General features: G+C 45.0%; 8 protein-coding genes across 13 annotated transcripts in view; 4 read left to right on the forward strand and 4 right to left on the reverse strand.

Annotated features, from left to right (window-relative positions):
- Positions 1–24,979: 24,979 nt before the first annotated feature.
- On the forward strand, positions 24,980–48,065 carry LOC146191071 (glutamine synthetase, mitochondrial-like). Its single transcript, XM_084601536.1, has 6 exons — positions 24,980–25,316; positions 31,598–31,765; positions 35,021–35,170; positions 44,226–44,353; positions 45,284–45,486; positions 46,501–48,065. Exons 1-6 carry the CDS (start codon positions 25,163–25,165, stop codon positions 46,787–46,789), a joined length of 1,092 nt encoding a protein of 363 aa, XP_084457662.1. The 5' UTR covers positions 24,980–25,162; the 3' UTR covers positions 46,790–48,065.
- Positions 48,066–60,239: 12,174 nt separating this feature from the next.
- Positions 60,240–75,843, forward strand: LOC146191072 (glutamine synthetase, mitochondrial-like). The gene is made up of 6 exons (XM_084601537.1): positions 60,240–60,608; positions 62,318–62,485; positions 67,347–67,499; positions 68,963–69,090; positions 72,684–72,886; positions 75,490–75,843. The coding sequence occupies exons 1-6, from the start codon at positions 60,455–60,457 to the stop codon at positions 75,773–75,775; spliced, it is 1,092 nt and encodes a 363-aa protein (XP_084457663.1). The 5' UTR covers positions 60,240–60,454; the 3' UTR covers positions 75,776–75,843.
- Positions 75,844–77,035: 1,192 nt separating this feature from the next.
- pum (pumilio) lies at positions 77,036–164,613 on the reverse strand. Of its 3 annotated transcripts, none has more exons than XM_084601538.1 (18): positions 164,490–164,613; positions 163,982–164,192; positions 156,036–156,110; positions 152,191–152,323; positions 150,877–151,076; positions 148,694–148,818; positions 144,760–145,000; positions 142,381–142,684; positions 140,782–141,027; positions 138,302–138,442; positions 131,879–132,160; positions 124,081–124,362; positions 117,019–117,148; positions 106,535–106,666; positions 102,522–102,780; positions 98,949–99,086; positions 86,163–86,494; positions 77,036–84,868 (listed from the first exon to the last, which is right to left on the reverse strand). In XM_084601538.1, exons 2-18 carry the CDS (start codon positions 164,153–164,155, stop codon positions 84,613–84,615), a joined length of 3,450 nt encoding a protein of 1,149 aa, XP_084457664.1. In that variant the 5' UTR covers positions 164,156–164,192; positions 164,490–164,613; the 3' UTR covers positions 77,036–84,612. The 3 variants fall into 3 exon arrangements, with proteins under 3 accessions (XP_084457664.1, XP_084457665.1, XP_084457666.1); XM_084601539.1 differs by having other exon boundaries at positions 163,982–164,089; positions 164,490–164,603; XM_084601540.1 differs by lacking the exon at positions 164,490–164,613 and having other exon boundaries at positions 152,191–152,422; positions 163,982–164,047.
- Positions 164,614–171,081: 6,468 nt separating this feature from the next.
- On the reverse strand, positions 171,082–183,758 carry gbb (TGF-beta family member glass bottom boat). The gene is made up of 6 exons (XM_084601541.1): positions 183,338–183,758; positions 182,432–182,624; positions 182,189–182,340; positions 180,354–180,560; positions 176,849–176,925; positions 171,082–174,091 (listed from the first exon to the last, which is right to left on the reverse strand). Exons 1-6 carry the CDS (start codon positions 183,720–183,722, stop codon positions 173,837–173,839), a joined length of 1,269 nt encoding a protein of 422 aa, XP_084457667.1. The 5' UTR covers positions 183,723–183,758; the 3' UTR covers positions 171,082–173,836.
- A 27,821-nt stretch (positions 183,759–211,579) lies between these two features.
- Chrac-16 (chromatin accessibility complex protein 1) lies at positions 211,580–213,994 on the forward strand. The gene is made up of 3 exons (XM_084601547.1): positions 211,580–211,812; positions 211,890–212,010; positions 213,736–213,994. Exons 1-3 carry the CDS (start codon positions 211,690–211,692, stop codon positions 213,831–213,833), a joined length of 342 nt encoding a protein of 113 aa, XP_084457673.1. The 5' UTR covers positions 211,580–211,689; the 3' UTR covers positions 213,834–213,994.
- A 4-nt stretch (positions 213,995–213,998) lies between these two features.
- Ku80 (X-ray repair cross-complementing protein 5 Ku80) lies at positions 213,999–248,398 on the reverse strand. 2 transcript variants are annotated; one of them, XM_084601543.1, is made up of 20 exons: positions 248,362–248,398; positions 247,503–247,616; positions 246,948–247,128; positions 245,196–245,367; positions 243,661–243,783; positions 241,097–241,211; positions 238,294–238,545; positions 237,860–237,922; positions 236,747–236,884; positions 236,167–236,257; positions 232,295–232,355; positions 230,851–230,920; positions 230,153–230,239; positions 221,374–221,483; positions 218,845–218,941; positions 217,392–217,461; positions 216,457–216,569; positions 216,088–216,181; positions 214,782–214,915; positions 213,999–214,060 (listed from the first exon to the last, which is right to left on the reverse strand). In XM_084601543.1, the coding sequence occupies exons 1-20, from the start codon at positions 248,389–248,391 to the stop codon at positions 214,046–214,048; spliced, it is 2,130 nt and encodes a 709-aa protein (XP_084457669.1). In that variant the 5' UTR covers positions 248,392–248,398; the 3' UTR covers positions 213,999–214,045. The 2 variants fall into 2 exon arrangements, with proteins under 2 accessions (XP_084457669.1, XP_084457670.1); XM_084601544.1 differs by lacking the exon at positions 248,362–248,398 and adding an exon at positions 248,115–248,134.
- Positions 248,399–248,839: 441 nt separating this feature from the next.
- Positions 248,840–267,414, forward strand: Cndp2 (Cytosolic non-specific dipeptidase 2). 2 transcript variants are annotated; one of them, XM_084601545.1, is made up of 13 exons: positions 248,840–248,911; positions 254,015–254,082; positions 254,821–254,944; positions 256,038–256,208; positions 258,443–258,598; positions 259,538–259,695; positions 260,656–260,730; positions 261,997–262,141; positions 262,540–262,639; positions 263,638–263,809; positions 263,991–264,076; positions 264,777–264,943; positions 267,056–267,414. In XM_084601545.1, exons 2-13 carry the CDS (start codon positions 254,039–254,041, stop codon positions 267,101–267,103), a joined length of 1,446 nt encoding a protein of 481 aa, XP_084457671.1. In that variant the 5' UTR covers positions 248,840–248,911; positions 254,015–254,038; the 3' UTR covers positions 267,104–267,414. The 2 variants fall into 2 exon arrangements, with proteins under 2 accessions (XP_084457671.1, XP_084457672.1); XM_084601546.1 differs by lacking the exon at positions 248,840–248,911 and adding an exon at positions 249,154–249,174.
- An 8,412-nt stretch (positions 267,415–275,826) lies between these two features.
- The window catches only part of LOC146191078 (WD repeat-containing protein 48), a 43,895-nt gene continuing 31,363 nt past the window's right edge, over positions 275,827–288,358 (reverse strand). For both annotated transcript variants that reach the window (XM_084601549.1, XM_084601548.1), the window contains 4 exons: positions 287,944–288,058; positions 286,346–286,422; positions 285,419–285,623; positions 275,827–281,129 (listed from right to left, as the gene is read on the reverse strand). In XM_084601549.1, the coding sequence (XP_084457675.1) occupies positions 281,037–281,129; positions 285,419–285,623; positions 286,346–286,422; positions 287,944–288,058 (490 nt within the window). In that variant the 3' untranslated portion in view covers positions 275,827–281,036. The remainder of the gene's footprint in view (positions 281,130–285,418; positions 285,624–286,345; positions 286,423–287,943; positions 288,059–288,358) is intronic.

Raw genomic sequence — 288,358 nt, forward strand, 5'->3', positions numbered from 1 at the left:
TTTCTTTCTTTCTTTCTTTCTTTCTTTCTTTCTTTCTTTCTTTCTTTCTTTCTTTCTTCTTCTTTGCGTGTTTTATACCCCAGTCACACGGTCATTTTCAAAGGCGATTGAGTTGATAGCCTTCGAGATTTTCAATCGCGATCGAACTCGAAGGAGTTGTGCCGCTGCTACACGGCAAAACTCGAAGGCTATTGAAATAGTTCTGGTGTTTGGCGCCAAACTTTTATGGCGCCACTATTGTTGCTTTCGGTTTTGCTTAAAGAACTAAAATCTCTCTATAAATGTAAAATAAAAATTAACTGTTACCCTTTTTTTTTTAGTAACTGCAGATGAGTTTAGTTGTTATTCAAGGACAACTTTTTTTTTTTAACGCGTTGGCGTTCATACGACTGTGCTTTTCATTGTGTTTGTTTTTCTCGGCGGCGCATGCTACAGGGCTGCAGTAGTAGAGAGTACATAAATAATACGCCTAACAAAAGAGCGATACTATTTTAAAACTATTACGGATATTAATATTTTACCGCGTAAATTAAAGATATAAAATAATAACGCTTGTTCACGTTTTTGTATCGTAAACGCGCTGTGCACGTGTGTGCGTGACGCTCCTCAGGTCAACGCTAGCAACCTTGCGCGACGTTCGAAGGCATTCGAGATCTCGATAGAGTTCTGAGCTGTTCCGTTGGCTCGATAGACTATCGACTTAATGGCCATTGAAAACGCCCGTGTGGCAGCTTTCGAAGGCCTTCGAGTCGATAGGAAGTCGGTTCGAGGGCCTTCGAAATGCCCGTGTGACAGCGGTATTAAACTGTTACAAGTGGACATCCAAGCATTCGGTGATTTTACTACGCTCAGAAGCTCCGGATTACAGGACAACGCCGCTTGAAAACACTTTCTAGAAGATACGGCTTCTCGGCTGCAGCACAAGCCCAGCTGCATTTTGCGCTTAGTTTTGATATGGCTTGCCAGCGGAAAACGCTCCATGTCGCATAGCGGCACATCGTTTCACCTTTCGGCTTCGCCTCCATCGCCGACGACTGCGTTTCGATTACAGTGAACTATAAGTAGTTTCGATGGAGGCGAAATGGAGCGGCGTCCGGTTGCTGCCCAATGTCAGTGCACGTTAATGATCCTCATGTGGCCGAAATTATTATTCCGTAGCCCTCCACTACGGCACCTCTTTCTCCTCTTTCACTCCCACCTTCCTTCCATTACGACGCGGTTCAGGTGTCCAAAGAACAAAAAATGTGACAGATACTGCGCCGTTCGTTTCCTGCAAACCAATTTATTGTAATTATCGGGTGACATATTGTATGACTGTTATGTAAACATGTACAGCGTTAGTTTTACAGTGTTGAGTTTTGCGTCAGTAATATACCGCGTGTTCACCCGTATATAACGTTACACAACGCATATAACAAAGTATTGTGCACATCACGTGACTTAGGATATAACAAACGTAAAAAAATACAACTTGTGAAAAAACATTGCCGCGGCTGAGTTTGGAACCCGTGCCATAAAGAACAGATTTAGCTTCCCGGCCCAGGCACGTTGTCAATACGCTATCGCCGCAATTTAGTTTCTTCATCCAATTATACTCTTCCATTAAATGCTAACACACTCTCGCGCTGTACAGCACACATCTTCATCAAGTTCCAACTGCAACACGTACACTACTGCGAGTGGACATCGTCGTCTCCATGGAATTTCATCTGTGCCGCTCCATCAGGCGGCATGACAACACTGCCGCTGACAAGCAGTGAACATCGTCGTGAAAAAACAATGATGAAAAAGCCTTGCCGTGGCTGGTTCTTTCTTTCTTTTTTCTTTTTTTTTTTTCTTTTCTGAGGATCCAGATGCTGCGATCGTTTCTAAAGAACCCTGAGCTAGCACTCGATATTCATGTTCAGGTGAGTCTAAGTGCGTGCATCGGATATGGCCTTTATTCCTTTTATACGCTTTTGTACCAATGTGCTATCAGAATTGACGCTGGTCGGGTTCGGCGGTATGCCTTGATTATATCGAGGAAAGCCGTATTCATATTTCCAAATTGTTTCACGTCCGACATGATGCATTTGCGGAAAATGTTGCTCTGACGTTTATATCTTATGTATAACCAATATGGCATATGTTACCATTAGACCCAAATAAAAATAAATTACATAATAACGTGTATGTGATACACAAGGTCGAGCTACAAAGGCAACTGCATCTTCACGCTTGAAGCTGGGGATCCGAGTCAAATGTAAGCTAAATTACATTGCTGCATTACCTTCAAACATTGGATATAGCCGCCGTTGTAGGTAAATTAGTAGAGTACTTCACGTCGCGTACTGAAGTCATAGGTGCTTTTCTTTTCGTTGACATGTTGTCATTTCTGATATTTAATCTAGAATAAAGTAGTATCTAAATGATGCATGAATTGCTTTCCTTGTCTAAACAACAGCGACAAAAATATTCCAATTGTATTTACTGCTTTTATAACTTCTTGGCTTTTTCCGCACGTTGTCTCCCGCTGCCATTTCTAGATTGCTGGAATTTAGAGTGCTCCCATTCCGCTTTAGCAAATAAACCTATTTGTTTCCCCATTTCTCCTGGAGAGTTTTAGGTCTCCTACGTACTTCAGTTCCTAAAAGCAAATTCTCTTAAATGCTCAGCAGAAAATATGTTCATAGTTTTCTATTTTAAGGTATAAAACATACCTTCGTGGAAACGGACAGAGCAATCGTTGTTCGTACATCTTTTTTTTTTTTTTTTTTACATTTAAGATGCTTTATTTCAAGGGCAAATGTTTAGAAAGTCCAATGAGGCAAGTTGAATATGTTGGATGTTGTCTCCCACGTTGGCAGATATAAAGAAGTGCATTGATTACACGAGTAAGGTTTATTGGAACAGCCACAGCCATCGACTTTGTGACCCCTTACATAAATCGCATCTCTCGACTGAGGCCGCTATACTCGCCTTCGTTTTCTTCGTCTCGGCACGCCGCTTATCTTGCGCCGTAAAACGATTCCCTTGTTTCTTGCGCTAGACGTTTTAGACCTTGCAGGTCCGATTGATCAACCGATTTTATCTTCGCATGCACCTTGCATATTAACAAGGGCAGCAAGCGACCGTTTTTCGAAGCTGAAAACCAGTTTTTACCTTTGACCATCTCTTTAAAGAGAGAAAAAATTCAATGTCAAAGTTGACCTGTACTTTGCAAGGTCGAGTCGGACGTGGAACGGCTAAAGACTGACCGTCTGCATGGAGATCGCTTTCGCGGGCATTCATCACTAGTTTCAGGAACTAGACAACGTGCGCGTGTCAATACACAGCGTACCAAATGCAGAAGGAATCAAAGATAAGTGCAAAACTGTCAAGCGAATGCGGTGGTTTGCCTTTTTATTCTGGTACACAGCAGCTTTCGATAAATACGATGTTGTCCCGGTTAGCGAATTGTTTGGCTATGTTTTACGCAGAGCACTCAAAAACAACAATGAGAGAAAAAAAAAGTTCCGTTTTACAACGTTTAGTCAATTTACTGAAAATACTCCTGCCCACCAGACACTAAACAGCTGAGCCCTCAAAAGTCAGAATTTTCTGAACAACGCATTCTTTTCAAGCATTACGGAACAGCTTCCCCAGGTCACATTACATCCAGAACATTTACAATTTGAATACAAAGTCATTAAAGAACTTCAGCAGCAGTAAATAAATTTCAAGCAGTTTTATTTCATTTTCCATCTTTCAAGTTTAGCTATCAAATTTTTCCTAGAGTCACTAGTTTCTGTCTTCCCTTGCTTGAAATGACACAAATGCGTTTTATTCCTTTTACTTAGTTCATGACAGCGGGAATTTTATTCGCTTTACTTAATTATATTGTGCATTTATTTCAATTATTTCTGCTGCCTGACTGAAATTGCGTTATTATGATTTCTTTTAAATCATTGTTGCGTATTTATTCTTTTTCTTTTTTAATACATCAAGAATTAATTTTTTTTCTCCTTATTCCACAAAGTTTTCTGTATGTTACATTTATTTTCATAGAGCAAATTTCTATTTGTGAACGTTTAGTCTACTTCTTTGTATTTATTTAGTTGTTTTTTTTTTTTTAGAAACGATGCCGCTGTAATGCTGTTTAAAAGCAGTAAAAGAAAAAGCGGAGAAGGATTTCGAAGCAAGGGAGTTAAATCTGGTTTTGGTGCCAATCTGATGTGGCAGATATTAAAGGGCAGGCTCCCTTAGCGGTTAGTTGAGCTTCGCTCGAAGGAAGGAGTAGTTTCCCTGCGTGCATCGATTTCAGAGTAGCAAGCTGATAAAGGAAGTGTACGATATGTTTTGTGGGACCTGGGCTATAATCATGGTCCCAAGAGCTCTGAAAGCAACCGATAAGTGCTAGTGTAGTGAATACTTCGTCTTCTCTTTTGTATCCATATGAGCCACTCCGTGCTTCTGACGTTCGCCCGGAGATGTCCTTACCTACGTTGGCCTTGCCTGGTTTACCTGTTGAAGCTAAAGGCACACTCAAAAACTTCAACAGTGAGCGTGCTCATCGAGACACCTTAGGTGTGCGAAAACTTATTGAGCCACCTGGCGGTGGCCTAGTAGTCTAGACGCGAAAGCTTGGATAATTCGACAACAGATGTCGCAGCAGAACTGAAACGCGAAAGCGAGAAAACACGATTAGTATGATTCCCATCGAGTAAAAAAACAAAAAAACAAAACAAAACAAAAAAGTCAGTTAGGCCGAGTAGAGTAGGATAGATACTACAGGGTACGTGTATATTAAATTGGTTGACCCGTTCTACGTGATAGAACAGAGTACCTGTATACACCAACCTGGGCGAGTCAGGATGACCTTGCTTAGGCCGACGCTGTCTGGACCCGGTCTCTTTCAGTTCTTGTAAACGAGGCGATTCGACAGCTGTGTCATTTAATCCTGGTGCCGATCTTCTTCTTTCGCATTTACTACCTACTTATTTATTACCTCCAATACACCTGTAACTAGTCGAGTGTGCTTGTGTAGTCGGGAACGATTTCAATGCTGACATGAATTTTATGACAGTTAAGGAAAAAAAGAAAAGAAGATTGGAGTATGAAAGAGTATTCACAATGGGCTTGGCATTACTATATAGAAGCAGAAACGGAAGTTAATTAAGTATTTATAGTACTAATCTTGATTTATTTTTACGAACTACGTACGGGCTCTCCTGTCTATAGGGTGTTTTATTAAGTTGCACTCTGATTGAATGCCATCTCTAAGAGTACTTGCTCTTGGGCTAGTTGGTTTCGGTTCATTGTTAAATAAATCATTGGCGCTTTATCTCGTTGTCTCCCTATGTGTTTGTTTGTTGCTTTTTTTGCGCCGTTAAATTTATTTAACAATGAATACCATCTCATTTTTAAATTGTATTCCTTTGTTTTTTAACTTCTGCTGCGCTAGTCCGTGACGAAATTTTCAAAATTTCTCGTGACGTCAGGGCATACTTAAAGCAGTGGGCAAACACTAGTCTGATAAAGGAAATCGCGGGCACTCTGCAGCGAAGGTTTTGCCCATGGTAAAGGTCAGTCTCTCAAGAAACGAAAAAAAAAAAAAAGAAAGAGCGGCGCTATCTGCCCTGTCAGGCCGAGCGTGCAGAATTGGCAGGGGTAGGCTTAGCCTACAAGACCGTAGAAAGAAACCGTACGAGCCATGTCAGCCCTCCCAACGATATTCGGTGACTTTTCCGTGAACCCGCAAAGGCTCTGAAGCTACGCACTTGCCTCCGCCAGACCACGCACTGTTACAGCGGATATGCTCCCTGATAGCGGACGAAGTGGCTTCTGCCAAAACGAACTCTCGGTTTCCCTTCAAGTGTAGTGCCGTCGGCGTTGCCAAGTGAGGTCAACTTCAGGGATCATGTTGTTGTAAACCTTGTTACACATCATCTGCAAACGCCAGAACGGTGAGTGCGGTGCAGGCCTTATTTTGACCACTTACCAGGTTAAGCGCCCGAGTGTTAGATGCGATCACAGTTTTTTTCTAAGCGTGAAAAATACATTTATTGCTCCAGTGCAGATCGCTAAAAGGACGCGTCGTCACCTTTTAAAAATTCTTGCCCCAGTCTGCTAAGAAAAAGAAAAGTGTAAATCTGTTTAAAGCTGATTCAGAATGAAAGGATCCTATATGATTTGGTCTTATGGAAAAAAAAAATACTAAAGAAATTTAGTCCTACGTTGACGGCATGACCGTTTTCTGTCATGATAAAGAAAGCGTTGCAGAGCCAATCAAAGGTCTTACTTGCTTTTGTAAATAAACGGCCAGCGAAATTAACCGGGACAAACGTTTCGATCTCTGGCACTTCCCTGTTCGAAAATATTTCTTGGTCTGTTACACAAGTACTACCTCGGAGTACCGCTTGAAATCTACAAGTATAAGAAAGATTACTTTCACTACAAGTATAAGTAATGAATTTGATTATGTGCAGGCGAAAACAACCAAGTGGATTGGTCGTGACGTATCGTTGTTTACGCTTTCAACGCTAAGCAATTGCTTCATTGTTCGGAAAGTATGGTATGCATTGCAAGCGCTACCCATGTTAAGGGTTAGCGTGCAAGAAATCCACAGATTACTAGTGTTTTTTGTGTGGGGTTCGGTTTGGGCAGAGAACAAGTTGGACACATTTGTCGCGCTCAGTGAAGAGTGGAGTATATGGTTTGGGCCAATTACTACAACAAATAGCGTCCAGGTTTATGTTTACGTATAATCAAAGTGATACTATCCCACAAAAAGATTTTCGAAGTTCGACTGAGTTCTGATTTACTCGAATTGTTGGTGTCGTCTGGTAGCATTAAGCTACCAGACGATACCAACGACACCAGCATTTAAAAAAGGGACGGAAGTTGTGTTGCATAGGTGTTCCTCCCATAGCCAGGCCCATGTCTGGAGGGTCGAAGTCGAGATGCTAGAGAGGGACCACAACACGGGTGAACCTGACCCCTACAGACATCCGAGGAAGCGGAGAGGACTCAACTGTGACCTGTTGAAGAGTGACAGGTCCGCTTGGTGGCATTAATTTGCCGCCGAGCAAACTGCAAGTTTTTTCGATGATGATTAATTGACTTCTGGCTGGTCATTGGGAGAGGCCACGTCCTCCTGTAACCGAGAGGGATGCAACCTTTGACGATGAAGTTGCACCAATTTCACCTTTATTTGTTCACAAACTACAACTGCGCTGCAAGAAACGCCTTGGATGCAACGTCCCCCGCCTGCGCCGTGTACAGTCGAGCGCGATTTGAAGGTTATCGCAGTTATCGCGCGAGCGTCGACCAGCCTTGCACTCCAGGCACCTGGCGGCCGGGTTTGGAACAGGAAAAATCACTCTTCTCTCCCTCGTTCGTTGTTCCATGCAACAACCATAACCCCTGCGACATACTCACCACACTTTCTCTCCATTCTAAGCTTTCAATTTGTTGCGATAAAGTGTCCAGTTTCAGATAATACCGAAGAATACGTCGTTAGCACAACGATAACTGCCTGTTCGCAGAACCAAACGAAAAAAAAAATAATAAAAGTGATGTCCCAGCAGGGAGTGACGGCTGCTAACGAAACAGCAAAAAGAGTGAGGGAAGCTAGCTTGATGCCTCCCTCGCCTCGGCAGAGAATTCTGGGCCATGGTGCTGTTCATGTACTCGGTTGACGCTCGCGCGATAACCTTCAAATCGCGCTCGACTGTACCCTCAAGCGGCGGCGCCGCCAGTTGCCGGCTGTGTTCGCTGACAGGGTCACATCGACGCTTCCCGCTCAATCTACACGCGCATTGTAATGTAAACTGTGTCATTACTGCCAGAACTACACTCTATGCAACCGCCAAAGCCTGTCAATGCTCTAGACCCGAATTCCGCGTACTCGCGCTAGGCCTACTCTTTGCGGAACGGGCCGGTAGTTCAGGGCCGACTAACATTTCTGGCCAAGGTCATTGCTGATGAGAAGCTGGAACATTTGTAGAGTATTTGCTTGTTTTCTTTTTCTAGCGCGATTAATCTACAGACAAGCGCATGCTGTCCAAGCCGTTAACTCATCGGGTGTCAAGTTCTCGATCGGCCTCCGATCCGACCAAAACAGAACGCGTGACTGTCCGCGTGGCAGGACCGAAAACCTAACGCTACGGTGATAGGAGACCGTTGATCGCGGTAGCATCGTCGCCGGTGTAATGCGACAGATCACTGCCCCCCCCCCCCCCCCCCCCCCCCCCCCTTCCATCCGCCTGTTGTGCATGCCAAGCGTCAGGAGTCTCTTCAGAGATATGCACGTTTGCCGTCTTGAAGCTCTTTTTGGCGCAATTCCTTCAGGGCCTCACCTTTATAGCCGTGGTCTTCTAGAAGTATGCTCATGCTGGCGAAGCCTGAAGAGCAGAAAGGACAGGGACTTCAGAGCACAGGACAAAGAGCGAACTTGCAACCGAATTTTATTTGAAGCGCGAAAGCATATATATAAAAGAAAGCGCTCAAAAAAAAATATATATATATATATATATATATATATATATATATATATATATATATATATATATATATATATATATATATATACAATGAGACTCATCGCACGCTCATGATCATCGAGGGACGCAATTCTATTTTCTGGCCGAAAAATCAAGGGAAAGAAGCTTCCTAATTGCTGAGTTAATGAGGAGGGGAGACAGCACCGATCCCTGCGGCGTACTCCTGCTTCCGGCGATTTTAAAACATGATGCAATGCATTTTTATTGCAGTTTATTTCTGCGCTAGCCACTGATACTGCATAATCCGGGCATTTTTGCCTGCCATCTAGTAACTTTTTCCATAATCCGTCAGAGCGCCCTTTCCATATAAAAACAACAAGCGGTAGCAACGGGCATCCGCCCTTTGGATGTCCGGGGGACTGCGAGATGCGATGATATGCACAAAGGCACACCACCTCGCCTTGTCCACCACACACGGCGACCGAGAGTACAGCCGAGCCTCAAACTGCCCGGGGCGACCTGTGCCGGAATACCAGTCCCCACAACGCAGCGATCGCTGGCACAAGCAGTGCAGGCGCTGGGATTCGAACTCCAGTCTTCGCGAGTGCGAGCACAGCATTCGTGTGGCACAGCATTCTTGTGCCGCCTGCGTATGCTAATGCGAGAGGAAGGAAGTAGGCCGAACGTGAGCATGCGTCGTGCCATGGTTACACTCCCACCATCTGTGATTATCGTAGCTGATAATACGAGGAAGATCTGGTTGCCGTGATATCCCGTGCGGCCGATGCAACACTGCCTAGCGTTTAGCCGTCGACTATTGCGCTGTCACCGTATCCGTAATGCAAAAGTATGGCTTCTCCAGTGGCATACGGAATAGTGGCACAGAGCGGATCAGTCTGTAAACAGAAGAATGTTGACGCAGAAGGTATGCCACTGGCGACAAATAGCTTCTTCCTTCTTTACCACGAAGTAAATGAATGCGGGTTTCGAACTTCTTCCTGTGCTGCGCATAATATATCTACTATGCACGGGGACAACATACAATGTCAAAGATGACGGTGGGGTCTAGGAACTTGAAATGGATGACGCGTACGGTGTGATATGCGGTCTGGCAAGACAAAGTTGGGTAGGCATCTGCGTGAATTGTGAAAAAATGCGCATAAGAAGCAAAAACTAACAGTACAGCTACGGAGTGATTACACACTGCTGCCGTTTGGGCCTTGAAATATGAAATGATTGTTGAAGTGATCACTCTACGTACAAGCGATTGAAGTGGTAGTTTTGCTATATTAATTCGGAACGGGGGATTCAATTTCTCGCTTAAATCTAACGATTAGACTTCGAGGCTAAAATTTTATGTTTTGACGAGCATGGTGGAGGTGAGGTCATACAAGTTTAATCGTTTTGTTTCGATACGAAATTATGTTACCAACACAAGTAGCCTTTGTTGGACAGTTCTACAGGTTGACACACGATACTTCAATAACTGAGCAGACTGAGTAGGGAAATTAGCTATTCCGTGGGGGAATTCAAGCGGGTTACGGTGGTGGTGAAAGGATACGTATTTACATGTATGGCAGCTCAGTTTCATTAGACTATGATCACACCATTATCGATAGAGCTTAAGGTCGTCTTGAAGTGAAGTCCGGTCGGAAATACTAGTAACTGAGCGATACTAACGTAGTCCTTTGCGAACGTGCTAATATTTGAACCTGCATTGGGCGGCAAGTGATGAATGTAAATGTGCGCACCCGTCAGGGAGGCCGGATGTTGCTGTTGATGGTATTGGAACTTTGATTATCAGTAACAAGAAATTGTAAGCAAATAGTCAGGAATGCCGCCGGAGGACTCGTACACTCCCTCATTCCGCACACTAAGAAAGACCCGTAACAATGATCTTTTTGTTAGTCGCTAAGCTGCCCCGGTAAAGGAGTTTATGGCATGCAGGCTCGTCGCATGCATGCGTTCTGATAAAACACGTTAAAACTTTAGTGAACAGTACTTCCACTGACAGCTGAAGTCTGCTGAATCTCCTCCGCTATAGTACGAAAATGAGACTAGTGATTTAAATCACTATTCAAATTTCGGTTTCATTGCAGGCAATCAACTGCTCCGATCAGCACCAACCGGAACAGCAGTTGCAGTTTAGGGCCGAGAGGACGACGCCTAGTTCCTGCAGGTCTGTGGTGCCAGGTACCAGGCGAACAACACCACCGAGAGCCACCATCTGTAAAGGATATTGCAGCGTGTGAAACAGCAGCCGCTGGGCAGCTGCTCATCGCGAGTCTCTGACAAGAAGACAGTTCACCGTTCCTTAGGCCTCTGCGTTTATTACAGCAGATTTACTGAAAAATTTTCGCGATTTGCCACTCCGTTGACACGTTTCACCCAAGATGATGTCCCCTTCACCTGAACAGACGAACAGCAAAAGGCATACGACGAGTTACGGCACCGCTTGCAGTTAACACACCTGTGCTTGCTCACTTCGATGCTCTCTAGACTATGGTCCACGAGCGAGTTATCGAATACACCAGCTGGACTTTGTCCCTTGCCGGATCCAACTATTGCACCACCGAAAAATAATGTCATGCTGATGTACGGGCGGTGATGAAATTTCGACCGTATCTTTATGGCCGGCACTTTCGGGTCGTGAGGGACCACCACTCTCTGTGTTCGCTAACAAACTTAGGAGATCCCTCCGGACTTCTTGCACGATGGAGTTTCCAGCTACAGGAGTATAAGTCTGGGCGTCAGCACAATGATGCCGACTGCTCGTCCCGTTCATCTGTCGAGGCTGCGCATGAAGACGAAGAACCAGACCTTTCCCGTCGACGCGCTCACTGTTTCGCAGTAGCAACGGGACGACCCGGCTCTCGCACCACTCATCGATTTTCCGGAAGCGCGTACTACAGAAGTTCCCCGTCTCTTCGCCAGAGCGAAGTCATCGGTTTGCATGCCAAACAGTGTGTTATCGAAGATCAACTTCGCTCAGACGGGAGGAGAATATCTCCTCATCATGCTAGAGTCTCGTCACGAAGAAATCTTGCAGATATGTCATGACGAGCCCAACGCGAGTCATCTGGTGCATGCTCGAACTCCGGGCATCATTAAAAAGAGGTGTTACTGACCACACGTTACGGTCGCAGTACGACATTACGTGCGAAGATGCCACGATTGCCAGCGACTGAAACACCATCTGTGAAACCAGCCGATGTACTGCATCCTGTTCAGGTGCCAAGATACCCATTTGAAGAAGTTCGCACGAATATTTTGGCTCCTCCTTCAAATTCTGCTTCGGGCAACAGGTCGCTACAATCGTCGCTACAGATTGCCTCACGCGTTACGCTGAAATAGAGCAGCTGCACTCGTCGTATTGTGACTTCACTGAGGAAGCTTGCTTCCTTAACTGCTCTCAGGGAGGAGGCGGTGAATTCAAAGGAGCTGCTGCCCGCGCCGCTCGAAGGCCATTAAAACGTATTGGCTTGGACAAGGCTTTGTGCTGCTGAGGATGTGGGCACCATCGTCTGGCCGGCGCCATTGAAGATGCCTGGAACCAGTTGGGACATCGCCGCGTCATAGAAAGCAACGGGGACGGCCTGGCTATTCTGCAGAGGACTACAGTACTCCCAGTTGAAGTGCGAGGAGGTGTGTATGTGTGTGCGCGCGTTTGTGCGTGAGGTGCTGGTAGAACAGTTGGGCGGAGCCGAAGAAGCTATGGGCGGAGCCACAAGAAGCGGCTCAGCGCCGATTGGACGTTTGGGAAGCTGCGGGTTCCACAGTTCGACTGAAAAGTGATTTAAGCAGCCTACGAGGGCTGCTGCAGTGTGACTCGTCTGTGCTCTCAATTCATTAAGAACTACTTCGTTCCCTTTCACTTGCTTGCTCGTTTGAATTAGAAATATGTAAAATAAATCTTCAGTTTACTGTTCTCCTAAAAACTCCTGCCGTCGTTTGCCTTCCTCAACGCCATACAGTGAAGTCCTATAGGCCCCGGTCCTCCGATCATATTAGAGGAAAAACAAGCGCGACTGACCGAGAAAGGCGCGTGAAACTGTGTGTGAATATATCCAGCGTTCGTTACCATTAAACGCTTTCTGTGCGCGTGTGATTTCTTCAACTTACTTCGAACCTCTAGAGTTCAAAGCTGTAGTAAGCAATATTCAGTTCTAAAATTTCGCACACCATGAACCAGTCATAGCGCGCAGCAGCGAATATTTGCCGCAAACTTCCCTCCAGTAAACCTGCTGTATCTATACCGTAGTCATTCGAAATTCATATTTCTTCAGAACAGCATCGACAGCTACACCACTTTCGGTAGTTCGCTCGCAATGCCGATGGCTGAAGCGCTCAAGCAATCATCGAAAAGGCGCGGAATCGAATCCTGGCCGCTGTGCGATGGCAGCACAGTAACGGATATAACCACCCACCCTTACTGCGTTCTTATCACGCGAATGCATGATGTGGTGTTTGTAGTGTGGGAGGCAGTCCCTTCCGCATATAGTAATGTCTGCTCTAGCACGTGCCGCTCGCATAGTAGCAGTTTCGCTGAACGATAAAAAGAAAGCCTCGCCGCGATAGCGCAGTGGTTACGGCGTTCGACTGCTGGTCCGGCAAGTGTGGGATCGAATCCCACGCGTGGTGGAGGCGAAATGTAAAGCGCATGTGTCCCATTAATGAACTGCACTTGCAGCAACTGGTCAAGGGTCTCTATCATCGTACGAGTCGCCGTGTACCTTCCCGCATTCAGACAGTCCTACACGATGCTTTATGCATGAGTCGCATTCGAATTGCTGGCTCTATGATCTGTGACGCCCTAGCATGCCCTACCATTCGTCCCGTGCATGTAACCCTGACTTCTATCGGCACGCACCTCCATCCCTTCTTCATCATACCCGTCAGCATACCTGACCTGCACAGCTGAACGTCATGCCATCCACGCCATACTGCGGTGTATACATCCCGTTATGCAAGATTACGAGCATGCAGCGAGTTCAGTGCGGGTTCGGTACATCGCCAACGCGAGGTACGGCGTCATTCGGGACTACCGCCGAAACTTCGGTTCCCATGCATAAGCGGAAGCAGTTGCGCGCGGGTCCGGCCCTGCACACTGCTTGGAGCCCATAAATTCATGCGTGACGAAGCGTACTCCCGGTCCGGGCCCGCATGTCAGCGCTGAATCCTGAACGACGCTGTCCGACGCCTGGAGGGCTGCGCGAATTTGTCGACGTTGGATTGATTCACGTGCACTAGTATTAGAGCATCCTCCGCATCAGCGGTAGAGCGTGTAGAGGTCGTAGAGAGGTGGCTGGTATTGTTCGGTACACTCACCGCTGCTTTCCGCGCGAATGAAGTGGCTTCGCAGATACTCCAAGTGGAGATTACAATGCGACTGCGAACATCGTGGATATCACAGCATGGAAGATTCCTCGAATGCCCGAAGGACCGTATTTGTGCTCACTGGAGCCCATGAGGGAGGTACGAATCTATGCATGTGGACCCGAAGTTCTCAAACCGGATTTCCTGGAGTTATGAACGCGCTGGAGTACTTCGCCTACAGATACGGGGTTCAGAGCTAAAGTAGGGAGAAAGTAGGGCGCTGGTGTTCGACAGCAGTGCACATGTAGGAACAACGCGTCATTGACATTCTTTCAGCCCTGCACTATGGTGTCACTTATGGCTGGAATCGTGTTCGCACTTGCCGCTCCGGGAAGGAAACGTACTAATTACACGGCTCCCCATGGTGTATCCAGGTGGTATCCAGCTTGCCTAGCGCATGTCATATTTTACGGAGTGAATATGTCTATACCGATGACCGTGAATGATTGATCAGAAGAAATACGCATTCCTTTACTCCAACCGCTACTATGCGAGCGGCACGCGAAAAAAAAAAAAAAGAATAGTTTGCCTTCCGTACATTCTCCACCTCTTCATGCATATATTCGTGCCGTACAAATCAGCCTACAGTCACAGTAAGCGGTTGTATCCTTTATTACGATTCGATCATGCGGCTTCCACATGATGAGCTGGCCGCTTTAGCGCTCTCATTCAGTGCTGTCAGGGTACTAGAAATGATGTAGCTCCCGCAACTGCCAAAAGAAACTAGCGCCATGTGTCTGGAATGACGATAGCATCGCTGATCGCAGGACTGTAAGAGGGAAGTGTGCGGGAGCTATTCGCTGCTGCACGCCGTGGCGGGCGGACTGCGGCTCTCCGTGATGGTCCGCCCCGGTACCGCAAGCGCGCAGGAACCAGGAGGTGGCTTTCACCAGGCCTGGTGAAGGGCGCACGCATTTCTGAAATGACACCGCGGAATTCGACCTGTAGTTTCTGCCACAAACTTGTTCACTGTTCCACTGTTTTCATAGACTGCCGGAAGAAGACACACATGGATCATTGGAAGTGTGTATCAATGGGATTGCAATACCGACAGGAGTAATGGTTGCGACATTCATGTTGCATTAAAATGCCTGCATGTGATAATTTTCTGCATCGTGGAAGCCTAGTCACTCCACACAGCGACCGCTTTTACTCGCATTTTCTGCGTAATCTTCGGAATGCCGGGCATGCATGGTCCTTCGGCGACATGAGTTATAACAGTGTGAAAACTATGGATCTGCAACCAGGAGACCACCATTTCCATTTCGATACAGGTTTACTCAGTGCTTGTTTTCCAACACAAACGAAACGCTGCGCAGTTCTTCCAGCTTTCTGCAGCGTTCTCGGTGACCGCAACGGCAGTACACCGGAGGGCGCGGGAGAGCACGGATTATCTCCGTATTACATGTCTATTCATACCTACCTTAACCGTGATTACACCGTTCTCTACCTACATTTTGGTATGCTGACGTTTCGATTACAGCACATAAAATGTGCGCAACATAGAATAACTTCGCAAACTTTCGGACAGCAGATCACAACCCGCGTTTCTCTCTTTCGTTTTTCGAAGAAGTTCTTCGCCTTTGCTGGAAGATAATCTGCATCACACAACATAACGACATTGCTCTCGTTATGGACTGATTCGTTCACTGCCGCTCTTTCGAATGTAGTCAGATGAGCTCTACCCACGCATTACAGATAAGATAGCAGTGCTATACACTCGACGCGGGCAGCGTTGCCAGTGTAGCGTCTAGCCATAGCATCACGGCAACCAGATCTTGCTCCTATTATCAGCTACGATAATCACAGATCGTGGGAATGTAACCGTGGCACGACGCACGCTCACTTGCGGCCTACTTCCTTCTTCTCGCATCAGCATAAACAGGCGGCACAATGATGCTGTGCCACACGGTAGCCGAGTGGGTAACGGGCTGAGCTCGCACTCGCGAAGACTTGAGTTCGAATCCCAGCACCTGCACTGCTTGTGCCAGCGATCGCTGCGTTGTGGGGACTGGTATTCCGGCACAGGTCGCTTCGGGCAGTTTGATGCTCGACTGTACTCTCGCTCGCCGTGTGTGGCGGACAAGGCGAGTTGGCGTGCCTTTGTGCACATCATCTCATCTTGCTGTCCCCCGGGCATCCAAAGGGCGGATGCCCGTTGCTGCCGTGTGTTTTTTTTTAATACAGAACGAACGCGGGTGTGTCTGCCGTATAGTCCAGGAGTAATCTGTTGAGGCTAACGTTCTGAATGTTGCATTCGCTCAATCCATTGCACTTTTATAGAGTTACGGAATGCGGTCGTTTTATGTATATACATGGCAGGGGAAGACTATGAGCAGAGCACTCCCTTCGAATAAAAGTAGCGCAATCTAGTGAATGGATTCTGAACAAACCTAGCATACCGAATTTGCTTATATCCGTACAACATAGGGCAATATACCTCCGTTATATCCGGCACACTCCTTTCTTATATCGGAAAGTAATGCTGCGAGTGAATTGTGGATAGCAATATGAAGAGAGCAATATTTTAATTCTTACCGCCATCCGCAATGTACTGAGCGAAGCGGTCTGGCCACCGAATAGCAGCTCGAAGACTCCTGGAGGATGATTTTATGTCGTCGGTGCAAATTCCCGCGTGGACTCTGACTCCACTTCTAATTTTGGGCCTCACGACCCTCCGAATAGTTTGACACCACCCCGACCCTTCTGCGTACGGGTGGTCCACACAGTTTATACAGATTGTGGTACGACAGGCTCTTCCCTCGCTGCCCTACAGACTGTTATACATATAGCAAAACGAAGGTGAAGGTATAAATTGCAACTCTCGAACACCACCGCTACGCGTCTGCTGTTGCGATGCAAATGTCATGTAGCCAATGATATGGTTCCATTATAGTCACGCGGTACTGTTGTCCGCTCTACGGAGCTGCGAATGAGGGTGGCTCACCTGCCACCGGCGGTTGTATCTGTACTGGACAGTCATTGCACCGGGCTTCGCAATCTACTGCTTCACCCCAGGTTGAATATCGGGCGCTTGCAGTCTGCTCAGCTCGCCTTCAGTGGTGACTTGCGCAGATCATAAGCGTTAGGTCGTTTACGGCTCGCGTGATACCGCCACGCCTGTGCATTCTACTACCTATACGTTCACATTCCAATTTCGCTGCCGTGGTATTGTGACTATATGGTCATACATTTTTTCTGTGCCTTGTCGCGATAGCACGGTGGGTAAAAACCAGGTGCGATCCTGCCGCGGCGGTCACGTACTAGAGAGATTTAGCATACCGTGATCCGCGATCCGCCACCGTGACCCTCTACCACTTGTGGGCGGGGCACACAAGCTGATTGGTTGCAATGCGGCAGATCTATATGCCGACATCCAGTATGTGGTGCCATCTATCGGCATCAAAGTGATCTGGGCATGCGCAGTGAAACGCGCGGGGGCGGATCACGGTAGCGGATCGCGGATCACGGTGTGCTAAATCTCTTTACTATTTGATGTCACGGCAACGGTATATCCTAGAAACCAAGCCTATGTATACATTTTCACGGCTAACCTTACCTATTTCGAAGTTTAGGGACTAACTTTTACACATAACGGCAAACGGCAGTTTCAATATATTTCTAAAATCTGGTTTCCCGCTTTTGATGTTCGAAGGATGCTCAGTCTGTAAGGGATGCCGTGTCGGAGGCCTCTGGATAATTTCGACCACTGCAACATTAAAACGGGAAGTTCGCCTGTACTGTACGGTATCAATTGACGTTCCAAAGCCCAAACCAGCTTGAATTATCCAGAGACTTCCGTTAGAACATGCGTCTCGCTTTTCAATGTTTTATAATCAGCGCGGCAAAGATACCGCCAAGTGCGGCAAAGTTTCCGGTTCGCTGGTTATTGCTCAGACGCATGCGTCCTCCCGATTTCAAATCACTGGCGCCATTCAAGCATATGCCAGACATACATACATCCATGCCTTCGTGATGTCCTGCCGCATTCCAGAATCATAACTGCCTCCCGTCTTTTTGTGCAGACTTCGCTGACTAGTCAGCTATCCGGCGCCTCCAGCCCTCCTGTACCCTGCTCCCAGAGAGATGTGACCTGCGCAGATCACGGACGATAAGACAGTATCATTAAAGAGGCGGCGAGGGCTGAGGAAGATCGCGCAGGTAAGCAAGGGTTATTTATATGAGATAATAGCTTTGTCCCAGTGCACTGTGAGTATAATTCTAAAAAGTTCGTGCTAATCACGGGTTATTTTTTTCTTTAACTCAAAACAAAAAAACACGAGAGAATGTTTGTTGCAGCCACTGTGTAATTAGACCCTAATACTGCATCGCAATAGCACTCTATCTTCCTCTCTTCCCGCTATTTCTTTACGGACAGTACACTTAAAATTTAGAACATATCGACTGTAACTACGATTCTCCTATCTTCGAGGGAGAGCTCATTCATTTCCACGTACTGGATACTTACAAGCGATGTTCGATAGGCACCGCTTGAAGGGCGAGAACCCTGGTTACGCCCAGAATCAAGCCGTTTCAGAGATTATAATCACGCAGACATGTACACAGTGCACCGGTAATCTAGACAAGAGTGCACAACCGACCAATTAATGTGTAAAAGGCATGTGCTATCGAATCGCCAGCGTTTCGTGAGAGTACTTTGAGTATGTTGAAATATTTGGAGGCTTTTTATAGTGTGTTTATACGAGACATGAATTCATGCTTTTGTTCTAAAAGCGTCACGGTTTAGTTTAGATGCTGGGAGGGCCGATCTTTCGATTGAAAAAGAAACCCTGTTTTCTTGTGGCGAAAATTTAAGTCTACTTCTGTCTGTCCAAATCGTCAGCTTGTTTGGTCCAGCATGCTAACATGTGCTGAATGATGCACGTGCAGTTTCAAGGTCTCCTACGTATACTGAGTGCACATTGGACTTGGGAACATTTTTGTTATGGAATTCACTTTTTTACTGTGAAGACTGTTGTGTACGCAATACACCACTCAGTTGCACTATTCTGTAGAGCGTTGCACCTGGTCAATCAAGAATTTTTCAGACAGTTAGGCATCCTGACACGCAAACGTAATTCTGCTAAGTAACAGAAAATACTGCTCTGAGAAGGCCTCATTCAAGCAGAAAAACCTACTCATAAGCAGAGAAACAGGAAAGCCTAAGCAAATTTACAAACACTATCACATCGCAGAATAATTTCAAGATTAAAGTTTTTGTACCAACTATTTCACGGCCACTTTAAAATGACAAAATCACAATACAAACCCTAATCTATTGCGAGCTGCGTTTCACCCAATCACCCATACTCTCTAACGGATGCAAATAAAGTGCTTTCTCTCTCTCTGATTGTCCTGAACCCTATGCTAATTAAGAAAACTGCAGTTTTCTTGCCCTTTTGCAGTGCAGTCACCTTACATTCTACGCCCTTCTCTCTCATCATGGCGGGCTTGGTTAGCCTTTGACAGCTGAAGACCAGTTGGCCTTACAGACCCTGACCCAGGACATTCACGACGCTTAATACTGCGTTTTAATAAAGTTTTTTCGTCCTCCTTTTTTTCGTTCTCATTTGCCAATGCAATTTGTTACCCCATCGGTAATTTTCTTTTTGCACTAGATGTCCTGCCCACGCACATTTCATTTTCTTCATTTCTATTAGGATGATATTAACCCGAGTTATTTCTCTGGCCTATTCTGCACGCTTCCTATCTCAACGTTACAGCTACCAATTTCTGTTCCATAGCTCTTTGCATTTTCCTCAAATTAAGTAGAACCCTTTTCGTTAGCCTACATGTTTCAGCCTCATAGTTGAGTACCAGTAAGATGCAATAGTTATTTGCTTTCCTGTTGAACGATGCCGGTAAGTTGTATAGTGCTTGCCAAATGTGCTCCATGTCAATCTTATTCTCCTATTAATTTACCTTTAGTGATCAGGATCTATGGTTACTGCTTGTCTTAAGTATATATATATATATATATATATATATATATATATATATATATATATATATATATATATATATATATATATATATATATATATATATATATATATATATATATATATATATTTATTTATATATATACATACATACATACATACATTCGCCTACCACCTCTAGTGATTCGCTACCTATTGTGAACTGCTGCTCCTTTCATAGGCTGTCGAATGTTACTTTAATCTTCTGCATTTCGATATTTAACCCTACCTTTCTGCCCTTCCTGTCTAGGTCCTCTTTCACCCCCCGAAGAGCCGATCACCAGGCCGGGGCTAATCTTGTCCCCGTTGAAATCCAGTGGGTGTTTGGTGGCACCAGAGATCGAACCTGGTACCTCACGAATGCCAAGCGGATGCTCTATCGCAAAACCACCGTTCCCATTGCAATGCTCTTAATACTTCCTCTAAACAAGCCGTGGACAGCATACTCGTTTATCTCTGCAGTCAAACTTTCGACGTTCTCTCCGACTCCAAGTGCATACTAAAACGACGTCCCATTCGTTGAATTTTAGAGGCTGCAGAAAATTGCTATTATGACAAGAACACATCGCGTTACGATCGACTCATGGACGAACAAATGCGCCACAGATAAAATCTTCTTATAGACATCGTTCTGGGAAATTCATTTCCAGAGCAGGCTGATTCCTACTGCATGGGCGTAATCTGGACAGCCTATTAAGGTGAGTAGCATTCAAGGAGAAATACGCTTCACGAAGGACGACGGGTGGAGGGTATGTAATTTTCGGAGGTAGAATAGAAAGCTTATTTAAGGTTGGTCATGATGCTTGCTAATATTCAGATTCCACCTTAAGGCACAGCAGCAACAGCAAATAATTAGGCATATCCCAAAGCTCGCTTTGTCCTTGCATCCTACTGCAAACGAAGTCATCTCCTCATAACCTATTCTCGACGGTTCCTTCGTACCGCATTTGCCGTGCTGACCAGCGACAGGAAATGGACGTGCAGCGAGGAAGTCGCAGGAAGTGACTGGCTATCTTGTACTTCTGACTTCGAAAGACCGACAGACATGGCGCTGAGAAAAAACGTAACCATCGAAGTCTGCTACCAGAACTAATTAATCTTTTGACGGCAAAACATATAGAATGTTGTAAAGATTGCTGAGCACTAATACATCTTCCACTGCGCCTATTACAATATCGAGTCACCTGATCCTTGCACTACTGACAGTAGAAGCTGAGGACTCACACATCTGCTTCCAACAGTGATGAGAACTGTATGAAAAAGCCCGGAGATAGGTTATCGGACAGCGCTATATCATGCAGTGCTCAGGCCACGCAGGCAGGGAGGCTAACTCAAGTTTCCAAACCTGTCACCGTAATGAATTAAAGGAGCCAAGAGCAGTGACGACTTGTGTTTGTGGCTACCGTCGGCAGGAGTATTAAGCATAAAACGTTTTAGCTTCTCTTGTCGGCAACCTTGAGGTAACATCGAGCAAAAAAAGAAAAAGAAAAAAAAAGCGGTTTTCACTCATCTGGGCATCGAGCGAGATTTAACCAGAATGCCCGAAGGCCAGCGATGGCGAACGGGTCACATGACGAAATATGACAGCGCCCATGCGCTCGCGCTGTTAAGGGTCTATATGTAGCTTAGTACGGGCTTAGTTTCTCACGAAAGTCGAGGAGATCTGCGAGACTAGATCAGCTGCCCATAAACGTTGCAAGAATATCTGGAGTGCGCACATCAATAAGTGGTGCATCGTTAATATATTATTAGCGAGTAACGGTGAGCCGCCCTCAAAACGTGACCTTCTGAACCCCCCGCAATCTGACTTTGTCCGAATTTCACTAAACTTGGTGTGTAACCTAATTCCAGTATGGCCAACTCTGTGATGACATGATAGAAATGGCCAACTCTGTGATGATGTCACCATACCAACTCGCCCAGATGTCTCTTCTTTTACAGTATATTTTTGTGATGACTCAAATTTAGGCGGGACACTCAAAACATTTGGCCCCTATAGACCCCAAAAGCTGACCTAGTCCCAATTTTACCAAAATTGATATCTAACCTATATTTTGACTATGGCCAACTCAATGATGTCTTCCTTCTAAATTCAGGCCACAGCAGCAAATTTGGCCCTCTGCATGTCTGAAATATGACGCCATCCGAATCCGACCAAGATTGGTGTCCTACATAATTTGGCTATGGCCAACTCCATGAAGTTCCTGCGAACCCCACAAATTTTACTTCCACCGCATTTGACCCAAAATTGATGCCCAAACTAATTTCAGTACGGCCAACTCAGTGATGACCGTAAATTGATGTGGCCTAGCTACCCCCAAAATTTATCACGCTCGCGCATTCTCCGCGCTTGGGAGCAATGGAGCCTGATGATAGGAGAGGCAGGAAGCGTCTCAGCGTAGAAGACTGCTCGCCATCTGCCGATAACGCCATGATTATGCAGCCGCTCACGAACGAGAAGGCCACCACGGGGCCCATAATCATGCATTTCTTGCTTACATCTACTCACGACTACGAGACAGGTAGAAATTTTCATTTGCAGTGGCCTGACAAACGGCTGAAGTACTGCGGCACTGCAGCAACTCTTGCAACACACTCGAGTGGACGGACGCACTGTTGTGCTCAGCATTGCTTGCAAAGCGCAAACAGCGGTCGCCGCTTCCTTCATGAGAGGGCACAGCAGTGAAGACGCGTCACTCTAGAGGACAGTTTTTTTGCATCATGCACCAGAAAGCATTCACTTCAACAGAGCGCAACGCTGCATGGTGCACGGCCGCCAAAGATGCGTTGCCGCTCTTTTTTGAGCGTGCCTGCACATTCCATTTAATCGTCGAATTAAAACAAATCTCTGCTTGTTGAGCGTGCTGCGGACGAATGCGAATTAGCAGCGCTGGCACATCGCTTTTAACTTCAGTTGCGGTTCCGGGTCACACAAACTCATTAGCACGTGGTGCAGTCAACCGTATTATGGGACAGGCCAGCCGACCATAGACACGAGGCCACAATTTAACAAGAGTCGTACGGACGTAGTACCTGAATGGCTTAGGGTGTCTGGCTGGTCAGACTCAGAATCGAAGGATCCTAGTGGGTTAGATCCCTATTTCAAGGGTGCTGCCCAAGTTGGCAGACTACAAATTCGGACATGGTAGGTGGTCTCGTGACGTCACATAAACCGCCTACCAATCAGTGCGTGGTCTTATCATCTGCCACCTTGCAGGGGCATGTTCGCGAGAGGATAAAAAAAAAAAGGAACATCGGCAAAATGCAGAAACGGGGGTTACACTGCTGCTAACGCGCTAGAAATCACAATTGTTCGCGCGTTACCCCATCATTCGCGAGCAGTCTATCGTCACCTACTGCCGACGCACTCCGGATAAGTCGATCGGTTAACAATGAAAATGATAAGGCTCCTTGCCGCAGACGATAAACGAGAATTCCGCCAAAATACGAGAAACGCAGCAGTAGTGCGAAATCGAATGATTAACAGTGCTGTTGGAAGCGAATCGCACCATTGGTGCAGCCCGCCTGAGTATGGGTCACTTTCTTTGAAAGAGCCAGCTCAAAGGAGAAAAAAAAAATAAGTTCAGCGGGCCATTCAATCCACAGCTAGCTGGTGACATTCATGGTGCGAAACCATGGCAAATGTTTGTCAAAAGTGCATGTGGCATCACTGTGACGGCCTTCGTCTTTGGTTAATCCGCGCAATTCGGTTTCTTAAGGCGCTGTCACTCTGCGAGGCAACTTTAGAATAATGAATCAAGCGCACACTCGAGGTGGAAATTCTGCCACAGTGGCAACAGTAACTGATTGCACTACATGGCTACCAGAGAGAGCAAGCCCCAAATAGTACAACATTCTCCATATCTGTTACAGGCGCGTACGCGTGCCAACATATGAAAGAATGTGTCTGTACCAGGCAGCACGCGTTTGCGGCTGCTTCAACAAATTTAATACCATCCATGCGCTGTGAAGTTGTACCAGGTGATCGGGGTACGCATCAGCCGCTTATGAAACCAATGAGTTTCCGGTGACACAGATTCGGCGTGTTAGCACATCGTGATAGCGCCTTTAATTTAGTGCTTCCACACAAGAAGCGGACGCTATAAAAGGCTAGGCCATTCTTACATCACGCAATGTAGAAACGACTTCTGAAAAATGACATACGATTTTGGAAACGCCGCACGGGATTAATGCAAAGTTAAACATGGACTGGCGCCTCGCGGTATGACATAACTTGTTTTTTAACTTTTTTAACTTATAACCAACCTTCTAAAAAAATGTCTGTTCAGTTTAGTTCGTGAGATGTTAAAATCCGCTCGAAATAATACCGGCTAGTCGAGGAAATTTAGTTTTCTAAACATCAGAGTGACGATGCAAGCATTAGTTCTTTACGACTACAAGTTTGGACTTCGTGAAACTATTTCATGGATTGCTTCGCGTAGTAATGCTTCGCGAGTAGTAATATACTGCTGCATTAAAAGAAGCCATGAATGAGTAGGTAGAGACTATAAAGATGATGGACTATAAATAGCATTAGAAGGATCCTTTGTAGTTAAGGTGTTCTGTTTATGAGCCTTAGTTTGCAATCTCGACGCCGCCTTCAGAGGCTTCACTTCAATGAAGACGAAACGGAACTCTCATTTACTGAGAATACGAGACTGCACTCCACTTCGTCAGTGCTAGTAGCTCTGCACCATAGACCGCAAGAGCTTTCTAACCTGAAGTATATACTCTCTAGCAGCCTCATATATATTAAACTTTTCATTGTGCCACTAAAGACATTGGTAGCACAAGACTTTAAGGGGACGATGAGCCGCTTGATGACACGTGAGAACACAGTAGATTATACTATCGTTTCATCATTTCACCTGAACTGCAGGATGACTACGTGGCTTACCTCATCGAGACGACCACGTGTTCGCTACAAAATGTAAATTTGATCGGAGCCGTTCGGCGGCCGAGTTCCTATAGTCGAAACGCAAAAGTATAAAAATTAAAATGTCTGCAAAGCGCTGTCCTCCCTTCACGCAGCTGTGGTGGTGCATGCGGAGCTTATTAGGATGCAGGATATGCCCCGCACTCAACTGCACCTGTAGGAAGGATGTTTTTGCTGCATAAGAGCGGAGTGCTGATTCAGTGGTGATACAATATTCCACCTGTTCCCCGAGGCGGGAGCTTCATTCACTACACACCTACTTTTGGCTGATCAACGCCGTTCTGCTCCCAGGCCTTTTTCGCAGCATTCGAAACGTATAGAGGAAAGTCGAACCCTCGCAGCGTACACGTCTGTCAATTCCGTGGTTTTTCCCGTACGATAAAGCTCGCCGTATTAAAAAATTACAGATGGCAACACCGAGGCCAGATATATTCAAGAAGTACCTGGATCTCGAACAACCCAACGACCAAGTGTTCTGCACGTATGTTTTCGTCGATGCTTCGATGGAAACTCTCCGGTCCAAGATGTTGGTGCTGAACTACGAACCGGTGTCTGCTACAGGTAATATCAGTACGGCCAAGTTATGTTCGTATGTATCCTGCAGGGTTGCTATCGCTCACTCTGAACAGTAGAGGTGGGACTCCTGGCCAGTGCGAGAGCTTGAATATCTGACGAATGAACGGTGCTTCGTATATAGTTTACACGGAACAGTTTGGCTAAGGGGGAGTTTGTATTTCACCAGCTAGAGTTGTTTGTTAAATGTTAACCTATTCACAAGCTCCACTTTGCATAATGTTTCTTTAAATCTGACATTCTCGACCATTTCGTTTTATAATTCGTCCTTGATGGCTATCAGTGCAATTTGTTAAGGTGTAGCCTTTTGGTGGCTACTAAATCCGAGGTAGGTTGATAAAAAAAAGTATTTGGTCAGAGATTTATGAAGTCAAAGGCCAGTTCTTTCTATATATATAAAAAAAAAGAGTACGTGCAAGCAGTCCCTTTCATTTCATAATTTGCTGGAGAGAATAAGGTTCTGGTAATTTACCAAAACCAGAAAACTGCGAGGTGTTTGGTTTCTTTCTTTCATTTCACCCGCACAGTAAAATAAGAGTTACCTTAAACAGGCTAGCGTCGGTGCAGGCTTAAAATCGATTTTTCAGCCTAGCTGTTCTTTTTTCTCTGTATGTTGCCTCTACATTTACTCATAGTTAAGCATCGATAATGCCAAGATGAGAACGGGCAGGAGCTTCACTGCAGAGCACATTTTGAAAGTTTACAAAAAGCTCACCGTGGGGTCATATAGACTCAGCCCTCTCACTTTTGCATCAATAAATGTTGTTGTTCATCATCATCATCATCATCATCATCCGATAGACCGGTTGCGATCACTCTGATTTGAGAGCGAAAAGTCGGAGGCTATATGCATTCAGCCGGAGCGACTACATTCCAGTGGAAGTGAACTGCAAAAACTTTCTGTTCATGTTTCTGCGTGCGCATGCGCGGCTTCCTTCAAGTTCCTTCAAGTTACTTGCTGGTATCGCTCACCATGGGACTAAGATGACGCGTGAGCTAACCCAGCAGCAGCGCAATATGTAGGCACCACCGGGTGAAACCATGCACGTTCGTTTAGGTTCGCGTCGCGTTCTTCTCTCGGTTCGGTTTCATATTCTCCTTTCAGTTCGGCGCCGTGGTTTCCCTCCTCTCTGGCTCACTGGCGGTGGGCCGAAAACACGCATTTCATGCTTACAAACTAGGTAATTTTAAAGTAAACAGTCGGTCTGAGCCAGCGCCTAAAAGGTGTTGGCTGCTTCGCGCTGATGTTTCTTCCAGCGTAGCTTGCATAGCTGGAACTTCGTCCCAGATGACAGTTTCGAAAGTTGATGGTCCCACGGCAAAACCCCAAACGAGGCGGTACAGGGAGATATGGGCTGGACATATTTCGAAGCACGGGAAGCTCAGAGTAAAATATTATATGAGGAACGCCTGAGGAAATTGGACAGTAACAGATGGGCAGCTAAAGGTACCTATACTTAACGAGCGTTGACTCACAATGTGTTGTTTCCGTCATCGTCATTACTGCTTCGTGGCCTTGTTTGCTCGGTGCACTGCTCTGCTGCTTGCTCGGTGATGGAAGTCACTTGGCCCTGCCCATGTCGACAACGTCGAACATCTAGAGTGCGACCAATGCATTACGCATCGCCCGTACAGCATCGACATGACAGTTGCGTCACTATTCATGTGCGCTGCTTTTAGCGCCGTAGCGTTAAAGATGCCGTTCACTATAACGTCGGCGTTGTCGGTGTAGTTGTCGTCGTTGTCGCTGTCGCCGGCGTTAATTGTGGGCGAAAAATCTCAAGCATGCGCTGACAGGCGGTAGCAGGCAGCTGACATGGCCGCGCACTGATTGTACGTAGGGTTGCCAGCTGACGTTACGTTTGTCAGGAGCTGCCAACTCGCGGGTCTCCTCTTATATGGGAGGGTGATACCGGAATCATGTCAGGACACTCGCATTCTGTCAGACACTCTATAGAGTGTCTATAGAGTCTCTATAGAGGTTATGCAGGCACGTTCAGATGGCTTGGCTAAAGCGGGGCCTAATATGTCGGGTGGTAATCTACGCCACTACGTCATACTCATAACCTTAAAGGCGGAGCTTAAGTGCATGCCCCGCATAATTTTTTGGAGCTTGTTATTTTGTTTCTTCCGCCATCCGAAAAAGGAATCTTGAGCTCCTTGTTGCCGACTACTTTCGCTCTGCAGCAACTCGCCCGATTGATGAAGATATTAACACAATGCTGTGAGTGGGCTATTGAGTTCCGAGGAAATGATCATTTGGCGGCACTGATGTGCGCGCCTATAGCGAGGGGCAACAGGAATAGGTGGGAACTTTTCTTGTCGTTCATTTTCTCTTCTTTCCATATATTTGTCGGTGACAAGCGTCCCTCAATTTTCTGTTCTACTTCGTTCCTTCATTCTGCTGTCACCATCTATCTCTTTTGTCTTATTTTTCCATCCTGGTGCTGCGTTTGGAGGCCTTGGACATACTTCATGCAGCTACGTGACATGCCGGTGGGTACTATGATGTACAAAGGCTTACGCCGTACAATTGCGGGCTTGTCTCTGGCAGGTGACAGTAGAGTCAGACATTATTTTGCATGGAACGGTCGGTGGGTTATGTAACATCCTTACCCGTTGCAATCAGAGCTCTTTAATATTACCAGCTGCCAGTTGCGAAACTTTCCATAGGACCCATGTAGCAAAAAACGGCGGCTTTGATTGGTCAAAATGCGTATGTATATGGATAGTGGCGACGCCCGCGGTAATTAAAGTAACCTGTGTCTAAGTGGTAAATTCTCACATTGCTGATAAATGCGCAACCATCTGACAAACAAAATTAGACGAAGAGGTGCATTAGAAGAAATTCTTAGGCGTAAGAGTCGCAGAGGTAACTAAGAGGGAAAAGCAGAAAATAAACAATAGGACTTTCAGATGCCAATGACGGCAAATGCAAACAGCTTTTGTTGACTGATTCTAGATGGCGCCACAATTATGGTACCCGAGCTTACTTTCGAAAATGCGGTTTTGTGCCTTAAAGCAGAGGTACAGTCGTCATTAGAAATAAATCAGAGAGCCATCGGACGGTTGGCACTGGGTGCCCACGGCAAAACCACAAACGAGGCGGTACAGGGAGATATGGGCTGGACATATTTCGAAGCACGGGAAGTTCAGAGTAAAATATTATATGAGGAACGCCCGAAGAAATTGGACAGTAACAGATGGGCAGCTAAAGGTACCTATACCTAAAGAGCGTTGACTCACAATGGTGGAAAAGAACTAGGAAACTAACCAGTAAATATGCTGGTCACAAGGACGGAGAAATAAAGAGCGTTAAACAACAAGTGAAGAACACAGAAGGAAAGATTGGATGAATTTTATGAAAAAGGAACAGAGTGTGTAGAACTATAACGAAAGTGGAAAAGGCAGCTCAGGAAGGAAGCTTTCATTGATAACTCAAGAGGCAGTGTCCTACTTTTTGAAGCTAGATCAGCGTGCCTTAGAACACGCAGCTACAAAAAAAAAAATCAAGAAGATGATTTGTGTGCAGTATGTGGTGAATCCATAGAAACATTTGAACATCTTATACCCGAATGTGATGGTATCCATCCATATGACGATGAAGGCGCAGCCACTCTTCCTGAGACCCTGGGGTTTAGAGATGTCAGTGGCCGGATGATGAATCTGCGGTGGAAGCTAGCAAAAGCGATTGGAAGATTGGTGGCTTAAAAAGCAGAAAAGTGGCATGTTAGTAATGTAGAAATACAAATTCAAAAAATGGAAAGGCAATATAGTTAGCCGACCTAAAACTATATTCAAGATAGGAAAAAAAAAAAAAAAAAACGAGCATGACAGCAACTGCTACCCTGCTACCACCGTACGTTTCAAAGGGGACGCTCCTATATTCCATCCCTCCATCCATCCGAAAAATGCATGCAGAAGCTGGTCACTTTTTGAAGCAAAGTTTCCCAGCTGGCATGATAAAAAGTTCTGGTTGCAGTTCATTTCAGAGAAGAAAGCTAGCCGAGAATCGAAACCTCCGGGACCGTCGGATTCAAAGTCAGAAACACGCTTCTCTTAGGTCACGCAGGCGTCTTCGTATACAGCTTGGTTAAGGCGCTGCTTTTTATCTGTGTCGGGTCGTCTTGAACATACACTTATGACTGTATGCCAATGAGTATGTGTGAGATAATAGAGACACAAATTAAGAGATTATTTATTATGCCACGGGCAAAATGCATGTACGCGGACGAGGATACGTAAGGGGAGTTGGCAAACGGGAACCGTTAACGATTTCGTAAGAAGCCTGCTTTTTTTTTTAAGTGAAGCTTAATTGACTCCATATTTTTAGATCATTCTATAATAATAATAATAATAATAATAATAATAATAATAATAATAATAATAATAATAATAATAATAATAATAATAATAATAATAATAATAATAATACTAATAATAATAATAATAATAATAATAATAATAATAATAATAATAATAATAATAATAATAACAATAATAATAATAATAATAATAATAATAATAATAATAATAATAATAATAATAATAATAATAATAATAATAATAATAATAATAATAATAATAATAATCAATCAATCAATCTTTATTTAATGTGCGCAGGAACAACCATGTGGTCTTTGTGCTGCAGCACAAAAAAAAAATGAAAAAGCACAAACATGTTTACACACACAGAGAGAACACAAAAAAAAGAAATAAATAATACATGAAATGAAACTGAGACGAAAAGTATCACGGAAATTAAGCAGACAATGAGTATCATCACTTATATACACAGTGAGAGAATTTTTTAGCACACCAGGAAATAAAGAAAAAAAAAAAGAACGGTAGGTAGAAGAGAAAAAAAAAACAGATAACTGACATTGATTATAGTAATATAGAAATATACATAAAATAAACAACCATTCCAGGCGCAACAAGTGCATGGTACTTAAAACACAGGCTAGAAATACAGAATAATACAATAAAGAAGTAAAATTGAACAAGGGACAGTAAGATTCGAATATGAAGTTTAAAGTTGAAATATAAGCAAGAAACGGATAAAAAGTAGTTCAAGATACAGACAGCATTGAACAGGAGAAAAAGCAAAAAGTGAAGTAAATACAATTTAAGGCTAGAAAGTGGGAGTTATATGTGATAAAGTACTATTTAGAATACAACGCTACGAACATCCAATGTAAATGAACAGAGCGAGTTTTGGAAGATGTCAAGGTGAGGACAAAAAGAGTTAAATAACCGCTGCATCCTGTCCAGAGGGGAGTGGGAATGAAGAGGAGAAACCTGAAATGGTCTGAATTCCCTCATGCTCTTTCGCGGAACGCGCAGTAGGATGTACTCTAAGAGCTGAGGGCACATAATGTGGCCATGAAGGAGTTTGTACAGAAATATGATATCAAGTCTGATACGACGGCAGTGAAGGGAAGGAAGATTCAGTTGGGCGCTCCTGGTGGAGCGAGAGGGGGAAGTTGCGAAAGGAAAGCGATAATGAAATATCCGTAAAAATTTTTTTTGTAATAATAATAATAATAATAATAATAATAATAATAATAATACACTGAGGCACATGTAACCGATGCGGTATAAAGAACCGTAGAAATCATGCTTGTCGACACAAAATCTAATATATCCACCACGTTAAGTTATTTCTACTCAAGCTGTTTCACTTTTTCTTTACCTCTTGGTTGCAGAACTTTGCATTAACCTTGCGATTTTCGCAAAATCAATTTCATAGTTTCGAAAAATCAATGGAGTGTAGAGAAGTGGCCAATCAATATTGGTGGGATGAGTTATATGGAGAATAGGGGTGCGGCGACTAACGAGCATTTTCTATAGTACGTGGGCGGCCGCGGCAGCCACCTTTTCTCTTGTTTGTAATTGTGAAGACTTCACATTTCGGGCACACGCCGGACCAGGAAAATGTCTCCTTCAGGGCGCCCTTTGGTGGATGCACATCCGGGCACCCCCACCCTAACCCACCTATAAACTTATATAACCCACCTATAACCCACCTACAAACTTACACCACCCTAACCTATATACAATTTTCAAAGGGACTCGATCTAACAACCACCCAGAAACAGCCGCAGACTTCCCAATTCCACGCACCCACAGTGAAAACGAACTAAGATGCAAATGAGTCTTCTAGCAGCTGAAGCTAAGCACTGGCGATCCAAATTAAGGCGCAGTCGAATGTCAACGCTTATATCGCCGCTTAAATCCCATTGAATGCGATTTTTCTCTCGTGCCAGAGTGCCCGGAAGCTTCCTTCTGCGGTAAAGGTACAGACCAGTGGCCGGACGCAGAAGATCACTCGGAGCTCTGTCTGGTGCCGATAGCTTTGTTTCGGGATCCCTTCCTCTTGGGTCGAAACAAGTTGGTGCTGTGTGAAGTTCTTAATGCGGACCGTAAACCAAACGGTAAATATATTCTTCCTCCCCTCTTGGTTGCAGAACTTAAGCCCATATTTGGCGAAATGGTGTTGAAGTTAACTGGTATCAGCCCGCAGGGTGTGCCTAATGACGTCACGTCACGTGTGTGGCTCCTTAGACGTGTGTGGCCACGGCCGGTCTCGAGGGAGAGCGCGCGCTCTCCCGAGACCGGCCGTGTTGTGGCATGATAGCGTACGTAGAGTTTACAGTTTTGTTTTTTTCTCTGAAACGAATTGCAGTGCACTTCTGCCCATAAAGTATACCCCTCTCCCTCATTATGTGCAAACACACCCTTTGAGTGCGCCTACTGCCAGGAAATCATGGGTCAATGTTCCGAAAAACGACGACACATATATAGAGTGCCGGTGTGCAACAGGTTTCCGCCTCACGTCGCGACAGCTAAAAATGCTGGCAGCTGCATTTGCAGACAGATTTCAACAGCGTAGAGCAAAAGAAACAAAAAACTTCGCCATATAATAGTAGACTTAAAAATAAGCACTGTTTTTTGTGTGCGTATGCAACTTCGTCCTTTTGATTCTGCATGACCGCAGTTTCAACTGCGAACTACGAAAAATGACACCAGGAAGACGGGTCGACGTGAGAACTTTTACAGAGCAACGACACGAATTCTTATCTTTTTGCACTTGGCTGTATCTACAATGAAATCATTATAATGACGGCGGGACCAGTTCTGTTTTCATCAGACACCTCAGTATACTACCAAAAAACGCCGATAACAATTCCTTATCACGCTGAACGTTACGTTAATGCCGATCGAGTTACGCGCACTACTCGATGACGCAATTTTTTCTCTTTCCAATTTCCTGTAAAATCTCAGATGCTGTAGGCCAAAATGTCAGCTATGTGGAGTATTCATTCAGGCTTGACAGCAAAACAATAAACAAAACAGCATAAGGAAATTGCCAAAACGTTTTTTTTTTCTTTTATGGCTGAAGTACATGCAATTCGAAAGATATGTAGCAGAAATGTATACACAAACCGTCGTTTTAAATGAAACGAAAGAACATGAAAGGTGCGTTGCACTGCAAATGAGAGAGTAGCCACAGCTGGGCATCAACCCGCGCGACTACGAGTGAACGATATACCCTGTCTTTGCGTTTCTCCATTGAGTTTTTTGTTTCCCTTATTATTGCATAGAAAAGACTCTCAAAGTTACCGTTGATGTGAACTGGATTCTTTGCCGATGGCTAGTTAGGGTCCGATTACAACAAAGTAACATTTGTAGACATATTATAATGGCTGGAACATATGAAAGTTTTACTAATACGGCGAGGTTTACTGTTCCGATATGTGAACCTTCACATTTCAGCACTAACAATGATAATGTTCGAGGTGTACATAGGCAGTGTGTTATAGCTAGACTGAAATTACTAGTTATTAGCGTGTCTAGAGTTGGTTCAGTGCAGTAACAAGATTTTAAGATGCATTTACGTTCATAATAGTGTTCCCCAAAACACACGTTTGTAATCGCGGATCAAGTCCAAAGACATGATGTCAGGGCCTCTGAAGAGTGCGTCCAGCGGTGAGTGCCCGACACAATTTTTCTGGACAGTAATGCGTGATGTGAGGTACGATGTACAGGAGAAGCCCAAATCTCGGTAGAGTAACATCGAAATACAGAAACATAGACCACGTGCGGTGTATCAATGCTAAAAGTCTTTCTCGATGTGGCGCAGGAGAAGGTAAATTCCTTGCACAGCATTTTTGTGTTAGGAGCCTTATCAAGGGATTGCTAGGAGGTTTTTATAAATGCACGTATCTCCTCGATAACTACGAAAAGAACCAACGGCCGAGGTCACCAAGGAAAACATAACGGTATTGCTCGTCATGATCACTGTGAAATGTGTAATCACGATGATAAATGATTGCAAATTGGACGAAAGAAAATGCTGGTGGTTTTCGTCCATTATCACCTCACATTGAGCCATATGTCCACGTCATAGTTTTCATCGATTTGACCTTTAAGCTTCACCTTTGTCACCATGGGGTGCGACACCATAATGATACCACAGGTGTTTCGTGGTTTGACCTCTGGGTCATGTGAAGGTCATATTCCTATGCACGGAGACCTTGGTTTTACATCGCGCAGTTAAGCTATCCGGCTTCAAAAACAACCACATGCCACCGGTAGGATCCGAACCCCCGACCTCCGGATTCCGGCGCCCTGATGTGCTCTTACCAACTAAGCTCTGGCGACGGCTTTCCAATATTCTACATTATTAGGCGTTTAGGCTGGGCGTAACTTGTTCTTGAGGGTTTTTGCCAGCGCCAACATCATGCAAAGCGGAGACCTGGAACGTCCCTGTTTAGTTATGTTCAACATGACACTGGCTAAAACAGGGCGTTCACGTCCACCACTATGGATAACGAGCTGTCGAACAAAGTATAGGTTACACCAAACGTAAATATCTAAGAAATTGTATAGAAGATCGAACAACCTTCGCCATAGCTTAGTTGGTAAGAGCACCAGAGGCGAAATTCTGGTGTCGTGGGTTCGATCTCACCGGTGACATTTGGTCGTTTTTCTTCTGCTTTTTAATAATTCATCTTAATGATTACATTATTACTTCGCGTTGATAAACACAACGAAAGCACCGCATGATTTACTTGATGCCAGTACATGATGGCTTCCTTCGTATGCATCTCATATAACTAGCCCCTCGCTTTCCCTATCTTTGACCTGAGTCTTGGAATAAAAAGAAATTAAGCCCTTGTTTTCAATTTGAAGTGACAACCACGAACTTAATTGTTATAATGTGGAATAATATTCGTTGCTGGTAAACCATTTCATTGCGCTCTGCCGTTTACTTGTGATTTTGGTGTAATGATAATGGCTATTTCATCAGAGTAAGAAACGTTTTATGCACACCAAAGGCTACTATAGGGCATAGTTGTTCTATAGGACAAAAAATAAACGGTTCGAGAAGGTAACCACGCGGTAATCCACTTTTATCTTTTTTTAGTGCATACTTATAGTGATTTTTATCTACTGGGTCAAAAGCTGTACACATGCCCTAAAAACTGAAACCTGCACCACCTTGGGAGATGAAGGGAAATGAGAAAGGAAAGAATGTTTAAAAATGAATGCCAGAAGAAATGCAGGTCAAAAGACCGGTACATTGCCCGGTTAGTCTTCGCGCCTTTCCTTCTCCGTCTTTTCATTTGCTGACTCTACTCTGCAATGGGTAATTTCCCCAAATACATGAAGCTTTATTTCTCCAGAAACGAACACCCGCCACTCTTGCATAAAGGCGATGGAAGAAGCGAGAGACCAAGAACCTTGGTTTGGCATCGAGCAAGAATACGTGCTTCTTGGACGAGATGGCATTCCGCTCGGTTGGACCATAAAAGATCAGACTCTCAAGCGTTGTCGTGAGTATAGGCCCTTTAGGTTTTAATGCATTCGCAGCAAATCGGGCTGGTAAGCCAAAAAAAAAGTGTATCAATCACGATGAAATACATTGACTAAGCATACAGCTCAAACGTTAAACAGAGACCAGCTAAATATAAGCCGCAACTATACAATGTAGAACTAACGAACATGAAAACTGCGATCGTAAGTGCTCCTGGAACAGAAAACTAGATTTCTCGGCTATTTTATTGTGGCGTGGATGTAATAATGAACCATTACTTTATGTATTTACTGAATACAGAAAAACAGTGCAGTCGTTCAAGCTCGGTTAGAAAAATGTGAAATATGACACTCTGGTTTGCCGCACCATCTTTCGAGCCGCGAAGTACATGATATAGCACGGTGACTCTACAAATTGAGGGACAGCAGAGACTGAGCGACTGAAAGACTGACAAACAACGGCTTTCGGGCAACGTGGAAGCTCACGAGCTCGTGCCATAAAGGCAATTGTGCGTTAACAGTGGTGCACTGTGACAGATAAAGCATCATATGCAATGACTGCACAGACTGACTAAGCACATTTGTCGGATTATGCATTTCATCATCTCATTTTATACTACTACTCCACGATGCACCATACAACGCATTTAATGGCCAAATTTTATCTCCCCCTTAATTTCTTTTATTTTCCTCACCATTCTTTTTCCATATTTCCTTCTCCAATTCCCCATCCTACGCAGAGTAGCATGCCAGCGAAATCTAAACGCCGCCTAAATTCTCTGTTTTTCATTAAATGGTCTCTCTCTGGACAACAGCATCTGACATTTATTCTTTGCACGTTCAACTAAAGCGCTGCTGTGCACAAGGAACAGTCAAATACAACGTGCAAAGTTTCTGCGAGGAAACAGCGTCACGTAAATAGTGGCGTGCAGAGAGTGAATAAGCTTCAGCGATCAAAGCAGGCGCTTGTGGTCAAAGGGGTCCAACTTACCCATTACATGTCGAGAGAAATCGAATAAAGCGGGTTTGTACACTTTCATTCGTGGCTTTCCATTATCAAGACTTCCAGACTACACCGCAAGAGTCAATTCTGTCAAGCCAATTAAGTTCCTTGTCTAACAGAAAGACGCAGTCTTCCGACCACAAATTCATTGCAGCTCATGTAATAACGCACATCTTTACTAAAGTTATGGCACTTCTTTTTTGAGTCCCAAATTCGACTTATAGCCTGAGTCGTTTTGGGTCGTTAAAACCCACAAACTAAACCAAACTTATTTTTAAAAAAGAAAGCTTTTACCACCAAACCTTATTCGCCGTGTGCGCGTTTGACATTGAACCGAGGAGAAACCACGTGGTAGCTATGACGTCACTTATAGCCGCCGGCGACGGCGACGCCGTCGAAGTAACCGCGCGCGCCTCTGCCTAGTCATGTGACAAACATGGCGTCACTCGACCGCACCTACGCTGCCATACCTACGCTGGAGCCGTGGCGCTCATTTTGACTAGATAGCCTCTACTGCTGTTGAAAATAAAGTCGAAGTGCCGCTTTGGCCCGAGCTAGCGCGATCCTGCCCTTTGCTTAACTATAGATGGCCGTTTTCTTGTCACTAATTATGAATTTTGCTTGCGTTTAGCGAGCTTGAATTTAGCGAGCGCTATCGCAACTTCTTCAGCTGTTTCGGAGTTGCGGCTTCTGATAGTGGCTGCCGATACTGGATCACCTCGGTCGTCGACTACCGAGGCTACCGCCGCACCCGACTTCCCGCTCGCCGCATCAACGTATACAACTGCCTTGCTGTCCAGTGCGAGCTCGGGCACATGCTTCCATAATTTGCACAGCCCAGACGGCTGATTGCGTTCTTCTTTAATTCCGCCTATCTGTCGGTGCTGAAACCCGGGAACGAAACATATGGACCCTTAAATGCCGATTTAAATTCCATTTAAGAGTTCTTAGCCAGTCCCAACGGATCGCAACAGAGCAGTCCTCATGAATAATCCAGCGAGATGCCTCGTGAAGTGTCTGCGTCTCAGATGTTGCGAAGACGACAAGCTGAATCCGATCATCCAGTGGACGCAACTCGCCGAAATGATACCGCACAGAGACGGAGAGAGGCGGTTAGAGCGACACATGCCACCGCTTTCGCTTTGGTTACTTAATTTAGCAGGATTAAACTTTTGCCTAATTGTCCATCCATGATTTCATAAACATTATGTAGCTTCCTTCGTAAACAAATGCTTGGGACCTGAAAGTTTGCCAATGCTCCTCAAACGTAGGAATTACCAGTGCGCGGTAATTTTTATAATCTTACATGTGCAAAATGAGTCGTTGATTTCTGAGATCTGATTTCCATTCCTACCTGGGTCCAGAAATGTGTGTAATGAACAGTACACAGGTGAATAGTTCTGTCACAAGTATGTGCAAGGACTACTGAGTCAGCACAAAATGTCTGAGATGGAACTTATCGAGAACATTTCACTTAATTTTTTTTTTTATACTTGTTCGCTGATATATTGCCCACACCTTCATGTAATGTCTCATAAGAGACCTTAGAGGAACAAATAAATGAATAAAATATTGTGCCAGTGACGTTCACGCTGCATTGTATCATTTTGCGGCATGGCGTCTACGATTGTACACGCGACTTTTCGAGATTTTTAGCGCTGCGTCTAGCGCAATTTCGTCCTCGGAACTGATGCAAACCATATTTGAAATTCCCGCTGAAAATGCAGCTAGCGTCATCTCTTGTCCAAAGCGGGAATTGTTCGCCCAAACAAACGAAGGAAATGGACGCCGCTAGCTCAAATGGACCGGAATGGGAGAATTTAACTCCGGCGACCATTATGTCTTTTATTGTGGGCACGAATCCAAGAGAAGGAATTGGGTCGCTCTCATAGTAAACAGAAGAATGGGCAAAGCAGTGCTAGGGTACAACCCCAAAAACGACCGAATGATTTCACTTCGGATCCAAGGTCACCCTTTCAACATAACAGTTATCCAAGTCTATGCACCGACCACTGCTATTGAAGAAGCTGACGTTGAGAGATTTTATGCGGACCTACAATGCCTTTTAGACTGCACCCCATCATCAGACGTCGTTTTTCTCATAGGAGACTGGACTGCTAAAGTCGGGAGTGAAGAAATATCCGGAATTACAGGCAAGTTCGGTCTTGGTGAGCCAAATGAAGCTGGGCAGAGGCTAGTAGAGTTCTGTCAAGAAAACAACCTGACCATAGCGAATACTCATTTTCAACAGCACAAGAGGCGCCTGTACACATGGATTTCACCGGACGGTCTGTACAGGAATCAGATCGATTATATTATTTGTCGGCAGAGATGGAGAAGCGCTATACAAGCAGTAAAAACAAGGCCTGGGGCCGATTGTGGCACCGATCATCAGCTTCTTGTTGCCAAAATTAAGCTTCGATTGAGGAAAACGCAGAAAACTAGAAGGCCTTTCAGGTATGATCTGGATCAGATTCCATTAGAATATGCTGTGGAAGTGAGGAATCGATTTCAAGAATTAGATCTAGAAGACAAAGAGCCCGAAGAGATGTGGACTGATGTTCGTGATATAATACAAGAAGTTGCTACTAAGGTAGTTCCAAAGCAAAAGAAATGCAAAAAAGCAAACTGGTTATCTGAAGAGGCTTTGCAAATAGCTGAGGAAAGGAGGATGGCAAAAGGTATGGGGGAAAGAGAAAGATACAAGGTTCTCAATGCGGATTTTCAGAAAATAGCAAGGAGAGATAAGAATGCATTCCTGAACATACAGTGTGAAGCAGTTGAGGACAACAGCCAATTAAGGAACACAAGAGCTCTGTATAAGACAATCAAAGATATCAAAGGAAGCTTCTGTGCTAAGCTGGGCGTGATAAAGGACAAACGAGGCAAGGACCTCACTGAAGCCTCAGAGATAAAGAAGAGGTGGCAGGAATACACAGAAGAACTGTACAAGAAGGACCCGGATGTGCAAACCCAACATAGGACGGTTGTGATTACTGATCTCGAGCCGGGCATCCTGAAGAGTGAAGTTGAATGGGCCTTAGCCAGCCTTGCTAAGAACAAAGCTAGCGGAATTGATGGTATTCCAGCTGAGTTGCTTCAAAACCTCAACCACGACGCTGTTAACACACTGCATACATTATGTCAAAAGATTTGGACAACCCTGCAGTGGCCACAGGATTGGAGGAGGTCAGTTTACATCCCCATTCCAAAGAAAGGCAGTGCCAAAGATTGTTCCAACTACCGCACGATCGCGCTTATTTCGCATGCTAGCAAGGTGATGCTAAAAATCCTGCAAGGTAGGCTGCAGCAGTATGTGGATCGGGAGCTTCCGGACGTGCAAGCTGGGTTTCGCAAGGGCAGAGGAACTAGAGACCAAATTGCCAACCTTCGCTGGATCATGGAAAAAGCAAGAGAGTTCCAGAAACCCATTTACTTCTGCTTTATTGATTATGCGAAAGCGTTTGACTGCGTAGATCACAGCAGATTGTGGCAAGCTCTCCAAGAGATGGGAGTTCCAATTCACCTCATCTGTCTCCTCAGGAACCTTTATGAAGGGCAAGAGGCCACAGTCAGAACTGGGCATGGTCTTACTGATTGGTTTCCGATTGAGAAAGGGGTGAGGCAAGGCTGCATACTGTCGCCTTGCCTATTTAACCTATATGCAGAGTGCATCATGAGGAAGGCTGGTCTGGACGAGTCTTCAGCTGGAGTGAAGATTGCTGGAAAACGTATCAACAACCTTAGATATGCGGATGATACCACTTTAATGGCAGAAAGTGAAGTGGAACTCAAGAGACTTCTGATGCGCGTACAAGAAGAGAGTGAGAAGTTGGGGCTTAAACTGAACATTAAAAAGACGAAGATCATGGCGTCTTGCCCTATCAAGTCCTGGAGCATCAATGGACAAGAAGTGGAAGCTGTGACAGATTTTCTGTTCTTGGGCGCCAAGATTACCTCGGAAGGAGACTGCAGCCATGAAATTAGGAGACGCCTGCTTCTGGGAAAGAGAGCAATTGTTAGCCTTGACCGCCTAGTAAAGAGCAGAGACATTAGTCTGCCAACCAAGATCCGTATAACCCGTGCTATGGTCTTTCCAGTTGTGATGTATGGATGCGAGATTTGGACTGTGAAAAAGGCTGACCGCCGAAGAATTGACGCGTTTGAATTGTGGTGCTGGCGAAGACTCTTAAGAGTTCCTTGGACTGCCAGAAGATCAAATCAGTCGATATTGTCGACCATAAACCCTGACTGCTCATTGGAGGGTCAAATTCTAAAGTCAAAGCTCAGCTACTTTGGTCATCTGATGAGAAGAGAGGAGTCGCTGGAGAAAGATTTGATGTTGGGAAAGGTTGAGGGTCGCCGGAGAAGGGGTAGGCAGCGAACGCGATGGTTAGATGGCATTCTCGAGGCATTGCAGATGAAGCTATGTGATGTTAAGAAGATAGTGAGAGACCGGAAAGCGTGGCGTGACATGGTCCATAGGGTCACGAAGAGTCGGACACGACTGAACGCCTGAACTGAACCTGAACTGACGTTCTATGGTGCGCCAAGTGAGTGCTGTCACGCTTTCATTGTCTTACGCAGTGCAGTGCATTCGGCAACAATAATTCTTGATATGACTGTATAGAGAAAGACATGTAGATCACTAGGATGTCAAAAATTTGTGCAGCAGTATATTCTTATTGGTGAACGAGGTTCCATGCTCACGTGCGTGTACATTTGTGCACGTTGTGCTTCAACTAGACTCAATCTCGAAATTCTTCTCAGTGGTTCCGGAGTATCCTAGTCTAGTCTTTTTAAAATGTAAACGTACATTTGGTTTTGTAGATATCCAGAACCATGGCAGGACTCGACGCAAGACCCCAAATTCAGTTGCTGACCGATTGTTTATGTCAATACTGAATGGAGATGTCTCTGATGCGGATCTATCTGACGATGAAGAGAATAAAATTGAGCAACCAGCAGTGGTGAGTAGAAAATTCGCTTTAACGCTTTCTGTATTGTAATGTTCTTTAAATAATTTTTCAGGTGAACGATGATGAGGAGGGCCCGGCAGCTCCTAGCGATGAAGCTGAAATTGAGGGAACCAGCGATGATGAACACCAGCCACTGTCAAAGAAAAGCAGAATGGTCAAGTGGTGCCGAAAAAAATTCGAGCCAGACAACATCGACTGCGTCTACCAGCCACAAGGTGCTTCCACTCCTATGGATCCACTCAAGTACTTCGAACGCTATTTTACGAACTCTGTTTTTGAAGAACTAACGAAGTACACTAACGTCTATTACCTGCAAAAGACGGGTACCGAACTTTCTTGCACTCTAGAAGAAATCAAGACTTTTTTTGGAATGCTAGCCTACATGGGAGTGCTAAAGTTTCCAAGAATTCGAATGTACTGGAGCAATGGCACTCGCATACCTGTAATTGCAGACTCGATGCCTGTGAACAGATTTTTTAAGATCAGGTCTGCTTTGCACATAACTGACCAGAACGAGCCCCGAGATCCATCATCAGTGGACAAATTTTGGAAAGTTAGGCCACTGCTTGATAGCATCAGGAAGCGCTGCCTTGAACTTGAGGTTCTTGAACAGAACAGCACTGACGAGCAGATGGCGCCATTCTCAGAAAGGGTACCAGCGAAACAAGTAATCAAAAGCAAACCAAACCCTGTTGGAGTAAAGATTTTTGTGCGGTGCAGCAGCGATGGATTGGCCCATGATTTCGAAGTTTATCAAGGGAAAGGCACAGGAATCGACCGTGAGTACTCGTATCTCGGTCTGGGCGGTTGCGTTGTAATGAGACTCACTGAGACCCTTCCACACCACCTGAACCTGAAGTTATTTTTTGATAATTACTTTACGTCAGTTCTGCTTCTTCGAGAACTGAAAATGCTGGGAATCCTTGCCACAGGCACAATACGTTCGAACAGGCTTCTTGGTTGTCAATTGAAGGGGGAAAAAGAAATGAAAAACTGTGAACGTGGAACAACAGACCTGAAAGTGACAGAGGACGGTGATGTTGTGCTCATCAGGTGGAAAGACAATAACCTTGTGACGGTTGCTTCAACACAAGTAGGGTTAGGTGTCTTGAAACTTGTCAAGAGATGAAGCGCGGCAAAGAAGGAGAGTATTCAGGTTGAGTGCCCTGAAGCGATTGTTGAGTACAACCGACATATGGGTGGAGTCGACAAGCTGGACTTTGTTATGTCGCTTTATCCAATCTGCACTAAAACAAAGAAATGGAATGATTTCGCATATGCTTTCCTTCGCACTTGCAAATTCGTGGCTGGAATATTTGAGAGATGCTGCAGCCGAAGGCCTCCCAAGGAAAAGCACGAAAGACATGCTGGAATTTCAAACGGATGTCTCACTCAGCCTTGTTCACTGTAACAAGACAGTAGGGAAAAAAAGAGGTAGACCCAGCTCTGAAAACATTCAGAATGCAGCAAGGCTACAGCACAACGCCGAGCCTCTTCCGACCAACTCGGTACGGCTTGACGGGAAAGAACACTGGCCTCAGCACGTAGCCACGCACTTTTCGCGACGAGGCAGAAGAGCAGGCTGTACATCAAAGTCTCGTGTGCGCTGCAGAAAGTGTGGTGTCTTTTTGTGTTTGTCTTCAACTAATGATTGCTTTTTTGAATTTCATTCAAAATAGACACTTTACTCTGAGCTGAATAACTGAACATCAATATAACATGTTATACAATGTTCATTCTCACTTTTCTGTTTAATAAATGTTTTTTTTTTTTTGTTTCTGACCCTTGGTGTCGTTGAGTCACAATGTGCACAAATGTGCACGTGACCTAATTTTTTAGTTTAGCAATTTTTTGAGCAATTGATATTATTTTTGTGATATATCAATGTAAAACTGTACGTACAAAAGTTTTCACATTTTTATCAACGCCAGAACATAATGTGTGACTGAAAGGGGTATAGGCTGTTTTCTGCTTACTGTATCTTATATACCTTCTGCAGGTGAGTACAATGACGAGATGCAATGTAAATTCAGTGTATGCCAATCTGACCCAATTATATTGCTTGAAGTGTTATACTTTGCACCACTGTTATGCGCGCTTTCAGCAATAAAATACTCCAATATTTCAAAGATGCGTTTTCAGTGCAACGCGAATGGGAAGAGAACATTCGGGTAGATCTCCAGTTCATTGATGCTGCTTGTCTATTCAGAGCGCGAAACATATTGCAAAGCCGATTAAGGTGTGTAGAACACGACATGCTGATGGGAGCTCGCCGTAGAAACTTGACTGCTAATAAACAAATATGCATAAAAGTTGCAACGCCCATATACAAAAAGCACTTGCCTTTTGGTTTTCGCATTACTGCCCATCTGGGAAAATTGCTGCGAAGCAAGGAAGACATCAGTATAAAGGGAAAGAAAATGCGATTTGTCCCTCACGCCGCTTACCATTTCAATGGATTCCAGGAAATGAACTGAAGCGCCGAAACTGGCGTCGAGACAGCAGCTAGTATAGCCACTAATATGCATGTTCAAGGACTGATAGAAACAGCAACCCCAAATATAGTGTCCCGAGATCATAAAACAAAACAAAAAAGTCCGGCCAAACGTATTTTTGACATGGCACGAGGCCATCCCGGGAGATGGCACTGGGCGCTCAATAGTCAATAGAAAAGAACAGAAAATACGACAACGGCGATCGGTTGATTCGCACGAAACAACCTGCGGACGCTCACGCCAGCGAGGTGAAGCTTGGAGGAAACATCCCTCTAGCTAGTGCTCCGTCCTGCATTGAAGTGTATTTCTTCCCCTAAATATACTTGCTCGAAACCTTGCTGCTGCTTAGACGGCCTCGATTCCTTAGCTAATTTTATTGCTAGGTGGCGTAGTTATCGCAGCCTGTTTGATGCCAGCATGATAATTGTTGCTTTGTTCCCAAGGGCACTGATTGCCGTTTTCGACGTGCGCTCTTATTGCGCTCGCGATCACGAGTTTCAACAGTGAGTCGTGAATAAACGGGGAAAAGCATTTACCTCCCAGCTATATTCCTACAAAGTACTTGTACTGTTTTCAATAATGTATTTACTCTTCACAGAGACCTATTTCTACGCCGTTGGAGCCGGAAACACCGCTGGCCGACAGGTCGCTGATGCTCATATCAAGGCATGCGCTTACGCCGGCGTCAAGCTATATGGCTCCAACGCAGAGGCGGCCCTCTCGCAGGTAGAGCGTGGACCGTTTCTAACTAACGTGCTATATATACCCTTTGTGAATGAGGACGTTGGCTAACGGGCACACGCACTAACGTACGCGCCACAACAAAACTGTCAACATTAATGACCAGCCAAAACGAAAATCTAATGCTCCGACATTCACCTATGTTCGGACCATTTGTCGGGATTATATGAGTACAAGAACTTACCTTAGCATAGGCATTCTCGATTAGATGTAATTAAGCATTGCAATAAAAATATTTGCAAAAATATTTGTTACTACAGTAAATTCGGGGACTGCTTGCAAGTATATGTCTGTGCTGTTCAATTCATTATCACTTGTCGCGTTCACATGCAACTTTGAGGTATACTGTAACTGCTCCTTTATATATTTCAGTGCATATGAGAGAGTGGCAAGTTAACAAATGAATGTATAAGTGAAATGGTATCTTCCCAACGAGCGATAAAGAAATAATGCAGCCTGGTGCAAAACCGCTCCAATTGATGGCGATTGGGCAACCACCCTTAGTATGATATCAAAGGCACTGCAATTTCATTACCCCTCTGGGTTGTTTATATATATATATATATATATATATATATATATATATATATATATATATATATATATATATATATATATATATATATATATATATATATATATATATATATATATATATATATATATTATAGAAATAGAGAGAGAAAGAGGGACGAATAACGAGATCAATAAAACAGAATAAACCTATAAATAAATGCCTTGGTTGATTTGAAGAAACAGTCGGAATTGAAAGGATCTTTTTTTTTTTCTTATGTAATAGTCCAGGTAGAAGTGCCTATTTAAGAGCTCGACGCAATAATTCGTTCACTGTCTAAGCCTATCATCAGCGATCTTTTTTTGCTTTTTTGTTTTTTTTTTTTTTTTTTTTTTTTTCAGTGGGAGTACCAGATTGGGCCATTACCTGGCATCGCGGCAGGCGACCACCTCTGGATCTCCCGCTACATCTTGCAGCGAGTGGCCGAAGATTTCGACGTCGTGGTCAGCTTCGACCCGCGGCCTTTCCAGAACAAGCACCTTCCTGGGTCCGCGGGCCACATCAACTTCAGCACCAAGGCTTCACGCGCTGAAGGCGGCCTCGAGTAAGACTTGAGCGGTGATACTCACCGCAATGGGCGCGTATAGTGACAGCATATCCGGACAGTTGAGTTGAGTACGAGATGAAGAATAGGGTGCAGTGCATTTGGCGGGCACTCGTACGTCACGAATAGCAACTTACCGGTATTTCTCAGCAGGAAATTCCATATCAGTTGCACATGCATGTCGCCACTCAGCTGTGGGGCCGAAACGGAGAAGCGAGTGGACACTGGAAAAGCTTACGATTGAGCCGAGGACAGCGCAGCCAGCTACCCTAAGAGGCTGGAAGAGAACAAGAAGTGTTCAAGGAAAAAGGCGACTAATTAGCTGAAACAAACCAGAAAAAAAAGGATCGTTGGTAGGGCGTGTAATGTGAAGGGGAGATAACCAACTGGTCCATACATCGATGACGGCCGGGTTCCGAGAGAAAACAAGCGTGACATATGTGGCTGAGAGGCAGATGGGTGGAAGAGGTTAGGGTGCTTGATTGGGACCAGATGGCCGCAGATGGCACAAGAAAGCATAGCATAGGTCGGCGGGAGAGGTATTTGCCTCGTAGTGTTTCCATCGAGCTTTCTTGGACATCACTTTTAATCGTGCGGCATTTGTGGAATATTGAAATATACACTCATGAATGGTATTGATGGTAGTGGTCTTCACTTCAATGCGTAACGAAATGTTGCTCTTAATGTTCATCCCCCGTTCGCACCTAACAGTGAAGATCACAATAGAAATTCAATGAGGTGCGTTTCTGTCAAAATTTTCAAAATTAGTTATTTTTAACGTTCGCGCTAAATTTTCGAAACTTTCCTCGTAAAGAAATGAGCCACGACATTTAACACTATCTGTACTGTGCTGCAGGGAACAGCAGTATTATATATAAAGTATGCGCACCTTTCGTACAAAACTCGCATACAATACCCTCTATTATTAGTGCTGGCTTCATCTACACCAACCCGTTAAGCTAGCGAGTTTGTCAGTAAGAAAAAAATGAATAAGTAACTTTCTTCTTATTTCAGGTGGATAATAAAAGCGCTGGAGAAGCTAAAGCTCAAGCACGAGCAGCACCTGGCCGCCTACGATCCTAGGAAGAGCGAGCCAAACCAGGAACGCTTAAAGTCCGGTTCGCTGGCGACCCCGACCCGCGAGTATGTAGCTGGCTTCAGCTCCAAGTTGGTGTGCCTGCGCGTACCAAGAGTGACTGTGGAACGCGGCAGAGGGTTCTTCGAAGACCGCAGGCCGGGCGCCAACGTTGAGCCGTACAGGGCCATGCAAACCCTCGTCGAGACGCTGTGCTTGGCAAGCTGATCAGGCACACGGCCTGCCTTGGTTTTCGAGTGTCCTTAAAGGTTCTATTACTTTGGACCCTGGGAAACAAAGAAGTTGCGTAAGCAGATTAACCCAAGGAGAAACAGCAAGTGTCTATGAAAATAAACTTGGCGATGAAACCACCTCGAAACTGCATCAGCATCACTTTAGTGGTGTATGCTGTTAGCGCACTTAGTTCCTAAGTTTGCTATTTTTCGTTTGACTTCATGCGGCCTTTTATTTTCGGACAGTCGATCGTTTTGAAATATAGCAGACCAAAACGTTTTATATAACGGATCATTTACGTAAGGTACGAGGGGCGTTCAAAAAGTAGTGCTCCTTATATTTTTCTCAAACACTATACTCATTCAAAATGCCCAGAAATTATGCAGCACCAACTCGCCCCTCAAGCTGTTATTTTGAGATACTCATTCAAAGTTTATCAAATATAAAAACGGTCATATCCGCATATCACCTGGAGCTATATGCTGTTTTGCAATGCAATCTTGACCTGCAAGTATGGCTTACCGTTACCAAAGGCCATGCGTGCCTACTTTGCACCACTTCATCGTTCACGGCGCCAACACCGCTGTGGAAACGAAGGCACTCACGCCAGCCTGGCAACCAAAGAAGAGATTGCCAAAATTTATCTGTTCTGCAGTTCAATATCTTCCTATAGTTCCCTGATTTCTCACAGTTGGGTTTTTATCGTTGCACTTCGCGGATCAAGATTTGAGGACGACGAGAGCATCATTTGCGCCGGGAGCACAAGGCTACACTAATACGAGATAGAGTGAAAGAACCGCTACAGACAGCGACACGCTTATTGATTTAACTCTGCCTCTTCTCCTGCCCAGTCGCCCAGTCCCGCCACTAATCTCCTTCCCTTCACCCCCCTCCTGGGGTGCCTGGCTGTCGTTGTCACAGATGGAATATCAGCTTGCCTTGGTAAACCAGGCGCAGGATATGTTGAGTGCTTAATTTGCGCTCTTAAATAAAGTCTCTCTCTTTCTCTCGCTCTCTATTGTTTAACCGAATCCAGCGAAGGCACCTCGGTTGCATAGTTTAGCCTGTCTGACGCGTGACCGAAAGGACAGAGGTGTTCAATTCTACCATTCAGAGGAGGAGAATAAAAATTTATTTATCTTGAAAGGATTTGGGAAAGGGAGGTGCTTATGGTTGTGGCGCTTTGTGGCAGACCCTATTCCGGGACGCCATTATCAGCCGCTGGCCAAGCTATCTGGACCAGGGCACGCTGGGCCTCCAGGTCCGAGCTGGACAGGGTCGCCTTCCAGCCCTCCCTTGTTGGCTGTTTTATATAAATCTTTTATATTTGTATTTTGCTGGCAGGCCCACACCATGTGGTAGATAGGTCAGCATACTGCCCGCATAATTTGCACCTAACCGTGAATGTCGGGTTCATGTGTTTTAATATGGCGGGATTTAAGAAACACCCGGTTTGGAGCTGCTGGCAACCTTCTGTCGACAACGATGAGGCATTAAAGAATTTCGCCTTAATATCGAATACATTTTGAGCATGACTACAAAACATTTAGCATGTACAAAATGCCAGGGAATCAACCAAGGTGGAGTGCGTTTTTGTAATAAGGGAGTTGTTACTCGGTATCCATGTGAGCACAGCCATAAGGCTACAAAGGAAAGCTAGATAACGGTCTGTTACGTTTCATCAGTGGAAAGTTATGTATGAGTATGTCCAATGAGAAGACGGCATACTATCCCTTCCATAAAACGTTGATGCGTGCTCGATTTCTATTCTCCTACTACGGGCTTTATGAGGCGCAACTTATCTTTTTTTTTTTCTTGGTTGTTCCATATAGACTGCCATTTATCCTTCTGTTTATGTTTTATTAATTTCATGCATTCTCTATATGGCATGTTTACTTTCTGAGTCGATTTTTTGGGGTCAAGTGCAGCACATTTGTCTGCTCTTTCATCGCCGTCAATGCCTATGTGACTTGGGACCCAACAGAGCACTATGATATGCCCTTGTGTTGTACGATCATTTTTACATTATGTATTATGTGACCAAGTAGAGGCATGGCAGCACTTCTGTAATATAAAGCCATCAGTACACTTAACGAATCCGTGTAGATGACACTGTTCCCAATGCCTTCATTCACTATTTTTTCTACAGATGTCAGGATAGCATAGAATTCAGCTTTAAAAATTATGCGCACTGGGGAAGCCTAATTAATTGTTCCCAGTTCTCTTCCATTATGCCACAGCCAAGATAAGTATAAGTTTTTGATCCATCTGTATAAAACTCTGTACAATTACTGTACTTTTCTTTCATTGTGCGAAATTCTTGTATTATATGCTCTTTAGGAGTTTGGCTTTTGTTGAAGTGTGTTAGAGTGAGATCACAGACTCTTGGAAGTTTGTACCATGGGGGCAGGGGGGCAAGGGGGCTGTTTTTGGTGCAGTATCGGGAAATGTGTCCAGAATTTTTAGCTCACTGCAAATGTCTCCGAAACGCATTATCAGTGGCCTCGTTGCTTGTGGTTTATTTGTGAAAATTACTCGTGAGCGGCATGTTGATACTAATGGATAGCAAATGTGTTTTTTCTGTGACCTGATTCTAAGGACATAAGCACACGTGAGTGAAGCCCTTCTATCTTTCAGCGGAGGCTCATTTGTCTCCACATACAGGCTATCAACAGGGGATGTTCTGTAAGCGCCACAAGAAAGGCGCGAACCTAAGTTATGTACCGAGTCCAATTTCTTTAGATATGATGGTCTACCTGACCTGTAGACTATGGACCCGTAGTCCAAGCTGGACCGCACAGCAGATCGACGTATATGTAGAAGACACACCCTATCAGACCCCCAGTGTTTCCGAGAGAGGACCTTCAGTATAATGAGAGGCTTCATGGCTTTCCTTTTTAGAATGTTTATGTGAGGCAGAAATGTTAGTTTTCTATCGAATGTTACACCCAAAGATTCATGTTCACTCTTTACTGGCACCTCAATCCCATTTAGGTGTAGCTTGGGATCAATCTGTATACCTTGTTTCAGCGAGAACATTACTGCCACTGTCTTCTGTGGGGAAAATTTTAACACATTTTTATCAGCCCATGAGGCTAGTTTATTTAGTGTTAATTGTACTTGTCTTCCACAAATCGATATGTTTGAGGATGTGCAGGCTATATGAAGGTCGTCGACATACAGCGAGAACATAATGAATTTTGGGATTAGCTTGCTAAAAGAATTCATTTTTACAATAAACAGTGTTGTGCTTAAAATGCACCCCTGAGGTACCCCATTCTCTTGAATAAAGTTCTTTTACAAGGTGGTACCGAGACGTACTTGAAATGAACGACCTGATAGAAAGTCCTTCAGAACATTGAGCATCCGGCCCCGGATGCCTAAATCTTCTATATGGCGTAGGATCTCGAACCTTCAAGTCGTGTCGTGTGCCTTTACCATGTCAAAGAAAACAGCCAGGCAGTTTTGCTTGGGTATGAAAGTTTCCCGGAAAGTATTTTCAAGACGCACTAAGTGGTGGGTCAGTGCGCATCCTTTTTGAAAATCACATTGATGAATATTAAGAAGTTCATAAGATTCTTAAATGAAGGTTAGTCGGATGTTAAAAACACTTTCAAAACATTTTGCTAAACAGCTAGTCAGAGCTATGGGCTTGTAACTGCCAGCTGAGGTCGGCGGCTTTCCAGGTTTTAGAAACGGAACAATAACAGCTTGTTTCCAAGCCTCTGGGAGTTTTCCCTGAGTCCAAATGTTGTTAAAGAATTTCACAAGTACCTCTACAGAGGATTCGGATAAATGAGCTAGCATTTCGTAGTGAATTTCGTCAGGGCCAGGCGCAGTCTGTTTTCCAGTACCTAGGACATTCTTTACTTCTTGGAGTGCAATAAACCTATTATATGATTCATTTTTACCAGCAATTGTTGAGAGTTTTTGTTTCTCAGCTATTATTTTGTATTTTAAGAATGTTTCTGTGTAATGCGAGGAACTTGAAACGTGTCTGAAATATTCCCCTAGTATATTGCCCTGTTCTTCTATACTAATCTGAACACCAGGGGCTGTGAGAATGGGAATTGTAAAGGGGGAAAAGTTTCCACTCAGTTTATGAGCTTGTTCCCACATTTTCTTAGACGTCATTGAGCTATTTATTGGCGTGACATACTTCTGCCTGGATTCTTTTTCGGAGTTGCGACGGATGTATCCAGCTTGAGCTCTGGCCTTGTAAAAAGCTGCAAGATTTTCGTACGTATAGCTCCTTCGGAAAACACCCCATGCTTTATTTTGTCGCATTTTGGCCTCCTTACACTCCCGAGACCACCACACCTTGTGTCTTTGTCGCACCACGCCTATTGACTGTGGAATGGCGAAGTGTGCGGCAGTGATAATGCATGTCGTGAACAACTCATTTAGTTTGTTGACACTAAGGGCATCTGAGAAAAGTTTTTCTAAATTCGCCTCTTCTTAAAAAAGCTCCCAATCTGCTAAGTGAAGTTTCCACCGTTTCGGTTTTGTCAGCATGACTGATGGTGAGAATGATAAGCTGATTATTGCTGGCAGGTGGTCGCTACTATATGTGTTGTTCATTACATCCCATTTAAAATAATTAAAAAGGGAAGGTGAACAAAGCCAAATCTAAAAAACTTTTTCCTGACCTTGGTGAGCAGTACGTGGGCTTACAGGAATTCAACAAGCAAATATCAAAACTGAGAATAAAATCCTCAATAAGCTGTCCATGTGTATCGCTTTTTTCACTTCCCCATAAAGGCGAGTATGCACAAAAATTATATACTACCAGGTAGGGCTCTGGTAGTTGGCTAGAAAGGTTTTCTGAGTTATGAAGGGTTATTTTAAGATTCGGCTCAAGATACACCGAACGCACAGTAAGGGTTTTAAAGAGAATTTTAGTGGCTGCTACAGCCTTTAAGGGAGTGTTTAATTTCAGCTCTTGAGCTGGAACTCTACTTTGCAATATGATGGCCGCACCACCCGAAAGCCTGCTTGCTTGCTCTCGATCTCTGCGGAAGACCCGATATTTTTTCAGTATATTTGTGTGTTTGGAACCTAAATTTGTTTCTTGTATGCACAGTGCAACTGGCGAGAGTGTATCTAGGATGTCTTTAACGTCATTAATATTCTTTAGAAGTCCCCTACAGTTCCCCTGTACCAAGAATCCCATCTTATTTTGTTGAAAGCTGGGAGACTAAGTTAGGTTTTTTTTACGGCCCGTGATTCGGGCCTTGTCTGTTCTGGTTCGTTCCAAGGAGCTCCGCCGTCTCTGTGACGAACACGGCAAAGAGCTATCCTGGCTTGTGTCCATTACCTCTTCTGAGGTGTTGAATGAACGTGCCAGAGGCACGTGTTCCACCTTTTTAGACCTTGCCTCGTGGGCAGAGGTCTTGTGGCCCACCGACCGTGAGGGATGCGTAGCCTGTTTTGGGGGTGGTGGAGGAGCGTGAGCTACTTCCACCAGGGCCGGTGATGGCACTACCACAGGCTCGCTTGTGGCCTGGGTAGGTGCCGAAGGCACCGGCGAGATTCGGTTTCGCTGTGAACTGAAATGCGCTCTTGGTTTTGTTGTATTGGGTGCGTGCCTCTTTGTATGATGTTCTTTGTTGTTTTCAGTGTTATGATCTATTTTTCTTCTTTCCACTTTTAGCAGGATCGAAAGCATGCGGGGTGATGCCCTTCATAGTTCGCACACCGTGGTTCTGCGGTGCAGCTAGGTGTCAGAGTTGTGGTCATTTGCAGCACATTTCACGCAAGTTTTGCGGCCACGGCAACTTTGCGAACCGTGGCCGTACTTCTGGCAGTTGAAGCATCTCCTCGTATTTGGAATGTACGGTCGGACATTTATTTTTATACATCCCACTTCAATTGACTCTGGGAGGGTGCAGCTATTGAAAGTAAGAACCAGATGTTTTGTAGGGATCTCTTTGTCACCCTTTCGGATTTTTATTCTGTGAACAGCTATGTCGTTTTGGTCTGCTAGTCCTTGTGTGTTGTGTTGTGTTGTGTTTTATGGCACATAGGCAACTAAGGCCATCATGCGTCAAAAGCAAGGTTTAGAATCTGGACATTGTTAAGGGCTTTAAGAAGTTATTATAGGTTCTATAACTTATTTAGATACTTTGCTTCTTTTAGGTACGAAAATATGCAGGAAATGTCAATGAGTGACCTTTCTCCTAAAAGTAAGCTTGGGTGGAATGTTATATGTTCATTGTAAAGTTGTGGGAAGTGCTTCTGTCGTAGATCTTCAAGTTTTGTACAACTGATTAGGATATGGCTGATTGTGAGCACGTCTCCACATTCTTCACAAGTAGGCCGATCGTGTTTCGTTAGTAAAAAGTTATAAGGTGTGTGTGACATACGAAGACGGCCTAGAACCACTTCAATGAAACGCTCTTGGTGGCTACATGTTTTCCATTCCTCTACCACGGGCTTCAGTACGTGTAACTTATTGTCGATTTCTTTGTCCCATGAATCCTGCCACTTCTCTTTCAATTTTCTTTGTATATATTTCATGACATCTCTATGAGGTACATTTACTTGTTCTATTTTTGTATTCTGGGCGGCTGCAGCACACGCATCAGCTCTTTAATTTCCATTTATACCTACGTGACTTGGCACCCAGCAGAATTTAATTTCGTGTCGCCGTGTTTCAGCTGTTTTTATGCAATGTATTATATTTCCTAATAAGGATTATGTTGCATTTCTGGCGTGCAGTGCTGTGATCACACTAAGTGAGTCTGTGTAGATTATACTTTTTACGATGTTGCACTTTACTATCTTTTCCGCAGCTAAGGAGATGGCATAACATTCGGCAGTAAAAACTGTTGCACACAGAGGTAGCCTAACTGTTTTTTTTTTCCATGTTTTTCTTCCACTACACCAATACCAACGTAAAACGTTGTTAGAACCGTCTGTATAAAATGCAGCGTGGTTTTTGTACTTTTCCTTCAAGGCTAGGAATTCTTGTATTATATGATCAGTATTATTATATTATATTGTATTATATTTTACGAAACTGTGTTAGTAAGAGGTCGCATACAGAAGGGAAGCTATACCAAGAGGCAATTTGTTAGGGACTATGAACAACGTTTGGAAGTGTATCATGTATCTTTAGTTTATTTATTTATTTATTATCAATTGATTTACTATCAATACCTCAAATGCCACAGGAATGGGGTATTACATGAGGGATGGGCTGCTATTTCATATGAAAATAGATTCGATGGCTGCCTTGAATTGAGATGGATTGGAGTGGTGCACGAAGTCGACTGGCAGATTGTTCCAGTCCCGAGCAGTTTTTTTACGAAGAACGAGCGAAGATGAGCTGTAGTCTGCGCTGGTGGAGGGTAGACAACCTTGGGATGGCTGGTGCGGTTTGAGAAGCTATGAGCTGGTAATATCACTGAAACATCAAGTGGTGTGTGATAAAATTTATGAAAAAGGCAAAGCCTAAAGATGCAACGTCTCAAATTGAGATTAGTAAGGTGAGCCTTAGATTTAAGAGCAGTTACGCTGGAGTGATAAGAATAGTCTGAAAAAATAAATCTTGCTGCGCGATTTTGAACTGATTCGAGGATGTTACAAATGTTAGCTTGATGAGGGTCCCAGATTGAGCACGCATATTCTAGCTTAGATTGAACGAACGTGAGGTAAGTTAGTGCTTTAATCGAGGCAGGGGCGAGGCGCAAGTTTCGACGGAGGTAACCAAGAGTGCGATTGACTTTGTTAGCAATGTTCGTTACATGTGCAGACCAATTAAGTGTGTTAGAAATTGTGATGCCAAGGTATTTGTATGATTGGACAGATGAAATTTCGGAGCCACAGATGACATACCTGGAGGGTTGATAGTGCTGTCGTCGATGAAAAGAGAGTAATGACGTTTTATTAGTGTTTAAAGACATTAACCATTTGTCGCACCAGGCTTCAAGGCGTTTAAGTTCAACTTGAAGAATGCGAGAATCGGAACTGTTATGGATGGGACGGTAGATGACGCAATCGTCTGCAAATAGGTGGATGTTAGAAACAATGTTACTAGGCAGATCATTAATGTAGATTAGGAAGAGCAAGGATCCAAGTACAGTGCCTTGGGGAATGCCGGAGAGGACTGGAGAGCAAGTCGATGAGAGTTTGTTAGCGTACACAAATTGCTTCCGGTTAGTCAGAAAATTACGTATCCATTCCAATACAAGAGGGTTAATGCGTATTCGTGAAAGTTTAAGTAAAAGTCGCTGATGGGTAACTTTGTCGAATGCTTTTTCAAAATCTAAAAAAAGAGCATCTACAGGTACGTTTAAATCCAGGTTAGAACTTATGTCATTGATGAATAAAGCTAGTTGAGTGTCACATGACAGTCCTTTACGAAAACCATGTTGATTAGGATGAAAAAAGGCTATAGAAATTAGAGATTTTACCATGTGAGAGTAAAGCACATGCTCCATTAGTTTTGAAGAGACGCTTGTTAGTGAAATAGGACGATAACTAGAACATGAAGATGGAGGACCTTTTTTCGGAACTGGAACAACCTTGCCTATTTTCCAGTCTTCCGGCACCACTCCTGATGACAACGATTGCTGAAAAATGTGACATAAAATGACGCTGACAACAGTTTTGGTGTGTTTTAGTACTTTTGAGTTGATGCCTTCGACATCTGATGAAGATGTAAGTTTTAGTGAGTCTATAATTTTCGCGATACCGGAAGGATTGAAAATGATATCAGGCATGACTGCGTGATCATAGCTAGGGAAATCTGGTAAAGTGTTGGCGGGTTCTTGCGTAAATACAGATGTGAATGTGTGGTTAAGTTCTTCCGCTATTTTATTGTCAGGGATTGGACGGTTCTGCTGATCGCATAGTTGTAACGGTTGCGAGTGTTTGGGGCAAATCGTATTCCAAAACTTTTTAGGGTTATCTTTTATCATTGTTGGCAAGACTGATGAATAAAAAGAGCGTTTAGTTTTGCTAGCAAGTGATTCAAACTCTTTTTCCACTGCGTAATACTTTTGCCATGAACATTGGTTGTTAGTTTTTTTTAGCTGAGCGGAATAGCCTTTTCTTTTTGTTATTAAGACGTTTCAACGTGATGTTAAACCATGGTGATGACTGTTTTTCTCTTTTAGTAGTTGGTATGTGCGTTAGAATCATCTCATGCATTTTGTTCTTAAAAAGTAACCAGTTAGTTTCTACGGAGCGTTTTGAAAAATCGTGAAGAAGCCAGATGCAAAATTCTTCGAGTGCTGCATTAATTATGGAATAATTCCCCCTGTCGTATAGTGTTATTGTTTTCGTTATTTTAGGCGTATGCGGCAGACGACAATGAAAGGAACCGTGCAAAATTGAATGGTCACTAAGCCCTGGCAAATATGTGAGCGGAGAGAGCATATCGGGCTCGGAAGCTAAAACCAGATCGGATGTGTTTGATGATTTGCTACCGCGACGCGTCGGCTCTGAGACTGTTTGCGTTAGTCCAAACGTTAGGCCAGTGTTTACGAAGTCACTTTCGCTGTTGTTTTGTGATAGAACTGAGGCAAGATTTGACCAAGTTATCGCAGGGAAATTGAAGTCTTCAAAAAGCAGGATAGGCGATAGACGGTATGCGCTGGTTACCTATAAAAGGACCTCGTGGAACACTGCAACGAAAGAAATATCAGCATCAGGAGGGCGATTGCAGACGCCAATTACTATAGGTGGATAAGAGGCGTTACTAATAACAAATGTAATTTCTAAGGGGAAGGATGCCCTAAATTCAGTGCACTGAAGGCTGCGGTGGGCGGCTATCAGTATACCACCACCACGTTTATTATTTCGATCACGCCGGAAAATATTGAAATCTGAAGAAAGCGAAAGTACTTCGGAGTCTGCGATTGATGAATTGAGCCACGTTTCGGTAAGAATGACCAGGTTAGATTCTGTTGTGTGAATTATATTACGGAGTGCATCAAGCTTTGGCAAAAGACTTCGAATATTAGTATATAAAAAAGAGATGTATGAAAGGTTAGGACGCGAATGATTTCCTTCTACGAATTTAAAGGGTGGGGGATAACCTGCTGAATGCTGTGATCAAATATGTAGGCTTTGTTTCCGATGATTAGTTTGTTGTGTCTAAGTTTATATTTTCCTTTCTGTGCTTTACCGAATTCCAGGAGGTGCTTTCTAGCGGTAAGCGTGTGCGGACAGTAATCTTCAGAAATGCTGTAACTTGTATCTTTTAGTTTTTTGGCACATGAAAGTAGCTTTTCTTTTAACTCAAAGTGGACGAATTTAACGATGATTGGTCGGTCAAGGTCCGCCCTGAACTTTCCCAGCCTGTGAGCTCTTTCAATATCAAGAGGAACGAGGGTAGTATCTAATAGCGTACTACAATGCTGGATTACGAGGTCTTCCGATTGCGCCCATGTTTCGCGTTCGACATCTTTAAGGCCGAAAAACAAAAGGTTTGATCAGCGCGATCTGTCGTGCGAATCATCCAGTCTGTTTTCAATGCTGGCAATTTGCACAGCATTTTGTTCGGAGAGTTCTTGTATGTGGTTCATCTGTTCTTTAACAGCTATCATTGATGAACAGTCAGCTTCAATTTTGGCCAGTCTGTTTTTGATTTCCTGAAATGTTTCGTCATTCTGGGAAAGTTTAAGGCGAACAGATTTCATTTCTGTAAGAAGGGAAGCTTGTCCGGAACGAATTTCGTTTAGTGCTTGAAGTATTTCGGTGAAAGATTGGGTATCACCGGAACGAGTGCTGGGACCAGGGTTTAGCTCAACGTCGCCAGCGAGGATTAGTAACTGCTTGATAACATAGTAGCAATCAAAGGCAATCTGGATGCAGCACAGGGGGCTCGGCAGCACCAGTAAGCCAGCATAGCGCGTGCGTCGCACGAATAAAGTATATTTTAAGGCGGTGTTGGGTGGCGTCTTGTTTATAAAGCGGTCAGGTGGCAAGGAGGTTGATTGTTGGCGATTGACTATCGTCGATGAGAATGCATGTGGCGATAATCGCGGGGCATAATCCTGCGGCGGCGCTGGCATGCAGTGGGGCAGCGGTGCTGTTGACGTGCGCGTGGTGGTTGGGGGGATGCTGTGCGGCAGGACGGGCTCAGTGCCGCGATGTGCTGGCGGCTAGGCTGGCATCCGTGTGACCACCCGGGCATCACTCGTGGACCAGCTGCCACATCGCATGAGGCAGACGGAAACCTGCAAGACGAACAAGCGTCGCAGTTGAGTTGCAGTGGCCATAGCTGTGGTGCTGTCGAGCCCAATCAGTTCGTTATGAACAGATATCAGTTCCTGGCATATCTGTTCATAATGAGAATTAGGGGTCTTATTGCTAGCGGTTTATTGTTAAAAAGTGTTCTAGATGGGCACTTTGTGACTACAGAGTGGCAAAGGTGTTTTGGGATGGACCTTATTTTTAGCACGTAAGCACACGTAAGCATTGTTCTTCTGTCTGCGAGGGGTGGTTCATTTGTTTCGACATGGAGGCTATTTACGGGGGATGTTCTGTATACGCCTGTTGTAAGCCGCAGGCCAAGGTTTTGCACAGGATCTAGACGTTTTAAGTAAGATGGTCTTGCTGACCCATCAAGGTTTTCCAGTCACACGGATGCCATTTTCCCGCCGAACGCGACCTTTACGTCTTAGTGATAACCGCTTGTATAAAGAATGCATGCTCACTGTTGACGAAAGGCTATAAAAATTGACCGAGTTCACATTGAAAATCATATTAGGTCCAGATGATGTGTGACAGTAAGTTTCGCGAAAATAAATTTTTAGCCACAGTGTTCGAGGAAACATTTAGAAATATTACTTTTAGGACACCTCGAGTAATTTTTAACCAGTCGTTAAAGTTACAGCACGCACAGGCTCTCCTTTGACAGTGGTGCCGCTTCGGCGGTCAAAAAACGCGTCACAATGAACAAACTTCGAGTGCTCTCCCTGTGGGAGAACAGTGCGAGAAGACTTGATAGTTTTATTGTACGCCAGGTAAATTGAGCTGCGCCAACGTTACCTTGGTGGAAACATTTGAGACAAGTGGTTTTTTTTTTTTTAACGATATACTATTCCTTAATTAAGGGGACGTCAGCTAAATAGTCTTTAATAAACAATTAGTATCAAAGAGCGAAAAGACACAGCTGAATAGGGCATTCTCCTCCGGACAGCCCTCACTTAATTGGTTTCACTACAGGTAAGTGACTCGGTTTGTAATATTTATTAAATGGAGCTGGCACGAAGGCCTATTCACGGAAAAGAGGGAGTAGGGAGAAGTATAAAACATTTGGACGTGAACGCCTGCATCACGTGCCAATTCTTAGAGGGATTGCAGCCTAGGTCGGGCCCGAGCGTCGCCTCCTTGCTCAGTTTAGTCCAACCAATGAATGGGATGACATTGCCTGGAACGTATTTTCTTCAAATGTCGTGGTAATCAGGACAGTGACACATGTGTTGTACCGTTGGGCGGGCGTCCATGTTGCATTTCCTGCATGTAACTGTGGCCACAAATTCGTCGCCGTACCCTTTCCGATCGTCTGGCTTAGTTGCGAGAAAGTCAGGATGCCTTTCTCTTTTTTTTAACAAGCCCGTGTTGGTCATATGCCTGAAGACTTGAACAGCGTTGCGAAGCCCGGGTAATAGAGGCCCATGAGATTAACATGTGTCTGCGCCTCGAGGGAATGCCGTCTTTCTTGACTGACCGTTCTGACACGCGCAATGGGGTGAGAGGTCACTGAAAAAGGCATTACACCTTTTTTTTTTATTTAAATAAATAATTTGATTACATTTAGCTGGGACACCCAGCATTTCGTCCTTTGCTACTTCCAGAGCCTCGCTAACTCTCTTCTAAACTATATTTTTCGTAGACTCCAAAACATTAATTTGGTTTCTTACTAGCCAATCTTTATTCATTTGATACACAATATTTGCAAATGTTGAATCCGAAGCGAACCCAAGAAGTTGTTTATAGTTCTGCACTTACAGTTATACAAACTAATTATGCAAGTCTAAAATAAAGAAGCTGCATATGATTTCACTGTTTTCACATATAGAATAGGCGAGCTAAGATGGCTTGGTTTGGTTTGGTTTCTGGGGCTTAACGTCCCAAAGTGGTACATGCTATGAGAGGCGCTGTAGTGGACGACTCCGGAAATTTAGACCACATGCAGATCTTTAACGTACACTGACAACGCACAGCACACGGGCGCCATGCTTTTCGTCTCCATCGAAAAGCGACCACCGCGGCCTGCATTGGATCCAGCATCCGCGTAGTCGAGCAACTTAGCAACTTCACCACCACGGCGGAGCGGCAAGCTAAGAGCGCGAAATGTGCGATAGATGCGTCAAAACAAACATATAAAAACTCCCCTCCCCACCTCCTTTCGCGTTTCCTCTTGCATTGAAAGCGTGCAATAATGATTGAGAGAAGGATGTTCAGGTAAACCGCGTCTGCGGCCTCTACCTTGAAGGTCACTGACGCTACCAAGAAGTAGTTGCACTGGAATGTCTTTCCTTGTCCTTGTTTTCTTAAGTACTGGTTTGTATCACCACACGGTGCGGCAGCCACGTATCGCCGACCGACCACTCTAGCGCTGCGGTCGGGCCGACATCGACGGAGCGGCATATCTCAGTAGTCGTCGGCGGCTGTTGCTTCATTCGGGAAGCAGTGGTGAAGATGGCCGAAGGCAGAGAATCTGTGTTGCGGCGCTACCTCGACCTCGAACAGCCCAGTGATGCCGTATTCTGTACCTACGTGTTTGTCGACGGATACCTAGAGAAAGTCCGAGCGAAGACAAAGACTCTGGACTTCGAACCTAAACGTGCAGAAGGTAAGAAAGCCTTTGGAGTTTATTTTAATCCACTATAGTATCCACTAGAACCCCATTAAACATTAGTAAAAAATATGCGGATGAAAATATCGAACGCATTTATTAGAATGAGTATACATAGTTTACTTTTAGAGAAGAACCTGTTTCCTCGTAATACAACTTAATTGCGGCCTTAATCACCTCTTTAGAACACGTTGTTGGTTATTGGACGCTTGCCGAAGCTACCTTTGGGCTTAATGCGAAGAAAATACGAATTACTCAACCTGGAGTTGTACAACGTACATCGAGCGTTTCTGCATTTCCGAAATTACAGTCGCGGTGGGTCAATGTCTAGCCTTCAGGATCGAATGTGTCAGTAAGAGACGCCCTCACCCGGATAAAGTATACTCATCGAAGCTTTGACTAAGGTTTCTTACAGCACACTGCAAACGTTTCTGTTCGAATATAGCATAAGTAACAGGAAGGAATGGCTAAAGATGCAATTACCGGCTTAACCTTCGCTAGCTTGTCGATGTTGCATGGAAATTCTCAGAATAAGGAAGTTGTGTGTCACACAGAAGAACATTTAAATCTACAGCATTGCCTGGACGCCCGCAGAAAAATTTCGGAATCGACTGGGCAATCAAGACCTCTGCTTTCTACAGCCCTTAACAACACCTGCGCAGTGTCGTTTTCGAAATTTAGAAATAAGGTCTGATGAGATAAATGTATCGCTTAAATTTTCCTTATGCTTTTCTAATTTATTCGTGCATATCAGCCAATGAATGAATGAATGAATGAATGAATGAATTAATTAATTAATTAATTAATTAATTAATGAAAATAACTTAAGTGCTACATACAGATGGCACTACACAAAAATGGCGCAAGCCTATATAGCAGTGCGTTCAGTTAAAATAATGAGCAAAGTCATCGGGTTTTCCTGCTCTAAGCATTTTTCGGCAAGCGAAAAAAAGTTTTTGCTCTCCTCCAAAGCAGAATAATATAGTTTGAAATGTGCAACATTAAGATTTTTAAGCTGACCTGAAGACAGATAAAATGTCCCTTCACTCAGTAACTGTGGTTATGTATACATAAAAAAGAAAAAGCGAAATAGTCACCCATGATAAAATTTAATAAAATCCAACACTTAAAAAGTTGTGTATTTTCAACAATGAGGATGCTTATGAGTGCTGGCTTTGCAAAAGCAAGCAAAGTCAGAAAAACTAAAACGAAATAAGCTGTAGACCCATAACCAGTGTTGACAGTGATCACGAATGTCTCGATAACCTGAAAAACCACGTTCACAGTAACATTGGACAACCAAGGAGAGGCTCCTTATTTCATAAGCTGGCCGCACAATGTTTCGTACGTTTGAAACCAATCTTTGTCGTTTTGAGGAGCATGGGACAGTATGAAGAGTCTCCATTGTCAAACACAAGCACCGAACGCAAGAGACGAGCACTTGTCTATATTTTTTCTATCTATGCAGTGTAACGCATATCAGTTTGCTTCTAGAAATAAGTGACGCTGTTATTTCAACACCACAAAAGGGGCAGATCAAATATATGTATTCTCAAGGCATTTTTCTCAAGTATATATGGTGACCCTTTCTGCTCTGAGAGGTGAAAGTCCAGCGATTAGTTTATACATTAATTCATTCCTTCATATATTGGTAACTTTATATGCAGACGCACATACAAATTCGTTAATAAACTTATTCTACCCAGAGTGTCCCGAGTGGAACTTCTGTGCACTGGGAAGCTACCAGTGGCCTGATGGGGGCCCGAAATCCGAAGCCTACCTGGTGCCCGTGGCCCTGTTTAGAGATCCATTCTTTGGAGGGCGCAACAAGATTGTCCTCTGCGAAGTTCTGCAACATGACCGGACACCAATGAGTGGAGTTTCATATTCTTTTTGTTTGTTTCACTCTTAGATAGTGCTGTACGCGAAATAACTCATAAGCTACAATTCTTGGAGCTTTGGTTGAGCGCATTGTCCAAAGTGCTGCCAGTCGCTCGCAAACTTTCTTTTGTGGGCATTCTGCTTCGTTTCATTTCTTGCATTGTAAAAGCACCAGAGATAAAAGGAATCGCGAAGGCATGCGGGATGCTCCACGGTTTCATGTTTGCTCGCTCACTTTGATATATTTGTTTCCCCTTGCACTTATCGTTTATCCCTCTAGCGCAAAACCTCTGCTTCCAGTATCTTTCGTTTTCACCAGGAGTGTCATTGCCGTGTCGTTATCACTCCGTTATCTCACTCTCAATTCTGCCCTACAAACATGGTGCTAACTTATCACTATGCGTTGGTGTTAAAGCCTGGGGTAGGCGCCTTTCAAGCATGTGACCCACCAACTGTTCCGCAATGGCGGTAAGATATATGGTTCTTTAGTGGACGCGTATGCTGTAGATGTAAATCAAGCCCAACTAGAATGAACCTAATGATCGTGCAGATGGCGTTAGCTGAATTCGAAGTTCACAGTAAATGGTTGGTTTATGGGGTTTAATGTCCAAAAGCGACTCAGGCTACGAGAGACGCCGTAGTGGAGGACTCCGGAAATTTCGACCACCTGAGATTCTTTAACGTGCACTGACATTGCACAGCACACGGGCGCCTTGCGTTTCGCTCCCATCAAAAAGCTAAGTGCGTCCATATGCACTTTGACGTAGATTTTTGGCCGGTGTTTTCCAACTCTCTAACGCGGTCATGTTCTTCCAGCTAAGGCATCAGCTGTCAACGATCATTTTAGGGTAGTGATATATTGATACGGGGCAGAAGGCTAGCACAGGAAACCACAGCAGGTGATGAGCAAGTGTTCACAGCACAGCAGATCAGAACCGTGACAGCAAGTGTTCAGGCAAGTGCCAACGGTTTCTTCAGCTTCGTCGTCTCTCACTCTATTTTCTATCGTCGTCCTCTTCGGTGGCATATACGCATACCAATATCTTTAGGGACGTGACCTAATATGTGGAAGCTTCTGCCTAGTTTCCTCTAAGATTTATTAATAGCAGCGCAAATCTATCTCGCATTAAATTATTGTGCATCCTTCTCAAAAAGAACTTATACAACAAGCAAGGTCGCCCGCAAGAATGGTTTATTAGGATAAAGCAGCTTACGTGGGAAACAGCCTTTAATTTTTTTTTTTTTTGCGCCATGTGAAACGCGCGGCAGAACGATATCCGTTTTGCACGACATAAATAGGGAGGTAAAGCTATACTTTTGACTTGTTGTGTTTTCAGTCGGCGCATCTGAGTGAACTACTTTCAGCCCAATTCCTCTCAGCACGAACATCTGAAAGAGGCTGTCGTAACAGACGTAGGCGCTAGTCTACCGATTCGGAGGATCCGGGTTTAATCCCGACTGCGACCGTCGCGTTTCAAAAGAGGCGAAGAGCAAGGCTCCCGTATGCTGTAAGATCTCAGTGCGCGTTACAGAATGCAATGCAATCGAAGTTATTCGGATCCCTCTAGTACGGCGTCCCTCATAGCATTTGTAGCCTTGGGACTTTAAATCCATAAAAATCTAAAAACAGGCGTAAACAATTGTTCTCCAGATTTTTTCGCAGAGGCGCGTTGTAGTGGCTTTCAAAGCAAAATGGCAAAAAAATGAACCTAAACTGGAAGCATGCTCTCGAGAAACCTTGAACGCACGCTGGGAAACGTTCGATACTTTTTCCTTACCTACAAAAAACGAAAAAGGTAATTTTCCTCCCAATTTTTTACTTTCTTTGCGACCTTGCATACCTCTAGTCTCGACGCAGTGGGCATGCATGCAGCTGACTAGCAGCTGGCGATCTGCCGCACGTTCGGACGAATCGACGCGCGCGCACTGTGGGCGAGCGGGCCGTGGTATAACCCGGTAACGCTAATGGTGACACGGTCAGTTCAGTCGTTCAGTCGTGTCCGACTCTTTGTGACCCTATGGACCATATCACGCCACGCTTTACGGTCTGACACTATCTTCCTAACATCACATAACTTCATCTGCAGCGCCTCGAGGATGCCATCTAACCACCGCGTTCGCAGCCTACCCCTTCTCTGGTGACCCTAAACCTTTCCCAACATCAAAGCTTTCTCCGGCGACTCTTCTCTTCTCATCAGATGACCAAAGTAGCTGAGCTTTAACTTTAGAATTTGACCCTCCAATGAGCAGTCAGGGTTTATGGTTGACAATATTGACTGATTTGATCTTCTGGCAGTCCAGGGAACTCCCAAGAGTCTTCGCCAGCACCACAATTCAAACGCGTCAATTCTTCGGCGGTGAGCCTTTTTCACAGTCCAACTCTTGCATCCACACATCACACGGTGACACGGTACCTGATGCATCAAATGTGTCTGTTAAAGGGGAATAGTAGGTAAAAGCGAGCGAAGAATTGAGTTTTTGAATGTAATAGTTAAAACCGAGATTTTTGAAGAAGATACCTTGCAAACGGCGGGCTCATATGACCAATGGTATATATTTTAAAATGGTGACACCCCCAATAATACCCTTTTTGAACAGGGCGCGACTTAAATGGGTAAAGACATCAACATTTCTTACTGCATTTCTGCTTTAGCATATGCCTTAGTATGCATATATGCATATGACTTAGTAAGCACCTATCGTTGCGTGAGATTCACCAGTGTCAGTAAATAATGTATTTCTTCGGCCACGGAGCTTCAGTTTCGTTTTCAGTTTGCCCAGGGAAGTTTTCTTCATCACAAGCTAGTATTAAATTATGTGAGACCCACAGAAACTCCAATGCAATACCTTTTTCCCAGTCGCTGTCAATCCGGCTTCTGCAGCAGCATAGCGTAAGAATTTGTATGAATTAAAACTGCAAAGCCGCGAATGTACGAGTATTGCCGCACTTGTACGCGTCACGTTATCTCATAGTAACTTGCGATGCCGGAACCTTCGTTCCGCAACCTGAAACCGAAACTGAAATACTGTGGAAGAAGGAATGTAATTACAAATGATTCGCTGAGTACAGACGTATTCCACTCGGCGGTATAAATGTTTGCTAATATCTCCCGCATAGCTCTAAAGCAAAAAGACAGTAGGAAAGATCTCCTATCTCCTCCTCTTTAGCGCAGCATGACTTAACTTAGCTGCTTCTTGGTTTCAAAAAAAAAAAAAAAAAAAAAAGAAACGAAAAGGCTTTAAAACATGCATAGCTTTGTCAACTAGAAGGAAGATACTTAAAAAAAAAATCTTTAAAGATGTTAACTTAACCGAAACGGCAACTAAATGTTATATTATACCACCGTCAGTTCATATATTAAAAAAAAAAAACTCGCAGCTGGGTTTAGTTTCCTATAGATTGGGAAGGCAGCGACTCCTTTGGAAATCTGCCAAATGAGTGCTCGGTTTGCTCACCTATGTGCGCCGCATTCACCACAACTCGGAACCAATTGTGCAAGGTTTCTGGGCTCTGCCGGAAGTAGGAGCTGACGAAAGTTGATGAAATTTGACAGCAGCAACTTTACAAGTTTGTTTCATTTGCACTATGGAGGATACAACAGGCACATTCCGGGGATGTGATTACACGACGAGGACTTTAAAAGGCAATCCGGGATAACGCCTAATTTTCCTATTTAAGGCCAGTTTTTTCCTTCAACTCTGTCTCACTTTGCAATCAGACTTTACGGCGTTGCCTTACGAGTGAATGAGAGTAAATAAATTTGACTCGAAGGAAGAACTATTATCTGTAAATAAATTTGTCTCTGCAAGCAATAGAATTCAGGAATAACGAGTGCTTAAGTTATATTGGAAGTAACATTAAAACGGGAGGTGAACTAATGGCAGAAGAAGCTGAGGCTTTTTGTCGCCTCCTAGTCCCACTTAGATAAAGAATTCAGGGTTTTTATTATTTATGCGAAGCATATACCATAAACAATAAAGATAAAAAATATAAAGAAAAATAATTCAAGTATTTTTTTTATATTTATGCCAAGGCGAAACAGAGCAGAAGTCGGGAAGCGAGCATGCACACCAATCATGCTTGTGAACCAACCAATGCCTGCCTTGTGGCGTCATATAAGTGCAAACGAGTAACATTCCAAGGTCAATGGCTGGGCCCGGTTGCGTTATCGGGTATAGCGTCTTGAAAGCGTTTAACTAAATTATTGCGCCGATACCGATCGCCTTCTTCAACTCGCTTTCCGTTAGTAATAACTGAAACCGGTTACTTGGGCATATTTGGCTGTTTATCGCAAATGTGCGATTTTCTCAGTCTCGTCCATATTTCATGCAGCGGATAAAAACGATAGGCTGCAGCTTCTTGGGGCTCCGATGCATAACAGTCGATTCTGGGCAGGAGTTGATTCGCGCAAATTAGAGAAGCCTAACAGATAATACTCACTCCAGCAATACGAATTTTGAGCATTGTTGTTGTTGTTGTTGTTGTTGTTGTTGTTGTTGTTGTTGTTGTTGTTGTTGTTGTTGTTGTTGTTGTTGCTGTTGTTGTTGTTGTTGTTGTTGTTGTTGTTGTTGTTGTATACAAAATAAAGCATGCCCTTGCTCTGCTTGCTTCCTCCTCTTCCTCGTCTCTCGGCACAGCAGCACTGGACAATTGACCACTTCTGCGATATTTTTAAGATCCTTAAAGTATACTTCGCTACTGAGCGAAGAAGCTTATCTATATGGGGCCTGACACTGTCCGTTTGGAGGCTTCCGCAGCCAGTTCAATATCTTCGAGCGACGTGATCCGCTATCGCTGCTATTACGTCCCCTAGATTTACATTTTTCATTTGTATGTTGTTGTTTTTTTATCAGAAACCAATACCCGGCGGAGTTGTTGCCAAGCAATGGACAAAGCAGCCGACCAGAAGCCATGGTTTGGTATTGAGCAAGAGTACGTCCTAACTGAAAAAGACGGACACCCGTTGCAATGGCCAAGACACGCTAGCCATACAATAAAGCCTCTGGGTAAGCCGTTCGTTGAGTTATAAATTATTTTGCTCAGACAAGCAGCAATGAGTATTTGTGAAAGATGGCACAATATCAAAAAGGTTTTATTTTATGAAAGTTATAAGCTTTTTCCTTTCATGATATATCTTCATTTCAAATGAGCAGATAGAAAAACACTCGAAGTGAACCTATACAAGGCACTAAGCCAGTTCTGACCTAAAATTGAGTTAGCTACAGTGAAAAATAATTATGAGTCGCAATAACCTCATACAGAGTTCTCACACTAAACTCGTACAAATCTCATATCATCTCATACAAATATCATTCAACTTATGAGAAATATATGAGGTTTATGATATTTGTATGAGTTTAGTATGAGAAATCTCTATGAGGTTATTGCGACTCATACGGTTTTTTCGCTACGGACAAGTGGAGTGGAGTTTGTGAAAATGAAAATGCTATCAAGTATACTCAGGAAAGGAAGTTTAATGTTTTTATTTTGCTTTAATACAAGCACCTGATCGTGCACGTGAGCCATATTAAGGACAGAATTTCGATCTACTTTGAGCCTTGTAACATTACCGAGAGAAGTAGATATACAAATAAATAACACTGCTGAAAGATGCTTGGATATAAGATATTCACTCGTTCAGGGTTGGTTCGGCATTTGTTTTGAACGGCTTTCTTTGTTGACAGTAGTTCCTTTTGCTGGGACTTCAAATTGCAAAATTTTCTGGGTTTTGGGTTTAGTCTATTGTGTCGTAATCAGGCAGTGCCATAATATTCGTCAGTGGAAGATAAATTTGTGGCGCAAAAAGAGTTAAAACATTTGTTTGAAATAAGGGTAGATGTAATTTGCCTCCGGCGAATGTCACGCGGAGTATTGTGAGCAAAATCGGCGCTCTTGTTCCATTGTTTTGCATTTTTTGTAATATTGTTAAACGTACAAAACGGTGCTCAAGAATATTTACTGAAGTAATTTGTTACAATAAATCCTGACAGTTCATGTCATGCTATAAAAAAATGCGGTGCACAAAAATATCACCAACTATAGCATAAAATTACATAGTACTGCAAAGAAACATTCGTCGGGGAAATTAAGGTAATGCGAGGTAACTACTACTCACCTCGACAAAAAGAACTACGGGAATAGTCAAATACTGATACATTCCAACTGGAATATTCTTCAAACCATAATACATATTCCGCACTGCACACTTTTTTTTTTTTTTTTTTGTAATAATCGTGAGCTAGATCGAGGTACTAACACGTTTAATAATTCCTTTCTTGGCCCATTCATGCAATGAATTACTTGCCAGATGATATATATGGTTTGTAAAACAAAACTTTCTCATATTGAAGCTGTTTGTTACTGCAGTAATGTCTCAGTGACAGTACGGAAATAGTAAGTATAAAAAATATTATCGAAACTATAGTGTTTATGCTTTCTTTCTTCCTTCCTTTTCTTTTTCTTTGCTTAGGCCCCTACTGTTATGGTGTCGGGGCGGATGTCGCGGCGGGAAGACATGTTTCGGATGCCCACTACAAGGCGTGCACGTATGCAGGAGTCAAAATGGCCGGCACGAATTGTGAGGGCATCTTATCGCAGGTAACTCTCTCTCTCTCTCTCTCTATCTCTCTCTTTCTTTCTTTCTTTTCCTTTTTTTTTTTTTTGCGATGAAACCAGCGTAAGAAAAAAAAAATTCTGTCGGTTTTTGTCGGACGTTTTGTTGATTGCTGCATCATGCACGAAATAGATCTTTCCCAGGAATACTTACTGGGACGAAGTAAACAAAACAAGACATTCGCCAATTATCTTGATTTTGCTTGAAACCACGAATGATCACAATTACGATTTATATATTTGTTAAAACAATGCGTCGTCACGTAGGTTCAATTCACCTCTGCATATTATTTATGCGGCCGAAGGTATGCTAAGTGAGATAATTGTCACCCTCTGAGATTGTAACTGTCACCCTCGGGCACCTTATTACATCTAAGAAGATACCAATTAACTTCTTAGATAGTGCGGTTAGCAGCAATGTTTATATTTCAAACATATAGGCGATTGCTTTTATAAACTGCTTCATTTGTTATAATTCTTTTAGGCCACTCGAGCTCAGAGGTATTCATCCCCCAAGTTTTACCTGATTTTCCGTACATACATATGCGAGGCGGTTGCATTTAGCACGTGACTGCTCCTTAATGTGCATGTATGCCACGTCGCGCGGGTTTTATATTTAGATTGAGAAAATAAACAGGAAGCAGTTAGTTACCGGCTCCACCGGCCTCTCTACGCCCTTGGCAGACGACACGCCGCCTCACGCCGGGGGGAATTTCTCGCCGATTGTCACTGCCTTGAATGTACAATTACACGCATCAGGCTGTTGTTTGGTATTATTATTATTATTATTGTTATATTTATTGTTATATTTATTTATTTATTTATTTATTTATTTAACAATACTGCCGCTCTCAACCGAGAGCCTAGCAGACGGGCAAAAGCATACATGTTATGTTACAAGCATACAATATAAAAGAAATGAAAGAATTCTAAACAGTTCCAATAAATGCGGACAACAAAGTACACAATTTTTGGGAAAAACAACCGAACAATACTCGCAACAGTATGGCAGCATTTCATAAAAAACAAACAAAATAAAAAGATAACAATAGTCGGTGTACCCCATATTAATCCTACGAATTGTTAGTAACGTGTAAAAGGAACCGGGAATAAAAGTAAGAAGCATTAATGGTCTCTTGTGATTAACTATAGTTGGGTTACGAACTGCGACAATGAATTTGTGTTTTTTAGAGATGAGCTTAGCTGATTCCATTCTCTTATCGCGCGATGAAAGAAAGAGTACCTGAATGCGTCGTTAGAAAAAGAGTATTCCGTTAGCGCATGCTCGTGGTGGTGCCGTTATTCTAGACAGATTATTATTATTATTATTATTATTATTATTATTATTATTGTTATTGTTATTGTTATTGTTATTATTATTATTATTATTATTATTATTATTATTATTATTATTATTATTATTATTATTATTATTATTATTATTATTGTTATTGTTATTGTTATTGTTATTATTATTATTATTATTATTATTATTATTATTATTATTATTATTATTATTATTATTATTATTATTATTATTATTATTATTATTATTATTATTATTATTATTATTATTATTACTTCAATGACCCCATTTAAGGGATAATTACATGAGGGAGTGGTTGTCGAGTCGAATACATGAATCATTCTATGGATGATCTGAATGTTGATGGGTCGATATGAAGCACGACTGTGTTTAGCAAGTCATTCAGTCCCGCGGGGTGCGAACAAAAAATATGACAAGTGCTCTGGGCAAGGGGAGGGTAAACGATCTTTTCATTGTGCGTACGGCTGGAGGTATGGTGGACGGGACTGATGACAGACTTGAGCAAAGAGTGATGGTAAAACTTGTGAAAAAGGCACACTCTTGCAATTTTGCGTCTGTGTGCTAATTTATAAGGTGAGCATTTTGTTTTAGCTCGGTGACACTTACACAATATGGATAAACAGAGCATATGAACCTTGCCGCGCGGTTTTATGTTGCTTTTAGAACGCTGGAAAGGTTATTTTGGTAAAGATCTCAAAGAGCGCATGCATGTTCTAATTTGGGACGAATAAATGTTAAATAATTAACTGACGGGGCATGTTTCGTAAAATAGAACAAAAGTAGATAGAAGCGTGCTAGGATAATTCGACCAAATTGAATTCTGTGGAAGTACGACTACCTTAATAGTATTGGCATGACTGTTTACAACGGACACTAAGAAGTTTCATCCGTTGACATTGCACAGAACTGCGCATAAATCGCGCATAGGAATGACGTCGTGCTTTGTAAAAATGCTGTAATGAACGTTTGAGCCAGGAAACGAATCTGTACATAATTAAGCAGCTTTCCACGCGCATTTGATATTAGTAAAAAATATCACATCATATTTATTCCTTAATGTGTATTTATCCCCTCTTTATATCACCAATGCCGCGGGAGTCGGATTCCAGCCTAATTTTGCTGAAATCAAAATGCTAAAGATGTCCGTACGTTGTGTGATGTTACAGCACGTAGAACAACTTCAAGTGGTCAGAATTATTCTTAACTCCTCTACTATATGTTCCTCATAACCCTTGGGCAGCCTTTGGACGTTAAACACGAAGTATACTATATGATACCTTAATCCATATGCAGAAGAAAAAAAAAATGCCGGTTTCAGAAATGCCGGACACCGCTCAGAGCTACGCGGTATGCCGATCCTTACGCTATAGTCTCGTTGGAGGGGATTAAGCTGCTAAATTGTATAAGTTTCGCAACATATATTTAACGATTTTAAACGCTGCCAAAAAGTAAATGCGTTCTTTTGAAAATGCCATGAGGAGTTTTAGTTCTCATGGGTTTTCTGAGTTTGACCAACTTTATTCGGTTATTAACTAATAGATAGAACTTCGTGTCTTCGATGCATATGATTGTGTCGAACATGCTATATAATTACAGAAGATCTGAAATTATAATTTCTTGAAATAAAGACCTTCAAAGTAGACATAAAGAAAAAAGGTTGCATGGGCTACCATCGACAAATTTTAGAAAAATTATCAAGCCCTTGAAACAGAAAAAAATAACGAGACACTTACTAAACGATTTCTCGTTTTACTACAAAAGATTTGAGGTTCCTATTGTGGTCATATTTTAATTTATTCATAAGTAAAAAAAGGTAAAATCGCAAAGCTCGTAAGCGCGGCACTTCACTTTTTCAATATCAAGATATTTTGTGCTTTATAACAATATTTAGAGAAGAAAAAAAACGTGGAACCCTCTATTTATAGTCATTAGGCGAAGACATGCAAACATAATCAGGTAAATTTGAATGGCCGACTCACAATTGTTACATTCCAGACGAAAGGTCTCATATTTAATGGTTGACCGCGCAGCTTTTAAATCCTTAATTAGGCTGCACATATAAATTAAGACTATGTTAATATTAAGGCGAAATGAAGTATTTTCCCAAATAATACGTTTCGCAATCAAATTCAAATGAACATATATCTTGCGTCTTAGCGGCTCCGAGCTGTGCCAAGTGTTCAATGTTACAAAGCACTTTTTTTCGTTCAATGTACGAACGCTGCTGATTCTAGAATACGTCTTTTGGCAGTGGGAGTACCAGGTGGGTCCCTTGCCGGGCGTGGAGGCGGCTGACCACCTGTGGGTATCACGTTACATCCTGGAGCGGGTGGCCGAGGACTTCGGGCTGCTTGTCAACCTGGATCCGATGCCATTCCCCTCAGGGGAGTGGCTCGGCTCGGCCATGCACACAAACTTCAGCACCATGGCGATGCGGGAGGATGGCGGCATACGGTAGGGACAGATGCTCAAAAGGCGTGGGTGAATTCTTATATCTATGGAAAATACAAAGAGAAAGGTTATCCTGAAATATGGACCTCTTTTCAAGGTAGCTGACTGGGTATTGAAAGATGTTTACATGAAGCAAACTTCCGTTATAAAGGGCACGCGTTAGAACAGCTAAACAGTTAACGAGGGTTAAATATGCTACGAGTATAGTATTTTATGTGTAGGGTAGAAAGTGGATGGCAATGACACACACAGCAAACCCTACACGTGGTTGAATCTAGCAAGGTCTAGTAGTATCCAGCACTTAATTGAATGCAGCAACAAATATGATTTGCAACTATATCTGTTGTGCAGGACGCAAAGTGGTTATGGACATGCTAAAATTGGTCATCCTAATTAATACATATTACACTTTCATTAATGTACTACCCAACACCATTAAACTTTTTACACTTTTTGCCGACAGGACATAGCCGTATAATGCTTTCCCATGGATAAAATTACTATGAAGGAAGGTGTTAGGAGAGGAAACGCGATCTCCTCAATGCTATTCACAGCTTGCTTACAGCAAGTATTCAGTGACTTGGAATGGGAGCGGTTAGGGATAATGGTTGATGGAAAATGCCGCAGTAATTTGCGATTTGATTGTTACATTGATTTGCTAAATTCAGGGGACGAATAGCAAAGAACGATTGATGACCTACACATGATATGCAGGCCTAAACTGGTAGGCCTAAACATCGATGCAGAAGACTTTCAACAGCCTCGGGAAGGAACAGCAGTTCACAATAGGTAGCGAAGCACTGGACGTGGTAGGCGAATCAGTTCAGTTCAGTCGTTCAGTCGTGTCCGACTCTTCGTGACCCTATGGACCATGTCACGCCACGCTTTCCGGTCTCTCACTATCTTCCTAATATCACATAACTTCATCTGCAGTGCCACGAGGATGCCATCTAACCATCGCGTTCGCTGCCTACCCCTTCTCCGGCGACCCTCAACCTTTCCCAACATCAAATCTTTCTCCAGCGACTCCTCTCTTCTCATCAGATGACCAAAGTAGCTGAGCTTTAACTTTAGAATTTGACCCTCCAGTGAGCAGTCAGGGTTTATGGTCGACAATATCGACTGATTTGATCTTCTGGCAGTCCAAGGAACTCTCAAGAGTCTTCGCCAGCACCACAATTCAAACGCGTCAATTCTTCGGCGGTCAGCCTTTTTCACAGTCCAACTCTCGCATCCATACATCACATCTGGAAAGACCATAGCACGAGTTATACGGATCTTGGTTGGCAGAATAATGTCTCTGCTCTTTACTAGGCGGTCAAGGCTAACCATTGCTCTCTTTCCCAGAAGCAGGCGTCTCCTAATTTCATGGCTGCAGTCTCCTTCCGAGGTAATCTTGGAGCCCAAGAAGAGAAAATCTGTCACAGCTTCCACTTCTTGTCCCTTGATGCTCCAGGCGAATGTGTCTACTTAATAAAGGTAGTAACCTCAGATCCGGACCACGAAAATAACTAGGAGAATAACGTCGGGACTCGGGATGGAGCGCATTTAGCAAGTACTCGAAGGTTATGACTAGTACCGATATCGTTCAAGAGGAAAATATATAACAGTTGCATCTTATCGGTATGGTCACCTATGAGGATTAAAACGTGGAGACTAACGAAAAGGGTTCTGCTTAAATGCTACTTAAATGGAGGACAACACAGAGAACTATAAAACCGTAAATAGTAGTTGTAGCGTTAGGAGATAGGAAGCAGCTGCAGAGAGGGTCAACGAAATAACTCGAGTGACATTCTATTCGATCAAATTCAAGAAATGAAAACGGGCTTGGTTAAGACATGTAGTGTGAAGTGAGCACAACCGATCGTCACTAAAGGTTGAAAATTGGATTCCAAAGGAAGGAAAACGTAGCAGCGGGCGGCAGAAAATTAGGTGAGAGGTGGGGTTAGGAAGTTCGTAGGGGTCAAATGGATTCAGCTAGAACATGGCCGGAATACGTGGAGGATTATGGGATAGGCCTTCGCTCTGCAGAGGCTTCCGAAATGATGGCTTCTCGCTGAACTGCAAACTCAAAACCACCAAAACAGGAGTAAATGGCTTGCCGCCTAGCGCACTCCCGAAAAGGTGGTTTTTTACTCCTCAGAAAAGGAGTGTCTGTTTTACTCCGGCGTACGGAAGGGTATTTAATGAGTTCAGAGGAGTGAATTTATTTTACTTCTCTCAGGACAAGGGATGTTTTTGGAGTAAATGGCAATTAAGGAGTTGTCATTACATTTAATAGCAGAGTAAATACTGCTCTGAGGAGTGTTTGTCTGCTTCTTTTGAGTAGTTTAAACAGAGGATTTTAGAAGTAATTCTCGCTACAAGGAGCATCCTTAGAAGTCGGTTTTAAATGCAGCACTTCCACGCAAGTGGAATTCAGTTTTAGAGCTTTGCGTGTTTCAGAGTGAATGCAATAATAGAATTGCAAACACTGATTTCAATTAATCTTTTTATTAATACAAAACATTTCAGCCCCCTATTTGGCAGCTGGCTTGGGAAGTTTGACTAGCTACTAATTAATGGCAGTTTCGGTAAAACTGTTCGTATCCCTTTCGCTCTCGCAGCTCCATTAAAGCTGCCATTGAGAAGCTGAAGGGCAACGCGGACGCCCTCCTCGCCAAGTACGACACTGCCAGGATCAAGCGGAACAAGCTGCGCGTGGAGGCCGGCATGATGACCACGCCCAGCACGCAGTTCTCATCCGACGAGTGCTCGAAGGAGGTCAGCGTACGTGTGCCCCTAGCCGTGGTCGAAGTCGGCAGAGGCTACTTCGAAGACCGCCGGCCGGGGGCAAACGCAGACCCGTACACCGTCTGCGAGGCACTTGTCAGGACGGTGTGTCTCGATTGAAATCATCTAATGACGACAGCGCGACGGGTGCTTAATAAAAAAAATCACGGAGCGACCAGGCAGCCTCATGTGCTGAACATTTTGACTTCACGCTTTCACTAGTAAACGTTTGCAACAGGCTTTTTCAGCGTTTGGTGTGTTTTTTAGCAATGCAACAACTTAATGCCTGACTTGCTTAAAAAGGTAATTTCATCTTTTCTTTGGCAGGCTCCGGGCAACTCGCCACAGTGCTGCTTGCGATGGCGGACTTGTTCGAATCGTTCCCGCTGTCGCTTACGCGGTCTTGATGAACGGCCTCTACCCGCCTTATATAAATCAGTGGTTCGCGAGACGTCACGAGATTGCATAAAATGACAGGGGCTACAAACTGGTTGCTGCTTTGAGATAGAAATCGAATCCACCGCGGCCCTTGGATTCCGAGTAAGACACTAGGCGAAGCACGTTCTTTCTTATGGCCTGATTAAAGCAGGATCTTTCAATTATGTCTGGTGATTTTCGGAATAATATGGCCACTTAATTACGATTGTGTGCTAATGAATATGTGCTAGATTAGTATTAGAGGGTCGAAGTAAGGCATTAGCGAAAAAAATTTGCCGATGTTTCATCAGCCGGACTATACGGCCCCTGAATTTGAACGAACGCAATCTGCAAACTACCATCTACGACATCACATGTAGGACTATTACCAAGCAACACAGTGGCCAATACATGCTGCAGAGCCGATGGGAAACTTCTCATTTGACAGCACCACCACAAAAGTGCTTGCAGGTCAATTTTTATTCTACTCGGATGCGCTTTATGGTGTCAGCAGGTCATATGACGAAAAAAAAATTGAGGCTATTCATTCAGGCCAAGTAGAGGGATAGATGCAGAGGCGAACCTCAACTCTTTTGGCCAAATGTTGCTTCTTTGCTTCACTTAGCTTTGTTCTCCGGCGTCTTACATGTTCCGCAAAATATTTAATAAGTCATTTAGGTTTTATGACGGAGGCTTAATTAAGGTCATTGTGCAACTTTGTCAGAGAAGTTAACGGCATTCAAAGCACATATAGGATGTGAAAAAAAAATAATAAAACTACCGACATGGAATAGTGGCCAGCGCAGGTGAGTTCTCTGCTTCAGCCTGGTTTTGAAACCCACTGCACCCCCTTTTTTTTTTTTTCAAGCAGTTGACCTTCAAAGGAGACTTCACAACCACCTCAGTGAAATCCAAAAAAGACAGTGGCAATGTTTCTGCATTAAAACAACACGATACAGCATCTTCTTTTACTCCAAAGGCATTTATTTTTCTACAGTATCCAAACACAAGCGTGTACAAGATCAGTATGGTACAACGACGTACACAATATGCTAACATCAGACGCGAAATGGATTATACAACACAAGCCCCAGATGACGAGAGAAAGAAGACTGCAATGTGAAGAACCACCGGACCACTACGGCCACCGCTGTTCCAGCGCGGTTTGTTGTGACTGTCCCAGCAGCAAAATGACAAGGCACAGTGTTTCCCTCAGTGCAGCAGGCCCACGCTCACTGAGCAGCAGCTAAAAACTTGTGCACATCTTTTCGGCACCGGCAAAAATATAAACGACGGTTCAAAGTGAAGCAATCTCAGATCAATATAAAGGTTCCAAAACTGATGATATTCCATTTTCAAATTTCCTGCCTTTCATCATTGCTGAAGCAGTGCCATGTCCCTTGTTCGCTCTTTGCTACTTGCTCGAGCCCAAAGCGTGGTGTTCCTTGAGCCAATGGTAAAGGACAGGAAATTGGAAAATGAAACTAGTAAGGCGACGTCATATTACGTTGACCCAGATATGAGCATGGTAAAGCTCTACTACACTAATTTCACTATTAAAGAGGGTATGCAATTTTCAGTGATCGACCAGGAAGTTTGCAGAATGTAACGTAGTAGGCATGTGCGCACGATAGTTGACAAGGACAGGTAATCTTCATTTCAGCACGAGTTTGGAAAATAAAAAAAGCTGTAGCACCAGAACGCAACACCTGCCCAGCAACCAAACCAAGTTTCAATTAAGTGCACATAGCTGCATGCTCAGGAGGAGAGTTGTCACACCGGAGACACACATGGTTCGCAAAGATTTGTTCAAAACAATCGTAGGCCTACCACTTTATCTCTCTCCTGGACAATGTGTACCAAGTAATGATCAGGATACACTGGGAGCTTCAAGCTAAAGACAAAATGGGGAGAGATAAAATACAATAAATAAAAGGCGGTGGAAATATGTCCAGAAATGCTAGGAAGAAAAAAAAAAAAAACGCTTTGTTCAAGAACAGAGGTGTCCCAAAAATGTGTTTTAAATCACATGTGCGATTAAAAAAAAACTGAGAACAGCAAACAGTCTGCCACCTGCAAATGGCTCACTGCCAGGATAAAAGCCCATTCATGTACATACACCATTTAGACTAGCTATGCACTGATAAAAGGTCAACAGGAAAAGAAGCATAAGAAATAAATCGAAAATAGCAAGACATCAATAAAGTACAGAATATTCACTAGTCATGTAAACAAATAAGCATTAAAGAGAGGAAGATTTTTGACCAATGCAAGTTCTAAGAAAAAAAAAAAGGGGGGGGGGGGGGCATGCTTCCACAACAAGTACACTTTCGGTCACACACTGACAAGTTACATCCATACCCAGCAAGCTAACCATTTGAGGTAGGCATTCTGATTGCTCCCAGTATTGTCCTCAAAAGAAAAAAAAAATAACATGCCATTAGTCATTAAAAAACCGCTTTATTCAATGTTACAGTTTATGAGACTGACAATCGACGCGTCTGGGCCTGTGAATGGAAAACCGTTTCCTATGGACAGGTGATTTAATGACCATTTACAATGGATATATCCAAGATCCAATTGGAAGAAACGACGTATCAAAATCGCAAGTTCATTCAGCGCTGCCATTGACATTCTATCTTACAGACTTGAAATTTACTCCCATTCTATGTTTACAAAACAACTGCCTTACAAAAAAAAAAAAAAAAAAAATAAAAAAAAATAAAAAAATAAACAGCCAAGGCATCATGAAATTGCATTAAAACTGTACACTAACAAAGCAGGGGCAAGTAAACCTAGAATTTCAAACCAATGGAACGCAAGCTCGCTAGACGGCCCTGAGCAGATGTGGTACCGCACTGCTGTCCACCCTACCCAACAAAGCCATTTTTTAGTAATCTTTTAGTTAAACTTACTCAGACACTGAAAGCTGCACACATCCTTGACGTGAGAGCACATACAGTTTAATACAACCCTACAAGATGATAAAAAACTGCACAGTACTACATCCCTAAGAGCCTTCTAGCAAGCATCTTTCAAGCAGCCAATAGAAAATAGGCGGCTTTGACTTTCTTTTATTGCCCCAAGAATTCAGCGTTACCCTTGGTTAAACTTTTCTCTTTTATATACACTAACGAAAAAATGTTCTGCGCCCAAGTTCTTAAATGCCTATCTATCTACAGTTTGCTCCCAGGGCTTTTAAAGAAATAAAAAGAAACAAAAAATTATTCAAGGAGCATACACACAAAGAAAAAAAAAATGGCAACTGACAACTTAAACAAGAGGCACGTTGGGCCAGAAAACCAAGGGTTCTTTGAGATGCCTGTGACGACGAGCGCCCAAGCAAGCTCTGTACACACATTTACAAAGAGTTACCTCATCATTCATAAATAGTTTTTCTTATGATACAACAGGTTAAGCTCGTCGACATCTCATCTTTCCCTGGGTCACGTGCAAACTTTACAGGCCACAAGAGAGACTGAAGGACGACCGCCAATTCAAGAGAATGCTTCCCCACCCAAGATGAATGCGAAAAAAAAAAAGAAAGAAAACAAAAGAAAGAAATGGTCTGAACAGCCTTGGAGGGGCAGACGCTGTGAAGCGGTATACACAGGATCCTAAGTAACGAACGGTCAGCTGGAGGTGATTCAAGTCGAGGCACATCAGTGGTGTCACACACGGGATGCTCGTGCCGTATGGAACAACAGGCAGAGAAGCAATTTTACCCAACTGAGAATGTCGCCAGTTTGGTACAGCGGACACTCATCATGTACAAGATACGGCCAGCCCGTCATGCTCAACAATATGGCCATCGATGCACATTTTTAAGGCACTGCGACAGCAAAATAAAATGACCAGTGATGTCATCAAATGAAACATTTCTCGGTAATAGGCCCCCAAGTTGCGCAATCTGCTACTGTGCATTACCTCAGCCTCAGAGTCAGATTTTAGGCCTGGTGAAACAAAATAATCGGCACAATAGCGACAATCACAATATGCCCATTGCTGTTTGCACTGCTCCTTTGTGGACAGATGCGCACCATCCCCGGTCATGGTTTCCGATTGCTTGTCATGACTGCCACTGAGGCGCTGTCAATATGAATGTGCAGCTCCCCTCTCTAAGGTCACACTCCGAAGTGCTATCTGCCTCGCGTGAAAATCAGAAATTTAGAGCAGATTTGCCTCCTACTGCCAATGTTATTTTGCAGATGACCGTACCTTGTACACGTAACACCAAGTGTGCCAGCCTTGAAACACCACATAGCTGCCGACGCAACTGTGGTTCTGTTTGGATTGCTCCCCTGTGGGGACACAATGATCACTGTCGGCGGGTCCTACCGTATTTTGCACTGCAAAAAGTGTTGGTGATAAAAATTATACAATTTACATTTGTACAATCTGCTAAAAGAATGGTATGGAGAAAGAAATACTGGGGACACATCTGTCTGCTGCAGTGGTGGTTGTTGCTGCTGAAATGTATGTATATATTTATATATATATAAATGTATATATATATATATGGTACACAGTGTTGGATGTGGCTTACATACACGAACAGTCTAGAAGTGGGAGTAGTGAGTGTCTACGGTTAAAACTAGTCCTTTTTTTTTTGTTGCAATTGTCTCCCCACATATTACAACAGTGAGAGAGGCCCATAAAGAAATAGTAACATGCACACGCACACACAAAAAAAACAGCCTTCAAAAGTGCCAAATTTAGCTTTCCCTAGCCTCTCGGAAAAAAAAAAAAAGAGAATAATTAAGGGCAACACACTGTACATGGTAATTACAATAACAATACATCAAGCCTAACTCCCACTTTCACCAAGTACAACAGGCATATATATATAAAAAAAGAGGGGGAGCAGAGTGCCTGCAGTACGCTTTACACATTGCCTACAAAGTAGAGGCAAGGGCATGTTATACGTTGTATATAATTATACAAGTGTATGTATAACACAGAAGCAAATGTGCGAGAGCAGAGTAGAGAATGGGGAGGGCTAAACACCCGAGTGGCTGCTGTAAACTTTTATAAAGGTGTTACCGAAGAGGGGTGCAAGACAAGCACATATTCAAGGGAATTATTACATGCTTAAAACACTCACAAATATATATGTATATAGCCACACAAAGAGGGGTGGGAAGGGGTCTCGCAAGCAAGTCACAAGTCACCCACACGCCAAAACTGCCCGTGTGGCACGAGGCCAAAAAAGCTGGCACACACATACGCACACAAAAAAAGACTGCGGCTATTTGTGCAAGTGTGCGACAACACCTGGTCACGCTCAGAGTAGCAACCCAGTCTAACATGCAAGAGGAAAATATGCAACCTTGTTTCAAGACAACGAAGGGCACGGAGTAACACAAAAAATACAAAAAAGAAGTGATGTCTGTCACAATCAGCTTTACCCTCAAATGCGAACCAGCCACGATTTTCTTCTCCAGACCTAAATCTGCACCACAGACGGCGTACACCAAGCTGAGCCGTGAGCAGAAGCTCCCACTCGGTCTAAGTGTGCTTCTAGTACCCAAAATGAGAAGTTTACTTAGTACATACACAATTAACTCCATTTAGCACACCTTGCCAGAATATGTCACTCGATTCAACTCTTTGCTTTTCCAGTAACTAACCTTCTCTTCAAAACATTATCTGCTTATTTCTAGTTGTGATAGCAGAAATGTAAATAAAATAGACAATTTTATAAATTTCTGTAGAGTGGGAACGACAAAAGGGAGAAAGAACTAGCGCACATTACAAACAAGCCGAGCACTGCCTAAATTGGAAGGTATTTTAGCACAAAACTACGAAGCATAGTTCTAGTCATCCTGCCTGCGCACATCCAAATCTGCCAGTAAGCTCCTTAAAAGAGCTAATGGCTCAAACAGGAGGTAGCCGGGTCATTTTAACTACAAACCTCATGAGATGTTCTACACTTATGAGAGGTGTGATAGGTAAAAACAATGAGTAGCAGCAAAGCAAGGCCTTGGCCTTTTGGGGAATGAACAAACCAATGAAGTCAAGCGGCATATCGGTGCATGAGTCACACTAAGCCAGCCTGATGAAAAGTTTACAACCATCCAGTACCAGGCCAGCAACCAGTAACAACAAAAAGTGAAACTAGGTTGCTAGTAAGACCGGAGTAATGTCTTGTTTGAAAAACAAGATGAAGACTGAAACAGTGAACTCTCTAAAGGCATAGTGGACGGGAACATTATTCGGTGCTAGATATACAAACATGACTATTACTTTGGCCTATCACCTAAAGGAGAGAGAGAAGAAAATGAATTCAAACATATACAAAGCCTGCATGCAATTTCCTACACTGTGTATACCAAATTGAGTTCATACAAGCCTAGCTGACTTGAGGTGGAATAGTGACTGCAAGACATAACTGCACTGCTTCTATTACCATTTGGCTATGCACATTCTAAAAACGAAAGCACAGGGATATACATATGTTCAGATATATGACACTCTTTACATACATATGCAGAAGGAAATAAATAAGCTTCTCACACTTGAGATCGCAACTAAAGTGGGAAAGGGGGGGGGGGGGGGGGGAATTATTTATATGTGCCCTTTAAACAAAAAGCTGATCCACCTTAGCGCTTCCATAAATTTACCGATGAATATTAATAAAAAAAAAACAAAAAACAAAGGCCAAACCTTCACACCCCACGAAGCAACACTACCGTGCGCTATTGACACGTACCCACATATCTACAACCCCAAAACAATGGTGATAAAAACAGTCACGGGGTTAGTGAAAGAGAGCGGGAGAAGAGCAGCAATGAAGAATTCAGGCAGACAGACAGGTTGGCAAGTATAGTAACATTGTTAGTCTTCCTCTTAATTTACAGCAATATACATAATGGACAAGTTTTGTAGGCAAATGCCTCGTCACAATTCCTTTTTACAGTGTCCTAAAAACAGTCGCCTAGCGGGAGGGAGAATGAGTGTGTCACCATTGTGTTTCTTCCTCTAAAACCCTTGCCAGCATGATGTGAAAGCTCTGATACAATAATGTTGTGCAACTAATGCATGCTTGTAAAAAAAAAAAAAAAAAAAAAAAAAAAAAAAAAAAAAAAAGAAGAAGAAAAGAAAAAACAAATGAGAGCTGGCACTGTGCTCTACAGTGTGTGCAGTGGTGTGCGCCTTTCCGTAATATTTCTCACAATGACACAATTCGCGGGCCAAGAGATGCTGCGTGAAGAAGACTCGTCAGCGAATGCAACTCTTGCAGCTCCAGATTTCCACAGGCTGTACAAAACAGGCATGCGCGCACACAGCACGGAGCTGCCTTATTAACAGAAAGCCAGCACACCCCCTTGAAAGATGGAGGGCCAGGGGAAAAAAGAAAAAAGCAGAGGCTTTAAAAGGAGCACGGCTTTGTCACAACATTACTTAACAATCTATGAAAATGGGTAAAAGAGGTGCAGAAAGAGGAGAAAATGGGGGTAGGGGCGCGAAAAGAATGATGAAAAGGTGGGATGATGAATCTGCAGTCTGTACACACTAATTGAAAGATGCTGTACAAAAAAAGAAAGATGAGGAAGCGAGAAGTCGAGCTGTGCTCGAGACATTGATCAACAAATTAGGTTTGCCCTTGGCCTGAGGAAACAAACTCTTCAGGGCCAAGTGGGAAGCGGCATTATGATCTGACCAAAAAGAACAGTCATGAGTGTCAAAAAGCAACAGTGCGCACAACATGCACCTGAACACTGTACAAGGAACAGTGAAGGGGAGCAGCAGCAGGCACGATTCAAGTCGCTGCTATTTGCCTTTTTTAAGGGGAGTTGGCTCTCAAGAGCTAATCAACAAAATTTGCCAGAAACTAGATGACGAAAAATTGCACGAATGCACAATTGGCACCTTCCATATTGCCAAGGAAATGGGAAAGAAAAACAAAAAGAAGCCAACTGTATATGTACGATGAAGACAAAAGAAAGGAAAGATGAGATGCTGTAAGGGCAGACAAATGTACAGGCAGAAGAAGTCTGTACATGCACACAGACACTTTGTGCAGCAGCTGACAGTTTACCTCTGTACAGTAAATGTCGAGGAAAGAGCTGAGCTAACACGAAGAAGGAAGATGCAGGTGCTCATACGAGTTGGTGCCAAACGAAATATGGGGACAGTGCAGAAAACAAGAGCAAAATGAAGCTCCCGAAGGCAAAGGAGTGAAGTATGGGATGAGGAAGCGAAAGAGTGGTGCCTTTTCAAAAGCTGACGCGCACTTCACTCGCCTTCCGGCCAGACAGCTATGGCAGCTCAACTTGTTGGCCCCATGAATGAAGAGGTGAGGCATCCTGACATCATGTGCGTCTCGCTGAAAAGGTGCACCAAAGCAAAAAGCAGAAGAGATCCTGCCACACATGGGCAGGTGATGCGACAAGTGGAAGCCATGACACCTTTGCCCGCTGCTTCTTCTCCGTTGGCAGGGCGCGCATGGCTGTTCAGGCTGTTCAAGGAAGTTCGCGTGTGACGCGGTGTCGCTGTGACAGCAGCGCAGAGGAGGCGAGAGGGGACGAGGCACGAACTCAGAGGGCCCCATTAGAGGGCCCACCCTGTCCTCCCCCTGAGGAGGAGAGCATCTGGTCGCCGCTCTTGAGCAGGTGCTTCTCCAGCTTGGCCAGGATGTGCTTGCCATAGGTGTACTTGCGCAAGGAGGGCACGTGCGGACGGATCTTGTGGAGTAGCAGCTTGCGCTGAGGCGGCTCGGCCACCTCTATCATCTTCTGCACCACGTAGTTGGCGTACTGGTCCTTCATCATGGTGTATAAGGCACTGTGCGGCCTGCATTACACAAAGGAGAAACCTCTGCAACACAGACGCTGGCCACTTGCTGCACGTGCCACTGCTGAGACAGGGCAGCAGCTCCCTTGTAACTACCACAGAAGAGATGCTAAGGGACTGCTTAAGACATTTAAAAAAAAAAAAAAAATTATATTTTCAAATAAGCCGTTTTCAACTCTCAATTCAAGCACTCCAAACAGCAGCCTGCATCGACAAGGTCACGGAAAAATGCTTACTGGACTGCAGCTGTCCAGGTTATGGTTCCACTGAATCAGTCTGCACCAAGTAAAGTACAAGGGTACATTATATACCACCCACATATGCAGTTGACCCCTGTGGGGATACACACGAATCCCCTGCCCCAATTATAACAGCCGCAATTATCATGCAAGTTACGCCAATGTTAGAGAGGTTAGTGGAGGAGGAGGGCACGCCGGCCGCCCTTGCTACATTCCTCCCAGTCTCCCACAGCGACACCAAGTGGATTTCCCTCTCTCCTCCCGACCTACCCGGGCTACTTCCTCTCCCTGGTACAAGATGAAGAGCGCTCCTGTCACAACTTTTTCAGGGTCTTATGACGGTTGGTCGTGCAGGCGCACGGTTCTGTTTTCCGTTGGGGAGACCGCCGCTTCACCCTCACCGCGCGGTCATCGTACGCACTTACCGCAGCAAGTCGTGAGCGCGAGGCCAAGCCAGGTGAGCAGAACACTTCTCTCACCTCCTCGTGTGTGCTTCCCCATTCGGTGTTTTTTTTTGCTCGCCTTTGCTCGCTACGGCGGTTGTATTAAACTGCCGTGCCTTGCCGCATACTCAGGCATAATAAAGCCTGTTCGAGTACGTAACCTGGTGTTTGTCCCCTCTGGCCGGACTCGCACCGCGGAATGGGGGTCACAGCTCTGCCTATTAGTGCTGGCACACTGAAGCTAGAAGGCGACTAGCATAGAGCCCCCCTTGGCGCATTATTGCAAGAGTAACCCCCATATTCTTGGCGCCCCACGTATTCCATACTGAAGAGGCAAAGAATCCCCCTTAAAAATCACATGCAAAGATATAGCATAACTGAGCATGTTTAATGAACGCTCGTAAACGAAACATCCCAATATATGGAACTATGCCACTGAAAGAGGCACTTTTCCCGAAAGGCGTTCCTACAAGTAGTGGCAGGTTGGTTTGCAGGTACGCATTTCGGGATGGTTTGCAGGTATGCATTTGTGATGTGACAGCAGAGGGGCAACTTTTGCCTCAGATACAGAATAAATCTAAGCCACAAGTTTATGCTGAGCCGGATACTTACCCATCAACATAGGCGCACACCTCCTCAATAAGCAGGGCGCGCTCCGAGCGGGAAGCATGCGTGACGCACTTCTCCACCACGTTGCTGGCGAACTTGTGCTGGGAGAGGGGCAGCACCCGGCCCCGGACGGCGGCCACGATGCGGCCCTTGTCCTCGGGGCGGCCATGCTCGAGCACATGCTGCACCACATAGTTGCCATACTGGTCCTGGACCAGCTGCTCCGTGTGCTGGTGCAGTTCCTCCAGCACAGGGCCAGTCTGCTCCCCCGTGCAGTGCTCCAGGATACGCTGGATCACCCGGCACCCGTATGGGTGCGTCGACAAGGCAAACACCTGCACATCATCTCTGTCCACTCAGCCATTCTGGTCGCTCTGTTTAAAACCAAGCAGAACTGTAACCTTTTCACTAATTGAACAACACTAAACAAAGATGCCAATACTGTTCAATGTTACCTAAGTGTAAGCTAATGTCCACTGCAATGTCAAAGCTGCATGCTGAGGCTGCTCTTTCCTATTTTTTATCATGCTAATTCTGTGATGCAACCAAGAGTTGCAAACTGCTAAACCAAAGAGCATGCTTCTTGGCAATATAGTCAAACTTACTTGTAGTAATACTGAAGTTCCAAGGAAATATTGTTATAAACAGGTTATAAAGCATTAGCTGCGGGTGACCGAGCGTTCTTCTTCCCCAGCCCACATACAGTAAAACCTCGATAATTCGAACTCGGTTAATTCGAAATCCCGGATAATTCGAAGGTTTTCTGCGGTCCCGTATTTTCCAATGTAAATTTGGCCGGATAATTCGAACAGGCGGCCTGCGCCAGCCCGGTTAATTCGAAAATTTTGACTGCTATGCGGCAATGCCTGATCCATGTTTCGCCGCGAACCCGGCGAAACGACGGCCCTACGGAGCCGCGAGCCAAAGCCACATAGTAATGGTGATGATTTATAGGCGAAGCGCCCCAGCCGGAGCACTCTCTGCACAAAAATCGGTCCACAGTGCGCCTCGCGCACCGCCGAAACACGCGCCTGCAGAGGAGAAGACGTGCTTCACTGCAACACGGCGGGCATACCGGTTTTTATCACGTGACCTCGCCCCCACTCCATCCCTTGGTGTGCTTCGCCCACTCTTCCCCCGTGCCTCCGACACTGCAAGTACGCCACCACCACCGCCGCGCCGGTCTCGCCTGCGCCATTTCTTTGTGTTGTGCGCTGTGGTTAGGGGTCGGCTACTGTGCCGTTTTTTTGGGCGGGACTGTGCAGAAGTGCTAGCTTTGTGACCGTAGCAGTGCAGAAATGCCAAAGTACAAGACTTTAACGCTGCAGCAGAAGTTCTGCTTGATCCAGGAAGCAGGCAAGAGCGCTTGTTCGAAGACCGAGTTGGCCGCTTGTTCGAAGACCGAGGATGAGTCCAACGCAGTCGGCTTCGCCGAGTATATCAACATTGAGAGCGAAGAGCAGACTGGCTACTCTGACTTGGAGGAGTGAGATCACTGCTGGTACGAACATGCGCGATGACAGCGACGATAGCGACGACGACACCGACGAGCCTCCCCGAGCACCTGCTCTTGGTGAAGTTATCGGATCGCTGAACGTTATCCGCAGTTCTGTTGAGTGCCGCGGTGGAAGTTCAGAGATGTTTCGTCTATTTGACCAACTCGAGAGCATGACCTTAGGAGCTGCAAACTACCGGACGCAGCAAACCAGCATCTCTGATTACTTTCAGTAGTAATTCAAAATATGCCCAATAAAGGTAACACGTTCCTGCAACTAATTTTTTTGCCTAAGTCTTATTTCTTGGTGTGTTCGGTTAATTCGAAAACCCGCTTAATTCGAAGATTTCTCGCGGTCCCGATGACTTCGAATGAACGAGGTTGTACTGTATAAAGACCCGCTTTAACCAAGCCGTATGAATGTGCCTTAGTGGCCTACAGGGGTAACGTGAATGCCAGGGTCCTAACAGGCCGATTCTGACATAACAGTCCCATGTAAAACGAAAGACCCAAATTGGCAGCTCCTGCCAGGGGACCGCGGACACGGCGACGAGCGGTTAAACGAGGTGTATTATTGCTTTCGCAATAAAAAAAAAAAAAAAAGTTGATTTGTCATGGTAAGCCAAAATGCAAATTAACTACACTTAGCACTTATTTTCCCTCCAGTTTCGGGTCACAAATACTCATTAGCTCAAAGTCATTGTCTAGAGAATTATGTGAAAAACTACACGACATAAGCATAGACCGCTTTTGCTAAGCTGAACGGAAGTGCCTGCGTGGCTTGGAAGAGCGTGCTTTAATTCCTGTCTCAAAAGTGCTACTCAAGTTGGCAGCCCCTACCAATACGAAAGGCTATCTGGCACAGACATAACTCCCAGAATGAACTTTGGGTCACAGTTTTTCTTCACACCTTCAGATAGGATTACATGTGTTAAATGTCTCGAAAGCACTGATTGTGCGAGCTCGGTACAATTTCATATATAGCAGACAAAACTAACAAATAAATAAAAGAATGATGCAAAACTTCTCAACTTTGACACAGAACCATCAAAGTTTTGCTCTGAAAATATGAGAAATGAAATGCCATCGCATACCATTACAAAGGGAGCCTTTCCAATGCATGACACAACAATTGCAATTTCTTTTTGCTTGTACACAATTCCCAGTTTAGATTTAGAAACTGATAGTACCATTATTTGCTAAGGCGAGACATGGGGATTTGCGGACAAAAAGGAATTGATTTACCAAAGTACTTTCCGAATCAAGATGACAATATTACAACTTCCGATAAAGTATTTATTAAGGGGGGATGAGGGTCTTAAAAACTTCTTTTTATTTCTTAACCTATCTTGCTGAAAATTGCCATGGTGATATATCTTTGAATGGCGATTCCAAATATGTATTTAGATTTGAAATACCTCATCTAGACATGAAAATATGGCAAGATAATGTACTGCACATAGTGTCTTTTCTTACGGGCCATTACGGCAATTTCTTAATTAAAAAAACTGGTTTTAAAAATATGCTGTCATTTCCAAGAGCCTACTGCACATCCTAAAGCTAAGGAAATTTTTAAGAAGTCATTATATAGGTAATGAATGAATAACAAAGTTAGGAGAAAAAAGACAATGTGGGAGTAATTAGTTTACATCTGATCTAATTGCTAGTCTATCAGACTTTATCGAGCACGGAAAGCTTTAGGATGTAGCTGAGATTTTACTGAAAAAAATGATACCAAGTTCAATAAAATCCGTGCATGCAAACATTATGAAAAGTTCCGTAAAGCAAGGCTTTTTACCAAATAAACAAAGCTGAGAAAACTGCATTCAAAGTTTTACTCACTGTGCCACTTTTGTTTTCCAATCACATGGAAAGATTTTATGCTTTAGCATGCAGCCCAGTTATTGGTGAACAAAATGACACCAAATTTACATAAATCTGTTCATGTAATGGCTGTGAAAATCTATGTATGGCATTGGCACTTGACAAAAAAAAAGATGCTCAGAAAGTCACTTGCTACAGTCTCTGAATCTTAAATCATTTACATAAGTCCTGCGCAGTACTCTTGGGTTTTGTCAGGCCTGTGCCTCTTGGCCATCTTCTTCTTCACCTTTTCACTATCGGTGTGACCCTTATCAGACCTGCACAGCCTCTGTTTATCTTTTTCAAAGCTCCTACGAATGAGGCACCTGCCAGGGCTATAACCAAGCTGCTCTGCAACAGCTCTGCTGGTTGCTGCCATCCCTTGATTGAAGCGAGAAACTGCTTCTGCAACAGCCCTTTGAACAGCCAGCAAAGAGTCATGCGTGTTTTTAGAGCATTGGCTCCAGATAACAGAGTGCAGGTACTCGATAGCATTCTGTGTCATGCCATCTTTGCAGCGCTTCAAAAGGGCCTCGTCGCCCAGCCTGGCAAAAACTGGCTCAAGCGCAGTGCGAACATGGCCTGGCAGAGGGTTTTTGTGTGGTGGAGGCTCCACCTGGTTTGCCAAAGCACGATTGAAGGCACACCATGAATCAACTCCTTGAGGACAGCAACTGTGATCTGGGGCTTCATCTGTTGAGGTCAGGTGCAACAGCGTAGCTTGCACTGCCTTTTTCATGCCTGCGACGTTGTGGCTATGGCTCCGCAAGGCATACCCATAGTAATTGGTGATCTTTTTTATCTTTTCTTGGGTAAGGTTGCCCTTTCCACCAAGAGATTGCCCTTGTGCCTTCTTTTTCTCAACCAAGTTGAGAAGAGCCGTCCCCATCCGCTTGTGGACATGGTTGAGGCAGTCTTTCTTTTCGATGGATATACCGTAAAAACCCGCGTATAATACGAACCCGAATATAATACGAGGTGAAATTCTGGAGACGCGAAATGGAAAAAAAAAGTTTTTACCGCATATAATACGAGAGAGAAAAAACAAGACATTTATTGAAATCGGACCTCACACTTCAATCACTTTCATCTTCAGCAGCGCTTTCCTCGGAAATTTCTTTGTCGGACAAATCATCCCACAGGTACTCATCTTCTGTGCCATCGAGGGCGTTTGAGATGCCGCACTTCTTAAACGAACGGCGCACAAGCTCCTCTGGGATGCTTGCCCACGCGTCCACAATCCATTTGCACAGCGTGGCTGGCGATGCTCGCTTCAGCCGCCCGGCCGGCGTCACTGCAGGCTCACCTGACCGCATCCATTCCGCGTAGCATCGCTTGACTGCGTCCTTGAAGGGTTTGTTGACACAAACGTCGAGAGGCTGAAGTTGTGAGGTCATCCCACCCGGAATCACAACAAGTTCTGTGCGGCAGTCGCTTAGCAGCCTTTTCACCGAGTCGGCCAAATGGCAACGAAACGCGTCCAGCACGAGGATGGATGGAAAGGACAACAGTGCACCGGGCCGTTTGCACCACACTGACTTCACCCAGTCGAGGACAAGATCCTCGTTCATCCAACCTTTTTCGTGGCATCTCACGATGACATTCTTCGGCAGCTCCTCACCTTTCGGCATTGTCTTGCGCTTGAAGATGACATAGGGCGGGAGCTTGCGGCCGTCTGCCGTGCACGATAGCATGACTGTAACCCGCGTCTTCTCGTTTCCAGTAGACCGGATACAAACTTGTTTAGAGCCTTTCTCATGGACGGTGAGGGGCGATGGCATGTCCAGGTAAACCGGCGTCTGGTCAGCATTGCCTATTTGCCCCAGCTGAAAGTTTTTGGTCTTTCGCAAAGAAATCACGTGGCGCTGAAAAGCCACCAGCAGCTCTTCGAAGGATTCGGGCAGCTTTTGTGAAATCGAGGTTCGCCGGCGTAGCGAGAATCCAGCACGGCACATATAGCGATGTATCCAGTGCTTGCTTGCTTTGAAGGCGGAGCTCGGAATTCCCTTTTCCCTTGCAAGCTCCCTAGCTTTTGCTTGCATAAGCTCTACGCTCACAGCTAGATGCGATGCTCGCTGTTCTCGTACGAACTCCGTCAGAGCGAGTTCAATTTCCGGGAATGCGCCATTCTTTGGCCCGCGAAAGCTTCTTCGCATTCCCTTGCACGCGAAAAGGGCTTCTTTCTGTCGTCGCCATCCGCGAATGCTTCCCTCGGTGACGCCAAACTGCCTCCCGGCCGCACTGTTGCCGATGTTTTCAGCAACTAAAATCACCTTTCTCTTAAAAGCAGCCGAGTACTGTTTCCGAGACCCTGGCATCCTGCTCGTTCACTTAAAGAAAAAAGCGTGCACTTTTTCGCGAACCGTGGTTTGCACGAGAGCACATGCGCTGATGCTGTGCGCACTCGACGACTCAACAACAAAGAGACGACACCTCGACGTCGTGGCCACTGCGGGGTGCGGCCACGTTAGGGCAACGAAGCCAAGCCGTAGCCGCACATCGATAACAAAGCCAAGCCGTAGCCACGCGGCAACAACGAAACCAAAACTTCTCGCAAAACTTTGACATTTTGGTTGGGATCCGCAAATAATACGAGGCGGAAATTTGGAACGCTGAAAGTTGGAAAAAAAACTCGTATTATACGCGGGTTTTTACGGTATATCCATACACGCCTTCCTGGGTCAATGCATGAAATGTGCGGCTATCACCATCCGAAAGTATGGTTGTGTACCGCAACCCATTTTTTTCCAAGGACCTATTGAATAAAATCATAGCTGCTTCGGCCTCCATTCGTCCGGCATTGCAGTCAATGTTCTTCATACACTTGTGGTTCACAGCCCAGTCACCGTAACCATCAACACTGGGATCAGGTGCCCCTTGGCACCCACGACAGTACCTCGAAAGCACAACATGGTCCAGTACAAGGCCAGTGTACAGTTCTATAATGCAGCCAACTGCAATATTTGAATTGTGGCCACGCGTTTTCCATGTGCCATCAAATATCAAGTCTACATTTCCTGTTGGGTTCAGGAAGTCTTTGTATAAGTCCTTCACCACTTTGACACTTGCTGCTTCTGTAGCAGTAGCAACTGCCTGGCAAGCTTTCACCATGGTGTTCATGTGCCCCCTGAAAGTTTTGTGGTGAAGTCCTCGGTGGGAGAGGTTCATTGTTGCACAAAAATCCGCTAGAGCAGTCACTCCCTTCCCTATACTTTGTATGCCTTTCATCGCCCGCAGATTTACTTCAAAGGGTGTGATGCTAGATTTCCTGGGCACTCGTGGCGACGAAAAGTGCCGCTCGGCGAAATCGCAATTCGAACATGTGAGCACTAACTTCACAGCTAAGCCATACTCTCTTCTGCTGCATTTCGCGAGTTGAACACTGGCCATCCCACACTTGCTGCAGCTTGTGGATGCAAACAGCTTCTTCAGTATGCTCATATCAACAATTATATACTCAGTGCCGCGATCGTCGTCTACACTTACTGTGCTGACGTTCATCAGCTCGAACTTCCGGGAAGTCGCGGACTTCTTCACCAATGACGTCTTGGCGTTATCTGCACATTTTTTGCGTCCCGCGCACTCCGCCTCCGTAAAAAACACTGTGTCGAAACGTTGAACACGCGAGCTCGGTTTAGCCGCGTCTGTCGGCGCTGAAGCGACGTGCGGAAACGCCGAAGTAGTCGTTAGGCTTAGCTCAGCCGGCTGGGCCGCTTCCGACGACACAGAATTTGAAGCGACTCGCAGAGCATCAAAAGTAGATATTTTCGACGGGCTAAGTCCAGGCGCATCCACTGGAACCGCAGACACTTGCGGTAACACCGAAGTTGACGCCGATCGGCACGGTCCAGCCGCGGCGTCCACCAACGAAGCTGACATCGACGATGTCGGTCCAGCCGCGTCCATCGGCAAAACTGTGGTCAACGAGTTCAATCAAACCGCATCCGCCGACGGCCCTGCAGCTTGCGGCAACACCGAAGCTGTAGTTCTCGATGTGGCACTCTTCTTATTCCACGCGCGTCTCCTTTTGCTGACTGCTTTTCGCGTGCTTGCTTTCAAGCGCGCGTCCCGTGCCATCGAGACACACGGAACAGACACCAGGCAGGCAAATACACACGAAAACAATAACTTCGAAGCTAAGAGGAGCGAGTTAATAGTCAAAATATTTACAGGAACGATGAGAAAAAATGCAGAACGAGAAATGCTAGGAAACAAAGAGGAGCGCAAAAAATCACGTGCCAGTGGGCAAAAGCAGACGACGAAGAACCGGCAACGCGGTCGCGGGAGGTGAGGCATGCGTCAGGGCCAATCAGAGGGCTGCGCCTCGGAGAGCGCGCGCTTTACCCAATCAGCGGCTGTCTCGCGACGATTCACCCCTTGCGGACGGATGCCGAAAGCTCCGCTGTGCGAACACCTACAGCGTGCTGAGACGCCAGGAGAGAGAGCGGGAAACGAGCTTTCAAACGAGTCCAAGATGGTGCCTATCAGTTCGCGCCGCGCGGAGCTACGGCGGCTTGAAAATGGTGCAAATTTTCGCGTTTGGCGTTCAATTTCGGCTCACCGACGTTTCTAAATTGCCGTTTTTTTAATACTTTGAGTAGGAATTGAGCTATAATATTTTGTAGAGGCATAGTCGGGACATTGAAGACTTCAAAACAGCAATTTTTAAAAATTGCCATTTTTGACCATTTTTCGCGATTTTAAGACCTGCGTCCCCCCTTAACTTATTGCTCTTCAAAGTTACCAACAGGGTGTCTAGCAAACTACTATTTTCAAAATCCCTGACTTTTCCAGGTTTTCCCATAATATTTCAGTTCAAATTCCCTGACGGGTGAAGAGGCTAAAAAATGTAGCTGCTGGTGATAATGAGCATAAACGAATAATTCCCGAAAAAGCTTTTTATTAATCATATTTTGCAGTTTACAATAGTGAAAGGCTGTTATTAGCGTTAGTGGCGGGTAAAACCGATGCAAGTTTACTGAAAATTAAAAGCGCACTGATGCTAACCTCAGCACAGCTCTTTGATACTACCAGCTGCGAAATTTCCTATAGGCCCCATGTATCAAAAGCCGGCTGTTTTGATTGGTCAAAAATCGGGTGTATATAGGGTGCCTCGATGCGAGGGTCGGTCTCGAGGGAGAGCGCTCGAGACTGGCCGTGCCTGGTGCATAATAGTGGCGGCGCCTGCGGCCATTAAAGAAAACCGAGTCTAAGTTGCAAACTTTCAGATTGCTAATAAATGCGCAATAGGCTGAAAAATATAATTAGTTAGAGACTTGCAGCAGCGAAAATTCTTAAAGATAACAGTCGTAGAGTTAATAAAGGGAGACGCGAGTCTTATAACAGTTGAAAATGTTCAAAAATCGATTTTGAGAGAGAGGGAGAGAGACAAACATTTATTCAGAGCAGGAGTGAAATATTCGCCCAAGGTGAGCAGCCTCCTCAGTCCAGGAAGCCGTGGACCTGAGCCATCTCCAGAGTCTTGTCACAAACTCATTTTCGAAACGCCTATCCTTTCGAGCACTTTCACTCAAATTAACGCTGAATTTGGTCAGGAAATGTGATAAAAAGGCTTTCAAAACTTCACGGCAGCCAAGATATGCCCCCCGAAAAGAGAAATTTTGTTCAAAATTCCCGCGCGTGCCGCGGGCGTTGCAGCCGACTGATCGCCGCCACCTTGGGCTTGGTTTATATACCTGTTTTCGTGCGCGATCTCAAAATGGCTCCGCTCAAGCGGACTGGCTGCACGCATAGGTTTTATAAAAGAACGTTTATGGCCTCTGATTAGCGGGCTTGTTCCGTGTCTCCCATTGGCCGACATGATCGGCGCGCCATTTCTTTTTTTTTTTTTTTTTTTTACTGTTTTGCGTTCGCTGCCGTGGCCGCTGCTTCATGCGCTCGTTTTTCGATGCATTGATTTGTGGAGTTTTTCCTTGCGATCGAGATTCCGGAAAAACAGTAGATGGTAACCGTGCATTTAACGAGGCTTTGAAAGCTGCAAGACATGGGCATGGAACAAAGACCAGGAGACGCCAGCCATAAACGTGCCGTCGGAATCAGCCAGTGCCAGATTTGTTAGATGTGCAGGGAACATCAATCGCGCTGCTCGATGACGAACCGCGGGTTAAAATTACAGCGCGAATTTCATCTCGGATAACGGTACACTTTGAGTTGATGCCGCCACCGCGTACTGCTATGGCGGATCCATCGCACTGCCGTGCTGTCAGGAAAGTCCGCGACCCAACTAGAGTTTCATCTCAGCGTTAGTGCAGGATGCTGGTACAGAGTTTGTGACTGTGGACATGAAAGTGTTAAGCAATTTTATTGCGCACACGAAGCGCGAAACCTGCAGCGAGATCGCAAAAACGTTAGCGGTCAACCACTGGAATGCTACAACGGACCTCAGCTGTAGCTCAGCTTGCCGATCGCTTTCGCACTGGCCGCTGGCGGCGCGACGCAGCACATCCGCATATTTTATTGAGTACCCAACTCCCGTGCGTATTGATTCTTCTATTGTGGCAGCTCAGCCATGCGCTGGCGTCAAAGTAATATATCGCGCCTCGCCTTGCGTCGTAACCGCAATGGGGGCCGTGCAAAAAATCTGTATGAGTAACATACTTGCTGTGCGCCAGCTTAAAATGAATATGCACTGCAGAATATATTGTGCCATTTTCCCTGACATGGAAAAATGTTTGATGGTTTCCGTGACAATTCCCGGTTGCTAGACGCCCTGACCAATGTGGCAGTTTTCCTCGCGAAAATGACAAAAAACAATTTCCCGAGATGCGCACATTATAATATATGAAAGTTGTAGATTAAACTAATGAAATAGTTTCACGCTATCATGTAAAGTTATGACGTAATCTATTATTAAATTTACGACAATTCTCAGGCTTCTTGTCATAGCATTGCAGCAGTGTGGTGAAACTAGACAATGACGTCATTATGGGTTACATTTGAACTTTCAACATCTTCCAAATCTTTCATCGAGTCACCTAACACCACCAAATGACGCCACGTGCCTTTTACCTTCGTTGGCGCTGGTCTTCCTCAGAGCAAACGTTTCCGCGTTGTAATAGAGACTACATCATCACTGGTGTTCTCATTTGTCATCGTGTACTGCGGAGAAGCCTGAATGCGGTAATAGTCTTATTTAGAAATTACGTCGTGAATTTAAATGCTAGCGCAAGACAGGCAAGACGGCTTGGCATGAAGTAACCTTAGCCTTCATACATTCGACTCCTTTAATTTAGTTTAATTCTAAAATCTCCTCAGTTCCCCTTTTAAAGGGACACTAAAGAGAGAAAGGAAGTGGGTTTGCATCGATAGATAGCCAGTTCCTGATTACAAAAAGACCACTCTTACTGAAAACAGAGCTGTTATAAGGTAGTAAAGAAGAATAACAGAAATACAGGTATCGCCACCACAGCCAAACGGCCGAGGCTCGCAACTACAAATCACGTGACGCGCTAGGGATCCCGGAGGCTGACAAATGCGAATTACGTTGTATGTTTGAATGCAATAGTACGTTTTTTCTCAAACATGATAACACGCTTTTATCATACGTAAACGACGGCGAAAATACAACGTAAACGTTGCAAGGCAAATACAAAAATATACTTGGAGGCGCCACAGGCGCCCACTTCAGTTTTGGTTATGTTTCGACTCGGGCATTTCGTGCGCACTTGGATAGTTTGGTTGAACTTGCAGCGCCTGAATTACGAGCTTGGAGCAGCAGATGCGCCTTGATGGTTCCCATTTGAGCATTCGGAGACACGAGCGAGCGAAATCCGCTACCGCCGACACACTCCTTCGTTCACACTTCTGCGCCAACATATCGCCGCCGTTGCCGCTTCGACTGCGACCTGACCGCTTGACTGCAGCTGCGTACGCCACGAAAAGCATACATATGCTAAGTACCGAAGGAAAAACGCATTATCATTCAATTGTTCACTAAATCATGGCACATCTGACCAACATATACTGCGTCAACAAGACCTTCAACGTGCTATTTGCAGGCGTCGTTAACAAAAGGGGCATACGCGCCGCTCATACCAAGGAGAGCGTCGATATATTGCGCTCGGGTAAAAAGTAAAAACTAAAAATAACGAAGCACCAGAAATACATTACAAAAGGTTAAAAAAAATCGATTTGTAAAAAAAAAAAAAAAAAAATTGTTAAAAGCTATAAGATTCGAACTCGCTACTGCTTGCTCCGTAACGTACGGCGCTAACCGGTCGGCTACGATAACGAAGCACCAGAAATACATTACAAAAGGTTAAAAAAAATCGATTTGTAAAAAAAAAAAATTGTTAAAAGCTGTAAGATTCGAACTCGCTACTGCTTGCTCCGTAACGTACGGCGCTAACCGCTCGGCTACGCCGCGCCGCACGAACCTTGGAAATAGTTCTAGTTTTCATGTCATGGCCCCATTTACAATAAAGTGTTTCTGCTGCCGGTCTAAAAATTACAATTTCTTGATCATCGGCGCATGCTGCCTGCTCTCACGTCTTGCAACTAATGTTCTGGATGCCTATGCGCACTATATTGTGCACTGGATCCCTTTTAACATGTGAAATTTCACAGCGCTGGCAAATGTAGTGGCGCCGGCACTTCGGTCATGTTCTGCTACCGTGGACGTAATTTTCGCTGAACACGGAGCTGTAGCACAAACCTTGAAGGAAAAAAGTGCGACGAAGCTTCAAAACTGACAAGCGCAGCAGCGAGGACACTATTTTGCTAGTAACTAAATCTTATTTGTATGTAAACATGTCAGGAAGCGTTGCGATGACCGGGGGCTCGGTTTGTTGCAAGAAGGAGCGCAAAAGCTTGTGCAACATGTAAAGTATTGTGCATTACAAGCGCTCTACGTTTTTTTTTTCTTCCTTTGTGGGCCCATCGCTCGGTAAATTACTCTCTTCATCGTTTTATTTATTTCGGCTGAGGCCGTCATTGCGAGTACGCTGTTGCCATGTTGGCCCTTGAGGGATGCGACGCCGCGGGCCGCGCCGGCTCGCTAGCTATCACGGAGTCGCCGCTTACGTCGTAGTGTGCGTCACTCAACTCCAACTACGTAGCTGGAGGCCACAGTTTGAATTCGACCGGCGGGAACAAGAAAAAACCTCAACTTCTTATCGCAATATCTCAGCAATTATTCGATTTTTTGCTGCCGGATATGCGGCGACAGTGTCACCAAATGTAGTTTATTAGATTTTCATACCATCTTTGGCAGTCTTTAGTGTCCCTTTAACATCTTCACATCTATATAAGTCGGTAAACTCCAATTGTGTATTTGTGATCAGCAAAAAACTATACAACAGCCATAAAAATTTCAACTTTGTAACTTAAGAAAAAAAAGATCAGACCCCAGTGTCTCTCCTTGAAGTTGCTCCAAAGGAAGCAGCCCTTCCCTGTGCAAAAAAATTCCTTACCTGTCCTTGAAAGGCGTTGATCACAAACTGCAGAGCCGAGGGGTCTACACACTCGATGCACTTCTGTACCACGTGGTTGCCGTTCTGGTCTTTAACGCACTTCAGCACATGGCCATCCAGCTCTTTCACAACCTCCTTCTGCGCAGAGCAAACAAGACGCCACTATGAGAAGACGCCCACTCAGTCTGGAGGATCAAGGTGCTCAAGGTGATGCTCCTGCCTCAGACAACTACCTTTTGCAACAACAGTACTACAGTCAAACCTGGATAATTCGAATTTTGGTTATATCGAACTCGCGGAATATCCCCTTGAAAATCCCATGTAAAAGTATAGGAAAGCTGCATCGTATATCGAACTCAATTTCACCGGTCGTTCGATATATTGAACTCCGCACCACGCTGTGGACGGTGCACCTTTCCCAAAGACGATTGCATCACCCTCGGCTGTTTACAGCGCAACGTTTTTAAGCCACGCACGGAAGGAATAAGAGGGCAGAGTTCAGCAACGGCTGGTCTAGGGCAGTGCCAAGCCCTTTCCCCAAAGGAGCGCCATGTGCATGAAAGAATGAGAGGGAACCAATGTAGCCGTGGTGTTCGGGAGAGGGAAAAAACGCGATAGAGTGAAGCGCAAGGGTGTGCCCACTCTCCTGCCGAGCTTTCTCTCTCTTTCCTCTCTCTCTCTCCCAGTCTTCGTCCGCAGTAGCATGCACTACGCATGTGCGGACAAGCCAGCTCAGCTCGTGCAAGACGCAGCTACGGCGGCTGCGGTTGCTAAGAAGCGGCAGTTGTTTTTTTTTGCTTTGCGAGAGTCATTAATCCTTGCCGACGTTAGGAAGCAGCAATTTTTTTTTTCTTTTGGGAGAGTCGTCCTTACTTGTACTGAATGTGTGGCACAGCGTAAGCTATGACGGCTGCAAACGCTAAGTTGCCGTTTATTTTTGTTTTTTTCTGTGAGCCGCCCATTTTTGCATCTACAAATCGACGAAAGCACGCGGTCAGCTGCGATCATGACACAGACTTTTAGCATTGTTCGCTTCAAACGGCATTTGCAGCTACCACGCTTTCCAATAATTTTGTGGCAGTAGACTATGCCCGCCCAAAGCGCGGCAGGTTTTTTTTTGTGTGAGTGTGAGTCGTCCATTCTAACATCTATAAATCAACGAAAGCACACGGTCGGCTGCGATCATGACACCAAATTTTAGCATTGTTCGCTTCAAACGGCATTGAAGCTATCACGCTTTCCAATGATTTCGTGTCAGAGGGCTATGCCCGCCCCAAGAGCGGTCAAACCAGGTTTGTGCAATCAAGCCATCACGGGCACTCTGCCAAGTTCGCTCCCAGCCACCGTGATCTATCAGAAGTGTAGTCAAAAGATAAACACCTCGTGACGTTATTGCTGCGTAGCATCTTGGTGCGCTGACAATAAATGAGAGCTGTGCATGCAACTGTCGAAACGGAGGGACGCGCCACTGAAGGCTTTTTTTTTGTTTCAAATTCTTGGGGGCAAAAGTGGGAAGTGGGTTCATTATGCGAGTGGGTTGATTATGCGACAAATACAGTATCAGTGGTGTCTCAAGCCGATTTCTGTATATCGAATTATCGATATATCAAACTATTTCACGATCCCCTTCGAGTTCGATATATTTGGATTCGACTGTATGTGCTAGTGTCTTGCCCACTGCCGCACTCAGCGTTAATCCCCCACACACTGGCGAAGGGTCGACAGAAAACAAAAAACGTACGCTTCAAACCAAGTTCCTGTGGTCACAGGGTGATTCAGTTCAGCCTACACATTAACCACATCATTCAAGAACTCTTACCATTACGACTATCACGTAGCACATATCACAATACATATAAAGGCTGTGGTACTGAATTGCAGGTACTGAATGCCTGTGCGCAGATAATGGACTTCGCTGCGAAATCTCTGGATGAGTCATGCAGTGGCATAGCCAGACCTTTCCCATTTCCTCGTATGAAGACACCAAGGCTACATAAGCTCAAGGGGAGAGATAAGGGATCTGCTAACTTGAGACAATCTAGGCGATATGAACCGGATAGTTAAGAATTTGTAAAATTCCCCAGTTGGAGTGCAACAACTACAATGTGCAAAATGAAGGTTCTGAACCCTCTCCTGCACCATTACATGATACAAACGCGCGAGCTACAAATATGATTAGGCACTCCATACTGCTTGCATGTCAAAGCCTTTACTCATGCTGTAGATGTTTAGATAAAAAAAAAAAAAAAAAAGTGCCCACACCACACAAATAAGGGTGCTGCATACATAGGAAAATTCACGACAGCAAACCTCCTAGTCGCACTGTACGCACAGTGAACGGTTTTCAGCAGTGTGCAGCTCGCACATCCTCTAACCCTCAAATGTTAATCTTACTTGCTGCGTGAATGAACTTCCCATGCTTTTGCACACAAATTTTTTAATTCTAAGGACAAAATTCCAAAAGATAAACTTTTTCGCAACCCCGAGCGATCCCCGACCTCAATATTCTGCAGATTACTTTATGGAAGCTAAGAGCAGAAGGACTCTAATGGGTAATGAATGCATCCCACTTTTTTCTTTTAAATCGATATTTATTGCCTCAGGGCCCCACTTTTGCTAATAAGGGAAGTAGTTGTGTTGTGCTTCATTTGAAAGAAGGGAAACAACAATGAAGTTCATTTGTGAGTGTAACTACTTACTAATGGCCACTGATCGCACCAAACGACTCCTAATTTCTTTGATACAAGGTTGAACACTGCTGACATGAAATACCTTTCCTGCGCACTTGGCAAAAGGCACCGAAATTTCACTTCAGACAGACTAAGTCCGGGCATTGTGGAGTATGCTGCATTCTTCAATGCTTCATGTTCAGGAAGGGGGGGGGGGCACTTTCAAACGGTGCTCAACGAGTCCTTTTGCAGGGATTTTCCAGTAACAGTATGGCAGATTCTACTAGCTTCAAAAATCTGCCCAGTGGTCTTGCTCAAAGCATTGTCCAGACTGAAGGCCCTTCACCAGGAGCAGATGCTGGAGGCTTGTGTTGCACTTCGATCAGAGGAATTCAATTTCCAAATCAACTTTGACAGCATGAGACATGCTGAAAAGTTGCACACACGCATTGTTCTCGATGTCAAGCACAGAAATTCGGAAAAATCAATATCAGAAAAACTTCTGGAAATATCTATTTTGAGGCTCTGATAGCCCCGTGACAAGCATATGACAATTCCAACTTTACACTGTGCACCAAACAGCCAGAGCTACTTTGGCTTGATTTGGCTTTGACCGGCTGCAATCGGTTGTTTCAATGGTACTAGTGTGGCCGTTGATGGTGATGCTGGCGATCATGTGCAGGCGGCTGCAAATTCTCTGTGACAGTTTTGGAAAAACCATCCTTGAACGGGCAGAGCGGGCAACTTATCGGGAGAAATAGGGCAGTTGGTCGTAGAACAGGAAAGTTGAGCCAAAATTCAAGATGAATCGGGAGGGTTGGTAGGTATGCAAGCACCGCGAAAGGAATAAAGCCTCTACAGAGAGGCGACGGGCAAGGTGGCCACAGCAAATAGGAAAACCCACCTGCTGCTCGGCAGAGATGGACTCGAGGGCCTTCTGAATGACACGGCAGCCGTACATCTGCAGGGCCAGGGGTAGCACATGCCCCTTGACCTTCAGCGCCAGCGCCTGTTTCTGTTCGGGTGTGCCAAACTCAAAAAACTTCTGGATCACATAGTTGCCAAACACATCCGTCATTAGGTTGTACGCAGCTCCCAGTATCTCTGAGAACACCAGCTGCTTCTCTGCTAGTGTTGCTCTTTCAAGCTTCTGCTGGATGAACCTGCAACAAGAGAAGGATTTTGTATCGCTGGCAAACACTGCTATTGGTTAGCTTCCTGGCACGCCTAAGCCATTGTGATCCAGGGTTACTGTTGGTGTTTTTAGGCACACGAAGGCATGCATGGTAAATATTCTTTCCTTAAACAAATTCAGAGTGCTTTCAAAGTACAGTAAAGGTAAAACCTCATTAAAATGTTTCACGCAAAAATAAAATACCTTAAAAACTTGCGTATATTACGAGGTTTTCTTTTCCTTATTCTTACAGTGTCAGATTTCCACCTTGTATTTCATGCAGATTATTAAATGAGGTGTAAAGAATTTTATTGGTACAAACTTAATAAGGATGCACAGAGGTCAGGTTATTTCTACAAAAGAAAAAAAAGAAACCTATTGTTCTACAATGTTATACAGGCAAAACTTCCATATACAGTCGCCGACCAATATTTCAGACGCCCAATTTTGCGGACCTTGCCAATGCACCGCCACATACTTTATAGAGTCAATGTATAACACTGAACAAAATTTTGGACGTTTGAAATCCTTCTTGTTCAATTTTCCGAACTTTTTCCTTCGATTTGCAACTTAAGAGCTACCGAAAACGCAAACAACGCCAGTGCCATTTTGCTTTTCTGGCCGCTGCCATTTTGGTTTTCTGCAACCTCGAGCCTATGTGTCATATCGTCCGCTGATCACGCCATCGGAACCTCGCATAGCCGGTATAGCCTCGATAGCAGGCACCACTTGCTGCACCGTCCCGCCAGCTCTGCCGTGCTGCCGTCGTGCACAGTCGCCGCGGTCGCCATTCACGTGTGGTGTGTTGTGCTGTACGACGTTCCCATGGACCAAGGCGTTATCCGGACACTCAAGCACCTCTATCGGTCACGCGTGCTCAGTCACATGGTGTTATGCGTGGACAGCGGCAAAACCTAGTGTCGACCTGTCTGCACTCGGCATGCTTTCCTATGCATGGAAGGCGCTGACCGAGGAGACACTGCGGAACTGCTTCCGCCATGTGGGTTTTGCGATCAGAGATGAAGTGCCATCGTCATCCGATGATAGCGCCAGTGAATCCCATCAGCCGTCTTCATGTGCTGACCTCATCAAACACTTGCGCGCTGCAAGAATTGCCCCATGGAAATGACGCTGGAGCAGTTTGCAAACGCTGAAAGCGAGCTATGCGCTGAACTCACCGACAACGAAATTGTTCGCCAGGTGCTGGAATGTGATGACTCGGGCTTCGACAGTGAGGAGCTAGAGGCTGCGCTGCCAACTAGCAGTGAACTAACCCGAGCTCTGATGGTGCTTTCAGCTGTACAGTGAAAGCTCGTTAATTCACAACTCGTTAATTCGAAATTTTGGATAATTCGAAATAGTTATCGTGGTCCGGTCCGCAGTGCATAGAAGTCTATGCACGTAACAGCTCGTTAATTCACTCAAAAATTGGCGCCGTCACCCATAATTCGAACTGCGCGCCGCCAAGCGGCGCTGTTAAAAACCATCGTTGGAAGCTTTCACGGCAGAACGATAGATGGCACAACAATCGGGGCGCCGCTAGGGTGCTGGAACAAGTACTAAACAGTCTTTCCTGCCGCGACTCCTTCGAGGAACGACGTTTTAGTGTTATCGACCACGGTTTCGTGTTGCATTTCGTGAGCCCTCGTTTTGCACGCCGCTTGTTGTGAGCTTGTGTCCGCGAGATGTGTTCGCGTGGGAAATACTGTGCCAAGACGGTGAAGGAGAAAGTGGCTATTTTACGCGAGGTGGATGAACGGAAGGCCAGCAAAGTGGAAATCGCGAAAAAGCACGGGATTCCACCAAGCACGTTGTCGACGTACGTCCGAAATAGGAAGGCCATCGAGGATGCCTATGAAGCCGAAGATTTCGCCAGCAACAGAAAAAGGCTTCGGTTAGCCAAGTATCCGGAAATTGAGACCGCTGTGATCACGTGGGTGAAAGAAATGAGAAGCGCTGACATTCCACTGAGCGGCCCAATTATCATGGCGAAGGCGGCCGATTTCGCCCTGCGCTTGAATGTGGAAGATTTTGTCGCCTCCGAAGGATGGTTTCACCGCTTTAGAGACAGACATAATCTTGTCTTCCGGGTGTTGTCTGGAGAAGCCAAAGAAGTGGATGCAGAAACTTGTGCCACGTGGCGAAGCGGTGCTCTGCAGCAGTACTTAGAAAACTACTCGGCACATGATATATTCAATGCTGATGAGACGGCTTTGTTTTATAAGCTCCAGCCCGACAGAACAGTAACATTTAAAGGGGACAGCTGCGCTGGCGGCAAGCGAAGCAAAGAGCGGATTACTGTTCTGGTCGCCGCTAATATGACCAGGACGGAGAAGGTCCCTCTTTTTGTTGTCGGCAAGGCACATAAGCCTAGATGTTTCAAGAACATTAGGACGCTGCCGACGGAATACTCCGCCAACAGCAAGGCGTGGATGACGGGCGAATTGTTTAAAAAATGGCTCTTGAAATTCGATCGGAGGATGGAGCTAGGGAAGCGTCAAGTTCTCCTCATTGTGGATAACTGCTCGGCACACAAAGTCGACGCCGAGCTGAAAGCCACAAGGCTCGTCTTTTTGCCCGCCAACATGACTGCGGCCTTGCAGCCGATGGATCAGGGGGTGATCAGAAACATCAAATGTTTCTATAGGCGCCACATGATCGAGCGCATGACTTTGTGCACTGGAAACCAGAAGACCAGCACCATCACATTGCTCACAGCAATGCACATGTTGGTGCGTGCATGGGAGCAGGTCACGCCGTCCACAATTGCAAACTGCTTCCAGCACTGTGGCTTTGCTGCCGGAAGTATGAAAGAAAGTAGCGACGATGGGAGTCCGGAGCCTCTGCCTGCGGCTGTGCGTGCTGTGCTGCAGGACGTCAGTTTTGATGATTACGTTGGAGTAGACAGCGACGCAGCAGTGTGCGGTGCCCTAAGTGATGAGGACATTGTCGCTGAAATTGTTGGGGAGCAGTCTGTCCCAGAAGAGGCAGAAGACGAGGACGACGACGAGGAGAAAGAGCCCGTGCGTCCATCCGCGGCAGAAGTTATGGGAGCGCTGAATGTCACGCGCCTTTTCTTCAGCTTTGAAGAGGGGGAAGAAGACTCCCTGCGTCGCATTCGCATGCTAGAAGACTGAGTGAGTACGGTAGCCCTCAGAGAGAAGCAGAAGATGATAACATACTTTTTTGCTAAATAAATGTTTTTCGTGCCCTCCGGGCATCAAACGCCTTCATTTTTGCTCACTTTCATTAGTTCGAATTTTGGTTAATTCGAACTGGCCTGGCGGCCCCGTGGAATTTGAATTAACGAGCTTTTACTGTATACAGTGAGAACGTCACCCTTGCTAGCGTGCAAGCAGACTTACTTGTACGGCAAAGTAGAGCCCCGCAGAGGCATACTGACCACTTTTTCAAGCCGCTCGCTAAACAAAGTGACTTTTTTTATGTGAATTCGTTTTTTAGGACTGCCTGATTTTCCGGACACTATCTCGGCCCCTTGAGGGTCCGAAAAATCGGTCGGCGACTGTATATATAAAGCGTGGATTAACCAAACTTTGCTTTTGCTTTATCCGATAGTTTGCTATATCCGCAACTGTTATGACCAAGTTCAACTGCATTTTAACTGCAACGCATTAACCAAGCCAAAATTTGACGTTTCATTATTCACAACAGTAAATTCTGCCACAAAACTGCAGGAGCAAGAAGGAACCACCAGGCAAGGCCTGCATTTATGACAGCCGTACCTGGAGCCATGCTGATCTTGCGAAAACTCCACAATGTGGTTGGCCAAATCCCTGAGCTGGAGGTTGGGGTAGCGGTTATTTCGGAAGTCCTCCAACAGCCGGCTGCGACCAGGGGGCTTCTCCAGGCTCGAGCTGAAACAAAAATTATGCCCCATGGAGTTTTACCCATAGCACAGCCCAAGTGCAGCAATGTCAAGCAACCGGATATGTAACAGGTGTCAGGCACGAGCGACATCTTCGTTTCTGGGTTGCTATTAGCTTGCCGATTACCTGTGCGTTTCAGAATTTTGCTACAATTATCAAGAAAGCAACCCTAGTCATGATCGAAGGTGCGTTAAAAAAAATTCTGACCCACGAGAATGCGAAAACCAGAGAACAAAGCTGTGGCGTCGTGAAAGAAGCCCAGCCCTTCGGCTCCATTCATAAAGACTGCAGGGGGCAAACATTAGGCAAAGGGCTTTTTTCACAAACATGACTGTGCTCAGCACATACATATCTGTTTTGTAAAGTTTAATGGGTTCATACTTAGTTTGAAGAATACAGCTGCTGGAAATTTTATGTAGTTTCGAGAGTTTTTCACAACCTGCGCGACAGCTTTATAGAGACCAAAATTACTTATTTTGGATATAATTTCACACACAGCTTGCTAAGAATGTACGAAATGCAAATATAAAATTTTTTATTTCTCCATTTTTCTTTTTTGGAGAAATTTCAAACAATTCACACAAAGTACCTAAAGTGTGCACATCTGACATTCTTGGTTTTTACTACGAACATACAATGTTATTAATAACCTTACAATTTTTTGGCGTTCTGAAATTTTGACTGACAACAAAGTGAATTAGAAAATAATCTGGACCTGAGCTAGTTGGTTCATATTTCAGCTCAGTTGGTTCATATTTCAATTAAAACAACTACCATATTTACTCGCATAATGCTCGCACCCCCAACATTGGGCGTCAAAAATTGGATTTTTTTTTTTCCTCGCATAATCATTGCACCACCAATATTTCCACCGCAAGAGTCATCTGCTAGTAGCAACAAGCGCCATCTTTGGAGCGCTACTGAACCTAGCTGGCCTTGTTTTGTGCACGCGCTACCAGGCGGTGATAGTGTGCTTGGGTAGATCATCATAATCATGTTATGCTCGTCTTTTTTTTTTTTTACCTCCATGATGCTCGTAGTCGTCGCCATTTTGCGACTTGTCTCCATCCGCGCCTCGTTGTCATTGCTCCTTCGTTCCATCCGTGTTACTTGCTTTGTTCCCCCGTTTACTGTGTTCTTGGTGCCGCATCGCGATGGAGCGGTATGCAAGTTCAGTTCAGTTGTTCAGTCGTGTCCGACTCTTCGTGACCCTATGGACCATGTCACGCCACGCTTTCCGGTCTCTCACTATCTTCCTAACATCACATAACTTCATCTGCAGTGCCTCGAGGATGCCATCTAGCCATCGCGTTCGCTGCCTACCCCTTCTCCGGCGACCCTCAACCTTTCCCAACATCAAATCTTTCTCCAGCGACTCCTCTCTTCTCATCAGATGACCAAAGTAGCTGAGCTTTAACTTTAGAATTTGACCCTCCAATGGGCAGTCAGGGTTTATGGTCGACAATATCAGGGTTCGTACAGGTGGCAAAGAAAAAAATTCAAGGATATTCAAGGAATTTCAAGCCCCCATAGGAGGATTTTCAAGGCCCCCTTCGAGGGCTTAATTTTTTTTTCCATGTCAAAGATCTTCAAACAGTGCTCTCAAAACGTCTGAAATATTTATTCCACAAAGAAAAAAACATCACTACGCAGATTTGCTTCTATTGCACAGAAAAAAAATAAATACAGCTTCATAAAATATCACAGTGAGTTTGGTCATATCCCGCAGAAAAGTAAAAAATTAGTTTTATAAAATTGTTGGTTATTTCCTATACCCTCACAAAATATTGTTCACTGCTTCAACTGCACAAAACAAAAAAATTCTTAGGAAGCAGCTCCTCAGGGCTACTTCAGGGGAGCTCCAGCAGCTTTTGTTGAATTTGGAGCTTGATGGCGTGTAGCTCCTCACTCTTGTCTTTGGCCGTCTTTCTGAGGCTATTGGACTTTACAATGTGTGTCACATTGTTTTCTGCCTCTGCTTTATCAGCATAGGCATTTGCAGATTCCATGAGATCATCAATTGTCAATTCCAGCTTCTTTTTCTTTCTTTTCATTGCATCAAGCTCTTCCTCAATGCAGTGCTTTTTTCTCTGCTTTGAAGCTACAAGGTCCTGCTTTTTCTGGGCTTCCAAGTATGCTCCATACTTTTGCCTTGCAGCTGACACAGCAATACTCAGTTCCTTGGTGATTGGAATGTTTAGAACACCACCTGCTTTCTCAACCGCATCGCACACGATCCGTTGTGAAACATATGAAAGGTCCTTCAGATTCTCAACGCACACCTGTCAGTTTACACTGAATCCACGCTCGACAGTTGCCTGGCCATGACTGAGGACAAGCAGAAGTTTCACAATGCTCCACAACTTCGAGTAGGTTGAACTGAACTTCAAGAGATCAGGGTAAAATTCATCCAGTCAGGGTAAAATTCATCCCATTTAGTAGCTGAAACTCCAGCCCTATAAGCATTGTGCACTGTGTGTAGCCCACAAGTGCCTAAGTCCACAAGTCCACACACAGAACTTGGTGGTTTTGTTGCAAGTGCTCTTGAAGACCTTTGAAGAACTTCAGATTGACATTGGGCCCATCCATTGATATCTGAAGAATCTTGGCAAGAGGCAAAGGCTCGAGGACGCTTAGCAACTTTTCCTGAATGTCATCGGCTGTGGAATGCCCCATAAAAACGGAGGTGTAATACCTGGTCGTCACTTGGTGAGCAGAGTCCCAACACCTCACGTGCACATCCATTTGCTTACTTTGCAGAAAGTCATTTGCCGACTCGTCAAACAGCACGACATAGAATTCACACTGTTCTATTTCTCGCTGCAATGCTGAAAGAAAGGCCCGAAACCGTGACACGTCATATAGGCGCATTTCTTCTCCCCACAAGAAAACGCCTTTGCCACTTCACTGTCCGGAAACATGCGCTGAAATAGCTCCCCTGCTTGGGATGACGACCGGTACGAAAAGTGGGATGTCACAACTTTCAGAGTCCAAAGAATTTCAGCGTCAGTGACAAGCTCGTGCGCTTTGCAAGCATCGTTTAGGCTTGGCGACTGCGAGGAACACGCGCTAGTAGACTGCTCTACCGCGACCAGCGTCAGGTACCTTTTCAACGCGCTCCCTTGCGCTACCTTCATTGCGCCAATATGCTTGCCGCTTTCCATGTGACTTTTTAAAGCGGATTCACCCATGGTAGTCACATCCACAGTTTTACCGCAAAGCTTGCACTTAGCCCGATGCGGACTCGTTGTATCAGGCGCAATCCACAGCTTGTATTCGTCATGGTGGAGCCACGTAGCCTGAAACTTGCTCTTTCCGGGCATTGTGTCACATATGAAAATATCACGTGCGCTGACAGGCAGAAGCCATGCTCATTCCAAAAATGCAAGCACTAGGGCAACGCCAGCATAGACACGGCCGCACGGCTCGGTAGACCTATCCTAAAAACGTTGGGCTCGGTGAGTGATGGCGATGCGATAGCGATGGGACGACGCAGCCGCGCGCCCACTGCAGTGTTGCCAGCCGCCTAACGAGAATGCGCTAAATAGGCTAAAAATCGATACGTTTCCTTCCCCGCAGTTCATTCAGAACTCAGTCAAGAATAAAAGTTTAGCAACAAAAACGTTTTCATGACGAAAAACACCAGTTCAAATTTAGTATTCAAGGAATTCAAGAATCTTCAAGGACCAGTCATAAATTCAAGGTTCTTAAGGGCCTTGAAAACAGACTTCCGTAATTCAATGGTATTCAAGGTTTTCAAGCACCTGTGCGCACCCTGAATATCGACTGATTTGATCTTCTGGCAGTCCAAGGAACTCTCAAGAGTCTTCGCCAGCACCACAATTCAAACGCGTCAATTCTTCGGCAGTCAGCCTTTTTCACAGTCCAACTCTCGCATCCATACATCACAACTGGAAAGACCATAGCACGAGTTAACGGATCTTGGTTGGCAGACTAATGTCTCTGCTCTTTACTAGGTGGTCAAGGCTAACCATTGCTCTCTTTCCTTCAACGCAAGTTACACAGCTGCTTTTAAGCTGAAAGCTTTCGAGCAACCGCGCTGCTAGAAGGCACTTCGGCGTCGAGTTCTGTGCAGTACACTACTGGAGACAGCGACTGCAGCATCAACACGGACTCGGATCAAGTCTCTGATCTAGAGTAGAACTGTATGGTCTGCTGTGAGCACTATATCACGAAAGGCGGGGAGTGATGATGAGGCTGCATGCGGTAAATAAAGTGCTTTAGCAATTTGTGCTTTTGGCGACCCTGTACTTTTATGACAAGGGTGGTAAGTTCTGCTTGAAAGTAATGTTTTGGTTATATTTACAATAACTGGCCTAAGAATCCAGATTCACACCTATTTAAATTTGCTTTTAGCGCTCCACAACATTTACTCGAAAATTTTCCCCACATAATTATTGCACACCCCAACTTGGCATCAATTTTCCACGAAAAGTGCCAGCATCATGAGAGTAAATGCGGTATTAATGAGAGACATTGCACAAGTGTTCCTAGGGGGACATGAGGGATACCAATTGTTATTTCTGGCTTCCCCCTAGTATGGAGCAAGTTGTGAAGCCATAAATTATCCCAGTTGGAGCATAGTGGAAAAGAGTAGGATTGAAGAACAGTCTGCAGCACTTAAATTTTTCATCTAGGAGCACTTTGCAGCAACTAAACATTGATGTAAAGGCACAATGAAGACTGTAGCTTTGTAAGAAGTTTTCTAATCTTGTACCTTTGCAAGCCTGAAAAGTGCGAGTGATTACAGCCGCAGTTGTAGCTGACACCTGTTCAATGCTTAGTCATATGCTAAACAATTACAAGGGAGACATTTTTCGAAACATGGCACTAATGTTTACTTTAACAGCACACACCTTGCATATACCTGTCAGCACGCTCATTTAAGGGGGGACACGGCTCTTTGGCACCGAAAATCGGCCTGAAAATCGGATTTTCAATTTTTTCATTTTCGTATTCCTCGCACCATTCCGCATCTGCACGCAAATTTTCATCCTTATACCCCGCGTATTTATGAAGTTATAGCGATTAAAAAATGCAGTACCACACCCACTGCCCTTTAAATTGTGGACAAACGACACCCAATTTCGATCGCCCGGCGCATGAGAACTACGCGCTCCACCGCGGCGATTTTGGTCTCGTTCGAAAGCGCGCGCTTTCGGCTTATTTTTTCTTTCGGAAAGCAACCCTGTGCGCTCCGCCTTCCCCATAAAAAACAAACAAAAAGATAGCATGCAGCGCGCGCTACTATTGGCCGGTTAAGGCACGTGATCAAAATGGCGTCGTTTGGTTGGTTCCGGCAAGCTAGCCCTGAAATGCGGACTCCCAGTGACGCCATTTTGTCTTTCTGCCGACCACGCTAGTGCAACGCGAGAGTCATGCCAGGCGCGAAGAAGTACCGCTCTTTGCACAAGTTCGGGCGAAAGCAACCAAAGAAACGCGTTAAGAATGCGACTTCGTTGCATACTGTGCAAGAAGCAAGTGCCAGTGCTGCGGGATTGTGTGACGATCACGTTGCGGGCGGCGACGCTTCTCCGATTCCGCTGGACAACGGCGCCGTTCTTCGTGCCGACTACAGTCGTGTACGTATTGATACCGCGCCTGTCACTAACAGTGACATAACTCAAGTGAGTGCCCGTGAGCAGGCTACGCTTGATAGACTGGTATCGACGCCGGCGACGGCACGAAAGACCGCGCTGTTCGCCGATGCAAGTGGTGCGTCCGCAGAGTCAGATGCGGACGGAACAGCCTCCTATGCGGTAATTGACCTCAGCATTGTGAATATCCTTCTGGATGCCGTGCGGTGCAAAACGTGTCGTGGATGCGTGCGTTTAATTACCAGCGACCGGAGCTATGGCCTCGCCGTAAAACTGATCGTGCTGTGCGACAACTGCGGTGAGATTGCGGCCGAGTGGAACTCGCGGAGGGTTGACGGCGAGAAAAGGTGCAATCCTTTTGAGCTGAATATTCTGGCTAGTCGAGCAATGCTGTCGACCGGTAACGGCCAGACAGCAATGAACGATATCTTTTCGGCGATGGGGTTGTCGCGGCGCGGGATGCACAACAAGACGTTTCAACGGCATCTGAAGAACACACTGCAACCCGCTGCTACCCGAGCCGCCACGACCGCTATGGCACAAGCCGCGCAGGCAGTGGCGAAGGTCTACGATGACTTGTGTTTTGGGCATAGGGGTACCATTGCCGTGTGCTACGACGGCACATGGATGACGCGCGGACACTCATCACATATAGGCGTCGGTGCCGTGGTGGAACTCTTCACTGGTTACGTGCTTGATTATGTGGTGTTGTCAAACTTTTGTCTGGGCTGCGAAATTGGTCCCAAGCCAAACACTGACGGCTACGAACTTTGGAAATCACGCCACCAGTGCCAAAAAAACACCAACTCCAAGGCTGGTCAAATGGAAGTAGAGGCTGGCAAAATTCTGTTTGAAAGATCTCTGCAGCGCCACAACATGCGCTACACAACCATGCTATGCGATGGGGACAGTCGCACGTTCAGTGCTCTTAAAGATGCTGCAATCTATGGCTACATTGAAATAGTCAAAGAGGACTGCATAAATCACGTGCACAAGCGTATGGGAGCAGCTTTGCGCAACCTCTTGCAGAGACACAAGGGTGCAGGGAAGAAAAGTCTTGGCGGCAGAGGAAGGCTGACAGCTGATCTAGTTGACAAGCTGGCAATATATTATGGCCGAGCGCTTCGATCAAATGTAGGTGATGTGGATGCCATGCAGCGAGCTGTGATGGCGACATATTACCACATCACATCTACTGATGACTGCCCCAAACACAGTTTGTGTCCTACCGTTGAGAAGTCATGGTGCCGCCACAACGCTGCAAAGGCAAAAGAGGAGCCTGCACCAAAGCACAATTACAGTCTGCCAAGAGATGTGGCTGATGCTCTTTTGCCTGTTTATAGTCGTTTATCAGAGAAGAGCCTGCTGCAGAGGTGCATTCGGGGGAAGACCCAGAACTCGAACGAAAGCTTCCACTCGGTCATCTGGACCTTGATCCACAAAGAGCGGCACTCATCACTGTTTGCTGTGGAAGCAGCCACAGCAGAAGCTGTGCTGCGCTTCAATGCCGGCTGCAAGCATACAGCAGCAGCAATTCTGCAAGAATGCAGTACAAATGTGACAGCAACTGGGTCCAGGAGAGCTGAAGAAAAGGACTTGCACCGTAGCGTACGTTCTGCAAAGAAGCGGGCGGCTTCGCTTGGCGTTGCTAAAACAGAAAAAAGAAAACACCGCGACAGCATGCACCCCGACTATGCTCCTGGTGCATTTTAATAGCATGAGGTCTTTGGGGTTGCCCTTCCTGATTAAATGCCGTGAGGCTTGAGTGCTTCCGACAATCCCCCAATTTTGGTAGTGTTGCATTTTTTAAAGATCAATATCTCTGGTCCTGTTCTTGCTATTGCTTTAAAAAATATTTTTCTAGAAAGGGAATCCTGCGAGTCTCATGAAACCAAGGTAAATGCAGTGACGACAAAAGAAAATTTGCTGAGAAGGTTATGTTGTCTTCGGTACCCAAATGGAATTTTCCTTTCAAGCGTTTCCTATTGCGTAACTTTGGCTCAAATTGGCATAGGCCATTAATTTTCGCTTCAGATCACTTTCCACCTGTTTCTGATCTTGTTGACATATCAATCATTGACATAATTTACACCTACATGCTGTGAAGTGTTTTTCCTCGTTTTCTCAAAACTGCAATTTTGAGGGTGCTGCAATTTTGGAGGAGAGATATCTCTTAGTCTATTTGTGCTATAGCTCTCATTCTTGTCTTGTTAGAAAGAGAAAACCTTTGACAGTGCCGTAGGACAAAAATATGTACAGTTATTATGCGGCAACATTTACAGAATTAATTATCAATCTTAGGTGCTAACCTGGGCTTTTATTCATAAAAGTTTGACTTATTGTAACTTTGGTTCAAATTCTTCTACCACGTTAATTCATGACTAGCGGCACTCTATGATCCTTCTAGATCACTCTGGCAGGGCTATTCTCCTCATGCCATAAAGTGTTTAGTAATTAACTCACCTCCAAACGAAGAACATGAATTAGGTAATATTTTGAAAGCTATTTCATCTACAAGAAAACTAATCAGATATTTGAAATCAGCATGCAAAAGTACATTAATGGTGCAAGTTTCAGTCAGATCCACCCATAAATAAGGAAAAAAGTTTTAAGAGGGGTGTCCCCCCTTAACTGAGCTGATAAGTGAACTCCCAGTTTAGAAAGCTTGGAAGAATTAGATCTCTTCCACATTCAAATCTCTCCAGCTTTTCATTTCATGGCCTGCACACACTTGTCCCCTCGGCCAGCCACGGGGCAGATAGGCTAAATTTCGTTTCTGTCCATGTTTCCTGCCTACTGCTACTAGTACTTGCGCATTGTACACAACTACAGACAAGTTTCCAGTACAGGACACTATAACACTCTTCTGTCAAAAGCAACAAGAGGACATCAAAAGCCTGCACAATATATGCATGGCAGCTCGTGTTAGCACACTTTATACGCCAAATGCTATTACGGCAAGAGGCGCTCAAACTGCGCAATATTTACTTTAGCAGACCTCAGGAGTGGTAGCAGCAACAGCCATGCTGTACCAGCTGGATATCTGCCTCGGTACACATAGCAGTACGATTGGCTCCATGGGGTTTAATGTTCCAAAGCAAATCGAAATATGAGACACACATCAGAGGAGGGCTCTCGACCACCTGGAGTTCATCGACGACCTGGGGGTTGTTTAGCAACACTTCGAAGAGAAAGGGTCCCATTTTTTTAAAAACCTATTTGCTTATCATTGCAATACTAGTTACACCAAAACTTTCACTGTTCGTGCATTTTCATGATCAAGTTTCAAAACTGCAAAGTACTTTTTTTTTTGCCTATAAGAAACGGGACCTCTTTCATTTGCATTTCGAGGGAGTGGGAAAGATCTCTGGATTTTCAAACGCCCAATTACTGTAAAAGCTCGTTAATGTAAACTTCAAGTCCGGGAAATGGTCAACTGCTCTTCATAAAGTCCACATTTCTATCAATGATTTACAGATCACACTGCCCAGAATGCTTAAAGTTAAAAATCTTCCCCGCATCTTTCCCAGTGTGATGCGGTGCAGACGACAGCTATTCACAAGCAGTCTGCGTCGCTTGTCAGGAGGGAATATCTCCATGCGTGCACTATCCAGTGTACCGTAAAAGACCCCACATAAAGTGAAATTTTTCCTTCCGATTTCAGATATCCGCTTCGCATTAGATGCACATCTGAGGAAATTCCAAACTAAATTTGCTGTTCCGGTCTTCTATTGTTCAGCGCTATCAGTATCAGGCTTCCAGCAAGAGGATGCGCTGTTCCTGGCCATGTCCAACAGCCAGACCATGAACGCTAAAGGAACGAGTCAGTTGCGCTTTTGAAAATTTACAGAAACATCAAACAATTTCTGCAGAGACATCGCCGTCAAGAAACTCTCAGCAAATTATACACCCCATGACGATGAGCATGAAAGTCCCAAATCCAAACAATCCTGTTCGCATCTAACATTGCATGCAGGCGCGCGTTGCTGTGCTGCGTCTGAGCTGGAAGTGGCCCAGTGGTTTATAACAACTGGAGGACCGTGTGGCTTGTGAGTGTGAGTGAAATTCCCGGATAAAGCATGTCAGCCTGAGAAGGGGGCAGAGAATCAGCACATCAGCACTGACACCCTGAGGAGAGTGGCAATATTCAACACCAGGTGCAAGGGCATTAGATGCACAAGCGCAGAGCATGTTAGACTTATGGGGCGTACTTAGAGTTTTCCTCACACATTATACACACATGAAAACCTTTTCTTTTTCAGCATTGCCATCACGAAATTACACCCGATATTATATGCGAGCTTTTACTGGATTTTGTGAGTCTAGATGAACAGAGGACTGGTCAAGCCTTTTCTAGATTTCTGTTCATGGCTGCTGACAAAAATAGCGCACTGCACTTTGCTCCCATCAAGAAGAAGAAAAAAAAAAAAAGGAATCCTCCTGCCCACAGATTCAGTGCCATGTGACCTAAAGATATTATGTGGCTCTGTGAGCCCGAAAGCCCAAATGACCAGCGTGACAAAATGAGTGACCAACCAAATGAGCGAGTCAAGCAGAGTCGAGAGTTCGAAGAGCGAGCCCAAATGAATCACAGGTTGCAATAAGTTGTTGGTGTCCACGCGAGCCATGAGCATGAGCGAGTTTGAGCCTGAGTGCGTGCGAGTCGTGTAAGAGTGAGCCTGCAGGCTGATCGAGATGCACAAAGGAAGGAGGCACACTCACTTCCTCTGGAGTGTGCGGCCGGGCACCATTGCACTGGAAGAACCCAGGACACTGCTGAGGGGCCCATTCCGCACCAGGTACTTGGCCTCAGCCCCAGGAGCAGCCGACATCATCCGGCTCCCAAACGTGCCTGCACCATATGTCACAAGTGAAATCCTGGCCCCCTGCTTGAAGGAGCGCCACCATCAGCCTCACAAATAATGCTAGCAACAAAACAATGGAGGCGCTCCAAACATGCACAACAGTCCACAGGTCAAAGCATAAAATGTTCAATACTGAAATAAATAAATTAAAAAGCACTGGACACACACACACACGCACACACACACGCACGCACACACACACACACACACACACACACACACACACACACACACACACACACACACACACACACACACACACAAGCTCCAGTTTAAAGGGGTTGAGACAGCAATACTTTTGTTAGATCATTCTTTGTTTCAAACCCTGCGTTATGTGCATGACATGTAACACACGCCTTAGGATTCGTGTACGTGCGGATAAAAATGTATTTTAGCCTTTTTCATACTGAGCAATTTCAGCTTCCGTTCATCACAGTCTGGCAGTGCTGTGAAGTCCAAACCAGGGAAGAGCAGCAACCAGGTCACATGGATCCCAAAAGTTGCAGTGCATCAACTGTTCGTCATCTGCTTTCAGCCCGCCAAGCGCGTGGGTTGGTGCAGTCATCTCCCGAGAAAAGCGAAGCGTTCAAGGGACAGCACCATTTTCTCAAAACGTGCGCTTCACTTGGGAGCCAATACAAGACCTTCAATTTAGCTTTGGCACACTGCATTGGTGCGATTTTTGGCGGATGCCTGTGTCAGTGGCCCATAGCCACGAGAGCCCGTCTCTTGGCCTCTCTCCTTTTCCCATTTCAATTGCACGCTTCCTCACTGTGCACACCGACCACAATACAGTGCCCTCCACTTCGCTCCACCATCGGGCACACAGCAAGTTTGCTCTGGGTGCTGTTATCAAAGCATTCGCATACAGTCGAAGTCGGATATTTCGAACCTTGGTTATATCGAACTCGCAGATTATCCCCTTGAAAATCCCAAGTAAAAGTACAGGAACGTTGTGTTGTATATTGAACTACTATTTCATCGGACGTTATATGTGTCGAACTCTGCACCGCGCATCGGAGAAGGTGCCTCCCCCAAAGATGATTACATTATCTGGGACTGTCATTTTCTGCGTGATGTTTGCAAGCCATGCGCAGAAGAACGAAAAAGAAACAGTTCGGCGACGGCCAGTTTATCGCAGCGCTGCACCCTGGAAAGTATGTTTTCCTCAAAGGCGCGCACCTTCGCCTTCTCCACTAAAATTGGGCCACTAATTGGCAGGTTCATTGCACAGGCGTTCAAGGACTGGTACAGCGCCTGTTATACGTTATGTAGGCCCCATGTCAAACCCTTTTCCGGATGTCATCCACTGCATGGGCACCATTGGCATCGCTTTCGCTCTCAATCTTGAACGCGTTGCTGATGATTGTCTATACTATCGGTTCCGTCAGGTCGTCCTTACGCCTTTCCTCCTCCTCCACTTGAGGAAGCACTCCGTCCTCTCCGGTGTATCCATGGCATGCAAGCTTTCCCAGTGCATCCGACCAACGCACTGGCTCAATGCACTCTGTCCCGATTTCTTTTTCTATTATCGCTGCATCAGTGTTGTCGGCGTCTGCGCACGTGCACGTTTTAGTGGTCACGGTGTTCCTGCATTTTGTTTACTTTCAGTGACAATATTTGATTGTTATAACAGATAACATAATATGACAACATTGCAATAAGCGGTTTATTTGACCATAGAACACATAGCAAACCTGACTGTGCAGCAGCTGACCCTTGTTATATCAGATATATTGTTAAACCGGTATTGTTATAAGTGGGTTTGATAGTACAGTCAAATCTCAATATTCACCGTAACAATATGTTGAATCAAGTGTTCATTATTTTGAAATGTCACTGCAATGAAAAACTTGTACAGTCTAGCCCGGTTATAACGAAGTCGGTGGGAATTGGAAATCGTTTCTCTATACAAGCTATTTCGTTGTAACTGTACTATGAAAAAAAAAGAGAAATTTGAGTAAATTGTTTTATCGTGGCTGGACAAAGTGGTCGAGCATTCCCTGAACACGTTTTGCAAGTGCGGTCATCAGGGTCGCGGGCTCCATACCGTCCAACTGCGAACCAAGTTCTGGTTTGAACTCCCAAGGTACATACGTAGTATGTCAACAGCTATGGCTGCTGCGGAAGTCACCAGACTAGGGGCGCAACCAGCGTCTCGCCGTAGTCACTCTCGGAGGCGCTATCCGTCTCTTCTATGACGTTCCCGGCAACTTCGTCAATCGTGAAGTCCTCCATGGCAACAAGCAGACGTCGTGGCAGCACCATCAGCTGTTGCAGCGATGTCAACCGTGGCAGGTTCGCCCTCGGCAGGCACCGTGTTCGTGCTGCTGCTTCGGGAGAAGCCAGGTTTCTAAAGCAGTGAGCGACAGTCAGGTGCTTTACGTCCCTCCAGGCTCCGCTTGCCAAATAGATGGCCTTCAACAAAAGGGACCTTCATCTCGGTCGCGTCGTCAGCAGAGCGAGCATCGATCAGAAGGCGCTCGATCACTCGGCGCCGGTAGTGGGCTTTGAAGTTAGCGATAACCCCCGGGTCCATAGCCTTCACTAGCATGATGGGTCCACTGAGCGGGATATTCTTTGATCGGGCATCCAAGACCCACCTGTAAAGTGCGGCTTCTACGTCAGCACACGTGGCACACCGGATTCTCTTTCGATCCCCACTGCCAACGTCGTCGTCGGGAACGACGTCGATCTTGCTCTGTTCTTGATTACTGTTGAAAGTGTGGACTGTGTGATTTCATACTCCCGTGCAATATCACTCTTCACGTTTCGGCGCATTTGTCCAGAATGACGCGCTTCGGCTTTAATGACAACACCTTCCTCTTGCCCACTGAGGTGCTGGGGCTCGCGACTCAACATTGCCGAGAAATCGAAGGGTCAGGTTCGAGAAAGGAATAACAGAGTAGGTCCGTTGGTGGGCACCGCGCCCACTCGTTCCAGGCCACTGGCGCAGCCTCTGTCGCTCGTGCACCTGGCGGGCGCCCACGACCGGGGCATCGGGACAGGAGCCGTGCAGAGGCGGTGGCACCGGACAGTGGTCGCGGCATCCGCTTTGGCAGCCGGCCAGCTCGTCGTCTAAAAATTGTCCAGGCGAAGTCAGAGGTCACGAGATATCAAAGGTAAGAAGCGGAACAAGGCAGGAAGGTGTAATGGCGTCAGCGAGAGAAGTGCAAACAAAAATCCACGAAAGCGGAGGACACTTTCTCGCTTCTCTCATCCTCTCACTCCCGAAACTATTTCTCCCCGACTCTCTCTCCCGGGCCCAGAACCGAGTAGAGAAATTCAAGAACCGCGATACGCCAAGTCGACCGCTGCTCCGTGACGTCATCGAAAAGTGCCTTCTATTTTCTTACTTTTTACCTCCCGCTCAAACGGCTCGACGAGACGCCGCATCACGAAGATGGCCATCAGCCAAATTTTGTTCTCATTTTCGCATAAAAATTTGCCTGAAGGCGTAAAAATCTCATGATACATTATTTTTCATTTGGCACAAAATCACTTCGCTATATCTGCTGACGTGCACTTATTAACTTCGTTAAAACTGGACCAAAATTGTATTGAAAATGCAAAAAAGAGAATGGGAAATTAAACTTCTTTTGTTATAACCGCTATTTCACTATAAGTGGCTTCGCTATAACCGGGCAGACTAGTTATAAGCAAGTTGTCCAACATAGCTATGAAAATGATGTAAAGCTGCAATAGAAAAAGATTAGCACAGGATACTCAAGACTGTAGCAGAAAAACGAGACGCTAAGCTAGTGTTGCCATATGCACAGACAGCGAGAGTACAAGGATTTGGAGGTGGCTGGCAGAATTCGCAGTACAGATGTTCGTAGCTTACTGATGAAAAATCAATAAATGAAATACGCGTTATGCTGAAATTAGTAATTCTGAAATATTATTACAATGAAAATATTGAAAATCAGTTGGGGATTACCGTATTTACTCGCATAATGATCGCACTTTATTTTTTTAAATACTGACGCAAATTTCGGGGTGCGATCATTACGCGGGGTAAATTTTCTACAAAAAATTTTTGAGCACCGAAAACGCAAACAAGTTGCAGGTCAGACGTCTTAGAACATATATCTCGATTACAACCAAAAATAAAAACTGAGTAAGGCTTACCTTCGCAATAAACACGCACATTAAGCATCACATGGAGTGCACAATGCCCATTTATTTTTTTTTTCGTCAGTACTCTAATCAAAGTCTGAATCCTCGCCATCCTCGCTTTCACTGCTGCACGACTCATCGGAAACGGCAGTGTCGTCGCTGGGAGCATCTTCACAATCCCACAGGAAGTCATCTTCCGTTCCATCCAAAGCGTTGGATATGTCTGTCTTCTTAAAACTCTTAGCCACTACCTCATCGGGGATACTGCTCCACGCTTCTGTAATCCACGAGCACAGCATCTCCACAGATGGCCTTCTAATCTTTCCGCTCGGCGTCAAATCATGCTGGCCCATCGCCATCCACTTAGCATAAAGTCGTCGAACGTTGTCCTTGAACGGTTTGTTCAAAGACACGTCGAGAGGCTGCAGCAGCGAAGTCAGGCCGCCAGGAATGACTGCAATGTCCGTGCGCAGCTCTTTCAGCTTGGCACGCAAGCTGTCCACAAGGTGACCCCTAAAACTGTCCAAAACCAGAAGCGAGGGAAGCAGAAATGCTCCTTGTCTTCTTCCCCAAACAGACTTGATCCAGTCGACCATCAGGTCTGCAGTCATCCACCCCTTCATCTGTGCACGTATATGGATGCCACAAGGAAAGTTTCCCTTCGGAATAGTCTTCCGTTTGAAGATCACGTATGGTGGCAGCTTCAGCCTGTCGGCCGTCACAGCAAGCATGACTGTGCATCGCTGTTTTTCTGCGCTAGACGTCTTCACGAGGACGCTCCGAACACCCTTCTCGTTCACAGTTGTATTCCGGGGCATGTCGAACGTCAGTGGAGTTTGATCGGCGTTTCCAATTTGCGACATGAGGTAACCGCATTTTTCGCGAAGCCTAGTGACGAAGTGATGGAAGTCTATCACTTTGCTTTCATACGCGGCTGGGAGCCGCTGGCACAACGACGTCCGCCGCCTCAGGGAAAGTCCATTCCGTCGCATAAAGCGAGTCGTCCAACCGGAGCTAGCGTGGAAATCCTTTGCGGCGATTCCCAGCTTCCTGGCAGTTGTGCGCGCCTGCGTCTGTATCATTTCTAATGACACTGCACAACCATCCTTGCGCAGGTCCCTCACGTATTCTAGGACCGCCTCCTCAAGACGAGGGAACTTGCCCATTTTGGGTCCACGGAAAGCCCGCCGTGTCTTGTTCGTAGCCATCAGCTTCTCGCGCTGCTTCTTCCAATAGCGTATCCTCATTTCGTCCACGCCGAAATGCCTACCAGCAGCGCGGTTGCCATGCTCTAGTGCATAGTCGACAGCCTTGAGCTTGAACGCGGCGGTGTAACTGGCATACCGCCCCATGGTGAAATGGCGTAAACTCGCACAAAAACACAAAGCACGCTACGACGCTGCCGAATTGCAAAATGGCGAACGCCGCAAAGCATGGAATCATGGGAAGTCCAACGTTAATAGACTAGGTTGGGAACTCGTCGGAATGCATTCGCTGCGGGATGACTGCAGATCAACCACCAGGCGGCTCCATGTTCGGGGTGCGATCATTACGCGAGTGCGATCATTATGCGAGTAAATACGGTATAATTAGAAAAATTCATTAATGTGGTGTTTGTAGCAATGAGATTTGACTGTATTAAAAATTATTTTGCAATTACTTCCGAGTTCATTATTTCCGGGTTCAACTGTATTCGCTAAATAAATGCTTTAAGGTAATACCACAAGGCTCGGCATTTACAAAGGCAAAATGCAATTCCACCCTACAATGCGCCGGCTACGACTAGATCGAGTTGTTTGCACCTGCTTGCAACTCAGCGATGCCTTTGTTCTCACAGCTAGATACCTGCAGCAACTTCACATAGGATCGTTTGTCTGAAATGCAAGTTGCATTCCACACAGCTACACATATTATGTGCAAATATATTTTACACTGCACTGGTTGTATGTTTACTTGTTTACGAAGTGCAACAACTTTACAAAAAGCTCCGATGAACGCTTTATAGTCCTTAGGATCAGAGTTTCTCACTCACTGCATCTGCCTTTTCCGGCCTGACCAGTATTCTTATCTCAATGGCTACTGCTAGGTGCCTGCACTATCTGTTGGTAGACTAGGTGCTCAGGCTGAGCATTGACACTTGTCGCTAATACTATGCGATGATGACGTCAAGAATCGGCAATATCACTGCTGCCAAAACTATACTCGATTGCCATCTGCATCCACTAAAGCTTGCGAAGTCACTCTGTACAATAATTGACATCACGCACAACCACCACATGGACTCGCTAGGCCTACTTGTTACGGAAGAAGAGGGCAGACGCCAACCAAATTCGATGTGTTTACCGCTGAACGCTGAAGGTGTGAACATTATAAACAGTCTCGTTTTGCTTAATTGTAATTGGTATAAAGTACAAAAACTATGCTCCAGAACTCATTGATATCGTTCCGAGCTTCTTTACACATTACACATCGCATCCCTCTTACCTGAACCAAGTCAACATATATACGCTCCCTAGTCAGTGGTGTGCCTGAACACAATGGTAATGTGTTTGAATCTCACCTACAACAGGACAATTTTGTTTTTGCATAAAACCATTACTTTTGCACAGTTTAATGCTCACCGCAAGTTCTCTTTTTCATTAAGTACATTTGTTTATGAAAGACCAAAATGGAGCCGCAATTCTACTTTACCATATCCAAGTGTACTATAAGATTTCAATACTCCCACATCTCTATTGAAGACCCTTTTATCTACCCAATTTCCAGCTGTAAAACGCAGGTTGCCCTATAATCCTCTCACCTAAACTGAGGTTGGAGGAGGACCCGTTGAGGGAGGGTGGAGGGGGTGTCAGGCTCTGGGGCAGCATGCCCACGGGCCCAGGTGATGCAGCCACTGTGCCCAGCGCCCCGTAGAACTGGCTCCCCTTGGCACCCAGGGGTCCTCCCGCTGATGCAGCCGCAGAGTAGGCAGACTCGAGGGCCGCAAAGGGGCCACCGCCCCGACCACCGCCCAGCATGGCCGCCCCACCATCACGCCGCTCCAGCGAGTCTCTCCTCGGGGACTCTGTGCTTCCACCAAGGCCTGCAATGCAATGCAGCAACCATGTAGATGTGGTGGTTATCCATGAGCTGCAATGTCCACAGTGCATTTGACCTTCATGAAACCTCCCTCGTGTGCACAAAGCACCCCGGTGCCGCTGGTGCACTAGGGAGAAGCGACTAGCATTGCACATGTTGCCTTTCGATCGATTCTGCAATCACCCACAACGCTGCGAACATAACTTAACAGGGGAGGTAAGAGGGTGGATTTCACTTCATAAATACAACATCATGAGGACAAAATAACTCCACTGCCTTAAATACGAAACGTGCCTAGATAAACCACGTACCTTGAGCACACTGCTCAACTAAGGGTGTGCAAGCACAGTAGAGCCTCGGTGATATGCATTCGTAAAATTTCCTGGCCAAAACAGGCACTATTAGAATGCGCGAAATTTCAGATGTCCCAAACCCACTCCCCCACGCCGCTCTGGATGATATGCACATGCTAAGGTGTTATACGCACATTGTTGATTCTAAAATCGCCAACTGCGCTGTATGCGCCACGAGCAGCCTTCGCACTTGTAGCTGTAGAGCTCTGCATGCTGCGAGAAGTTTCGAGAAGTTTGTGGCTGCGCACATTGCACAAATCGCCAACGTCATGATAGTCCCGCTATGCACCACAAGCAGTTGGAGGCGGTACACACGCAAGTGCGCATGGCCTGCACACATCGCCGACTCTGCGATCGCTAGTGTTACTGTAAACACAGAGTAATATGTGATGAGGCGCATCCCACACATACTTCGAGGTCTCCTTCCTGCACTACTGTATGCGCCGTGAGTTGTTCGCGGAGGCGCACAGCCCGCACATCACCAGCGTTGCGATCATCTGTCATACTGTATGCGGCACGAGGAATGACGAGCTGTGGCTGTGCTTTTCTCATACTTTTGCGTACTGATTTTTGATGATTCCTCAAAGCAGCGTCCCACGAATTTCCCGTTACAATGAGCGTCTTTTCTACGGCACCCAAACCGGCCTGCATGGTGAAGAAGCGGGAAGGGAAAGAGCGGAATAAACACTCTTCCTGCGTACAGCGAGCAGGGCCAGTCTGCCTCCCGCTAGCTATGTTTGCGGTCTGCTTTATGGCTGCCTCTACCTGTGCCCTTCTCAGGGCACATTGGTGACCTGTGCACAGGCACCTTGAGGCTCGGCTCTTACAAACGCTATAACAGCGACCCTGTGACATTCTTATCACCAAGGTTCTACTAAAGTACTTTTTTAAACTAAACTGAATATGCATAGTGTACCTCCATTGCTAAACTGCATACGAATGGTGTAGCTTCCCTGCTGAACCAAATATGAATTCAACAGAGATAGCACCAAATTCAATACCAGAGGCCAGATGGCCAAAATAAATTGGAGCGGCACTTGGAGGAGAAAAATATGCGCTCTGGAATAGGGTAGAAATATGACTATTCTGCAGCAGCAATATCCACATTTTTGAGTAACCTAAAGAGCATGAATGCAGCAAATCAAGTTACAAGAGACTAGCATGTCTCAATACTGGCGCAGCCGAGCGAGGCTTTCACAGCAAGGTTTAACTACACGAAAAATGCTGCCTACAGAGAGCAGGCACGCAAAAAGAACTGAGTTCTTCTAGCCAACGACCCACGTTTGTTCGTTTTTAGTGTTAGCGGTTAGATGGGCAGATGCGAAGGTACGAAGGTGCCTTCAACAATGCCTTATTAGTTAGTGAACAGAAAGCAACCCGCTAAGTCCGCTGCATGCTTAGCGTACCTTGCGCAATGCGACCACAGAACTGCGTACGCACTTATCAGCGTGTGCCCAGTTCTGCAATGATGGTCATGATAACCTTCGCTGTCGTGCTGCACGTGGTATGCTACAGCATCACTTGGTTCTTATTGTTCCCACAAGAAATTTCGAGAAGTCCTGGAGTGAGACCTCCTCGTGGTGAGGCAGACGGAGTGTTTAGTTGTGGCAACTCACGGCATCGTTTTGCTTCGGTGGGACCGTTATATCATTACGAAAATACCATCTCATGCAAATTGTTCAGCGTATAGTCATTTCACAGTTCGCCGCCTCGCGAGAAATGCCGTGCTGCCGTCATGTGACCAAACCTGAACGAAGACGTAATCACAAAAAGCATTTCTGCTCGCTCGTTAACGAAAAGCACAATGTGCGAGTGAAGGCATGGTGAGAAAACGTGGTGCGGCCCAGATGCATAGAAAGGAAAAAAGTGAAAGAATGACGAACGGAAAAGAGTAGCTACTGCACAATCTTGTGCTGGACAGGAGCAAGGTGTGGATACTGAAAGAGAGGACACAAGCAGCGCGCGTGCACTTGTGTCACGCCTAAACACGTGATGTGCGATGTACTGTGCCACACAGGGAAGCCCAGTACCGTACAGGGAAGTGAACTTGCTGTTCCACACTGCCATCTAGCGGATTTCAAAACCGTACTATAACCGGTATTTCTCTGTGCACGCGGTAGGTCTTTACATCCTATGGGAGGCAAGCCTGTGACCAGCAAAAACTGCGTTATATAACAAGTGCCACACGCTAAGCGGTTTGTAATGAGTGGTTACTACTGTATATTTGAATGATTCAATGAGGCTGCGCTTACGTCTATAAAATTTGTGTCTCCGCATAAAATGCGCATAATAAAGGCTGTGCTGCTGTGAACAAAATACATTGGGAAAATGCTGGTTTCATGTAAAGGCTGCCCACACTGTCAGAACAATGTAAAAAAGTATGGCCTATGCAGGTATAGCTTAGCCAAACAAGGTGTAGACACTTCCTTCATTTTTTGCCCTCTTTTTAAAGGTTTGTTCTCAGTGAAAATGGCGAACTGGCTGTTAATATGAGGTCATCTACAAATACAGCCGAACCTCCAATTTCTTCTCAGTGCCAAAGAGGAGGGTGTGAACTAGGTTCTCAAATTTTCAAATTTTACAAAAGCTCTGGCAATGCAGATGTGACAACAGTCACACCTGCATTGCCAGTTTCAAAGAGGCAAAAGCTACACCTTCACGACAAGACAGACGGGTGTTACGGCAAGCTCCCATATTTTGTAGATATACCAATCTGGCTGTTTGCTCAATGTAGGAGTGACCTATACAATGTGCGCTACGATTCGACGACACATTGCTCAAAACACTCAACGTTTCTTTAGCAGAGTTCAGGAATGGTAACAGCAATAACAAATATGCTGCACCTGCTGTACCTCTGCATGGGGGGGCTTTCAGGCAGTGCCCAATGAGTACTAGCCTGAACATACACGCATGCAGCAACAGCAAGCATGATATGAGAGTTGAGAGGTGTGTGCCGAGACATCTGCACGCCGCCGTCGAGTGTTCTCGCTACGCTTCCACAGCCGGCACGAACTGATCAGTGCGGCGCAGCCGCTTTTTCCTTGGTGCTATCGGTGCGGCGCTTTAGCCTACTAATGTGAAACCATTATTGCCCCATAAGACGCAATTCTGTCCGCGAACACCGTCGGGCATAGCACAGGGTAGCTCAGTAACGTGCTCCAGCTGTGTGCGATACAGGAGGATCAAAAGGGGTGACATTTGGGCAAAGCCACTGCAGCCGCCAACTTTTCCACAGTTACAATTGTGCACAATCCATTTGGGAGGTTGACACGAAATTCAATCTTGTGCAAAAAAGAAAAACGTCAATGGCGACTACTTTCCAGGAAGTTATTAGCAATTTCCTAATTCAATCTTGTGCAAAAAAGAAAAACGTCAATGGCGACTACTTTCCAGGAAGTTATTAGCAATTTCCTAATGCCTAAATATCAATAATCTTCAGCTCTTCAGTAAACAGCCCGCTGTCTGTGCCATTTTCAGGGGTGGAAGCAGGCTCGAGCATTTTGGAGCAGCTTTGGAGAAACGAAACGAGAGTTTTGGAGCATTTGAATTATGTTTTGGAGCACGTTTCTAAGGTCACACACCTTTGATAATTGCAGTTTTCTTTTTCTGAAATACAAAATCTCCAATCTGATTTCTTTTTATGCAAGTTCAATGCCTTTCTAACCTCCCACTCATTTCTGAGAAGACAAACGGCCAAAGCATGCAAAGATATATAACACAAGCCAACTTTAGCAAAAACTTGGAAAAGTTTAGCAGAAAACGTAACGCTTGCTGGTGCACTTTATAACTGAACATCTAGTCCCATCTAATGAGTTTACCTATTTTGACTTGATAGATTCAAATGTCGAGTCTACCACTTCGATGTGCTCTAGCAGCGATACTAATTTGGAGTTCGGATTAATGAGCATGACATTTCTGCCCCTTATCTTGTGCATATCTACTTTATTTTTCATATTTAAGATACACCTCAAAGCCCCCAGATATGGGGCTTTTGATCCTATTGATCCTATGCCTCGACTGATAAATTTCAGTTACAGTACAACCTCGTTAATTCGAAGTCATCGGGACCGCAAGAAATCTTCGAATTAAGCGGGTTTTCGAATTAACCGAACACACCAAGAAATAAGACTTAGGCAAAAAAATTCGTTGCAGGAACGTGTTACCTTTATTCGGCATATTTTGAATTACTACTGAAAGTAATCAGAGATGCTGGTTTGCCGCGTCCGGTAGTTTGCGGCTTGTTACCTTTATTCGGCATATTTTGAATTACTACTGAAAGTAATCAGAGATGCTGGTTTGCCGCGTCCGGTAGTTTGCGGCTCCTAAGGTCATGCTCTCAAGTTGGTCAAATAGACGAAACATCTCTGAACTTCCACCGCGGCACTCAACAAAACTGCGGATAACGTTCAGCGATCCGATAACTTCACCAAGAGCAGGTGCTCGGGGAGGCTCGTCGGTGTCGTCGTCGCTATCGTCGCTGTCATCGCGCATGTTCGTACCAGCAGTGATCTCACTCTCCAAGTCAGAGTAGCCAGTCTGCTCTTCGCTCTCAATGTTGATATACTCGGCGAAGCCGACTGCGTTGGACTCATCCTCTGCGCAGAGCGCATTGATGCGGTCGCAATACTCTGCTCCTTCTTCGTCAAGAGTAGTAGTACATGGGTGGTCTGCATTGGCATCAACAGTGCTTTCACTGGAAAAACCAGCGAGTTCAAAACACCGCCTGATCAATGTGGGCTCCACTTGTTTCCAAGCGTACACCATGAGGCATATGGCTCCGAGGAGGTCGATGGAGTACTCCTTGCCATTGTCGTAGCAAAGGAGCATGCGCTTGAGCAAGTGGTACCGATAAATCTTCCTAGTGTGGTGAATGACGCCTTGGTCCATCGGCTGTCAGATCGAAGTGGTGTTCGGAAGTAAAAATACCATCCTGATGGCCTGGAGATGTGGGATGTTGCCATGTGCCGGACAGTTGTCGACGACAAATAGGACATTCCTGACCGTGGCCGCGAACTTGCGGTCAAGTTGCCGCACGTACTCTTCAAATATTGCACCTGTCATCCAGGCTTTCTTATTGTGCCTGTAGACGAGTTCATCCTTTGGCGGCAGCCGCGCATTTTTGAAGCAGCGAGGCTTCCCCGTCTTCCCGACGACCAGTAGCGGCAGCTTAAGTTTACCGCACATGTTTGTGCCGAACAGCACAGTAATCCTGTCCTTGGCCTGTTTCCTACCCTTGATGGCGGTGTTCTTCACTGCGAATGTTTTTGTTGGCAGCATCTTATAAAAAAGTGCAGCCTCGTCAAGGTTGTAAACGTCGTCTGCACCGTACTTGCTAAGCAGCGGCGCCAATGTGTGGTTTCTCCAATACTCGACAACGCTCTCGTTAGTGCTGCCGCTCTCACCACAGACGGTGAGAAAGGTTAAATTATTGCGTTCTTTAAAACGGCAAAACCATCCATTGCTGCACTTAAATTCCTCGTGCCCAAGTTGTAGAGCTAGGTCGTTGGCCTTCTCCCGCAGTAGCGTTCCATTGACGGGAAGGTGGGCAGCGTTTGCTTTCTGCAGCCAGCGAAGCAGAGCAGCTTCCACATCTTGATACGTGGGAGCCCGCACTCGTGACCGCTTCGAAGAATAGGTCTTGCCGTAAGCCTCTGGTATTTTTGACTTGTTGCTCAATATTGTGGACAAAGTCGAGAGGGGCACGCCATGCCTTTTGGCCAACTCGGTCTTCGAACAAGCGCTCTTGCCTGCTTTCTGGATCAAGCAGAACTTCTGCTGCAGCGTTAAAGTCTTGTACTTTGGCATTTCTGCACTGCTACGGTCACAAAGCTAGCACTTCTGCACAGTCCCGCCCAAAAAAACGGCACAGTAGCCGACCCCTAACCACAGCGCACAACACAAAGAAATGGCGCAGGCGAGACCGGCGCGGCGGTGGTGGTGGCGTACTTGCAGCGTCGGAGGCACGGGGGAAGAGTGGGCGAAGCACACCAAGGGATGGAGTGGGGGCGAGGTCACGTGATAAAAACCGGTATGCCCGCCGTGTTGCAGTGAAGCACGTCTTCTCCTCTGCAGGCGCGTGTTTCGGCGGTGCACGAGGCGCACTGTGGACCGATTTTTGTGCAGAGAGTGCTCCGGCTGGGGCGCTTCGCCTATAAATCATCACCATTACTATGTGGCTTTGCCTCGTGGCTCCGTAGGGCCGTCGTTTCGCCGGGTTTGCGGCGAAACATGGATCAGGCATTGCCGCATAGCAGTCCAAATTTTCGAATTAACCGGGCTGGCGCAGGCCGCCTGTCCAAATTATCCGGCCTAATTTACATTGGAAAATACGGGACCGCAGAAAACCTTTGAATTATCCGGGATTTCGAATTAACCGAGTTCGAATTATCGAGGTTGTACTGTATCTGCAAAAAAAGGAGCCTTCAGACCACAATAATGCGCCTCAACAAGCTTGACGTCAGTGCCGCTCCCTTGTTTGTTTTTTTTTACCTACCGTGGGATCGCAGACGACTGCAGCACAACCTCGATCGTCTTGCCCATTTGTAGATATGGTGGAGGTCTACAGGGCTGAAAACAGACTAGGGCATTTTGAAGCAGCTTTGGGATATAGAAAGATAGCTTTGAGGGGTAGCCTTTCCATCCTATAGCTTTTTTCACTGCCTACTGCCAATAGTTCGTCATTCTTTGCTTGGGCAATTCTGGGGTTCATTTTTAATAATTTGGCGATAAATTCCGTATGCCTTTCCAACAATTTTGAGAAGCTGCCTAGTGATTCACAGCTTTGGCGTACTAACCCATAACGCTTCAAGTATGGTTTTGTCTGCCGCAGGCCTGGCAAGCTTGTCATTGACGAAGAGGCTCAATGGTGAAGTACCTGCTTGTTTTCACAGCAGGACCATTAGAATAACTCGTGCAGTTTTTGCAATCGGGGAAAGTTTTCTTCCTAACCGCTCACAGTAGCTTGCACTACCTGCTTCGCTTGCTGATCTCGCTTCTCTCCACCGGCGATTCAAAAGGCTGAGTACTACGTCACATGCACAGTGAAATTTTTTCTCTCTCAATTATCGCCAATTGCCAGTAAGAGTGCTCTGAAGAGCAAGGTTTGATGTGGCAAAGTGGTGACAAGTGTAACCCTAACAACATGCGCAAATGCACACTCGGCCTCACCTATGCCAACAGGACCAGCTGGTGAAGTTCCGATGGGCCCAAGAGATGACGATCCACCGTAGCCCACACCCAGTCCGGAAGCAAATCCACCCGAGAAGGCAGATGCACCTGCCGCACCCGGGTTGTAGCCCCCAGAGCCAGCAGCGCCAAACGGATGACTCGATCCGCCTGTGGCTGCCGAGAAGAGGCCCGACCCCTGGGGGCCTTGGGGCGGGCCACTGCCAGCCGTTGCACCCGCACTGCCAGAGCCCAGCAGGCGTAGGCTGCCACCATTCAGGGACCCTAGGCCACCGGAAAGACCACGTTTCTCAAAATGTAAAGCAGCGTGCGTACGAATATCATCTTTGAACCTATACAGTTCTTCGTATGTTTCCATGCCCATTTTAGTTTTCACAGAACTATAGTAAAATCTCGTTACAAGAGACACTCGGTTATAGGAGACCTTTTGAATGTGGCTTTGATGGATTTCCTATGTCTCACCGCGTTAACAACAGCGCATACAAGAGACACATTTACAAGAGACACTCGATTACTAAGGACAACGTTTTTAGGTGCCTAGAGCGATTTCCTTACCATTTGGAAGAGAAAACACAGATATGCTCATGCAATATGGCTTATGTTGTACCACCTCGTATGACTTTTCATACAGGAGAGATCTGTGCAGTTTACACAAACTGAGAGTCCTCATGGAAAGATTGTCAACTTCCTCGGTCACTCCATGTACAGCCATGACGATGTGTTCAACGCGGCATATGAGAGCGGTTTGTTCAATAAAATGAGGCCAGGAAAGACAATGTCATTCAAGGCTGATGCATGCCACGGAAGAAAGTGGTCAAAGGAAAGCACCAATGCCCTCTTTCGTTGCAATTTATCGGGTACTAAGAAGGAGCGCCTCTTTGCAACTGGAAGGTCGAAAAAACTTCTGTTTCAGCAACTGGCATCACATTCCCATCACATACAAAGCAAAACGGAATGCATAATGACCCTACTTTTGAAGTAGTTTCAGCCAAGATGCAGGTAATATCCCAGGTTCATGCATAATTCCGTAGCAGTTGTCAGAAACTGCACGAAAGCGGGCTGCTTGAAAAACCAGGAATTTTTTACCTAAAGATACGGATAAAACTATTGTTTTCATACAACAGAAATGCTTTGTAGATGAACCATGGGCATTTCACGTAAAAACTGGCAACACTGTGCCACAGGTCCTACACAGTCCAATCAAAAGCCACATGGCCAGTCAAACATCAGCCACACGCTTTCAGAAGCGTCTCAGTGCATTTTTTTCATGCCTTGTCTCCATTTCTAAACTTTCTTTCGTTGTTGCCATATTAACTGCCAGTGACTGAAGAAAGCATTAGCAGACACTGCGTATAACGACCGTTATTCCAGGTGGGCTGACCCTTAGCCGCTAGACTTGACACTGAAAAAATCCAAACATTGCATTGGTGCTTTCTCCAGTGAATGGACCAGGCAGGAAAGCCCAGACACCGACTGGGTAGCCGAAACGCGATTCATTTGCCTAGTGCAGTACTTCACCATGCATTGGCTCGCATGACGACAATGACCGCGACTGCATCCTTCTTGCAAGCGACGATGAATCACAAGAATTACAGTCGACAACCGATTTTTCGGACTCTCAACGAACCACGAAAATGTCCGAAAAATCAGGCAGTCCGAAAAAACAAATGTGCACCAAAAAGCTCAATTTACTGCCTATTATTCACTTTGAGGCCGGAAAAAGTCATGAATGATTTTCTGCACCACGCTCCGCTTCCGTGCTAACCGGTCCACCTTAATTTCGCTTGCATCAGCTCAGCTTGCGTCGGCTGCGCTGCTGCAGGTGAGTCATCATCGTCCTCGCTCTCAGACTCCACAAGCACTTGGCGAATAATTCCTGTATCTATGAGCCCAGAGCACAGTTCCAACTGGTGGTCCACGTCTGTGAACTTTGAAAACGAGACGGCCGATGGAATTTCGACACCAGCAGTGCGAAGGTAGTGAATGAACTGCTCACTGCCTGACAACTGCTCGACGACGCTCTCCTCGTCCAAGGCAGCCGACTCGTCATTCAGCACAAATCCCGCGTCGCGGAAGCAATTGCGCAGCGTTGTAGGTGCTACAGACTTCCACGCATTGGCGAGGGTACTAAGTGCTCCAAGCAAATCGACAGAGTAGGTTTTCCCACTGTCAAGGCACACCACAACCTCCAAACACTGAATCACAACACCGACTCCGTTGAGTGCCTTCTCGCTGTCGCGTTGCAAAAAAAAATCCGGAAACAGAACTGAAGCCGATTCGATAAAATGCGAGCCACAGTAGCGACAGAACGTAGTTCTCGCATCAGCATGACCACGGCTAGGCCTACACGGCAAACACACAGAGGAACAGGCAGTAGAAGCGATCACGCTAAAAGAAAAAAAAAAAAAAAGAAGAAGAAGAAAAAAAAAAGGCACTCCGGCAGCGACATTGTCCCGGAAACGGAAGCTGCTAGGCAAATATTATAGCCTCGATCCAGCGTGTTTAGCTAAGGAGCGGCACGCAAGGCCGACACCAGTTTCGAGGCTATCGAAGGAAAAAGTAAACAAACAAGATGGCGGCGACACCGCTCAAAATGTGTGGCAGTTGGCCCGGCTGACGCTTGGAATGTCCGAAAAATCAAATAGCCCTCCTTAGAGTGTCCGAAATTTTGAGCAGCGTAATACATTGACATTATAAGGTATGTCCTCGGGCCGGGAAAAAGTCCCAATAATCAAGCATGTCCGAAAAATTGGGTGTCCGAAAAAATCGGTCGTCGACTGTGTACAAATAAACAGGTCTTTGAACGACTCAGTCTTCGGAACAGTTATTGGCAAGCTATGATAGCCGCACGAGTTAGTGTCACTTTTTTTTTCTGCATAGGAGGTTTTGCGAGCTGGGGGGTCGATATATAAGTTGAAGCCTTGAACACAGGCTGCTGCTTATTCCTGCCAGCACAGTTGCGGTTTTATGAGTAGCCCTCGTAACCATGTGCCTGTCTTTAATACAGTCAAACCTCGTTACTACAAACATCACATTAACCAATTTGTCAATCCCAAGCAGATTTCCCACATTTTCAAGGTAAAACTATGTCAGAATTACGAATTTCAATATAGAGTATATTTCATAACGTACGTATTTTATCTTTTCTTCTATAGTGTAGGAACATCAGTATTACGAATTCGGCTAAAATTAACAGTGCCGCAGCTTGCAACTCTCGCATGAAAACTACAGGGCATATATATATATTTTTTTTTTGTCGCGAATTATCTTATTGCAAAGTTTGCGCGTGATCCGACGATGATAGCAGACAGCAAAGCAGCTTTCACTGCAAAAAATCGACGCAGGGAAGAGGCGAATCGGCCTTTGCAGACAGTGAGCACTGCCCCATCAGCCCGCCGCTATCATTTTGAAAGACGGAGACAAGATTTCCAAACTTAGGGAACACTGAAAATGAGGTCACATTGAATTCTGATGTTTTTTACACATCGACGGAGTACATACTTTCATTGCTTAGTGCAATCACGCCCCTGATAAGGTGTTGAGCAAAGTGGAAGGTGTATGTGCTGGAGTGGTATAATGTAGTGCATGATTGCGTTTGCCACAAGCACCAGAAGAAAACTGATTTCTTCAAATAAATCAGCTCTGAAGTTAGTGCAACATTTTCATTTCAGGTTTTGCTCATAGGTACGTCGTTTTCATACGTAGGTTTGAACCACTGGCTTATACTCACAGATTTTTCATTACAATGGTATTTCAAAATAACGATTTTTTGCGGTCTCGTGGGATTCATTACATCGAGATTTGACTGCAATCCCATGTTCACACTAGTACCCAATTAAACAGTGCTGATGCAGTAATCATTTGTAACTGATGAACTCTAAAAGGATCAGTGAGATCAGCAATTTGCCTTTGCCAGATGTTCATTTTAGGGGGAGGCTACCATTGAGAACCAACCTTTTTATTTCTTAAGATACTGAATAAAATTTTCAGTGCTGGCACTGTGAAATTAATTATGATTATTCCTAGATTTTAGCACAGCCCCAAAATCAGTGTTCTTGTCCTCAGAAATTTATCGAGATATGGAATAAAAGAAGCCTCATGAAAATCTGATAGGCAGTTCCCGAGATACGGCTGTCCTAAGCAGGCACACCAGGCAAAATAGTGATTCCGAGAAAACGGCACTAAAAGGTTGAGAGAATGATAACTTCTTTTGTTTGTCAAGATATCTCAATGAAAGTTTTAGGGTAGGCTCGTAGCATGGACATTTGAATAACTACCAAGTTTCATGAAGCTGTGCAAGCTGGCTCTCAAATCACCGGAGTATATCATATTGGTCACATGGGTCCAGGCATGGAGAATTTGCAGCATGTGTTGGCATTGTCAAATTGTAGTAATTTCTGGATAGGTATCACAGGGCAAGACAAGGCCCTTTTTCTAAATTTCCTTGTTTTTCAAGTTCCACTGTAACAGATGCTAGGACGCTGCAGGCGTCAATGCAGTCAGCGGCAGCGCACTTCGCCATGTGGACAGCCTTCGCTTCCGTGCACTGAATGCGTGTCCCATCTCAATGAATTGTGAGTAACCAAACAACGTTAGACACGTTGCGTGAAACCAATCAAACGGCATGACGAGAGATCGTTAATATGGCGATCGCAAGATTGGCGAAAGGCGAACAGAACGCACAGAGTACATAGACAGCCAACAACGAGAGCAAGGAGCCAGAGCAGATGACGCGCGGGGGCAGCTAACGAAGCCCATAGCGTTAGCGGGCGCAGCAGCCAATAGCAGCCGTCCGATCCTCCGCGTTCTCAAGGAGCGCACACTTTGCCCAATCGCAGCCTTGAATTCGAGCGCGGGAAACTTGAAAGCCGCCCTGAGGCTTCCAACTGGAAGCAAGCCAAGCCTCGACCGCGCCGCCACCGAGGGTAGCAAAAGAAGGCATAAGAATTCACAAACAAAACAAGATCAAGATGGCGGCGCTCAGTTCGGTGGGAGAGGAATGGCATGCGCACGAAGTTTAGGAATTTTCGGCGCTTGCTCGCTGCTGTCGCCGCTTGTTGTACAATTAATTTCTAGTATTTTTACGACTAGTTGGGCATTGATAATTACAGAAAGGGTAGTTTATAAAAGGCATACTACTGGAGTATAAATTTTCCAAAAATCGACTGTTTCGCAATTTTTTGGTTTTCAGCTGTCCCCCCCAAACCCAAAACATGGTTGCACAGGCCCCGGAACAATATTGCACGGCAAATTATTAAAGGCGCAGTGTAACAATATAAGAAAGAAAATGTGCTGAGTGAGCCAGGGAACAAACTTGAGTCAACTACATTCTAGTTGAAATTAAGAAGAAATGGGCATCTGCAGGACATGTAACATGAGGGGAGGATAACCAATGGTCACCAATGTTAAATAATGGACTAGATTCCAAGGGAAGGCAAGCGCAGCAGGAAAAGGCAGAAAGTTTGGTGGGCGGAAGAAATTGGAAAGTTTGCGGGATTATGTGGATGCAGCTAGCCCAGGACTGGGCTAATTAGAGGGACAGGCTAGTTTCTACTTCTGTCCACATTTTCTGTCTGCTACTACTACTAAGTGCAAAAGCAGCTACAAAAAAGTGTTTCCAAGGCAGAACATTTAACGTTTGGGCAGGCTCTGGCACTCCATCTATGGTCTATGCAAAGCTACAAGAAGACAAAATCCTGCATAATCTAGAAATCGCAGCTCGTGTTTGCACGCTTTATACGCCAAATGCTATTGCGGCAAGAGGCGCTCAAACTGCGCAATATTTACTTTAGCAGACCTCAGGAGTGGTAGCAGCAACGGTCATGCAGTACCAGCTGGATATCTGCCTCGGTACACGCCCTATCATCCCTACACTCACTGCGTTATGTATTCAAAAGATTTGCCACAGCTGCAGTAATCAGAAAATTTAAAAACTAAGTGCCAGTGCCGTATAAGGGCTGCACACCCATCTGGGAAAAAAGGGGCGCGGCCTTTACCCGAGTATATGCAGTATATGCACTGTGCTACTTGCTTAACCACTGATGTGCCTCCCTAACCTCACACAACCTCGTTAGTATACAGTCACAAGCCACCAGATTTTGTGCAAGACTACACGACTTAGGCATAAATCCCTCGCTTCAACCAAGCCGTACCACTGACCCTGCGTTGCCTACGAGTAGTGCATCAAAACAAGATTCACGTGTCCAGGTGGGTGCAACCATCGCCTCGAAGCAGCTACCCGAGTTGACCGCTCCTGCCCTGTCATGCCATGCGGTCTCTTGACGTCAGTTTCAGAACCTCGGCATATGACTTTATAGCAATGCCAAGCCATTAGACTGCTTTGCACTCTGTGGTTATCTTTACGCAAATCACTACCAAGTGCACATTCACTGTCCGCCCACTCACCAGGTTGGCTGGGAGCACTGGTTCCTGGAGCTCCTGGATTTACTAGCACCGGGGGCATCAGGCGGACTGCTCGTGTGTTGCCCATCATTATCGAGCCATTCTGGTCATAGTACGGGGGCGCCAGCATCTGATACTGGCCTCCTGCAAATAAACACCGACAGAGCAGGAGGTCACCCCAAGGAAATGGCCACGACGACGCCCTTCATCAGGAAGCTATGACCCCATACTACACGTCAATAAACGACAAAAGAAAAACGGGAATTTACAAGACACTACTTCTTGGGTGTATAGTTTGTAGCTAGTAGGACCAAAATTACCGTAAAAACCCTCGTATAAGACAAACTAGCATATAATACGAGCTGTAATTTTGGAATATTAAAAAAAAAGGAAAGTACGTTTTCAGCCGTGTACTCAAAAAACCTCGCATCGGAGGAAAAACAATATCCAGAAAAACGCATGACCCGAAACGAACTGCCTGAAATTAAAAAAAATTTAACAGCTGAATGAGGTACAAAGACATTTAGGAGCGATACTTTAAGTGCATAAAAGTGTAGATTAGCATTTATAGACATGCGGTATGCACAGCTTCGTTTTTAGATTTCGCAGAATTCAGTCTGTATTTGCCTGTCGTAGCGCAGACGACATCTAGTCACAAATCCGGTTCATAAAAGACTATTACGAGCTACGCTCGCTTCCTTGGTTGTTTCTGGATGCTTTGCCCCTCCCATCGGTGACGTGAAGAGGCTGTCGCGATAGATTACAATCACAGAGTTTTAGCTCATGTTGCGTCCCCCATAACCGGCCGCTCGTATGCAGGCGAATAGTTGTAGTTATCACATGGTGCACCCCTGCGCCCCTAAGGCACTGCAAAAAAACCATTGTGTTCCTCCTTATGAGGTCATGTTTCTGCACGAAATGGTGCCTCGTATGTTGATTCGTTGGCTCTTTTTGATGCTTCGCCCCTCTGCACCTTGGCACTGCAAGAAAGCAACTGTGGTGGGTGAGTGCCGCCGATCAGTTTTCCATGTTGCGAGCACTCGTTAGCACACGTCTGGCCGATCGCAAAACACATTCAACAATATTCGAGTGCCACGAGAATTCCATTGTTATAACCGATAATTGTATAAATGGTTTGCACAAAAAAAGCATAACAGCAGCAAAGAGGGGGCACGAACGGCAAATGACATGCGAGCTCTGCCGAGGCATCGTTTTGGTGGCCCCGAAGGGGGCCTTGTAAAAAATATGAGAAGGTTGCCGCGGCCGCCTCTCATCTTGAGAAATCCCGAAGTAACGCTGGGGTGAAGAGAGAGACAAAACTTTTATTTAAAAACAGAGGAGATTGGGGCACGCAGGCCCCTGTGAAATCGCCACAAGAATCTCACCACGTACATCTCACTGGATTGCACTAGTACACAATTTTGTTGAACTTTTCGTGAACTGGACCTGCACTACGGCTACGCTTTTCTAAACGAACGGTGTCAGGCAGAGGGCGCCATGTTGCACAGCTGAAACGGATGGCAAAGTGCGGCACCACATGAACCAATTCACTTAGTGCAGATGAAGCCCACGGACCCATTGCCATGAATCTTCACGCGCTGGTGCTGGTTTGCTACCCTTCTCGCGCCGGCATGCTTGATCAGAAAATTTCACGCACCATTATAAAAAAGGCAGCTCACATTTGCTCCGGCAATCACAGAATCCAAATGGTCCTCTGATTGCTCTAAAGCCAGCAGACCACTTCCAGCTCGGACATGGGATGGCAGCGCAAGATCTGCTGGCCATCATTGCGCTGCCCTCGCACCTGCTCAGAGTCTAGCACCGTGCATTGGCACAAGGCGTACGCGCCCAGTAAGTGTTCTCAGATTCGGGATTTTTGCGATCGTCATTGCCCGGTACGTGTATCGTATGTCGAGAATCCCTTGGTAGAGACATCTTTACCTAGAAACCCTTTTTTTTTTTTTCTGTACCTGTAAACGTGTTCGCTATCCCACGTTTCTTGAAAGCGTGACCCACGCACACCTTGAAAACACTGGTCAAGCATCCGAAATTCAGCTGCAGGGGCTGGAAGGGTGTGGCTGAAGAGGCCTGTGAGAGACCCATGCAACGTGCCAAGTCTTTCACAATCCTTACATCGTGCGAGGTGCGATCAACCTTATTCTGGTTGCGTGTGCATCACAGGCACCTGATGATAGCATCGCGGGGACAGCGTGGTGAAACCTATATTATCGAAACAGTGTGTTACGCCACCGCTAGGTAGCGCTTCCTCTTGCTGGAAGCCTAACAAGGCCGGAACTGTGAATTTAGGCTGAAATTTGTTTGGATCCACTTATAATATGAGGCGGAAACCCGACACAACAAAATCGGCGGAAAAACCTCGTATTATACTCAGGTTTTTATGGTATAACAACCCACTGCAATTTTACAAAGAGCTTAAGTCTCTGGGTTCACGGTGCAGTCTAATTTGCTGGTATTGAACTCACCTCCGGGCGGTGCTTGAGAAAGAGGCTCGCCGCCTCCTTGTGGTGTCATGGGCCTTGCCCCGCTCCCTCGAAGCATCTGCTGTTGTACCTGCTGTTGCATCTGCTGCTGCATCTGTTGTTGCACCTGCTGCGGAACTTGCTGTGGAGGACCCCCCTGGCCTCCCTGGCCCTGCAGGAGGCCTGCGGCGGGTGTAGGGAACATGCCCCACGGAGGCATCCCATAGTACTGTGGCATCATGGCTGGGCCTGCACACGGAAAATAACCAAGGCTTTCGTGCTGGCTCAAGTCCAGGTATGCTTGATAAGCCACAGCACCCAAACTACACAATTGCCAGAGCAAAAGTGCACTCTATAGAACAGCTGGTGGACTGCTGAAGCACATGCCGGCAGAGGAAAAGGCGTGCTTCCCTGCAATGCAGCAGTGGAAAAACTACGCTTTGGCAAGGCACAGTCGGACAAGGAGGCAGAAGTGCGTACACTCCCTCCTCTTCCGGAGGGGGGTGCGGAAGTGTCAAGGCAGCATATAGTAGATGAACTGGCATCGAAGCCCCACCCCCAAACTGACACTCCCGCAGCCCCCTCCGAATTCCTTCATAGATGCGTTTCTATGTAGATAAGTCATGCAAGCCGCGGAGAACATAGAAGCTGCTGCCAGTTGTGCCGCGAAGTCTGTAAAATCTGCCTTTACTTCGTTATGTCATCTTAGATGCAGAGAGCCCTCCCAACATATCACAGACGATTCAGAGGAAAAGCCTCTAATTGTCATGGAATAGGGCATTAAGTGCTTGATGGGGGCAATGTGGACGATGTGGACGCATATTCAGGGTTTCACCATCATCGCCGGCCACCTGAACTTCAAGCTCCTAATCATGTCACCAAATCAACGCCGCTTTCACAGCGCAGGTCCCTTTGAGTACACATGCCAAACTGCCGGTTTGGGCAGGATTGCGACTGATTGCGACATTCTACGAGAACCGCACCCGGTCTTACTGGCTGCGCATTGTGCAGACAAGGTGCCACCTAGTGGTTTTCCTTCACGTTATGTTCACAAAGTTCACCCGTACTGCCACAATTGATGCAACAGGCGGCATGCTCTGCCATCATGCACTTTTTATCAGCCTTCCGAGGAACACATCTTCATGCACGCACTCAGATAAGTGCTCTGCTCAACTTTTCGCGCTCGCAGCACAATTTTTCAGCTGGTTCGTTTCTAGGCACCAACAAGCTTTCACTGCATTGAAAGTGCGGTAAAACTTACTTGGCTAAGCTGAGGCTATGGACACAAAGTTGTGAAAACCAAAATACTTCGTTACATTGAGAATTAACACCTCTCAATATGAAGGTGTGTGCCCTATACATCAAAAAGCACAGCATGCTGTAGGAAATTCTAGAGCGCTCTGTTTACCCAGCTGGCTCCCTCAAATTAGTGGTAGGTAGCGCAGGTAGCGTATACCACAGAAATCGAGAAACTTTGTTTTACTTATCACAAACAAGTAGCTGAACTATCAATGCATACTTAAAAATCTACAGAGAAAAACATAGCTGTCCATCACAGGTTTTTGCAGAATTTCAGCCCCCTTCCACTGCACTCACACCCACCTGTGACAATACCAAGAGGATGGGGTGGCGCTCCGTATGGGTCCTGGTTGAGTAGGTATGGTGTGGAGGGGGGTGCAAAGGGTGAAGGGGTGGGTGCCCCGGGAGGTGGCACCCCCAGTGCACCACCCTGCTGCTGCCCCTGGCCCAAGGAGTACTGGGCACCTGGTACCAATGCCATAGGGCCTCCATGCTGCCCTCGCTGTGTGTGCTGCTGCTGTTGCTGCTGTTGTTGCTGTTGCTGCTGCTGTTGGTGCTGTGTTTGATGCTGCTGCTGCTGTTGCTGCTGCTGATGTTGTTGGTACAACTGTCACAGGGAAACAAAGAAACAGCAAAGATTACTATTAATCACTCAATTAAGCAGAGCGGGGAAGTGCGCCCATAATACTGATTCACAAGAGGCAAACCTCGTTAACTGAACGAAAATTAGCAAAAGATTTTGAAAAATAAAGTATCAAGTAATGAACCTTTTGCAACTTTCTTTGTCTAAAAGAACCATGTCCCCCCTTAAGATATATGCTTGCCATACTAAAGCTGTATGTATTCTCAGCTACGTGTACCTTCTTAACTTTAGAATAAAATTTAAGTTGAGTGACAGAGGGCCCTGCGGGTACTTTCTTTCCCCCATTCTGCGTCCCTGTATGTGTTGTGTTTTTCCTTCACAAACAAAAAGTCGCCTAACTACAGTGAAACCTCGTCGAACAGTAAAAAAATCGGAAAATAGTTCGCTCTATCCATAATTCATAATATAAAAATTCGTAGAAAATACATGCAAGAGCAGCAAAATTCAATCAGAGAAGGCACAGCAACTCGGAGGGTGCCTACTTGGGTCACGTCCATTTACTTACGCGCAAAAAACTGTGTTACCGCGGCCTGCTTTTTTGTGTTGATCGCGTTCCGTATCACGTCCTGTTCCACCAGTTTGCAAACACTCAACAAGGGAAAACCCACTGCTTTCGATAGCACTGCAGTGGCGGCGCAGCAAATCCAATGCAGCTAGGGTGCCTCTAAATGCAGCAAGCGCTTCTTGTGAAGGAATGTTTTCATCGTCTTCACGGTCAGCCTGAGCTTCCTCAAACTTCCACAGCGCTTTTGGCATCGGTCTGTACAGCCGTGGTCGCCGCAATGTCGTCGCCGCCTAAGACGTCTTCTACAGTCATTGCTGCGGGCATGTCACCAACAAAACGCGAAAAATCGTTCCAGGCTCATCGAACTCTCGGAGCTATGCTTCTGCTTCGTCGGGATCGTCCCCATCGTCACTTGATGCACGGGCCTCTGCTGGAACAAAACCTGCGTGCCGAAAGCAGTTGGCAATCGTTTCACCTTTCACTGTACTATGCCACTTTAATGCTCCCAGCAAGTCGATCTTCAATTCCTGCTTCATTATAAGCTTCCCGAGAAGTGTGTCAATCAGCCTCCTCTTGTAAACTGCCTTGAAGGCCTCGATTTTATCTTGAGCTTGGTCTTTAAGTCAGTGCTGCTCTTTTTTTTTCACGTTCACCGCCATCACAGCACTACGCACACCCGCGCACCACACTTGACACGACGACCGACGCAGCCTCCGCCAAAAGCTACGACGGCCACGCCGCTGCTAACACTAAAACCAAAAAACGCGAAAGACGCAAAACCCAAAAAAAAGCAAAAACAACATTCGATCGCGCCGCTGCCGCCGCCGCTGAAGCGGCGATGTCAGCGATTGTGAGATGCGAACATGGCCTCCGAGATTACCTCCGCGAGCACAAACAGGCGCGCAACTGTGATCTCGGAGGCCATTGATTTCTTTGGCTGTCAACTCCCAATGCCGTCGTGGCATCTGTGGCGCTGTCAGCATCTGCGAGGTAGTCCTGAACGTTTGCTGCGCCGCACAACACACATGTAGTGCAACGAAGCCTGCCTCCTGTAGTGCTTGGTGTCGCGAAGTTCGTAATATTCGTTTTATGCCGAATCGCGTTCACTATGGGAAGTTAAAAATACATGTGTTTGACAAAAATATTTTGGAAGAGTTCGAAATATTCAGTAATTCGTTTTATGCGTGTTCGTTATATCGAGGTTTGACTGTATAACTTGCCATTCTACTGCATCAAATTGAATCTAATTTTTCCGTACAGCAAATGTGTGCCTCTCCACTGGTTAAAAATGAACTGCAGGCCTCAAATGCACATGCGCAGTTCACATTAGTGGCAAGCGTATGCGACCAATGGCAGAACCAGTCAAGTCTGCCACACTGCCACTTCACAGGTGCAGTCGACACCTGGTGGAACTGCAATGCAGCTGCGCCTCGCAAGTGTTTTTTTTTTTTTGCAACCCATAGCAGACAAATTTTTTTTTTTTTTCCAGTGGGTGCCACATGTTGTGAGAAAGGAGAATAAACCAACAACGCACCTGTGAAGCATAGTCCAACATCCCAGGTGATTCCATGGAGGTGGGTAGCAGCCCGTGTGGTGCATAATCGAAGGCACCCAGTGGGTCCATGGGGTGGTGTTCAAAGTGTGCCTCAAGGGGTGGCCCAGTGCCACCGGGTCCCATGACCAGGGCTTCGAGGGGCGCCTTGGATAGCTTGTCTGCCTTGTCCTCACTGGGCGATGCCTGCCGACTGCCGCCACCACCTCTGTACACCACCTGGCTGCAAGGAGCAAGGTAGACAGACCCACACTTTCTAACACTGACGTTCATGGCATAGCTACAGCACTTCTTCTGATCACTTATGATCACTTAAATTCATACTTCCTAAGGATGCAAAATTTATAACTATCATCTTTTTCTTTTTTTTTTCCCACTGTGGCAACCACTATGCCATTAGGCTAACTTTTATTCAAGAGCTCTTTCCAGGTAAATGTTATCAGTTGAGATGATTAATCAACAATTTTTTTTCTCTTCTTCCCAAAATCTTGCAGTGCATGCACCTCGTGGTTCGGAACCAAGTGTGACCGGCGTCACATCTCCGCAGTCTCCCCCCGGCTCGGGCGCGCCAAGCAGACGCCGCCGGCCAGCCCCACCAATGCAGTGACGCCCTGCCGTCATGTGCACCCCGAAAGCCAATGAGATTGCGAATGCCACATTTTCTTTTTTGCTATTTTTTATGCGACCAATGGGCGAATGGAAACAACAGAGGCGGCAATTTGAAGACGAAAGGCGGCTCTTTCAAATGAGACCAAGATGGCTCCAGTGCCACTCACGGAAAATGATTGTTTGGTGGCCGGTTTCAGCCCAAATTCGGGCAACATAATTATATAAATTGGCACTGCGACTAAAATACTGATCCTAGAAATGAAAAACTTAGCAGATAGGTAGGTAAAAAGCTACTGATTTCGAAAATCTCATTTTCTAAAAAGTGATATTTTCATGATTTTTTGGTCCCAAAGACCCGTGTTCCCCCTTTAAACATGTTTTAAACATGCACATAAGATGCAACAGCAAGCATACAATTCGAGCACTAGAGATGCATGCCGAGTGCTACACGCCTCCACAGTTCACGCAAACTGATCGGCGCGGCCACCGCCGTTTTTCTTGGCGCCAGTGCGACATTACTTGCTCCTGCACACGCAATGCCATTTGCGACCATTGTTGGCCGTGATGGTTCTGAAAGATGAGCTATATCACAAAAAGAACATTTCTGCACTGGGAACACCTTTTGTTGTCAAAGTACCGAAAATCTTTGAGCAAAGAACACGTCATTCATGCACGACTGTTGCTTTTATAGTGACATTGCTGCAAGTGTGTGTTCTTCAAGCGCCGTCGGTTGACATTTTCCAGTAAAATCTCGTTACAAAAGACATGGTTACAAGAGACACTCGGTTATAAGAGACACTTGAAAATGGTTTCATTGGTTTTCCTATGTTTGCCATGTTAACAACATTGCATACAAGAGACATGGAGACGAAGGGACACTCTGTTACTAAGGACAACTTTTTCAGGTCCCTTGAGTGTTTCTTGTAACGAGGTTTTGCTGTACCTATGGATTTAGCTTGTCCGAACCATCCATGTTACAACAAAGGAGGACCGTCAATCGGTCGTTGCTGCATTTACCTCCATGGGATGCTTCGCCTTTCAGGCTTAATGACTTTGATGGCTGGACCCAGAAGAAAAGGCCCGTTTCGTCAGCATTATAGATGTCACGCGGTTCATACCCCTTAATTGTAGCCAATAATATGGCCTTCCAATCGTCGACTCTTTCCAAGTTGATACTTGCTGCTTCTCCGCTTACTGTCTTATAAGCGATGCCGTGCCTCTTTCGAAAATGGTGGACCAGCCGTTCGACGCTGTGAAGTCTGTGCTGCCCAATCTGTCGGCTATGTCCGTCGCCTTCTCATGCTCCCACTGAAGCTGACGCCAGCAGCGGGATCTTGCTTAAGGGGGGAGGCTACCTTTGAATACCAACTTTGTTGTTTCTTGAGATAATTGAATGAAATTTTCAGGGTAGACTGATGGCACAGCCATTTGAATAACTGCAAAGTTTCATGGAGCTGCGCAAACTGGTACTCAAGTTAGAGAAGTATATCAGAATGGTTCACATGGGTTCCTTGTTCTATCCCTGGTGAACTTGACAAATGTGGTGGCACTATGAAATTCATTATGAAGGTTCCTGAATAGGTACCACAGGGCAAGACAGAGCTCTTTTTTTTAATTTCCCTGCCGAAAAATTTTAGTAGTGCATTGAGGTTAGTGCCACTAATTGGACTTGCATTAGCCTAATTTTGATTGTTTATTATAAATTCCAGACTCAATAATTTGAAAAAATGAGCTTGTCTTGCCCTCGGAGATTTATTCAGGCACACAATAAAAAAAACCAAGGTGGGAATCCGATTAGCGGTTCCAGAAATACTGAGGGAATAAGCAACCATACCATGAAAAAAATTCATTCTGAGAAAATAGCCCTTGAAGTTTAAAACAGCATTTTCAAGTCTAAAGTTTGTTTTTCACTGCAGCACATTGTGCCTCCACCTCCCCGATTCCCTCAGAAAGTGCATTTTCATGCGAACAGCGGACGACGCTGACAACGCGTTATCGCTTGCGATGACAGACGCGATACGGGAGGCCAAGATCACCGAGGTTGATATGATCGGTACAGCAGGCACGCTTCAAACGCCGGCTCCTTACGTTGACGCGAAAGATATGCAGTTGGAAGTGGCAGCGCAGTCGGTCTAGTAGTGATGTAGCGGAAGCAGCACTAATAGAAGCGTCTCTGCGCCCGTTGGCAACACTTTTCGCTAACTTCGCGATTCGGACGGCATTCACAGAACGACGACGTATGCAGTGTTTTGAACTTCTTAGCGCGCATCGTGGCCGACCGTGCAATAATCCACAAAGTGCACATAACCGTTCAAAACACGCCACCAGAATTCGTAACGAGCGATGATCACGGTGATCTCAAAATGGTGAAACCTGAAGCGATTCAGCGAGTGCACAAAGAACGCCAGCTCAGTAGGCAGCCGGAGCAGACGACGCGCCGGGGAGGGGCCATCACGTCAGCGCGCGCAGCAGCCAATAGCAGTCGCGCAATCCCCCACGTTCTCACAGAGCGCGCGCTTTGTCCAATCACAGCCCGAATTCGAGATGCGGGAAGCTCAACAATCCCTGTGAGGCCCCCAATCACAAGCGAGCCATGCTTCTGCTACGCCGCGGACGCCGCCGGCGAAGGCAATATGGAAAAGGGCAAGCATTCACAAACAAAACAAGACCAAGATGGCGGCGCTCGGTTCAGCGGCAGAGAAATGGCGCGCGCGCGAAGTTTGGGTACTTTTGCCGTTCGCTCGCGACTCTGGGGCTGCCGCGCCCAGTTGTATATTTAATTTAAAGCAGTTCCATGATGAATTAGGCGTTTATAATTATAGGAAAGGTAGTTTATAACATATACAGCCGAGATATGTACTTTTTGAAAAGCTGATATTTTCGTGATTTTTCGACTTTCAAAGCCCGCGTCCCCCCTTAAACCAAGTGAGAAGAACCTCGTCGAGATTTGCAAACCTGACGCCATGAGCCTGCTTAGCATTCGGGCCGAAAAGGGCGACATTCCTTTCTATTTCGGCATGCTTCGAGATGATGCTGTTAAGCGTAGAGGGTGGCAGACCAAGGTCTTTACAAATATCTACTCTTCCACGCTGCCTGCCCGTCGACTGCATTCACTATGGCTAGCTTTCCTTCAAGGGGAAGCGCCTTCCGCTTGCGCGACGCCACTGATGCCATTGATGCACGATGAAGACATTACTTTTTCAAGTGGCTCGACAGTAGATAAAAAAGAAAAAGCGAGTTCGAGGCTATGGTGGCTTAACGAGTTGATGGTATCCACAGATGTGTCTAACTATAGTGTCCTACTTACTTGTAGACCTTGTCGTCGTCAATACCATTGTGCATGATGCCGTTGGCCTGCATCACCGCAGTTCGTCCGTCTGCATCCTTTAGCTTGCCTTCTTTGCCCTTTTTAACCTTTTCAGGATCACCAGACTGCAAAAGCAAACCGCGCAGGCATCACAGATTTTACCAAGGAGTGTAGCTGATGCAATTATTTCCAAAAGCTGGCATCGCATGCAGCAACAGAACAGGATACGTACGGGCTTGTTGTACAGCCGAACCCCCGTTACAATGAACACTCATATAGCGAACCATCTGATAAAATGGAATAAATGCAATGTTTATTCAGTCCGTGCTTTATTTTTGTGCGCGAGTTCTACTCGTACAACAAAATGACGACTCCGCACTGTCTACGATCGATTTTATCGATGACCCAAGCAGCAACGACTCTGAAGATGCTGCCAATTATTGTCAGATTTCAGTTCTGGCCACGATGACGACTGAAACCAGCCCAAAACACTGGCGGCCGCGCTCCGGCCAGCTACCAATAACTTCACATGTAAATTTTGAACCATTCCGCGTCGCTCACGGATATGCTACGCCATCTAGCGTGTAGCTGGATAATTGAAGCTTCGATTTTGTTGCTGTCTACATTTTTTTCCCGTGAGGCGACTATTTTAGAAAGCGAAAGCGCTCCGAATATGCAGTAGTGTCGGAGTTGCATGCGACAATGGCAGCATCCGCATCACCGACGCGTGCTTCAAAGCGTCGCAAATCTGGCGAATCTGCACTGTCTACGACCGATTTTATCGGTGACCCAAGCAGCAGCGACTCTGAAGATGCTGCCTTATTATCAGAATTAAGTTCCGATCTCAATGACGATGGAAACCAGCCCAGAACATCGGCGGCCCCACTTTGTTGGCCTGTTCTGCATGCATCTGGGACCGCTCTTGGATGTTTTGTGTTGTTGGTGCCATTTACCTCATTCCCAGGGTGTCAACATCATTCAAGCACAACACCTTACCTCCCGCACAACAGAGAGTGCCGTTCTGCCCAAGAAGCTAACCGGGCATCCATTTCGGCATGGCACTCCCGCAGCGGCCCTCGTCGATTGCTCATTACTTTTTTTTTTTTTTTTTTTTGCAGAGTGGCCAATAGAATGCTCTGCATTTTGTATATCTTGAAAAAAATTTTTAATTTTTGTCGTTTCATTTAAAAGTATTTCTTTAAGTTCTGCTCAATTTTTTTCTAACATTTTCTAACATTTTGTTTTTTGGAAATAAAATTGTGTTACAACCCACAACTTCATATTCAAAGTTGTATGCCTAAAAGCAAATCTATTTAGCTTTCTTTTTGTGTATTGCATAAAATTTCAGACATGATTGCAGAAAAAAAAATTACTGAAACCTACAAAAAACAGACATTTTATTCACAGTAGGGAAAGAGTTAAGCTGCAATTTTATTAATTAGAGGTTATAAAAGAAACACAGCTTATTTTGGAAACGTCTCAACATTTCTCACAGAGCACAAAGTAGTTTCCTCTCCCTTATGTGCGTGCTTGTCCTTGTTTGGCCATGGGGCGCTGTTAGCTCTTCGAAAGCGTGAGGTGCCTCCGGAAAGCATCGTCAGGCGTGTCAAAAAGATTATCATGCACGCGCGACTGCCAAAGCAGCAGGTCACATTCACTGAGCCCCGTGAACAGCAAAAAGGGGAGACAGGAGGGACAGGCATATTTTTCGAGCTGAAGCAAACATCAGGTCCGTGGTTCCGCACACAGCAACCAAACGAGTTCACTTTCAGTTGACTGACATGTCTTGTGACGTTTACAAAATCCATGGTCCCGCCTCCCGTGATCAGCCCTGGCAGTGGCGACACACAGCCAATGGAGCGAGGCGGCGAGCGAGAAAGCGAACGTGTTCTAAAGCCAACTCTTTCGTAGATTCGGTCCCTGGACGTACATGTAACAAACCTCCATGTAGCGAATTCTTCAAAATTAATAATTTTCCACAGCACCATTTTCACTGAAGTGCATGCATTTGGGAACTTCACATAAGAGGGGTCGTAGTGATTGACATAATGAACTTGCTAAGCCAACTATCTTTTTTGTTTTCTATGCTTTCGATTTACTAACACCACAGCAAGTGGCACTAGAATTCATGCTCAAATTCACAGGCATGAACATGAAGACATGCAGAGAACAGGAACGCTCACCGGAGGCCCAACGTGCATGCGGCCAACCATGCGAGAGTCCAGATCCTTGATGGTGGGCGAACTCCCCAGCACGTACTCGACCATCTTGACGCCCAGGCCCGAGGTTTCCGAGGAGCGCGGTGACAGCATGGAGGCCCCTTCACTGCCAGGGTAGGACCCACTTCGTCGCTGAACCATGATTGGCTGTGACACCGCATGCTCTGCAGATGCATGAGACAAGCATTACAGAAAAACATATTAGTGCAGTTTAATTATGCCCCAGCGCACACATCTAAGTGTTCCGAATGACCTTGACTAAAAGTTGCACGAGTGACCACTAAAAATTTTGCATATATGGCTGACTTGAGGAAGCTTCTTTTTATCGAAGGCAAACAGCATGGAATGGAGACAAGTGAACTTTGGCAGCTGCACTGCTCACTCCTTTCATAAACATCCATTCAATGCTGGGAAATTCAGTGGTCCCGTCAAGGGGAGAGGCACATAGAAAAGGGAAGTCTTCCTTCAGAAAAAAACTGAGTTTTGATATTTAAACTGTTTGAGCAACCTTGATCATTCCTCTTTCATGTATTAAAATATCAGAGCAAGGAATTATAGGAAACTTATTAAAATAACTCAAAGCGCTCGACACAGCTATGATAAGTACAGGTCCGACTAATTTTTCAAGCGCATGATGCATCAAAAGCACGGCGTCGCCTTCAATAGGGTTGTGCAAGCCAGCGGGCCCATACTCTTCCTCTAAAAACCAGCTTCACCATTTCACACTATAAGAAAGTAATAGTAATGGTAACAATAAAAAACAGTTCCACATGCCAAAACCAAACTCTTTCACTGGACAATTTTGCAATATTCAATCGAGTTTTTCCTCAACTTCTTATTTTTGCCTAAACATGGCTTTTGTACATAAATTTGGCACGAATAATTTTTAAATATGCAATTTTAATTGCAATCAGATTTTATTTAACAACCATGAATTTAGATATTCAATAACTCGTACAAAGTGATCTTGTCCAATCTCTTGCAAAACAGCCCTCAAAAGTACAAAGTACAGTTGCAAAAGTAGTCTTGGTCAAAAGCTTTTCGTCAAAGGATTTTCGTGCACCAGTAAAATGCACCGATAAAGACAAAAGGACCGTGAAATGCTTTGTGATACTTTCTTGTTATGACAAGAAGTCATGTCCCAGCTTTGTAAAGGCCAGTGGGCCTTCAATGATGCCATCACGACTCCATTTCGCGGCTGAGGCGAAAATTATTTGGCTTAAGGAATTTTGATAAAGACTACATCCTTCCCCAGGCCAGAACAGGTGTGCACTGCACCTGAAGTGCTGGCATGTCCCCCAGTGCTCCACGTGGGGTCCCTCCACTGGTCCCCCAGGAAGAGGCCTTTGCTGTCCTCGGGCTTGGGGCCCGTCTCCTCCAGGGACCACAGCTTCTTGGTTGAGGCGGGGATCTGCACGCCACACGAGGAGGCTACAGTGTCACCAAGCGACACCTCCATTCACCCACTCTCTCTCTCTCTCCCTCTCTCTCACAGTGCAGCTCCCGGTAGCTGCGTCACAGAGCAAGGCGCAAGCCACACACACCTGCCGTCAACGTCACCCCTGGCCCCAGCAACACCACCTAGACCCTACCAGGCGTGAGTGCCTCATACTGACATGCGCAAGCAACTACCACCGGAACCACAGACTACAAGAGCAACTATCTTTAAAAAAGCTCCCATTTGCATAGCACTGTTTTCAGGTAACACAAAACTGGTTTTGGAGATGACAACAAAAAGCTAATTATTTTTAACTATGCAAAAGCACACACAGAAAAAGAAAATGTCAATGCCCACCTGAGCACAGGTGTGCACAGACAAGGAAAGGCATCCATTTTATTAACACATGCGATTTAATTTTTTTTTTTTAACGGGTGTTGCCATGGCTGCACAAAGTTATTACAAAAAGCAACAACTTTGTTGTTTGAAATCTACTCAATTTTTCAAGACCTTCTCTAGCATACGCTGGTCCCATTTCAAGCTGCAACTAGTGTTACATCAACTACGACTTATAAACATAACTCTCCTTTGTCACTCGTAAGACTATAATTATATGGATATAAATAATACTCATAATTTTGTCTTAGAGAAATACAGAACTTGGTGCTATGTTTGCGAACTCAATCACATCGCTTAACACATGCACACAACATTCTACTGCTGTTCTTCTAAGCTTGCAATTTTCAAAGTTTAAAGGGACACTAAAGACAGCCAAAGATGGTATGAAAATCTAATAAACTACATTTGGTGACACTGTCACCGCATATCCGGCAGCAAAAAATCGAATAATTGCTGAGATATTGCGATAAGAAGTTGAGGTTTTTTTCTTGTTCCCGCCGGTCGAATTCAAACTGTGGCCTCCAACTACGTAGTTGGAGTTGAGTGACGCACACTATGACGTAAGCGGAGACTCCGTGATAGCTAGCGAGCCGGCGCGGCCCGCGGCGTCGCATCCCTCAAGGGCCAACTTGGCAACAGCGTACTCGCGATGACGGCCTCAGCCGAAATAAATAAAACGATGAAGAGAGTAATTTACCGAGCGATGGGCCCATAAAGGAAGAAAACAAAAAACATAGAGCGCTTGTAATGCACAATACTTTACATGTTTCTCAAGCTTTTGCGCTCCTTCTTGCACTGTGCATAAACAAACCGAGCCCTCGGTCATCGCAACGCTTCCTGACATGTTTACATACAAATAAGAATTAGTTACCAGCAAAATAGTGTCCTCGCTGCTGCGCTTGTCAGTTTTGAAGCTTCGTCGCACTTTTTTCCTTCAAGGTTTGTGCTACATCTCCGTGTTCGGCGAAAATTACGTCCACGGTAGCAGAACATGACCGAAGTGCCGGCGCCACTACATTTGCCAGCGCTGTGAAATTCCACATGTTAAAATGGATCCAGTGCACAATATAGTGCGCATAGGCATCCAGAACATTAGTTGCAAGACGTGAGAGCAGGCGGCATGCACCGATGATCAAGAAGTTGTAATTTTTAGACCGGCAGCAGAAACACTTTATTGTAAATGGGGCAAGGACATAAAATCTAGAAATATTTCCATGGTTCTTGAGGCGCGGCGTAGCCGAGCGGTTAGCGCCGAATGTTACGGAGCAAGCAGTAGCGACTTCGAGACTTACCGCTACTGGCATTTTTTTTTTTTACGAATCGATTTTTTTTAACCTTTTGTAATGTATTTCTGGTGCTTCGTTATTTTTAGTTTTTACTTTTTACCCGAGGCCCTTTTTTTCGCCGGGCGACGAGCGCAATATATCGACGCTCTCCTTGGTATGAGCGGCAAGTATGCCCCTTTTGTTTACGACGCCTGCAAATAGCGCGTTGAAGGTCTCGTTGACGCAGCATATGTTGGTCAGATGTGCCATTATTTAGTGAACAATTGAATGATAATGCGTTTTTCCTTCGGTACTTAGCATATGTATGCTTTTCGTGGCGTACGTAGCTGCAGTCAAGCGGTCAGGTCGCAGTCGAAGCGGCAACGGCGGCGATATGTTGGCGCAGAAGTGTGAACGAAGGAGTGTGTCGGCGGTAGCGGATTTCGCTCGCTCGTGCCTCCGAATGCTCAAATGGGAACCATCAAGGCGCATCTGCTGCTCCAAGCTCGTAATTCAGGCGCTGCAGGTCCAAACAAACTATCCGAGTGCGCACGAAATGCCTGAGCCGAAACATAACCAAAACTGAAGTGGGCGCCTGTGGCGCCTCCAAGTATATTTTTGTATTTGCCTCGCAACGTTTACGTTGTCTTTTCGCCGTCGTTTACGTATGATAAAAGCCTGTTATCATGTTTGAGAAAAAACGTACTACCGCATTCAAACATACAACGTAATTCGCATTTGTCAGCCTCCGGGATCCCTAGCGCGTCACGTGATTTGTAGTTGCGAGCCTCGGCCGTTTGGCTGTGGTGGCGATACCTGTATTTCTGTTATTCTTCTTTACTACCTTATAACAGCTCTGTTTTCAGTAAGAGTGGTCTTTTTGTAATCAGGAACTGGCATTCTATCGATGCAAATCCACTTCCTTTCTCTCTTTAGTGTCCCTTTAAGGTTCTCAGAAACATGCGACAGCCTTTGTGCAATTTTGATTGTGGCAAACCAAATCATGGTGGAAGGCACCCATGCCAAACAGATGCTCTTTATGAAGGCAAATTACTTTTTCACAGCTAGCACCCATGAACACCGAGGGCAAAGCTGAAGTCTCTGCAAATGCCTGTCACATTTAAGGGTTTTTTGAAACACCTGGCAAGGAGCAAACACTCAAAAAGAGTAAACATACACCAGTCAACACTGAGCAAAAGAAACCTGCACAAACCTCAAAACGTCACTGCTTGTTTTGCACTATGCTAGTGACTGTTATGCAATGATTTATTATGTTGCGTTTCGTGGTACATAGGCAGCTATAGCCAACACACTGTAAACATCGGGTTAGAAATATGTGCAAGAACTGAAAGTTTCAAGAAAGTTACAATTTATTTACAATACTTTTTTTCTGGAAACTTTTAACATGAAATGTCTAAAATTGCATTTTCTATAAGAGTAGTCCAGGCTTGAAAGAAAATGTGCTGAACGTAAAATAGCCCATAATGTCATTTTTTTTAGTATCTCAAACTTTTCAGATGAAAAAAAATTAAAAAAAAAGAACAGTTTAGCATATCAGCACATCTCCGCATGCCTTATGGAGCAGTGTTGAGTGAACGTTGAAAATGTGTTCTCCATTTTCAACATTGATATAGATGGCACAACATTCAACAGGAAAAACTGAGCAGCCTAGGAAAATGAATTAAAAGTACTATTAGGAAAGGAAAACAAAGGTTTACAAGTGAAGGTGATACCCGAGTTATGTACAGTCCCAGTGCTCTAAACCTTACTTGCAAGTAAGACAATATGGCTTCTCACCCACTCTTGGAGCAAAGAATTTACAGCATCAGCTCCCCCTGCCATTTCTGCATCAGCATGAAAAGGCACGGACTAAAGAATTCCCACCCCCAAGCTTATATACATACGTGGCTTGCGGTTAGCTATGCTGGGATAACCATGAGCAAAAAAAAAAAATTAAGCCTTCAAGAAGCTAGTGCTCTCTACAACCTACACAGTAGAGAAAAATGTAAATAAAAGCCCACCTCAAGTTGGTGACTAGTTTCTAGGGCCAGGGCCTGAAATTCAGTCTCCAGTTCTGGAGCGTCAGTGCCACGAACCTGCAAAAAAAAAAGGAGGAGGAGGATATCAATGTAAAGGTCAAGAAACGATAAGACTCGCAAAATTAACACTACCATGGGTAGATGGCACTTTTGCATCACACAGCACTGAGCACAAACCTTTCCAACAAAATGAGCAAGCACTCACAGAAAGAAGCATTTAACATTGCTTCCACTCATGACCCACAACCGGAGAGTTGCCACATCAACTTCTAACTATCGCACACATTTTAGCTACTAGGCAGAAAGTAGCTTCGCACTGCTAAATCCACGTTCTGTTGGCAGTGCAAGAATGCCCTCACAGTGGGATTTCCATGCATGTTAATAAATCCATTGCACACTAAGCTTTGACAAGCAATAACCTACTTGGTAACCAAGGCAGTTTTAAAACATTGCAATTTCCCCAGCAATTAGCACTATGCACACACTACCTACAGGAGCTTGTCTGCAGACTGTACTACAGTGCACCGAGCAACAGTCAAGGCAATGCAGGGCTGGCCTAGAATCCCCTACTCAGAACAACTCAAACATGCCCAAAATCGAAATGAATGAAACCACCTTTCCTCCATTCTTTTTGTGCTAAAATCTTGGAATGTGCCGAAGCTGCTCGATATGATTGCAGCTAACAGAGCATGCTTCAATATGGCACAGATGGCGCCAACGCCCGGAAACAGCTGCCCGTTTGGGCCGCACTATCAGCAACAATGAACCTTCAGTGAAATAACAAGCACGCCAAATTTCATGACAAGGCATGATGCCCACAACATGCAGCCAGGTTACGATGTATGAGTTTTCTTGACAGAACGTGCTATGAGCACACGCTCTGCTCAAAGGACTCGGTTCATTTTGCAGAGCTCAGGAATGGTGGCAGTGAAACAGTGACACTGTCTCCGCTGGCCTCTGCTATATGTGGTGAAACTCCAGCGGTTCATTCCCAGCTAACAGGTTTATGATGATTGTGCTCTAAATTTCTACCTTATAGTATGGTCCCTCTCCTCATATGAAAAACCAAAACAAGAACACAAACTTCGCGTGCAACTGGTAGACATTTTTTTCCATGAAGAATGCTTTTGAACAAAGCTATGTCCGCAGAAGCAGACTTGCTATTAGCACAGAATAAACCCAATTTAAGCATCAACCACTTCGTACACAGCAAGAAATTAAGCTCAAGTGGATAGGGTGTCACGCCTTGCCTCATATTCAAAACAAAAAGATTTCATGCCAAGATAAACCAACTCTACTACAGGCACTTGCACCTTTGCTAATATTCACAGCAGACCACTTTGAGCTGGTCATTCTCCCTGATAATTCCTCAATTTCCAAGGTGCACAAAATTTGCCTGACGATTCCAGTGCTTTTAAGTCCCTAGACAGGCAAAGCACATCTTCACCAACATCGAGTATGTGGTCCAACCACAGCCTTAAACTGCACCACAACTGCCAACAGAATAAATGCTTACAATTTATGCGCAGTTGCAGCTAGGAATGAAGTGTTTTGAGCGACCAATCCTTTACTCTCCGGAACATGTTAATGCACCAACATTTTCGGTTCTCAGTGTTTCTAGCAGTACAAGTTTTTGGTTTGAAGGGAGGAAAGGAGTGGGCATGAAGGTGTGTTAATTTGCCCCATGGTAACACAAAAGTCTACAAATAAATCTCAATTGTGGGCCAGAAAGCAAATCAAGACAATATTTGACCGAACGTAGTGGCAATACACACCAAACAAGAGCACTTTCCAGGGTACAAGATGCACCACTCATATTTAGAGGTTTTTGCACCACTTTAAAGCTGTGTTAAACAAAGTACAACATCTGAAACAGCCGATAACTGGCTTAAACAGTACACAATGCCTATTGGCAATTTTCGCAAAATCGCCAGCACCGACCAGTCCCGCACGTAAAATATAAATGCAAATTGGTTTAGACAAAAAGCCCAGTATCTCGTGTTTCTCAGCGGACAGCCACACCGCACTGTAAGGAAAGGAAGAGAAAGGGAGAAAGATAGAAAAAGAGGTGCCGCAGTAGATGTCTATAGAAACTTTTGACCACCTGGGGAATCCCATGCACTAACATCTCACAGCATGTGGAAGCCTTTGCATTTCTCCTCTATAAAAAAGCGGCTACCATGGTCGGGCTCGAACCTGGGTTCTCCGGTTCAGTAGCCGAGCACCTTAACCACTGAGCCACCGCGGCAGGCAATCGACGCTTGCCAAACTCCTATTTTGCTCCTTGCGTACCTAGTGCACCGGCACATTAAGAAATTGTTGCCAGGGTTTCACAGTGAAAATATACTTTAATATGGCTGTTACATTTCACAAATGTTTCTGCCACACCAAGGCAAAATCAATAAGTTTTGCCTACAAGTTTTCTGATGCCAGCCGTACACAGAATGGGAACAGCAGCTTCACAATCTGCAGCAAAATTCCTACCATGGCAGGGACTGCACCTGACATGAGGCATCGAGACTAAGAAAGATAACCTTTGATTACAAATGCCTCTGTATATACGAGCACACCTGATGAATGGACACAATTCAAGCCCAAAGATTATGGGCAACTGTGTCTGTAATACGAGGGGGGGCCTTATTTTGGAACGCATGGTAATTTCATTACCCACAAAGACCGAAGGGAGGTTTAATGATTTCTTTCTGAACCAATTTTATACTGACATTAATTAGGCTACATTTATATATATATATATATTTTTTTTTTTTGCATTCCGTAAACACCTTCGCTAGCTTGTCTCTGCAATAGGTCAGTAATAAGAGCATATCGCAAGAAATTGACAGAATGAGACAAATAGCATTGTGTTAATACACTTCTCGATTCGTTACGTGACTTCTAATCCCCCTTAGCAACACAGTGAGAGCTCTAGGTGCGGTAAATATGCCAGTGAATAGGCATGCCAAAAACGGGCGTTTCACTTTTTGCTTGTGCACGTGACTAGAAATTTAAGGTTTTAAAAATGATGAGCAAAATAAAAGCCGATATGCACAGCTTTGTCAGTCAAGACTGAAGCAATGCGTATAGAAACAACTGCACTTTGTTTTTTCATTTACTCATTGCATAAAAATATCCATTGTCAGCGTCATGAATTTGAAATTCTATCCAGAGCACATCATTTGCCTCGCACTTCGCTTTTACACTGGACAGCTTCAACCATCAGCATCCATTTCTTTTGTTTGTTTTTTCCCACTTTTACACAGCCAAGAAATGAGACTGCTGGCTAACACAAGGCTGACACTATCATTGAAACAGTGCTAATTGTGATAGTTTAAAACAGATGCCCTTCTACCCCCACTGACCCAGAAGCAGTCCTTAGCCACACCATAACCAATCAACAGATGCACTTCTAGGTAATGAATACTGTGAATAGATAATGACTCAATAACCACACCTGCCATATTTTATGCTAATATATTAAAGAAACACTCTACTATTGCATGTGCGACAAAACAAAATGGAAGTGAAAAAAAAAAAATTCATGAAGGCACAAAGAACTCATTATCCTTATATTTACCTTCAAAGATAAATTACAGTAAAAAAAACCACACACTATGTTCCTAACCACCTCCCCGTTACACAGCAGAAATGAGGGACATGTTGCACTCTATTTCAATTGCTCCACACTTTTGTCAATGGAAGTGCGACTAGTAATTTATAAGCAAAGAAAAGGAGTCTGAAGATATGCAAAAAGCAAAATAGTTCAGAATTACACAAGTAACTTTCAAGAATGCACAGTATGCGAGCATAAAAACGCCTGCACATCAGCTAAGTAAAGCTGCATCAAGGGACAATACCTGCGGTCACAAATTGTGGCAGTTCATCAGCAACGAGAAGCCGGAAGTAAAACTAACCTCCATTCACTCCAGATGCACCGCTGATCGGTTACCGGTTTGCGATCAGCAGTCGCAAGGATCGACCTGCGACTGTCACTTTTCAACCAATGCAATCATTTGAGAAGTCACTTTTGGCCAAAACAGTCGTACAACCTCTGTAAGTTGCATGTGTGAATGGGCCGTATACTGCGTTCCTAATCTACCGCACTTATAACAAGTCATAGAGCCCCATTTAAGGAACATACCTTACCACTACATAAATACAACATCTGCTGGATGATTCAAGCAAAATGAAGATACAGCATAGAAAAACACTAGCAAACAGGAAAGAAAACATGCCCAAAAAATGCAACCTTCATTTACGCCACCTATTCTGCTAGTCAGATGCAATGTCCAGCAAAATGCAAATGAATTTTTTCTTTTAACGGAAGTACAGCATGGTACAAACACTGCCATGTTAGCCCTGCAACATACACATATTCACGTCCACATGCGCTCCAGTATTGGCTTCAGATGCCTCGGCAACACAGATTAAAAAATTAAAAGTCAGCTAAGCATTTTAAAATGTATAGGAGCTTTCCTTGCACAACATTTCTTTAGTTATTTAATACTTGTGTCGCTTTCATCACATTACAGTACAACACCAAAATTCTTGTAGGCACAGTGAACATGTTGTTTGATGAGAATGAAACAATTTTAGGCGACAGAGCATTCCACTGATGAATTGTTGGAACAAAAAATATTGATGAAAAGCATTAGTCCTGAATGAATAATCATTAACCTTAAAGGTGTGGTCCCTTCTACGTGATAAATAATGGACCAGTTTCAAATACTCATTTCGTTCTATAGCAGTATGGCAATGAAAAATACTATAAAAAAAAAAAAACGACAAAGATGTGTTCGAAGATCCTCTAAATCAGGCCACCCAAGCGATCATTTCATATTAGTAATATACTTAGGCACCTGCTATAATTACATGAAAAGGTCAGAGGTCGAGAATTCCACGCAAACCGGCATTACCCAAAGATACAGAAATAAACCGAAGTACAAGCATGCATTACCGATACAGGTTTAGTGGGCAGATCAGATTAGGAGGTTCGAGGGATTTACAGTATTGGCACAGAACCAGATTCAATGGAGAAATATGGGAGACACCTGTATCCTGAAGTGGGTGTAATGATGACTCATAATACAAAGCCCAAGCCCTTCAGGCCAGCAAGCCAATGATCTGAAGTATAAAGCAACTTATTCACTAGCAAAACCTGGTCTTAATTTAACCCTGTTTACAACACAAGCTTCACAGACTGTAAGCCATCACAAAAGCCACATTCATGCCTCCTTAAATGTTTTACTTATTGACTAGAAAGAAAGCTCTTTTTTTTTTTTTTTTTTTTTTTTTTTTTTTTTTTTTTTTTTTTTTTAAGAAGCAACCCAGAACTCATTTGGCAAACTCTGCATGAGAAGTGAAATATGGTTTTAGGGTTTTTAATGTGCCAAAGCAACTCGGGCATGAAAGATGCCATACTGGGGGCTCTCGATTTCGACTAGTGGGTTCAACATGGGCATTAAAAAAAAAAAAAAGCGCATCAGGATTGTTTTTGCTTATATCACAAGGGCGCCAAGACACTTTTAAAGCAATGCTCAAAAATGCAAGAGCTCTCACATAAACAGATGTATCGCGCAAATTCTGTGCCTTTTCTAATGCTGTACAAGGCCGGAATGGCCTTTTCCTTTTTATTTTTAGTGCAAGCAAGTCCTACTAATGCCAATCTTACAATCTGTCAGAATTTTTCTAACAGAAACCGAACCTGGCTTTTGTTCATACAAAATGATTAAAAACAAAAAAAATCTGAAAGCGCCCGATCCACGCACACATTTTGCACAACCAACTCAAGGTCACTCAGCCACCTTGCAACAGACAGTGGGTTCTGTAACTGTACGCAAGCTATGCAATACGAGAAAAGAAAATGACCCAGACAACTCTACCACGTAAGGCTCGAGACTCAGTTTCGGAGTCTCGGAGGCGTTCCTTATTAAGCACGCAGTCTGGATCTGTTTTATCATCGGATGACTGCCTGCATCTCAAGTATTCCTGGAATAGGAAATCATGTCAATCAAGGCAGACTGAGGTCTCTCTAACCAGGCTACGCTGACCTATTCCGCCCCTAAATTTCTATATGCACAGGTCTGGTTTGGCACTTTCTCACGTCTGCGCATTCTGCGGGGAACCGGAAACAATAGATCATTTCTTGATATTTTGCCGCCGTTTTATTATGATGAGAAAATGGTATTTAGAGAAGCCGTTACAACAGCTGGGTCTTAATTTGAGCAGCCAGATTTTATTATCGTTTGGTGCCACCATGCTTGGGTACAGCCACAGGCCTGTTTTTAACGCCATTCAAAACTTCTTAATAGAAACAAAACATCTACCTTGCTAATATGCTTTGAATTTTTAATCTGTACATATAAATCTTAGTATTCTCCTACTGCGTGCGTTAGTATTTACTCTTTTTTATTTTGGATTTTCATATTTACATTTCCTTCTCTATTCCCTAGCATTAATTTCTATTTATTTGTGCGATGTAGTTATACATCTCAAAATCTAATATCTCTGCACCCCAATTCTTGGCCGATCCCCCTGCGTGGGTATGTGCAATCAAATTAGAGGAGAACAACAACAACAACAGTTAAAAAACGTTAACAAAGCGCAACCTGCGCTAATAATGATGGGCCGCTAATTAGTTCAATAAAACTCACAGTTCCTATAAAAAAACGCGAAAGCTATTTCGATAGGAAGCTCTGAATAGCCAACTTAGAGGCACTTCCCGCTAACACAAAAGAAAACGAAAACAGCAAGCAAAAACGTCGCGTAACAGCCAAGGCTATATTTAGATGCATGACACACAGCATTTCATCCCTGAGCCGTCTCTTCTAGGTTCTTGATATTAATGTTTTACAGACGTCTAACAGCAAGGGCAGAATAAACGCTAAATATGTTGGAAATAAAACCTCGGTGCAACAGTGAGCTGCAGCTTACCGGCCCTGTTTGTGGCTGTCGTACTACAGGAACCGGCCCACGAATTTTACCAAGGCATGGTCATCGCAAATGCCCAACTGATGTTTTCTTTTTTTTTTTTTTTTTTTTTTTTTTTTCTACGGGCATAAGCTATTTCTTTCCGCCGGGCTGAAGAAGCAGTACACACTACAAACTAAACGACTCTGGGGCCGATTTGCGAAGACAGACCGGGGAGGCACAGCAAAGAGCGATGCAATCGCGCGGGTGTATACGTTAGGCTTACCGGTAGCAAACAAGCCGCATCGCCAAGGCACTGACAGCAGCTTAATGACAACCTGACGGCATCCTAGACTTCGGGAAGGTTGTCATCGCTAAATAAGGATTAACTAGGCAGCTCTGACACTGTTACAAAACAATCCCAAGCTCCTGCGCCGACTCATCGACTTCTATTTTTGTTTTTTCCTCTAGCGAACAGCAACTCGTGAAACACGACACCGGATGGGCGAGTGAGACACGGGTTCAATCACTGTTTTCGAAAATGTTCAGCCAACGTAACAAAAATTAATAACTGCAAGTCAGTTTCCATTTCATTCGTGTACTACAAGAAGGTGACCGAACCGATGATCGCGGCGCAAGGACGAGTGCTTTTGAACGTCTAAACTGGCCAAATGGCGACGAAGGTGAAGCGGTGTCAACATCAACCGCAAAAGACATTCACAGGCAGGGCCGGCTGCCCGACTGCACGGGAACACGAGCTCGATCACCGATAGCGAGCAGAGCATTAGTCACGACCAACAATAAACAAACCACGGTGCATGCGTAGGCCTACCACGGCGAGAGGAATTCAGTCAACCCAGAGAAAACGAAGCTAAAGCCAGATTGGTGCCTATATGCACGAGGAAGCACGCGGATTTACGAAGCGCACACAAGAAAGTTCAACAACGTCCTCACGATCTTTCCCAATGCGAAAGCAAGCACACTGCATCCGAAGATAAGTAGTCTGGAGGGACGGCACTTACTTCAAGTACGCTGTCGTCGCCTAATGCCCAGCGGGACTGCTTGTTGTAGTTTTGGAAATCCGGGTCACTTTGTGGGCGCTGGAAGAAGTATCCGACCATTGCATCGTCCTGCGATCGAGTAGCCCCATGCCTCACATTAGACACGGGGTTCATTTCTTGGCCGTTGGCGAGCATTGCTGCTGGTCCTGTTGCTCAAACCACTTCATTCAAGCTGCAAACAAGGACCATTAAAAACCGTCGCTATTAAACCCATACCACAAAGCACAGAGAAACATAACAGTCTAACTGCTACACGATGCGGTGCTCTAAAGTTAAAATTACGCACTGCAACTTCTTTCGTAAGACAATGCAGTCATGGCGACTACAAAAACATGCAGGGCCTCTGCGGGAGGTGCCTATAATTTTGTGAAGAAAAAGTTGCACCGCAAACGAGCGGAAGCAGACCCTTCGCCTAGGAAGTCAAAACTTTATTTTTCGTATACGATAGCTGTATCATCAAATAATTTACCTGGATGGAGTGGATTTGAAGGACCGATTCTGGATGCCTCAAAACATGGCGGACGACATGTTAAAAACTGCAATGTAGCATGGGTAAACAGTGACGTTCCATTACGTCACCAGACGGCAAAAAAAGAGAGAAGAGAATGAAAATTAAACTTTTTGTTGGCCTTTAAAGGTATTCTGCTCACAGGCATACGCAACGGGGCCCCAGACAGTTCATTAGAAACGTACGCCTTCGAAACTACCAAGTGCAAGAGGGTACTGAGTTCTATTCGAGTCTTTCATTACTTTCACTTCAGCGAGTTAATGCCCCATACTTCCGGAAGTGACCTAAAGGCGGGAACAGTTCGGCTTTTTGAAAGATATTTCCCATACCCTTAAATCGCGCTTATGGTTTATCTGCGGCATACGCTACAGCAGTGAAACAGATCGCCTCGCAGTTTCCGTTCAAACTCTTTCGTCACTTAATCTCGGTTGGCGCAGCGTTGTTTAGGCAGAAGCGCTAACGATCCGAATGCTCCCACTAAAGACATCGCTGCTGGCCTCAAACGTAGTGCCTGTCAGTGGGCTTACAACATCTGGCACTCGCCGGAAAAAAACTGCACCTCCGACTTACGAGCCTAGCGTTTTCAGAACTGTGGCCACTAAGCTACCGCAACAGAGGCCTGCAGGTCACACAATTTGCCTCGTACGCGGGAGGAGTACGCATTCTCACCGGTAGCTACCGGAGGTAGACTGCATATGCAGCGCCGCGACCTGGCTTAACTGACTCCTTGTGCCAACTTCTGATAAACGTAATGTACGAGCCTCATTAACATGGGACATTCTTCCACAATGTTACATAGCCCAAAAGTTTTTATATGAACAGAGCAAAAGTCAACAGACGAAAATGGACACTGTTCGATCACATATCAAAACAACCCCGGCCTCGGCGACCGCCTTTCGATGGAGGCGAAAAGCAAGACGCCCGTGTGCTGTGCGATGTCAGTGCAAGTTAAAGAACCCCAGGTGGTTGAAATCTCCGGAGCCCTCCACTACGGCGTCTCTCATAGCCTGAGTCGATTTGGGACGTTAAACCCCAGAAACCAAACCAAACATATCAAAATGTGTCACACTACCCCAACTTCCTGCCCTACTATATTGTAGGTTAGAAGGTTGATTGATTTATTTTCGGGTTTAACGTCCCAAAGCGACTCAGGCTATGAGAGACACCGTAGTGGAGGACTGCGGAAATTTCAACCACCTCGGGTTCTTCAACGTGCACTGACATCACACAGCACACAGGCGCCTAGCTTCTCACCTCCATCAAAAAGCGGCCGTCAAGGCCAGGATTCGATCCCGCGTCCTTGGGCACAGTAGTCAAGTGCCCTAGTGTTCCTGTATATATATACGGGAACACTTTATAGCATATACAGGAACACTAGAGTGCCTTAACCACTGCGCCGCCCCGGTGGCAGGTTAGAAGGTACATGAAATAAACTGGCACTAACAGTCACATGTTTCCCCATTATAAGTGCACATTACAGCAGTGCCAGAATAAAGAACAAAAGCAAAAAATTAGCCTGTGTTTAACTCCGCTAAACTGACTAAGACTTGCGAAAGTACTGTTAGGCATGGCTTGGCATGGCTTTGCTTTGTGGTTTAGCATTGAGAGAATGGCAAAAAGTTTGGCGAAGTGTCAAATGTCTCTAGTTGGTTTGTTTCTTGGGCAAAGGAAAGGCACAGTATGCCTCGCTTCTAGGTGCACGCCCACACAGCATCATACAATTGGAGGTATACGTGTCTTCAAATCCAATTCCTGTCATAAACTAGCCTCTGAACTTGATAAGCAGGTGGATGATAAATGGCAAGCGAAATGGTATGGCACCACCCTGAATGCTATGAAGAATGGATGCATCACAATCATGATACAAAATCACGTAATTTTTCGGCACCACTTCCCCCACTCACCACTCAATGAATAAGGCTTTTTGCCTTAAGAACACACCAAAAAAAAGGTATTATACCTGAGTGCACCATGCAAACAACTTGGAAAAATTACTCAGGTTGCCCGAACCTAGACACTTATAGTCCAAAAAAAAAAGTTTTTTTTATAGTTTTTCTTTTCTCTTTTTTTTTCTTTTGGATTTCATTCCCACTAGTTGTGCAGCCACAGCTTGTATGACCTTCATGAATGCATGGCTACAGAACCAACATACTTAAAAATGTTTATACACTTTAGTTTCCTGTATCAAATACTTGCTGGTAGTTGTCAATTTAACATGTAAGAAGAAATTGATGCAGCAAAATGATGCATCAACACTGTGAAAGAAAGAGAACAGGCATTTCAGAAAATGCAATTTCTGCATTGAAACTACAAACAAAATACAAGCAAATGAATTAATCCCAAGAATATACTATATGAATTCCTGAAGAGATCAATACATGCTGCAAGCACAACTTTTCCAACACATTTAATTTCTTGATCATTCTTCATGCTAGACACATGAACAAGGTCATATGGGTGAATTCTTGCATAGAAGTTGAGTACTGCACAGAACAAATGTTTTTCGGCAACAGGACAGAGAACTATAACAGCAATATGGCCACATTAGCAGCCTAATGTACTGGCATACAAACACAGAACACTGTGAATGTGTATCAAATATACTGCCACTTTATTGACCGATACAGTAGATAAATGCATAGAATCCTTTATACTGTGCCTTGAACATGACATTGCAAGGTATTTAACAGTGGCGTGCACAAATTTAGTGCACATAATTGCAGCTGGACAGCACAAAAAAAAAGTACTGAACACAGTGCAACAACTTGCGAACACAACATTGCCATGCAGATAAAAATGCTAACTTAACAAACAAGAACAGTAAAATTAAAGCTCAGTTTTCTGAAACATAAGTCACAGGATGTGGCGCACAAGAGAAGTATGATGTGGAAAGGCAGCCTGGGGCATCAGTGTAAACACTCTTGCGTGAAAAAGTTGGCACTCGTGGATCATGACTTAAGCCTCAAAAATGCAAACAAAAATGTTGAAAAGTGCATAGAAATATGTCCCATATTTTCATGTAGTGACAATATACAAAGTAGTGACTGGCACAACATCCCTGAAACCTTCAGAAACACAAGAAGAACTAAGGTGTTGCTGACCATGAAAGAAGGTTGTCTTTATTAGTTCCTTAGGCTGTAGATAAAGTAAGAAAAGCTTTGAAATTTTAACTGTACAAAGCACCTTGTCTTGATCTGATTCTCCAACAAACAACAAAAACAAACGATAACAATTTCCTGTGTACTTTGTTTGGCTTTATCCACTCCTGGCTTACTTGGCACACACTCTGAATATGCGCTGCATTTAAATGTCACACTTAAAAAGCGAACAGCTGTGTTTATTAACTAAAAAAAATGGAATAAAGGACAAAAATAAATAAAAAAGCTTAGGATTAAAAGAATACAATGATCTAGGCTACAGCAAGTCAAACAAGGTAAACATAAAAAAAAAATAAGAGTATGATATACAACATGTGGTACAGCACAGAAACTCACCGCATCGCTTATTGTGTCACATCGTAACTTTTGATGCCTAGCCCATTTACTTCATAACTAGAGAACAGCATGAATTTATCGCACTTACTTGGATAATGAGAGCACCACTTTCTGTCTGCTGATTACGATAATGATAGTCTGCTGACAACGATAGTCAATACTTGCTGGCCTTTTTTTTTTAAATGCCCCAATAACAATGCAACAATACAAGGCCAGCATGTCGAATGTCAGGCCTTGTATAAGTCTCCCACAGATAAGACTGTTCAGTTAAGAACCAACAGAAACCATGGCTGACTTAAAACCACTATTCCACTGTTAAACCTGCCACATAAAGGATTGCAGCAACAAACTTATGTTAGGCTTAAGTTAGGCCTTAGGTTAGGCTTAGGTTATGGTTAGGCATGAGTTGCACTAGAGTGAATGGTACTTGTGCTCTCTAAGGCAAGTTACATGCGCAGGGTTATGGTAAAATTTGTGGACTATGCTCCCTAAACAGGAAGCTGTGCCAAACAGTGTGTTTAGCCTTATTTAGAAGTGAAGGTTTATGAACTGAAGCATTTATTCCACCATTCTTTGTCCTACTTTTGCTGCTTCATATTTTATCTGATTATATATTTTGGAGAAAATAGCGAGTTCATTATGCAAGTACTAAACATGATATGTTAAGAGATAAGTATGCATCACTGATATAGCTGCTTTGCAACTAATAAAGATATAAAATGTACTGATTATGAAAACAGAACAATAGATTTGTAAAAGAGCAATGTTTATAGACCGGATTGTTCACCGAAAAGCCTGTAGAAGGCTGCAAAACACCGATCCAACCTGCCGACTGTTGGTTAATATGATCCAGGCCAAATTCTGCATAAATAGTTGTAAATTCAAATGAACCTGAATTCTAATGTGCATTACAATGCAAGGCATGTTAAAACATCAGGCCTTAAGAAGCTACATGAAAAAACTATTTTTCGACAGTGACAAAATAAACAAACACCAAGATGTCACCCAAACACTTAAATCATGTGACATGTTGCCTTGCTCCCAAAATACCATCCCTTTCGAGTGAGTTCAAAGATATTGCTCAACCGTGTATTCATGCTATCTGAGGAATGGTGCAATCGTAGAGCTTTGGCAGACACATAACAGACTTGGCACAAAGGAAAAAACAGGATTCACACTGCACATTATGCAGTATAATACATTTCATGTGCCAAGTGAAGTGTAGACATGAACAAGGCAAAAACATTCACCTATGACTCAAAGGTAGATGGCACCTCCATTAACATGCACAGAACAAAACTTCCAGAAACGATCCCAATACAAAAGGTACCGCCACCATCAATGTCAACATCAGAATACAGTATCATCAATACTTCAGCGAAAACAGGTAAAACAGAGTATATTTATTGAGAATCCAAGGGAAGTTCCGTGAAATAGAGCATTAAGAAAGGAAAAGTACATAAATCTAAGAAAGGAACAACATATCAAAAAAGGTAAAAAAAATTTAAACGTAAGCACTAAAGCAGTAAAGAACTGTACGCAAATTATTTACTTTGTTCGGGATATTGTCATGGCTAACACCGTCAAGTTCTCTCTGCTAACGACCCTGGGGAATCATTGTTGTGACCTGCTTGCAAAAAATAAAAAGAAGACTGACAGCGAGTTTCACTCACTAAATGGTAACAACATTTAATAACAGTCTTCATGCATGTTAAGTTCTCCCAATTGTTCTAGATCTCTATATTTCATGTGACGTGTTGATCTCTGCGCCATGGAATAGCTGTAGTCAAGATTATTGTAAGTGCAAGAAGACTTGAAAAAACAACCAGCGTGTAGTGGACAGCATTTACATATTTCATATATTTCATCAAAGCTAACAATAAGCCACTATATATTCCATTGACATTTTATGCCATTTTCTTGTGGAAAGGCAAGAAAAATACAAAAATGTTTGACCTGCTCTTTATTTCTTCCTCTAGCATGAATCAAGCACTGGGATGATGAATCCTGTTCCAGTTGGCACCGGAATCAAGCAGCAACGCCAAGCAGCAAGAGGAAATGCTCGTGTCCTTCTTCTCGACAGTTCGTGAATGCTCTAACATGAACAATTACTTTCAATTTAACTTTTTGCAAGTGCTTTTCCAAATATCGGCTCCTGTGAGAACGTGTGACCTCAGGGTACGAAAATTGCAGCCCACTGCCAATAAAATCTGGAGGCATATCACTACGCACAGAGCGAAGAACGCAGCTTGTATGATTAACAGATATATCTGAAGTTTCAAATATTAATGCACATTCTCACAGCTGTTTTCTGGTGCCTTGAAAACTCTTCTGGTAAACTGTGGCCTAAATAATGAAAGCAATACAGTGGAGGCCCTCTAATCAATGGTGTTGACAAGTTCTCATGGCCTCACACCTGCTGGCATGCACCACTTCCTCTGCCATGGCCGCTAGCATGTGTGCGTCACGAAAACAGGTTGATCCTATTAACTGGAAGGCCTTCTTTGAGATGACCTGCCTCGAGTTACTTCAAATTCAAGTTGCTACAGTTCTAGCTTTTGAAAAACTTCTAAAAATTAAAAATATGACTAAGTCCTTGCAGCACCAAGAAATACTGCCACAAATTTGTTTAATTTGATTACTGGTGTTAAAACAGGCTCTGAAAGGGGGTTCAAAAAAGTGCCTTCAAATGCTTGCATCATGTACAAAGTGTGCATGCTGCTTACAAGTTCTCAAAAGTGAGGCAATTATTATTATTTTTAATTGCTATTCCCAGAGACAACCACCGCAGCCAGTCTTTTATGCGAAATCCGCCTCCAGGCATTATGAGGCTCGCATGATGTCACTAGGAAGAAACTGTCATTGGCCCACCAAAGACTGCAACAAAGAAGGCGAGGTGCACACAGCGCAAAAAACTGCGGCGGTTTTAACTACCTTTCTTCTCATTCCTGTACTGCCAAGTCATGGTAAGGGAGCAGGAAGCAATAAAAAGCATACACAACAGAGCCAGATCAGCTTGTTGAAAGAAAATGTGGAGGCTATTTTTAATCACCGATACCAATCACCGATACCAATCACCGATACACACAAGACTGGAAAATTATTGCAGGAGGATGACTGGCAATCGAATATTTATCAGCACCATCGGTTTTCCGTGTCCTCAGCAGTTACCTTTCGGTGCCCCTTTAATAATGCCCAAGATGACCTAGGCTATAAACGATGCTATAGTGGGCAGTTCTGGATAAATTTGACCATCTGGGGGTCTTGACACGCACTGGCATAGGACAGTATCCAGACGCACGTGCCACGGTACCGTGAACAGAAGGAAATGCATGTAGCTTTCAGCTCCATATAAAGAGCAGTTTCTCATTTAAAAAGGCGCTAACCGGGACTCCAATTCTGGCTGGAGGTTGCAAAATGAAGCACTAGTATGTTTCTTGGTGTATGCCAGGGCTCTTTGTTGCACATAAAATACCATAGTCCTGTGTGTATGAACTACTTATAACAAAAAATATCTTGCAAGCTATTCTGATCATGCTGGTTTAGTTAGCAGGTCATGCCAGTGCTAAATAAGGATGAGCAAATCAAGCTAAAATAGCTTCCGTCATAGTAAGTACAATTAACTTAAACTTACCAGGGAGTGTTTTTACAGTGATGCCAGCTGTCCTGCTAAAAAGCATGGAAATACAGACCATCTTAAAGAAGGCACATCTGGTTTAAACAAAATGGATACACATAAGCAAGAAAAGTAGCAAACTTGGTTAGGACACTTCGAACTCGTTTCCAAACAGGCAATGTATGAAATCATTTTTAGGGGACTTCTAGGTTAGCTCAAGACCAGTGCAGTTCACACAATACCCATTTCCTGATAAACAAGTCAGGTATAACACTTCAGCTGAATAGGCAACCACTGTAACTGCATTCATGTAGAAAACTAGTATGAAGGCATGGTTCCTGTGCTACAAAATGGCCCTACCAGGAATAATTTCATTACAGTTAAAAATATATAAATTCATTAAGTATAGTGCACACATCTATATACCAGGTGCCCCAGATAAAGGCAACAAAGCTCTTAAATAAAGACAAAATCTTCTAGCCAATTGAAACCAACTGAGGGCTGCCGAAAATTCCGTGACCTAGTCTGGAATAGTTTTTTCATTACTTGATTAATGAGTAAATACTACTAAGCTAAATTTTTAATTGCTGGCTTCAGGGAGAAGGTTTCGAAGCAGAAGATGCAGGGTACCATTTACATGATTTCCTTTACTGGCCCTAAAAGGTAACACACACAACAAAAAGCTACATTGTTACAATGATGCAGCTAGAGTGTTCCAAGACACACCTCACAGATCAAAGTCTACTTTTCTCTGGAACAGTACCTCCGAAGGCCTTTACATACACACTGGGCGAGAGATATGCACCAACAGCTTGTCACACGGCAACTTTTTGTAAGGACAGTAAACAAAACTTTGTAAATGACACTTTGGTGTAAACAACTGACACTTTATTCATGAAGCAAATTATTATAAGGTAAGCTGATTAGTCATTACTAATTCATCTACGTTTAGAGAGTGAAAAAAAAAAATACTGCAAACTGCAGCCAGCAATTCATTTTACTGACCTGAGACAAATCCTTTTTACAAGTTTCGTTACATTTAGCTGGGACACCTGGTATATGTCATAAAAAGGCATGTTTCATTCGGCTGCCCTTCCAATACTGACCATAACAATGAATTCACACACTGCAATGTTGCTACACTGGCCCCTGTTTTATCACAGGAAATGTGAAACTGTATCTATTCAACACCTTCGATCCCTTCTCCAAAATTTCAGGATACCCAGATAAGTCATGCTACAAAGAATCACTTCACTGTGCCAAGATTTAACAAGTGTGGACAGCTTTGCTTTAGAAACAGAAGTATGATCAGAAGCATACTTCCCTTGGATTTCATTTATATACATTTGTATGCCTGTGATCTCATAAAGACAGCCAAACTGCCATGACCTGTGTGGGCGTCAATGGCGTACACCACCGTGCATGGAAAGCACAATCCAGAGATAACCAGGCGGCCAACAGCTACAATGCGCCGCTGTAGCAACATTAATCTGCAAAATCTGCAAAAGTACCAGGCTCTCAGCGAAAATGTTCGCAAACCATTTGCACCTTTTAAACAAAAGCAACCATCATCGAGTAAATGAAGCCAAAGCTCCTCCAAAATAGTGTGCTTTTAGGACTAATGACAAACGTTGGTCCCTTTCAAATTGCTGCTGAACAGTGTGCCACTGCTCACTGCCGCTCCAGAATCATCCACTTGCGACCAAAGCACTTCTTTCTCGTATTTTCAGCTGGAGCAATTTAAATTAGCCTTGGAAAAGAAATTGGCAATTGGGCACACTTTCACAGTCACTGTTGCTTTCGCATAATGTAACATATATGGTAATCAAGTTATTTCCATGATTACAGAATAGCACAGTTTATCATATTTTTTTCGTCTCGATATTGATTTTCTTTCAATACAGCAAAACAGATGCCATTCCAGACAGAGCAATACCAGCTACAGTATTGCAGGGTGGTTGATAAATGCACAATAGCATTCTAATGCCACTTTCAAAGATGAGTCTGGACTCAACATGTGCAATCAGGCATACCAAGACAATTCTATTCAGCACCGGCAGAAATGCAGAGATGTGTGCAAATGCCCTCCTCAGTGGTACATTAGAGCACCAAGTGTTACACGCTCGGAACTGAGCGCACCACTCCAACCGATCGTTTCAAATTACGGCGCCTGCCTGCAGCGTGCACAGTTCTGCTGGCTAATGGCATCCGCATGCCTTAACAACCATATTCTTGTACCGTTTGAGAATGACGTTTGAGTTGTCATCAAAGTAGAGCACCATGATCGCCGAGAGGCGGGTGGGGGCGCAGCAGGGCTTGGGCGCCTGCACAGGATCCACCAGGTGCACGAGGGTCTGCACGATGGCGTGGTTCGTAGCATTCATGTTGAGCGGAAACGAACACTCCCCGTCACAGTAGAATGCGGTGTAACCGTCCGGTGCTATGATCCAATCCTATGAAATTCGAACGCCCGTAGGGAATGTGGGAGAGGAGGGATGAGGGTAGGGAGAGAAGAAAATAAGAAACAAAGCTGAAGGGTCATTCATGCAATGTGACATCAACTTTGCCATCAAATATACGTGTATAGGAGGCAGTGATTCATTCGTCGCACGGCAAAGGTGGTTGAGTGATCAACGGCTCCAACAGCGGGCCAAACAACCAGTTTTTCAGCTGCACGCACGGTGGAATTGTTTTTCCGCTACATCTAGTTCCAAGCAAAGCTATACTCAGTGAACAGAGTTCTCTGCAATCAAACTTGGATTCTTACAACTCTGTAGTATATTGTTAGGCTACACAGTAACTTGAAAAATATGTGCCACAGCAAAGTGGGCGATGTCTCCTGTTTGCGTTTTGCCGATACTACACTGTGCTGCTTTCGGTATTTATCAGGTATACATCAGAACCCCACAGAGACAGTTCAGTGTGACAAATACAGTTTAACTGAACTTGCAGATGGGCTAGATGTTTCTTGAAACAAAGAGGCAAAGAAGAAAAGCAATATGAAACAAGAAAATTTACCTACGGTTAACACACTGAGGCGTAACAAAAGGCACAACTAAGAGGTATGAATTGAATCAGGAACTATACTTGAGTGAGGAATCAGTATCCAGCTGATTCCAGATATACAAAACCCAGATATATATCAAATTATTCCTTATATCGAACTGTATGAATATCCCCTTGAAAATTACAAGAAAAGAAGAATAGCAGTGCTGTTCACATTTATCGAACCCCCTTTAAGGAAACACTAAAATGAGGGCATGGGTGCTTCTCATAATGGCGCTCCCTAATGGCGTGCATGGAGCTTGGTCAGCTGGGAGGCGTTGGGCATCTGATGGCAACACCAATGGGTAAAACCCCGTGATGAAGTGAACATCAAGTCTGCTGGAAAGTGGTCTTCAGTCTGGCATGCTGTTTACGAAGCAGCACTGCCGCCATGCGGGGAAGCCGGCATTCAGTGCTCGCTGAAGGATCACAGTGGCACTCTCATGGCATGCTTCACTGGTGAAGACAACGCAGAAATCTACTCATTTTTTAAAATTGAGTCATTAGTGCATTTAGAGTGTACCAGTAACAGGATTAGACATCCTATGGCCAGCGATGGCTTTTTCCAATGCACTGTCCACTGCAGCTTTGACGCAAGACACGAGTAGCACGAGCTCCAATGCTACATCTGGCCCACAGAGCGGCATATAAGGGTTTACTATTTCTGGGATTCAATCCCAGGTATAGTAAAACAATAGACTAGAAATTTTGAAGCTCCAACAGAAAGAAAAAAAGAAAAAGGTTTACTCGGACAGTTGCGCTCACAATCATTATGGATAAATACAAGACAATAAGTTTTATAAGTTAATCAATGAGCATGGGGATGCTACTGTCACATCCGTAACCTGATCACGGAGGCCTTCTGGCAAGTTTGACACGCGAGGCTCCCGCAGCCAGCGGACAGTGACACAGGCACCACACGACAAGGTACAACGGAGCACGCAACCTTCGATTTCCTCTTCCTTCTTTCTTTTTCTGGCCTTGCTCGAGACTACTTCTCTGTAACACTACCATGGTTTGAGCATAGGCAATCAGCCAAATGCATCAATATTCATGTTTTTCAACGAAACAACTAATTTCATAACAGTCTGTGACCTATATTACATTTCAGACCACTTTGTCTCTAGTTTGGAAATATAAAAAATTGCATATACAGTAAAATACCACTCGAACGAACGTCACGAACGAAGTATTCAGTTGTACGAATTTTATTAAGTCCCCCCGCCGAAGCTCCATTTAACGCTATGCAAACGCCCTTCATTTTAACGAAATTCAATTGTTGCTCATTTCAGTTCTACGAACATTTTCTATAGCACCATCCTGTGTCTCCCACGTCATACTGAGTATTTTAACCAGAACAACGTGCACGTTTTGCTGAATATTTGTACGTTGAGAAACATATTTTATTAGCGCGTGACGAAAACTGGAAAAAGCTTTCATGACCCTTTTTTCACTTCAGCGAACTTTCACTTCAACAAACATTTTCCTAAGGTCCCTTCAAGTTCGTTCAAGTGAAGTTTCACTGTACACTATAAATATAATATACCTGCATATAAATTGCATATAAAAAATATCCAAATTTTTTGGTCACTATTTCCAAGTGCAACAGCAGTAATGTCCAAATTGCTACTCCTAAAGAAATCATTCTAGAAATGACAAGCCTCCAAAACTGTCAATGCCATATTTGTTGCAACCAAGAGAGCGCACAGCAAGAAATAGTCATCAAACTAAATGCTCTCCATAGCAAGGTGCACAGCATTATCTTGCCACCCAGTTCACGGTTTGTTTTGGTTCACGGGGTTTAAGATTCCAAAGTGACTTAGGCTATGGGAGAAGCCACAGTGGAGGGCTCTGGAAATTTTGATCACCTGGGATTCTCTCCAAGATTTGATCCCCCGTCCTTGGGTACAGCAGTCAAGCATCCTAACCACTGCACCGCCACGGTGGAGCACCCAGACATAATATGCTCTCACTGCAGCTGAACATAACACTTGCTTCTGGTGCTTCAGCCAATCACTGACCTCTTTAAAGGCCAGTCCCTACCGAAATCGAGTCGGAATATTACCTCTGCACAACGGGTGTCCTGTTTAAACCTTCACTACGAATGGCAGCAATCACCCTGTAGTCAAATCTTTTCTAGAATCCCGAAACAAGCTTTGTCTTACCTGCCATCCAAGGTCTTTGAAGCTGACAAAAAGGTTCCGCTTTTGGCAGCTGTTCCTCCGTCCAAGTGGCCGGGTGTCTTGAAAAGAGCAGTGGAAAAAGAGAGAAAAAAAAAAAGAAAACCACCTTAAACATACTTGACAAAAAAGCGTGCAAACAAGACACACAACCACAGCATGCATCCCAATCATGGCGATCATACCAGGGTTCTTCCCTCTAGCATGTGCTGGCTGGCTGGGGCAGTGGAAGCACTGCTGCAATTCAATTTCCAAAAAGGTCATTACTGGAATCCCTGTCAACAGCGAGTGCATGTATTACTATCCCACAGAAGTAATTCACATGATAGGTCTCCAGTGCTTGTACCACAGTATACAAAACTGCAGAAAGCAAGGGAACAAAGTAAAACCTCGTTGATATATTCCCAGTTCATACACTAAAAACAGCGAGCAATACAAATGTCACTGAGAGTTGCACTGTTTAAACAAGTTTTAGCCATATAATGTGTTTAGCAACGAACTGCACATGTGCAAATATACGCAATGCCCCATGCAAAGTGACAGCCATGCCGCTGGTGGCGGATTTGAAAGTGAATCCGAGGAGCAGAGCCGGCCACGTCGTCTGCTAGCCATGTTTTCTATGCAGTCCTCGCGTCATGTATTCGTTTTCCCGTGGCGTTTGCATCGTTGTATAAACAGCATCTGCTGCCAGTGCACTGTGACACAAGCTACGGGGCATTTCCAGCGATAGTTTTACCTTGGGTAAATGTTCGAAAGATATAAAGAACTCGCTGGAGATTGTAGTTACTCCTCCCAGCTCGTCAAGCAATACGACCGAGAGCGTACTGTTCGAGTTCACTTCGCGTTGACAAGTCGCTTGTCATTCCTGTCTTATATTTCAATATAAAGACACTTATATCAGGGCATCATCGTGAATTTTCTGACAATCGCTACCATTTGCGTTTAGGTACAGTGTGCAGGAAACAAAAGATGTTGATTACTGTGTAAACCTGTAATAGTTCATTTACTTAGTGCAGTGCTGCACATTTTCGTGGTGCTCAATTTTTCATGCTGTTCATAGGTCCTGACTGCAAAGTAAAGACAGATATGATGAGTGTCAAGTACGATATTTAATGAATTCAACACGGTGCTCCAAGCGCATATGGTATGTGCATTTATGGCCTATAAGCAGCGCTTGTTAATAGCCACATCTCTAAATATTTTGCCATTATACATAAGCGCATAAGCTTTATGAAGAGAAGGTTGTAAGCGCTCGCTTTATCGCGTTTCACCCATTTCCGACTGGTTCTGCAATTTTATCGTACCAGTTTTGAAAAATTCTCTCGTGTCAAGCGAAAGCTCATTTGCGCTGAAACTGCGCAGAAAGCTTGCACATTGTTGTCCCCTTCTTGATGATGACAAACATGATGAGAAACCAGAATCGTCTGCGACGAGACTGAGGAGCAAAAGACACAAACGCCAATTTTCCGCCGAAGGGCAGCGGTGGCACCATCTAGCACCATCACTTGAACGTGACATGCATGCCTCGGCGCTTTTGAACCGCAGCGCATTCCTCCAGCAACGCCAGATGACGCCACAGCTGCCTTTTGCTGGAAACTCCGCGCTGGCGTTTTTTGCTCCTCAGTCTCATCGCAGACGGTTCTGGTTTCTCATCACGCGCGGCCAAACCAAGTAAGCACCATGGTCAAACTTATCTCGTAAATAAGGGGACAACAACGCGCAAGCTTTGTGTGCAGTTTCAGTGTAAATCAGTCTCCAGTTGAGGCAGGAGAATTTTTTACAAGGGGTACGATAAAGTTGCAGAACACTGTATATGCTATGAAACGTGTCATCACCACGATAAAATCCATCGTTATGGCTAGGTACAAACCGTACATCGTTAGGTACAAACCGTGCAGCCAGCGATCTCTGAAATACACTTCCCCGAGTCTCATTTGTATGGCACAGTGGTGCCCGTACACTTCATGCCCGCTACGGCAAGCACGGCGGCGATCAGAAGTTCCCCATTTCCGAAATAAAGCTCAGTCGCATAGTTTCGGTATCACTTTCCTTAACTTCACACCATCCTACGGCTGCGATCAGGCGCACGCAATGGCCAGTCGTGCTGTTTTGAAAGCTGCTTGGCACGTCACTGTTTTTTGTTTTTTGGAATAGCGTAACACTGCTCTAATGCCTATGCATATGTCCCACGTGTGCATTTATGGATGTGTGCATCGTGCTGCTTCCTATACGCTGAAACTATGCGCTGGAAGCATGCAGTTTCACCGCACTGCGCACTTTACAGCTATGCTTCACCACACTGACTGTGGTGAAGTGTCCTCAAAACGTGGCAAGGCTGTTCTGTGAGAAGGCACCATTACTACTGCACTGCACTAATGGCGCATTCGGTTGGAGGGACGAGAGCAGAGGCATCGAGCATTGCAGAGCAGTACAGAAGCACGCCGAGCGAGGGTGTAACTGTCCTCTCACGCCAACGCTCTCTGTGTGTCGAGAGCAGCGCCACGACCACATGACCGCACTTCTCTAACTAGCATTCTTCGCCTGCCCGCAGTGGTGGCAGTTGCAACCCGAGGAGAGGCCAATGCTCTGTGAAGAACCACTTGTTCTGATTTGCTTCCTTTGGCCCTTTCGACGGCAGCAGCAACTCTCAACTCTCGAACATGCATACAGCCCCTAAGCAATGCCTTCCGCTCCTGACGCAAATTCGCTTGATTCCGGAGAGCTCGCCAAGCACAAATGCTTTGCAGCCGCCATTTTCAGCGTCGCCAACTCATGAGAAAAAAAAGAAAAAGATGGCACGGATATGACGCTTTATGCCATGTGACTTCCTCTACACTCGCTTTAGACAAGAGAGCAGCCGGGAGTGCACTCAGCTGCTCTCAGTGGAGGAAAGGCCCTCCTCCTCTACCATTGGAAGCCAGTGATTCTACTCCTGCTCTTCCGCTGGAGGGCACCCGCTTGTCTGAGAGCCCTTTCGAAATGCTCTCGAGTGCACCTGCTCTCCCACTTGAATTTGCCATAAGAAAAGAGTAGCGGAAGCCGTAATGATTTTGGAGCCCTTCTTCGACATGCATGACAGTGTGCGCAACGTAAATCACTTGGAAAAAAAAAGTGGTAAAAGCCGTCTTTCCCACTAGGGTCTCATCTCAAATGAAGACTACCTCCTTATACAGGTGTTCATAATACAAAAATACTGTGATGTGAACGGTTTTCAGAAGCGTTTTCAGACCCATTCGATTATTCAAACTTTGGGTTAAAAAATTTCTCTTGGTCCCTTGAAAGCCGAACTAATGAGAGCCTACTGTAAACAACACTCGCAAATTAAACTTCTCGTACTCGATGATAACTCAATTTTTTTCCCCACTGTGGTCTCATTGATGCTTAGGTATGTAAGCTTACATACTACACATGCACTATGTGGTACATGTGTGAGGATACTCTCATGGCAACCTAGACAAGTATAATGAGCAACCTCTGGAAAAAGCCTCACCAAAGTATGGGTTCTTTTCGTGGCGGTCGGGATAGCTGACATCGGCGCTGTGGCGCTTGCGAGTTGCACGAGGAACACGGTGGCGACGGCGGTTGGGGCCTCCATCCCGCAAGAAGGCCACCATAAACGGCTGCAGGTCACTGCGGCCGCCTGATCCCACTAGGCTCAGATCGTGCGGGTGCAGTTCATGGGGGCGCATGTCGTGGCCTGCATGTAATTGTACAAACAAGCCCCAGAGAATATGACATAGCCTTCAGAGCTCCCATCTGCACGCCAAAAAAAAAACCAGCACATGAAAGCCACGCAACTAGTGAATCTTGATAGGCACCAAACGTCAATGTGCTGCACCTGCAATCTACAGAGGTCATGCAACACTGCCGCTCTCATTGTTCTCTCGGTGAAAGAAACAAACAGCATTAGGGATGACACAGTAAGTGCATGCACTGTTTCTTCTCATTTCTTCTTTTCAAAAACAATTTCTGGGTGTATGCTGCATACAGCCGAGGTGACTAATGTAGAGATTTGTATATTATGCCTAGAAAAGTATGGGCAAGTTTATAAACTCACCCTTGTATAAGTCTTGAAAACTGCTTGCAAAACTAATAATAAATAGATAAAATAAACAATGCACTTTGTATAGTGCACAGTAGATATTTAATGTGGCTGCACTGACAGAAGCTTACCCTTAAAAAGGTCACATGGGCCCATGTCAACAGACAAAAACACACACAAAATATAACGATTTGGTACACTTTCCTCGAAAATGAGGTTTTTACTGAATCGACACTCGCCTCAAACTTACAGTGTCTCCTCCTAATCTCCTAATTTAAAGATAATTTGTTGCCTAATTCTCAAGGTCCATATCACCTGTTCTCGAGAAAGTGCTATAGTCACTAGAAAGCAACAATTATTTTATGCAGCCACACAACTCAGGATTGTGTGATGAAGTAATGCAGTAATGACTTTTTAATTGCCTCAATATCCAAGCCCGATGCAAGACAATCCTTATCAAAACTGGAAAACACTGACATAACTTTAAACCAATTTTTAAAATTTGCTCAGCTCAATAATGAAAAGGTGCTACTGCAACAGCAAGCTCGCAGATACTACTTAACTCGGGTTTCAGCTGCTACACTATTTCTACACTGAAAATTTATGCTCACTGAAAAAAAAAAAAAATATTCAATGCAGATTTAGTAATGTCTGCTCCTCATAGTAATCTTAATAGAGCTAAGATGGCGAAGTAAACCATTTGGCAATAAACATGGCTAGCATCTTTGTGCCCAGCTGTACCAAATGCTTTGCATTGCTTAGTAGAGTTTGACATCAAAAAGTGACCCGGTCTATGAGGGATGCCGCAGTAGAGGGCTCCGGAAATTTTTACCAATCGGTTAACATGCACTGACATCGCAAAGTACGTGGGCACCTTGCTTTTCGCTTCTATCGAAGAGCGGCCGCTGCAGCCGGGGTTCAATTCCACATCCTTGGGTTCAGCAGTCGAGTGCTGTAACCACTGAGCCACCGCGGGCAGGCAGCTGCACTGACTGATAAACAGCGTGGTCACTATGAAAAACTTCACCACTTCAATGGGATCACGTAAGTTCCTTCACGTCATCTGCCATTACACATGCATCCAGCATAATCTATATATGTATATGAAAAGTAGCAATGCCACTGACTAAAAAAATGTTAACCCGCTGTAGTGGCAGAAGAGAAGCTGGAACCGATTTCTGCCTTCCTAAATACAAATACGAGAAAATACAACCAACAGTTCGGCACACGGAAAGTTATATCGCACCAAAACAACATGCGAATTCCATCAGTGCTTCGCTTACCTGATGTTTTACAATGCGCTTGTAGAAAAAGCCCCATGTTCTCATTCGGAAATGCTATCCAGGTCAAAAACGGTTCAGTGACGTTGAATGTGAGCCAACCATGTGTCTTTGCATCGATTGTCAGGTTGTCCACATGCTGAAGTACAACGTCCCTGCATAAGTGGAAGATTTGTCTGAGTGAATCTGCCCAAATATGAGAAGTGTTCAAAGAAAACAGTAAACAAATGAAAGTTTAGTGCATACTCTATTTTCATCCCATGCCTCAACATGCTGATCTCAAGTGTGCATATGTGGTCTGCTGGCAAAGTGCAAGCAGCAGCATTCCTGTAGATGTTGAATTCTGCCTTGAGGATCCTTTCCTGCGGGGCCACCTCACTGACATCAAACCAGAAACGCTTTTCATTGTCATGACGCAGGTGGGGTGAGTGATGATGAGCTGCAAAAAGTAGACAACCAGTTACAAATGGAAATAAATTTTGTTCTCAGAGATCAAGATACCAATAACACAATATAATTCATTCTTGATCGCCCTAACACTTCCCAAGGACACCAATAGCATGTGCATGTAAGGAAACAGTGATGGCACTATTTCAAAACTAATGAAAAATTTGTCTCATGTAATTCAGCACCCAACTATATGTATTACAGCTCAATTTAATGGCAAACTTTGCCCGTGCATTGTTCTTATCTATCGCGCAGGAACAATCTTGTCTTTGATTGAAGTGCTGTTAAAAACTCATGCCAGCGCCGAACATGTTTAAACAAACATATTCAGCAGAAGCAGACCACTAGAGAATCCCCCCTCTGGTGTCGTGGACACAAAACTTGCACAAAGTTACAGCTTTGCCTCCACTCTAAGTGAACACAATCCCCTTGCGCACCGCAACGAACCGCGAGCGCGTATTCGCGAAAGCTCTGCGTCGTTACACGAACTCGTCTCACACTAAACAGTGTGAGTCAAAGTTTGATGCTGTAAGCAATGAGTCTTGATTACCTAAGCACCTCGACCTACACTGCTCGTCAGACCTGACACAAGCAGTCAGTTTGAGTCAAGTTTTGTGCGTATTTCCATAACGTGGTACGAACAAAACATTTGTTGAGGTCTTCTGACAGCAGCTCGCGCACGCACGTCAAAACGCGGGTACGCACCATGGTTCAGGAAGCTCATGATCACATCAGAGTCATTTATCATGCGCAAGCTCTGGTTATTCGTGATGAACTCGTTGTGAGCTTTTGCCGCGTCCAGGTGTATGTCCCCGTTGTCTTCATCCTTAAAGGAATTGTAGAGATCGAGCAGGTATCGTGGCGCGGAGAACCTTCGCTCGTGGATTTTTGGCTTCGGTCTGTGGTCAAAGCCCAGTAGGTTCAAGATTTCTTGCTGCATTTCACGCCTCTCAGACTTCGGCAATGTGCGGTATATGATTGTCTGGTCCACGCCATTGTCCGCATAATAAGCGGCAGAACAAAGCTGCACTGATAAGGCCAGTAAAGATATGCAAAGCGGCATCACGATTTTGAAACGCAACAGGCACATTTTTGTTTCGCTTTTCTGTCGCTTGTCAAATTACAGTGTTGCCGGAACCGAAGCACGATATCATGCCCCTTGTGGTGCCTTTTATCTAAAACGACGGTTGTTGCGTTTACAGCTGGCTTAAGCCAAATGTCCATAATATTGTGAATTAAATATGTAAGTACTTACTGAGGTTTTTTATTTCCATGAAATCATCGCGAATTATTTGTAGTGCACCACCCCTTTTGGCGGGAAGTCGGCAGGGCTCAAATTGGCGTTTCAATAAATCAACGTTGTTATTGGTCAATGCTATATTTATAAACGCTATTTGTGGTATTGTGGCCGTAAGGGTTACGTGTAAAACTTGACCAAGCTCTCCGACCTGTGATAAAGCTCTGCGTTACAAACGCATCCTCAAGGCGCTCTACACATTTGCCCAGTAGCTTTCGAGCGTCTAATCTGTCGCTCCATTGATCCATCGTTCTCATTCAAGAACAAACTTTGTCATAATAAATTCTCGTAGTGGGCAAGAGAACGGCCAGAAACTAACAGTGATTTTTCATGGCTCGCATGTCGTTCATTTTTTTCTAACCAGTGATTTAAAGCCTTGCACCATGTTGACGCTCACAAGAAACCACGATAAGATGTACCCTTCGGGCGCTAGAAAATACTGCCAGAGATATTTTCTCAGCACGTTGTGTCGGAGCAAGTTTATTTTCGTTGTCATGAGGTTAAAATCGAAGCGTTAGTAATGAGATTTAGTATGGCATCCACTTTGTGTCGACGCTCAGAACGCAGTAGTGCTAATATGCTGCAGTTTTGGTACCTGCCCTGAAGCCGAGAACAAGTTTTTGGACAATTATAAGTAGTAATTACAATGATCTCTTCATCCATCCTGCCAGCCGTAACGAACCTCACAAATTAGGCTGTGTTGTCGCCTGCGTGGTGGTCGAGTCCCATCAACAAATTATCGGGGCGCTCATCTAATTAAGTTACCGAGCAGACAGTGTAGCGATACACATAAATCCCCTGTCCCGTTGTAACGGCCGCGCGTAGTTATCAAGCGAGGTTACGCGCGCGCTGTTAGGGATGGGTGGTGAGTGGAGGGCATATCGGCTACCCCCACTGTACCATACTTACTGCGTGCCCCGCCGCGGTGGTTAAGATGCTCGACTACTGTGATGGAGTACCCGGATTTGATTCCGGCCGCCGGCTGCTACGTTTCGATGGAGGCGAGATGAAAAGGCGTCTATGTGCTGTCCGATGTCAGTGCAGGTTAAAGATCCCCAGGCGGTCAAAATTACTTCGGAGCCCTCCACTACGGCACCTCTTTCCGTTTTCATTCTCATACCCCTTTCTTCCCTTACGGCGCGGTTCCTGCCCCGCCGGGGTGGTGCAGTGGTAAGACGCCCGACTACTGTCCGGAGTTCCCGGGTTCGAACCCGACCACGGCGGCTGCGTTTCGATGGAGGCGAAACGAAGTGGCGTCCGTGTGCTGAACGATGTCAGCGCACGTTAAAGATCCCCAGGTGGTCGAAATTACTCCGTAGCCCTCCACTGATGATGCTGATGCGGCCACTCCCCTTTGTATCGGGGATCACAAAGTTCTGGATCAGGCCAGGAGAAACGGGTAGAAAAAATTGAGGAGTGAGAGAAAATTATATGCTAAATGTTCAGTCAAATAGTCCGAAGGAGTAAGAAAGAGAGAGAAAGAAGAAATTTAACAGGCTTCTCTGTTGCGCCACCAGTCCTCGAGGCGGCGCTTTGTCGTCTCCCCTTTCTCTCTTTCCACTTTCACTCCCACCCTCCTCCCTTCCCTTACGGCGCGGTTCAGGTGTCCACAGAGCAAGTGTGACAAATACTGCGCCTTTCCCTTCCGTGAACCAATTATTATTATTATTATTATTATTATTATTATTATTATTATTACGGCGCGGTTCAGGTGTCCACGGAACATGTGTGCCAGATATGTGCGCCTTTTCTTTCCTGTGAGCCCATCGCATTTAATAAAGATTGCTGTGGCTCAACTTGGTTAAGCCCGGGGAATTGCGAAAGCAATTGGTCCTGCTTATACATAGACCAACCAGTTCATCTAAACATTCAAGCTACGCCTAGTTGAGCCAAGCGTAGCCAGGCGGTATTGCTTTCGCAATGCTTAACCAAGTTGAGCCACAGCAAACTTGGTCAAATTTTTCGCGCTCCTTTTCGAGAAGTTTCTTTAGTTCTTCTGAAGTTTCTTGAGCGCGTCGCAACCGCTACCCCACTTCAAGGGGATTATAAGGAAAACACTGCTCCAGACCCTGGGCCCACGTACGACCTGATTGCATTACCGTTCATGAGTTCGTGGAGTTTAATAGCGTGGGCGGCCCGATCAGTGGCGATCTTCTGCCTGGCCGAGTAGGGTGCCTCGAGAAGGCGAAAGGCATCGAGGCACTCTATGGCCGAGTCTTTCAAGCACATAGCGTCCGAAGAGCTCAGATTTTTCCAGAGAAAATGAGACCTATGCTTTGCGCATGTTCGGTGATGTATCGGGTGGTTTGTATATGGTTTATTATATGGCGCCATCACCGTGTCATGGAACCTTTCCATCAGGCGGGGGAGTTAACGAAATTCCTCTATGGACAGTCGGAAACCATTGTCGCTGTAGTTTCCACACTGCTTGCGCGGGGTGCACACGATCGACTGTCCAGTGAACACTATGACAGAGCACAGGGAGCCCAAAATGCAAATGTCTATAAATATAGGACATGGAAAAGGTGGAGGATGTTGTGCAGAGAGAGGGGTAGAAGAATGGGCGTAGTATTGACTAGGAAAGGGGAGAACACAGAACCATGCTTAGTGCCCACTTTGGGTGTATGATGAGCCCGTGTGAACCTCGGTCGTGCAGCCCGAGAGGAAGGGTTGTATGTAGGCGTACATGCGAGCGCCTACATTGGTGGGGAGAGAGCCGCCATGACCACCTGATGTTCTACGTGATCAAAGGCCTGGATAAGTGCACGGCCAAGACGGATTTAGTATGAGTGGGGATGAGAGGTTCAAGACCTCTTGCGTCAGTTGAAGCACGGCATCTTGGGCGGAGAGACGCGGGCGGAAGGAAACCATGCAGTCCTGTACAGGTACGTATATTGTGGTATATGTTGAATGAGTCTGTTCAAGGCAATATGCTCGAGTTTTCCTAGACACGATGTGAGGGCTACGGAGCGTATTTTTGATGTGCTGAAGGTTTAGTTTAATTTTAAGATGCTAATTTTGGCATGGGGCCAGTGCTGTGGAGGGGGCTTTCTCTGCAAGTTTGTTAAAGTATTCTGCAATCTTTTTGATCGATTGGTCATTATGGTTACAGAGCATTAAGTTGGTGATAGTTCTCTGTGCAGAACTTGTGATGAGGTTTTGGAGGGCCATGCGGACCTCTTGCTGTAATGTCGGCGTCCAGGACCTCATCCGGGGCTCCTGTGACGGGCTGAAGAGGGTCGGAGTTGTCGGCCGCTTTGTGTACAGTCCGAAGGTGCTCCACAAGCGTGTTCGGCGAGAGCATGAGGTTATGGATGAGGCGTTTATGTGGAGTTGTGATGCTGAGTGTGAATGCGTGAGACCGATGAGGTGCCGTGAGTGTTTTCATACGTCCTTGCCAGAGATATTTCAGCCTACTGTTGCACGCCTGGCCCCATTGGAAGCGGCATAGTGCTTCATGCGCAGGAATTTTTGTCTAACGCGGCTAGCTGACGTTTTCTTGTTCTCTTATGCTCCTGTCATTTCCGTCTCTCTGGGATACTACGGTGGGCCTACCAGAGATGGGCTAGACAAGTGTCCTGTGTGGGGTTGTCGGGTCAAAGAATGTCGTTTACTCGCTCCGATCAAGACGACGCGTAGTGTACACCTACTTCAGCTCCCGAGAGTGCCCCTGCTTATTCGTTATATAGCATCGACGCTGTACAAGAGAGAGCCACCATTCAGCTTTCCAGGATAGCGGATGCATCTGAGCTGAGTAAACAGCCGCGACGCTTCTGGTATGCTGTGCCAAACATCTTTGTTTCGACACAGTCCACAGCGGATGAAAAAACGCATGTGCAGTTTCTGTATGCATGTTGGCCCAACAGTAGCCGCAATTCATTCAAAACCAAAGTGTGCCTCATTAGCCCACAGTGCTGCAACATGGTACTCGATAAGTCTTCGGTCGATTGAGATGCGTCTGTACACTAACCGACCCTGACCCCAGTCAAATCAAATTCTCAGTGTTACAAAAAGACAGGACACCGAAACAGTGCGATGACTGATAAATCGGCACGCTATTTAATGACGAGACGTCGTCTCCTCCCAAGCCTGACTGCGGGGCTTGGGCTATGGTGGCGCCTGAGCGCAGTCCCGGTAACGTCCCCCTTGCCGGAACTGCTCGCTAGCCACGTACTGCAGCGAGCGCCGGCCCGCACGCACCAGCGTGTAGTCACCGAACTTGTTACGGCCGCTGCACGCGTTGGTCGCGTCGTCTAGCTCAACGTCGAACAGCGCCAGTCCGTACGGGACGTCATCCAGCTCCCGGCGGGCCTTGCACAACTGTAAGGGCACGTTCAAAGATAACGGCAGTACAGTTGACAAATACGCGCTCTGAGCCTTATATATGCTTTCGCCGTCCCTTCCTCCAAGGCACGGATCAGGACATCAGGTATTCTATTTAAAACGATTCTACCTGCCGATGTTGAGCAATGCTTAATTTTCTAAACAGCCCATGCCTGCGAGTATAATTAATGGATCCTTTCGTGTATGAATAGACTAAAATGACAAATTCAATCAACTAAAATCGGCTGCATACCTCAAGTTAAATCATCCCGTGTATCATTGCACGTAGGAATACCTATAGACTATAAGGACAGATTCAAGTACATTGCAATGAACTGAATGCGTCTACAAAGTACAAGAGTTACGACCCTCACGTGCAGGAGTAGACCAGAAGGACTAATTCGTTGCATTAGAATGAGCTGCATGCCTGAAGATAAACGGGAGTGTTACCGTTTGCCTGAAAAGCAGAAACCCGTGCCATACCCTGGCGAAAAAATCGTGAGTCACAATAACCTCATACAGATTTCTCATACTAAACTCATACAAGTCTCATACAAGCTCATATATTTCTCATAGGTTGAATGACGTTTATGTGAGATTATATGAGGTTTGTACGAGTTTAGTATGAGTTTAGTACGAGAAATCTTATGAGGTTATTGTTACTCATAGGGTTTTTCTACTAGGGTATTCGGCAGACAGAACAAAAGACCGGAAATGAGCACGGCGCACCAACGTTTCACCTTCTGCAGACTGAAGCTGTTGCTTTTGACGGCCTTATAAAGCTCGAAGCATAAAAAGGTGACGCATTTTACTAAATGATATTCGCTAGAATTAAAACTCAATGGTTGCCTGCTGCTTACTATTTATCTTTCTGGCAGTATATTCAAATGCTATACTGGTAGATACATATAAGAAATTTATTTTTTTATGTGGTTGCTGCACTAAGAAGGGACCATCATGAGTCCAAAAAAAGTGCAATATGGCCCCATTTTTTTTTTCATCAAGCAATGATAAGATGTTGTCATGAAACCTCGCCAAACAGACATAGCCAGTAAAACATACTGCCGCGTCCCACTGAGCAAACGAGAGAAGACGAGAAGGAACTGTGCCAATTTCTTGCTGGCCTCGAGAAGCATGCTCTTATTGGTTTTACACGCAGCTACGAAAAGTTGGCACGTAAGCGTTGATAAACTGATTGATCACTAACAATTGTTTCGGGGGATAAGAACGCGAAGTGACAGTTCCTATCCCCTAAAACAATGAATGACCAACTGGCCCGAAACTTCCGTTTGTTGATCACGAACAATTACAATGCACTGTCAAAAGTTTTGCACCCTCAAAGGATGTGAGACGAATAATATTATAACATTTAAACTAGGAGTTTTTATACTCGCACTCATCCTTAACCACAATGCTATTTATACGTGCGTAAACGGGCGTATATGGCAGAAATATTTCTGGCAGTATATATGTATATACGCATTTTACCACAGCGCATAACATGCTATTTATTATCGATTACTCGTTCAGCACTGTTCATGTAAACAAGCTAATAGCATGGAGTCACCGAAGAGCACTTTAATCACTGGCAAAACTGCGGCTAGCGTGTATACCTTGGCGAATATGGTGTCCTCGCTGTCAAAGAGGATGACCAGACGGCGGGGTTGAGTTCTTGCGATTCGCATCACCTCGAACTTCGTAAGTCGTTCGACAGCATCCACGTAGGCGCCATCTTTGCAGTTCTGGGGCGATAATCGAAATGGCGCGGACGAAGAATGCGCATGAGAAAGAGCGAAAGAACCTTAAGGACATAACTGCAAAGGGATTCCGTGTGTTGAGTGGTGTTGGGTTTTACACACACGAGAAGTGTAATATCCCTGTCTAAGTGCAGTTATGTAAGGACATAATTCTGTGGTGTACCGCTGCTAGGAGCCTATGCAACGTAAGTGTCGGTTTCTGCACGTTTGTGATGCAGATTTTTAACAAAATTATAGCTAAAGAGTGGTACCTTTGGGATGGGCTTTCCCTCCCAAAGGTACCACTCTTTAGCTATAATTTGTTGAACAGGTGAACAGGTGGATACCTCGTACAAGAATATTTATGATTATAACAAGTTAATTATATAATAAATAGCACTCTATATTCAGAAATTATCTGTATTGGGTAAGTTGAATCAACGTGGTTATATGTAATTAAAGGCAAAAGGAATACTTGCCTGCACTAATAGTTCGCTATGGCGGAATGCGCAAGTACACCACGCCTTCCAATTGTGGGCAAACCTGAGAGCTCTTTTATCCTAACGCGTTTCGAGGAGCATATAAAAAACGCACGATCGGGATATGAACGAGGCAGCCACACATACCTCAGCAAAGCTACCGACGCCCTGTAGACGTTTCTCGGCGTCGTCGAGCGCGATGCACTTTGACCCCGGATCATAGGAGTCCAGGGGCGCGTAGTAGCGCGCCGCCACCGACATCGATATCATCGCGACGGACGCTTCCAGGGAGACGTTTTGGACCCGAAGGTACTCCAACGTCTCCATCTGCGCCAGTCGGAAACCCCAATTTGTATGTGTGAGAAGTGCTTTGATCGCTGTCGATCGCCAGAGCACATCCGCAGTGCATTTGCGCACGCGGTGAGTGTTTGCTAAGACATAAATTGACGGCACTAATAACTTGACAACAACAAGATGACGTTGCACGTATAGCGTGCTGCATTAGAGGAAGAGAAATGTGTACGGATCGACTCCGTTACAAGCGAGCAAGCGGGACCCGATGTATTTTCGCTCATATATAGCTCCTGTGGCCATGCACTCACGATGTTCGGGTGGTACCGAGCGAGCGGTTCCCCCCAGACGCTGGAGCCCGTGATGGTGCACTCGGGGCTGGTATCGTCGCGCCCTGATAGGTGGGTGCGCAGCACCAGAAGCTGCACCTGCGTCAGGCTGAGGATGGAGAACGACCACTGACCACTGAATAACGAGAGGAATTCGCAGTTTGATATACTCGTCTTACAAACCAAACTTGTTTTCTCCAGGCCGCTTTCCTTACCGATGGCGTCTTAATTGTGCCGGATGAACATGCATCGTCTCTGCATAGTGCATATGTTACGAGAGAGGATGTAGTAGCCTAATGAAGACGAGGCAAGACCAAGACACTGCAGGCCGCGTAGATATGTCTGTTGTGGGAATACACATGGATCCCCTGTCACATATTGTAACGGCCGCGCGTAATTATCATGCCTGTTATCTTTCGGACGGTGGAAGCGCACCCGCGCGGTGCAGACTTTCTGCAGAGGAGACCGCCGCAGTTACCTGAATCACTTACACCTGCGGACCGTGAGCGCGAGGCCACGCGAGGTGCTCAGAACGTTCCTCTCCCCTTTTCATGGCTTTCCCCTTTTCTCCCTTTCGGCGGATTTCGAGCGTTGTTTTTGAACCTTGTCTTTGCAGTGTAATGACTCGGGCAGAATAACGCCTACTTCGAGTGCGCAACTTGTGTTTGTCCCCTCTGGCCAGAACCCACCGGGGTGGCGACTTTGCCCTTTGGAGCGTTATTATAAGAATAACCCCTCATACTGCTCAGTTCTTCCTTGCTCCATCATAATTCCTACCGAGCCGTTACATCTTTTCCCGTATTCTGTGGGTCTCGCACAGCTTGCTAAACGAAGACATGCGATGTGTAACGTTTGTCCAGTTCGTTAATCAAAAACACTCTCATTGTTGCACAAACAAGGCAAGGTTGCACCCCAACATTATGATGGTACATGAAAGCGCCTCCTGCATTGTGCTTTCGTCCTCTACCATGTATTCGTTCTTTCGTGCGCCGTCTACACTGTGACGGTAGCCCTACATCTTGCATGAGTCAGAACGTTCGGCAACTCCATATCACGAGCAGTGGAAAGGAGTGTGGAGATGAAAGGAAACAGCCATGAAAACGGCGTGTATCTTGCGTACCCGAGGTGGTGACTGAAGCTACGTAAAAGCTCGTTGTCGCTTCGTTCCAGGAACGTTATGCCCAGCGCCAAATAGGGCCACTGGTCGAATCTTCGCGTTGTCATACGGAGCTGCAGTTCCTTCAAGAGCTGCAAGAGGAACAGTGCACGCAATGAAAACCTTCTGTTGTTCACTTAATCACTCTTAGCTGGAAGTTCAAACCTGTGAGGGCGCTTCTTGTCGCGGGGATTCTTTATTGTACATATATATAGTTAAATTCGCGAGTAGTTTTAACGAGTTTATTTTTGCAAGCAATAGAAGGAAGACACCCGGTAATATTGGCAACTGTAGGCAGGCACAGGTCAGAACTGTGAAAGACACACGATCATAAATATTAAATATTTGTTGCCAAAGTATAGCGCTGCTACAAGCACAGACATTATATATATTTGCTTTCCGAACTACATACTTTCGTTTTCACTCATATGGTACCGGGATAGCTGTACATATTCAGCCGTTTCAATGATTTCAATGCTACAGCGTTGACTGGAAAACCTGACGTCGGCGCTGTGAGCGAGAAATCACGAACATACCTCTGGCAAGTGGGAGTTGGCAGGTGATATACAGTGCATGCAACTGCGCCAAAGTGGCCGCCATTTTGTAGTGTATATAGCACGGCCAAAGGCTGCAGGCATATCTAATCACCTTATTGTCGCCTGCTTCGGATTGCATCGCTGAAGCATGCGCTGTGCATCGCAAAATGGCGCCCGTGACGTCACTTGAATACCTGATATAGCCAGGCAGTGAATGGTCGGCGGTTTGTGACGTCCCGAGACCACGTGATATGTCCGAGTTGGCAGGGCGTTGATTTTAACGATTCGGATTTCTCTTTTTGGGATGGGAGGGTCAGTTAGGGGAATCGAATCCACTGGGACTCTCGGATGCCGGGTCAGGCGCGCTACTGAGGCCATGCAGATACATTCGTATACTGCTTGTTTAAATAGGGGCTTTATATCGGACGTCTTTCGAATTTTGTGGTAGTATATACGACCGGATGCTAATGATTACTTTGAAAATAAAGGCGCATACTAAATGACTAGTGATTAAGTGAGAAAATAGTGCATTACAGTCCAAAAACTAAACTCATTCAACAAAAATCTTTCACTTCAAACCAACTGACCGAAAACTAGTAGTGTGCTCTCCACACACACAATAAAGGCACACACTAAACGACTAGTGGTTAAGTCGGAGCAAGGTGCATCCCAGTCCAGAAATAAACCACTGATTCAACAGGAAATCTTATACATGAAACCAAAAACCAATAGTGCATTCTCCACACATCATAGCCACCCATAAAGACCAAATGACTCGCCATAAGAACTCAAATGGCATATATATGCCAATTGAGCCCAAATAGAACTGCTTTGTCGATGAAAAAAAAAAAACAAAAAAAACGTGAATTTCATTCGAAGCTTTGCGATCGAGAGCCATCCCTTCCTTCAAATAAAGGCTTCATTCATTCATTTTTTCTAAGGGTGGCGGGAGACCTCTGCCTTTGAACTAACATTGTTACAAGGAAATTGAAATCGTAAGATTTACAAGCTTACAGAAATCAAGCAAGACAAGCACGCATAACACGGAAGAAACGACATAATGGGATCAATACATATACACAAATCATTTTTGCATCGACATATATACTCCATGCTTGGGAACTTCTGCTTGGGCCAGTGACGACTGCATTAATCGAAGTTATTCGATTACGACCACGCCGATGGTTGGACATGACGAAATCGGTGAAGAAGGTTAAGCTGCTAATAGGTTTTCACAAGAGCCCAGTTATTTCACTGTTCTATTTTTATAGTGAGTATTATACATGCGGATCTCAGTCAAAAACATCACTGACTTCCACTTGAGCTTCACCGTTGGAAATGTGCCTTCCATGGAACCGCTTAAAAAAAGGTGCTTCCAGTTTCAGCTGTAGTAAATTTCCGTGGACCACTTAACGAAATCTGTAAATCATCTGCTTCGAAAGGCTTGTGTTCCAACAAAAAGGTCTCATTCCTAGTTAATACTGTCGCATTATTTGAAGAATCGAAAAGAGACAAGCTCCCCCTTCTATCCGAAGTATATACTCACGGATACTCAGAGCTCAGGGAGACGTGCCCAAAGGGCACACTGGCTGAATACCACCCCTTTATAAGTAAATGAGATGATGAAGGGCACGGGGATTATCTGCCCTCTTACTTCTCCCCCTCCGTGACGAATCGAGACGTGCGACCTCCACGAGTCGAAGGAGGCGCCTGGCTCTTTTCGGTTCAACAAAGGCTGCGAGAGCGTCGTCTGGTAACGAGACCTCTTGGTTGGAAAATAAGCCTTGCAGAGAAGGTGACTTACAGATTTCCGCAAGTGGCGAGCTGGGAATGATGAAACCAAATGCAAACTTAAGAACCAATCCGAACTTCCACTTTTGAAAGCCATTCGAAATGTCGGAAGCCATTTATTCAAACCCACTGAAATGACAGTACCAAATAGAATGCCCAACTGAAACCATGTATACTAACCAGCTATTCAGGAGTCCAATTAGGTGACCTACTGATCAAGGTCCATTGGTTCCCATTGGGTCTAAAAGCGATTCCCAGTTGGATTTTTTTTTTTATTGGGATGTATGTGAAAGAAACGCATGGGGCTTATATATCTACGTCACCTGAATCAACTAGGAACAGTTCTGTTTCTGTTCCTTAAGCCATATGGACAAACACAAGACCTGTACTGCACTTACGAACATAAGATCGAAGATGTGGTCAACGTGTTCAGGTGTGGTACCGTCGCCGACTTCGAAGTCAAGAACCCCGAAGTGGACGACGCCACTGTTCCACAGCTTCCGAAGCGGAGGCCACGTCTTGGGCGAGGTTAGCTCTTCCTGCGCCTTGGCGTTTCCCCTCGAGGAACATGCGCAGCAGGTGAGCCAGTTTGTTAGCGCGTATGAGTGATACACAGCAGTTGTTGAAACAACAACAACAACAACAACAACAACAAAGGTAAACAGATGCGTACACAGAATAGCACGCAAGGCGGAATTCAAAACGTCAGGAAAATTAGGTATACACCTCATCGTTCAAAGAGGCAAACAAGTGGTATAGTGTTAAAAAGCATGTCTATATTGATTCTGATTTTCTTATTAAAGAGATCCATAGCTGATATGGATGGTCTGATTTGCACCTTTCATTTTTTTTTTTTGAGGGGGGCTAGGATATCAAAAGTTAACTCTGTAAAATGGATTTTAAAGCACTATGCACTCTGCCTGGTCCTCATGCTTAGATATATGTGGGCCAAGGTTATGTGCGAAGAAGAGCGGGGCTGTCTAATGGGAGCTCACGGAACTAATATTAAAAAAATGCTGTCTTTGGAAACGCAGTTGACTCCGGATATATCGAACTCCAAATGGATCGCAAAATAGTTCGATATGTCGATAATTCAATATATACATTCCCTGTGATACAGAAGCGTGCATACACTGTAGCCACCTTGCGGTGCGCTTCCTGCTGCGATACGCGTCCCGCTGGCACACTGCAGGTAACCGCACGCCGCTGATCATCCGCTGGTGTGGTGCAGCCTCTCGCGAGGTGCGCGCCCCCATACCCGCGCGTCCAGCGCGTCACTTCGCGCCAGGCTTCGTAAAGAGGCACGCGCATCTGTTTGTCGCTCTGCGGGCGCGAACGCGGCTCTCAGCATTTCATAGGGACAGATCAGGGTTCCAGGACTAGCGTTTTGCATCGCGTGGCACAGCTGTCTTTGGGGTCGGGGTTGACATCAAACGTGCTGAGGATGGTGCTTTGGGAAGCCCCGGAAAGGTCACTGCTGATCATAAGGGGTATAATTTTGTTACTGGTACACTATAAACGCAACAATAACTCGGCTTGAATACTGTATATGTGATTTCTTCTCCTTCAGGAGCGAAGCAGGCCATGCTAGAGCCGCCGCAAGCCTTCGGCCAGCAAGGCTGGCTTTGCCGCCCTACATTCCATCGGAATTCCGCAGGGGATATATCATTCGATATATCGAATGTTTCATTGAGCAGGAGTTCGATCAAGGCGAACGCCACTCATTTACGTTTGCATGGGATTTTCAAAGGGATATTTTGAGAGTTCGATATAAGGAGTAATTCGTTATACCGGGGTTTAGCATATTCGGGATCGATTGCATCACTAGCGGCGGAACAGTTAATTTCCGCATCTGTAGCACAGGCTACAGATGCAGAAACTCGGTGTTTCGGGCTCTACTGGAGTCCAAGGAAGGCGCTCACTCGGTTGCCACGGCGACGCCGACCTCGGTGAGGCGGTAATTGGCAGCAGCCGAGACGAAGCTCTCAAAGGCGGCGCTGTGCGTCCGCCGCGCAAAGGTATTGAGCAAACCTGCCCGGTAGAAGGAGTCGAAGTAGGCCAGGTCGCAAAGGCCGTCAGCGGGCAGCGGCACATTCTGCGACCGCTCGTTACCCCCGAACACGCACATCAACGGCATGGCAGGCAGCTGCTTTCCTGTGCGAGGCAAACACCAGATCACGGGGCGCTTTTTATCATGACATCACAGAAGTGAGGACGTACTTGTCTAGTGCCGTTTGGCTGTGTTCTGAATCAAGCGTTCACCTGAGCACCCACATTATAAAAGAAGAAGCTTCAAGGCAACGAAAGGGAAATTCAAAGGAGTATCGTTATTTGGAAGTATACTGAGCGCTGTAGGTCAGGGAACAAGCAAGAGTAATAATACTGATATGTTGCACTGTGAGGTATTGGGATGAAGATGAAGATGAAGCGGAATAGCACGGGGCCGAGTGGTTAACCACGCGTTGACCGTTCCGCGACGTCCCCTATCTCTGTAAATGAACTATAGTTTTATTTATCGTAACATAGTAGCAATGTAATGGCTGAAATCAAGACGAGCTGCGAAGGAAAAATAGCCGATATGGTTTTTTAAAGCAACGGAATGGTTTCCAAGATAAGGAAGGCGTATCAAAACAAGGCGGTAGAGAGAACTATACACGGACGTTTGCGGGATCAATTGGCGCAGGACAGGATTAATTGGTGATAATGGATGAGGCCGTCGTTTTGCAGTGCAGTGGACGATGACGATGATGACAGTAACGAGCGAGGCTTAAACTTGGTCAACGTTCTTCTCGACGCCCACTTTACCCGTCGACAATGACGATGAACAGGCTAAATTATCTTTCATGGCTGTCACAACCAAGATCGCCTCTTGTCCCTAACTACCCATAATTAAACAGAATATAGTACAATACTGGCCTGTAAATGTAGACTGACATGCATTCCTTAACGTTTGCTTTTTTGGTGTATACTAAAGAGAACTTGCTAAAATAAATTCAATGCGATAGAAACCTCACTTAACACAAGGAAGTTGAATATGGAAGACGCAAGGTAGCAAGTAAAGCGGCGCTCTCTCTGATAGTCAAATGAATGTGCAAAGCGGCATGTTTCATAGCGGATGAGAAAGAGAATATCACTGTTAAGAGCAGCAACCAATAAGCGTTCAAAAAATCTCGGGCATAGTGCACGCATGGCGCGCTGATCGTCGAGGTCGTCATGCTATGCAGCCAGATTTGAAACCCTACGGTTAGAAGGCGAGGAAGAAGGTCGGAGGACTACTGGGCACTGAAAGATAGTGTTTTAAATTCGCATAGAGTGAGGGAAGTTGGAGCAAGAGCAGTAAACGGAAGCGGCACAGGAGAGCTGGGGTCAGGAGGGCGGGGTATCAGCGTGGAGTTTTCACACGTAAGGTGCTGTGATGTGGTGTGGAAAACTGCAACCGTCCTGGTGATCTTTGTCTCATCAGTCGCGGGGCGTTTTGAACAAGATGATCAGGTACACTCCCAGTAACGAATCTTGATGGGCTGATCGACTTACGCTTCCGTGATAGAAGCTCCACGTCGACTCCGCCGCCAACGTTGCCCGCGGTCGTGAGGTCCTCAGTAGTGGTTGTGGTCGTGACAGCGGTAGTGTTGGCGTCTGTGGAGGCCGTGGTCGCCTCGAGGCTGTCGGTGACCGTACTCAGAAGAGCCTCGTCGTAACCGTCGGCCAGCGACAGGTGAGAATCGTGGGAATCATCTGTAGGAATCGCCGGCATAGTTGCCTCGCTGCCTGTGTCGTCATTCCGCTCAAAGCGGTTCTGCTGATCGTCGAGCCGACGCACATAGTACACATCCTTGCTCTCAGTTGAGTCGACAGTGATTTCACTGCCTGCGTCCGGATTCTGTTGGCCCGTCTTGTCGGCTAACAGCGCGGGGTTCGAAAAAAGAGGAAATGACATCGTTTGCGAAGCATACAAGGTATAGATCACATGAAATAATAATGCATATACGGAAATTTTGCGTCCGTACTTTCGGCAACATTGCAGTTGCACAGCAAGATTGACTTAAATGTGTAGCAATACGGGTCCAAGCGCGCAGGCGAAAGTTTTAATTTCTGGGCTCATGGAGTGAGAATTTGTGCGTGGGAGCTGTGCGTGATTTGTACGTCGCATCTGTGAGTCGCATCTGTGCGCTAAAGTGTCACTCGCAAATAGCGGACGTGTGAGGACTGAGATAAAGAATGAAAATGATTGACAGTAATAGCTAACGAATAGATGCTATAGACATCGATAGAGTTAATGATTAATGCAAATGACTAACAATGATGATCAATAATGACTAAAATTACTTGTAATGACCAAGATATCAAACTACGACTTGTAATGACCGCAACTGATTGGAAATGAGTAGAAATGCTTAGCGATGAGTGGTAATGACTACAATGACTAGGCATGACTTATCATGATTACTATTCGACCAATAAGCGCGAACTGGAAACTGAAAAAGCTTTAGCAGAAGTCCGAAAGGCTCAAGCGGAGGTTAGATTATTAGAAATAAAACACGAGTCCCGTGGACGCCAAATCGAAACAGGTATTCAAGCTCAAGAAACTAAAAAGAACGCTTCGAAAGAGCGGCCCCGAACAGTACTTGTAGGGAGCGTAATACGTCAAACGATGACTTGTAATGACAGCAACTGATTGGAAACGAGTAAAACTGCTTATCTATGAGTGTTATTGACTCAGCATAGAATAAAACTGCGATCCGCACGCAACGTAGCGCCGGAGAACGGAAGCTTCTGCGGTCTTCAGCGTGTTGTCACTCGACATTTTGACCAATTAATCACAAGCGGTGGCGAAGCCCGTCGTATCATGCGAGAAGTCGGTTTCATTGCGCTATCTAATTTCAATTCTATATTCGAGTATCCTCAGCATGAAAAACTGTCGTTACAAAGTCCTATACCACAGACTATATAGTTGCACGCAGCCACTCGTATCCGCAATGCACGAGCAAAAGTACCCGTCACGCAGAAAGTGGTTCTTCGGGCAAATGGCACACAAGAACAATACTAAAGATGCGACTCACTGTACATGAGGCCCATCAGCACCATCGCTACGAAGCCCACCAAGGCAACGGCGACGCATGCAAGAAGAGCGTTCTTGACCCATTTAGACCTGTCCACGCCTTCCGGGACGAGCCTGCGGTGAACAACGCTCGGATGGCAACCATGTGCGCCAAAACACTGTTGTGCAATGTGCACCCTTCCTAAATATTGCCGTCCAAACACCCCGCTATATCTGCTCTTTGCGCCTGCGGTGATGCTTACCGTCCCCCAGATTGCTAAATATGCGTCACAATAGACCCCTTTCATAAATGTTAAGTCAGCTTCACCTCTATGCTACATTCCCCACTAATGGCAGAACAGCAATGTATTGAAACATTGTATTATGGCCATAATTCGTATGATTTATGGATCAGAACATATTCGTATAATTACCCTATTACCACTAAATGCATCTGTGTAGAAGCAAGATGCGATTTCAGGTCTATATCGCCGTTTTTCTGGCGGCCAGTGACGCCATGTTTGGGGAAAGAAGCAGCGTGGGAAAGCCTACTTAACGATTTTTGCAAGGGGTCCACTGGACGTCTGTGACGCATACTCGATAAAATTGCACGCAGTGAGCAGAGAGGCGGACGTATATGCATATCTATATAGGACATGCCAACGCACGCATAATCTAAGCAAGTCTTTCGTGTAGCTTCAGTTTACAACGTTCAGAGGACGCTTTCGAAACTATTCATGATTCCTTGTTTTTCCATCTCCCAAGGAAATGATATATCGCAATAAACTAAATTTATTCCTCCTAAATAAATACTTACAGACTCTCTGTAATGGAATAAAAATAATAATATGATTCGAAATGTACTGCTGTGCAACTCAGTGTTCAGCACTGACTACAGAATGACCGACACGAATAGCACCGTATGAGGCCGTTAGCGGCTGTAACCCCCTCCCCCGCATCCACTCCACCGCGTTTTCCGTTTTATCCCGTCCCCCCCCCCCCCCCCCCGTTTTTTTTTTTTTTTTTTTTTTTTTTTTTTTTTTTTTTTTAGGGGCTTAGAGGGGGTTTGAGGGAGAGGACATTTCGATAGGTAAGAAGGTGCAATCTGGCGTATTTTTAACTCAGACATGTCAAGAACAAAAAAATGCACCATCCGCAATAATTGTTTGCAGAGTCAAAATAAGTTTATTCGAAAGCCCATTTCACCGTAAGAGCATCTTACGAGTAAAACACACTTCGGAGCACAATGCGTACCCGGAAGACATCCCCGACCGGGGTTCGTGATCGGGAACCGACTACGATCATCATCAGAATAGCTACATTATATCCACTGCAGGGCAAAGGACTGTTCCATATATCTCTCCCCAAATTACCCGGCACTGTGCCAGGTGCGTCAACCTAATCCAAGCTAACTTCCTAATCTTATCCGCCCAACTATCTTTCTGCCTAGGAAGATAATGAGATACCGGAAAGCGTGGCGTGATATGGTCCATAGGGTCACGAAGAGTCGGACACGACTGAACGACTGAACTGAACTGAACTGATTTTTCTGCCGCCCCGTGTTATACGCTTACCTTCATTTGGAACCCATTCCGTTACCCTTAGAGACCATCGACTATATTGCCTTAGCATTAAATGCCCTGCCCATTTCTTCGTAATTTTGAGTAGGATGGCATTAACTCGCGTTTGTTTCCTTTCTTCTTTAGATGGGGAGGGGGGGGGGGGATGATTAAGTACTCACGGATAATGAGTGGAAGTTCACCGGCATCCCTCACGAGAAAAATGTACCGGGTGTTTCAAAGAAGCTGATCATTTGCTCTTAAAAAATGCGTTTTTCTATGAAACACCCAGTGTATTTTTCTCTTGAAGGCCGGTAAACTGCCACTCATAATTCGAGAGTACACCTGTAAAATGCGCTCCAGCCCATACTTACTTTTCTAGTTATGTCACCTTCGTGGTCCGGATCAATTTGCGGTTACCAACTGAATTCCCTAAGTAGGCGTATTCCTTTATCATTTCTAGTGCCTTTATTTCTGAGGCTGTTGAAAAATTACATTAGTTTTCTGCATATTATCTAGTGGATAACACGAGCGAATTAGAAGATGCACTTGAACACTTTTCCCCTTGAACACTAAACGAGTTCGTCTCAAGTTGGGACGTCCCCTGTAAAGTATCTGCTGAAACACAACGCACCTTCGTACGGTGACACGTCAGCGGTGCTGGGTTTTTCTGAATCATGAAGAGATAACATGACATCGTTAATTCATTCAGGCTCTTCACACAAGTTGAAGTGTTCTCACGTCGGAGTCTGAGGCAAAACTGTTTATTCCAGCGAAAGCGTACAAGCAGGGTAGACAGTCCAGACAGAGAGAGAGAGGGAGTAAAGAGAGTTCAGTGTCCTCGCGTAACTTCGTACATGCTAGGACCGAAGAGCTGCGGGGACGCGGGGATGAGGTGTTGAGCGAAATACGATGCTCAGGCCAGACAAAGTACAGCACGGGAAGCGGCGCTTGGAGCGGCAGCATGTGCGATACACAGTTGGAGCGGCAGTACCACGATACACAACACTCCTCCCCCCTTGCTAGACGTAGTAGTCTCGCAGGTGAGAAGGAAACTTTCTTTCACGGGCGGAGCGTCGAAGAACGGTGCCGGTTGCCGGAGGAATTCCGTCGGAGGCATCTGCGTTCTCTGAGTCGGAGCGGCTGTGCTCGGGTTCTGGTGAGTCGGCGTCTGGCTCGGGCAGGGAAGTGCGAGAAGGTTGTTCGTTCTGCTCTTCCGACTCGGAGTGCGGCTCAGGCATTTCGAGTTCAGGTGCACGGCGAGAAATATCGGGTAGGTTGTAGTCCCTCTTCCTAAGGTGGTCGACGTGCCTGCGCCATAACGTACCGCAGAGGAGTCTGACTTCATAGGACACAGGCCCTTTGCAGGAGCAGATGATAGCGGGAAGCCACCGAGACCCATATGGCGAAAAATTCCTAGCGAAAACTGAGTCACCGGGCACAAACTTGCGGACCGGTGTAGCGCGGAACTTCTGTGACAGCTGGTCACGTCGCGGGTCGCCCTCCTGGGAATCAGGGTGCAAGTAGTCTAGGGCAGACTTTAGCTGACGTGAGAACAGTAGCTCCGCCGGGCTTCTTCCTGTAGTCGTGCAGGGCAGCAAGTGCTGCTGGAACAGGAAACGACTCAGCTGAAGTTCGATGTCACCTCCTTTCAGTCGTTTAAGGGCTTTCTTTGTTTCCTGAACGAAGCGCTCGGCCTGTCCGTTAGAAGATGGATGGTATGGCGCGACTAAAGCTTGACGAACATTGTTCCTGGCGAGGAACTGTCGGAACTCAGCTGAGGTGAATGCAGAACCGTTGTCGGACACGACGACGTCAGGAAGTCCGTGTGTGGCGAACAGCCTTCTGAGTTCTCGGATGACGACTGCAGCTGAAGTAGTGTTCACCACAAAGACCTCTAGCCATTTCGAGAACGAGTCCACGACAATAAGAAATATCTTGCCCTGGACTGGTCCAGCGAAGTCCACGTGCAGCCTAGACCACGGTCTCGTAGTCTGCTCCCAGGGATGGACTGCAGCGCGTGGTGGAGCGTTCCTGGATTCTTGGCAGGTCTCACACGCACGTACGGTGCTCTCCACATCGCTGTCGAGTTTCGGCCACCACACGTAACCTCGCGCGAGTCCCTTCATGCGAACGATTCCTGGGTGTGATGAGTGAAGTAGCTGAAGCACTTCCATGCGGAGTTGCGGTGGAATAACGACCCGGGAGCCCCACAGAATGCAATCACGATAAGCGGAGAGTTCGTCGCGGCGCACGAAGTAAGGTTGGAACTGGTCCTCTACTTTTGTTGGCCATCCAGTACGAATCCACTTGAGTACTCGAGACAACACACGATCCTTTTTTGTCAGCTGAGCAATCTTGGATGCATCCGCGAAGGCTTCTGGTGGGCTTTCGAGCAGCAGTACGTCTGCCATAGTGGGACTTTCAGCATTTGTCGAGGGCAGCGGAAGACGGCTGAGTGAATCAGCGTTGCCCATTTGACGCCCTGGTCGATAGATCAGCTCATAGTCGTACTGTGCAAGGAGCAAATTCCATCGAAGCATCCTCGGTGAAAGCACGCTAGGTATTGGACGACTGTGATGCAGCAGACCCAGCAGAGGCTTGTGATCCGTGTAGACCTTGAAATGCCTTCCATAAAGGTATTGATGGAACTTCTTGACGCCGGAAACGACAGCCAGAGCTTCTCGGTCTGTCTGAGAATAGTTCCTTTCGGTGGAGCTGAGAGTACGGGAACCGAAGGCAATAGGAGATTCGTGTCCGGTAGTATCCTCGTGACTAAGGACAAATCCTATGCCGTAGGCAGATGCGTCGCAGGCAAGCGTGAGCGGCTTGTGCACGTCGTAATGGACTAAGACATCGGATGTCTGTATGAGCTCTTTGGCGCGCTTGAAAGCGTCGGCTTCTTCTTGGCGCCATCTCCACGACTGATCCTTTGCAAGCAGGCGGTATAGAGGCTCGAGGGTGTGAGCTGCACCGTGCAAGAATCTGTTATAGAAGTTTAGCAGTCCGAGAAAAGACTGAAGTTGCTGCTTGTTCTTTGGACTGGGAGCTTCTTTAAGTGCTTCGACCTTTTCTTCGGTCGGATGAATACCGGCGGCGTCAATGCGGTATCCAAGGAAGGTGACTTCCGGCGTGCCGAAGGTGCATTTCTCTCGGCTCAGACGAATGTTGTCGTCCCTTATGCGTTTCAGCACAGCTCGCAGGCGATTGTTATGCTCGTAGGCATCTTGACCTCCCACTATAATATCGTCCAAGTACACGTGAACTCCAGGTAGTCCCAAGAGGAGCTCTTCCATGTAGCGCTGAAATATGGCTACGGCGGACGACACTCCGAACGGCAGGCGAGTAACTTTGAACAGTCCCCGGTGCGTATTGACTGTCAGGAGATCGGCTGTTTCATTGTCCACGGCAAGCTGCTGATAGGCTTGATTGAGGTCTAGTTGTGAAAACACAGTGCATCCAGCAAGGTTCGAAAAAAGCTGATCGATGGTTGGAAGAGGATAAGTTTCCATCTTGATTGCTTGGTTAACGGTGCTTTTGTAATCACCACAAAGCCTGATCTTGCCGTTCTTCTTAACGACGCAGACTACCGGTGTCGCCCATCTGGAGGATCGCACGGGCTGGTAGACGCCTTCTTGTACAAGACCGTCGATGGCTTCGTCCACTCTGGGCAGTAGAGCCACCGGAACTTGACGTGCTTTCATGAAGATGGGACTGATTTCAGCCTTGAGCTCGATGCGAACGGATGGTCCCTTGCTCTTCCCTAGTCCTTCAGCGAAGACTTCTGGGTATTCAGAGACAGCGTTCAACAAGGTCAGCGGAACTTCGATTTGAGACGCGTGGTTTATTCCGCAGAGTGAAATGCCCAACGCCGAAAACCAGTCTCTCCCTAACAGGCTGGTGCCATTTCCTCGGACAACGAGAAGGTGTAAGCGAGCGTTCTTCGTTCTGTATGAGACAGTGACTTCCAATGATCCCGCAATCTCTAAGCATTCCCTTGTATAAGAGCGCAGCTGTAGAGAAGATGGCTTTAGGTCTTGCCTTGACAGCCGAAGTTTCTGCATGGTGTTCTCGCTGATGATGCTGCAGGCGGCCCCGGAATCAACTTCCATAGTCAGAGGCCTACTGTTTATCAAGACGTCCACGCAGACTGCCGGAGAAGTGACGTTGTTGGCACTACCCGTAGACCTGTGGTCTTGAATTTCGCGATGAAAACTGACCGAAGTCGTAGAATTTACGTCTTGAGCCGGATCAGCTGATTGCAAGATTTGGTGGTTGCGTCCACGAGAGTGCTTGTTTTTGCGGGAAAACTCCTTTCGATTCTGAACAGGCTTGGAAGGTTTTTCTTTTGCTGCCTTTTTCCTGCAGGCCTTCTCGAGGTGTCCTTTGTTTCCGCAGTAGTGACAGATGGCGGAATGGTAGGAGCAAGTACGAGCGTCATGCTCGCCGGTGCAACGCCAACATTGCTGACTCGGAGGATGGTTGGCTGGCTTGACGTCCGGGCGCTTGGGGTTCCTTTGCAATTGATGAGTTTCCGAGGGGACCCTCGAGCGGCGAACCTCTTCTGTCTTGGCGGCCGCTTCCTCTGCAGCACGTGCCAGTAGGATGGCCTTAGAGAGTTTTAGATCTGGTTCAGCCAGGAGACGTCTTTGAATAGGCTCTTCACGCAGGCCACAGACTAGGCGGTCGCAAAGAAGTCGATCCAGCCAATCCCCGAACTCACAGTGGCGGGCCAAGAGTCGAAGAGCGGCGAGATAATCCGGTACCGATTCGCCAGGGTGCTGGTCTCGCTTGTTGAAGCGGAAGCGTTCCATAGTGACGGAAGGTTTCCCGATGAAGTGGTTGTCGAGCTTGGAAACAATTTCTGAGAAGGGAACCTCCGAAGGTGCCTTGGGTGCGCAGAGCGAGCGAAGCAGGGTATACGCGTCGACACCGCATACGCTGCAGAGGAAAGCCCGTTTCTTCTCATCGGACTGGATGTCGTGGGCTTGAAAGTAGAACTCGAGGCGTTCTAAGTAAACTGGCCAGGAGGAAGGCTCGGCGGGCGAGAATTCTCCGATCGTGGCCGAAGGCAGAAGCGCTGCCATGTCGACGGCTGTGCAGGGCTGGAGCGGATCCAGGAGCTTTGCCTGAGGCGGTCAGTATTGACTGAACTTGCGCACTCGGGATCGCGGCGATCCCATCCTCGTCGCCAGTGAAGTGTTCTCACGTCGGAGTCTGAGGCAAAACTGTTTATTCCAGCGAAAGCGTACAAGCAGGGTAGACAGTCCAGACAGAGAGAGAGAGGGAGTAAAGAGAGTTCAGTGTCCTCGCGTAACTTCGTACATGCTAGGACCGAAGAGCTGCGGGGACGCGGGGATGAGGTGTTGAGCGAAATACGATGCTCAGGCCAGACAAAGTACAGCACGGGAAGCGGCGCTTGGAGCGGCAGCATGTGCGATACACAGTTGGAGCGGCAGTACCACGATACACAACACAAGTCATTCACACTTGTGAGCATGCAGAAGTATGCATACACGTATGACCCGTTCATCCGCCCTAGTATATGCACTTAGCCAGAACAATTTAACATCCATTATATTCTTAACTAAAAATAAACTTTAGAGCAATGCAGGCATCGATACCAATGAATACCATGCATACCATTTTAGCGCCTTCTTTTGTTGGAATAAAAAATCCCGTATATCTCCGTGTCTCTGAACAGAACGGTGCCACATATTGCAGTGTAAGATAATTTTTCCATTTGTTTTTCCACTTTTCCAGCACACGGTTCGTGATTTCAAACTGATGCTCTGCGCTATGATCCTTGTGAGGTTAGCGAAGCTATAGGCGTCAGTCGGTGGCAGCATCCTGCGCGGCCACTTTGGCAAAAGTCAGCTTTAAATGCATTTTGCGAAGATAAAATAGCTCTTTGGTAACCCGAAATGAACGAGGATGACGAGAAGAAACACGTATACGACGGGACAAGCATTGCTTGTTTCCTTTCCTCGTCTCTTTAGTGCAGAGAACTTTTCTTATATGGGTCGACATCAAATGGCACATACATCGCAGGGTCATATTTGAAACCCGGCCATTCCCATTATTAGATTCATCACTAAGGTAACAGACGGCGCATTGGGCGGCCAGGTAACAGACGGCGCATTGGGCGGCCAGCTATTCTCCACAGGGTAGTTGATGTATAAATGCCACTGATGGAGTGACAACCTGCTAACTTGCAAATTTTTGCCCAGTAAGATCCAAGATCCACAGACGATCCAAGTTTTGCTACTGCGCTCTGAAGCCGATGCCGGCATTTCTCTTATAGAGGGGGGGAAACCAGGAACGGATTTATGGTCCGCTCATAGAGGAGGCAGTTCTATTCGAACCACGCGTATTTCTGGTGTAAATTTTGCACCAAAAAGTGGGATTCATCCTTATTTCGTCTGTGGAAGAAAGATGGGAAGCGTAAACGCATGCGGGATCTGCGAAAAAAAAAAAAATCATTTTAACATCGATATGGACTGCGCACATTAAAAACAAATTTCTACGGAAGCTTTTACCGCAGCGACGTTGCCATATATGGCGAAAAATTTTAATCATTTAAATACTTGAGAACGACACTCAAAATTTTGCCCTTTTTTTTTCTCCCCTCAATTGTATAAATTTGTGCGTTAGGCATCACTTACCTCCGACCGAGTGATCCATTTCAAGTTCGCTCTCTGTGAAAATTTGAAGAACACATTATTTCCGAACGGTGAAAATTCGCAAGAAAGAGGACACACAGCTTTAACTTTCGGAAACTGTGCATTTTCTCTCTTCACGATAGCATTGTAGAAGCGAATCCAAGCAATGTTTCTGCAGTGTTGTGCCAAAGTCCTTCAACTGCTCCGCCGCGGTGGATCAGAGGTTAGGACGCTGACGTTCGACTGCTGTACCCAAGGATGCGGGATCGAATCCCGGCCGCGGCCGCCGCTTTCCATTGAGGCGAAAAACAAGGCACCAGTGTGCTTTGCTGTGTCAGTGCACCCCAGGTTGTCGGAATTTCTGAAGCCCTCTATTACGGCGTCTCTCATAACCTGAATCTCTTTGGAGCTCTTTGGGAAATTAAACCCCATAAACATAAAAACAAAAAGCCCTTCAGGAATATTGAAGGACTCTGGTTGTACACTCCTCATACGGTTATTGTTATTGGCATACAGTGATACGAACCGAAGGAAAATTTAGGGAGAGGGGAGATTCCCACTTCGGCGAGAAAATTTAATAACAAAGGGAAAGCGTGGTGATGCCCATGAATCCGTATGATTGTGTAGGAACGGGAACGTCACGAAGCTCCTTCTACGCGACGGCAGTGCACTTTTGTGGCAGTTCCACAGCTCAAAGCTAACTAGAACTTGCTGTTGGCCGAATTGGTTCGTACTGGACAAAGAAATAGGATGCGCAAAAGAGACGATCACTTAAGAGGAGAACACAGGACAGCTGTTTGGTACCGCAATACGTGATGTGTCCTGCGTGATCAGGGCAAAACTGACCCACATGTCGCGTACCTTGTCATGCATTTTATCAAACTGCTTCACACGTGGCAGTGCAAGACTCTAAAAAGGCTTAAGTTACTGGAAATTCAGTCCCGCGGCTATAATAATGAAACAGGCTTCGGCGATCAGCTGTTCTCACTCCTTACTAACGAGAATTTGGAAGCAATTTTTACAAATAATAGCACACGCCACTGAGACGCTTGGCTATGAACCCAATAAATCATCTTCTCGACAGGGAGTGCCCTGTCGCTGGAGCTCAGACGTTGCCAAAACGGACATCATCATCATCATCATCAGAAAGATTGGCGGTCGAACTCTGAGCCGGGGCCGCCAGTCACTGGAGGCGAAATGCAAGGCACCCGCGTACTGTGTGCAATATCAGTGCACATTAAAGAACCCCAGGTGGCCTAGATTACCCGGAGCCCTCCGCTACGGCGTCCCTCTTTGATTGAAGCCGCTTTACGTTGGACGTTAGGAACCATAACCAAACTAAACAAAACCACAGGGAATTGGTATAAGAAATTATAATCCAGAAGCTACTTCGTAATATTTTGCCCAATCCTGTCATAACCAGCCTATCAGAATATAAGCTGTCAGCCTCCAAACAGGACTGACTTCATGCAAGCGCGAATGGCTTAAGCTGTCTTATTATCTGGTGAAACTGCAAGAAAACAGAAAGGCGGCGTTCAACAGCAAGCAGTCATTTGTTGCCAGTTACATGTCAGATCACTGCATGGTGGACGTATAATAGCGCGTTTTTACATGTGATCAACTGCAACAGCGCCGCAAAAGAGAACAGTCACTGGTGGAATAGCATGCTTACCCATGTCGACGTTTTAAATGCGGCTGTCGCCCAGCTTCCTGAGAGCTTAGAGGCCTGGCGCGAGACTTAGGTGAGCGCGACTAACGTAGCCCCGGCACGCCAATAACAAGAGCAGTGCGCCACCTACGACAACGGAAGCAGTAAATAAAGAAGAGGATGAATAAGATGAATGGCGAGAGAAACTAGACGTGACTGAGTAAAGTGACATCAATCAGTTGCAAGCATCACCAGAAAAATGCTAGCTTTAGAACATTTAGTTAACATACAAGTTTGAAATTAGACAGGGACACCAACTAGTAAAAAGAAAATAAAGGATCTTTGACTCTTGCCTCCCGGCATGGAGGCCTCGAGCAAGGTCCCCTTGCTTGGGAGTTGAAACATGTCAAATTTTATTTACTGGTTATCGTCTCCGTATTCTTCCAAATGTCGCACCCGGCTAGGCAGGGATGTCGTCAAATTTTGACTTTGCCGAGGCAGCTCAATCAAATCAAAGGAGTTAATCACGCGCTTTATGCTAACTATATGATGATCTGGTATTAACAAAGGTGAAATTGGCAATACTGAGCTATAACTTGAGCAAGCTGCCGCAGTGGTTCAAACTACGCTGTGAACTGCGGATTGCAACAAAAAGGTGCCAAAGTGTCCCAACTATACAGCGCCCGAGGTTCCCACAGTATCCCTTTTTACGTGATTTAAGGCTCGAAAAATGACGTCAATTGCGAGTGGTTTCTCAAATAGCTGAAATTACAAATGCCATGGTTTGTTCTTAGTTCTCTCTAGACGTACTATTAAAGCTCCTTTTACGCAGCGAAACATTTCGTTGCAGTTGGCGGCCACCTACGTCACCTGTAGCTAGCTGCCAATACAATCTTACGGACTCGCAGGCAGAAATTGCACAACATGGAGAATCACTCCGCTTATAACTAGCATTATCTGCAACGTACACAGCACCTACAATCAAACACCTTCTCTGGGCACTTGAACATCAGGAATGGTGCAGAAAGAGTGTGGACAAATTGTCGCTCGAGCGTTTTTTTCCCCCCGGGGACGCTCCATGCCCTCATGGCGAACACGTCAACGCAGGCATGCTCACTAGTCACACGCAACGCACTGCCAAAAGCTAGCCTGCCATAAAATACTCTCATCTGGCTAAGGGCCTCGAAAAAATACAAGAAGCACACTTGCGACAACTAAAAACAGACTCAGACTCCTAATTCTATTTCTAAGGTGAGATCTCCAAACCGTATCATATGGGCATACAGGGCAACCCTAAATAGAGCCTATTTGTCAGCCAGCGGCCGACGGGTGGGGGCGGCTGTGACCAGCTCTCAACCCGAGGACCAAGACCGGCTCCTCGACCGAGCAAGGGCGCCAGCATCAATCAAAAGAAACCCGCACTTCTACGCCAACCCTTCGCTCCTAAACGTATCAATGAAACATTCTCACCGCTACCATGTCTCAACACCGAACTGCGCGCTACTATAAGCGACAAGAGTTCATCATGGCGTGAAAATTGTTCTTTTCTATGTACAGCTGACGATTAGTCTCTTAGTATACGTAATGTATTCATAAGGTTACCATTTCCAACATTAATGCTCCTCCCTCGAAAGGACCGCGTCCGAATTTCGAATCAACGTTTATATATATACTTCGGTGTTTCGAATGTCATGCTTTAGGTTTTGAATCGCGCGCGTTCAACAGGTAGCGCTGGAGATAAACTGCGCTACATAGAGTTCATACAAAGTCTTTGTATTAACTCTATGCTGCGCTAGAAGACAAACGTAAAGCGCTTAATCTCTACACACTTTGCCATATTTGTATTAGGCCTTTTAAAGTATTATAAAAGCATTTTAAATTTTTATACGCTAAAACTATACGTCACTAACATTAATTTGCGTTCGTTTCGCGTGATAAAAAGCCGCAAAGTGACGTCACAGAAAATATTTCGTCACTGAAAATGTAGTTGAATAATTTGGTTATTAAAGTTTCACAAAGCATAATTATACTTTAGAAGTAGTTGTAGATTATTATCTAAAGGATAGGCAATCGATTTATGAAAATCGACTATATGTTGACGTCATTTTTACGAAGAAGCATGGAGGTGTAGGCAAAGCGAACGCATCGAAAAGCGCAGACGACGTTTTTGTGTCGGCAAAACTTTTGAAACGTAGTGATCAACGGCGTCGGCATGGAATCAACGACGACTCACCGAACTGGTTTCCCAGTGTCTAGGGTGCGTATGATCATGCGGAGTTCTCCAGAGGTGTCATGCATAGGACAGGACGCTGTGCAGATAACCACAAAAGCTGCGGTAAGTACCGAGAACCGTGCGGTCGTCGATGCAGTCGACAAATGTCCCACCCGGATTTTGGTTTCCTTTGTGTGCAGGAAAAATTTGTGGTTTTCTTGGCTCGGGAAGCTCTCAAGCACAGCAAGGACCACAGGACGATCGAGTACTCAGACTTGGCTGCCGTCATAGACGCTCAGGAGCGACTCAATTTTCTAAACGGTGAGCAGTGGCCACGCGCATAGGGCGTTTGATGCATGGCGTTGAGCATGATGCAGTGCATACCTAGGCGGTGATTAAAATTGTAGTTGCAGCTACTAACTAGAAGTAGAGTGAACTAGAAAATTATTTTAGTTCGCTCTACTAGAAGTCAGCGGTGGCACGTATTACGAGTCATTACGCAACGAGCTCTTCTAGCGCGCTTAGGGCTCCGAAGGTACGAGTCCCCGTTTCATTTCTGTCTTCGTACAGGGAAGTTAAATGCTAAATTAATCATCTAAACAATGCGATCGCGTTTGACTGGTCGTCCTGTGGCGTGACATCACGACGCATTACTGGATTGGCAGGATCTGCCAACTCTTGCATCTTGGAGGTGGTAAGGCGAGATTGGAACTCAGCCTTCCAGGCAGGACCTTTCATTCCCGGGTAAACTAGGCAACGCTGGCACGTTCGTACGGCATGGTTAGGCGAGAATAAATATTTATGTTGTGCTTACGACTGTAAAGGATTGTGTGCGGGAAAACGGAGGCAAAAATTAAAAGGATTTCTGATTGAGCAAGTAGCAAAGATCCGCAAGGAAAGCCGGAAAGCGGGAGCGATAATGGTATCGCATTATACTGTTTAAAGGCCCCCAACTTTTAAAGCTGTGTCTGTGACTGACTGAACAGGCGGACGCTGTTATTCACCGGGGAAAGCCGGTCGGCAGTGCCTACAGAGCACGTAGGGTTCCTAATGCAGAAGTGATCAAAACGGCAGCGGCTCGGTCAGTCCCGCTAGTAAAACTCATGGATATGTGTACATTACCTCCCGGAATTGCCTTTGCACTCTTCATATGCTGCCTAGGGTATTGCAGCAGTTTTGTAGAAAGATGGTGGCAAAGAAAGCAAAACCGGTGGAGGAATCAAACTGTCTACCTACCTTGTCGCTTATCAAGTTCTTGCACTTCTGCCCCATTGCATATTGCTACTTGCTCAGTCAGTAATCCTATAATTTTGTTTCTATTTTCTCGCACATATTCCTTAGCATATTATTGTGCCAAGCTGAACAATTGTAAAGTTTGAGCATACCTCAGTAGAAAAATTTCCGTTCTAGGATGTGCACTTAAATGTCTTTTTTTCTTCTTTATTGCTGTACACACAGTGTGAAAAGCAATGTCATATTAACACAAAACTGCCTGGGTACAAGTTAGAAGCACACATTTAATTTTCCTTTAAATGAGCGAACACCGCAATTCTTCTTTCAAGCTCAAAGCTCAAGTATAAATAAATTCAGTTTCCGGGTGAGAAAAAATTCCCTTTAATTTTGCATTGTCAGGGTTCCAGTTGCTGCCCACACTGTGTTTATAGTGCTTGAGGTTCTTACCACTACTGTCAACTGAGTCATTGCATGTCATCGATTGATGTTTCTGTTGCTAGACCCCTTTTGCGACTCAAGGATTTTAGTTACCCATTATACTATTCCGTGTCGTCGTGTTGTGGAAGAAGTTCATTAAGGCCAAATAGCTGAATTAATCATGTGGCTATTTTGTTCATAGACCTTTCCATCATAAGATGGTGATGTTAACACAGGCAATTTTAAACTTTATGCTTGAAACTTAATAACTATGTAATGCATAATGCAACCAGTTTGGGAGAATCTGTTTGGATTTGTTTTATGAATGCATAATGCTTCAAAGAATGGTATGTGCATTGTCTTGGAATGACGCCTGCTGCAAACAACTTTTTACAGACATTGTGCCGCAGAAGATCAAGTACAAGGAATACCTGCGACTTGTAAAGGAAGCAGATTCCAAAGAAGCGTTGAAGGAAAAGGAGGCAGAAGTGTAGCTACGGGGGAAAAGCAGCAACGTACCCATGTCTCTTTGCCTTTCCGTTTGCACCATCATACCGCTGTATCATATCAGCTAAATCAGCCATTTCTTTATTTTCTTGTTAACGAAGAACTTCTTTTGCTATTTATTTTTAACATTGTTATGAAGCAAATAAAACGCCTTGTTTTTTTTTTTTTTTTTGCACCACAGTTCTTGTCGCTGCGATCCTCACATCATGTCCAACTGCAAAAGGTAAAGAAAAGGTTTTTAATACTGATGTTGCCAACAGAACACATTAGCAAGGGCCTTTACACAAGAAAGGAAAGGAATTATATATATTTTTTTTCCTCTGGTAAAACTTTGCTGCTGAATGCCACATTCAGGATATGAGAATCTTCAATAATTTTGATAAGCCAATGATTAAAACACTCTTTGAAGCAAACACTGTAAAAATGCATCAACACGTACATAATGATGCAGGAATTTCCTCAATTACTGCTTTTTGAGAGTTCACCTTGCGTGCTCTTTTCAGGTAAAGGTAAGAACAGGAGGATTGACAAATGGCTAATTTGCATTAAAGGGTGTCTGGCATAAAACAGCACGGAAGACTGTCAAAGAAGTTCGATAAAGGAAATGGTGGGAAGATTCCAGTAAAGCTTATTGCCCCTGTTGTGCACTTAAGTGCAATTCTCCATACTGCGAAGCAAATTCAAGATAGTATAAGACTAGAGGAATGAAAACTTGAGGTTGTGATCTAAGGCAATTATTTCCTGGCATCCTATTCAGCGCAAAAGATTCTACCTGATCACGCCTGAAAGGGTCTGAAATCATTTTTAAAACTGTGCGCACCAGTCGACACCAGAGAGGTTCGTGTTAAAAAATAAAAAGATTCTGATGATTATCAACTGGAAAGAGAAACCCCCGTTTAGATTTAGCTAGTAATACCCTGTTATGCGACACTTACCAAGTCATCTTCATCTTTTGCAGGTGGGGGTTCTTTCTCTGCGTTGCGCTTTTCATCAGCATAGAACTGTTCAGCCTCACTGTCTGCCCAAGTGCTTTGCTCACACTCTTTCTTCCCAATAGGTGGCACTGCCTCTGCACATACAGGAACAGCAGCACATCTTGCAAACAATGATACTATTTCAGAAGATTCTAAGACCAGTGTCTTGCTTCAGAGACACTGTGTGATCGGCGAGTGCCTTAATGCATTCACAACATGGCGCTTGAGGCCTCCATAATCCTTTGTCATAATGCTCACTCTGTTGTAAAGGTCGTGAACCTTAAAGCAAGCAACACAGCAAAACCCTTCTGCAGAACACCTCTATTTAATGCGAACCATAGAGGTACTCTATGAAGAAGGTTACTAATATTTGCCGACGAAATGTGCAACTGCCGCCAACTTTACCGCATCGAGCTTCACGTTGTACTCTATGGCGAAATCTGGAAGCGACGCAATGTACAGCTGCACAATGGCATTATGAAGAAGGTCACTAATATTTGCCGACGAAATGTGCAACTGCCGCCAACTTTACCACATCGAGCTTCACGTTGTGCACTATGGTGAAATCTGGAAGCGACGCAATGTGCAGCTGCACATTGCCGAATGCCACTATAGTCCCTCTCTTGTCAAAAACTTTTTTCGCAGAACGAACAGTTTTACATAATTAAGAAATATAAAGGAATCGCCGGCAAGCACTGGCTGAACTCTGCATCTTTTCGTAAACTTCCTATGGTAACAGTGCAGAACAACCTGCTGAACTCTGTGGCTTCATAGTGTTTATATATGTTGTTCACAGAGTTCGCCAGTGTTGGTTTGCGCCTCACTACAGCTACTTCATACATCTGCAGAGAGGGATCGTGAGGATCACTGTACATTTCGCTTTCTATGCCGTGAGACAATGCTACTCGTCGAAATGTACGGCCATTCAGACCATTTGTTTGCACTGTTGTGTTGGTTACCATGGAATGTCAAGCCTCCCACACAGTCTTTTCTGCGGCGTCAATTAGCACTCTTTATGCACATCGCAGCTCAATGGCGGTACTGCTAAGTGTGTTTGTTGAAAGCAAAAAATCGTGTCACGGATGCCTGAATTCTTCTGCTGTACAGGCAAATTCGTTGTAGTGGTCTCTGCTGCAGAGGCGCTCACAATACTTATTAAAGATAGAAATTTCGCTGGAACAAACAAAATCCTTCGTTACTAGGTAATTACATTGTAGAGGCGTTTGTTGAAGAGACATTTGACTATTTTCATTTTCTGTTAGCCCACCTTTCTTTAGGAGATTCCAGACATCATCCTGGTCCCCACTGTACAGTTCCTTCAGCTTCTTTAAAAAAGTGTTGAACAAGTCGGGACTGGTCTTCTGCAATGGTAAAAGAGACATATCTACATCTGTACATATCAAGTTGGACAAACAGACAACTTGGGGCATCTTACGAACAAATGCTTCGCATTTTAAAAATATATTTTTACAGGACACAGCACTTCTACCAAGGCAATCTCGGCTATCCGAAAAAGGCACAGCCCCCCCCCCCCCCTTTTTTTTCATTGAGTAAACACTAATTCATCTGCAAAGAGTATTCTTGGTGAGCGATATAATGCCAAGTGAAATGAAAACAAAAAAATTGGCACAGGCACCTCAAGAGCAGATTCCCGGTAGGCACGCAAGCACCTGACTGCTTTGCCATGGGCTGCGCGTCCAAGAGCATCCTTGAACAACTTCAGGATGACTTCTTCAAGTTGATGGCAGACTGCCAGGAGGAGAACAAGCACAAGACAGGGCTCAATGCACACACCATGACACTGCTCCCCTCTCCCATGACAGAATTATTTTTTTCCACGTCCTGCTACATGAAGTGCAACAGGCTGTTGACAACAAACAGAAGCAGCTCACTCAAGATGAACATCACTATAATCAGACACTTAAAAACGTCACTCGCCCGGTTTGATAAGTCCTTGCAGCAAATCAGTGCCGGCCCAGAAGGCGGGCCACAAAATGTTTACAATTTTTACAATAACCAAGAACTATGTTTGCTTTTTTGCACCTTCATGTAACAGACACCACAGGTATTTAACCACCTTGCAACATGTATGGCATCCACTTCTGGGTTTTCTGAACTGAAGGCCATTTCACTTTCCAATGGTTCACTCAGAATAAGGATTGGTAGCTGTTGAATCCTACACCTCTGCTTACTTTTATCTACTGAAGATGCGCTCTGAATGTGAATTGGAAACTGCTGAATTCTACAGCTTTTCTTACATTCCACAGCAATTTAGGAATATTTCATTTTTGAGTTCCGAGTTTTTTCAGAATCCTGTGTTACTTAAGCTCAAAGAGTGCTGCTGCTATATGACAGATAATCTTCAGTATAAAATTAGGTGAAATTTATGTACAGAGCCCCCCACCCCTTCTCTTTTAAAAAAAGTTACTGTTGCCACTTGCTGATGAAAAGAAAAGAAACCGTACGAAAATGGCTCTGAAAACAGGTAAAAACACATTCAGGCTGCCAATTCCGCTGAAAGACTGGAGTAGTTCAGAGACATTTCGCTTCTTCTGTCGCAATGTTTGTTACCTTCTGAATAGGACTGTTCTTTGCTGCTGACCAGCTTCTTAAAGTCCTCCACCGGGTTCACCACGTCAACCTTGAAGAAGAAGAAAGTTTAGGGAACACCTAAGCTTTGCATTTAAGGGGATGATGTGCAACGTTAATGGCTCCTGCCTGCAACTCTGTACACACTCATTAGTGTACAATCGTCAGCTACCACATTATGTGAAAGAACATCCAAGATAGCAACGAAGCCTCACTTTAACCAAGCTGTACAAGTGTTTCTTTGCGTGGTCTGCAAGTAGCATGCCTGACTTAAGATCCGGGGGGTCTTGAATGTCTAATTCCTATCCTACCCTCCTGCTTCTATGGAGCCACCTGAATTGTAATTCCTGCCAGTTTAGTCATGTCACATGGTTTCATGATGTCACACAACCCAGAGACAGATCAATGCCCAGCCATGTCACCTGCCAGAGGCATCCCTGCAATGTTTTGCTCACAATAATGGCAGTGGCAAAAACATATCTTTAGGATAACAGGGCCTTTAGTGCTTTTGCATTAAAAAATGCCTTACTGACATGTGCTATAACTATAAGCACTCTTCAGCCCGGTTTCTCTTTCTTACATCACTGACTGGGCCGTATGTCTTGACATTATAATAATAACACTCCATATTATAAAAAAAAACGTAATCACAGGACTTTTAAGAGCATGTAAAGTTAAAGTTTTGGCATTAATTCTGGTGTGAAAGCTAAAAATTTTGTACAATTTTTACTTCTTGCCAGGTCGAACAGCCGAAGGAGAGTCCGCACCTCCTCAGGATTGCTGTGATACTACCGTGAAGCGAACAGATATCGAAAGATAGCTTATAGCAGTGACAGTTAGCCTTTGCGTCAGTTCAGAAATGCAAGTTAGAGTGTCCCCCCCCCCCCCCCCCCCCCCATTCCTTCACTCTCGCCATAACCTTGTCCTTCCACGGCAGCCATTTTCTGAGTTCTTCCCCTTGGTAGCCACCCTCCAGTTAGGCATTCCTCCACTCTTGCAATAACTTTTTTCCTGTGGCGCCACACTCAGGTAGTGCATTCCTCTACTTTTGCCACAACTTTCTTGGTAGCCATTCTCTTATCTTCTTCCTAGGGCGGCCGTTTCGCAGTTGCCTATTTCTCTGCTTTTCCCATAATCACCTGAGCCACAAGGCCACCCATCACTTCCCACTCTCTCCCCCTCACCACTTCTAAATTTTGGTTTTATAGGGTTTCATGGCGTACAAGTGGCTGTGGCTATCATGTGCCACTCTCCTAAATGTGGTGAGGGAGTTTCCCCCTCCAGTTTGCACTCTGCCAACCATGGCAGGTGCGTTGTTGCTGCTGCGAAGCTGAGGGATGAGCTAATAAGAGAAAACACTCTAAAACAAACAGGACAAATTTATTTTCACCTAGGCTTAATGTCTTTCCTCTTTCCCAAACTAACCATTCCTCACCTTTGTTGTTGCTGTGGCAACTAAGTCGGCCATGCTGACATCAGTTCGTGCTCTCTTGGGAGCAGGTTCATCCAAGTTGGTGGCCTGGTCCTTGCCGCTGGAAGTGAAAACGCAAAATGGATTTGCCAGTTGCAAAAACAGCTAGAAAACATACAGCTTTTGATTTCGATTTGCTTTAGTTGCAAACCTTATTAGAGTAGTGCAAGTAATTGAATCCTCCTGTTTGAAAAACAGCTCGCTGCTAGTCTATAGTTGGCTTTTTATTGGAAATATAACACAGTGAACTGTGTTTTTCAGACACATACAAAAGAGTAGTACATTCTAAAGATTGTTTTTGCATCTACCAGTTTCAAGAAATTCATGCCATTAAATTTTCTCTCCATAATTTTAAACAAAGCATGCAAACTGGCTCATACAAGTTCACACCATTTTCACTGACAAAGCTGTTTCTAGCAGCACACTCTGTAGTCATTAGGAAAGTGAAGAGGAAGTTTTTTGCACAGGCAGCTGGCGGGCACCTAGCACCATCTGGCACCCTTTTAATGGGAGCTGCTGCACGTCGTCAGGACAAATTCGCATGCGCATTGGTGGCAGGCAGATACGGTAATCCGGTAACACAAAAGGTTATACTCATAGTCCGCATCAGTGGACCGCTGTGGCTGCAGTTTTTCTGATACTTGTAACAAAAAAACAAACCTGTGGACATTTCTGCATAGTAAGGCTTATGCATTCCTGCATGTAAGCAGCTTTTAGTGTCTTTGCTGAGTTTCTTGAAGAATGCCAGGGCTTATCTTCCCCAAACCTATTCTTAAGATTCTGTGCACTGCTATCAGATAGAGAGAGAAAAAGTACACAGAGGGAAGGAGAACATGAACACACCGTGTCGCTACCCCTTCGAGTACAGGTGTAAAAGAGGCCCACAGTCAGCCATTACCACCGTCATCAGTATGACCATGCCCAGTGCTGGAAAAAGGCCTTTCCCATGTCCTCCTCTGCCGATTAACCAGATCCCATGCTAGCTGCGGCCACCTCAGCCCACTAATGTTTCTAATCTCATCCGTCCACAAAATGATGTTTGAATTTTCTGCCGCCCCTGCTAGCATGCCTTCTCTTGGAATCCAGTCAGTTACCCTTAGCTGCCAAAGGTTATATCTTCCCTTCGCATTGCATGCCCTGCCCATGCCTATTTCTACTTTTTGTTCTTGACTAGAATGTTATTCATGTTTGTTTCCTGGCCCACTCTGCATGAATCCTATCTCTCGCTGCATTGTCCTCAATTTAAGTTAAGAGAGTATTGGTAACATACAGCTGTTATAAACCTTTCATTTTAGGGATAATGATGAACAGCCGTTCACAATCTAAAGATGCTTGACAAATAAATGCTCTCCATCCCATTTTTCTAGTTACAGTAAAACCTCGTTGATATATATATATTTTTTTTAATGTGGTTAAAGAAAGTATTATCTGAGAATGTATGATCTGAACTGCCTCATTTTGAAAATTTTAACAGCTGAATGAGGTACAAAGGCATTTAAATTGAGGCTTCCGCTACATAAAAGTGCAGATTAGCATTTATAGACATCAAATATGCACAGTTGTTTCTTTTAGCCCTCGCACAGTTCAGTCCATATTTGTGCTGTCCTAAGTGCGGAAGAGATTTAGCACCTAATCCGATTCGTAGAAGGAAATGACGAGCCGGCATCGCTTCTTTAGTTGTTTCTGGATGCTTTGACCCCTTACACCAATGACACGTGAAGAAGTCATCAAAGGCTTACAGTCGCTGCAGTTCTGCTCATACTGTGTCCCCAGACCTGGCCTGCTCTTATGCAAGCGCATAGTTGTAGTTATCGAATGGTTCACCGCTATATCCCTAAGGCACTGCAAAGAAGCCACCGCGTTTCTCCTAATGAAGTTATGTTTCCGCAAGAAAGTGCGCCTCATATGTTGACTCGGCGTTTCTTTTTATTTTGATTCTTCGCCCTTTTGCATCTATACACTGCAGGAAAGCAGCACTGGCGAGTGAGCACCACAGATCAGTTTTCCATTTCACAAGCGCTCGTTAGCACGCGCAATGTTGATTGCAAAACATATAACATGACCTCAATGTATCAAAATTTCAAATGTAGTAACTAAGAAGAGGTCTTATCCAAAAACATAATAACCAGGAGAAAACCGGTGTAACTCTATGGGAGATTTTTTACTGCCCACGATTTTGGGCTTATGAAATGGGCAATGTATGAGCCGGGAATGTATTTCAATACAGTACAAGACAGTATTTCAATACTGCGGTCCGCGTTTGACATCATTAACTGTCCTAAGCACATATATTCCCTTTAGAGTTCCAGCACCTACCAGCCTACTGCAAACTGCTGTTCCTTTTCCAGATCGCTGAGCATTTACTTTAGTTTTCTGCATATATGTAATAATTTTCAGACCCACCATTCAGCATTGCCTGTCACTGATCATGCTTTACACCTGGTAGCTACAGTTAGTAGTAAACAGCAAAGAAGAAACAATGCCCACACTTACTGGTCATTAGGCCCAACACCGTTGTCTTGAGGGACTTTCACTGGTGCAACCTCTTCCAATGGAAACTGGGACGCAATCTTTTGCAGAATAGGCTCTGCCAGTGCCATAACCTGCGCAAACAAAAAGATAAATAAAAACTAGCAGTGAGCTCCATGGTGAAAAGAGTATGAGAAGTGGCACAAAACTTTTTTTTTCTTTTCCTTGTTTGGGTCCAAACGAAATTACCTCTTCGCATCACGGACATATTGTGCCAAGACTGGTAGCAGCCACTATTCAGACACCACTGGTAGACATGGCAGAGGGTGTCATGAAGGACATTCATTTCTCTAACAATATGCATTGAACAGGTTCAAGTCTCAATATAGTTTCCAGAGTACATATACAGCTGACCATTGCTACAACGAAACGCGAAAAAAAGTTAAGTAAAGTGAAGTTTCGCAGAAGCGAAATGGAGCCCAAAAATAGCAATCCAAAAAGAGCTTTTCATTACAAAGAAGTCGACCAGCTGCTTCTGCTTATTTCTTTTTGGCCACGAGCAGTGTGGTGCGATTCTCAGGCTTGGAGAGCAACTGCATCGCAACATCATCGTCATGGGCACCAATAAAAGTGCGGATCACATCAAATGCGTCCACCACATTTAATGCAGGTTGTGGTACTAGAAAATATGGATTGATTGTGGCTATGGCTCAGAAGAAAGCAGAACTTGCACCTGCATCTTGTCCCAAGGCAGCCAGCCCAATCATCATCACCAGCAAGCAAAGCAATGGTGATCTTCAAGTGTGTCTGAATGGCCGAGCCAATAGGAGCACATGTTAAAAGTTTCGTTAAAAGTTTTCAGTTTAAAAATCCATGTAGCAAAAATATAATTGAAGTAGAAGCATACCCCGAAAATGATTCACTGTAGCGAGAAGTCTGTTCCATTACCCTCTATGTTGAGCCGACAGGGAAATGAAAATATTTTGTTGAAGCAGCGTTCGTTGTAGTGGAGTTTGGCTACAGATCATTTAAGTTTTTATCAACAAGCATTGCCACGCTGAAGACACTGCACTGTTAATAAAAGATTATGCTTTGCTACCTCAGCTTGCTGCATTCAAATAATCAAATAAACCTGTAAACCATTCCAGTTGTCTGCACAGTAAATTGCCATGGCACAATACATTGGCAACATACCATACCAGCACCTCTGTTTTATCAGCAGAACGTGTCAATAACTGCTGATCAGAACTAGAACGGCCTTCATATAACTAGCTAAGCAATCCATTATAGCAATGGCAGGGACAAAGCCACTGTGGCCATCACTCCTGTCAGGACCGTAGCAGGCAATGCGACATCCCAAATGCACAGGCTAGCAATCTTTCACCACACACAAGGCAATACCAGTATCCTGTGGTTCCGCAAAGGGTCCTAAAACTTGGAATTTTTTTTAAAAATAATTGTTAGGATCTAGGTTCTCTTTAAAATTCTTTTACTGCTCTATTGAGATCGGTACAAAGGAATGAATGATGGAAAATTGATTAATTTTAACGTCTGAATCCACTTCTGAATTAACGTCTGAATGGCCACGAGTAATAGTGAAGGGAAAAAAAACAAGAAAACAGAGTGAACAGGCAGAGAACTGCGCAGTAAAAAGCATGAGGTTGCAAGGCAAGAAGTGGTGGCATTAGTGGCCACTGCTGCTACTTCAAGGAAAAAAAAAAAGCTGTTTGAAAAAATATTGAAGACTAGTATTCACTTTCAGTTTGCAGAATTTCATATTTTTCGCCACATAAAATAAGGGGCACTAATCATCAAGCTAGTGACCAATGCCAATCATGTAACCCAAAATTCACATTTCACATTTGTCGGTACAATGCACCCAATCAAAGCAAACACCTGAAGTCTGAGTAAAGGACATCTCCTTTTCCACACAATGCAGCACTCATTATCACGCATGCTAAATGTGCAATCTACATTCCATGCCTTGAAATAATTCCTTATATATTAGAGGCGTGCAAGATAATCAGTGAAACATTTTAATCAAATGACGAAACTCGCCCTTCTCCCTCTGCACCTTGTGGGGGCCCACGCCACATATCTCTAGCGCCCGTGGCGCGCCGCGCTTTCAACGGCCGCGCCACCTTCCCAAGGCTCCTTGTGCGCTGCCGGTTTCCCTCTCCCCGCTCGTTCGGGGATAACCGGTCCCGCGCGAGGGGTCTATAAAGGAAGGCTCGTGCCGCCGTCTGGCCCTTCTTGGTTCCTGGCTCGTCGCTCCTGCTTCTCCCCTGGCTCTCTCCACGAGAACGACCCGCAGACACCCGGACGACGACCCCGGACGGCCTCGACGACGCCCGCGCTTAACGTGAGATAAAGAATGTTTGTTACACGGCCCACTGTGTGTTTTGTCGTGCGCATGCCTCGGGCAGAGGAATCGCCCACAACTGGCGCCCAACGTGGGGCTGAATTAGCACCCATGTGGACGATTTTTCTGCCAACGTGGCAGTGCACGGCAACACGACGGGCCGGTCCTTTGTATGTTAGGCGCGACGCCATTTTGAGTTTAGGGCTATCGTGTGTGCAGATGACACGGAGTGTAGTATAGTAGTGTTTGTACAGTGTTTTATTTTGTTTTGGGTTATGTGTGTGTTTGTTAGTGTCGGGCTGTTTGTGTTTTAATTTTTTTTGTGCATATGTTAGTTTTATGAAGTGTTTAGCCTTTGTGACTAGCCTCTTGATGCGGGCTAGGTGGTAGTCGTGCGCGTTTAGGCTCCCGACCGGCCTTAGTTGTTGAGTGCAATGCCTCCGAGAAAAGACGTGCCAGATAGGGCCGCCGCTTCGGACGCCAGTGCGTCCGGAAGTGAGGTAAAGGACGCGGTAGAGTCTGCGCAGGTTACCGATGCGGCCGCCCTGATGAGGCAGATGAACGAGGTGTTGTCGGTGTTCACCCTTCAGCTCGGTTCGGTGGCTAGTGCCAACCAAGCCACAGCTGCGGCGGCAGTCTCGCGTCCGCGGATAAATGTAGAGGTTCCCTCCTTTTCCGGTTACACGGACGTAAAGTCAGTCCACGAGTTCCTGCAAGAACTCGAGGATTATCAGACGGCACTGGGTTCCCCAGACGACGTGGTGCTAGCGCAGGTAATCCCCGTGGCACTTGTTGAGAGCGCGGCGCGGTGGAGACGCTGCCAGCCGGCCTTCCAGTCGATGGCAGACTTCACAGATCGCTTCCGCGCCGAGTTCTTGCCGCCCGATTACGAACGCCGGATGCTTGAGGAGCTAGTGTTGCGCACACAGCACCCAGAGGAGAGCCTCCTCGAGTATGTACGCGCAATGCAGGAGCTCTACAAGAGGGCAGATCCCACGGCAACCGATCTAGAACAGGTCACGCGCGTGATGAGGCAATGCCATCCGCGCTTCAAGCCGTATTTGCGGGGACGTGGTTTTGCAAACCTCGAGGCCCTAGCACAGGAAGCGAAGGTAGTACAGGCGGATTTACTCGCTGAATTGCGCTACCAGCCACCCCCCAGGCCAGCCGAATCGCTAGAGCCGCGATGCGCCTGGGCCGGAGGCCAAGACTCCGTGCCGCGCGCCAGAGGCGCAGACGTAATGACGGTAGGGCAGGAAAGGCCAGCGGAAGGCTTCGCGATTCCTCGCGCTCTTGACCCGTACGCGTTCGAGCAGCGGCGTCGAGCTGGGCTCGCCAGCGACGTCCGCACAGGCGCGGAGAGAGGGGAAAGAAGTCCCCAGCCGCTTTGTGGAACGCGGCATCCCCCGACCGCGCGGCAGGTGAACGATCGGCTTTGCTGGAATTGCAACCAGCCGGGCCACGTGGCACGAGAGTGTCAAGCAAGGCGTATGCAGGGAAACGCGGACCGCCGGCGGCCATAATTGGTAACACCAGCCTGTCGCCGTCGGCGGGAGAATTTCGTGGTAGCCACGGCGGAAAATGGGAAATGTACTCCCACGCCGCGTCACCGGGCGACCGCCCCGGGGACGCAGAGGCTTTTGTCCCCCTCGCCTGTAGAGCGCAAGGAATGTTGTCGCGCTCGAGCCCTTTTATGCTAGTGCGGTTAGTTGGTCAAAGCTACTCGGCACTCGTTGACACGGGCTCAACTCTGTCATTGGTCGGTGATGATGTTTTCGAGGCCTGCCGTAGATGTAACATCCGTGTAAGGCCAGCAGAAACCCCTTTGAGCTTAGCAGCAGGGACAACAAAAGCAGAAGGAGCGGTGCGTCTGGTCCTGCGTTTTGACGGCAGGAAGCGGAGGCATCGCTTCGTCTATCTGCCCGGCTTAGCCATACCAGTTATTCTGGGAAGAGATTTTCTTTCGAGCGAAGGCATTGTGCTTGACATGGGGGAGAACGGCTATCGCTACAGCCCCTTCACCCCCCTCATTCCCTTTGTTAGCGCACCCAAACAGGAATGCGTCGCTGAGCGAGCGAGCGTTCACGCTTTTGTCGCAGAGGGCTCCCCCGCGACACTGAATGGTAGCCCATTAGAAGCAATTATCGCGTCCTTCTCAGGAACCGGTAGTCAGCGCCGAAGGCTCGTGGAAACTTTACTCCCGTTTTCGGATTGCTTCACAGAGAAACCAGGCAGAACCGACTTGCTTCAGCACGAGATCGAAACGGGTGATGCGCGTCCTTTCAGATGTAACCCGCGGCCGCTAAGCGCGCATAAGAGACAGCTTCTCGACAGCACCCTTGACGAGATGATAGATACCGGCGCGGTGAGACCCTCACAAAGTCCCTGGGCGTCCCCAGTGGTTCTAGCGCCAAAGAAAGATGGTTCGGTCAGGCTGTGTGTTGATTATCGAAAGCTCAACTCACTGACGCCTACGGTTGCGTACCCTTTCCAGTCGATCGAGGCTGTGATGTACGCGTTAGGGAACGCAAGGTTCTTCACAGTCCTGGATGCAAGCAGAGGGTACCTGCAGATTGAGGTGGCGGAAGGTGACATTCAGAAAACCGCATTCACCTGTCACCGCGGGCTCTTCGAATTTACTCGACTCCCGTTTGGCTTGTCTAATGCACCGAGCACGTTCATGCGATTGATGGACATCGTGCTGGGCGATGCAAGGTTCAACTACGCGATGGCGTACCTCGACGACGTCGTGATATTCTCACAGTCGTTCGAAGAGCATCTCATTCACTTGAATTCCGTTCTTGAAAGAATGAGACGTGCGGGTATAACGATCAACCCAAAGAAAGTGCAGTTGGCATCGAAGAGAGTGAACCTCTTGGGATTTGCGGTTGATGATGGCACTTTGAGTGCCGAACGATGACAAACTGCAGGCAATTCTGAACTACCCCTGCCCGACGGACGTGAAAAGCTTGCAGAGGTTTTTGGGAATGGTTGCCTTCTACAGACAATTCATCCCTAGTTGTTCAGAGCTCGCTAGGCCGTTGAACCAGCTGTTGCGGAAAGGCTCGAAGTGGGTCTGGGGCAAGGAACAGAACGACGCTTTTGTTGCCTTGGCTCGCGCGATAGCGAACACCGCTAGTTTGCGCCTACCCGACCTGAACAAGCCGTTTGTCTTGCAGACAGATGCTAGTGATGCCGGTGTAGGAGCTGTTTTGTTGCAGGAACACGAGGGCAAGCTGCGCCCTGTCGCGTTCGCTAGCCGCACGCTCACATCGGCGGAGCGGAATTACTCCGTGACCGAAAAGGAATGCCTGGCGATAATGTTCGCATTGTCAAAGTTCGACATGTACCTAGACGGAGCGGTTTTCACCGTGCAGACAGATCACCAGGCACTTTCGTGGTTAAAGAGGCTGAAAAACCCCGCAGGCAGACTCGCGAGATGGGCGCTGACGTTGCAACGTTACGCGTACGCCATTGAGTACCGCCGGGGCAGCATGAATAAGGTGGCCGATGCGTTATCGCGCGCACCGTTGAAGGCTGGCAGAAGCGCAGAAGAGGCGCAGACCAGCTTTACTGAAAGCGGCGTCGCCGCTAGTGGAGAGGAGGAGAGGGCGGACGCGAGTGTCGCGCCCTGCGTAGTTAAAGAGAGAAAGGAGGCGGACAGAGTTGCCGCGCGGTGCTGCGAGAGAGAGAAGGCGCAGCAGCTGGTGGCGGCGACTACTCGCCTGCCAAGAAGCGAGGCAGAGAGAAATCTGTCATGGGGAGTAGCGGTCAGTAGGGAAGAGCTAATTGAGGCCCAGAAAGCAGACGGTCTATGCCAGCGGGTGCGGACAGAGCTTGCGAGTAGTGCAGCTTGCACCGGGAACGCTGAGGGCAAGTACGACGCGTATCTGCTGGGCGATGATGGCTTACTGCTCCGCTACATCCCCCAACTTGACGAGGAAGAGGCGATTGCATCCCCCTTCCGAGTCGTGGTCCCGAGGAAGTTGCGGAAACGATTCCTCCAGTACTTCCATGACTCAGCGCTGGCAGGCCATGGCAGCGGCAGTAAGACTTATGACAAGTTATGCCGTGTCGCTACCTGGCCAGGTATGAGAAAGGATGTGCTGGGTTACGCCCGTACATGTCCTGTTTGCCAGGTAGCCAAGCCTCGGGCGGGGAAACCCGCTGGCATGATGAAGCCGGTAGTTAGCAACTATCCGTGGCAAGTGGTCGCGTGCGATATCATGGGACCCCTCCCTCGCTCCGCGCGCGGACACCAATATATCCTGGTAATAACGGACCACTATTCCAAGTGGGTTGAGGTTTTCCCCCTTAGGAAGCTGGTGTCAGAACGGATTTGGGAGAAACTGTTGGAGACATTCACTCGTTTCGGTTTCCCTTCCGACTTGATTACAGACAATGCTTCGTATTTCACAAGCAAAGTCTTTATTGATTCCTGTCGGGCGCTTCAAATCCGCCACAGGAAAACGAGTCCCTACCACGCTCAGAGCAACATAACCGAGAGAGTGAATCGGAATGTTAAGAGTATGCTGGTCGCGACGACCGAGCAGCACAGAGATTGGGACGCACGGCTGTCCGAACTGGCTTTCGCCACTAGAACAACCGTGAACAGGTCGGTGGGTATGACACCTGCTTACTTGAATTTTGGGAAAGAGATCGCTTTTCCGCTAGAGAACGCCCTACTTGACGCGGCGGGGCCCGCGCCCCCTCCGCTTACGCAGTACGCGGCAAAGCTCCGCGAGCGCCTTGAGGCAGCGCAGCGCGCGGCTCGTGAAAACCTCGATGTCGCGCGCATGGAGCAAGCGGATCAGTACAACAAAGGTCGTCGTCACGTCGTTTTCAACACGGGCGACTTGGTACTGAAAAGAACGCACCCGCTTAGTAACGCAGCGCGTGGTTTCGCCGCGTCGCTAGCGCACAAGTGGGTTGGACCGTTCGAAGTTACGGCACGGACTACGCCACTCACCTACCAGCTGCGGTTGTTGGCGAGCGGTGAAACCGCTGGTCCGGTGCACGTCGCAGACTTGAAAGCTTACCACCTTCGCAAGGACGATAACTGCGAAACGGTGGAAGCTCAAGGCGATTCAGCGATCTCTCCCCCGGGAAGGCGAGCACGTAGTGGCACGGTTTGCAACCGACGCTACAACCTGAGGACCAGGTAAAACCCGTGCTTCTCGTCTAACCCCTCTCTGCCCCTCACAGCATGCCACCCAGGCGGTATCCCGGCGCCCGGATCGAGGGCACCCACCAGGTGCACAAGCAACAGAGGCTGCGCCAGCGGCCTGGAACGAGTGGGCGCGGTGCCCATCGCCACCGGCCTACCGGCCCGGAGAGGCACTGGAGAAGCCCCCGCAGTGATGTGGGACACGGAAAGCGTTCGGGGGACCCACCCCCAGGCCTGGAGCCGCAGTCCAAGCGGCACAGGACTGTGCGGCACACCGCCACCTGGACCACGGTCGCCGACGGGGCGGCGGTCTCCTACTGCGCGGGGTCCAGGTGGCGAGACCAGGCCCGGCCGCGCAGTCGGTGCCCCTGCCGTTCCGGGGCCTTACCTTAGAGGACCGGGACAACGAGCCCCCGGCCCACTATACAGAAGAGGAGCGCGCAGGCCTGTGCGGTCTCTGCGGCACCCTGCTTGTGTGCCGCGCCGTCCACGAGGCCGGGGCGCTGCATAGGAGCCGTGCAGAGGCGGCGGAGCGGCTGCACCGGGCAGTGGTCGCAGCGACCGCTTTGGCAGCCGGACGGCCCGTCCAGAGGGGCAGCCCGGAGGAGGCAGCCTTACGCCTCCTTCAATCGAGCCGGCCTGAGCTGCTGTCTCCGGCGGCGGAGGCCATCATCGCCCAGGTGCGGGCAGGGCCCCCAGCGCCCCCTTCGGTCTCCACGGACGTCAGCCCGGACCCGGACGAATTGGATCGCCTGCTGGCGGACTCCGGGTCGGACGCTGAGGGGGGGAAGATGTGGGGGCCCACGCCACATATCTCTAGCGCCCGTGGCGCGCCGCGCTTTCAACGGCCGCGCCACCTTCCCAAGGCTCCTTGCGCGCTGCCGGTTTCCCTCTCCCCGCTCGTTCGGGGATAACCGGTCCCGCGCGAGGGGTCTATAAAGGAAGGCTCGTGCCGCCGTCTGGCCCTTCTTGGTTCCTGGCTCGTCGCTCCTGCTTCTCCCCTGGCTCTCTCCACGAGAACGACCCGCAGACACCCGGACGACGACCCCGGACGGCCTCGACGACGCCCGCGCTTAACGTGAGATAAAGAATGTTTGTTACACGGCCCACTGTGTGTTTTGTCGTGCGCATGCCTCGGGCAGAGGAATCACCCACAACCTTAAGAGAAAAGTTTCCTGAACGTGGTGGCAATGGCAATGGAGTAAACTATCACTCAGTGCCCGAACCATAACAGAAAGGAAGGAGTATAGTTCACAATATGATGCTCCACTTACCGCCTTGGGTGTTTTGATAGCATCTGCGATGTGCTGAGGAATGGGAGGCACGGGATCTTTTGGGTGCATCGCTCTATGTTGGACACACTGCAAGCAAGTGATAGAAAACCCTATTAGCCAAGAAGAAACAGAAATAACAGCAGTCAGAGTCAAATGTAGCTTAACAAATAACCACGCTACTGTAACAAGGGGATTACTGACACAGAAATGCATTGTACACACCCACTAGCCCTATGACCTTTCTCAACAGACGTCTACTTCAGGTACAAAATTGTACTATGTGCAGTTACTTTTAGAGAACACATCTCAATAACATGTAACAGAAAATTGAAGCAATACACTGATTCTTCTTCTGAATAAGTTCTAATGAAATGAGGCTGACCAATTATGAAATGCACTATAGTACAACTGAATTAAACTTTACAAGACGCAATTTTATAAATGCCACTGCCCAAATATTTTATGGCTCACCACACGGGCATTCGTTTCTTTTAGCAAAAAAAAATTTCAAGCTTGTATTGTGTTCTATTCTGTGGCTCCCCTGAATGCTAATATGCCAAGGAATTGCTGCAATTATGAAAATAATAATGTTGCCTGAAACACTTTTTCTTTCACTGATGTTGACACTGCAGTGCATGCAACAGCGTCAATGCTCAACAAAAAATGGGTAGCAGCAGCAGTACATAGGCATTACGCACCTGATAAAACCGCTGCAGGTATGGGTTCGATGTCTGACTAGACTTGAACAGCTCTTCTGGCTCTCCGTTGCTGTTGGAAAAATTAGACAGACAGGTTGCTCTGCATGCGTTACTCAAGAATAAACGTTTTTCTCAGTGCACAATGGAAATACAATCCATTTAGTAATTATGATATTTACAGATGCTACAGTCATACAGCACTCACTAGGTTTTACAATGTTCTGATTTGGTAGACAGGTTATCAGAAATGGTGCAAAACCTTTATTGCAAGTCACAAAAGCACTAATTGGAGAACGGGGTTAGATTTTCCAAAGACATCACCCCTCCCCATAAGCGGGCTCCGAATTAATTGCAGCCACATGAGAAGTCAGTAGCCCATGGCAGCATTTTTGATTCAGTATAGTAGTTTTATTTCGTGATTAAAGTAAAGCCAATTGCAAATTAATGTTACAGCTTGTGCTGCAGCAAGTTAAAGCTGCAACTTGCTCCGAGTAGCTGCAACCATAATTGCAGTACAAAAGAAACAAACAAGCAAACAAACATTTTCTTAATCTTGTCAAACATCATAGTGTGTACGGACAACATTTTGCTTCTAATGCACTGAATTATTATTTTTTTTTTTTGCTCAACAAAATCTATTAACAGATCTTAACACAGTGTTTGGCCGCTTCCTGCTCAGAGTGCTCACACCAACGTCACACATACTTTTGATGTGGCTATTGGCGCAGCCCACAGGCACCGCGATGCGAGTGTGAACAGAAGGTGAAAAATGAAAACAATGCTGCAACAAATGCAGTAGCGCATGCTGACCCCTAAGCTTTTGTTTCGGTCGACTGTTTTCTTGATTCCTGCAGCCTAGATGATACAATTTGAAGTTTTCACCAGACAGGGACCAAGAAAGATCAAAGCCTCCCTTCTACCCAGCTTGCAGTGACAGCTGCTATGGCAGATGTGGAACCACTGCAAAGCACAGGGTGCATGATAAGCGACAACGAGAGCTATACAGCCTTGTAAATTTCACAAGACCATATCGCACCTACAAATAAAAAAAAAGTGGCAGATAATGCCCCAGAATTTTGTTGTCTTGTTTCATGAGCTGTATACAGCTACTGTGTTTCCAATATGGTACGTCTTCTTTTCGCTGCCCTGTAAAAAAGGTAATACCTGGGGTTTACTCTAGTCTGCAAAAAATATACATATATATTGCCTGCTCTTGACTAAGCAAGCATAAGCTGTTGCAAATTGCAAAGGCTGCACTTATGCAAATTAGGTCAGAAGTTTAGTGCTTGAAGCCTATTGTGACCCAGGTCTGTCATTGCGTACTCTATGCAATGCAGTGCCACAAAGCAGCAAAGGGATGTCTCCAAAAGGCACAGATAAATCAGTGCACCCTTTCAGGAGAGGAGGAGAAGGAAAAGCGCGCTTAAGCAGAACAATGTCTCACATGTCAACAGCTGTAAGGTCCATTGCTGCTATGAGGTCGTCGAAGAGGGACAGCTGCATGTCTGCAAAGACAAGCTAAGCTCATTTGTACGCCACCACAGGGCACGATGACAGAAGTGAACAACTCATAGTGTGCAAACATGCTGGTAAGGAAAAAGAATAGTGCAAATCTAAAATGATGCACAGTTTACTAACATGTTGGCATGAATATAAAGTGAACGAAACAAGGAGAAATGAACCAGATGCTCCCATTTCAGAGTATAATTGCCAGATAAAACCACGGGCTGCACATACACAGCCTTAAAGGGGCTTTGAGAGTTATTTTAGAACATAAAGTGCTTACTGCACAACAATCCCCCTATATCAATATATTAAGAAATTTGAGTTCATTTGGCACAACAGATGACTAAAATGATTTTTCTTTTTCTTTGAAAACAGCTTTTTAGTCCAACAACCTATGACAGCCAACATCACAGGCATTGAGTTTCTTAAATTACCTCGAGGGAAAGCTAGCCCTTCATTCACCAAGGAGAGGTGCAGGAATACTAGGAAGACCAGGCTTTGTATTTGGCTTGGCTATTGCAAAATGAAATATGAACTTGAGGCAAACTTAAAAAAAATAAAAACAATAATAAAATAAAGACTGCAAAAGCCTTCATACCAGTCTAAAGATGCATTTTAACTTGTGTCAAACTTATGAAGCAAGAAATAACCTATTGAAAGAATTAAATCTGTGCACAGAGGAGAGTATCACAAGTGCCGATTACGAGGCAGAATCACTGTTTTCGACCTGACACTAGCCAAGGAAAATACTTGTCTCCATGTATATTACTGCGGCAGATGAAGTGTTAGGAGGACAGTGTGGGGGCGGAGGTGAAGGCAGTTCCAGGCGACGTCACAGGAGGGCACTGGCTGTTAATCATCATCATGGAGTGGCAGCACTCCTAGTGCAGTTGAGGTCACGTGAGCGAGGCAGACGCGGTTCGAGTGGGGGAACAAGGAGGGGAACGACATGGAATAAAGCGTAGTGGTGTTGGAGCATGTAAGTGGTGTGACATCAGTGAAACATGACAGAAGTGCTCTTTGAAAAGCTCACTTTCCTATCTAGGTAACACTGGAAAATTTCGTAGTTATAAGGGCATGACATGACATCTGACTGAAACAAACGTGGCAAAGGCCCAGCTTGAGGGTCGCAGAAGCCCTTTCAAGTATCTGTATCTCTAGCCTGCTAATCAGTGCTGTATTTCACATGCAGGCCATCAACTACTAGTCAAACTCTCTATCCTCATTGAGGCACCAACAAACCTCGGATAGAATAACAAAAATTCGTTTCGAGGCACTTAGATCTCTCTTAAGTGCTGTAAGGCGAAAGCCTTTCCTGTGACTCTTGGCACTCATTTGCAATTTTCCCTAATTTGGCTTTTTTTTTTCCTTTTTTTCTTTGCTAATTTTTTTCTTTTCTTTATGCTTTTTTGCCAGGAGTGGGTATGCTATTTGCACAATTTTGACGCATTTTGCACAATTTTGATGCTTGTGGCTGTTTTGATGTCGGCACACTATAGCGACGTCCTCGGCTATTTTGACGTCTAATTGACTTTTTTGGCTCTTAAAAATTTTGCACAGACACATTTTTTCACCCTCTACTCCATACACCATTCTTTTACTAATCAATCAATTCATTTCTAGACAATGACAGTGTGACACCCTCTGCGGACGCACAAATCCTGTTCACACTCATGAGCATGTAAAGACTTTCACCTTAAAATTATACAAACAATTAGTACATGAGAAACAATGATGAAATGTGCTTCCGTAGTGCGCTTACTTGGGATATTAACATAAAATTTAAAATGTGACTAGGCAGCTTAATTATTAAATAACTTTCACTCTGTCATTTGGGCTGAAGTAGTCAGCTGCACTTTTTCCAAAGTATTTGGACAGTAACGCCCTGTTCATTGCATAAGATTACAACATACGGTATACTGTTGAACCCCGCAATAAAGAAAACCGCAAGTATGAATTTCTCGAAGAAATGAAATATTTAAGTTAGCCCCAGCCAACATTCTTAGGATTCAATGCATTTCATTTTTCACAACTGCGAAACGGCATCAGAATTTAATCACATTACCACGACGGTTTCGGAAGTAGCAATCCACAAGATTTCTTCGTGCGTAATACGAAGTTAAAAAGCATTGCAATACATTTCACATCAGCTTCAACATTTTCGACACTTCCATGCTGCCAAAAAGCACATTTACGTTGTAGCCACCTTTGTTTAGAAGGTCTGCTAATGATTGCACACTGCTCGAGACCAGAAGTGCAAGGAAAAAAGCTTTCGAAAAATATTTCGATCTACTAAACATCTTTAATTTTCTTTTCTGATAACTAAAAGTTAACTATATTTCTATTATTCTGGCATAAGCGGTAGTTTGGTGGATGCGTGACGTCGCAAAGAATTAGACCAATAGTCATTCGAAGACGCTAATACGTAGTAGCATTGCAGAAGGGGGGAGGAGGACGGCAGGAATCAAAGGAAAGGGAGCGCCAACTTTCAAATGGGATTGTGGGACCTGTACTGCGCGGTGAGTTATTGCGTTCAAATGTGCATCGCAGCAAAATCTAGAGACTGAGATAGTCTGTGAGCAATGCTCGGGAGGTGTTGTAGGGCCCCTTTAAGGCATAGCGTGACATTTTCCAAAGTATTGTCAGGTTAATCGGCAACATGGAATCAACATCATCATGGATGCGAAAGACTTCGAGGACATCGAAGCCATTTACAGATCCTGCGACATCTGCGGCGTAGGTCAAACTGACTTGTTCTAAGAGATAACCGCCTTCGAAAAAACTGGATCGGTAAGAACAAAGATGCCATGGCAGGAAGCACAGCAAGAAACATTTTACAATTCTGTTGTGTTCCAACATGGATGACTCAGACAAGCAAATGCTTCTTGTAATTGGCTGAAGTAAAAAGCCACGCTGCTTCAAGGGGAATCGCAGGCTTCCTGTACGATACACAGCGATCCACAAATCACGGACGACTGACGCCAACTTTGGGAGGTGGCTGGATGCTTTTGATGGCAACATGCAGAAGGCATGAAGGTTGTGTGCCTGTTTTTGGATAACATTCATTCAATGGCATCTGTTGAGGGACCACAGAGATGAAGCGCCCCTTAGAAGTGGATTTGTTTATGGCTCTGGAAATGGCGGCGGCCACGTGGACAGCGTCCAGGGCAACGATTATTCAGATTTCGTTTCAGCACACGGGGTTGGCTGCCAAGCAGCTTGCCAATGGTCGCATTGCCAGGGTTGAAGCCGCCAGAAGAGGTTGCAACAGTCAATGCATGGCAGGAGCTGCAGGGTGTCGGCGAGACTGTGCCAGAGACTGGCTGAGTTCCTCTTCATGGATGAACATCTAACAGTCCACAGGGAGTTAACAAATGACAACATTATCAAGAATGTGCACAGTGTGATTAACAGGAGTGATGACAACAACGGCGACGATCAGCTCGAGAAAAATGAGGCATGCTCTCGATGTTCTTGATATCGTACATACATTAATTAGTGCTTACGACAACGATCGATGTTGCAATGAAAAGCCTGCTCAGTTGTGAAAGCAGGGTTTTGCTTCAAAGCAAGAAGAGGCAAACACCGATTACAGAATTTTTCAAATAAATTTTCGCTTCCGAAGGGCCAGCCTTTTACTTTTTCATCTGTACAGCCCCATTGAGAAATTCTCGCAAAAAGAACAAACTTTCTCGTTAACGGGAGTTTTGTTACTGAGGTGTTCAACTGTATACTATACACAGCAGCAACAACAACAACAAAAAAATAATGATAATAATAAAGAAAGCCTTGCTAATGCAAGCCACTCACCAGTTGGAACATTGTCTTTGTTCGTATCCAGAGGTAAAAAAGTGAACCTTCGCAGGTCTTCCATATAAGGCAGTTGAATGAACACCAGGCACTGGAGGATATCACGACAATCAGGCACCACATTGTAAGGTTGCACCATCAGCACCACATCACGGCAAACACTCAATCAAACAATGAGCCACTGAAGGGCAACTCAGAGCCTTTGTTTCTCTTTGAGGTTTGTGTATGATAATTAAACGTTTCGTCCCGCCATTCATTTCCAGTCAATGTGACCTGTGTAAATTTGTGCGGCCCAAATCAAAGCTAAATATGGCTGCTTAGGTGCCCTCAATTTAAATTTCAATACTAAATTTGCGATGTCACAAACATTACCTGCACATTCATACCTTCTCCTGGTTTGTTCACCAAGATGTGTCATGCATACATTCAGTCATTCAGGACAATTCATGAACAAAGTCATTAGTACTCCCTATTTTGTGACAATCAATGTCCTCAGTTTACCGCGAGAATGACTCGATCTTAATTAAACTCTGCGAAAAGTCACCAATGATAACTAAGAGACGAGCACAACTACACTCACTTCGTATCTTTCCTTGATGCGTGGGCTGAGGAAGCCCATCCGCGGCGCACTCTTGTCAGAGAACGCATACCGCACAATGGCCACCATCTTGGACTTTTTGAGTGCTTGGATGAGTGCAGAGAGGGCAGCCCCAGCGCGCTGCACATGCACACTTCAATCAACCACGCAAAAGAAACGGTAGCATAACAATCTAATGAGCTGCAAAACAAAAAACAAACAACCATTTGGAAGTGAACAGCAGTGTAACATAGCCTCAGAGAAAATGCCCCCAAAAACGAATCAACACCACCGCAGTTAGACTGTGAAAGCTAACAGTATATCATTTCTTGATCCTTCTACCTAATAAAAGCTCTGTGGAGTCTGTTCTTACTGAAGGTAGCCTCTTTGCCATCGTATTATGCAGTAATCTATCAATACAGGCAAGCTTCTAATTCTTGCAAAATGCAAAATGTTTACCTGAGTAAACCTTTCAATGCAACTTAATTAGGATTCATTACCTTTCCTAAAGAGCAAGAACCAGATGCGTGCCAAGACGATGGTATGATATGGTACGTGTGGTTTAACATCTAGAGAAACTCTGGCTATAAAGACCACAGTAGTGCGGAGCTCTGGATTAGTTCAGGAATCCAGGGGACCTTTAATATACAGTACATGAAGGCCTTTCATGTTTCCCCTCGATCAAGACGGTGACCACCACAGCCAGGTTTGAATCTGTGTACTTTGGCTCAGTATTCAAGCTACCACAGCAGGTGCATGAAAAGATGAAATACGCATATGCTATTGGATTGAATGAAAAGTTACGGGCTTGTTTTAATTTTGTTATATTTATTAATTAAATTAAATTTATTAATTATTAAATTTTTAGTTTAAAATCTTTTTATTTAATTTTGTTATTGTTTTTATTTTGTTATTTTGTTTTAATTTTGTTAACTACCGAGCTATGCCTAACTTAGCTGCTGCTGGGAGATCATGTGCACACAAAACAGACCTCTAATGCCAATCTGCATTTGTAAGTCATTTTCAACTTGTTCGGCATGCTTGGATACCACCAAGAGTGCTTCAATAAAGCTGTTGCACAATCATTTTTTTTTTTTTTTTAAATTCGAAACTTACATCATCTCCTTTTCTGGCAACTATATATGATGTCTTGTCTCCCATGTAGTAGTGCCTTTTGATCTAGCAGAAAGAGAAGAAAGAAGACCAGTAAACTCATCATCCTCATGCAAATGTAAGTACTATTCACAGCTCTAAGCCATGATGTGCACACTGCTTTGTACTACAGGCATTTTTCAATAGCAGTGAACCTTACACCCAGCGCCATGTTATGTCCAGAGCTTTTCCCTCATGCTCTGGCAATATTCAGAATTCAGGAACAACACAGGCATATGCAGGTTATGACGGCAACACTTTCAGAAGCATTTGAGTTCAGCTAATCAGTCATTAAAGGAAGGCATTGTTTACAATGCTTTCAAACTTTCTTGGGCTTTCACAGCGCACACACACCAATAAAAATTGCCTCACTGCGCATGCTTATGCTAATAACTCACGTTGGACTCATCAGTGAATCCGAGCACCTGCAGGCCACGGCCAGAGCCACCCTTGTTTCCATCCATGGCTGCTCGGTTCTCATCGGTGAAAGGCACCAAGGTGGAGCCGTACCGGTATGCCAGCACGGTGCTGTCCCTCTCCAGTTCTGTCTCCTTCTCATCGTTGCGGTAGTAGATCGTGTCACAACGCACTGGCGCCTCCGTGCGCTTGGCGACAAACTGCTTCCACGGCTTGGTCTTCACCTCCACCACCTGCACAACAGATGTAACACAAGTGGGTAGGGCTTCATAACGAACCTAATGTACTATAACAACATAAATGAGATATAAATGAGACAGAAGTAAGAGAGGGAGTGCTTAGCTGTTCACTCAAAGAGCAGCAGCACCCCCCGAATTCCTCACACAAAGCAGCAATCCTTTCCAATATGTCTTAATGATCTGACCCACGAGCAAGTGAGGCTAAGTTTTCAAAGCAAACGAGAAATGACAAAAAGAAGAAAACTACATCGCACAGCATGCACTATACAACCCACAGGAAGACCAATGGCTTGGAATCGTACAAAATGTCTGTTCTTGCAGAGCTGGCCAGTCATGTAGTGAGCCCAGAGAATTACAAACCACCAAAGCAATGCTGCGTATTCAAGTCATGGTTAATACACCCTGCAGAACTGGTTTTGCCAATGCACAGCATATATTATATATATATATATATATACACCAATACACCAACCATGGCAATGTGAGGATATGTTAGGCTGCAATTGATATAGTATGTCAAGTTTCTCTACAGTACTGAGCACTGGCCATTATAAACTCTCAAAATACAGACCAAATTCTTACACTGTTGGTTCAGGAATGATTGCAGTGATTCTGAAGATGAAGCTTATGCGTGTTATGGGTAGGTATAACGTTAAGAGATAGGAAGCATGCAGAGTAGATCAGAGAAATAACTCGAGTTACTGACTTTCTAGTGGAAATCGAGAAGAAATGGGCATGGGCATGGCATGTAGTGTGAAGAGAGGATAACCGATGGTCGTGAATGATAACAAATTTGATTCCAAGGGAAGGAAAGCGTAGCAGGGGAGGCAAAAAGTTAGGTAGGTAGATGAGGTTAAGAAGTTCGCAGGGGTCAAATGGATGCAGCCAGCACAGGACCGTAGTTGGAGTAATATGGAAGAGGCCTTCGCCCCGCAGTGGGTATTAGCCAGCTGATGATGATGATGATGGGAGGCTCTGAAAACATGCAAAGTGCTGAGAGCTATGAAGGCTGTTTTAAAATGTAATCTTGGGATTAAGGCCTCTGATGAACAATAACCGAAGTTGTCTCTAAACTTGCAACATGGGAGCAGAAAGAATTTCATCCTCTGGATGCAGAGGACTTGATAGAAGCTCCTAATATACTTAGTGAAGATTCCCGAGGGAAATTGTAGTAGGATAAAATGAGAACATACGGCTACAAATCGGAACGAAAAATGCAGTCCAGCCAATAAAAGTGACTGAGGTCTGAGCATAAAAATAAAAAGGCATAATAAAGTGAAGGCTATGGAAAGATACAGCAGATGCTTTCCTTTGAACACATAGACACTGTCCAAAATGAGTGCTCTTCGCCGAGCCAGCCAATAAACAAGCAGTACTATATTCCAGTTTTTCAATGCTTTAGAGATGCCACAAGAAGACACAGATCCGTTGATAGGTTGCTTCATCATAACAAAGCCTTCAAATTTATTGATCAAATTTTGTGCAGGATAGTTTAGCTTTTAGACACAAAAGGGCTATAGGAATAGCCCTTGTATGTCTGCATGCATTTCCCAGCTCTTCCAAGAAACTGGAGGCTCACACAGAAAGCCAGAGGCTTTCTGTGCAAACCTCCCCACCAAACAACCCTCCTCCCTCCAAACAACCAAAGCTCTAAAACAACAGTGTGTAAAGCAGTTGTGTAGAGACGTGTACTTAGTTTTTAAGGGCAACATTTGGAAAAAGCATAGTATAGGACAATGCTGCCTTAGGCTGCCAAAGTTCTGCTAAAGATTTGCCTGGGTTACCAAATTCTTGATAAACTGTGGCAAAAGCGCCAAAAAAGGTTGGATACCTCAACAGACCCATTATGTCCAGATGGTATCGAAAAACACTGAGAGAATTATCTTTTTTTATGAAAAGGATGCCCCAAGAAGTGGGTGCTATGCAGTAGCATATCTTAAAAAAGGTTGGATATCTCCTCAACAGACCCGTTATGTACAGATGGTATTGGAAAACACTGACAGTGTTTTCTTTTTGTTCTTTTTTATGAAAAGGATGCTCCAAGAAGTGGGTGCTATGCAGTAGCGTACCTTTAAAAAGGTTGGATATCCCCTCAACGGACCTGTTATGTCCAGATGGTATCAATAAACACTGACAGAGTTTTCTTTTGGTCTTTTTTATGAAAAGGATGCCCCAAGGGGTGGGTGCTACGCAGCAGCGTATCTTCAAAAAGGTTGGATACCTCCTCAACAGACCCGTTATGTCCAGATGGTATCGAAAAACACTGACAGTGTTTTCTTTTTGTTCTTTTTTTATGAAAAGGATGCCCCAAGGAGTGGGTGCTATGCAGTAGCGTATCTTCAAAAAAGTGGTAAGGTGGTGCTTGTTAGAAGACAAGGAATTACTAGAACATAATTTCTTATAAACCTTTGCACAACAAAATTACCATGCATGGGATGTGAAAATGCATACACTGAATAGCAGCACTGCTCTGAAGAATGCAACCTTTCCTCAGTTTGCTTCACAGCTGGTTCATGGCAATAATGTTAACAACGAGCTGACTTACTTTGATATACGATGAGATTGGTATGGAGATGTCACGTCCAATCTCCAGATTCGCATTCCAAGGCGTTGGACGGGTGCGTTTCTTTTCATATGACATCAGAGCAGGCATAGCTTGGCTGAATTACGAGGAGTCGGTAAGAAGAAACAGCATTGTTAGAATATACAACACTAACCAAAAAGTTTATAGTACAAGCATTGCAGAGGCTAATAAGAAAAAGGGAGCACGAGAGAAAAGTGAGAGAACACAACTTGTTACAGCAATTTGCAGAAAAAACCTGCAGCAGATTGGGAAAAACATGCCATTCAGGAGAAACTTACAAAATTAGCCATGAGTGATGAAACAAAATTTTCACTTGCTTACCAAGGTCCGATACATGAGAACAGGCTTTTAGGTTTTGTCTCAAACTGTTAATGTGAATTAATATAAGGTACAAAGAACATGTGCAGACACATGACACAAGCACGAAGTCTTAACTGCCCCCCCCCCCCCCCCAAAACCAAGGCACACTCCTTTCCAATTCATTAACTCGATGATGATGATAAAAAATATTTACGAACATCTATTGTCACGTGAAACTCGGTTTAAACAGATCCTTACACCCAGAACAGAACTTTAAAACCGGGTTAAACCTGATTTCGGCCCCGAAAAGGTATTGCGAGGAGTTCACCAGTGCACAACGCTGAAGGCACCACACAAAAACCATAAAACATCCTGCTCTTACTTTAAAACAGTGCTTCCAGCTTAACTGTTGATGATTTCCAGCATGTGTTAACGCTGAATACAATATGTGGAAAAATTTAATATACATGTTTTGCAAGAAAGAGATGCCAACACAGGCACTGACAGGACGTTTCATGGGCAGGATAGCAAGCTCTGCCTATTGTAATGATGCCAAGCTCAAAGGATGTTGAATATTTCAAAGGGCCTCATTTATGCTGAATGTTTTTGCAGTTTAGAAAGGCAGGCAGGTCCAGCACAGATGCAGAAATGCTGCGCACAAAAATGGTACAGTAGAAGCTCGTTAATTTGGAAACCTAAATAATGCGAACAGCTGGCATGATCCTGGCCAATGGCCATGTAGGTCTATGGCGTCACAAGCTCGCTAATTCATACATTGAACATCTCACATCGGTTAATTAGAACGGCTTCCAAAGGGGAGGATATGACTGGTGTGACAAGTGATCGTCAGAATAGCTCTAAAAGCTGCATATCCCAGAGCTGCCCACGTACCTCTTATATAGATGTAACGGCAAGCATGATAAAAAAAAACAGACAATCCGACCTCTGAAAATAATAGTCCGCGTGCTTAGCTTTTGTTTTGCTTCCCTGAGCTTCGTGTCATCCCGCAGTGATGATGCCTGTTAGTCATGCATTAGCTAACCAATTATGCGAGACTATGTGCTGTTTTAGGACACTGATTAGCACCACTGAGACCTTTTCTCACTCCTGTTGTATCGGCCACCCAGTGTGCCGAGAATTCATGCTCGTCACATGTCATTTGCTCTTTGTGCAAGGAAGCATCCAGTAGCCTGTAAGGGCATTCCACTGCTACAGAAGGCAAATGATGCTGCAGAGGTCCTTGGCCTTCATCTTTTGGAGCTGCTGTGCTTCAACACTTCTGACAATGTGCATGGCATAGAGCACTGATGCTACTGTTGTGCTGTTTTCATCTCAAAAGCAGGCAGCCATAGCGCAGTTTTTCAGCAAATAAATCTACCCCAATGCAAGCGGTTCTAGAGTTTTTTGGTGGGGTTATTTAATAATTCAAACATTCTTTCGGCTCCTTGAAGTTCGACAAATAATGAGCTTTTTGTAATGTATGGGATGAAATAATTTCAATACACAGCGCAAAATATACCCGAGCTGGTAAAAAGTTCTTTGCTTTAAGCTGACACTTAGACATTGTTTCTAAAGAGAATGAGAAAAAAAAAAATTTGATGCCGCGCACCATAACATGCACTAATCGGAAAAATATGCGACAAACTTTGAATTATGAAATATGCCATTGAATAGACAAAGAGTTCTATCCAAACTTGAACTTGCATTAGCATTCAGAAGAAATAACTATAAAAGCCCCATCAAAGGGCCTTAAATACATTTACTAAGGTGTTCTTAAACTTGCAAATGCCCGGTAACAATGCATGTGAAGTACAAATGCACTATCAGCAACAAACGAAATGTCAAGAGGACTGCTGAAACATCAATGATAAAATGAAAAAATCTTGGAAGAAGAAAGCGCATTACTGGCGCAGGTTAGTTTCATTTTGAAGATGTAAAGGCTGTGCTTTGGATGTGTTAAAAAACCTGCTCGCGTTTCCTTTCCAAAAGGTAATAATTCTGTGCGGTACAGTGCTGGCATTTCAGTTCTGTTGCTCGCGCTTTATTTTGTTGCTGATAGAACCTCAAGCGTCCATCAAAATTAAGCAAAACTGAGTGCCTACATTGGGAGATACTATTTCCTTTTCCCTCGTGTTTTTCACTGTCCTGCTTAACCCCTGAACCACTAAAAGAGTCAGCCCAGCTATCTTTTGCAATACATGGAGTGCACACAGTCCTGGACATACCTGAATGTGTATGAATCGCCACCGACTGCCTCCAAGATCTTGCCAACATACTCAGCTGCCTTTTTCTGGCTTCGAGAAAGCTTTGCTGCGTCATCTTCAATGTTCTGAACATCAAAAGGACAGCTGAAAAGAAGGCAAGAAAAACAGCTAACCCCTTAGCTGTGTCAGCACACGTGAGTTTTGCATGCTGAGTTATTCAGAAAACGTCTGTATATCCTCTTGGCTACTGGCTACGTAGAAAACTTCAGAAACAATAAAAACTGGTCACCAACACACACACGCACACACACAAACGCAAGCAATGGTGTGCACACTTTCACCGTTCATAAGATGCAATCAATCTTTAAGATGCGATTATCCCTCAGGTAAAAAAATTTTCCTGTAAAACAAATCTATCACTTTTCGTGAGCTAAATACAACAATAGTAACGAAACCATCACAAAGTGTCGATCCCTGGTCGAACTTAGTCAACCTTAAAATAAACCTGGGAGAAGCTGACTTCTTTACTGCACTGGAGATCTTTATGTGCTATATAAATATTTAAGTATTTCATGGCGCATAAGGAGAAAAGTTTGAAGGAACTTTAAAGCTTCCACAATATGATAATGCTGATTAAACCGCATACAACTGAAGAAAAAAGCTATTGCACCCTAAAGGGCCCCCTTGCCAGCAAACACATTTGACTGACTCTCCTGATGACATCATGGATAATGCCCTTGGACCTGCTAGCAGATGAAAGGGGATCCACCATGTCTTAATTGGATTTACCACTCTGCTGCCTTTTTCTCGAGTTGTATCCAACTACAGCTTCTAATACGAATTGTGCCAACTATTGCTAGCATGGGAAGCATAGCCAGCCAACTAAAAATAAGGGTCTCAATTTGCACCCTGCTTTTATGGTTTGGTTTGGGGGTTTAATGTCCCAAAGCGACTCTGGCTATGAGAGACGCTGTAGTGAGGACTCCAGAAATTTCGACCATCTAGGGTTTCTGAACATACACTGACATCGCACAGCACACGGGTGCCTAGCTTTTCGTCTTCATCAAAAACTGGCCGCTGAGGCCGGGATTCGATTCCGCGTTCTTGGGCACAGTAGTCGAGCCCCCTAACCACTGCGCCACCCCAGCGGGGTCCTACTTTTATATGATATGCAATTAAATGGAGAGCAAGTATGGCACAGCTGTCACCCCTTGCACAATGTAAACACTCACTTGCAGGTACCAAGGGAATAGTAAAACAGCTAAGTGCCTATGCCAGCAAATGTGGAGCAAAGCTATTTCTGTCCACGTGACTGCATACACTGTGTTGTGGCAGATGATCAGGCCTAGCACTGTTATACCTACCATTTAAGCTTCTCAGCCCAGAACTAGGTGATGGAATCTACATCAGCAGCAAAACATATTCGGCTGTCTTCAGTTAGCTTAAGTATTCTGATAGCACATACATCCACAGTAGCTTGATGGAATAATAAACTTAAGATTTTCATGACAGTGTGCTTCAATAAACAGAAAATAGATCTTAGACAGTGTACTCACACAATTGTTAGGGACAAGTCGGAGTTCTTCATCCCCTCTGCGATGATGTTCTGCTGGCTGTCATTAAAGGTTCCACCCAGGTTCGACAGAAGCACTACTCGCCGGCTGCTGAACTTGAGGTTCTTTGTTTTATCTACAATTACATCCAGTGCAACTACGATGGCATCAACGACTTGGAGTGCATGAAGTCAAGAAAACTAATACAGTCGCTCTACAACCTCCTGCGCACTGCCAGTGGCTATACCAAAAAAACGTGAGGCACCATGCAATCCTTCCTAAAAAGTCATCCAAAGTCCCTGTACACGCACAAGATTTTTCTTCTGATTTCCGTTCGAGGATCCCAAAAGCCACACTTCTTGATGTCCTAGTTTGAATTAGTGACAATTAATAATTCGTAAAGAAGCTCAAGGGAACCCTCATGTCCCCAGGAAAACACCCTTCCCTCGTGTGTTAATCTGCTGTTGGGCAAGGCGCCACCAGCTGCCTGCCACCTGCCAATGGCTAGCATGTGGCAAAGTGGAGAGTTTTAAATCCCCTCACACATTCAGGGGAGAGGGAGAGAGGGTGAAATGCAACGGGTCACTTAGTGGCTCGGGGAAATGGCTAGAATAGAGACTGTGCAGCCAGAAGGTGGCTATCATGTGGAAAGACCCGGAGTGTGGCTATCACAAGGTGTTGCTACGAGAAACAGGAGTGTAACTACTGCAAGAATGAAGAAATGACACAACATGAAGGCGAAAATGAAAGGCAGAGGAAAGGATGCACCGGCTGGAGAGAAGAGAGAAAGGTGGTGGTAGCAGCGAGGCTGAATAATGAATTTAAAGCAAGCTGTTTAGTATAACTTAAGACTGGTTATGAGGGATCTGCAAAGCACTGCCTGGCTAGATGCCGCTGACACAGTTGCCTATATCTCAGGTCCAAGGCCTCCATTTTAACAACCAAGTGAGAAAAAATTGTAAGCTGAAGGATGATAATGTGTGGGAAACTGAACAGTAGGGTTTAGGCGCACATATATATACATACACGTCTTTCTCAAATTCTTTACCTCAGCATATGATGAAGTCAAAATACCAGAACAGCTGCACTCAAGTTTTGCATTACCGAGTATCGTAATCATATGCCATTCTTTTAATTTAAAGAATTCATTAATGTTTTGAAACTAGCTGGCCCACTCAGCATACTTAGCTAAATGTGTAATAAGTAGCACTCGAGCGCATGTGTTGTCTATTTGTTTCTCTAAATAAGGAATAAAGCGCAAGCAGTGAGCAAAGATGACCCAAGTGCAATGTGAGCACACTGGCATGTTGCCACAGGTGTCTTTTGAAGCTCAACATGAGGGCAGCTCTTGAAACTCTGAATGGCAATCAGTCCAATGATTGGAATACTGTGCCCAGACTTGACATGTGTTAGGCTTGGTTGTAATGCATGGCTGCAAACAAGATGTTGTGCTTCCCTGACAGCAAGGTGATGGATGAATGGTTGACTATGAGGTACAGAAGGCCGCAGATAATTTCGACGATCTGGTGTCGTTCAATGTGGGCTGGCATCGCACAGTAGTTGGGTATCTTGCATTTCGCCTCCATCGACACTCAGCTGCTGCAGCTGAGATCGAACCTAGGTCGGCCAGCAGAGTAGTCGAGTGCCCAAACCACTCAATCACTGCAATGAGGAGAATGCAGTAGTGACATCTATGCACACAAGAGCTATCATGACATGACCAAACTTCTAAATCAAAATAGCTTCCAAGGATACAGTCACAATTATGTTGCGTGGCTTTGACCTCAGAAAGCTTGTCCAGCATGTCAAAGGTGACAGGTTGCAGACCGCACAAGACATCGATGTGTTGGTACTCATCGTCGCTTGACAGGCTGTTGTTGGTACGCTGGCTGCCACAAATTACAACAGCGACCTCGTCCTTAGACTCCGAGAAGATCTGCATAACAGGAATAAACAATGTGTGTGCTGTGTGCCTTTAGCACATCTCTTTCAACGTACGTTTTTAGAAGTCAGACTGCAAACTTCAAAGGCATACCCCAACATTAAAGATCCACAATATAATTCAACGAATAATAGAAACATTACATTGGTGTGGCCATGATATACTGGCTCACTAACAGCAGCAAGAGCAGCTCTGCTTGAATATGATTATGAACAACAACACTTCCAATAGGGTTTTGTCATGACGCTGTACTATGCACTATTATGTTCCTTGCCTCTTGTTTTGTAAGCTTTTATCTAGCAAAATTTTAGACATACCTTTGCAGAGGATGCTCGATGCTCTGTAAACAGTATGATGATAGTCCTTACCCTTCGTTGGATCATGAGCTCGGCACAGGTCTTGGCCTCTTCAAGATCCGTCGGACCATTGGGAGGGCCTTGGTTCATGTGGGGGCCAACATCCAGAATGATGGCAACAGCTTCCTGAAAAAGCGGTAACTTACAATTCCCTGCTAGACATATTACCACTAAGAAATAGACGCAATTTTATATGCCTCACATAGCAGGCAGCGGTTACTGACAGTCAACATGCCTCAAGTCGCCGCAACTCTGCGCGCGCCGCGCGTGCAGAAAGCGCGCGCTCGTCAAATACTGACAATGGACCCTGCCAAGCTGCGGTAGCCGAACAGAGATGTTATCACAGCTAAATAAAAGCAAAGCGGCACTCCTTTTGACTACGCCGCAACAATTTTAGTGTTCTGTGCGCGAGCACCTGTGCCACGACAGGCATTGTTTTTGTTCATGCGGCCAAAAACGTTTTCTGCGAGCTGTATTCCCGCAGGTTTCTCCGAGTTACCACTCTGGGGCCTCACTGTCGGTAAGCCGTGCCGTTACCGCCCGAATGACCACTCTAGTGCCTTACTGTCGGTAAGCGGATTCGTTGTCACTCGAGTTAGAAAACTGTCGGTGTTCCGAACGTACTTTTTATCGACGCAGCAATACAGCGGAACCGGCCATTTTTAAAGGCAAGCATGGCGTGTTTGTCAACAAGCGAGCAAGGAGACAGCGCGCGTCGATCATTTGAAGGCAGCAAGCAAAAATGGGGGAGTGATACACTCCTTCAAACTTTTTTATAACTAGCATTGTGCATGCATGTCTGCCTGTGATGTTCAGAAGCAGAAAAACACGTAAACACACACTTTCGACAAGCATTTAACAGTACACCTACCTTATTTGCCGCCATTACTACAAAGCACATGAATAACCAATAGTGCCAATAGCTAGATGATGGCGACATCAATCAGTTTGCATGATGTTGAAAAGCGATAATTTATTTAAGATAAAGTTAATAAACTAATATAATTTAAGTTTATTGTAAACATAGGTAGTAAAACACTGAAAAATGAGGTTAGTGCTGTATGAAGGAAGGATGCAAGGTGTCAGGTGGCAGTAGCCGTTCTACCGCATCAAGCGATGGGCCTTGCATCAACAGATGTGTACTTTTTCGAAGCAATGTAGCTTGTTTCCACACACAGGCAAGCCCGAATGATAATATTTTCGTTGTATTCGACGGTATGATGGGGCTTCCAGAACAAACTGGTGAAACTATCGAAACTATATCGAAACTACTGCAACAGCACCGGTAGCACGCTTATCCACACGTGCCGTGTGCAAAAAGAACCGGTGTTGCCATCTATAAACGTTGGTGTTGCCGGTGTGGCACGGGACGCGGGGGGCGTGCTCTTTGGATTGTATGTGTCATTGGGCTCTCTGACTCGGTAAGTGACGGGCGGTCGCCCATTCGCGTCCGTCTGAGGTCGAACCTATCTCGCTTTTCTCTGAGCAGAATGTCACGCAGCTGCGTCATTTTGCCATTAGGGATCATGCCTGCAGCTACCGGTTCGCCGATCACATGTTGCACACGCGCGCAATGTGCGGTACAGGGGGTACAGGCAGTTAGCACGTTCCAACTTCGGTTTCGGCGATGCATAATTATGACTGCACTATAACTTAATATTTTCGGCGAGCATGATTTACTTCCGTAAGTTTGGTGAGGAGCGTTGTATTGTTTTCCTGAATCATCACTTTGCGAATCGCTTGCTCCAGTCAGTTCGGTATGTAACTTGATCTCGCCTTTAATGTGGCCTGATTCTGCAAGTCGATCACTGACATAGTTATCTCGTGAACCGTAAAATCAGGCTGTGGTCGTTGCTGATTCTATACCATTGCGTTTATAACAGATAGGCCGTATAGCATCTATCCTGCTAAGAAGTAGCTTCCAGACTACTAGCTGAGTGAGACACTCCACAGACAGACTTTCTGCGTACACCCAGCAACTACTCTCCGCGCATGATCTCCACTCCGGTTCTTGTGTTGCAAAGCAACTCAAGGAAGCAGTTCGTTCACTGCCCTAATAAAGGTGCAACCGATGTGAGCCTGGTGCCGATATGAAACGCTTGGGCAGTGCTGCCACAGTTGCGCGTTCATTGCTTTCATTATTAGCGCAATGAATGCATGTTGGCAAAGTAATTGCATAGCTGCTGTTTACTACAGAGCATGAAATGTAGATGGCTGCCTTAGATTTTCTTAAAACAGTTATATATAGCGTATAAGCTTATATTAGTGCACAGTAAATTTTCATTATTTCGAACTCGCTTTAATACGAACTTATGCTATGTTCACTGACATCGCGATTAATAAAAAATCTCCTACTGCATAACGTGAGCATATTTTTACTTCCTTTATCTGGAGGGGTGATGCATCTACTTGACATCGGGTGTGCTAGTTCTTAGCCAAACACAACACACTAAAATTGGCGACGAGATACAGTACATAGGAACAACCGCATCTTTAGCTTATAGCACACTTCAATATAAGACTGAAATTATTCCTGATTCGGCAATTTAACAAAATATATTGGAAGTTTTCCCGCGTCATGCTGCAGGTAGAAAAATTGTCATAGAATAGGTGCAGCCATGTTTATTCCTCTCCAAGTCTTGCAGCTGTTTGCTGTGACCCATCGCTATTCTTCTGTTGTGCCAAGCCCACACACAGATGCATTGTTAGTGGCACACTTCTAGACATGCATCAAAATGGTGCAGCACATCTTATGATATGACCAGCTGCAAGGAATTGAAATGCTTCAAACTTTCTTCAGCAGCTGCAGTCCAGGCAAAATATTCTTTGCACAAATGTAAAAGTATGGCTTGCATTGGCATTATCACATTAGGGAAACTTCGTGCGAAAATTGCAAGTAACAAAAAAGCAGGGCTAACATGCGACCACAGTTCATGTTTTGTAATTAACAGATTCTTTTATACACATTTTTTGTATGCATCTTCAATACCAGGCAGTTAATTAACTTCTGGCCTAAATGGTTTTACGCCACAGGCACCACATAATGTAATTTCTTCTTGTTATTCAGAATGTGCTACAAATGTTTAAACAGGTGTGTAATAGTTGAGGGAAATTATACCTAAACCTGACCTGTGCATAGTCTGGCATTGCTACATGCTTTTACTGTCTAGCAGCTTATCTCTCATATCTCTACATCCATGAGTTATTATTGTAGTGAAAGAAGAAGTATGTGAAGTGCAGGTTCATGTCTGCTGTCTGCCATTGTCTTGTTTTTCATATTTTTTCCTCCTGTCCTATTGTTCTGTTCTCAGTGTGTATATTTCATATTTCTTGCAGTGCTGCTTTTTTTTTTTTTTAAGTAAATCCCTAATCGATGTCGCTTAAGTTTGCTTAACATCTTGCTTCCTAACTGTTGGTACCTCTCTAACTATACATTCATACGAAATCTGTCTGGACTTGGGCCTTACAGTGCTTGCAAGCAGACTAAAGAGTAATGCTATACATTCTAAGAAATATTTCATTTTTGTCAGTTTAGGCCATGGGAAGTAAGATGTATATTAAAAAGAGGAAAGTCGGCATTGGTTAAACAAGGCTAATAAATGGGATCTTGTCCTCTTGAAATATTAGCAAATTACTACCAACAATCCATTTTTCTGGCTTATATATAATGCGTATCCACTACTGGGTGCAGGATGTTGCCTGCATGACATATTGGCTGTAATGAGTGGGAGTTACGCTACACATTAATTAACTGTTTCATTGCATTTTTTTTTTTCTGCCCATAGCACTGGGTTATGCAATTCACATGAATCAGTGACCTTGTGCACTTGTGCTTCGTGCACTTTTGCATAGAATAAGTAACTACACAGCACATCTGGAAACAATATGAGGCTACCATGTGTTAGTCATTGCTTATTAGCCATATTTATTGTACCTTCTTGTGCACACAATTTGCTTAAGCCTCTTTGCTGTTTCAATGGTGGTGCACTGAGAAAATATAATACAGGCAAGCCATGTTTGGATAATCAAAAGGAAATGGGCAGGGCGTGTAACATGAAGCCAAGAGAACTGGTGGTTCTTGATGGTAAAAGACTGGATTCCAAGATACAGCAAGCATAGCAGGCAGCAGCAGAAATGTTGGTGGGCGTATGAGAATATGACGCCTGCTGGGATAAGATACATATCTGTATCGGGTGTAGAGCTTAGCACAAAAGCTTTTTCAAGGAGTTAGCATTCGACAAATATAAATAAAACTGCAAATCAGCCTCTGATGGGAAGGAAAATAGGTGTACTGCTAGAAATTACCATACTTGCAGAAGTTTATCTTTTTCATATGAGCCACATTGAAAATCTGGTTATGCATAATATTTTTCATTTTGGTTGCTGTGTTAAGTCACAGTAATTGAAATTGCCTTATGTTTTGGTGCTACAAAAACACAGGCAATGCATAATTAATTTTCATTAAAGTGTTATTTTGTTGACGTATAGCTTACCCAAGCACCTCATAGGGTGATGGTTGCACATTATAATGTGAGAGACATGTAAGTTGCACATTAATATCTTGCACTGTCCAGAAACATTATTTGTGCTTTTCCTTACCCTTTATGTGCTTATTTGAACAGTAATTTTATTCAGCAGTCATTTAGTATGCTGGGTGCAGTCAGTTGCAAAAATAGACCTTAAAATGATCACGAGCACCCTTGCAGACGATTTTCTAGAGCCCCGTGACAGAGTGGTACATGAGGAATAGCAGCCATATTGACTATTAGAAAGTTATTCAGTCACTTGTACCTGTCAGATTAGTGGTGAGTAACACAAAGCATTGCGAAATTATCTAAGGGGGCGTATTCTCATTCGTGCTATTCACACCGCTGTTAATCTCGGAGAACAGAAAATTTTCCGATTTGTGGTCGCTGCATGGCAGTCTATTGGCTTATCTTTCTCCCTATTGCTTACTGGGGAGCAGTGTTGTACTTTGGAAAGGTGCAACCTTGTGGGCCTCCACCAGTAGCTCATTTTTTATTTCCTGTTAGATTAGAAGGGACCACCACAAACACTGTTGACTTTGAGGCCTGCTTTAAAAGTGTATGCTTACTTGCCTAGTGGGGCTTTGAAGGGTCCACTGATATATCTCGTGTGCTTAGTGTTGTTTACTTTCGCGGCTGCATATTTGCTTGTAGATAATGATAGGGGAGCTAATGTTTACTCTGAAGGAAAGCTTATTGTCTGTAAAAGCATGTTTGCACCATACTTCATATAGTGCTAATCAGTGGCTGTAGAGCTGGTGGTAGCTTCTTGCACTAGCTGATAGCACAGTGATATGGCATTTGCTTTTTTCTGCTTTTGACATGTCACACATTTGTCTACTCTGAAAGTTTCATGAACTGTTGCAGCCACCAAGATAAGTGAACTTTGCATGGCACACTGAGAACGTCATTTTTTTGCGAGCAGTGCCTGCTTTTCTCTGAAGTGAAGAAGGTTGGGTAAACTACTACTTCTGATATTAAGAGCATCTGCCAGTGACAGGAAGAGGTTTTTATTAACATTCACTTTATTTAAATATTTCATTAAGAATAATTCAACCAGAATGTTTTACTGTTTAGCTTGTGTGATCAGACAGTAAATAGTTTTCTTGCTGATTGTTAATGTCATTCTTAGCAGTGTGGCAGTCTCAATGTTGACCAGACATTAACTTTATTTTTGAAAAGTACTCAGAGGGGTGTGACTTGTGTTGTATATGCATGTGCGTGGACTTGCTTGTGCATGAATATATGCTACCGTCTATGTGCTAGCTACATGCAGGCAAACTGTTCTGTGTTGATCAAGAAAAAGAATCTAGTAGCCTGCGTTTACAGATTTTTGTTACTGTGGTAGTTTGTAAGGTTTTTATTTTCCCAAGTTTTATCAGAGCTTCAAGCATGCCTGCTAAATATAGCATTCTAGTAGCTTGTTTCTAGAACTTGGAAATTGGGAGCAGTTTCGTGACATTCTTTTGAGGTCACTCATGATTATGCTGTTCTCTTAAATTTGTGTGATGTTCCTCAAAAAAAAAAGTAGAAGCAGGTATCTTATTAGCATATGCACATACTTAAAATTTACTGAACTTTATGTGATGGTAGCTGGAAGACCTTTCTGAGCATTTGTAATGTGCTAGTTTATTGTTTCGGAATGGTCAATGTTTGCATTTGGCTTCATTTGCCATTGCAGCAAATGGAGCACATAGGGCTCACAGCCAGCTTTTCTGCTCTGTGGCTGTGACACTTAAGACCCAAGTGTGGAAGCTTATTGCCGACATGAAAAGTATACCCTTCCACCTGACGGAGCAAACTTTTAAATGCAGCCAGAGTGAATTAGCTGTGGCTTTGCGACTTTCAGCAAAATCTTATTGTATAATAGAGGCTCCTTATAGAGCCCATAGCAATGCATTGAAGCCTTATTGCATGCAGCTGCAAAGCTCATCTGTAGATTTGCTTGTGTGTGGCAGTTTCACTGGAGCTGCTGCAGTGAAAAGGCTTTCCTTGCAGGTTTTTTACACAATACAACTGGAGATGGCTCAGCAGAAGGTTCCAGATACTTTGGCCAAAGTGTTTGGGTAAGTTTTAAAAACAGGTTTCTCTTTGTGAGGTTTTTGGTTGTAGCATTCCATTCTTTTCTTCCTATGCTATATATTCAGAGAACTGGTAAAAACAGGTTTTGAGGCTCAAGCCTGTGCTTGGACCTTGACCTGAAATGCTGCTAGAATACGAGCACCAAAATTGCAGAAGCAGTATCAAATCATTTGTTTTCTGTCTTGGTAGCTTTATGTAGCTCCTGTGGGTAGGTAATGTGGCTTGTTCTGTTTCATATGAATTATCAGCACAAGGTTATGGCACGCAATTCTCACTCCCTTAAGTTGTAAAGCCAGCAATTTTCAAGATGTACTGTAATTCAAAGAAGTCTTAAGTACCTGTTTAAATTATGTCTTGTCATAATCAGATCAGTACTTAACTTAATGAAATGGAATTGTGTCTGGAAAGCCTCTGCCAGCTGAGGCAGTTGCACTCCTTGTATACCTCATAGGCTAGAAACTTATTCTTTGAACAAGTCTCGAAGACTTGATATTTGTGAATTGCTGTGGCTGTTCATAAAAATACCTCTGCCAAGGACAGTGAATACCAATATTGCACAACAGAGACAACCTATGTCCCTCAAAAATGTTTCCTGTAAATTATCTCAAAGGTGGAGCTTGAGAATGCGTGTAAGTCAGGATAAAGAAAAACAGTAATTTACTCTTTGTACTCAAAATGTCATGCATAACTGACACTCACGTGGTCTGACCTGTCTTGCCCAGCATTGTGGACAAGAGGCAAAAGGAGATGATCGACCTTCTGCGTGAGGCAGTGGCCATCAAAAGTGTCTCTGGCTGGCCTGATGCTCGACACGAAGTTGACCGCATGATGAACTGGATGAAAGAGGTGCGCAGCAGCTGGGTCTCCTTATTGAGACGTTGTGCTCCAGTGACTCATTTTCTAAGTCCTAGAAGTCCCTTGCAAGCTGTTTTTTTGATAATTCTTTTATGAATTTACAAACCAATTTTTATGGTGATCGAAGCTGCTTCACAATATATAGCTAAAAAGGCACTGCACTGCCCCTTTAGCATGACAGACAGAGTCTGTTACATTAAGGCCATTTTTTTAACCTACATCACCTACACTAGTGTAGCAAATCTCCTATGCCTCCAATGGTTCTTGCTACACTAGTGTAGCTGGTGTAGGGTAAAAAAAATGGCCCTATCGAATATCTTGGCCAAGCTGGGGCATGAAGCTCTCATTACTGATGCATGAAAGAAGCTCCTTTTAGCTTCTTGCAGCAGCTTTTTCCCCATCACCGCAGTTACTCAGTAGTTAATACGCTCAACTTCTGAACCCAAGAACCCAGGTTTGATCCCGGCCGCAGTGAGTGCTTTTTGATGGAGGTTCAAAGCAATGATCCCGTGTACTGTGTGATGTCGGTGTATATTAAAGAGCCCCTAATGGTTTAAATTTCTGGATCTTTCCACTGTAGCGTTCCTCATAGCCAGAGTCGCTTTGGGATGTTATACCGTATAAATTGAACCAAACCATCAGTTTATTTTATTTGCTCTGTAGGTTCAGAAAGCAGGCAGTGTGTGATATCTGTGCCTTTATTGGCCTTTGAGGTAAAGGTAGGAATGGATACTGCTACCTAAATGATGAGTTTTTAATTCCTCTATGTTTATGCTCTATTTAGGGATAACAATGATGCTTGACGATGCCAGTGTTTTAGGAAGCGGAAAGCATACTGCTAGTACCGATGCGTTTCCTTAGGTTGAAAGAAATATTGTTTCAGAACTTCTCTAAAGCTAATTCTTCTCCTAAAGCAAGAAAAGCTATCTGGAGGCAAAACATTGTTCCTTAATGCATTACAGTGTTCAACCCTTCATGGAAAAAAGAAAGCATGACTCAGTTTGTTGTCACATTTTTTTGAAAGAGGGAGGTTTAATATTTTTTGCAGTGAGTTGGGGTTGTGATGTATGCCTCTTCTTTGCAGAAACTGGAGCGTGAAGGTGCTAAATGTGAGCTGAAGGAGCTTGGTGAGCAAACTCTGGCTGATGGAACCAAGCTAAAGCTGCCCCCTGTTCTCCTTGGCCACTTGGGTGCTGACCCTGCCAAAAAGACTCTGCTGGTCTATGGCCATCTTGATGTTCAGCCTGCCTTGCTGGTATCTTTACTTTTGTTTCTGATTTTTCTTCACATTAGGCAGAGAGTACCCATCATTAAGGCCTACCAAGGCCTACCTTTCCGCTTTTCCTGTCTAGGTCAGGCCGAAAAATAATATGCAGAAGACTAAGGTAATGCTCAAAAGCCTTGGAAAGGAACAGCAGTTTACAATAGCAAACGAAGCACTGGAAGTGGTAGGCGAATATGTCTACATAGGACACATAGTAACTGCAGATCCGAATCACAAAAGGGAAGTAACTAGGAGAATAAGATTAGGATGGAGTGCATGTGGTAAGTACTCACAGATCATGACTGGCAGCTTAGCGTTATCGCTCAAGAGAGTATATAACAGTTGCATCTTACCTGTGCTCACCTGTGGAGGCCAACAAAAAGGGGTCTTCTCAAGCTGAGGAGAACACAGAGAGCTATGGGACGAAAAATGGTAACATTAAGAGATGGGAAGCGTGCAGAGTGGGTCAGAGAAATAACTCGAGTTAATTACATTGTAGTGAAAATCAAAAACAAAAAACGGGCATGGGCAGGGTATGTACTGCGAAGAGAGGATAATCGATGGATGCTAAGGGTAACATTGGATTCCAAGGGAAGGAAAGCATAGTAAGAGGTGGCAGAAAGTTAGGTGGGCGTATTGCAGGTGTCAGGTGGATGCAGCTACACGGGACCAGGTTAATTGGGGGAGTATGGGAAGGGCCTTTTCCCTGCAGTGGGTATAGTTTGGCTGAAGATGACTCATATTTTTGCAACCTAACATTAAATAGCTGTGACGCCACTTTTTAGCCAGAAATGCACTTCCACGTTGAATTTTCGATGTCGCTCTGTAGTAAAAGGGGTGTCAAAAAAGTAATTCCACTTAGATTTTTTTGCAGCGCTGTTTATTCTAAAATCGCAAATATTACAGCTGCATATCTCGTAGAGGAAAGATACCAAGTAGGCCTGCATGTCCTTGTTCACTGAGGGCGCAAAGTCATACATGTCGACCAAGATTGCACTGAAACTTATTAATATCCACCAGATAGGCAGACATATTTGTGAATATCATAAATCTTTAATGCATAGTATTCATGAAAGAAAAAAGAATGAAGATGAGGGTCATTATGGTTTTTTGATACTTCTCACATATCGCCATATAATGGTGTTGTATAATGGAACTGTTCTTTCATTTTGTTTGCAACATTAGTAAGCTCTTCACCCATTTGAAGAAGTTCACAAGCTATATAATGACGTGAGGCCCATTTCATGTCAGCACCAAAAATTAAATCATGGTGATAAGCTGCACTACTATACTATGTTTGAAAACATTTGCAAATTGTTGATGCCCACATCAAGCGCTGCTTCGCAAATTTGCCAAATTCATTTTCTTAACTTGGAACTAGGGAAGGGTAGGAAGGAATGTTGCCGTTTTCTTATTCTTACTACCCATTGTGATAGCTGGTTTGGATAGTTGTTGTTTTCTTGCTTTTTTTGGGAGCATCTTAGCCTAGCATGGCTTTAGTGGTGTACATATTTCCCAGACAGGAGTGCAGCAAGAACATATCTACCTAATCAGGTTTAACAAAAAGCTGAAAATGAAAATATGGCTTACACCAGCTGCTTAGTCCTTAATGAGCTGCTTTGGACTTGATCAACATTACACAAGAGTGCAGTGCAATTTTGTTCAGGCAGCGAGGAATGTTCATATATAAAAATAACAGTTCAAGTGCAATCTGGTCGTCTACCTTAATATTGCTACTTGTTTGAAATGACTGAAAGCAAGCTCAGACTTTTGTCCTGCAGCAGTTGCAGAGTGAATATAGACTGTTGTACATCCAGTTACTTGAAGCCCCCAAGGTGCTTGAAGAAATCTCTTTCATTGATGGCTCTAATTGGGAATTTTTTAAAATTAATTCATTTGCGCTGCAACAAAACATTTCAGCGCTGCAAAATTTGGTACAAATGGCCAGAAAACACAGGAGAACGTACCTTGAAAGTTTCAGCAAATTCTGGGGAAGTTGAAAACAGCGCCGGAGTTGCCCTGTGAAATGATTCTACTCCCAAGCGCAGTAAAGTACTGCTCTCGCTCTGCCAAACGCGACAGTGGGCCGTCGCACAGGCCAGCATGGCTTGGTTGGGCCAGCCGTTAGATGGCGCCACTAATCAATATGGCACCATTCATGAAAAGCATTTCTGGTTTCAAGATGCCAATTATTATGTGCATCTGGCTACATGCACTGTGCACAGGAGGATGGCTGGGACTCTGATCCTTTTGTGCTGACTGAGAGGAATGGCAAGCTTTATGGACGGGGTGCTTCAGACGACAAGGGTCCTGTGCTGGGCTGGTTGCATGCCATCCGTGCCTACAAGGAAGCGGGCCTGGACATTCCAGTCAACTTGAAGGTGCGACTTTTTATTGCATGATTTTTTTAGTGTGTAGCACTTCTGGCCGCGATCACAGGTTTCACTGGTGGCAGTCTGACGCCTGCTATTTCGCTCTCTCTCTCTTTCCGTGAGCTTGAGGCACAAAGGAGATGGTAGTGATGCCGCGAGACTAGGTGATGTTGTGCCTCGATGCGTATCTTAGCCAATGAGAAAGCACAGCAGCCTTACAGCTGCAACCAATGAGAAAGTGGCGCGTATCACAGTTGCGGCCGTTACAGAGCAGTGCAGTACGAGCGCGTGGTACTCCGGACTGAATAACTGCGTGTTGCTCGCACACCCTCAAATTCAGATTCTCTCCCCTAGTGTCAGTCGTTGCTCAGCCTTCAAGGACAGCAGGCGTGTGCGCGCGGTGCTCCTTCGACCTCAGCTCCGAGCTGCTCACTGAGCTGCTTGGTGATAAAAAAGCATAACAGAGTGTAAAAATGCTTATGAAGGTATAGTAGGGGCAAACAGTGCTATTCACCTACAGGGCATTTGATTAACTATGCAAATCGGCTCTTTTTTCTTTTTAATTTATTTTTTTGCCTTTTCTATAGCCATGGCTGCAGAGCTCTTGGCAGGCTCAGCAACTGAAAACTTAAAATTGTATATATGCTGCGAGAAATATTTTGGTGCCATACCTGTGCTAAACATATCCTATCTTTGAGGCATCTTGAGTGGCTGATTGCGCAAGATGACAAAGATTTCAGTTTTGCACGTGCTTGATAGCTCTGTTAATTTCTCGTGCTGCTTTTGGGGGGACAATTCTTAAAATGCCCAGTGTTTTAAGAATGCGTGGCAAGAGTCTGATGCCAGTTTACGTTCCACTCAGGAGCTATGTTAATGAAAGTTATAGCATGCATTGCTTTGCGGGTATGCATGCTGGAAAATTTTCGTGAAAACTGTGATCTTATGCAGTTTGTGTTCGAGGGCATGGAGGAGTCCGGCTCCGTTGGTCTGGATAATCTTCTGTACAGCATCAAGGATAGTGACTTCCTGAAGAAAGTTGACTATGTCTGCATCTCGGACAACTACTGGCTAGGCAAGGACAAGCCCTGTCTTACGTATGGTCTCAGGTGTGTTGTATGAAGGTGGCCACAGTTTCACTTTGCATGTTCGTTAGGCTAAGTCTACACTAAAGGCTGCTTCCTAAGCTACTTTATTAAAGCAGTAAGTAGATATCAGACCAGTTCCCTAAATTATGAGGGACTGTAGCTCTAAGAATAGTGAGCTTATCTTCTATTTTTTTAATAGCTCCCTAGAAAATAATGATTGGTCAGTTTTTGTGGTAATGTGATCTGGTGGCTTCTTGTTATGAAAAATAAAGAAATCGACAATTTAACATCATTACACTGGTAACTTCAGTGGAAGCACAGTCCAGTAGGTGCATTGGCCAATTTAATTATTCTGGCCAACCTTTCTGCCTTTCTTTCCATAAACGCATCTATCTATTTTGTGGGTGATCCATTTCTAATTTGAGAGTCACCCAGGCCAACTTTCGTGGTGGCCATCGAACTGGGTCCGGTCTATTATAATTGGATATTAGTTTTAGACCAACTAGTCTTTGGCAAATTTGCGAGTGATAATGATCAAATTTTTGGATTGCCCGGGCAAACTTTGGTGATGACCATTGAACCAGGCACAGTCCATTATACCTGGATACCAATGTGGCTGAAGTCAATTTTCAGGTGGCCTGGACCAAATTTTGGGGCTGGCCTTGGCCGACGGCCAAAAGTCATGTCCACCATTATTCATAGAAACATCACTAAAACACACCAGACAATCAAGAAGATGAGATGAGTGCTGTCCCGTGCTGGCTTATCAAGGTCAGTCAAGGTCAAGGTTGCACTGACCTTGACTGAGTAGAGTTATTGCTCCAAAACAGTGATGCACTTGAGCAAAGTAAGAGTTCTATAGCCTGCCAAAATTTACACAATGTAATGTTATGACATTAGGACTATCGTGCTGGTTTGGCTTCAATGAAGCATGCCACTTTTCAACGTACAGATGCTTATTCTCAATTTCTTCTGTTACAGGGGCCTGTGTTACTTTGCCATTGAAGTTGAGTGTGCTAGCAAAGACCTTCATTCAGGTGTCTTTGGGGGCTCTGTGTAAGTGCTTCTTGCTTGAAACATTGCCTGGCTTTGCCAGTTTCTTTATTATAAACACATAAGCTCGGGCATTTACTCGCTTATAGGTTGACCTGTTTTTCCAAATTTACGTTCTGCACTTTTGGTCAACCGATATGAAAATCATTGGTAGAACGATGTGAAAACCTGCCAACAGTCTAAGAAAAGGAAAGTGAAATGATAGCAGACGGCGCTATTGTGCAAATTCCCATGCAGTGACTGCCGTTGGCCTTCACAAAGTACAGAAGTCGCTGTCACCTCCAGCGTGCTGCGATTTCTTGTGCCCTTTCATTTTTATGAAAAATCATGTAAAAGATTTAGAAATGTAGCTGATGGTTAGATAAGAGTGCAGCCCTACCGTATTGTGTATAGTCCGTGTAGATAGTTTAGAGGCATTGTTGTGAAAATTGAAAATGAGTCAGACAGGGGCTCAGTGAGTTAGGCCTCCAGAATGTTGATGACCATTCTTGGCTTCATTTTACACACCATCATATTACGCACACGGAAATGCCAGAAAACTGAACCATAACACACCTCCGATTTTGGCGTTGCTGAAAAGTGTCTCAGACCCTTTGGGTATTTATAGCAGGAGCATCTCTTCGGTGATGACTTTCTCGTGGTGCCATCACAGGTTCTGTATGTAATGCACAATTTCAGTCTCCTTAATTTCTCATTGGTGGTTTGGAGCTTCTATTGGGGAACCAATACTGTTTCCCAACTTTTTTTTTTTTTTTTTTTTCCTTTTCCGGTTCTCAAAGTTAAGGGGTTGACACAACACATCAACCGATATACTAGAAGTAAAGTATACATACAGATTTTAATACTTTCAGCTGGGCAGGAATGCCCATGACAATACCTGCCACAGCCAATGGTCATGCGTTTGTGAAGGCTAGCTTTATTATTTGTTTTTTACGTGGTCCCTAAGGAACTTGGAATTGGTCCTATATGGAAATAAAAAATCAAATCAATGTAACTGGCTTTAAGGAAAACTCCAGACAATTGTACTAAACTAAAGGCAATGCACCATCAAGTCACTGTGCTACTGCATTAAAAATTGGAACGTTTTGGGAGTTGCACAAAAATAATCAAACTTGCAAAAGAAAGCTGGGCAATTTCGTGGGACCAGTATAATGTAGTGCTGATCAGGAGTGGATTGGGAGGCAACCTATAAACGCGGTCTACTCTATTAAGCGATGGTTCAGGACTTATTTATGTCATTCATATTGCTTGCTTGTGTTGCTATTCTAGATATGAGGCCATGGGCGACCTGACACACCTTATGAGCCAGCTGGCTGACCGTACTGGGAAGATTCTGATTCCAGGGATCATGGACGATGTGGCGCCCCTCACCGAGAAAGAGCGTGAACTCTACAAGAACATTGACTTTGACATGGTGTGTATGTGTTGCACATGTAGGAACTAAGCCTGCCATGAAATAAAAGTTTTTTTGTGGATGTGGAAATTTTGAAGATGATTCAAGAACCGCAGCACTTGGCATGCTAGCTTGCTTGTACAGAGAGGGGAACAAGCATGTTAACGGATCAGCAGATTCTGTGTTTCAAAATAAAGTGATTAGGTTAATTGCATTCATGTCATTTTGTTACCCTGTCCACTAACACAATATCATCAAAGAAAGTACATGGCTACTGATGCACAATTCCATGAAAAATGCTAACACCCCGCAACTTTTTGCTCACTTCTAGGGGTCCTAACTATGCCGTGCTGCGTAAATTGTGAATTTTTTGGTGTCCCCGTTGCACTCCCTCCTTTAGACAAACAACTTCTGTGCAGGACGGATACTGTAAGGACATAGGCGCCTGTGGACTCCTACACCCAACCAAGGAGGAAGTTCTGATGCACAGATGGAGATTCCCATCACTGTCCCTTCATGGTGGGTTCAATGATGGCTGTACCGCTGCATGGCTACGCTTTTCTGCCTTCATTAGCAAAGCTCTTGATGGGGTGTTTTCTCCTGGCAAGCTATGTTGATCCTCTACTGCAAAGAACTGAGATGAGCTCAGACGTATCGGAGGCTAAGGCAGAAATGGCAACAATTTATGTCAGTGTGGATATTTAGTTGACAGATTCATCACGATGATGTATGGCGGGGGGATAAGACATGGTGTGGTGATTTGAGACAGTGACAGGAAAGAAATTGGCATTTTAGTTTAAATTTTTTGCATGACTCGTTTTCTCATAAACCCTTGATTGTACTTATTCTCGTGAATTGCACAAGTCATGCTTTAATCTAGTGGTGACAGAATACATCGCTAAAATATTTTACCCATTAAGATTCAAAAAAGAATTGAGTACCTTTCTACAGTCAAAATTAGCTCTTTTATATTGCGCTCACAGTGTGCAAGTTGGTATCTCCCACTGCCGCTATCTTTTGTATAATGTTATAATTCTTTGCTTGTTATTTTCCATGCACGCTTTAATAATTTGTTTTTAATTCAAATTGTATGTTATTAGTATTGTATATTACTTTTATATTTTTAAACTGTGTACCTTTTTTTCCTCCAATATACTGTAATCCCTCCAGCTCACCTGAGGTCCCATGTTTAGAACCTGCGAGGCATTTGTATAAATAAATACATAAATTTGACGCAAGGGTAAATAGAGTGTGAATGCAACAATATGCAGTTCAATAGCTTGGTTAGCTCGCCACTGTTCATACTTCTTTTCTGTTGCTAGTTTCAGCAAGGCATGGCTATGAGGTCCTACTTGTAGGTGTATCTGCTCCTGTGGTGTTCGGTCGATAAGCCAGGATTAAAGTTTTGGCTTGTTGGAACCAAATAATGGTGGCAAATCAAGAGGAACCTTGGTAAGACGTGCTCACCGTGTACTGTCAACTGACCTTTTTTTCTCTCTCGGATATTTGGCTCGCAGGTGTTGAGGGCGCCTTTTATGGAGCAGGCGAGAAAACCGTGATCCCTCGAAAAGTGATTGGCAAGTTCTCCATTCGCATTGTTCCAAACCAGGAACCGGCCAAGGTAGAAGCATCGGTCAGGAAGTACATTGAGGACGTGTGGAAGCAGCATGGGAGCCCCAACTCAATTAAGTGAGTCTGCACCCAGTGGTGGTGCGTGGCCGACTTCCTATGCTATCAGTGGGCAAATGTAATGGTCGTACAGATTGGAGGTTTAAGATCAAAACTCTCGTCCATGAACTGATGGGACCAATGGCAGTCCAGTGAGGGGTTGAGACCTGAAATTTAATGCCTTGGTTTTCATTCCCTGCAGGGTCCACATGGCCAGCGCCGGTCGTTGGTGGATCAGTGACCCTTTTTCTTCAAACTTCGAGGCTGGCAAGGCTGCCACTAGGCATGGTGAGTGGCCTTTGTTAGTAGTTGCACTTCTCCGGAGCATTCTCCCGAGTGTGTTTGCCGCCTTTCTCTCACACTGCTCGTGAGCTTCATTTGCCTTTGCAGCCAATAAGTGCAAGGCTGTTTATCTGATGTGATAAGCAGTTTTGCCAAGCTTGCTGCGTGCGCATGTGGTCATAAGCGTACGGGGTGTGACTTTGGCTAACAAATTTAATGCCTTTTCAGCCAAGTTGCACTTCTCCGGAGCATTCTCCTGAGTGTGTTTGCCGCCTTTCTCTCACACTGCTCGTGAGCTTCATTTGCCTTTGCAGCCAATAAGTGCAAGGCTGTTTATCTGATGTGGTAAGCAGTTTTGCCAAGCTTGCTGCGTGCGCATGTGGTCATAAGCGTATGGGGTGTGACTTTGGCTAACAAATTTAATGCCTTTTCAGCCAAGACACTTTGGTTGAGATTTGATGATGTACTGCATGGCTGGCAAGCTCCCAGTCAAGCTGCATATTTATTCCAGGTTGCATGTAAAAAGGGCACTTAAATTATCTTTTACTGCCATGGGTATACTGAGAGTTAAACTGCTTCAGTTTAAGTAGAATTAATTCCACTCTCTTGCTGACGGAGAAGAGCGGCATTTTTTTTATTGCGTTTGGGTTTGTGGATGCGGAATTTGTGGTGGCTGCTGCTGACAACGAAATTTCTTCCTGCACAGTGTATGGCGTGGAGCCCGACATGACGCGGGAAGGAGGAAGCATCCCGGTGACACTGACACTGCAGGAGACAACGGGCAAGAGCGTCATTCTGCTTCCCATGGGGGCGAGCGATGATGGTGCACACTCGCAGAATGAGAAGATTGACAGACGCAACTATATTGAGGGGGTGGGTATCTGCACTGTTGTGGGTTGACAGGGAAGCTTTGTTCTGTGCAGGGTTTGATCTCCAGTGCTGCTGAGCACCCACTAGGTTTTCTGCTGGTACAAACTTTCCCTCGCCTGTCTGGTTCTTGGCTTCGAGGAGTGCAGTGCTTAGAAAAGTGGGTCACCTTGAGCAGACCAAAAACACATCATGTCAGCCGTGACTCTATTTGACCAAACTGCGTTTACACTGTCAACACCAATTCGTCATTTTGGATGTCTGTGTAGATAATGGTTGCATCCTCTACCTTCTCACAGTCTGTAGTCAAAAACACTTGTAGGAGCCATTAAAGTGGCACCAGAGTTTTTTCCTTCTTTTTTTGGTCATAGTTAAAGAGATGGCAGGAACAGGTTGCTTAGCATTGATTTTGGTGTTACTGATGCTGCATTGTTGGGAAAGGTTGAGGGTCGCCGGAGAAGGGGTAGGCAGCGAACGCAATGGTTAGATGGCATCATCGAGGCACTGCAGATGAAGTTATGTGATGTTAGGAAGATAGTGAGAGACCGGAAAGCGTGGCGTGACATGGTCCATAGGGTCACGAAGAGTCGGACACGACTGAACGACTGAACTGAACTGAACTGATGCTGCATTATGCACAGTGATGCAGAATTTGGTTAGTATGTCTTATGCATACCTATTACACTTGGCCGTTGTAATCCCAAGTGCTTGCATGGCCTAGTGAGGTACTTGAGCCAGTCTTGTAGTCACAGTCGTAACCCTTTGGCACGCGATGTACACAATCGTGTACAAAAGCAAGTCACAGCTTTTTCTTTGAGTGTGCTGCATCGAGCAGCGATTCCTTTATATTGGGTAAATCTCGCTCCCTTCATTTTGCAAACTGAGTGGACATGCCACGTAGCGAATGCAGTAAATAATGTTTCACAAAAGAGTGAGTGGGATAGCATGTCTTAATTATATGTATGCATTCAAAATTGAAGTAGTTGCATCAATTTTTTTTTTTTTCATAGTTTCAGGCGTGACATGCGGCTTTGAAATTGGAATGTTTTGAATAATTATGACACTAAGAAATTTAACACATGCCTGCAAAACGTTTACTGCTGGTATTTAGCACTGCTTAGCTCACAGATGGTCTTTATTCAGGCTGGTCCTTCATATGTGAAAAATAATTTTTTTGAATGGAAACACAAAGCGGCATGTGAACAGGCTAAGGCACCTTTTTCTGGGCAAGAGCTTTCGGGCAAGAGCTTTGAATTGCGATTGCAATTAGCACTATGACAGCTATTCTGCAAAACCTTTTTACTTGTGCTGTTCTGCAGAGAATGCAAATGACTACTATATTGCAAGGCTACAGTATGCATGAGACATAAATAGTTCACAAATCTTATCCATATTTTTGCCCTGCCATGGTGGCTCGTTGACTAGGGCGCTCAGCTACTGAGTCGGGAGACCCGGGTTCGACCTTAGCTTTGGTTTGTTTTTTCTTCATGGAAACGCAAGGTACCCGTGTACTGTGCGATGTCAGTGTACTTTCAAGAACCACAGGACGGTCGAAATTATTTGACGCCCTTCGTTACGGCGTCTCATGGTCCGAATTGCTTTGGGACATTAAACATCATAAATTATGAAGAAAGTTATTGTTCAAAGAACTGAGTCATGGCTGTAAATGAAAACTGAGCTATAGGCTGTGATTGGCTCTCCCGTGGGAGCCACTTATGTTGGGTTTTTGATGGCATGGCAATTCACTGCCTCCGTGTGTTTTATGATATGTGACATCAGTGTGTAAGTGTTTGTGCATATTTTGAATCTATTTGTTGTTGTGTCAGGGTCATCACCCTTGTTTTCAGATGTGTCCAAACTATAAAAGACAAAAAAAGAAACTATAGCGCACAATGCACATGCAGGTGCTCTACGGTTTTCAAACCCTATAGGCATTTTCTCAGTACTTATATGCAGTGATATTTTTAGTTGTGTAAAGATTTAGCTACATATACTTGTAAGAGCTAGTAATATGGTTCGGGTGGGCGATGAATTGCAGGGAAGTCTTGTCACATTAAAACCATATATTTACATTTGCATGATAATGAACATCTTTTTTGCTTCCTTTTTGCTTTTCAGTCCAAGCTGTTGGCTGCCTACCTCTATGAAATTGCCCAGCTGAAGTGAAGACTTATATCTCTTTTTCCTTTTAGACGTGCAGTCACTGGTATTCTCTTACTGAATGAATGAATGCTAATGCTGCTTATTCAGCTCAAATTATATACTTATAGATTTTGGCGGCTGTTTAACAGGCATGTTTAAATGTCACTTGGAAAAAGCACTCTTAAAGAATCGGATTCCTTTATTTTGCTTGCTTTTTAATCAAGCCGTTTATTTTTATTGACCAGAATGTATCGGAGACTGTTTTTTAAATGCACCAACATCATTTTTACCCAAGACGATATTTGAAATAAATATTTTGTATACAACCCCCTGAATTTCCAGGTTTCCTTTTCATTGTGAGAAAATACTGCAGGTTTCTGCAGTGGAACAGGTGCCAATGCAACATACGTCCACAGTAGCAACTCAACATGCAACTTTGGCGAAAATAATGCAATACTGCTTGGGCGAAATTGCTGGACACAAAGAAATTGCACATGTTACTTTGTGGAGGTCGCCAAGAAGGGGCGACCACGGCCATATTTATTTCATCAAGGCTGGAGGAGCAGCGGTGAAGCATCCGGCTGACGCTTAAGTCTCAGTGTTCTATATAGCACGTGGCAGAGCCACCTCGTCTTTCGGCACACGGCCGTCACTGACCACTCGTGTCTCTGAAATTTCATCTAAGGCAAGCAGCCAGGAGTTTAAAAGTGTGAAGTCTGGCTATGAATTAGAATGTGATTATGGCATACTAATTCAGTTTTGCATTCACATAAGTCCATTTTTCACACATTTGTTTCAACATCATCGGAACCACTTACACAAGGAAAGACTGCCTATCAAGAATGCTTCGACAGAGCAATTTTATGCCACCTTCAGATTTGGCACACTTCTTAAGCACACAACTTCATTCTCTTGAAAAAAGAAACCTATTGATCAACTATGCGAAAAGATGGCCACTGCAAACCACATCTTGTGCATGAAGATCAACAAACTATGGGAAAAACATCTCTCGCAATTTTATGAACACATCCGGTTCTGTCCAAACCTACTCTTGGGACCAAATTCACCTGTTGAAATTCTATATCTTTGCCCTTAAGAGAAGCAAAGCCTCTAAGCAAGCACCTGCAGCAGCGGTGCAGCTGCTAAGGTGCTCAATAGCTGTGTCCAAGGATGCGGGATCGAATCTCGACCGTGGCGGCCGCTTTTCGATGAGGGCAAAAAAACTAGGCTCCCGTGTGATGTGCGATGTCAGTGCACATTAAAGAACCCCAAGTGGTCGAAATTTTCGCCCTCCACTACAATGTCTCTCATAGCCTGATTCTCTTTGGGAGGTTGAACCCTGTAAGCCAAACAGAGCCTCTAAGCAAGTTATATTACTTAAAAAGAAATTGTTACCTCCCTTCCATCAAGCAGACACGTTACACCTAACTGTGGTGCATGATGACCTTAGTTAATGCTTATGTGTCGTTAAACAGGGAAAAGGTCACTTGAGAGAGCAAACTGGTCCAAGCATTCTTCTGAGCATAGTAAATATTTTTGAAGTAGTATCATGAAGCAGTAAATTTTGTCAAATACCTGCCGTATATTTATGGGATATGGCCTTCATACTGGTTTGATGCAGGCTAATTTGTGCTAATTTTGAAGTTACTAAGTCTTGTGCGACCGTAAACATTGAGGATATAGACATCAAAAGAACAAAGATGTGGACACTTGGGCATAGCAACTGTAATTGTGAAATGATTAGGAATGAGTTCTCTTTATTATTGGTGAATGTGGCTGATGCTATTAGTATGTTTTTGAGTTCCTTGAATGCCAGGTGAAGCAGTATTTGAGGATCAAAGGCCTTGCACACCACTAACGCATAGAGGGTGTGGACACTGTAAAAACAGAACAATAATACTGGGCTCAGTAAGGCAACTTAGTTGTTCTGTGTCCATGTCTGCATTCTTACGAGGCCTCCTACCCTAATTTACAATTATGCATTGGCAGCAGGTAATGTTGAATAGGGTGCACCGATAGGGCTGCATGTTGAAACTACAGTACTGACAGATTATCTTGAATGGCCTTATTTGTTGGTTGCGAAGGTTGAGGATGATACCTGCGAAAATATAAGAGGACTTTCTCGAAAGCATGGATGCCGCTGGCTATAGTTGGGAGAAAGACCAACAGCGCACTTGTGGATTACATCAAGCAAGCCTTAGTGTGTTGTAGAAACGGTGCACTACATAGCTTTCATACTTCGGGGTGTGCTGCTGATTGGCTGGCTGGCCTGAATACACAAATCTCGTGCTGGTATTTCACAACAGCAATTGATATGAAATCACTGTAGCTTGTTATGCATTTGGTACACCAGTTTGTCACTTGCATACTCCTGAACTTAAAAAGAAAACACTTTGTTGCTCTTGGTGTGAGTTGATGTAAAACAGATGCATGTCTCATGCTAGTCATCACATGCAACCACGTGGAAACTCGTTGCCTTGAAGCACGAAGTTGTGAATAGTGTGGTCTGGTGGAAAGCGAGAATGCAAAAATACATATCATAGTACAATATAGCAGCAGAAACACCTTACGTGCATTACTTGAACGGATATGCCATGTGGAATGTTTTTGCATTAATTCCCACACGTCGTATGTCTATCCACAACCTTTTGAGAGACAAGAAAATAAGATATCATTTAATAAGATACATTACAGTGAAAGGCTAAGTGTGCTATGGCCGGTTGAGAACGCTCGTTGCTCCTCGGCTCCTCTTTGTTTCGCCATGAATTTTTTTTTTTTTTGCATGGTAGTTGTTTCCAGTGGAGCTTCTGTAAACAATGTGTTCTTACACGCCTTCGCGAGTAATATATATGAAGGCCCCTAACTCTCCGCGGACAATTTGCGAGATTGGGTTTACAGCGCTTAGTCTTTGTTGTGACGGTATATATGCATCCGTTTTACCAAGTGCTATCTTAATTATTGAGTTCCACTGTTCCACTTGCAATGTGTGGCAGTGTAAATGTAAAATATACAGAGCCCTCAGTTATGTGACGTTTGCCATAGTCCTCATAAACGCTAACAATTTGCAAAGCGTTCCTCCGCGCCTTGACAAATATTTCAATTGGTTCCTTTTTAAACGTCGCTCGCGCCTGCGCATCTGCCGGCCTCTGTTCTTGTTCGCAAAATTTTCTCCTAGGTGCGCCTGGTTTCAGTGCCGACTGCATAGGAAAATGAAAAAGAAAGAAAAAGCGCGCTAGAATACGGCTGTTTAACGCGACACTTGAACATTAGGTATAGATATATGTTGTTTTATTTTTCTTTGCAAAGTCAGACTTCCAGAAGGTGAATCTATCAGGACTTGTCCAGACCAACAGTGAACTAATCCTCTCGAAAGATCGCTTAATTATTTACAGCAGCTCTATCTCAGTGGGTTGCCTTCGCAGCTGCCACTTTCAGATCGTGCATATCCGCTTTCGGCATGACGTCCTCCTTGCAGCCAGGGCCAGTTCTTCCCGTGGCACCCCGACGACTCGAGACGAATCTCCTTGAAAAAGGTGACCGTCACTAAAATGCGCTTAAAAGCGTGCATATATACAAATGCTTCAGTTAAGTTCGGAAAACTCATCACTGACAGTTGTAATTAAACCACGTGCAAGGGAACTGGTATTGGAAATAAGTGAAAGGAGCTCACGCTTATCAAAGCCACACCGTTGTTACTGATTAATTGATGTAGAAAAAAGTATTCACAATGCCTCCCGACAACGACGCCCAAAGGCGCTGCAGGCACGGCATAGGGTACCTCGATGCGCGCCCAGAGAGCGGGCGCGCATCGAGGTACTCTAGCATGGCATATATCACACCCAGTTCTGGTTGTTTTTGTTGCTATTATCAGTCCGACCGTCACAATCCGTTCGCGCATCATTAATTCAAATCACGAAGGCACGATCATGACAGTGCTCATAGCGGAAGAAACAAAACAATTAAATATAAATGCGCTAGTACAGTTTTAATTGTTTCATATGTGGTACTACACGCCCATCAGCCTGCATATACAGTTGTATTCCACCTCACTGAAGGACCACACGACATGGATATCTATAAAGCCCCGCTTTAACCAATGCGTACCGATGGCCTAGAAGAAGCAGCTAGTGTGTCTAACGCGCCGGATACAAAACTCTCGCGGTGTGTCCCATATTTCCATCTCAAAAGCACTGTCCCTTGCAAGTTGGGACCTAGGCTTCAAAGCTTCAGACAGACATCGGCGAAATCGGTGAATGGCGGCCTTAGTGATAGCGCACTAAAAAATGAAAAAAGCAATCGCGTAAGAAATTAATTCACTCCCATGGATGGAAAAACTTTATTTTCGTCAGAGAGCATGTATGGATGGTTCCGTGTTAGATGGCCATCAACCCATGGCTGACGGCGACCTGGGTGGCCCACTTTATCAGGAGGTCTGGCAAGCCCACCCCCTTATCTTTTGGAGAAGAGTATTCACTCCCAAATGGCCGGAGTAGGCGAATGGGAGGGCGGAGGAAGTTGGGGCGACATGAGAGGGCGAGGAGGAAGCGCTATGACGAGGAAGGTGGTGGCAATATTTAAAAAAGAAGTTGGGGGACACGTAAGCTCTGTTTTTAAGGTTGAGACAGCGTTAATGGATCCCGTCTGCAGCTATCCTACGGATCCTCTTCAGCGTACATGTACCGGTGTGGACAAAAGTAAACGGAGCACGCTTTTCCATTCGAATTACAATCATACTTCTTGTATTGGAGATAAGAAACAATTATCGTCCACTACCAGTTTACATGTACCACGACTGTCAATTTCAATTATGCGACGTATGAAAAATATCAGAAGTAGCATGTACACTTTGCTACTCGTTTCATCACTAACACTTAAATTTGTGCTTGAGTTGTCCCACACATACTCATTAGCATGCAGTCGTAAGCTACCACATCATGTGAATGATCACCTGACATAGATCATCCGGCTCTTGGTCGTCAACTGATCTGCAAATGTTTTTTTCGCGCACTGTAAAGGGTGCACCACCGTATGCTTAGGGGTAGTGCAGGTAAGCACCGTGCAGAAGCTAAGGAAGCAAATCTGTACTCAAATTTGAAAAAATAAAAAAATTAAGAGCTCATGTGTCTTCGAAACTAAAATATTGAATATTATGTGAGCAAAAGTTTTCCACATGTGATACAACCACGAACAATTGGAAGTTTTTACGGTAACGGCGATTTGCAGTTTTATATGGGTTTGTGCGCACTTTCACTCAATCAGCCCGTGTGCAGAAATGCATAGCAATGCCTGCAGCGGGGTAATAATTAAATTTAAGAAAAAGCGTTCTCTGACATACCACCGATATATGTCTCCGAGACTACGGGGATGTCCTCACAAATAGCTTCGCTTCGTACATATTTTAACGCTCTTCATTGTTACAGCAGATTTGGAAACATGCAGCATATTCGAGTGTCATACTGTCCCCTTAACTATTACGGTGCTCTGAAAAGCCAATAACACATTTATTGTGAAAATATTTTGAAATATATTGAACCTCTTTTTGACAAGCACACGTACCGATGCTGACGAAAGTAAAAACGGAGAACGCTGTTTCCTTCTAAACTTTTTCACACGTTGCTTGATTGAATCTGGAATTCCTTGTATGTGCGAACCAGTAGTAGACATCAGTGCCCCTTCACTTCTTATCTCCAGTGTAGGAGGCGTGATTTTAATTTGAAAGGAACAGCGTGCTCCATTTACGTCCGCACCTGCACGTTAACCGCAGCAACACGTACGCCATATATGACAGTGGATACCGGCAGCCAGTTAATTATTTGTAGCCAAACGGTAGAATAGCCGTGGTAACGGCTGCTTGCTGCTCCAGTGGCTCCAGTGCAAGCGCTACATATGGGTGACGTGGTATTTGTAGCAATGAATGACAGTGCTGGAGGCGGGGCTTAATAGAGCGGGATTTTTTTAAAGCGCGAGTCTTTCGGCATCATACAGCAAACATTTGTCAAGCCACAACGCCGACTGTAATCACATTTTAGAAATTCTAAAAACTGATATGGACGTTACTACTGGCCAACTAGGTACCTGTAATTGGAAATAGAAGCCTGTGATATAGTTAAAAGCTTATCAAAAATCAGTTAGCCAGCAAACTATAGTTAACAGTGCTCTTTTTTGTTGTCCGCCAAAACAAATGCATTATATGGTGCTGTGGATATAAATCTCTTTGATATCTCGAAAGCCTATGTTTAAAAAATATGTCCGGCTTCCTTAATTGAAACACCTGGTATACATGGTCACGTCTAGCATGCTGACATCTTTATGGGCACCGCTGAAGATAAACTTCAGATAATGGCAACAAATTTTGTCGCCCATTCAATTGGCTAAATTTATGCGGTTTAACGTTCGAAAACGACTCGGGCTACGAGATATGCCGTATTGGAGGGCTCCAGAAGTTTCAACCACCTGGGGTTCTTTAATGGCCAACATCGCACAGCCCACGGGCGCCTTGCTGTTCACCTCCATCGAAAAGCAGCTGCCGAGGCCGGGATTCTTTTATTTGGACTTCAGTAATGGATACCCTTTAAGACAAACTTGACGGGGCGGGAAAATATATTTCTCTCATGGCCAAGCAACAGAGATAATAGGGCTATTTTTTTAAACCTACACCAGCTACACTAGTGTAGAAAAAAAGAGATTCGCTACACTAGTGTAGGTGGTGTAGGTTAAAAAAATGGCCCTAATGTCACAAACTCGCACCGTAGCGTCCCGTTTGAGGTGACAAGTATGTGTGCAAGTGTACACCGTAAAAGGATGAGTCGATGAAACGAAAAAAAAAAAATGTTTTTATTCAGAAGCGAAGAACACAGCTGCTGTTCAGTTACGACACACAACACCGTCGTAAGCATGGACAGCACACACTTCTCGCCTTAGTTTCGAGCCCGTTTGACTAGTAGTAACACGAAGTAATAAAGCTGTGACCGAAACCTCGACGCGACTCCGCGGTTACGCGCGCGCAACTCGGCGCACCGCTGTTAAACACTCGTTCGACAGCTGTACTGCGCGACACATGGTCGCCGCCCCCCTTTGGCACGCATACCCTCGCAAACGTGCTGCGCAACAGCCCTTCGGTGAGTAATCATGTTCGCCGCCCTTCGCGCTTGCAGCGAGCTTCGTTCACAACTGACGTAGCTCCACATCATCAGCGGTACATCGGCAAGACTGCGTCTACTGGACGGTAAAGAACATCGATCATGCTGAGAGGAAACAGTAGAAGCAGCAGCAACTCCTTGCCAGTTCAAAATAAAATATGCATATACGCTAATGTGCCAGCTCAGACTCGACTCTTCTTTTTCAACCACTCTTCGTCTTGGATGCTGGCGCCAAGTTTTTCTACCTGGCATTCACAGAATCGGTACCATTTCGGTACAGGGTACTGAAAACAGCTCGGGTTTGGTTCGGGCCTGATAGCAGTGCGCGTAGCTGACATCTCAGGATGCTTCGGAGCCAATCGAGTGAATCGCGCTTCCCTTACGCGACACCTCGGGACCTATTGGTGCGCGGACAGTACTCGCGTCTCGAGGCTCCTCCACGTCCGTGAGACAAGCCTGGCCAGTCCAAAGCAATATCCATAAAGCCAGCATCGAAGACAAAAGAGAACTTAATTAATGCCATCCATGTGGGACTTACAAGACATATGCACTAATTGTTCCCCTGGAAGGTTTGATGCTCTCAGCAGTGCCCTCTGAAAGTGCTCAATATTGGCCTTTTGTTAACAACATAAATTCATCATTAGCCAGGCAAAACTGCCACCAAATCACAACCAAACTTGCGCACTAAGAGCCTTTTACTTGACTCCGGTCACTGCAGTGCAAAAATCGTTTCTTAAATATTTTGGATAAATTGAGCACCAAAAGAATAATGTGCTACTGACACTATACTGTCGAGTCATGTGACAACATATCTTTCTCAGCATGGAAATCTTTTCACATGTATGCTGCTAGTGCCAGGGTCTTGCTCAACTTGAGGCATGTATATGTAAATGCAGAAAAAAAAGCACCGCAGGGTATCTAATGATGAAAGATGTAATGCAAAATTACTGAGAAGAAAAGAGAGCACTCTTATGAGGGACCATCAATGTCTCAAAATTACAAACAGCTGGATTACTGTCAGACACAACCAATTTTGTTCACGATGAGAACACAGCTTAAACTGAAACATGATGTACCGGGACAATGCCTGTAAATTTCAAGGCCTATCACTGATGAACCAACTGAAGGCTCGCAATGAAAAATCAACACGTTACCACACCCACACCTAAGCAGGCACATGAAACAAGGTTTAAGATAATGAGAATTCATTTTACATGAAGCTAAAGCAGTAATAGGGTGACAGCCTAGCGCATGGAGGAGTGGTATGACCGTATTACAGAAACATTACTCGAATCTGTCCACCATGTAATCTTGTTAATGTTACATGTGCTCACATAACGTTCAAGGCATTTCTTTTTGATGTGCATTGTTCATCTTTTGCTATTTCGCACCCACACGTCTGCTAGCTGGCTGGCAATTCCTGTTACCCAAGGTGTTACTGCTGCTATATTTAGCGACACTGCGCACAATGTTAATCATCTTGACAACAGTCAACATCTTTCAGCTTTGTACTACTGAGAATGCAGAGCTACACACACATGTAGGACAACACTCCACTGGTGCAGCACATGAGTCAATCGCTAAATGCATAATTAACACACTAACTGAAAAATACTGAGTACCATAGCTGTTGATCACCCTGCACATGAACAAAGCTGTGGCAAACTTAAACTTAGACAGTGGTTAGGGAGCTCCAAAGGTGAATGTGAAAGATGGGTTACATTACCAGAAGCAAAGATTTTACTTTTGTTTAGCAAAAAAAGAAAAGGCTGGAAACAAAACCAAAAATGTATGCATGTGTCCAATTGCGTTAACAAACTGCTGTGGCAAAACGATCAATGGTACAGAAAAAAAAAAGTACCGCAGGATTCAACTTGTGTACACACGCAGAAGTCAGATGTTCGCTGCAGTGATAGCTTTCAAATAATAATCAACTGAGCACACTGTAGAAACTTAGAAAGCACTGCCACATCAAGACGCCGTTTACAACAACAGTGACTTACACAGATAGCTTCATCAGCTGCGTGACAAGCTCGCTTTTTACAGCCAGACAGAAAAACAAACACGCAAGTTGCGTGCCATCAACACGTAAGCGCATGGGTCTTCACATGCTTGCAATGCATGTTTACTGGTGTGCACATGAATGCCAATTGAATGTCTACATGAAGTTCAAGTGAAGTCCAAATTAATTAAGTCCACGTGAGAAGGTCTCGAATGTCTTCATGCAACCCCTACTTCTTCCGAAATTCTTCCTGCTGTTTACAACCTTTTTTGTCACAGCACCAGCAAGTAGCTTTTTTGAGCCGCTTGTAAATATCGCCAGGGTACAGCAATTTGGAGGGACACATTTGCAACTTCAGGACTGCTGATACGAATTAAGAAAAATGTGCCTGATGCATGTGTGAGACGCTTACATCTCATGTGCACTCAATGACTGCAACAATTACTTTTTTTCTAGAGTCCCATGCTGTACCCAGCAATTGAACTACCTCTACTGTTGCCTCCATCAGTATTTCCAAGGTGATGACATTAAAGGCCTGATTCAAACAGGCAACAAGAAACAAAATTTGTTTAATTTAGATGCACAAAGCCAAATCTCAGCTGAATGCAATGGAGAAAACATGAGGTGTCAGCAGCATGCCTTCTTTTTTCAGGCAACACGTCTCTTCAATGGTCAAAGATTATTGAGTGGTCGAGTGGTCTTCAAGATGCTAAATTTTTGAGTACTACATCATCATGTTTATCATATGACTTTTTTTACAATGAAGCACAAATAGCCCATTGCCTGCCTTGATACTTTAGCATAAAATGTTAGAAGAGAGCAAGCTCATGTTGGCTAGCAGCCATGAATGACAGCAAGCTGCTAACAGCACGGCCAGCAAAGCTCTTTTGCAGAGGTGTGCAAATAGCAAAATTTTGAATAGAATGCAAATACAATAATAAAAAAATTGCTTGTGAATCGGTTCAAATAATTTTGAGCATTTCATAAAAATTGTGAATATCAGTGCAGCTAGCTTAAAGCCAGTCATGTTCACAACCAGTCATTGACTACATAGTAGAACAATCCAATGACATGCTGCACGGCGCTGAAATTAGTTTTCTGATCCACTAGCGTGCAGTGACCACACCGCCGTGGCTCTCGATGGCAGCGAGTTTTATGAAAAAAAAAAAAAAAAAAAGTAAGTTAACTCAAGTTACAAGTGCAAGGTATTGTCATTTTGAAATCTAATGCTGTTTTGCTGTGAATTGAGACCAACACAAATATTAGTCATTTCTGAATGTTTAGAAGGTTTCCATGGTGAGAATGCAATGTGAACTGAATACTGAATCTCATTCGCAAACTATTCGAAGTTTATAATATTTGCACACCTCTACACTTTCCAGACGCTCAGCAGCCAACATTTGCGCGCACACAACCCATGACACTTGGGATATTCAGCAAAGCCTCTTAGCTGGACTGAACAAAGAACAATTCATAGTCAGAGCTACCAGGCTGGTCAGAGAGCTAAAGTGGTGCATTGGAGGGCAAAAGAAACAAAATTACATGGCAACGACCCAGTTTTTTAGGTTGCTGCTTATGTCTGTGCACTCTTTGGCCACTGCGCTAGTGCACAACTATTTTCTGAAATGCAGAGGCGACAACCAGACCAGGTTTTTCTTTGCTTTGAAGTGCACAGCTTGCTTATAGGCCCCGTGACCTTCGCACATCTGTTAAAACTGCAACATTCTCACACAGCGAAGCAAACAACAAGCACAAACTTGATGTGAATGCAACCTTAGAGACTAATAACAGAGAAATTACCTATTAACGATCATCCAAGCACAACCAAAGGAATAAAAAAACAGGGCTTCTAAGAAAAATTCGACCTGGTCAGGGGTCCCTGCCATATGACTTCGCTTGGGCCAATGTTAACGAGTAATTACTCCCTTGTTACAAATCTAGTTCGCCTTGCGGGATACCTCTAAAATATTGGGCCAGCCTCAGATACTAAGAAGAAAACTCGAGACCGCTTTTGTGAACCCACTCACATGAGAGTCCACACCAGACAACATGCAACCAACGTACACATGCCTTTCCTCAGCAGTCATAAGGAAACTGAAATGCACGAATGCACAGTACACACAGACACCCAGAAAAATTTTTAAACATAAAATTAGAAAAAAAGAAAAAGCCAAATTTCTTGGTTGTTACTGTCCAATGTGTAATGAGTACACTCCGCAAAGGCACAATGAAACTGAAAGGTACGAATGCACAGCACACACAGACACCCACAGAAATTTTGAAACATAAAATTGCAAAAGAGCTAAACTTCTTGCTTGTTACTGCACACCACTCTGCAACAGGTAAAATGCACTCTTTCATACAATTCACCTTTCCAGCAATTTTGATGTTATGAAAATTTTTGTCGGCATCCGTACACTCCAGGATGATAAATAAGAGGATGCCATCATTAACGAATCTCTCAATAGCACAGCAACGCAGTTACAAAATACTAACAGACAAACCTTTAATGCTGATTGCATCATGTTTTTGCTTGTCTCCAGTCAGCTATTCAAATTTTGTCTGAACATCCAGTAGCAAGATCTAAACGATGATTGCTCACACCATCACGACGAGATAAAAGAAAAAGCTATGGCACATCACCCCAGTCTCTGCCTTCACTGAAGCACATGAACAATGAGAGCTATTATATATGGGGTTCCATGCCCTATGTGTAACTTACGTTGCCTACAAAATCATAGCTGACTTGAGAAACTCTGCCTGCCTTCACATAAGTCCATCTATCATGTTCCGTATGACATAAGGAACGATTCTAGGATAAAAAAAACAATGCAGGCATTCAGTCAAGCTCCTTGTGAAAACTAAAGCTCTGCAAAGAGATCCCTGTTTTTAACGCACTGCTCTCCGGGAAAGCAGAAGGCTGCAAGCAAGCACACATGCTGTGTGATGTTTTTGCTTGAACAGCCAGTATTTTGGAGTATGTTATTTTTACCTGCAGGGCAGTTCCCTGCCCTGGCACCCATTTCAAGCAGCTTTGTTCACTCTGGGCGTTGCGAATGATGATGCATAAACACGCCAGACTAGGCAGATAGGCAAAAGCGCACTAACCACACAAGTTAACAAACTGCGCTCTGTTCAGTCCACCTGCCTAAACTACCCCTTCTGTCATCCTCGCCTAATGCCTTCAAGTAACAATGCTAATATCATTACTTGCCCATTACACCGGCACCCCCGAGTAACTTGCAGGAAGAGCTGAACCACCTTTCTTCTCTCCTTAGATGAGTAAGCAAAGTCACCTGCTCTGTTGCATGGTGCCACTTGACATCGCCCTGGTCCAACCAAGGGCCCCTGTACATTGCACAATTACAGCACTGCCACTCTTCAACACCTCCAGAACAACAACTTGCTGGCAGTCTCATCTATTTGCAAGTTGTCCAAGCATGGATTAACTGGCCCACGAGCGTAGCACTCATTTCCAGAGTAGACGTTGGGGAGTAGTACCTCTGTTGCTCTCGACAAAGTTGCCATCGACGTCATACGATATACCAACACCAAAGCGGCATTTGCCAGCTTCTGAAGCTTCCTCCTTTTAGCACAAGCCTTCTTCCTCTTTTTAGTGCAAGCACTGTTGCCATTCACTGAGGGAAAAAAACAATATGAGGCTGCTGCCAATTGTATTCTCAATAATCAAGAAAGCAGTTTTAAAAATTTACACAATGCCATGTATCTCTACCACCGAGTTAAAACAAAGCACTTTAGAAGCGCTACTATTTTGATGCCCAAGCTAATAACAGAGCCAGGATATTATCTTACTGTAACTTATGCAGCTGAAAAATGATTTGGTAGTAAAGGCATCTAGCAGGATCGATGGAAACCTGATTGGTTACCATGCAAACCTGCACAAACAGAACAGCCTCTTATGCTTCCGCTAATGACAAGGGCAAGTGAAGAGAAGGTAAAATGACGAACATCTCGTTTGCAGCTCAGCCAGAATTAAAAACAAATGGCAGTTTTATGACTTGCCGCACAAACTGCGCGAGAAAAATGAAAATAGAATGAAATCAAATTTGGCGCAGCCAATACAAGGCATTAACAAACATTTGTTTAATGAATGAAGTTAATGGTTTGTGCTCACTGGAGCATTAACAAGGCTTCAATGGACGAAACCACAGTTCTGTCAGCCTGTCCAGCGACTTGCGGTATTCTTTTTTCCTTGGGAGACAAAAAGCCAGCTTTTATGCCTTAAGTGCACAGAACTAGCCCAGTGTCTGCAAGCATAACAGGGGACATCAGTGCAAAACATTAATGACTTTGTGTAAATTCTCCCTTAATGGCAAAGATGAAAAAAAAAAAAAAAAAAGAAATGTGAAATTTACTTCTTATGCTATGTTGCCACTTTTCGACTGCTCACACGAGGCGCTTGCACTTGACAAAGAGGCTCATCACTCCACTCCCTCAACGTGGCACCAAGCCGCAATGTCCACAGGCACACTTGGGATGTTTTAAGGTGACAAGGAGGGCGCGAAAGAAAACAGCGTCACTGCTCTGCGGGGAGTCGCAGCCTCGAGTGAGTACGCTAGCACAAGGCGACAAAGAAGGTGTGACATCAAAAATGTGATGGGGTGATAAAAGTGTGCCTGAGGAACAGAGACGACCTCGTAACATGTGTGGGGTCACATGCAGAAGAGTGGGGAGGGATGGGAATGGCTACTGGGCCCCTATGGTCAAAGTGGAGCGCCGGCTATCACAGAAACATGGTGCCGACGGCACGGTGGCAGCTCTTGCGAAGGAGGAGGCTCCAGGCCAGCGGCCGGTGTCACTTAATTGGCCGGTAGTGGAGCACGAGGTCTGCGCCACTCTTCCACACGAAGTGGCGCACCGTTCGTAGGTCCATGCTTGGTTCCAGAACCTGCGAAGCCCACTGCACCTGTGACCAACTCTGTTCAAGCACCAATTACTGTCCATCAAAGTGGACCAGATGAGCCCCATGGCTTGAGGCAATTGCTTAATTTGGGTCTCCCATGATTTGCTTGTCTTCCATCCCTTTATTGACCCGGAGATTTTCTGCAGTTGTCAGAGCAATATTTATAACAAACAGAATACTAGTGCACTAAACTTTGTTTCTGCCGATAAACTAGAGAACAATATCTCATAAACAGTAAAGATGTTTTGGTCCATTTTTTTACTGCTTTGGTTCTAACTGCTGCAATGGATGAGCCCAACATGTCTGGCCGTACAGACTGGGACAATTTATATTTCACTCTTTTCCTTGTCTTACCAAAGCTACCTCGTGGTGGTCAATTATAACTTTTTTTTCCAGGGCCCCCTTTAGCAAATGTTGTGGTGATCAAAACAGCATGGAAAAAATTCTAGGGGGCACTTTGGATCCCTAAACTGCGATGAGGCAAAAGCCTCTATCCCGCAGTGGCCCGAAGCCCTTCACTACGGTACCTCTTTTTCTCTGTTTTCACTCCCACCTTTGTGATGACGCAATAGCGTAAGGTACCAGCCAACATATAAAGCCCCGCTTTAACCGAGCCATATGAACGTGCCTGCGTGGCCAAGAGGCTCCCATATGAAAGGAGAGGCCTGAGTTGGCAGCTCCTGCCAAACGTAATGTCAGGAAGCCTTACATCCAGTTAGTGCTCGGCCATGCCAGCTGCCTGTTATCGCCTCCCACGTAACGAAAGCGTTATGGATGAACGGACACAATCCACGAGCACTAGCCAAAACTAAGGTGCATGAATATCATGAATATGACTTGGTAAAGAAGTACACAAGGCCGCTCACCTAAATGGGTGCCAAGAAACTACAGCCGCGGTACATCTGATAAAGAAACGAAAGCTTCTCGAAGACACCGTTTAATACATTTAATATAACTTGTACTGCCCAGCACATCAAACCAAGAAAATGCAATCAAGCTGTTTGACAGCAGGCAGTACAAAGCTTCATAATTGTTTCCGTACATCAGTGAGTCAGCAATGTGGCCTTTCAATCACACAAACATGACCTAATGGAACCCTAAATTTGAGATATTATTGTAAAATCTCTCACTTTGACCAATTATGCAGACTGCCACACTCTCATCCTTACAGTACTTAAGGACTTCCTGCACATGACCCATAGGACACAAAAATGACAAGACTTTGAGCTACACGTGGTCAAGCCTATGTGTATCTGTATACCGCAGGGCTAACTGACATGTAAAGCACTAATTATGACACTTAGTGGGGTGTAAGCATGGGGTAGTTGGTAAACAATTTTCAACACAAAGTGAGCAGAATAACATATATGGGAGAAGGTGACAGACAAGGGCTGCTTTCAACTACTAATGTTTATTCAAGAGATTTTCTTGAAATATATAAACGTCTAAAGAGGAAAAGAAAAAGCCCAAAAGGAGTTGTGATCGCAAAGTCACAGGTGCTTGTGACTTGAAGGGCAGTGGCCACCGTGCTCCCGATTTTGAGACAGCTGTGGTTATTGATAGCCACTCTAAGCAGGTAACGTGAAAAGTAGAGAGCTAGGCGCTGTACCGTCTTTGCCAAAAGTAACCAGGCTGCGTGTTACGCTTCGAAGTCATCCATTTAGTCCACTGCTCGTTTAACTGAAGCCCTCCTAACGCCATCTATCCCCAGTGCATCCTTACCACATTTCAGGAGTCATTTTCTTTACACACAGCCAGGGACTGCAGCAACCATACCTCACGCACCACACTGCTGATAGATCATTACAAATTCAATTGCCTTGAAGGTTATCTCTAACTGCTACTGCCGTATGTCATGCCTACTCCTTAATAAATTCCCTATAACAGTGCCTTTAGTAAATTATTAAATAAAAAATAAATTTTAAAAATGCAAACACAAGTCTCAATAGTAGCACATCGAGGCATGTTTTAGGAGCTATATATACTAAGCCTTAATTATTTCAAATTTGGTACATGCTAAATCTCAGGTAATTCAGAGAATTTCTGCGGCCCCATAATTACATAAATTTGACCAAATAATTCACAGTGGCAGCCTGCACCAACTCTGTCATCGTAAAAAGCAGCATCTGATACAGACCCGCATATATAATAAAGGTGTAATTTTAGGATTGCGAACACGGGAAAAAAAGTTTTCACTCATGTATAATGTGAGCGAAGAAAGATCAGTAGAAGTATTTATTTGCATTACATTTCGTGGTTGCTCCATGAGGGATATGCGCACCATGCTTTTGCTTCCAACACCACCCTGCGTGAGGCGTTGAGACTACCGCAACAGTCAACCTACTCCGCCGCTAGATGACGCCTCATCTCGGTGGAAGCCTAAATTTGCAGTTTTGGTTTCATTATTATTCAGCGCTATTAAGCGCTGAATAATAACGAAACCAAAACTGCAAATTTAGGCTGAAATTTGTTCGGATCTGCATGCAGTATGAGGCGGAGACCTGACATGACATAATCGAGAAAAAATCTTGTATTTTATGCGGGTTTTTAGGTAATTAAAAGATTTGGGATGCTGTGCAGAATGCCCGACCCCAGTTTTGACGAAAACCAATGAAGTAACAGCTCATCGCAGCTGCAAAGTGCCGTTGAAAGGCAATACAGATGGTTGATACGCCGTAACATCTCCATTCCAGAACTTGCAAAAAAAAAACGAAAAAAAAAAAACAAACAGTGTGGCACGTCTTCCAGACTGCTAAAGCGTACGCCTGTAGACAAGACCTGCTTCACTCTAGTGGAGCCGTGGGACCCCAAATTTCAAAGTAATGTTCCATTAGTGCTTTCAAGGCATGGCAAGACTGAAGGCAGTGTTGTGTGTAATCATCGCTCCTCTCCGGCCCGGTCATGGCCAAGGCAGAACACAGCAGAGGCACTGGCATCGAAACACCTCCCATGCATAGCAGCAGCAGTCCATGTACCATGACACAAGTTACACAACCACTCTTGCTCTGTGGCCAGCCTTTTTTTGCAGTTTTCTTTTTTAATAGAGTGCCGCGGCTAGAGGTTTAGGTTAAAGGTATCTTGAGTAATTGAAGCACTGTTGCGTAAAGTGGAGACCTTTTCCCAGAAAAGTGAACATACGAAATTTGGCCGACCTAAATGAGGAGTGGAAAGTAGCTTTGAATGAGCAGTGGGATAGAATGTGTCCCGTGATGATGCCCATCCCCAGCACGAAGCATGGGGCTCCACGCATCAAAAAAAGAGGTCATGTGAAAATTAGCTAAGCCTTACAAGTGCATGCTATTTGCCTGGCTCGTCCACACTGGCAGTCGCTCTCGCAGATGAGTGATAGATAGCACAAGAACAACTTCCGATAATATAAACTGAGAAATGTGCTGTAGAAATCGCGCAGCCATGCAGACCTGTGCTCAAGCAGTTAGGGCCATATTTGAGTGTGGAAGGCGGGATTTTTCTTGCAATAAATTCATTTTTGCTTGGGCTTGATCTTTTGCAGTTTCTTAAGTTAAAGTTAAGTGAGGTGAATGAAGCCATGATGCTGAAGCACCTCCACCAAAAGAGTGGGAGTGCGCCACCATGCAAGGCACCTCTGTATCTTTTTGACGTCTGACATGGAAGGAATTTAAAACAAACCCGGTGAAAAAAATTGCTTAGGTTCTGCCAAAGATCTACCCTGTAAAGTGTTCCCACTGTCCTGTTTTCCCACAGCTAAAGTGTCCCCCTGACCACTCCACGACAGCAAGACAGACTCTGCGCTATAGGCGTTTACTGCTCTTCACTCCACAGTTGTAGAGTGAGGGCGCCGGCTCCCCTCTGACAGCAAACATGCTTCCCAAACGTGGCTGTCGCCACGGTGTTCCCTCACCCCCTGTCGTTACTTCTCAAGGTGGCCAGTTCCTGGAATTTCTTCTTTGAACCAGGCCGCTAGTGTTGACCCCAGGTCATTCCCGTAACACTCCGGTAAGGCAGCAGAGTAGCGTGCGGGATTCTTTATTAGCTCACGCTGAATGATGCACTAAGCCATTAGGCTTTTAACTCGAAAACTCGGTAAATTTGATCATCTTTTGCAATCCTAACAACTTAGAATTAAAGATGTATAACTGCATATGTCACTCTGCTTCATCGGCTTTTGCTGGCATCAAACCAAACAGAAGGTTCCCTTCAGAACCAAAGCATTCAAGTGGTGATTATGTCGCTGTCAGGGACCTTCGGCAAGTGTTACTATTCCAGCATTGCAGTGCCAAGTGAAAACCACCCACCTGGTCTTGGCAAAGTAGTTCGACTTTCTCCTCGGCAATGGAGGATCGTTCATCTTCTGCGTTGGCTCCCGGGCAGTTGCTGTCGCCGTTTCTGTCCTGTGTCTGCGAGCTTGTGTCCGACCCTGCTCCTCCTCCCATAATCTTCTCATACACGTGTTCAATCACTTTGCGTACCTGTAGCATGTCACTTGCAGACAGGCGGTCCCTGCGTGGCACGGAACGGGTGCAATTCTAGTTACATATCTCTGCTTTCCTCTCATTTCCCCATTACCAACAACAGCAGAAAAAATAAAGGAATCTATCCTGCTCAGCAAGCATGAGCAAGCATCTTTTGCAATCAGGTATCCTAGCACTATCTGACCCCAGGTAGAGAGAGTGTACAGCAGAAAACTTTGTGCTGCGTGCCATTACAAAGAACTTAGCTGTGTTGCATCTGTGATCATTGTTAACCTCTAGCAAGGGATAACTTAACTGCCCTGATTTTGCAAAGGTCCCCAGTTTCAGCATCGAAGGTCATCAGGCTGATGCTACTACTTGCAATGTTTTTAGCATTACATTGGCAGCATCCATGAATAAAGAAATTAAGGTTTGCCTCTTTTCCTTGAAACTGTTTTCCATAACCAGCAAACTGCTGCAAGTTTGTCTCGCCCGAAAAAAACAAGGTTCCTAAACAGCTGCACCGCATTCTTGTTTTATGACCTGTTATTTGTAGGAGTGGCCACAGCCGTAGCACATGCCGCAGGCTCGAACAAAGCTCGAATAAGTGGCTCCATCAGTGAGCCCTGCCAACCAACAACAGTGTAGCCTGTGCTCTAGAGTCTACCGGACAAGTCTGGGTGCACTACCTTCTATACTTTCTTTGCAGAACTGCAAAAACATATCACAAGGTGGACACAAGCAGTAGCAAAAGACAAACGTGGCACGCACCTCCGAAGTGGTTTCACACCTGAAGAAGAGTGTGGGAGCAGGTAGAAAGGGATCTTGCTGAGCCGGGGCACATTTCTCTGGAAGCAGCCAATATGCTCCAATGAAGACCCAACTCCTTAGACTTGATTCAACGTGAGGTATTTTGCATTCCTCCCACACAGCACCGCCTCCTTTTCTTTAAATGCACGTCACATGCTTGCACAGCAGAAAACAGCAGAAGAAACTTGCATTCTATGAGGAAGGAAACTCCACTAACAAACAGTCGCCTACCAATTTTTGGGCCTATGATACTATCCTTAGGGATGAGCACTTGCATTTTCCCTTCCTTTATTGCCAAGAGACTATGGTCTTGACAACCAAGGAATTCATACTTGAGCAGAATAAGTGTACTCAGCCGTTACTACCCAACCATACTGGATCCTGTTTTGCTTATTTTAAAATTGAGAAGCTATGGTGAAGAGGGACTTTCTATATAAGGTTAACCCTCTGAATGTCGAATATTCTTGAAACAATTTATCCAAAGTGTCAAATTTTTTTAGTGTTGATTTTAAACAAAGAAGATAGTGAAAGTCCGGATAAATAGGCAAAAAATATATAGGGAGAGTATTATAGTCACAGCATCAATGAAACTAAACGGGACAGCAATAACAACTCGGTGAGTGTCAATAAGATGAGAGAGCATCAACAAAGATAAAAATCAGCCTTCAAGAGCCTCCGCTAACGTCCCAACAAAGACAGAGATCAACTTTCGCATTTCTAATGCGATTGCGCGAAGGAAACGAAACCATGTGGCCGAGTTGCCGCAAACCACGCGTAGCACCAAAGGTCACAACCAGTTTTGTTTTTATTTCAATTTTTTTTCTGCAAAATGGTAGCGTAAACAATTTTTCAACACTTCTTGGCAGTCCTAGAAGGTCTTCACAGGCCTCCGCTATCGTCCCAACAAAGATAGGGATCACATTTTGCACATCTGTTGAGACTGTACAGAGGAATTGAAACAGCGAGGGTGCGCCACTGCAAAAAGTGGTCAACACAACAGTTACGCTCAGTTTTCTTTTCCTCCTAGACATGGCAGAATAGACACTTTTTAATACTTCTTGTATGTTTAGAAGATGGCAGCACCTCCCAGAAAGCGCATCTCTTCAGAAAGCAGCGAAATTTCAAACGCACGCTCAGCGTAGTATGCGCACAGCAAAAACCCTGCGGGACAAAATTCAGCCACAGTACCCATATGGCAAAAACATTCAAATAGTTAAATGCACGTCACAAGCTTACACAGCAGAAAACAATAAAAGAACCTTCATTTTATGAGGAAGGAGACTCCACAAACAAGCAGTTGTCTACCAATTTTCTTACCCATGGTCCTTATCGATGAGCACTTGTACTTTCCCTTCCTGTATGCCAAGAGACTGTAGTCTTGACAACCAAGGAATTCACACATGAGCAGAACAACTGTACTCGGCCATTACTACCCTACTACACTGGATTCCTGCCTTGCTTGCTTAAGACTGAGAAGATATGAAGAAGAGGAACTTTCTATAAGCTTAATCCAATACTTCTCATGGCAAACACCAAAGTAGGCACTGTGGGGGACTCACAGACACCACAACATCAAGCACCCACGAAGGCATGGTCTCGTGAAGCAGCATCTCCTCTGTTTCTCGGCCAGCATCCCCAACTAGGAACCTCAGCAGTGTTCGACCTCCGACTTCGCTGCAACATAAAAAGCGGTTATGCAACGATAAATATCTTTCTCGCAATTAAAATTTGGAAATTTCTGCTAAGCAAGCACAGTGTTTCGTTAAAAGCACATGTTCACGATCATCCTGGCTAAATGCCATTGTTATTCTAAACTTGACCAGTGGCCCACAAATTCAAATAAAAGGGAGCGCAAAATAAAAGTTTGCAAATATTTTTTGCATCATTTTAAAGACTGTGCAACAATAATCTTTCAGAGTTACATAATACTCTCAACATTCTTATTCAGTGCCTTCTGAGGCAAAAAGCCTGTGA

This window comes from Amblyomma maculatum, chromosome 4, assembly GCF_055883805.1.
Source record: "Amblyomma maculatum isolate TAMU_Amacu chromosome 4, ASM5588380v1, whole genome shotgun sequence".
NCBI lineage: Eukaryota > Metazoa > Arthropoda > Arachnida > Ixodida > Ixodidae > Amblyomma > Amblyomma maculatum.

Bases quoted from the DNA above. Each gene is read 5' to 3' on its own strand.
- gbb (XM_084601541.1), bottom strand. From the start codon at position 183,722: ATGTGCCTGTTGCGTTTCAAAATCGTGATGCCGCTTTGCATATCTTTA. The intron at 182,625-183,337 runs GTGCGTACCCGC...TACTTTTTGCAG, and splicing joins CATGAGCTTCCTGAACCATG to CTCATCATCACTCACCCCAC. The intron at 176,926-180,353 runs GTGAGGCTTTTT...GCTCTTTTCAAG, and splicing joins CGAAAAGAACCCATACTTTG to ACACCCGGCCACTTGGACGG.
- pum (XM_084601538.1), bottom strand. From the start codon at position 164,155: ATGCTCGCCAACGGCCAAGAAATGAACCCCGTGTCTAATGTGAGGCAT. The intron at 141,028-142,380 runs GTGGGTGTGAGT...TTCCGTGTGCAG, and splicing joins TCCTCTTGGTATTGTCACAG to GCCCAGCCATGATGCCACAG. The intron at 102,781-106,534 runs GTACGGCTGTCA...CTCTTGTTGCAG, and splicing joins CAAGATCAGCATGGCTCCAG to GTTCATCCAGCAGAAGCTTG.
- Ku80 (XM_084601543.1), bottom strand. From the start codon at position 248,391: ATGTGCTTTGTAGTAATGGCGGCAAATAAG. The intron at 238,546-241,096 runs GTAAGTCAGCTC...TCTGTTGTGCAG, and splicing joins CAATCTCATCGTATATCAAA to GTGGTGGAGGTGAAGACCAA. The intron at 217,462-218,844 runs GTGAGGAATGGT...TTCTTCTTCAAG, and splicing joins TTGCCACAGCAACAACAAAG to GTTGACGTGGTGAACCCGGT.
- Cndp2 (XM_084601545.1), top strand. From the start codon at position 254,039: ATGGCTCAGCAGAAGGTTCCAGATACTTTGGCCAAAGTGTTTGG. The intron at 259,696-260,655 runs GTGTGTTGTATG...CTTCTGTTACAG, and splicing joins TGTCTTACGTATGGTCTCAG to GGGCCTGTGTTACTTTGCCA. The intron at 264,944-267,055 runs GTGGGTATCTGC...TTTGCTTTTCAG, and splicing joins GACGCAACTATATTGAGGGG to TCCAAGCTGTTGGCTGCCTA.
- Chrac-16 (XM_084601547.1), top strand. From the start codon at position 211,690: ATGGAATCAACGACGACTCACCGAACTGGTTTCCCAGTGTCTAGGGTG. The intron at 211,813-211,889 runs GTAAGTACCGAG...CTTTGTGTGCAG, and splicing joins AGATAACCACAAAAGCTGCG to GAAAAATTTGTGGTTTTCTT. The intron at 212,011-213,735 runs GTGAGCAGTGGC...AACTTTTTACAG, and splicing joins GCGACTCAATTTTCTAAACG to ACATTGTGCCGCAGAAGATC.
- LOC146191072 (XM_084601537.1), top strand. From the start codon at position 60,455: ATGGCCGAAGGCAGAGAATCTGTGTTGCGGCGCTACCTCGACCTCGAA. The intron at 62,486-67,346 runs GTGGAGTTTCAT...TTTTTTTATCAG, and splicing joins ACATGACCGGACACCAATGA to AAACCAATACCCGGCGGAGT. The intron at 72,887-75,489 runs GTAGGGACAGAT...TCGCTCTCGCAG, and splicing joins CGGGAGGATGGCGGCATACG to CTCCATTAAAGCTGCCATTG.
- LOC146191071 (XM_084601536.1), top strand. From the start codon at position 25,163: ATGGCAACACCGAGGCCAGATATATTCAAGAAGTACCTGGATCTCGAA. The intron at 44,354-45,283 runs GTAGAGCGTGGA...TTTTTTTTTCAG, and splicing joins CAGAGGCGGCCCTCTCGCAG to TGGGAGTACCAGATTGGGCC. The intron at 45,487-46,500 runs GTAAGACTTGAG...TTCTTATTTCAG, and splicing joins CGCGCTGAAGGCGGCCTCGA to GTGGATAATAAAAGCGCTGG.